Here is a 243,793-nt window from a genome sequence, read left to right as displayed (position 1 = left end):
CAGATCCAAACAGAAAAATTGGAGATTAACGCATTCAAAATGATGCATTATTTTGATCTTTGCCAAAGATACCAAACTTTTTAGATTTACTTCAATATGTCGGGCGTTTTTCTACCTTTGAATATTCATTCACAGGAAGGCATAAAGCAAGCCTGATGAAGATGATAGTGAGACACGTTAGAGAAAGCAGTCCACTGGACTCCTTTCTCTGTTGTTAAGGGTTAAAAGCTCAACTATCAGAGCTCATCTCCATTGAGTTATACACAAAACTCCAGAGTAAATGTGAATTTTATTTGACATCTTCACAAATCAATATCCATAAATTCATTTAATAAAAATACTTCAAATCAGCCGTGATTGACACATACACAACACAATTATAAGAATGTTATCTGATCAGTAATCTAAAACCCCTCAAAAATTCCATTACACATGAAAATAGTACAGACATTGTTTTAATCCTCAATGTCAGAACTTTAAAGACTAATTATTTAAAACATTGTTAACGAAACAGACAAAAATTATAGGGAGGTTGGAAGTAAAGAGCAAGAGCAAAGACATTTGAGTGTTTAAAGATAACAGCCTAAGTGCAATTGCCATGTAACATTAATATGACAAAAACAAGACAGACAAAGTAGGTCATAGTTTCCATTGTCATTTAATAGTGAAGTCCTCCTTTCTGCTGTGCTGCCTGAATGGGATGCACTTTTGCCATTGCTCCCAATGAGCGAGAGTTTTCAAGCTGGGTTGTTCATTACCGACCATTCGGTCCTTGATCAGACATTTGACAAGTGATTAATCAGGCAGGCGGCCTCAGTGGAGCAACTGAAAGTTAATTTCCACACTTCTGCATGTGGAGATGAATTTAAAACGCATTCAGATTGGGTAGCCGGCTTTGTCAGGCTTTCAGGGTGACCCCTGCCCCCAACGTTTGCAAGGATTACGTCCAGTCTGACGGATCCATTCTTGTCTTCATCGTGCACCAGTATGCAACGTACATCTGAGCGCTGACGTAGAAATAACTCGTAGAACTGAGGACGGCATACTTCTATGGTGGCAGAGTGTGGAGCTGGATGAAAGACCGCATCCTCTCTCACTAGACCAAAATGCGTATCTGTGACAAAGAACTGGGCCATATGTTCATGGTGGGTAATGGGGCTGATGTGCACAGCTACACTTGTGTACAGTATAAGCTTCACCTCTCCCAGAGTGACGGTCTCTTGATCCATATTACAATGGAGTAAATAAATCAGATCAGCAATACTCTTTTGAAACCGGCAGCAAACCCTTAAACCAGCATCTAGCAGCAGGTCTGGCACATATACCCGATAGTCTAGAGACATGTTCATCAAGTCTTCATGGAGCAGTGGGTGTCGAGATATCCTGCAGTCCTCTGGACAGATGACATCTAGTATGGCCAAGCACAGCTCCTTGGTATGTTTCTGGCTGTGGGTATGGACACCTAGTATGCTTTCTTCTGTAGTGCCCATTAATCGTAAACTGTGGCCGGCTAAACCTATATTCATCTCTCTCAGCTGCAATAAAGGGAGGTAATGGAAAAAGACCAGAAGCCCAGAGTCAGTGGTCAGGGTATAGAGACCAGATTCCACCAGAATCAGGAGGGCAGGCTGGGGCTCAGGTTGGCTGAATTTAGCAGCATTCAACAAGTGGACAGCTACAATCCGTTGGGAGGTAAGCACAGAAGGTGAGATGATGGATTGCAATGCTTCTATCATATCTTCCAATGACAACGTTTGTAATTTCAAAAGAGGATCAGGAAATTTTATCAATGTTTGAATGACAATGTGCACACTCCCCGAGTTTCCCATTCCTTGATCTTTAGGTGCATAGATAACATCCGTCTTACTGATATGAGTCGATGGCAAAGTCACTTTAATATTTTCATCTCCTTGTTTTACATGAATATTAGTCCCATCTCTTTTCTGAATATCCTCTGGGACTTGCCGTGCATCGCTTTGCAATTCTTCTGCCATGGTTTGTGCTGGTGTCACGGCTGGGAGCTGAGTGTTGTCAGGATTAATGCACCCCTGAATCATCTGAGCTCCCTCTTCAGACTGAAGAGATTGAGTGATATTCATCTGGATGTGCTGTATGAGGGGTAGTGCTTTCACTACTGAAACAATATGGCTATCCCTGAAAAGAGAGAAAACAAAGCTCCCTCTAACCATGGAGAAGACCTGACTGTCTTTCACTACAGACAGAACATTACTTTGTTTGACCAGAGACACAACACGGCTGGACAATCGAGCGCCAACAGGTTGTAATCTTACATCTGTTACTTGCTGCCATATTGTGGGCGAGTTCCAAAGGAGACGTCTTGCATCCTGGACAATCCAAGAAACTCTGCTAAACAAAGAGCTCAGCCCTGAGTTTTGAGCCGTGGCTGCTGCAGCCTCTGTCACACAAACTCCTGGGACCTCGCCAAAACCTCCAGATTCATCCATCTCTTTACAACTGAAGTGGCCTTCGAAAGCTGTGTTTTTGGGTGGATAGCAGGCCGCCTGACTGTTGAGAGGCTTTCTGTCGAGCTGAGAATGAGTGCTGGTCTGAGGGAGGACCGACATAAAGCTACTTCCTCCACTTCTCAGCAGGTGGGACAGGCTGCCTAATGAGCTCCCACCAGAGCCAGGTCTCTCCTTATAGCAGTCAGGCACGACACCTTGGATCTCATTAGCATTCCCCTCTGGCCTCATGCCACATCCATCACCCTGGCCCAGGATACTCGTCTGCTGGAGGCTGGCATCCCCTGACCAAACCTCCTTTCCCTCATAACTTGCAACTCCAGCTCCACTCTGAGCTTTCCTCTGTGGCTTCTCAGACATGAGCTCTGCCCCTGATTTATGACACAAGTCCCTTTCCTGCTCCTGGCCATCCCTGGTGCTTTTTCCACCCTGTAGCACGTCTCCGTCCAATTCAAAACCAGTGTGAGGGACAGGATCTCTTCCAGGAATGGCCTAGTTTACATTATACAGGTATAAAAAATAAAGACACTTTTTCAAAAAACTCAAATCCAGTTTTATGCTAATTTAATTGCAATGAAGGAACTTTGCAATTAAGATCATTTTAATAGAGCCCCCATTAGAAGAAAACTTATTTATGCATTTGAATACTCAAAAACAAAATTTATAAACAAGGTTTATAAAAACAGAGATACTTCAGAGTGCACTACCTTTTAAAGTGTCATTTCATTTCATTTCATTTGAAACCCCGACAGGAAAGTATAATATGTTTTGAATATGTGCATAACAAACAATACACAATGAACCAAGGGAAAAAACAATGTTTCATGGTTCAGAAATCTGTGGTGGGCTTGGCATTAGATTGACATTTGCTCCATTTTGGGAAGCCAAAAAGGACTACAATGTCAGATAAACTATGGCAAAACAGTGTTGCAACAATCATAATCTCACTGCATTTTAACTTTATAAATGTATCTGAATTTCATGCCATAAATACATGATAAACGTTTTTTTGCACGTGTAGAAGAAAATGTGAATACATACTGACGTCATGAGTTTCTCAGTGGGGGCAGATATAAGATAAACTCTTAGATCTTTAGATTCACTCTCCACATCCAACTGACTGAAATTACTGTAGTGAAGACAGAAGACAGATTTAATTATTCAATGTAGTGCAACACTGGATGCATTGAATAGTTTAGAGTAAAAAAAAAAAAAAAAAAAAAAAAAAAGACTAACCATCAGCATCCACAACACACACAAACATCCATTAGATTTAAAAAGCATACACCCCCAAATGGCCAGATGAGATTAGAGACACTCCACTAGCTGTGAAATTAAATAGAATCTGTGCATGTTGATTTGAGGATTTACGTACAATACCCAAGACTCCAGAGGAGGGGAGCAGAAACTAAATATACAGCTCAGAATGGTTTCCGACTGTAAACAGTAGCTTTAACAGAGCTTTGTGTGCATCACCACGCTGACAAAGGGTGAAAGCTGCAGCAGTAAAACACTGACCACATCAACAAGAGGGACATAGTTCAGGTCTTAGTGATGATTAAAGGATTTTTGCAGATCCTGAGGATCAGGATAGAAGATGTCCTGTACTCACTGCTTTGTGTCTGCACTGAAAGAAACCAGTTTCTTTCTCTACAGTTCCTTTTTCCTACAGCCAACATTATGTGGCACACATGAGGAGTGTTTACTATGGTATGACAAAACTGGCAGAACTCATTAACAACACCACAGAACACAGCTCACTTCTTCCAATTCACCTCTGAGACTTGTCTGTCAGATTTGAAAGTACAAAGTTTTCTGATGAAAGTCTTAATCTAGCCAAACTTTCAAAGACTTGCTGCCATTCCACTTCCTGATGGTTGAACTTCTCTACCAACCGTCTTAGTCATTATACAAAATAGGCACAACCACACACAAATTTCACAAAATTTGTCATATACATACTACAAAATATTCATCTTTTTGTAGGCAACTCACATTTTTTAAAAGGGGAACTCCGGTATTTTAAAACCTAGACCTTATTTCTGGCATGAAATACGTTATTTACTCACCGAGAATAGTTTGGCGAAAGTTGGCGTCCTTCGGAAGATATTTAGAAAACTTGCGATCTGCGTATATCCATATAATGGAGTGAACAGGGCAGGGACGATGCAGCCTACGATTTAGGCTACTGAAATTGTCATGCTTACAGCCCATAAGGGTAACTGTAGGGTGGGAGGCCATTTAAAGTTACCAGTGTATAGAGACCAGATGTCCTTACCAAAGGCTCATGTCTTGCCATTTTTTGTTGCCTCTTGCCAAATACACTGAAGCTTTTGTTTGTTTTGTTTCTTTTTTTCCACCGTTTTTGCCAATCAAGAAATGCAGATTAGTGACTAAAATTCTTAGAACATCCCAGCTTAGTTTTTTTTTTTATATTCTAAAGTCTATTTTCAGTCTTGTTATATCTCAACTGAAAAAAAAAAAAAAAACACTGACAGGGTTGTTTTGTGTTGGAACTGCACAGCAGACATTTTCCATCTTCATTATAAGACTATTTTACACCTTATGTTAAGAGGGCAAGAAAATCTGTATTAAGTCAACTATTTTACATACTATTATACATACTATCCCAATTCCCATGGCCTAAGAGCAGGTCAGACTTTATGTTAACACAGTTGCCTTCTTCCTGTTTGGACTGTCAACTCTCAAAATACTGGAAATCAACTGATGCAGCCTTTTGTCAGAGAGCACCTCCCCAAGCAGCTGCAGGTCACTTCACAATCACCTTGTATCACTCCCAGAATGCAACATGTCCACAGTCAGCATTTGAATTCAAATTATGTGCTCTTATTTACTGCTAAGGGTTATTTCCAAGATTATTAAGATCAATCCTGTCCTTGCTGCAAGGGAGTTTATGCTAAGTGAGCCAAGATGTAGAACAGGAATAGAATATATATGCGAGCTAGAAATGAGAAAGTCTTTTCCTCACTGCTCATCTTGAAAGTTTAGCTACATGATGGTTCAATGCAAGTAGGTAACAGGACAAAAATGAATAAATACTATGATTCAAAATTTTAAATGGACATGTTCAGTGAAAATGGACAACCACGGAAGAATCAAATAATGTCAGATTACCTCTTATACATTAGATTTTTTTCCTAATCTGAGACAGGACAACAAAACAAACCGCCACAGCCCTAATCCACCATCGATGTCAACTGACTGTTTCCTCTCCCAGCAAATAAACCACATGTTCTTAATGCAGTGTAATGACAACACTAGCTGTGTTAATGACTATATAGTCTTGTGACTATCCTGTACATATGGAATCACCTCTTATATTCAAAACAAATATTGCAGCACAGGTTCTGGAAAAGGGCTTCTGGTGTCACAGTGAAAGTGATATTAATCACCAAAGCAAAAGTGCACTTTTTTGGGGATGCAGCAGTATGAAGGAAATCACATGTCAGGCAGATCCACATGCTGTAAAACATCAGGGTTAGCAGATCGTGGGATACCAGGGGTGTGTCTTACATTGCTCACTACTTCAGTGGGTGGTGAATCACAGGACAGCAAATTGGATTTTGGACACCAGTTCCGTGAACACAGACACTGACAGATCAATGAACGGTCACAATCTCAAGGCCTTAGTGGGACATAAAGATGTCACATAATGTCTCTCAGGCTTTGGTATAATGTGGGAAAAAAAATTTAAAAAAATAACCGCAGCACATAAAATGGTAAAGGTAAATCCAAGAATGCTATACAGAGCAAGCACTGAAAACGTATCATTGACTATGTCTGTTAAAACCCTTGAGGTTTTATGTAGTTTATTTTCTAAAGATATGCCATCAGGATAACTTTAAAAGCTTAATCATCTACTCAGACCTTTCCCAGAACAGCAGATGCTAATATATTTATTTTAGGTGTTTGAACTTCATCATCACACAAGCCTTCATAAAGCTTTCATCTGGGTTGACCCTTTTCATTATAATTCATACACATTTTATGTAAAAAGATTTTAGATATGAGGCACTAAAAGTACACAAAGGTGCTGTGATTATACAACAGCAAGCAAAATATGAACCATGACTTAATCTGCTGACAAACTTTGTTGAAAAGCAAAGATTAAGCATTACACCTTATGTTTCTAATAATGAAGAAACAACTTCCATAATTATCGTGTAAAAAGTCTTTCTTAGTTGAGACCACATTACCAAGATGACAGACTATTTTTTTCCCCACCTTCCGCAGCAGGTTTAGTACATTGAAAAGCAAAACACATTTTTAAGACAGCAGTAAAAGGCTTTGGACTGAAAAATTAGAACCAAGTATTGAGTTGCCAACAAATGCAGTGAGTTAAAGCAAAAATACATGATGGGGCAATTCTTACCTTGCACAGCAGCTATACTAAAGAGATTTGCAAGTTCATGAGAGAATCCATCTTGTCAATCAGTGCCCAACACTGGCACATGTCTGCAAAATGTAGGGATCCACTGGTCCTGCGTCATTGATCTGATTGGCTGAGGTTAGCAAAGTATTTTTTCAAAAAGGGCCCTACCCTTTACATGAACATCATCCCTACTGTCATCCGTGTAACAAACAGGTCAGGTGTCAGGTTACACTGCTACACCAAGTTTACACTAAGAAATTTCTAAGGAATACTTGATTTATGACTGAAAAACATGTCCTTCAGGCATTTGGGCTGCACTGGGCCTGAAACAGACTTCAAAGCAGAACAGGTTTTGAGCCATGACAAGAATCCTCTGAGAGTCCAGCAAACTGTAAGTGAAATGATGCAATGGTTGAAGGTTTTTTTTCTGTCCCTTTTTCTTTTTAAACAAACACTGAACAGCAGGAATTTTCTGGAGAGCTGAACTTGAAATGCATAGCAGTGGTTCCGGAGAGGGCACATTTGGCTGTTCACTTCCTGGTGCAATAAGAGAACTTTCGTAGGACACGAGCCTGCCATGATTTCCACTCAGCATGAAGCACAACAGAATTGCATTTTGCATTTTTCCATTTCTCAAAGCAGTGCTGCCATGATTTATGGCTCTGATTTGGTCTATGTGCCTGATGAATGCTGTTCAATAAGCAGGTTTTCTGAAGATTGAAGTGAGCTGGGCACAGTGGGGTCATAGAGTGGAGAGAGCTATGCCAAATGTCTACATACTACATGTCTTACCGTGAATTTTGCAGCATCGCCTTGGACACATCCTCGGCAGATTTGGACAAATCAGTCAAAGAAAGGCTTAATTCAGACAGCGGCCAACTCTGTAGAAAATAAAATGAGAAACCCCTCAAATGAAAATCTGTCTTGGTGTAAGAAATGAGGGACAGCTGCCTGTGGTGATTTGGAATTATACAATAGCTCACTTTTGGTAAACACTATGCATTCACTATTCTTGACCGTTTAACAGAACAGGAGGGTTCTAAATTCGATTTTTGTCCAGAAATATTACCAAAGCTCTATCACAAATGACTAAACAGCATGGATCCATCACTTTAGCCCATCTTCTGGTTCTTCCACTTTGTCTAGAAGGATGGGGGACCAGCTGCATTCAGGGTGTTACAGCAGTCTGAGTGAATGTGGAAGTCTTGAGACCATCTCATTTAGAATAGATGTTAAAAATGAATGTAAAAGACTCTTTGGAACCGCAGAGATGGTTGAATGCCTGCTCTGCACTTGGCTGCTATAGCCTGTGTGACTATTTTAATAATGTAAAAAGCAGAAAACTATCAAAAACCAAATACATCTGTGTCCATACAATGGTATGTGAACCCCTCCTCTTTCATATACCACAATAATTTAATTGAAAATGTATACAAGATCGGAACTTAAACCTAAAACACAATGAGTGCGATGATTACAGCAACATATTTTTGTACAATTATCAGACTCATTTTCAGAAGCTAGTTACCTTGGAGTATTCTGTTCAATTCAATTATTTAACAAAGGCTTAAAAACACCAGGCTCGATAATCAGTCATGCCTGTAAATATTATTCATCCCTAAGGCCTATTTATTTGCCTTCTGACAAACACTAAGCCGCATAGCTTGAGGAGGAGCCCCTCCTCCCCCTCCAACATTGGATTAGTGAAAGCTGCATCTGACAATTTCTGTAACTTTCTAAAACCAATAATTCGATATTCACACCCAGAAGAGTGAGAAAGTAAGAAAGTTTGACCCTCACTACAACTCTAGTTACGTCACCACTAGCAGTTCTTGTGTACAAATGAGTGCAGCATTATTTGGATGACTTCCTGAAGATTAAATTTGAAACCATGTACAGCAGATGCTGTTTTCAAACAAACCTCACGACAATGTGAATTTTATAATTGAGGAATGACTTCCCACAATGTCCGATATCTCTGGTATTAAGAAGTTTTCAGTCTTTAAAATACCTTTAGTTGTGCCTCAGAAAAAAAAAAAAAAAAAAAAAAAAAAAAAAAAAAAACTATCCACCATTGTACAGTTTAGTATATAAAGGAAATAATCATTAAAACTGCAATTGCAGGGATTTGTCTGAAATACCTATTCTTTCAAGTAGTTTTAAATCAATCCCAATTTCATGTGAGGAACTTAATGTCAAATAGTGTAAATGTTTCTAAGAGGCATAATTCATAAAAAGAGAAATTTTTTGGTGAGGCAACATTAATACACAGTTGCTGACACTTTCACTTGCATTTCCCTATCAAATGCATATTGTTTGTGTTATAATGGATAAGAACAGAAAACATGTAACAATTATTTGAAAGACTACTATATGCTTTGAGAAAAAAAGTGCATAGTTCAGTTGAACGATTGATTGGCTTAATGTTGCAGAGCACCTCTGAGTGTCGACCAGTGGTCACTGCTGAAGAGAGAGTGCAGTCACACAATGCATCTTTACAAGCAAATTAAAACTCCAGAGGAAGTCGCTGCAAGATGAAACGATAGCAGTCAGCTTTGAAAGTTGCTACACTTGGCCTTCTTTCAACAAGAGCAGAGAACATTTCCAACATGCAAAAGCATTCTGCAGTTGGTCTGCTGCCTTTTTTGTGAGCCAAATAATTATAACCAAAAAATAAATAAATAGAATTGCATAATAAAAGAAATAAGAAGCAGTACCAGCCAAAAAGCTTGCAGTTGTTCTTTTTATGATCACAAAGATGTATAGAGCTTACCAATAGATTTTCTCATGTAGCGCCTGCATGCGATTTTAATATAAACCATGTTTGCTGTAGGTAGGAGGCATTATGGCTGGTAGTCATAGCAACAGAGTCTTTTTGCTTTTACAAAATTAAAAGTGGATAATGAAGATGAGGCAGTGTTGTCTGAAAGCGTCTCAAATTTTCAAAAATGAATAGTACAAGAACACACTAGGACTTCTTTGTGGTGGTTTTGGTGTGTTACCTGTACTTGGTGTTTTTCTGTCAGCTGGGTAGCTTCAGCCAGGTGGTTACAACGAAGTACGGTTCCTTTTCCTAGCTGTATGATTGAGCCTTGAGGGAAGCATAAAAGAAAAAAAAAAGAAAGAAAAAAAGAGTGTCCAACCACTAATGTACTGCACCAAACACTGAATTAAGCGTTGCACTGTGAGATGGATTGCTATGAGAAAAACGTGATTTAACTCAGTGCAAGTGAAAGCAAGTATAGTCTGCTGGAAAACATTTGGATGTGTAGCGCAGTACCTATAATGTAGAGAACCACAGAGAAACCTTGGCCATGGGAAGTTTCCTGTAACTGAGGGATTACATTAACTTGCCTGTGCTTTGAACTTTGAGAACTTCTTTGCCATTTGTCAACTTTTCCCCACAGATTTCCTCTGCTGAGGTAAATTGAATGAATTGCCACAAGGAACACAATCCCCAACGTGATTGGCAGTGGCCGAGACCAAGGGGATCATTTACCAGAGAAAATGGTCCAAGGAAACCTGAGAAGTCTTCTAAAGCTACAGAATTGAAGTGATATTAGGGTTTATATATCAGACTGGCGTTCATATGGCCATGGCCACAGATTTTTCGAGGTCCCTTCTTTCTCCTCCTTCTCCACTCTCATCACAGCAAATACTAATCTTGCCACAACTAATGACTTCTGACGACTGACAAAGCACCTGAGAACAGTCTGTGACAGATTCCAGCTGCTGTTGGACTGAAAATTACAATCATTTGTTCAAGAAAATAGCTTCAGATGCAGCAATTTCGGACGGGAATAGTAGATAAATTGAAAAGGTTATAAAAGTGACTTGCGTAGCCAGGCTCTGCGCTGCCCGGCTCTGTGTGCAGTTTTTATCTCACAAAAGCAAAGCAATATAGATGAGAACGCAGTGAGCAGTTTAAGCTCTCAGCCTCAGCAAGCAGGATCTGCTCAGGGGGCCAGAGTTTCAGCTCAACTTGCCTCTGTCCTTTGAAAGGTTAATGCTCTGGCCCACTTCAAAACCTGTCGGCCCTATCAACTCCATCTGCCAATTAAATGGAGAGCTTGGGGCTTTGTCTAGAGCTTTGTCCAGGGCCTCTCGCCCTCCAAAATGTTTAGTAAGAGAAATGGCATCTGCCCTGTGGAGAGCTGTGTTCACAAGCCACTCATGCCCCGAGTGTGCTGCCGTGGGAGAGCTAGGAACATAAAGTGGATTTCATTTGCAAATGTGATGCAGCCTCATATGTCTGCATTTAAAATGGATGAAAATGTTACTCCCACAAGCCAAATAACTGTGAAACTCAGAGAGAAATCTTCATTATTACAGACATGCCTTGCTCCCTCCCCCACATGTTCATTAAAGAATATCATGAGCAAATTAGATTTTGAAGAAATGCTTTCCCTGCATCAGCTGCTGGGGATCTGTGACCACAGGACCATTGACTGAACACAGTGCTCCATCCTGAGGGAACAAAGTCACAGTCCCAGCACAGTTCTCAAGCACACAATGTTCACAGAGAAGACCAGATCCATGAAGCACTACAAAGCAATTATGAAAGTTAAAGCAGCAGTTGGGAATGTGGTGTGAGAACTTAAGCCTACAATAGTCATTTTAACTTACCAATATCCTGACTATGCATTTCGTCACTTCCAACCAGGGTTCTGCCCTCCTGCAGTGGAGATTAAAAAAATTACAATACAAAGGCTGTTCTTTGACAAGCAGAGCAACTGATAACACTGAATACTGGCTGGTGACCACTCTGGAAAATGTATAAAGTTCACATTTATTATAGTGCATTAGTTAGTTTATGATTACAGTGCAGAGTAGATCTCTGCCAATATTTATATAAACAGGAAACCAACAGTCTAAGATGACTCAACTCCCCTCTTCTCTCAGAGCCACAGTCTCATCCTATAAGGTATTAAAGAATACACCTAAAAAAAATTTTTTTTTAAAATTCTCATTCAACAGCCTGTAGCTGGAATAGTAAACAATATAAAACAAAAATGCTGACAGACATTTAATGGCAAGCAGCAGAAAACTGAATTCTTTATGACTGCTCTTCCTTGCCCGAAGGCCACATAGAATAGCAGCATTCCAACCATGTGTCACCATGAAGCAGCAGAGTGGCTAACGGCAAAAGAGACACCATAAATCATTAAGATTATCGTAGCAAGAGCCAAACTGTATATTGTGTTCAGTGAGCGAAACCAACTCAGTTCCACATACACACACAAACAGGTAGGTTGTATTCCACGGACTATTTATTCCATTGGTATATTGCTATCAACACTGCATGTTACTATTAAAATACCATCTAGCTTGGAAAGTAGCTCAACAACAAACTATACATTCAGGGCACTTACATTATGTCTGAGAGAAGCATTGCATGAAAATTCTAACTAAAGTGAATTCTTGTGTTTATAGGTAAGGGAATAGTGAGTAGTAAAATACCGTGTGAAGACTGCGTTTTGTAGAAATTTTTAATTTTAACTAATTTGTTCGCATTAAAGCCAAATCTCAACGCACATTATTAAGAACATGCAGTAAATATCCATATTTCACAAAATATTACCAACTATTGTGATAAAAAGCAACATTACAGTCGATAACAACTCTAATACAAGACAGACATTAATCCCTAGTAGGGGGAGGAAAAAATAAATAAATTCATACTTGTCCCAAAATCCCTTCATTTGTATTTAATAGTGTTATAGTCTCTTTCAGTGAAATTGGATAAGTTAAGAAATTGATTTAATCCTTAAAAAGCATTTTCTAAAGCAAAGGAAAGCTATACTTGAAATGTCTGATCTGCCTCTTAGACCGCTTCACTGCCTCTGGCAACTGTTGGTGTGGAAATGTGACAGCATGAGTCACAACCATAAAGCATGTGTCTGTAAAGGGCCGGCATTCATTTTCAATATCTGTGTAATTCTATTCTAGACTACAAAAGACCTAGTATGGTGCAGAGAGAATGAGTTTGTTGAACAGTTATTTTCGCAATTAAACAAGAATTTCAACACTTGGCCCTTTGTAGCCTATAGGTTCAAACAATACAAGCCATAAACAGAAAAAAATTAAAACTCCAGGCAACTGTTTTTTAAACCAGGGCCCTGGCCGCTGCTGCTCAATAACCCAAAGTCTAACCATGTATAAGTGGTGCTATCAGAGATATTCTTCTGTTAAGCGGATGGACTAATGCCTCACATTGCTTAGATTATAAAAAGCACCTCCCCAAGAGGCTGAGCAGAAAATCTCTGAGTGAATTCAGAGGAAATACTTTGCATAAACTAGTTGTCCTCACTTTCAACCCCCTCCAACTCCATCGTATAGATTGGACCGTGAAGTGAGAGACGTGCCCACCGCCAGCACCACCTCACTCATTGGCAGTTGTGCGATGGGAGAAATCCTTTTTTTCCTAATGAAGAGGGAGCGGCATCGACCACAGCCCCTGTACTTAATTAAAAGGGATTTTTCACTGACTTCATTAGAGGTGAGGACCAGCCTGGCAGATTAATGCACTGTGTCACTTTCCTCAGACTCCAGGAACAGATGAGATCCTCCCATTTTCTCTTCAGATGCACAGAAAGTTGTTCTACACTACACCTAGTAACTCATTCGGTGCGATGACACAAAAAAAAAAACGCCTGCTTTCAGATTGAGGCAGCTGGTGAACATACTGTAATTAACTGTGACCTGGACCAACAGCCAGGCTCGGGCGCATTTAGGCTTCCATTAAAAGCCATCATTTTGCAGTCGGGTAGAATTTTAATGGACTTTTTTTTATTCATTTATTTTTTTTTTTTAAATGCTTTGGCATTGCAGGTTACCAACTTGGGCAATATGCAATTCAAAACACTGCCACATTAAGTCAGCCAGTCAACTTCCCTGACTGCCCATTACCTTTGTTAAGTAGAGCAACCTGCCAAGAAAACATTAGTACTGAACCTAGAACACGAGAAAAACGTAAGTATTTAAACTGATGTGTCACATGAAAAAGTTAACTTCCTCAAAAGAGCTGTATTTACATCCTAGATTGATGGGCTTTATAAAAGTAAAAAACACCTTGCACCTAGAACAAAAAGTGTGACCACTTTTCAAAATGACATGAAGCTTTTTGCTTGCAGTGACTATATACCACAAAGAACAGGCACCTTGTTAACAGTAATTCCTTTCCATGTCCTTCATTATCAGTGTTTGTTACATATAAGAGCAAAGTCTCAACCAGAAACTTTTCACAATGGTTGTAAAATAAATTTCTGTGCAATACAATTGAAATTCATTCCAGCCATCTGCATATCAGAAAACTTTCACCAAAAAGTCAGAACTCTTTTGGGCTTTTGATCAGTCAGAATTAAATCACTACATGTCCAACTGCAACTCAGGTGATTTAACTGTTGTTGTGTACCACAGGGAAAGTATGGGTTGAAATGTGTGGGGAAAAAAAAAAAAAAACAGGACCACAGAGCCAGTTTTAGGTGCTGGAAGGTAACTGACCGATTTTCTTTGATCAAATTAAGAAAAGAAAGTTGATCCATTTTAAACCAAACTAAGCTTGCATGCAAGGCTCATGAAATGCTACAAAGACTATGATGTATACCTGATGACACCCAGAGTCAAACTGACAACAAACGGAGCAGGGCTCCAAGCATTCAGAGTTTAAGTTGTGCTGATTGTAGCATGTTTAAGTCCAATAACTACAGGAATATAAGAAAGGTTGTGGTTCATTCATGTTACTGAAATGGAAGTTCCTCCCACCATCTCGTCAGAATAGGAGCTGCAAGGGTGGCTGGAGAGCAGAATGCAACTCTACTTACAAAGCAGAAATACTCAAATCTGTTTGCACATACATGCGCATGTTACAATTATATCAATGTTTACCCCTGTACTAGAACACCTTTTACCCCCCCCCCCCCCCCCCTTCCTGGCTGTTTTGTTCTCTCAATCAGTTACTGCCTCTGACTGGTAAGAGGCTACACAGGAATCCATCAGGCATTAATTACTTTCTTTGCCACATACCCTGTAACAAATCTGGGAAGCTGACGATGAATAACTTAGCATTCTAATTCTGCTCTGAATACAAAACACAAAATTCAGTTTACATTGCTCTAGGTCAACTTGTCTCTTGAAGGCCCAAGTGGAAATTTCCATCATGCTTTTGCCAGTACCATTGCCTGAATTACACAAAATAGAAGATTTAGTGTTTGATACTAAATTTATGCTCAGACATAGTTTCTAATCTCTATTTGTAACCCAGTTTTTAAACTAACACCCTACACTTTGAAATGTCTCGTTTGAAAATGTTTGATCCAACATCCATGTTCAAGGCCATCTGATAAAAGAATAACCTTTTTAAAAAAAAAAGAAGATAAATACATAAATCAATTAAATTCCACTTGGCTGAATATTCTTCTCTGCACTGAAATGAGAAAGGAGTCCACCTCTAATGTCTGTGCAGCATTCCATGCAGGAATCCCGCTTATCATTTTTCACACAGGCAGAATGCAAATGCACAGTGAGACAAATGTCAAATCCATAAAGTCATTCATCAAACACTTAGAGTTTCAGCAACACCAGTGGGCCTACCGGTCACCAGCACAGTGGCCTTTTCGCCTGGGTGTCACATTGCATCATGCATAATAATGGATGCATCCACATGGATGGGCACAGCTCTAAATAAGGCACATTTTGCAGCACTAATAGTACAGATGGATGATGTCGCCTCTGAGCATAAAGTCACCAGTGCTTGAACATGCAAGCAGATTTATAACACTATAACTTTAATAGATATCCTGGACAGTCAGAGACGAAAGTGCCATATGACAATAATCAAGATCTTTTAATTAGGAGCAGTGACAGCAGCTAATGAGTTCCAATACGTGACCATGGATAAAAGGACTGTCGGGCTATTAAAAGTCACCTGCCAATTATCCAACATACACGTGCACAGTTTGGCATTCATGTACAATATTTGTTACTTAAAATTCCATCACAATTTCCACAAACTTTTTTACTAAAAAGCAAGTGGACCACATTCTGTTTCAGTATAACAAGTAGCTGTGAAATGTTGTAAAAGTTCAAATTTACGGGAGTTTTATAATAGTTTAAAAACTGCTAAAGAGTGTATGATGATGGAGAAAAGAAGTGCATCTATACTTTCCATGACTGGCACACTTCTCCGTTTGATGCATAATGCAACAGGCTACTTGGCTGAACACAGCGAGTTTCAAAAAATGACATTTGGTGTTACTTTGGAGGTTGGACAGAAATTCAATAGGGGGAAAAAGTGTTCACTGTAAATTGAGGATTGGCATCATAGGCTTTGTGTTGCTCCTTGGGGTGTTTTGAGGATGCTACCATGATGTCCCTGCCTCAGAGAAGCCATACTGTTCATTTCTTTTTTTTCCTTCTTAGACTTTCAAAACACAGTTTCACAGTACTGTCATAATAATTGCAGGAACTCTGCCATTTAAATCTAGATAGATGGAAAATCTAATTCTGTTGCCAAGATGACCTGGCCATGAAGTGGCTGTTCATAAGGCTTGCAGTGACACCAGCTGGCAGGGTCTCTTTACTGCAAGCAGCAATGTCTTCATCGGGTGATTGTGCTAAAACTAATAAAATTAAACCCCAAACTCTATTGCTTTCCATTTAACCTACATAAGTCCTGCACCAGGGTTCAAATGACACAATATGTGCATCATCTTTCAAACTAACTGCTGTGACATATTACAAAATTCCATACAAAGGCACCAAAAACAAGGTGAGCTACAGAAATATTCGATTAGAAAAATCTGAATCAGTTCTGTATGGTCCACTCTGTGGTTATGGTGGTGTATGTTTTTTTTTTTTTTTTGGGGGGGGGGGGGGGGGGGGGGGCAGAAATAATGGTTAATGAGTTTGATTGATTTACCTCTGCCTCATTCTGATACAGCTTCTCTTCCACCTTGACAGAAGTTGAAACCTCCCTATGGAAAACCTGGAGAAGTAATGAAAAGACAACCTAACTGATCACTTTTGATCAAGAGTGTCAACATATGCACTGTGGTATCCTTAATGAAATTTTGTCACTTTGCAAGACCTGAGTGGCTTCTGCAAGTAGCGTTTGGAGCCTGGCAACCTCTTCCTGCAGCTCTCTGATCACCTTCAAGCTCCCATCTTCGTTCACAGTGGGAGAATTCATTATGTTTTTAGCACGACTGGCATAGCGCAAAGTGCTCAGGGTCTCCCCGTAGTTCACATCAGCAGGAGAAATTGCTGCCATGAGAGGACACCATGAAGGAATGCACATAGGTTCATGAAAAGCAGTTTTTTATATATATATATATAGTGGTAAGATAAACTACTTCAAATTTCAAGAACATAGAAATAAAAAAAATAAAACAGTATCAAACACCGTCAAATATTAAAACATACTTGCCACCATTGTAGTAATGGAGTTTCCACCAAGGCTGTCTTTTAGCAGCCATGTCAGCACAGAGTCTCTATAAGGAATGAAGATCTTTTTTCTTTTTGCAGATTTTCTGGCCATGCTTGGATCAGCTGACAGGTCACGCGTAAAAAAAAATATATATATAATTTATATATAAAAATATATATATATATATATATATATATTGAATGTGTTAAAAAAAAATATATATAAATAAACAGTCTCGATCAGTATTAGATAAAGATGTTTCACAGTGATTCAGTCATGTTTCAGTTGTAACTTCCTTTACCAAGAGCCGAGATCACACTCCCCAAGGTGACCAGGGATTTGTTGATGTTGGCACCTTCCTTCAGCCTGGTGCCTGTGGTGCCTGTGGCATCAGCTCTCTCGCTGCCTGCCAGGTCTACCAGGTGGATCTTACTCAGCGTCTCACGTGGAAACTCTACATTAAACCAAGTCTGTGGTATGAGGAGGAGCAAAATGAATAAATCAATTTATAATAAAATGTCAAAAAATGCTAAGTACATGAAATGGATAAGCAGGGCTAATTATACATTTTCTTTAATAAACCATTTTCTGGTGGAAAAAAATATTTTCTGTCCATCTTTTTTTATTATAATCTAAATTTAAAGACGCACAACATGAGATATGAGAAAGCATTGCCGTTTACCTGTGTGAACTTGATGGTGAGAATGGCGTGTGACCGGCTGCTGAAGTCATTCATGCCCGTGCTGGCTACGGTTCGGTTAGCATTACCAAGAACAATCAGATCCTCTGTGTCACTGTGGCTGTGTACCACATGCCTTGATAGACCTTCAAACAAGTTGTAGTTTTCTGTATGATACTTTTTGCATTTTACACAAACTCTGATGGGCATGAAATTCAAAATGAAACACCACATTACTCTCTACATAGGGTCCATCCTTGGGGTGCTCCCTCACTTTCAATCCTCCACCATCTGTGGACGGTGATCTTTTGAGAAGGTCCAGCACACGCTCATTATAGATCTCCAGGTAGCTTTCATACGAGGACACAAAAACAAATCAGTGATTGATTTCACTGTTAATTGCACTGTGCCAAATACAAACAAGGTTAGTTTTTACAGTCTACCTTGAAGGGGTAAAAAAGGGTTGACTGTACATTTAAAGCTAAATTGTTTGTACTGGTAATAAATAATCAGCAGTTATGTGTGAAGTAAGTGTGGCAGATCATTTCAATCTGAGCTATTGTGGATTTGTGCAAGAACCAAAGTGTACCAGTAATAAGATTTCAGGAACAATATCTGGCAGATATGACCGTGTATGTTGTCTGGCCCAGGGTTACAATATCAGATACTTTTTACTGAGTTAAATTGTCTCTGCAGTAAATTATTTTCAAACAAATATTGGCAGGAAGCACAGACACCAGCTAATCACAGAAATCACAGAAACCAAGCCAGTTGATCGGATAAAGATAAAATAAAAAAAATTTTAAAAAAAAGAGCTATTTATTTGGAAAGAAAAGGAAAACATGAACTGACAAGAGCCCACAAGTGTTCTGGGGAAAAGAAAACTAAAGTCTTGCCTCACCAAACAACAACATTCAAATTTAGAATTGCTTAAAACCATTAATCTTGGCAAGTCTTGGTCAGTTTGACTCTGCACCAGATCGAAACAAACTTACAGAGGAAAACATACACTAAATCCATAAAGATTGATAACTCAATTGTTACTAAAGAATAAAAAAGTTTCCTGAAACACTGGCAACAGTAGTTAAGTTCAGTGATCATTCAATTCTCTCAGAAGATTCACATAAGAAACCAAACTTCAAAAGTGAAAAATAGAGCAAATGTGCTTCTTGCCAAAAGTCATCCATCCGTCACAATCAACATTTCTAAAGTAAGGTCAGACAGAACCGTGAATTAAACAGATAGGTGGGGTTCAGCAAAAAGCTATCCAATAGTATATAATTATTTTATATTTTTTTATTTAAAAAACATATTTTGCCTCAACCAGTTTCTGCCTATATTTCACCTCCCATAGCAGCTGTTCCCAGGTATACTGCAGTCTACCCTTAGATTTTCCTTTTCAAGGTGTTTCCATATGGCTGAGGTCAGAAGATGAAGGTGGCCACACTACAAAAAAATATTTTTGTCGTTCTTTTTATTTCCAGGGAGACCATGAAGGCAGTGATGCCTCGTGCAGCATATGATGATGCATTGTTCTGCATGAAAATCAATTTTTCCTTCACCGGGACCGATTATTCTTTTTATACACCATGACAATAAATGGTTAGTTAATCACTCTTGGGGATCCTGAAGGGCCTTTTATCTTGTTGGACCAGGCTAGCAATGAAACAACCATCCAGCCTAGCAGGGCATGAATTTAATACTTAGCAAATTAGTATGTATTTCTGAGCTCCACTGTAACTGTTTGTTGCGCAATAATTTTTTCTATTTTTTTTCCTTCTATCCCATTCATTAATCTGACTAACTTCTCCTTATAAATCATCATCACAACCAGTTCTCTGGGCTCTGAATCACTCAAAAATCCCTGCTAAAACTATTGTGAGTGTTCCATCTACAGATCTTTACCAGTTGGCAAACGACATGAGACCTTTCACGTCTGTGAACATAGGAGGAACTTATTTAAATGCTCATGAAATGTTTCACACGCAATTGTTAAATGCTTTCCTCGAGGAGTTTGTTGTGCTGAAATTTGTTAAAAGATTTTGCTGCTGATGAATTATAATGGTAGCTTACCTGACCTCAGTATGAAATGACACTGTCTGACTCTTTCCTCTTTGAGATATCTCCAAGAACAAGCCCTCACAGATGCGTGGAATTAAACCTTTATCCTCCTAAAAATTTAGAAAATATTGCCTTTACAACCCATATGAAAACAATAAAGTGCACTTTAAAATGACAGTAACATTTTGATCCCATTATGTTTTCTTAATTCGCATGTCTATGCTCTGCTGTAACCACAATTCAGCAGATGCGAAGACTGCTGAACAACACAAACATCAGCTCATCTGATATGGAGTTACTGAAGCAGAAAAGCAATTCCAGTCTGAGCTGCATGCCCTCTTGTTTTTAATTACACAGTAACAGATAGTAAGCATTAAGAGCCATATATAATTATCTGGGATGTTGACAGCAGCTCTGCTGATGATCTTGTGCATGTCCTTTGGTAGACAAGTAGAAGCCTTGCTTGTGATGTAAAATTTCCATTGCAGTGTGAGGTGGGAAGAGAAAAAGCTATGGGTTTCTGCACTCATCAAATTTTCTGTTTAGTGGAGAGAGACAAACCGGTTTAATGAGGCTGTATTCAGTCAGTTTTTAAACCGGTAAGAGTCCATTTACACGCTGGGTTTGCTCTTTTTTCTGCAATGCATCTTCTACAGAGACGTCTGTGAGCCCTTAAGGATTATGGGACTAATCTATGGAGCACATTTGGCGCTCCAGTTCCGAGTTACTGATGCATGACAAAACAATCAAGAAAAAAAAAAAGTATTTTGAATGAGTTTCGAAATATTTTCAGTTATATTCTCAGCGCATGGTGAAAAGCTAAAATCAACCTGCAAAAATTTACCAATGAATCCATAACCGATTTCAGAGCTTGGTTTAGCTTCGGTATGACACTTGCACTGCACAACCACTGAGATACTCTTTCAGTCACGTATCAAGCTGTGAAATCTCAATTCATAATACTTGAACTTTTCAGAGAGTGAGAGTTTAGCAAAGCCAATAAAAATAAATTTAAAAAAAATACCAGAGAACTTAGTGGCAGACCATTCTCCATCTATGTCCAACATCTCTGAGGTGTCTGTGATAACTTAAAGATGGTGAAAATGCTGAGAGACTCTTACTTTATGACCCATCATAGTGTGAGACTTTCCTGAGCCAGTTTGGCCGTAGGCAAACACGCAGGCATTGAAACCTTCAAATGCAGCTGTCAAGACATCAGAACCCAGATCTTGGAAAATCTTAAGAAGAGGCAAAATATTAGTTAATATATGAGGGGGAACTATGCAAGCACACTTACGCATTTTTCTGCAGTATAAAGTAAAAATAAATAAATAAAAAATAAAAAACTTGAAGGTGTTGTAGGAAAGATACCCTGTCCTGGGAGGCAAATGTGGTGCTTCCTTTGTCAGATGAGTCATATGAGTAGTCATATGTAAAGGTTTTCCCTGCGTCCTTCTGCTTGTCCAGTCCAGCGGGTGAAGGCTACAATTTAAAACATGGGCTATAGTTTATTCTCACCAATGACGTCAGTTATTCTAGTAAGGTGCACTTCATCTTGTGTTACTATACCTTATAAATAGATGTTGTGTTCCCCTCCATATGAATTATCACCTTCGACGATAGCTCATTTTCTCTGCGAAAAGTGAGTGCGAGTTGGATAAAAGAAAAGTTAGGTAAAATACAAAAAAAAGAGGTAAAATACAACAAGACAATCTATTGCACCCACCTCTTATCCAGTGGACGGACCCGGACCGCTACCCGCACCGAAGACATTATTAATTAAGTCAGGAAGAAGAATGAAGGAGCCAGTTGTTCGACTTCGTTTTCATATTTCCAAAGAAACAACTACCTTCCTCGTGAATTTCAAGCCAATTATCACACCTGAGCAGCGTCCTCACTCGGCGCACTCTACAAGCGACCCGCTAATTGAAGTCATCATTGTGTTGCTTTCTGGGAGGATTAAATCAAAGCAAAAGATTCAGTCAGACTGTATATATGAACATGAATCTAAACAATATCAACAAAATGGTCACACGACATCGAAATAAATGACAAATGACAAAATATTTATATATGCTGCATTTGCAAATCAAGACAGCTAGAAAATTCTAACATTTGTAGGGGGTAAACCGATTATTCAAATGGACTGGAAAGTTGTGTAAGCTTTATGAAAAATACCCACCATCCGAAACATCTTTTGAAACAATATCACGTGGGGTTAAACGCATCTTCCGTGCAGTTATCATATGTACACAACACAAGTGCGGTCAATAATTTCGGAGAGAAAGCTGTTTTTCGAATCTGTCCTCGTAACGTGAACGTAGCACAATATTGATTTCCCATGATGCAGTGCGGTAGAGACCGGGCGCGGACATTCAAATAAAATATGGCAGAGCATTCTATAGTATTAAAACCAACATCAAACTCAGAGGGCACAGAAAATGCGTCCACTGACGACAACAAAGACGTTGGGGTAAAGAGGCGTCTGTCGTTTTCGTCGGAAAAAGATGTTAGTGCACTGGAAGAATCGAAAATGACTTGTTCAGTCTTAAGTTTACAAAGTGTTTCCGACGACTCGCCGAAGATCGCCGAGCAACTTTCATCAGAGCCCGTCAGCACATGTTTAAAGGAGAAATATGCTTTTAGAGGTAAAGGTGCCTCTCCTGAACAGCACAGAATGAGCGACGATGAAGACAAGGAAAATGCTGCTAAGCCCTCCACAGCCATCACTGAAGGTGGGTGAAACAACCATTACAGATCCGTATGTGTAAGGTATCTTAGTTCAGGCGTCAAACCGTGTGAAACAAGCTCGGGTGGTGAGCTCTGTTACCAGTGTGTCATCACGGCGGTGATTTGTATCACTATAAACCGCATATCTTTGGTTTTAGGTTGTTTGAGCAAATATTTTATACAGCTTTTTTTCTTTTTCAGGAAACGGCCTGCAACATATGATATTGTATCTATATTTTGTTTTATTTATGCTCCCTTTTAGTAAATAGTTTTTGCTCACTGCAACGCTAGAACGTTCTGTTTCTGGTCATAATAAAGGTGTTCCGTCCATCCATCTGTGTAGAAGACAAGACAAAACAGTAACTTTTGTAGTTAATGTAGAATGCTTCAGAGATGTGGACTGCATCTCACCAACAACAGCCTATAGGATTAATGTTTGCTTCTCTTCTATTAGATAGGTTACTGTTTTCTACAGAATCCTAAATGATACCCTTTAAAATTATGGGCTTAAATTTGTCTAAAAAAATAACTGCAAATGCACAGAGGGCGATCTACAAATATACCTTGAGTTGCACATGTGTTTTGCTATCCACAAATACAAATTTCCTTTTTGTAACTTTTGTTGTTTTTACAAATGTGTATTTATATATATATATATATATATATATATATATATATATATATATATAATTTTACATTTGTAAAACTTAAAATTCTGTTTGTGAATCATGACTCTGCATTTGTGTATCACCAATATTTTTGAGACATTCTTTCAGCAAATTCACACAGATCCACAAACAAATGGCTCGGGATTCACAAAGCACCATCCAGTGCTTTTGTGAAGCACTGTTGTTCACTGATGTATCTATGGCCCGGCTTAAGAGCGAGGAAGAAGATCGCTGATTAGCAGTAATGACATGGCTTGTTGGATGTGATAACATTTATGGATGGTGTTTGTTGCTTAAGATCTTAACCTGAACATTTTTGAAGAAATTTTGATGGGTGCCAACGGAGCTGCTGCCCGCTGAGAGACGGTGGCTGTTTGTTATGTTATATTGTATTAGGATCACAAATAACACAGGCTGGCATAAAGCTGTTATAATAGGTCAGCCATCTTGGCTCTGCCCTCATAAGCAGCATAGACATTTATATATATATGTCTATGATAAGCAGCATCAGCTGTGTGATTAGTTGCCATGGAAGACAGCCTGTGTAAGAAAGACAGGAGCCAACTGTCAAAAGTGCCATCACTTTGGTTATGTTCACACTGCAGGTCTTAATGCACAATTCTGATTTACTGCTCAAATCCCATTTTTTTTGTTTGGCTGTTCACATTAGGTCTTAAATGTCTATGGATTGCTGTGTGAACAGCTCACGCTCCTGAAGTGACCCGTATACGCAGTTGATCATTGATAACATCACGCCCATAGACCACGCCACTATGGCGTTTACCGAAGCGACCATGGGAACGGCCACTGGTACTGCAGGACTGTGTGGCTTCATGCTGAAAATAGTGATCTCTGAGCGGGTGACATCACAAAGGAGGTAGAAAATTCAGATGTCAATGATGGCTCTATGCGGAGCAATAACCACGACATCCGCACAGAGAAGTATTTAGATGCTGCATCGGAGACAGGAGTGGTGGGATCAGGATGTGGCTGTTTACATGGAGCAGGAATTCTTTCAGAACTTCAAAATACCTTTTCATCACATTTGTCAGCGCCTCTCCCCGAGACTTTCAAGAGGAGACACGTCGTTCAGGAGATCCATCTCCTTAAGAAAGCGAGTGGGAGTGGGGCTATATTGGGTAGCAACGAGGCGGGTTACCGCACCTTGGCCAACCTGTTTGGCATCACAAAGTCCTCCATTTGTGATATCGTGGCTCCCACCTATCCCCGCCTGTGGCACACTTTATTTTCTTTTTTCAATGAACTTTATTTGTCATTCATTTAAAAAACAGTGCAGCGCGGGTCAGAATGACGTCAAAGTCACATTAAATGCAACCTGGCTGTTCAGATTGAGGTCGCATTAAAAAGAAAGTAGCTGCGTATCCGATTCAGTACCATATTTAAAAGTGGCCTGATTCTGATTCGAAAATGTCAGATTCAATGCGACTTGTGCTGTTCACACTGTCAAAAGCAAATCCGATATGGGTCACATATGAGCGGAAAAAAACGGATTCGTGTCACTTGCAACTGCAGTGTGAACATAGCCTTATGACCCTGGGGTGTAATACTGATGCAGATACCTTGAACAAAGGGTCGCTGTTCGGAAAGTATAAGTGATATCTCAAAAATGATTGACTTTAGCGCCAGAAGGGACGGCAGAAGCCAGCGGTGTAATTTTTATTCTGCTCCTATGTACGTTTTTTTATGGCAGTTTTAAGATAAACCTTCACATTGATTTGATGAGGCGGCCTGTTTGTAATGGCCGGGCATGGGAGCTGGAGTGGTGGCTCAGAGGTGATTTGTGAGAAATCCGTGAGGCCAAGCACAATGAGGGTGACTTTGGGTGAAAGAGGACAATAATACCTAAGTTTTGCAGTAAAATCTGTCTAGGTGAGGCAGATATTTTGGAGGTGAGAGGTGTTTGTTCAAGTTTTTTGGTTATTGATCAAATTAGAGTGGAAGACAGTGAGAGGAGTTTGAGAGGCGTTTCTGATTTTTCCTAAAACATAAACTGCCATTGTGTTAAAGCTATACAATATATCAACAAACCCTTTTGTTCAGTTAAAGTTGAGTCTTTCCTGTCACGTTTTAACTTCGAATGATGTCTCTGTGATGCCGTATTGCTGAGTTATGAGGCCTCCAAAATAGTTACGTGCATTCTTCCTGAATTTCAATGCATTTTTCCATAGGGAAAATTCCCAGTTTTTCCCATTTTTCCAGAATTCCTTTCGACTAATGAGAGAGAAAATAATAGCACACTATTCCCGATCCTTGTGCACGCAGCAATGTGTTTTTTATGCCAGTCGGACCAACGGTGCGGGACTAGTAGCACGCCGAAATTTGTGACAGAAACGGGAAAATAAGAGTCCAACACAATAGTAATATGTGTGCCCTAATGCCTTCGCCATTGGCACCCATAATTAAGTTAGCAGCACAAGGCTCGCCTCAAAAATAAATAAACAAATAAAACAAACCTTTGTTTTTAATTCTAATTTATATGGAATGTTATTGTATCACGTGATGTTGTAAGCAACGCTGATGTCCCACTGTTGGTACCACATGATATGGATCCTCTGTTTGGTTTTTTTATCCCGGGGTGAGCGGTTCGGACACTTTGCTAACAGTGTCTCAAATTAAAGTGAAGCAGAATACAGCACCGTGTCAGTTTATGACTATGTCCAAAACATGTTGGAGAGGATTGTGCTTCATTTGTGAAACAAGCCGCAAATACCAAGGGAACAATAACAGCAGCCATGTCGGAGGGGTTGAGATGCTAAACCTTTTCCCTTCCAACTTTACAATGCTTTATTTTTCTTACCCACAGCTTCCCCCACACCACCATTGCTGCATCACCCTTTGCCCCAGCTGACTCGCCCAACCCAAATCTAAGATGTGTATTTTCATTGGTCTTGCAGGGTACACTTATATGAAAATCCATTCTTTTACAGCTTCCAGTGAGTTTCAGAAATGATTAATTGTCTCATTTTTCACGATGTAAACACTGAAAATGGCTTAAACAAACCTATAAATGTAGTGTTCAGTGTTACAGAGGGTTGAAATGGACCTTTTACACACCTGAAATAATCAGCAGTTCTTCTTAGGTAGAGGTTGTTGAAAGTTTCCTGCTGTGTAGGCATTATTCTATTCATTCAGTCAGTAAAATCACCAGTGTGGAGGAAGACCATTCTTATCAGTATCTTCGAGATAGGATAGTTATCTTGCAGAGTTAGAGTTTTTAGCATGAATGGCCTTTGGAGAGACATTAGAGCTATTCTCGTTGGCTGAGCATTGGCATTGAGGACTGTTAAATACATCTAATACTGTCTGAATTCAGTTTAAATTGATATTGGTCTATTCAATTGAAAAAGTATGCCACCTTTTAGCAGAGTGTGGCTCTGATAGGTATCAGTGATTTCCCACCATATGTCAAACTTTCATGTGTAGTTTATTGGTTTGGTGATTTTTATCAGAATACTTTAATCCTGGTCTTGCTAGATTAAATGAACATTTTACAAGCTCAAATCGAGCAAGACTGGTCCGCTGCTCACTCAAATTGTGCTATTCGGATTTTTGTACAGATAACACAGAAGAAGACATTTCTGGTCACGACTCCAATGTTACTGCCAGTCAACAGAACCCCAACGCAGAGGAAAAGGATGCTGAGGTGGTGAGAAGAGCACACGAGGAAGGCTGTGTGAACGTGGTCTTCCTTGGCACTGTAACTCAGGATGGCTGCTATCGTTTTGTCAGCGAGATCCTCAAGTGCATTCTCTACCAGAGGCAGCAGCTACCCATGACGTATGACCAGCTGGTCTACTCCCAGAAGAAAGAACAAGCTTCATTGCAGGTGAAATAAGTTCATGTTGAGTACGTCAGCCGTTCCCGAATGAGGAAATGTTGTGGATTTGAGATCAAACTAACAGTGTTTTGGTTTTGGTTTTTTCTTTAGGATAAGGACACAGTGAGTCGGAGGCCAGTGCAATCTAAAGGCATTGACTGGCGTAAATGTCAACAGACCCTTCAGGAGTTGGAGGAGGTGCTGCATCAGCTGGAGGTGCTTTTTTCGCTTAGCAGTGTTCCCCGCGTGTTACTGCTAATGGGAGGCTCCCTCATCGTCCCCAAAGAGATGTATGAGATCAACATGGAGGATCTGGTCCTGGCTGGTGGAGATCAGTGTCTGCGAGTGTCGTCTTGCTTGAGGCAACTCTTCCGCACACTCTTTGTTGCAGACCTCCTGTCTGACACCAGACCCGTTCGCTTGATGCCCACCACAGTCTTGGCACTGGCTCACAGGGAGTGCAGTGTGGGCTGGTTCCGCCCCAAACTACAATTTAAAGTCCCGACTCGAGTAAAGCACCAAATCATCGCTCTCTCCTCTGACCCCACCATCTGTAAAAAACCCAAAGCTGAGGCTTCAGACTGGCAGGATCATGTGTGGTTTCAGTCGCCCACGGCAATTAAGGGCTTCAGCAACTGACCCTAGAAGTTTTGCAGGGCACAGATTGATCTTTCAGCTCCCTCTTTGGAGCTCTCTGTAATGCAGGGAAATTTTAATTGAGGTTTGAGTGAATATTGAACTTTGAGAACTAAGCTGTACATATTTTAATGAATTTAGCTGCATGTATTCTTTTTTCCAGAGTATGTTGACTCAAACAATAGGGCCTTTTGACATCATTTTACATCAACATTGTGTTTTTATTGTTGATATTTATAAAAGGATTACTTTTCAGTCGTTTCTATCTACATTAAACACAACAACACACAAGACGAGTGCAATATATTTTTACTGAGCATAACTTGAATGGTTTCATGAATGGCATTCTTGTTAATGCAACACATCGATGCGCCAGCATCACCTGTGTACATGTTTACATTCATCAAAACCTGCGAATGATTTTTATTTAATGTTGCAAATCAAGCAATAAGATTAAGCATTCTGGGGTAGAAAGGATCAAAGCAACAGTGACTTGTATGTGCTGTGTGTGAAATGTCAATCATAATAACAATAATAAAAAGGGAAAAAAAACTAACGGAATTTGGTCTGACAGTACATTCAGGAGCTTAGAGCTTCTCCACTTTTTTAACGAACTGGATGATGTCGTTGGCCAGCAGCTGGGGCTCTTCAAAGGCAGCGAAGTGGCCACCGCGAGACATCAAAGTGTAGGAGTAGAGGTTTTGATATCGTATTTGTGCCCATGACTTGGGGCAATGCATCAGCTCCTGTGGGAAAGCAGCCACTCCTGTAGGAACAAATATTCCCGTCCTAAAATAAGAGACAAATCTCTATTAAAAGGACATCACACGACAGATTTAAGAAAGTTGTCAGATTTGCGGCATGAAGCCCAAAGTGGGCAGAACAAGCCCTTTGCTTCATACTTTGAGTCAATCCTTTTTTCAATGTTAGTACTGAGGTTTTCTTTGTAGAAGCGCATGGAGGAGACGATGGAGCCTGTGGTCCAGTAGATCATGACATTTGTCAACAGGTCATCCAGGCTGAATTTTCTGTACATAAGCAACAACTTTTATTAATTACAGATAACAAAAACTTCAAACTCGTTAACTATCTCCGTCCAAGAGCTTGAATAAAGGGTCATGTCCTCTTTTGGGTTTGCCTCCTGAATGAGTTTTTAGAAAAATGACAGTCCAGTTTAAGCCTGTATGATGACCAGCATGGATGCAGAGACAGTTGTGTGTGTACCTCTCCAGCCCCCCATCCATCAGATCTTTGTTCTTCTTATCAGTCCAGGTGGAGAACTTTTCCAGAATGTAGGCTGCCAAGCCTACAGGAGAGTCATTCACCCCACATCCTGCCAACACAAATGTACTAAGAGCTTAATTCACAAATATACATTCAACAATTGTTCTATGGATTGTAAAATTAAGACTCCTCATTTCTGAAAACCAGCAAGCTCGTCTTTGACCCGTCGTCTGTATGATCAGACAGCTTGTTGCCTTCTTCTCACCTACAGTGTCCGGTTTAGTGGCCTGAATGTGAAAGTAGCCGGTTTCCCTCAAGATTTCATAGACGTTCTTCTCAAAGAAAGGGAACAACCGGCGAACATCTTCTCGACTGAAGCCCACCAGGAAGGGCAGATAGGGACCAATGATCAAAGACAACAGCACTTTGAAACCCCTTGGTGACATACACATGTTTATGTGGAGACCTTTCACACAGCTGGAAAAGAAATGTGAAACAGTTACCTAAGATGATGACTCTTCGGACTCATCACTATAAATGCAAGATTGAATCGTGATTTCCTCAGTATAATGATCTTTTTCAGCCCCTTATCTCAGGAATTTGTATCGTCATTTGTTTCTTGTCACTGGCACACAGCGCGAGCATTATTCAACAGCTGAAGAATGACACAGTGTCTGCTTTTAAAAACAAGTTGGCAGTAGGACATTCCACTGCTCCAGTGAATTTTTCCTCAAGGGCTTGTTTTGCACTTACTCAGGCTTCATCTGCGCCATGTTCGTGGTGACAAGAGAGCCCCAGTCACCTCCTTGCAGATAGAAGTGGGAGAACCCCAAGCGCTCCATCAGTTTTAGGAAAATTCGGGCAGCAGCCAGACTGTTAAATCCTGGACAAATACAGAAGGACATTTGGAAATGACTGTAGTCCAAGCTGAGAGGCGTTTACATTTATTTAGAAAAATCTACCTTTTTTATGAGGGGCTTCCGAGAAGCCGTAGCCAGGGAGAGATGGGATTATGACCTCAAACGCAACGCTATCATGGTTTTGAGTCAGAAGTGGCAGGATCCTGTAGAACTCATAGAAGGAGCCTGGCCAGCCGTGAACAAGCATGAGAGGCAGAACCCTCTGATTCCCATTGGAAGGTGGGCGTATATGGATGAAGTGCACGTCCAGTCCTGCACCACAACAAAGGCAGAAAAACATGTGGGGCCATTCTTGGCCAACACTTAACGTGGACCTTTTTTAGTTTTTTTTTTTTTTTAAATCTATTTATTCTTTTAAAAAACCTATTTATTCCTCAAGGAACTTCACCTTCAATTTTGGTTTTGAAGTGTGGATATTTGTTAAGCACCGCCACCTGCTTTTTCCAGTCAAACTCATTCCTCCAATACGACACCACCTTCTTGAGATAAGTGGAGTTGAAGCCATACTGGAAGCCACTGTCTTCTAAAGGTTCGCTGTAGCGGGTTCTGTCAATGCGCTCATGGAGGTCCTGTTAGAAAAAAAAAAAAAGTGCTGACTGCCTCACATGACAGAATTAGAGACTTTCCATTGTCACATCTGAAAAGTAATCAATTTAGTTTAAACATCAAACCACCTCGATCTCTTTATCTGAGGTTTGCACTGTAAATGGATATATTTTATCATCCTCTGACTGTGGCTTTTCTCCTGATCCCCACCACCCTTCACCAAAAGGGATGGTTTTCGCCCTGCTCCTCCTGTGCACTGCATAAGCCAGTATTCCACCTGCTGCCACAGCAGAGCCGATTAGAAGCTGTTGTTGCACAACGTCCAGGCCAAAGAAAGTGTCCCTGCAGAGTGTGTGTGGGGGGGGGGGGGGGGGGGGGGGGGTACTAATTAGAAAAATCTCATTGTGTGCCATTACATCTGTTTAAGTCGCTCTAAAAGTTGAGTATGACTGGTAACAGACTTCTTACTTCAAAAGCTGGAGTCTCTGCATCGTGCTGTTCAAAGCAATGTGGGGGCTCACAGGTAACCTTTGACTCGCTCTAATAGGACAAAGGTTAGGAAAAGTTTAATCTCCTAAACAGTGCTTCGACAGCTTTTATTGCAGTGCGTTTAAACGTACCTTTGCTGAAACACTTCACGTGTCTGTTGGGTCTCGAAATGGTAGTTACAAACTCCCCCTCAGTCAGAACGAAAAATATAGGAGATCCAATCGGTAAATGGTGCAAAAGGTAAAAAAAAAAAAAAAGGGGGGGGGGGTATTTTCTGGGAATATGTTGCCGACGTTGGTGATTGGCTGTGAGACACGCCACTCACGCGTGCCGAGCCGCCGTGACGTTGCTTTTTTGTATAAAACTGCGTTGTCGAGTGTAGTGAACTCATTGTTCTTGTTGTTTTTGTCGTTTTGCGTCCGTAGTTTCACCCGCAAAACGATGCAGTGGAGTATCGTTTTCCCCCTTCTTGCGGCCGTTTTTGCCGTTGTGTCCAGTATTAGGGCAGGGGCCTTGGGAGACGCAGATATCAACGACGAACGGGTCAAAAATGCTCTGAACTTCGCCATGGTCGAACACAACAGACGCTCCAACGACATGTACCGCCACGATGTGGTAGAGGTGGTCAAGGCTCAGTCCCAGGTTGGTCCCGTTTTGAACTGTGAATGTCCCTGTATTGATTTAACAAGCGTGTTTCCTACTAAAATCAAAGAATGTCAAACGTGTGGTCAGTGCAGCGGCAGCCCTACCACCGTATCTAAAGTCGCCATAAAATGGCCAAACGTATGCCATTTTTATCCATATTTAGTTAAACATACCCGTTCATCTTGACTGGTTGGCGGTGGTTACGTAATAGTTTGGCCTTTTGAATACAAACATACAGTCAAGTCTTAGCCTGTTGAGGCAAATCCGCCCTGAAATTAAATAACATAAAAAGAAGCACTTATTTTGAGTCATTTCCAGCTCGGTCACCCCACCCAGACATAAAAGTCACACTCTGCCACACATATTTGACTTGAAGTCCACCAGAGTATCACTGTAGTGCCTTATTAGTGAATTGTGACATATTCTGCATTTCTGTGTGTCCCCTGCTTCTCCTTACAGGTGGTTGCTGGGACAAATTACGTCATAACTGTGAAACTGGTAAAGACAGGCTGCAGAAAGGACCCTGTCAACGAAGAGTGTGGCCTCCACTCAAGCCCGGTGAATGCACAGGTAAATGACCTTATAAAGAGGCTCAAACTTGAGCTCTTGGAAGAGAAATCCCCATGTATTTTGTTACTAGATCTAGTATTGAGCAGTCATACCATTGAGTTGTCTAATTGTAATATATGTCAATCAATATCTGTACGATTATTAATGTAATCTCAGTCCCATTAATTGTGTTCTGAATGTCTCTTTCAGCCTTACCAGTGCACATTTACTGTGTGGAGCCGCCCATGGTTGAATGATATCAGGCTGACGGACACGAAATGCTAGAAAGAAAACTTTGTGGAAAATCACCTGGATTGGCATGGTTTGCAGAATACATTTCTGCCTGAGTCAAATGTATTTTCCTGCAGATGAACCACACAGTGTTGCATCCCTTTTCCTTCTCTGTTAGTTCCCTGTAAGCTGAATAACATGTTTCAAACTTTACACTATGCAATAAAGAGATGTATTGTCTTTAGGAGGAGCAGCTCCTCTGTAATGCCTTTATAACTAATCAAGGCAAACGAGAGACCACCCTGTATCAAATATTTGATTAGCTTATTAAAACCTGCACAATTTCAAAATTAAAGTTGCTTGTGAGCTTTTATTAATGCATTCATGTCACATATGTAAAACCGGTATTCAAGTCAGCCACAGCTAAGTAAGGCAGGTCCTGAAGAGTCATCTGAAAGTGTGAGTCAACAACACATGACCTGACAAGTCATCAGAAATCCCACTGGTTTAATAATCTGACCAAAGAAGAAGTTGGCGGTCATCAAGGCCAGGAAGCTCCTCACACTGCATGGAGGGTTTCACCCCAGCTCCAGCACCCTGAGATACACTAAGCAGAAGGAGGGGTGCCAGGGGCTAGCGTTAGAGCCACTAACCAGGACGAAACGGCAAAGATCCGGAAATTCATGAGGAAGTTGGTCCTCAGTGTCTCAAACGGGTGGCAACACCCATTCCGAACCGACAGGGCTTTCCGTATAAGGTAATGTGCGTTACTCAACAGGTGAGTCCCTTCTTTCTGTTCATGCAATTTATATGTTTAACACATGCTTACAGATAAGCGTTATTAAAAACACAAAGTCTCGGCAACTGGAGGAGGACAAGCAGACCGTGGTGGTTTTCAATCACACACTCCAATGCCACTTGTTTCAACTTCCGGACATTTAATCCAGGAAAAAAGGCTTACAAACATGGACCGAAACGGCTCCATAACACGCACAAGAATCCAAAAGAAACGAAAGTTAACTAAAATAAAGCAAATAAACAGCATGAAGTGGTCAAAATTGGTTTTACGCATGCCTATGTGCGTCTGGCACAGGCGTCTTCGGGCTCTCCCACGTTGGTTTGTGGATGAAAGCTATATGTTCAGCTGTAATGTCATTTAAAAACAATATCTACATGAAATTTACTCCCAGGTGTGACCAGTTAGATCCTTAAGATATCAACAGGCTGTATAAAGCCTTGCGCAACGGCTGTGTTTGTGCCAAAAGCGCAAAGCCCATCCGCGCTTCCAAAAATTGTAGCAAGTACTCATATATCACGTGAATAACATGAATAAACGTTTTTACTGCATTTTGTTATGTTTTATACGTTCTATGCTGTCGTTTCTCTCCTATCCTATTGGCAAGGCAAGGCAGAGTGCTCGCAACTGTGTCCTGTGCAGTAGCTGTGATATCTGTAATTGCAATTATTACTTTTCCATATGATGACAGCGTGCAAAAGACTCATGGGCTCTGTGGAGAGCTCCGCTCCAGCTGGCTGCTGTGACAGGTCACTGACACTGTATTTCTGTTTAATCAGTTTCAGTCTCGCCAGAGTTACATTAATATCTGTATTTTGATATTTGAAATTTCAGGGGATTTTGATAATAGATTATCAAAGTTTGTTTGCGACGCTGTGTTGTTTGTGCGCCAAACTTTATGGCGTATTTGCGCCGGCATATCATTTGTGCAAAATGTTTTGGGTAAAACATAGGCTATTAAAAGGAACTGTCGGAATGGCTGTATGTTAAAAAAAAAAACATACCGCCATTCCGACCACAGGAGGAAAAAAGTGTCGGAATGACGGGACGTTTGATAAAAAAAATAAAAAATTAAGTGTCGGAATGGCAGCATGTAACCGTCTCAAACAGGTTAAACCCAGGGAGGGGGGAGGAGGAACAATCATGGAAGGATACACCTCTGCACTGGTGTGAAAGACGGTACAGAGGCACTAATAAAAAAAAAACTCAAGAGCTAGAGGTCGGGGTTTACTGGACCAGACACGACCCCAGGTGCTGTGTGAGCAAAGTGACCCCTGAGAAAGTCCAGCACACAGCAGCAGGTACGTGGAACACCGTAACTACAGAGGAAGGCAGCAGTGATACATGTAACATTAACTCTACCTGATAGAAAAATCAAGAAGGAACACCAGAAGCGCAATTCAAAAGCTTTTACTTTTGAAACCATGACAGGAAGTTGTCTATTTTAATGGACAAGCTCCACCAGTAAAATTCACCGATCGAGAGTATATAATTGACGAAGGCTGACCCGTTTTGTGTTGAGCAGCAGGTTAACTACAGACACGATACCCTGGTGTATCAGATCAACTCCGGTAGACATGAAAGTCCTAAACAAAGACGAGCTTCAGGTCGCTGAAGGCGTTCTGCTGAAGCGCTTACCGAAGAGTTATAAGGTAGAGTGCTGCACGAATAGCAAAAGTCACTGTCAGTCAGCAATTATATTCAGTTTAGTGTGTACCGTTAATGCAGCTATGAGAGCCTTGGTTTTTTTTTTTTTTGTTTGTTTTTAGATCTACGGTTTCCTGTATGGTATTAACAGGAATAAACCAAATACTCTGGAGGTTGTCGTCGATAAGTGGCCTGATTTTGAAGTTATCATTTGCAGACCTGACCCCCAGGTGCGTTCCCGCTGTGAAGTCCCTATTGGAAATCCCGTCACTCTTGTCAGATGGTTGTATATTTGTGAACCAGATTTTGCGTTACCTTCACAGAACAAGCGTGCCTTGGAGTTCATGAAAAAGGTGTCACTCTACAGCACTGACGAAGGAGTTTTAAGGAAAGTACTGAGACAAGAAGATGCAATGGACTGGAGCGCTTATTTCCTAGTTGGAGGTGAGTTCAGGGCGCTGATGTGAGAGCCTTTGTTCCAAATTTACGAATTCAATTTTAGGAACTATTAAAGTTGCCTTTTTTTTTAATTAAAATTTGTATTATTTTCATTATCATTCAAGCGAAATACCTCAACCACCTAATGAACTGAACTGTAGCGGGTCAATGATGGTGATAAAACAGTTGATATATAACCTTGACGACAGGATACGTTTAAAGCACTTCAGTGACAACATTTTTGAAAATCTTTATTGATCTATCGTAGTTTGACAAAAAAAAAAGATGAATAATAATTTCAAATATTCCAAAAATGGAAAGAAGTTATCTACATAGTTGAATATACAATCGCACCACTTAAATAGTTGCACATTTATCACATTTAAGAAAAACATTTGATTAATTTCTGCATTAAGCACTTCTGCGTTTTCAGGTTCATTTGGCTGCTGCTATCGTACTTTGTAACAGTATGAATCTGCTGTTTTTACATGTGACTCCACCATGTAGGATTTGACTTTTCCTATGCGCCCATGCTCAAAGAAGTGTCTTCAGAGAGACAAGTCAACAACAGAGACTATACCTTGTGCCGTCTTCTGTATTTGCCAGACGTCAGCTATCTGAACACGCCAGCTATTGACAGGTACTGTCTGAAAATTTAAAATGTCTTGAAAATACAATCAACACTTCAGGCTGCATTAAAACTTAAGACGGGGCGGGAAAAAAAAACTCAACTCTTTCTTTTTCTCCCTCCCAGTGAGCTTCAATCAAGGTTTTCGTCTCTTAGCCTCTCCGACGTCGACTTAATAAATAAAACCTGGAAGTTTGGAGGGAACAAGCAGGGTTACAATAACATTAGAAACCTAATCAGCAACTTCCCATCCTGCTGCATCGTGGACGTCCAGGGTCAGCCTGTGGCCTGGATGCTGGTGTATGACTACTGTGCCATGGGCCTATTGTACACTCTGCCAGAGCACAGACAAAAAGGCTACGCCAAAGTGCTGGTCAGCACCATGGCAAAGAAACTCCACGCTGAAGGCTACCCAGTTTATTGCTTCATAGAGAAGAACAACGCGGTGTCCTACAAACTCTTTAAAGACATGGGCTTCACTGAAGATGCCTCTTACCGGGCAGCATGGTTTGAGTTCAACTTCTGATCCTGTAAACACACCGTAGAGTTTATTAGGTAAACATCATTTTTGATCCCATTTTCTTAAAGGGTCACAATGTGATTGAGATGAAAATTGAGCCAAAGGTTCCCATTGGGTAGTGTATAATGTTACATTGCTGTGCATTTGTCATAGTCCACACATTTTATAAGCTCCTCAAGGCACTACACCAAACCTGGGCCATAAGATGCATTGACTGTATCAAAAAATAAAACGGTACCGTAAGGTTCTCGTGATATTTGGACCTGGGACACTAATGCAAACATCTGCATGGTTGTCCATCGTTTCAGCTCAAGCATATCTTGCTCACATGGAGTGTGTCCTCATTTTCACAGAACATACTAACTTTATCCAGGTTCAAGTTCAATACTTTTTTTATAAATAAAGGTATAGCTCTCAGAACAACACCAACATTTCGAAAAGGGATTAAATAAGAATAAAATAACTTGATATGATGTTACATAAGATTTTCTTTTCTTTTTTTTTTCTTAAAACACGTGTGCCGGAAGTGAGACTCGGGAAAGAAGAAGAAAAAAAACGCCTCCAAACTCCAACGTGAACGTATCTAAGTTTGGTTCTCGTTCCTAGCTGAGGTTTACGATGGAACCGACAGGAGAGCAGCTGAAAGTCGCTGAAGCAGAACTAAAAGGTTACCTACCTCGGTCACAGCAGGTGTGTACCGGGGATATATTCTACTGTGACTCTACTACCGAAGTCGACATGTTGGGCGGCTGGATTTCATTGCCGTGATTTCAAATGACCGCTCAGTTCTTTCGACTAAAACGTGTTTCTGATTGTAGGTTTACGGTTTCTTGGTTCTCAGAAACCGTGTAAGATCAGACCCAGTCAAGATTTTCATGGACAAATGGCCAAAGTTCAGTGGGATTGTCTGCAAACCACAGCCTGAGCAGGTACCACCTGCATGTTTTGAATAAAGACACTCGTGCGTAAATAAGTTATATATTTGGGAACAAAGTTGGATGCATTTCTATTTACTATTTTTCCTACAGGAGAGTGATGTCATCAAAGACACCGTTTTTTGCAAACGATGAAGCTATTCTTGAGGAAATCATAAGAAGCCCTGCTGTATATGACTGGAACCGTTCCATTTGTCTTGGTAATAAGATGAAAAATAATCCAACCGCTCACTGGTTTTACAGGATAAAACTTCTGTTACACCCGATTTGTGCTGCAACTTTCGAGTTAAAAAATTGGCATCAATTTGAATTTCACTGTCCTCCATTGTGTTCAAAGTCTAATTTAATGGTAGGAAGATGATACATGGCCTTGTGTCATATCTACACACCACACCAGGTGATGAGGACAAAGATCTGAACCATTGTGAGACTAAAGTATCAGGAAAAATAAGAATAGGTGACAGCAACTCGTAATTTCTTTCCCCATCAGTCTTCTGATAATATCAGCTTTCTCACACTTATGTCTGAAGGATCCACTTCTATCAGACAGAGTAAAAGGAAGTTTTATTCGTTTTAACTGGGCATTTGATCTGTAATACAAAGACGGAATGTAAATTAAGTTTAACCCATTCTAACTTGTATTGCTTGCGTCTAAGGGACCAGTCTGCTCAACATGCAGATCGTCAGAGCAGTTGCATCAAAAAAGAATGTGCCCAGCCACAAACTGGCAGTGTGCCACACAATGATACTGGAGGATGTATGCAGGCTTCCATGCAGAGTGTGTGGGGGGGGGGGGTACTAATTAGGAAGATCTAATTGTGTGCCATTACATCTGTTTAAGTCGCTCTAAAAGTTGAGTATGACTGGTAACAGACTTCTTACTTCAAAAGCTGGAGTCTCTGCATCGTGCTGTTCAAAGCAATGTGGGGGCTCACAGGTAACTTTTGATTCGCTCTAATAGGACAAAGTTTAGGAAAAGTTTAATCTCCTAAACAGTGCTTCGACAGTTTTTATTGCAGTGCGTTTAAACGTACCTTTGCTGAAACACTTCACGTGTCTGTTGGGTGTCGAAATGGTAGTTACAACCCCCCCTCAGTCAGAACGAAAAATATAGGAGATCCAACCGTTAAATGGTGCAAAAAGTAAGGGGGGGGGGTATTTTCTGGGAATATGTTGCCGACGTTGGTGATTGGCTGTGAGACACGCCACTCACGCGTGCCGAGCCGCCGTGACGTTGCTTTTTTTAATCAAACTGCGTTGTCGAGTGTAGTGAACTCATTGTTCTTGTTGTTTTTGTCTTTTTGCTTCCGCAGTTTCACCCGCAGAACGATGCAGTGGAGTATTGTTTTCCCCCTTCTTGCGGCCGTTTTTGCCGTTGTGTCGAGTGGTATGCCAGGGGGCTTTAGAGATGCAGATATCAACGAGGAAGGGGTCAAAAATGCTCTGAATTTCGCCATGGTGCAACACAACAGACGCTCCAACGACATGTACCTCCACGATGTGGTGGAGGTGGTCAAGGCTCAGTCCCAGGTTGGTCCCGTTTTGAACTGTGAATGTCCCTGTATTGATTTAACAAGCGTGTTTCCTACTAAAATCAAAGAATGTCAAACATGCGGTCAGTGCAGCGGCAGCCCTACCACCGTATCTAAAGTCGCCATAAAATGGCCAAACGTATGCCATTTTTATCCATATTTAGTTAAACATACCCGTTCATCTTGACTGGTTGGCGGTGGTTACGTAATAGTTTGGCCTTTTGAATACAAACATACAGTCAAGTCTTAGCCTGTTGAGGCAAATCCGCCCTGAAATTAAATAACATAAAAAGAAGCACTTATTTTGAGTCATTTCCAGCTCGGTCACCCCACCCAGACATAAAAGTCACACTCTGCCACACATATTTGACTTGAAGTCCACCAGAGTATCACTGTAGTGCCTTATTAGTGAATTGTGACATATTCTGCATTTCTGTGTGTCCCCTGCTTCTCCTTACAGGTGGTTGCTGGGACAAAGTACGTTATAACTGTGAAACTGGTAAAGACAGGCTGCAGAAAGGACCCTGTCAACGAAGAGTGTGGCCTCCACTCAAGCCCGGTGAATGCACAGGTAAATGACCTTATAAAGAGGCTCAAACTTGAGCTCTTGGAAGAGAAATCCCCATGTATTCTGTTACTAGATCTAGTGTTGAGCAGTCATACCATTGAGTTGTCTAATATTAATATGTCAATCAATATCTGTACGATTATTAATGTAATCTCAGTCCCATTAATTGTGTTCTGAATGTCTCTTTCAGCCTTACCAGTGCACATTTACTGTGTGGAGCCGCCCATGGTTGAATGATATCAGGCTGACGGACACGAAATGCTAGAAAGAAAACTTTGTGGAAAATCACCTGGATTGGCATGGTTTGCAGAATAAATTTCAGCCAGAGTCAAATGTATTTTCCTGCAGATGAACCACACAGTGTTGCATCCCTTTTCCTTCTCTGTTAGTTCCCTTTAAGCTGAATAACATGTTTCAAACTTTACACTATGCAATAAAGAGATGTATTGTCTTTAGGAGGAGCAGCTCCTCTGTAATGCCTTTATAACTAATCAAGGCAAACAAGAGGGCAGCCTGTAACAAATATTTGATTAGCTTATTAAAACCTGCACAATTTCAAAATTAAAGTTGCTTGTGAGCTTTTATTAATGCATTCGTGTCACATATGTAAAACCGGTATTCAAGTCAGCCACAGCTAAGTAAGGCAGGTCCTGAAGAGTCATCTGAAAGTGTGAGTCAACAACACATGACCTGACAAGTCATCAGAAATCCCACTGGTTTAATAATCTGACCAAAGAAGAAGTTGGCGGTCCTCAAGGCCAGGAAGCTCCTCACACTGCATGGAGGGTTTCACCCCAGCTCCAGCACCCTGAGATACACTAAGCAGAAGGAGGGGTGCCAGGGGTTAGCGAGCGTTAGAGCCACTAACCAGGACGAAACGGCAAAGATCCGGAAATTCATGAGGAAGTTGGTCCTCAGTTTCTCAAACGGGTTAAACCCAGGGAGGGGGGAGGAGGAACAATCATGGAAGGATACACCTCTGCACTGGTATGAAAGACGGTACAGAGGCACTAATAAAAGAAAACTCAAGAGCTAGAGGTCGGGGTTTACTGGACCAGACACGACCCCAGGTGCTGTGTGAGCAAAGTGACCCCTGAGAAAGTCCAGCACACAGCAGCAGGTACGTGGAACACCGTAACTCCAGAGGAAGGCAGCAGTGATACATGTAACATTAACTCTACCTGATAGAAAAATCAAGAAGGAACACCAGAAGCGCAATTCAAAAGCTTTTACTTTTGAAACCATGACAGGAAGTTGTCTCTTAGTGGACAAGCTCCACCTAAGGAACAGTAAAATTCACCGATCGAGAGTAAATAATTCACGAAGGCTGACCCGTTTTGTGTTGAGCAGCAGGTTAACTACAGACACGATACCCTGGTGTATCAGATCAACTCCGATAGACATGAAAGTCCTAAACAAAGACGAGCTTCAGGTCGCTGAAGGCGTTCTGCTGAAGCGCTTACCGAAGAGTTATAAGGTAGAGTGCTGCACGAATAGCAAAATTCACTGTCAGTCAGCAATTATATTCAGTTTAGTGTGTACCGTTAATGCAGCTATGAGAGCCTTGGGTTTTTTTTTTTTGTTTGTTTTTAGATCTACGGTTTCCTGTATGGTATTAACAGGAATAAACCAAATACTCTGGAGGTTGTCGTCGATAAGTGGCCTGATTTTGAAGTTATCATTTGCAGACCTGACCCCCAGGTGCGTTCCCGCTGTGAAGTCCCTATTGGAAATCCCGTCACTCTTGTCAGATGGTTGTATATTTGTGAACCAGATTTTGCGTTACCTTCACAGAACAAGCGTGCCTTGGAGTTCATGAAAAAGGTGTCACTCTACAGCACTGACGAAGGAGTTTTAAGGAAAGTACTGAGACAAGAAGATGCAATGGACTGGAGCGCTTATTTCCTAGTTGGAGGTGAGTTCAGGGCGCTGATGTGAGAGCCTTTGTTCCAAATTTACGAATTCAATTTTAGGAACTATTAAAGTTGCCTTTTTTTAATTAAAATTTGTATTATTTTCATTATCATTCAAGCGAAATACCTCAACCACCTAATGAACTGAACTGTAGCGGGTCAATGATGGTGATAAAACGGTTGATATATAACGATATATAAGGATACGTTTAAAGCACTTCAGTGACAACATTTTTGAAAATCTTTATTGATCTATCGTAGTTTGACAAAAAAAAAAAAAGATGAATAATAATTTCAAATATTCCAAAAATGGACAGAAGTTATCTACATAGTTGAATATACAATCCCACAACTTAAATAGTTGCACATTTATCACATTTAAGAAAAACATTTGATTAATTTCTGCATTAAGCACTTCTGCGTTTTCAGGTTCATTTGGCTGCTGCTATCGTACTTTGTAACAGTATGAATCTGCTGTTTTTACATGTGACTCCACCATGTAGGATTTGACTTTTCCTATGCGCCCATGCTCAAAGAAGTGTCTTCAGAGAGACAAGTCAACAACAGAGACTATACCTTGTGCCGTCTTCTGTATTTGCCAGACGTCAGCTATCTGAACACGCCAGCTATTGACAGGTACTGTCTGAAAATTTAAAATGTCTTGAAAATACATTCAACACTTCAGGCTGCATTAAAACTTAAGACGGGGCGGGAAAAAAAAACTCAACTCTTTCTTTTTCTCCCTCCCAGTGAGCTTCAATCAAGGATTTCGTCTCTTAGCCTCTCCGACGTCGACTTAATAAATAAAACCTGGAAGTTTGGAGGGAACAAGCAGGGTTACAATAACATTAGAAACCTAATCAGCAACTTCCCATCCTGCTGCATCGTGGACGTCCAGGGTCAGCCTGTGGCCTGGATGCTGGTGTATGACTACTGTGCCATGGGCCTATTGTACACTCTGCCAGAGCACAGACAAAAAGGCTACGCCAAAGTGCTGGTCAGCACCATGGCAAAGAAACTCCACGCTGAAGGCTACCCAGTTTATTGCTTCATAGAGAAGAACAACGCGGTGTCCTACAAACTCTTTAAAGACATGGGCTTCACTGAAGATGCCTCTTACCGGGCAGCATGGTTTGAGTTCAACTTCTGATCCTGTAAACACACCGTAGAGTTTATTAGGTAAACATCATTTTTGATCCCATTTTCTTAAAGGGTCACAATGTGATTGAGATGAAAATTGAGCCAAAGGTTCCCATTGGGTAGTGTATAATGTTACATTGCTGTGCATTTGTCATAGTCCACACATTTTATAAGCTCCTCAAGGCACTACACCAAACCTGGGCCATAAGATGCATTGACTGTATCAAAAAATAAAACGGTATCGTAAGGTTCTCGTGATATTTGGACCTGGGACACTAATGCAAACATCTGCATGGTTGTCCATCGTTTCAGCTCAAGCATATCTTGCTCACATGGAGTGTGTCCTCATTTTCACAGAACCTACTAACTTTATCCAGGTTCAAGTTCAATACTTTTTTTATAAATAAAGGTATAGCTCTCAGAACTACGTCGACATTTCGAAAAGGGATTAAATAAGAATAAAATAAACTTTGCAAACATTTTTTGTGTAACTTGATATGATGTTACATAAGATTTTTTTTTTCTTAAAACACGTGTGCCGGAAGTGAGACTCGGGAAAGAAGAAGAAGAAAAAAACGCCTCCAAACTCCAACGTGAACGTATCTAAGTTTGGTTCTCATTCCCTGGCTGAGGTTTACGATGGAACTGACAGGAGAGCAGCTGAAAGTCGCTGAAGCAGAACTAAAAGGTTACCTACCTCGGTCACAGCAGGTGTGTACCGGGGATATATTCTACTGTGACTCTACTACCGAAGTCGACATGTTGGGCGGCTGGATTTCATTGCCGTGATTTCAAATGACCGCTCAGTTCTTTCGACTAAAACGTGTTTCTGATTGTAGGTTTACGGTTTCTTGGTTCTCAGAAACCGTGTAAGATCAGACCCAGTCAAAATTTTCGTGGACAAATGGCCAAAGTTCAATGCGATTGCCTGCAAACCACAGCCTGAGCAGGTACCACCTGCATGTTTTGAATAAAGACACTCGTGCGTAAATAATTTATATATTTGGGAACAAAGTTGGATGCATTTCTATTTTTATTTTTTTCCTATAGGAGAGTGATCTCATCCAAGACATACTGGTTTTTGCAAACGATGAAGCTATTCTTGAGGAAATCATAAGAAGCCCTGCTGTATTTGACTGGAACCGTTCCATTTGTCTTGGTAATAAGATGAAAAATAATCCAACCGCTCACTGGTTTTACAGGATAAAACTTCTGTTACACCCGATTTGTGCTGCAACTTTCGAGTTACATTTTTTTTACTGTCCTTCATTGTGTTCAAAGTCTAATTTAATGGTAGGAAGATGATACATGGCCTTGTGTCATATCTACACACCACACCAGGTGATGAGGACAAAGATCTGAACCATTGTGAGACTAAAGTATCAGGAAAAATAAGAATAGGTGACAGCAAATCGTGATTTCTTTCCCCATCAGTCTTCTGATAATATCAGCTTTCTCACACTTATATCTGAAGGATCCACTTCTATCAGACAGAGTAAAAGGAAGTTTTATTCGTTTTAACTGGGCATTTGATCTGTAATACAAAGACAGAATGTAAATTAAGTTGAACCCATTCTAACTTGTATTGCTTGTGTCTAAGGGACCAGTCTGCTCAACATGCAGATCGTCAGAGCAGTTGCATCAAAAAAGAATGTGCCCAGCCACAAACTGGCAGTGTGCCACACAATGATACTGGAGGATGTATGCAGCCTTCCATCTACAGACTGGTAAAACCAACCACACGGTGCACCTATATATCAATCACAGGCTCTGGCAAGTCATAATGAATAATAATGTTATGTTTCTTAAATAAAATAGGAACCTGTTCTAAAAAGCCATTTGCTCTCTCTCCTGCATCAGCTCGGGGATCCCGCTGAGCTCCCTGGATGAGTCGCATCTTAGCTTGGTCAATCAGACGTGGAAGTTCGGAAGGAACCAGGGGACTTTGGGGATGATCCGCAACATGATTGCAAACTTCCCTTCCTGCTGCGTGCTGGGTGCCGATGGAAAGCCGGTGTCCTGGATCCTGACCTATGCATCTTGTGCCATGGGAATGTTGTATACTCTGCCCGAGCACAGAGGAAAAGGCTATGCCAAGGTCCTTATCAGCACCATGTCCAAGAGACTCCAGGCTCAGGGCTACCCAGTGTTCTGTTTCATAGAGGAGGAGAACAGCGTCTCCTATCAGCTCTTTAGGAACATGGGCTTCACTGAGGATCCCTCTCACAGAGAAGTCTGGTTTAGATTCAATGGAGTTTAATTTTTTTTAATGGAGTGCAAAATGTCATATTCAAATCCTCTGCTGAGGTAAAATAGTTATTGTCAGACAGTGAGAGTTCACTTTTTTTTGCTCATGTTGCAAAGAAAATAACAGCAGTCAACATGAGCTGTAGATTCTTATTTAAAAAACAAACTGTGCCGCTGCAGATCTCTCTACCCATCTCATCTTTTTTCCGATGAAGGACTTGATGCATGGCTTGATCTGAAATGAAGAAGCATAAAAGAATTAAATATCCTAATGTGAATCATGTGTGTGAACGGATGGGTGACAGAGAAAAAGCCTGAATGAATGAGAAACACAAGCTGTGTGCTCTGTGGCACAATCAAACAAGTTCAGCCGTGTCAGTTGATCTGCACAATGGCAGCACGGATGGTGAGCTTCACTCATGACAACTGGCTGGTATTTCGGGACCACAGTGACACCTGCAGATCTAAGAGGAAGACACTTGTAACCAGGGTCAAAGTTGCAGTCGACAGAGCACTTTAAAGCATCTCTGCCTCAGCAGACTCGTAGCACCCCGGAAGAGTCTGTGTCTGCAACAGTCTATTACCATTTAAATGGAGAGGGATGTTGTAGAGCAGCAGCGAACAGAAACCTGATTATAAAGACAAATACACACCCAGAAGTTCAGTGCTGCAAAAAAACACTAAAACGGATAATGATCAGCATTTTTATTAAGACACTTAAAGCAACGCATATTTTTCGGAGAGGGGCTGTGTTGTAGTTATGGTTGGAAGGATTCATCAACCTGGGAGACATTTGCCTTTCAACATGCTGATTCCTGCCTAGGAAAAACAAAATGCAAGGTTTTTGAAAAACTCAAGATGAACAACCTTTATCCTATAATGAAACTCCTCTCTCCTGATGGGAGTGGACGCTCCTTCCCACTCCCTACAGACAGGAGGGGCTACTGAATGGTTTACTGAGTGTAAGACCTATGGAAATCATATGCTGCTGCCTTCATAATCATCAGATGCTCCACCTCGACACATGGGGAACCCAATGTTTGACCAATGTCAGCCACTGCTATCAACCACCATCATCAAAACACAAATTAGATAATATCTTACAGAGGAATGCTGCTTCATCATTTTTGGCAGACTCAGAATCAATGCTGCTTTAAAGGTTGTTGAAAGCGGTTCAGGCGACGCTTATTTTTGGGGCTCTCTTTCATTTCTGACCAATCATTTGGCTGCAGAGGCTGAACATCCATAAAAATCTAATTTGAAATTGTGAAACTCAAATGGAATTTTTTTTTTGATGGTTTTAAGTTGCTGAAGCATGTTAATACATTTAAAAAAAAAATGTTTTAGCTGAAATATCATTTGAATTTATCATCGCACACTAAGTCAAAGTTAAGGTCTATAAACTGGTACTTTAGGAAACGATCACAAGCTTTCATTTTAAATTCCTCGATCTCCTGAATGAGAACTCATTAGTTCACCAACTCAAACACTTCCTTTAGGTGATATGAAGGTTAATGTCATTGTGGAATGAGTGTATTTTTTCATTGTATAAAACATGGAATCTAATAAGAAGTATGCGATCCTCTAGAGGGAATGAATAAAAGAACTCCTCCCCACTGATTTACCTTTGTTCTGTGAAATCCTCAAGGCGCAGCAACCAAGTTTTCCAGTACTCCGACATCAGCTCTGAGTTGAGCTGGTGAGCGTGGGCAGGTGAGCCATCCTTGTAGGCCACAACAATGAGACCATTTTCAACCTGTGGTGAGAAGATACCAGCGGGGGCATTTCAGTGTGTGACACAGTATTACAGATGCACAGAAATCAGAGAGATTCGCCATTTCTAAGTAAGGGATTAGATTCTAGAGTGACATTTAATAAGATATGTGCGCATATCAAATGATTATCATATCAATACGTCATTTATCTACTTGGATCACCTGGTATTTGTAGTTTTCATCATTGTTTAAGGCCCCAGCATAGGCTGCCACTTGAACAGGGTTGTCATAGGTGTTGCCCAAGAATGGTTTGGGTTTTTCTGAGGTCTTCCAATCAATAACACATAGTACGCCCCTGCAGACAGAAGTAGGCTGTGAGTGGCATGAAGCCAGTAAGAAAAGTCACGTCTTTGTTTGCAGATAAGAAATTAATACCTGTAGCGAGCTACGCAGTCCACAATTCCCAAATAGTTCAACGGGCCATGTTGCACAGTGCTTTCAATGGCCCTCACTGCACGGACGTCCTCCAGTATTGAAGAGATGCTCTCCATGTACCCTTGTACTTCAGGTGCATACTCTGGTGTCTCTGAGGGATTACTGTTTGCCAAGGTTGCACCTGACGTGAGAATGTCCTCCACAGCTGAATGGAAAAGCTTCCCTTGTCTAAACAAATCTGTTTGGGTACAACAATCACTTCTTAGTTTATCTCTCCACAGTGGACCTCGTACATTCACAAAGCAGCACCACCCAAAGCATAATCTACATTAAAAAAATTACTCATTGGGATAAGTTGTTTCTTTAATGTTAAAAGTCTTACTTTGGCTGTATGATTTGAAGCCCTCCTCTCCAAGTTCAGAGATCATCCTCCTCTTCCATCTCTCCAGGTAGAAGATCTGCTCTGGGGAAAGTGTCTGCTGAAGAACGCGCGTTACGCTCGGTACGAAAGATCTGCCTTGTCCTCGATTTAACAAAATCCTGACTGGGGTTCCTGATTCTGGCTCCTCTGTTTCTAGGGTCCATTCAGAGCTTAAGAAAGGATGAAGGGTTTTAGGTACCCTCTTCTGGGTTTGTGTGGGCATTTGAGCTTTGACAACAGGTCCATAAATGTGCTCGTCTTCCACTTGGAGGGTCTCGGGGGTTTGGGAGCTGACCCTGGAGGACATGACAGATTTAACAAGAGAAGAGTAGCGCTCACTGTCCACTGAACTGTAAGGACTGTGTCTTTTGGGGGATGTCAGACAGTGGCAAGCAGAAAAGTGGCTCACTGTGAGGGAGGTGCTTTGTGGGGCAATGATGCCGCCAACGAACAAAACACGCTTCAGAATGAACATTCTGGTGATTTTCACAAAACTGACTCAAATGACTAAGCAACTAGCTAACTAACAACACAGAGCACTAGTAGTTTCGACTTTTTTTTTTAAGTCCAAACAAAAGTTTCGCCTTCGTTTAATTCAGGTACTTGCCCCAACACGATCCAGTAAAATCCGTCCAAACAAACACTAGTTTCTAAACGACTCGCTTTTCTCGTCGCACGAAACCTCCGCTGCTGGGAATTGAAGTGTCGAAAAATGTATCGTGGCTGCATTTGTAGCTGTACAAACTACGTTACCCATAAGGAGCAGTGTATCGTTGAAATAAATCCGTGTGGTTATTAACTCGGCAGTATTATTGGGTGAGCACAGTGCTCACTGTTGTTCCTTTGGTTTTCTTTTTTCTCTCTTTATACCGTAATTTTACCGTTGCTTTGCAAAGTGACAACAGTGTTGTTAAGATGTATATTCTCTCAAAGAACAGGTACGGGGATGTGAAATGATTGAGTAGGTTGCAAACCAATCGCAGCGTTTGTGAAGTTGATTGTAACCAATCATATCCACTTAAGGCGGAATGGGGGCTGATCCTTCGTCATCGTGATGTGGGCGGCGGAAAAACGGTTTGACAGTTTGTTAGGCAGCTAACCAGCCACCGAAAAGACGACTTCCTGCAAATAGTTTTGTTATTTAGGTTGGCCTTGTATTTGCTTTTTCATTGCCATCATGACATCGATTGACGAAAACAATAAGGAAAAGGTAAGTTAAATGCCACTTGTCATGTAAACTCCACTGCAAGTCAGTCCTGGCAGCATCAAGATTGATAGCTAACATCAACGATTGGTTTCTGGCTAAGTTATTGAGTTGTTCTTGCTCTGCTAGCATCTGGCTAAAGCTAGTCAACGATAGTGAATATTATTATGTTATTAAAAAGTGAAAAGCTCAAGAACATTGCTGCACATAAAAAGTTTTGTTTGCTTCCTTTACCTTATTAAGTGAACGTGTTTAAACGTGTAACTGTTGACGCTTTTTGCTCATTGCATCCCTGACCATTAACCCCCCCGCCACACACACACACACTTTACTTAAATAAAGTACTGTGTTCACAGCTGTTCACTACACTAGCCTGTGCCAACGCATCAAACTTTTAGTGATTCCTCCCTTCCTGACTGACGTTGATAAGACTTTGTAGCTATTTGGTCGGGATGTATTTTTTTGGTGCTGCTGTTTGGAAAGACAGTGTTTGGTGTCTTCCCTATTTTCATCCATTCTCTCTCAGTGAGGGAAGACGACAAACGGTCGCTTAAATGAGCACAACGTCAGCTGGAGCTCACTCAACTTGAGCATTTGCTTCAAAGCTGAATTTGAACTAGGCGGTGACAACCCAGATAGCTATCGACTGGCATGTGTCATGTGTGTTCCTGAAGGTAAAACACTGCACGTAATCTCACCAGTGTTTGCTCTCTATTTTACAACAGACCAACAAGGCTAACGGCCTACATTTTAAGCCCAAACAGGACTCAGCATGCCCCCCCCCTGGCTCTTTAGCCACCACTGACTCCTGCTTCTTCATGGAGGAAGCACTTGCACTCCTAAAGCTCTTGTGCTTGTTAGGCATAGCGTTCTATTAATGGGCACTATGGATTGAAATGGTTTCCTGTCAGATATGTTTTCTGCTTTCTCTTTAACTTCCTTGGCAGGAGTTGAATCTGATGGAGGCCAGTGGATTTGGCTTTGTAAAGTTGGAGCTGTTAACAGAACATTCCTCCGAACAGCGTGCATGTAGGTTAGAAAAGATCAAGAGGCTCTGTAGAGATGGTCTCTACAGATGAAGCTTTTGCTAATATTGTTACATCTGTGAAAATGGATACTGAGCAAAATACTTGGCATGTGCGCATGTCACACATTACAGTTGGGTTGAATAAACAGAGTTGGTGCCCTGCACTGTATTGCTTTATTGATTATTTACTTAGGCTGGATGGTGACTCAGCTGCAGTTGAAACTAGGGCTGTTTTCTGTTTGGGAGCTGTTTTCTAAAAGATAAAGTCGGATCCATGTTTACTGTAACTAGTGTCTTAGTGTAGCCCAAGGAAATGCCAGAAAGGTTCCATTTTAGCTAAACAGTCGAATCAAACCAAAATAAAGTGACTCAGCTGGTATTAATGATATTGCCAGGAATAATGATAGGATCTTAAACCCGTTCAACTGTAATTGAAAGCAGCACTAAAAAGGCAAGTGGTCATAAAAAATATATATATATTTTAACTTTTTTGCATGTCAGCGAGCCAGCTGAATCTCCTCGTATCTTTTTTTTGTTAGTTTCGCTCTGTGTCTGTGGACTTAAACGTCGACGCCTCTCTTCTCATCGACATCCCTGACGCACTCTGTGAAAGGGACAAAGTCAAGTTCACGGTCCACACAAAGGTAAAACCCTTTCTGTACCCCCAGCACTGACATGTCCTTCGTAATGTTCTGTGATTGTGTTTATTGATATGTTGACAACATCTGCTGCTAATTACTACCATGTGAACCCTGTTTTCTTAGACCACACTGAGCACTTTCCAGAAACCAGACTTCTCTGTACCGAGGCAGCATGAGGACTTCATTTGGCTGCATGACACTCTGGTTGAAACCGAGGACTATGCTGGCCTAATAGTGAGTTGGACCATTACACAGGCTGAAGCTATGATTGTGTTTTGAACATTATGAACGTTTAACTTACCGTGAAGTTCATTCATACTGTGCTATATGATGTCTAGATCCCTCCAGCTCCCCCCAAACCTGACTTTGAGAGCCCAAGAGACAAGATGCACAAACTGGGGGAAGGCGAATCCACCATGACCAAGGAGGAGTACACTAAAATGAAGCAGGAGCTGGAGGCGTAAGTGTGACACTCAAACGAAACAGCAACATTGCATTGTGCCATTTCATGACTCGTTGGACCCTTTAACCAAAAGTCTTAAGCCTTCTTTTTTTTTTTTTTCAATTTTTCAGCGAATACCTGGCCGTGTTCAAGAAAACTGTCCAAGTGCACGAGATTTTCTTGCAGAGATTGTCCTCTCACCCCATTCTAAGCAAAGACAGAAACTTCCAGATTTTCTTAGAGTATGACCAGGATGTGAGTTCCACATAATGCTGACTTCCTTTCCTGGGTTGTCAGTTGGAAAGAGAGGAAGTGCTGTGATCAGCATTTATGCTTATCTGCATAGGCTTTGTCAGCTGTGTTGTTTTCTAACAGAACTTAGCTTCTTTATAGACTACTTTATTCTTTTATATCCTCCTATCAGCAGATTTCTGATAATAGGCTATGAGTACAAGCTACTGTAAAACATTGCCATGCCAAAAGCACTTACTCTTTATATAATATGTAAACATAGTCTTGGTTTCTATTTAGTTCTTTATTTTAAGATGTTAGAATCAGCTCAAGTTTTCCGATTGATTTAATTCTAATCCCATTTAAATCCTGTAACTTTAGCTGACCGTGAGGAGAAAGAATGCCAAGGAAATGTTTGGAGGATTCTTCAAAAACATGGTCAAGTCAGCTGACGAGGTTCTCATCTCAGGAGTGAAGGTGGGGCTTCTGCGCAGTCATCTGACAGTATTACAGATGTAGTATTGCAGCTACTTCCTCAATAACCTTTTGTGTATTTTTTTTTTTTTTTTTTCATTTCCCGAATAGGAAGTTGATGACTTTTTTGAGCAGGAGAAGACATTCTTGCTCGACTACTACAGCAAGATAAAAGACTCCACTGCGAAAGCAGAGAAAATGACCCGTTCGCACAAAAGTAACGGCGCTCTACATCACGCTATGACACTAGATTTTTAATGGGACCAAACCACTGTTTGGACTCGAGTTCTGATAACTACTCTGTTGTTGCAGATATCGCAGATGATTACATCCACCTCTCTGCCACTCTGAATACTCTCTCTGCTGAAGATGGTACTGCAAATAAGAAGTGAGTGATGAATCGCACACTTTTCATTCTTGGGGTTGAGAATTATGGTTTCTCTACAAGCTAATAGCATAGTTTTCCTCCTCAGGACCCTGGAGAAGGTGTCAGACTTGTTTGAGAAGCTGCGAGTAAGTGTAACCTATTCAATCAACAAACACTTATTCATGTTTGTGTCCTGTAATTTTTACTAAAGCTTGTGGAAGGTACTATTTGTCTTTTTTCTTTATCTTTTTTTTGTCTCTCTGCAGAAAGTGGAGGGAAGAGTAGCTTCTGACCAGGAGCTGAAACTCACTGAGCTGCTAAGATACTACATGAGAGACATCCAGGCTGCTAAGGTGCAACATGTTTACTGCATCCTCTGCTGCCGTTTGAAGCTGTGCTCGCTTTGTGTCCCATTTTAGCTCTTCAAACACTGTTGTACTTCAACCTTTTTACGTAACCTCTTCCAAACAGGACTAGCAAATACCGTCTGTGTTTTCAACGGGCCAAGGCTCAATATTAATCCTCATTAGTCCTTCATGAGTAAACCCAAATGAAGGTTAGGGGCAGAGTGAAATGAAAAACAAAAACCTGCCTTGTACTGTCCGATAGCGATACTTGTATATCTATTCATATATTGGTTATAGCTTATATGTTTGGAAAAAAAACAAAACCTCCTTGTTAACTGGCCACTGTTCCTCTGTGGGAATTCACACATGCCAGTCAGAGGATTGGTGTGTGCTGGCCCTGACACACACAGTCCGTTTCATCTCTGTTGTCCTCAACTTCCTCATGCCACGTCTGTACTTTTGCACACGACACATATGCACAACTATGCATCCGTGCTTGAAAGGCATGAGTGAAAAGGCCTTTTGAATAAGCCTAAGTTCATTAATGAATTTAGCATGTTAAGCCACCATCAACTCAATGACTTTCCAGTGCTTACATGGCTGAACAACATCAAATGGAAATAAATCTAGTCCGTTTCAGGTCAGAATCAATAAAGAGGCACACAAGGGCACATCCATTAAATTGATTGTTGTTACTGTGTTGGCTGACTGCAGTTAACAAGCTGAATATCAGTTAATATCGATGTTGGCTGATGTAGCTGAGCAACTCGATCATTTTTTCTGTGTTTTCCAAACATGTTTGACTTAGAAGTATTTGGCGAAGGACATTTTCTTTATCTTGTGAAACTGTTTCAAACTTAGGACCTTCTGTACAGACGAGCCCGGGCGTTAGCTGACTATGAGAACTCTAACAAGGCTTTGGATAAAGCTCGACTGAAAAGCAAAGACATTCCTCAGGCAGAGGAACACCAGCAGCACTGCCTGCAGAAATTTGACAAGCTCTCAGAATCTGGAAAGAAAGGTTTGTGCACATGTGTGTGTGTGTGTGTGTGTGTAACAGATGTACTTTTTTTCTCTGTGTGTGTGTAAAATAGTATTCGCTGAGCAAACCCCTTTTCTCTCTCGCCATGTTTTTCTCATAGAACTCACCAGTTTCAAGGGCAGACGTGTCGTGGCCTTCAGGAAGAACCTCATAGAAATGGCTGAGCTTGAGATAAAACATGCCAAGGTGAGCAGCCAACTCTGCACGATCGTGTGCTTCATTTTCACTTTGTAATATATATTACATACAGAGATGCAATCTTTGTGTCTGGAGTCTAAAGTTTTGACAGTTGCCATAACAAAAATTTGATATTTAACTTGCACCTCTAAACACAATCAGTCGCATGCTTGTGAACGTTGTGGTTCTTTATTGAGTGTTTTGACTCTGGTTTGGCAAATGAATTATACTCAAAATATAGGTTTGTGTGGAGAGAATGCGTATTCATAACTGCACAAAAGTGTACAAAAATAATATTTACACTACTTGGTGAAGAAGCAAATAAATCAGCTAATCAAAGAGCCTCAAGACCTAATATCTGCCATCAACTTGACTTGAGTGACTCTAGAAAGGAGGTTTAGCCTTTTTTCAGGGAATGTTTTATTCAGAAAAAAATCAACACTCACAATTCACACTGAAATCTGCAGCCACCAACATATCCACCCTTCTTTTCAATAACTTCCATGAAGATTGACTAGTGTATTCTGTTAGTTTCTTAACCTGTTTATGATTAACTTTTGCTGATGTTGCAACCTCAGGCTCCCAAATGCTGTGCAGGGAGGGGTATTGTCTTCTCTTGCTGATGATCTCATATTTTAAAGAGACCCACAAGTTCTGCATTCTTTAGGCCACGCCCTTCATCACGACACTGCACACTTACGCGTAAAATGATTAAACAATAAGCACTCATATTGTTTGCATTTGGAAAAGATGTACGCAGAAACAGTGACGAGGTCAGAAGAAGACTCTCTCTCAGGGGAATTGTGCACGCACTTTATGTAGACTGTCAGATTGAGGCGTAATGAAAATTTCCAGCTCAAAACACAACAGTTTCTGTTATTCTAGAATAACTCGAAGTCTCCTTTGTCTCCACAGAACAATGCGACTTTATTGCAAGGATGCATTGAGATGCTCAAGAGCAACTGACCAGTTTTTAAGAATTCATGTCCCGCCATCGCAAAGTGACCAGTCTAATAGCAAATGGAAACCTGGCTCCCCAGGGGCCTCGTATGGACATGACCTCTGATCCCACCTGGGTCTGACGCAACTTTAAAACCCTCCATAAGACTAGGTATCCTGTAGATAAACGTTGTCGAGTCTACAGAGTCCCTGTTGTCTGATCTGTTGTCCAATGTGAATGGCTCCAGAGAATGAGGCTTCCAAACATTGAGGTCTTCCATATTTATGCAGCACTAATGGATGTGACATGTTTCGATTTCTCATTTTTATGTTATGCACTTAGCGTACATTTTGCCTTTTTGGTTTTTTTTTGGGGGGGGGGGTCACATTTTTACCTCCTTTCTGGTTCTACCCTCCTCCCACATTTACACTATCAGATGATTTTTAAAGGTTTGGACAATGTTTTTTGGGCAATGGTGAATGCAACCATTTCTATTTTTGTTTTTATGTGCTCAAAAGGGGCTTTTTTTGTTTGTTTTGTTTTTGTTTACTAATGGACACTTTCAGAAAATGACTGCTTGGGGATCAAAGAAATCCCCGGCCACGGAGAGAAGCCAAACCAGCCCTATAGTAAGAAAACGACTGAACTTTGCATCAGAAATTGGACAGTTGCATTGTTCCTCTTATTCTTGATTCTTAGAAGTAGCCTCATATTCCATGGAATGTCGGCAAGGAGAATAAATCTAACATACTTCATTTTTCTGGGGGCATGTTCTGCTCCCCACTGCCACATGTGTGGTGCCCTCAGCAGTTCATTCATCCCAGCTAACTGCGCCTATTTATTTACTTTTTCAGAGTGTGATTCGCATTGTTTAATCATTTTCTTTCGCTTTCCCTTTGTTGATCGATGGTGTTTCGCGCATCATACCACAGCCTCGGAGCAGTTTGTTTACTTTGAGCAAAAAAAGATGCACTAAGACGACGATTAAAATACCTTCTACAATCACCACCAAGCTCAGCGAAGTGTTCTAATGCATTATAGTTTTATAAGATCTGAAATCTATTTCCTAAGAAGACAAAAAAAAAAGAAATTCCTTTCCACGATTGCTTTTGTTACGGAACATTAGCATTTTATAAATTTGTTATAATTGTATTAAATAAATTCTACTTTCTGAAGTTTCATCTTTGACTTTCTGTGTTTGTTTCCCTCCTCATTTGTTTTCTTATTGGCCTTATTATTCACGTATCCTTCCACTAGGTGGCAGTATCCCCTTACCCGCTGCATCCTGTCTCCACTAAGTCTTACCATGTGGGTCCTTGAATTTAAACACAGCTGTGTGCGTGCTTGTGTTAAATCCATTGACCACTGTGAATCCCAGAATGAGACAGTGTGGTGTATTAGGTAAGCTTTGAGGAAATGCCAAGAATCTCTGGGGAATTACTACCACCAAACTGCTCACAGTACGTGCCCCACCTCATGAGCCACTAAGCAACTTGTGTCGAACATATAACATGCAGCGAAAGAGTAAAGCCCAAGTTAAAACCTAACCCTTTTTGCACACCCCTTTATCTTTATAAAATTAGAAAGGGGGGAGCATTGAAACATTGTTATATGTAAATATTTAATCCCCTTATGATGCCATGTTTTTATTATAGTAAATTTGTGGTCGGTTATAGTATCAGCATCAGTAATTTCACAGATTCTGTGGTAAAAGGTTAAATGTGATTGAGGCATATGAAGCTGTGACACTCAGAGCATTTGTCCATTTGATAGATATGTCAAAAGCAGTGACCCCAGTTTAGCTGTCACAGTGACCTGTCGGGTTTGGTCGACTCACTTACGGGATTAAATCATAAACTGCAGCCAATGAGCTCATAACAAATAATCAGAGCAAACAAATGAGTTTGCCAGCTGTGTTCGGAGCAAACAGTCACCCACGGCATTAAAGAACCACCTCCATGCTAGATACACAGAGTGCGGCCTGTCCTTGTGACATCCACAATATTAAAGAGCAGAAATGGACTAAGCTGTCTGTTTCAAATAGTCATAACTGAGATTAATTCACATCTCTACAGCTTGTGATCTGAGAATATCAGCGTTAGACATAAAAGTATCGGTTGTAAATTCAGTTTTTTGTATTCGTGATTTTGTGTGTGTGTGTGTGTTCACACTTGGAATTAAATGAAAACCTAGGTGTGCTTTGACATTATCTAAAGCATCCTGGGAAAGTGCACGAGCGCAAATAGGGTGCGTGAAAGCCTCCTCAAACGGAAACTGTGACCTGTGGAGGGACTTCATTAAAGAAAAAGTGCACCTGCACGGCTTGCCGGCGTAACTGGATTATCTGGGCCTCCTTAGTGAAACGGAACAGGATGCTTCTTCCGGGTGCCTCTCCAGTAGTTTGTTTTTTGTTTTTTTTCAATCTTTCTATGCTACCTTCCCATTCCCTTTCTCAGTTCCATGGTATCAAGTTAGTGTACAAACAGATACTGAGGTCGTGTGCACAACTCTTCCAAACTCACAGACTGAACAAAAGGAATGACTTTGCATTTCCTTCCTTCATCCACGCCGTTTTGTCGTTAACCCAACACTAAAAGACGCATAGGTCCAACTTGTGTCTTTTGGCTAAATAGAGTTAGTTTAGAGGTTGGACACTCTGACCTACATGAGCAACAACTTGCTTTTATGTTGGTTTGTATGTTCGCACAATGTCATCTGACACATGCACAGACCAAGAGGACGAGCGTCTTTATCACTTCAAAATGTACAATTTCCATTTCTTTTTGTTTTTCTTTAAATGTGTACTCATGTTGAGTTTTATAAGCAACCCTTCTCGAAAAAAGCTGGAGCGGTGGCATGTTTACAGCTGTGTTGCATCATCTCTTTTTCAAAGCCGAGGACAGTTTCTGCAGGTTTGAAAGCCAAAACATTGCTCCATTCTTGCTTGACATGGGATTTCAGTGCCTTCGCAGTTTGGGATCTCTTTGTTTGTATTTATTTTATTTTATGATGCTCCAACAGTTTTGTTTACTCTCGTACTCCAAACCAGACTGTTAACAAAATGGATGGTCCCTCTCCTCTTTATCCTGAAGGATAAGAAGATTTCCAAAAAGAAGTCCTACTTTGGCTGCACAGTAGTCTGGTGATTAGCACCATCGCCTCATAGCAAGAGGGTTCCAGGTTCAACTCCTGGCTGGCTCCTGTCTTTCTGTGAGGAGTTTGCATGTTTTCCCCATGTATGTGTGGGTTCTCTCTGGGTACTCTACCATCCAAAAACATGCATGTTAGGTTAATTGGTGTCCCTAGGAGTGAGTGTGGTTGTTTGTCTCATTTGTCTCTCTGTGGTCCAGTGATGGACTGGAAACCTTTCCAGGGTGGACTCCACCTCTCACCTGATTACCACTGAGATAGGCTCCAGGCCCCCTGCGACCTGATTGATGGATTAAGCGGGTATAGAAAATGGATGGATGGAACTCCTGCTGCTCCAGCTTGTAGAGAGATAAAGGATACATCTCATGTTTTATTATGTTGAGAAAAATGAAGTTTTTTTTTCATTTAATTTAATTTCTTTCTCAAAAATCTTGCTGATCCATAGTATCAATGTATGTGCATGTATGACACAACCTGTAATGATTTGATTGAAAAGATTGAAATTCCGTTAAAGTATATTCACGAATATCAGATAAGTGAAGGAATAACAATCGATCGAACAGGCTCAGTCTGAAACGAACATGAAGACTTAAACAGTCGACCGGGGAAACGTGTTCTTCCTTATCATCTAAACCATATTTGGGCTCTCTATCGCAGCCCCTTCTCTCACTCGCTGATTTCGCTGAAATGTAAAATACTTGCAGAACTCAGGTAGCAGCTCGTCAACTTAAATGTTCGTGATTGGAGCGTATTTTAAGAGTTTGTCACAACTTATCCTTTCCAAGTTTGGTATGCTAGCTGCCTTGCATAAGCACAACTTGGTGGGAAAAGGTAATAGTGTTTTTTGAGAGCAATAGTTGTTGGGTTGGTTAAGTATACCTAAGCCTCTACATACTCCAAGAGTGATTTAAGTATTGAGTAAAGTATTCTAAGATGTACATCTATCTATAGATAGATAGATGTACATATATATATATGTATACATATAGATATAACTATATATAGAGAGAGATATTATCAGGCAATCTATATATATAGAGATATATCTCTCTCTCTACATATGTATATAATACACACTTTTACTTAAATGTTACTGATTATAATCTTGCAGAGTGAAAGAAGAGCAAAATAGGGCCTGATAACTGGCACGTTCTCGTGTACATCAGCTGAAGAACACTAGATGTAGGTTTCAGTGAACATCAGGGTGTTTTTGGTGACATCCTTCTATGTTTTATATTGTCATTTGGCAAGCTATACATATTGTTATGTGTTCTGTGAGCGAGCGCCGTCTTTCTTAGAGTAAATTACTTTTTTTCGTGTTTTTTCAACTCATTATTCATGATCTTATCGCTCATGCAAGGTCAAGTAGTGGAAGCTACAAGTCCAGGAAGAAAACTCAGACATCTCTCTCACCAGTAACACTCTCCAGCTCCTCCTGTGGGATCCTGAGGTGTTCCCAGGCCTGAAGGGATATATGACACCTCCAGAAGGAGCAGAGGCTCCCTAGGTTGTAATATTGGAAAGTGAAAATGAGTCATCTTTGTCTTTTTTGTCTAATACATGTCCCTCCTTTGAAATCTATATGAATTTTTTCTTACGACACACTTTGTTGAAGGCTGACAAGGATAAAGCCAACTTATGTGCCACCGTTTTACGAAGCATGTTTGAGGAGAGTTTGTGACAAGGACTCAGAAAAAAGGTCTGGTTTCCACATAAGTTATCTACAGGGGGTAAAGAGAAACATTCCAGAACAAATTGGATCCACATTTCACTCTGTTATATCCTGCGGACAATATCTTTGAAGCACATTTAGAAACTGACACTGTTTGAAAATGAGAATAATCCCAAAAGGCACTGTCACTGTATTCAAGACTATGTTGGGTTCAATTCCACAGGGATAAATTCAACATTTATTGAAAAATAAATACTACTTTTTGGGTAATCGTGGAAAGGACTGTGCGCAAAACATATAGAATATTTAATTTAACCCACCCAAACTTTGTTAGCATTTTTAATCACAGATAGTTTGCACCCTCGAACAACAAACACAAGTATTACATATTGTTTGTATGTGTAGCTGACCTGTCATTGTAAGATAATGTGGAATATTACTTGACAACCTCAAGGATACAAAAGAGAAAAGCAAAGATAACCATTTTTGCTAACAGCTATTCTGTAGCTCGCACTTCTAATTTGCGTAAAAAGTGTTCTTTTTTAAAATGTGACGTCTCTGTCAGAATAAGTCCGTTTTAAAATACTTACTTCTGCATCCTATCAATACACTAACTTCTTTGTTCAAGCAAATCGCTTTTGTTGCACCAAAAGCCGTTAACTGTATAACTCATTAAATGACTACAAATCCCAACAACTCCACTTCCTGTGTGAGCTCATTCCAGCCAATCAGAAACCCTCTAAATTTATGGCAGCTCTCTGGGGCACGGGGCCAGCGCGTCTAGCCAGCTCGAAGTGCCACGACTTCACAGCAGACTACGGATCCAGTGGAGTAAGGGGAAGAACAGTGGGGAAAAAAAGCAAGTTAGCTATACAGGTACCTTTAAACAGAAGTAATTTAATCTCCAACTCTAAGCTCTTTTTTTTTTTACCCTCGATCCATTTCCTTTGAAGCAAGCAGACGTAGCCTTATCACCAGCGGAGTAAGTGTGGGATTGTTGGAATTTTTTATTCATTGAGCCAGGGTTAGCTAGCTTGGAAAGCTATCTATTGCCAAGCCCTGAGATAACTACTAGAGTAAAAAGACTCAAGACTAAAGTTGTCTAGGATTATTTTAAACGCCCTTCCCCTCCTTATCTGTGTAGTTTGTAGTTTTATTCTAAGGTTTGTAGCACCGTTTTATTGCGCGGACCTACACTTGCTATGCTGGACATTAGCGAAGTTCATTGATTCATAGTGTTAGCTTCAGAGCTAGCTGCCAAGTATTGATAAAAAGAACATCACACATGATGATTCTGGGACTTTGAACTTTGTCGTTGTTTTAATGTTGTTTCTTATTATGTTTAGGTTGTCTTTTTTAACCCAAATGCCCCTTTCGCTCGCGGTGTCGGTGCTACGATTAGCTTGCCGTTAAGTAAACAGTCTTGAAATTTAATGGAAACGAAGCTTTCCCAAAAGTGTATAGTATGAAAACTGCTATTTTTGTTTATTTGCTGTTTGTTTTTGTTGTTGTTGTTTTACAAAAATCACAGTATGTCTGATCGCCAAACTAATGAAAGACAAATACTTTATAAAGAGTTTTAACACCCGAACGCCTCCACTGTGGGAATTTCAGTGCCCTGTGATGGAAATCCAGATTTTTTTTTTGAGATTAAAGTACATATCGCTTTGGATACCCCAGCGAGTTTAGTCTCCTGGAAGCTGAGATGCGCCTAAATCTTTAGACGGCCTGAGCTGGTTTTCTTGAAGTCCTCCTCAGTTCGGTCTGAGTACAGATGCACTGACGTGTGACACCGCAGATTAGGAGGCGGCATAATCTCTGTTTTTTAGACCCCGCAATGAACAGGGACTCTGGACTCTGTTTTGATTGTGTTAAAGTCGCTCGGCACTTTCCCCCTGCAGTGCCCTCAGGGTTCACACTGGCGAGCAAAACAAGTCGTTTCCACGACGTTCAACGAAGGACGTCGCTGTTCTCCGGTAGGATAACATTCCCGACGATTATAGAACATAAACACGGATATTGAATGATAGCGCAGCAGGAAGAGCGTAAAGAAGGCGTTTTAGTGCCTCTTAGCTGTCATACACTCCGTGGAAGGTTTTCCTGCCCCGCGGGCTCGATGTTCTGGTTTGTGAGTCAAAAGGCCCTTCAGGGGCCTTTTTTTTCTTTTCTTTTTTTTTCTTTTTTTAAAGGACAGGAAATTAACGCCAACCACCAGCCAACTTCTGGAAATATTTTTCAGTTTTCCATCTTTTTTTATTTTTTGGTGCGTGTTTAATCTACTCTAGTGCACCATTTGCCACGCTGTATTATGAGTAGAGTTTTCCCAAACTATGATTTAAATGTAAAAAAAACAAACAAAAAAACTGTTAAAATATGCTAAGCGACGCTCTTGAGAGAGGAAAAAAAAAACAACCAAAAACTTTTTTTTTCTCTCATTGCTCATATTTAAAAGTTCAGATGTGAACTTTTCAATAAACAAGAAAGAAAGCCTTTTATAAGAGGCAATGACGGTCATTTTGCTGTGTGAATTGGATGAGAACTCCAGATGTTTGCTTCCCGTTTGTTTGATCTGACTTATGTGGACAGCTTTAAGATCATTTTGTCATCGTGATAAACGATGATGGGCACAATAGTGACACCTTGAGGCTGTTGACGGTATAGACCGGGTTAGTTCCTCACACAGCAATGAGTCTTCCCTGCTCAGTTAAGAAGGCTGCTTTCAGATCATTTTCGCACAGGCACAGAGAAATACTGTTACCTGTGTTAATGCGTTCCCTGTTCTCTTCTTAGGTTTACTAAAATCAAATGATGGATATCTATGACCCCCAGACCCTTGGGATTATGGTATTTGGTGGATTCATGGTGATCTCCGCTGTCGGAATCGTCCTCGTCTCCACCTTCTCTATGAAGGAAACCTCTTATGAGGAGGCTCTGGCTAAACAGCGCAGAGAGTTGGGTAAGATACAGTCTGTCCGCTCTGACAAAAAGAAAAAAGACAAAGTGTCTGAGAAGAAGAGCCGAGGAAAGAAGAAAGAAGACAAGCCCAATGGAAAAATCCCAGAGCAGGACAAGACCGAAGAGGCTGCAGAAGGCGATTCTGAAGCTGACCCAGTCGCTGAGCCTGCTGCTGCCGCCCCAGCTGTATCTGTTGCTCCTGCTCCCATCCCTGAGCCTGAGCCTGCCCCTGCGGTTGAGGTTAAACCCCTGGCCGCTGAGACGCAGCCCAAAGCTGCAGCTGAACCAAGCTCTGTTGCCGAGCCCTCACCTGTGCCCTCGCCGAAAGAAAAGAAGAAGAAGAAGGTGGCAAAGGTGGAGCCAGCCTCAACAGAGCCAGCTGCACCAGTGAAGTCCTCAGCAGCCCCCGTTGTAACCCAGGCTCCCGCTTCTGCCTCGACCAAAGCCACCACCCCAGCCTCTGCACCTGCCCCTGCTAAGTCTGCACCGGCATTAAATAAGTCTGCCGCATCAACCAAGAGTGCCCCTGCTTCTGCTCCTGCTTCAGCCCCTGCATCAACCAAGTCTGCTCCTGCTTCTGCCCCTGCATCAACCAAGTCTGCTCCTGCACAAGCTAAAACGTCCCCTTCTGCTGCCCCTGCATCAGCCAAGTCTGCCCCTGCAGCAACCAAGTCTGCTGCAGCCCTGACCAGGTCTGCACCAGCTCCATCCAAGGCTGCCCCGGTGCTGGAGACTGTGACTAAAGATGTCCCAGTGATGGCTGTGCCCCCAGTGGGATCTCAGCAGGCTGCCGAAGTTGCACCAAAATCACAGGAACCCAAAAAGAAGGCGTCCAAAAAAAAAGCTGAGCCAGGTAAGCAGATGTGGTCTCGGGATAACACTTACCTTATTTATTTATTTCAGATGTGGAACTTTGGCCTATGTGTAGCTTTTAATCTAAATTTTAAGATTAAAAACTAGACCCCCTCCTTTCTCTTTGAACTGATGGGCATGGTTATCTAGGGAGGAACTACAGTAGCCATAACACTGTTGATTATACATTTAATGTTTTGGAGGCAAGACTGGAAGCATGCCTGCATATTTGAGTTGCACAAACATACACTCGCAGTGTAAGGCAGAAACAACTTGTCAGTACCGATCACCTTCCAGCGGTGTACCCATAGTACCAAGGGTAATGGTGGGCAATGTCTGGCACTCAACTCTGGAGGGCATAAAGCCTACCAGCTTGTCCAAACACTGTTACCCTGTTTTGTTAGCTCACAATGCCTTTCAGTGCCTCTGACAATGAGCAGAGAGGAGGGGTTGGCTTTCTCCCTTGCCAGAGGCTTGTCTCCGCCTGGTGCCACAACGTGCCATCATTTTGCCATCTGAAACTGCCCAGACCCAAGGGCCACATCTCAACCTTGTTGTTTTCCTGAAGTAATGTGAACGACCTGTGATCTCGGTGTTGGCTTAAAACCTTAAAACCTAAGAGGAGATTTGAATTCCTTCAGTACTGGTTTCATGTTTGCATTTGCAGTGGCAGCAGCCGACTCTGCCGACGCCCCGTTGTATCTGCCCTATAAGGCCCTGGTTTCCACCATCAGCAGCATGATGTTCAGCGAAGGAGAGGCGCATAGGCTCATCGAGATCCTGTCTGAGAAAATTGGCATCATCCAGGATACCTGGCACATGGTATGAGACGCAGCGGTCTGTGACGAAGACGGGAACTGAAGGTTCACTGAATCCATTTAAAGAGACTCCAGACTTAAAGAGACTCTCGTTTCTTTTTTTTTTCTTTTTTTTTTTTCTATTTGATTTTTAGGCCACTCAGAAGGGGGATCCAGTGGCCATGCTGAAAAAACAGCTGGAGGAGAGAGAGAAACAGCTGGCGGCAGAGCAAGAGGATGCTTCTGCTGTTAAGAACCGTCTCAGAGAACTCACTAAGGTTGGACATGCAAGGGTCTTAAAGAGCTGCCAAACACACACCACAGCGCATAGTTGGGCCTAATGAGCCACGTTGTGACGTACGGTGTATTTATACTTTTGTCCTGAAGGTGGCACTAGAGGAGAGTTTATTAGACAACCAGATGACACAGGCCTTTTTTTTTTTTGTTTTGGTGCAAGAATAATTTTTCACCCAGAAATTGAGCAGTCATCAAGTTAGTTAAGTTACAACAATTTTCAATTGTCCCGAACCAGGTGTTGAACGAATACTGTGGCGCCAGAGATAAAGCCACAGTCTCTACAAGACGAACCGTATTGTCCTCCCGATCGTTATTATGGAAGTGTTTTCTGTCTAAAGTAGCTTTTTGGCCACAGAAGCATTGCAGTTTATCTGAATCCATCGGCCTGTGCTTTCTGCTTATCAGGAGCTGTCTGCTGAGAAGTCCAAGGTGGCCAGTGTGGAGACGAGACTGAGTTCCCAACTGAGTAAGAGGGAGCAGGAAATGATTGCCCTGCAAGCTCGCATGCAGGCCAGTTACCAGGACCATGTGGCCCAGACCCAGAGGCTTAATGCAAAGGTCAGTTCCAGGAATATTACAATTAACAAAAAAATGTACACTGTTTATATTTCTGTCCATCTTGTGCTTTAATGCTCGCCCTGTTTAATCGGCCATGTTTTTTTTCACCCTTGAGATTCACTGTCCATGTGAAAGATTTAAGGCTGGTGACTGCACTGGGGCCAAGGGTTTGTTTTTATGCTGTGAATTTTGAAAATTCCTCAGGTCCTGAGCCTCCAGGACCAGCTGGAAAAAGGCCCCAATGCCCAACTTGCACGTCTGCAACAGGAGAACTCAATCCTCCGCGATGCTCTCAACCAAGCGACGAGTCAAGCAGAGAGCAAGTAAGTCTTTAAAAGTTCGGCATGCGTTTGACCCTTTTTTTACGATAATGTGAGAGTGTCAACTCAGAATGTGGACAAACTCAAAGGAACGTTTTTAGAAGTAGCCCTGAAGGCTGAATTATATGTTTGTGAGCCATGTGTCTCTGTCCCACTCACTTTTTCACTCTGCTCTCAGACAAAATGCAGAGCTGGCCAAGCTGCGTCAGGAATGTGCAAAGTTAACCAAGGAGCTTGGAGAGAAGACCGAAAGTCTGCTTGCTGATGAACACTTGAGAAAAGGGCTGGAGGCCAAGGTTTCGGCTACAGAGAAGCAGCTCTCACTGCTACAGGTTGGCTCAGCCTGCAGGAACATCACCTCATCTTTCTTATAAATAACATGATCAAGTTTCCAATGTAGAACTAGGTTTTTTTTTGTTGTGTTTTTTTCGGAAAAGGTGCTTCTTTCAGCAGCCGGCTACTTCTGTATCGACACAAAACCTAAGACTTTCCCACCTATTAGCATAAGTTGTTCATGTTAAGGGAAATTGAATTCCTGTATACTCAGAGCCCAGGACAAGACTGTAATGCAGCTGTACAACAACAGGGCTGCAGGGAACATGCCTCTCACCAGATGGAATGAATGCGTCGCTTCTCTCTAGCTGGCTGTTATTAGCTGTAAGGGTGCAAGAACAGTCTGATGCTATTTACGACACGTGGCTTTCAAAAGGGAAGTGCACCTTCGTCATACTCGGTTGATTCACGGCTCCATTTTACCCACACGGTCTCCTGCTGATGGAATGCTGTTGGGCTGAACTCTACTGGTTATTTGGCGGGACTTTGTCAGCACTTTTGGCAGTTTACATAGTTTAATCATTAACTTCCTCGCTGCCAGCACTAAGATCTTTGAACGTGTTACTCAATGCAGACTGCCTCAAGTCGATATGTAGCTGTAAAGATGAAAGATTTTCTTTTCAGCTTATCTGCCTTTTTGGAGATAGGTTACATTGACTGGCTCTGATCATATTCAGTACTTTGCTGCTTTGACTAAATATGGCAAACAGCTCGTCTTCTTCTCTTCTTCACGTTCAAAGCTCTACTTGCAGGAACCCTTAAGCCAAACGTATTCTTACTGTCCTGCAGGTGGTTCATTAGTTGAATTAACATTCTTCTATAAAAGAGTACATTTTAAAGACCCTCTAGAGTCACTGCTTTAAAGTCTGTGATTTGTTGCTGCCCCCTGCTGTGTGATTAACTTAATTGATATCTTCCAGGCCGGCCAGGCAGAGGCTGAGCAGGCGCTGCAGAAGAAATTGGAAGAGGTGTGTGAGGAGCTCAGATCAACACAGAGTAGATGCAACAACCTGCAGGCCTCTTTGGAGAAGGCCCAACAGGACAGCAGCACACACTCAGGTCAGAGGAAGGGAGAACGGGCTCTTAATGGCTTTCAAAATGTAATACCTCGGACTTGGTTTTGTGATTGGACTTTAAGAAAAGAAATTGAATCAAGTGGAAAGGAAAACTTGTGCTTTACTGTAGAATATGAAACGTATGGAATAGATTGTGTTTTGTCCATGCAGAGAGTCAAGCGCGTATGGGGGACTTGGAGGCTGAGATCGGGGAGCGCTCTGCTCAGGTGGAGGCCCTCACTGCCCAGCTGGAAGAGACTCGGGCAGAGAAAACCCAGCTCGTACAGCAGGTGGCCACCATCAACTCACTGCTAGAGGCCAGTCAGAACAAGGAGGAGGAGGACAACAAAGAGGTAAAGCATTGCTGAAACTGCTGAAATGCATATCTGATCACATATGTTCCGCCACCCCTGAAGACGCTTGTTATTTCTAATTCAGCCGGCAGATGGAGCAGAGCTGGAACAGCTGAAGCTCAGGTAAGTGTTTGATCCTTCCTTTGGCAGAATCAGATGTAGGGCTGTGTCACTGACTGAGTAACACTCTGCGCTTCCTTTAAAGCTTGCAGGAGAAGGACAGGCAGTTGGACACACTTCACGAGGAACTGAAGCAACTGCAGACAAAGAAGGAAGCTGCCGTAAGTCTTACCAGCATCCGTGCTTGAGTCTGCTGTCAAACAGTATCACTTCTTTTTTTCTTTTTGCCCTTTTCTAACGTGTTATTTCTGATGCTGGTAATGTTAACCACATGACATTGTCTGCTCCAATAGGAGAACAATATTGTTGAGCTTGAGCAAAAAACCAAAAGGTATGAAGCTTTTTATTACCCCCCCCCCCCCTCCCTTTTAGATGCCCCTTGTTATTAGCCTTTGATCCTTGATGCTGTTCTGTTTGGCTCCATGTAGTGAGGATGCCAGCCTCATCTCATCACTCGAGAATGAACTTCAAAACCTCAAAGAGGAGATGGCGCAACTCAAAACCACAACAGTAAGCGTTGCACTTGATGCGTTGATGTTCCTGATTGCACTTGACAAGTCAAAAATGTATCCCCTTGCATCTGTTTTTCTTTTCTGTTTCGACAGACTGATACCTCCACAGAGATGGCACAGCTACAGAGCAGGTACTGCATGCACTGCTTAGTCGTAGTGCTTCAGTCTAGTTAATTCACTCATTCATTGAGTCGCGCATGTCAAAAGGTCAGTCATTTATCAAAAGGTCTGTCCTCTCTAGTCTGAGTGAGAAGGATGGCCTTGTTACATCACTACAAGAGGAGCTGAGAGAAGCAAAAGAGAAGCCAGCCACAGATGAAGTAAGTCTTCTGTGCTTATTATTTCCTCCTTGGTTGATATAAGTTTGTTAATCGCATTAATGACTCCGTCATCCTTTGCTGGAACAGAATTCTACAGCACAACTGGCAGCTTTTCAAACCGAAACCAAAGAAAAACTCCAGTCGCTCTTCCCACACATACAAGTAGAGCCAGAGCAGGTAAGGAGGGGAGATTTCACAAGAGAAGTGGCTGGGGGATTAATTGACTCCCACTCTGATGAAAATGCAGTGCTCAGTAAGGTTTTGTCTGCTTTTCTCCTCCTTTTAGTCAAACTGGTTACAAGTATTTACACAGAAAGCTCAGGAGGCTCTCGGCCAGCAGAGGCAGGAGTCTCAGTCAAGCACAGAGCTGCCAGTAAGCCACATTTTCTGTCCCATCGCCGTGAGCTGCTTCGGATTAGTCCCGGTGAAGACATTCTCAATGCGTTTGTTTTTGTTTCAGGAGTTGCTTGAGAAACTGAAGGAGGCAGAGGAGAGCCATGGCTCCCTGCAGGCCGAGTGTGAGCAGTACAGGACTGTCCTGGCTGAAACCGTAAGTGACTGGATGCCATTACAGGGTGGTACACGACGGAGTGCGTTTTTAGAGCACACACATACTTTTTTTTTTTTCCCCTTTTCATTTCTTTATTAGGAGGGAATGCTGAAACATCTGCAGAAGAGTGTGGAGGAGGAGGAGCTGGTGTGGAAGTCCAAAATGGCAAACACAGAGGAACAGTTGAAGGAGGCAAGTCAAAACCGGCCTGTGAATTAAAGGGACTACGACTTTATTGTTTTTCACCACCTCATTTATACAATCTAAACACAGTCTCTTGTCACACTACCAGGCTTTGCAAAAGGTCAGCAGCCTTGAAGCAGAAAACCAAAGTGTAGAACAGGTAGGTTTTTTTATTTTTAATTTTTCTGGGTTTTAAAGCGCATCTCAGCATAAGCTAGAAGCTTCAAAGTGTTGTCTTTTACTTTGGGGTTGCAGTTGAAGGAGCAGATGATGCTTCTGGAAGCCCAGCTGGAGAAGCAGACAGACAACCTGGTCATTTCAGAGGAGCTGGAACAGGTACACGAGCATGATAAAGCTACAAATACCTCTGTTAATCTGTAACTATTTAATGTTACAACAGCTCTGTTAGTTTTCCATTAAATCCTTAATTATTTAGCACATTTAAAGGCACCAGCTCGTTTCGCTGTAATTGCATCGATGCTCGTCTAACATCTGTTCGTCTCCGTGCTGCACGCTATGCTCAGCTGAAGCTGCAGCTGTCAGACTGTCAGAGCCAGCTGCATTTGGCCCAGAAGGAGGCCCAGGCACACAAGGAGGAGCTTGAACAGGTGAGATTTGCAACAAACCCAACGATATGCTCAAACTGACATACCAGAGTGACTGAAGAGAGATATAGGAGTGTGTGTGGTTTTTTTTTTTTTTTTTTTTGGGGGGGGTGGGGGGGGTATTTATGACATAACATGTCAAGGAATTCGTGGAAATGCCTCCTTCCTGTACACAACCATTTTGGTGAGATGTCAGCGAGGTGTAAGCACAAAGGGGATTCATGGATGGCGGTTGCATAACCAGTGACTGGCGACGGCTTCCTGTTTCAGGTCAGGGAGCAGCTGGGCGAGATCACGATGCGGGCTCAGGGGGAGCAGAACGGCCCAGCTGAGGCCGAACCCAGTCAGGTCAGGGTGCAAAAGTGACAGGGCACCCTTCACTTCCTGTCCGAGTACTGGACGGTGACCGGAAACGGCTCTCCTGGGATCATCTTCGTAATGAACGTTTTCAATTGCTTTGAGTCTGAAGTGGGCTTGATTGAATTTGAAGAGAATCCCCAGGGTGCTGTATTTCCAGTCTGTCCAGTACTCCTCCGACAGAGCGGCTCCTCATGCTAACCACTGTTTGCATCTACTACCTGGACTTAACTCTGACTGCTGCTGTTTCTCCACTATGTCAGCATGCTCGCCTCACCTTTGTCTTCACTTATTTGTTTGTTCGACTGTTAACGGCATAGAACATTTGTGTCTGACTTCAGCCTTTCTCCCTAAAAGCGTGTGAGAGGGAACTAACTTTGCTCACAGGGCGAGCAGCTCTCGGTGTGCGTGGATGCATTCAGTGCTGCTGCTTTGGCGCATTGCGAACTAAATCCGCATGTTTGGTGCCAGCTGAAAATCTGAGTGTATTTATGGCGCGTCTCTGTTTGTCTGTCAGGTCCAGAGGGAGTTGAGTCAGACAACAGAGAAGCTCCAAGGGGAGGCGGACCTGAAGCAGCAGCTCTCGGAGGAGTTTGAGCAGGTAGCAGACACTACCGATGCATTGTTGCTTTAAAAAAAAAAAAAAAAGAAGCTCCCAGTGGATAACATAAATCTGCCTCTTCCAGGCCCAGAAGACTGTAGCAGAACTTCAGGCCCAGTTGGATCTTTTAAAGGATTCTGCAGAGTCACCACAATCTGACACTGAAGACTTGGCTCAGCTGAAAGTGAGTTACTGTCGATGTAATTATGATGAGATCTGCTTTTATATGAATATTCATTGACGTGGTATACATGATTTAAAAGAAATATGTAAATGTTTTCATTGTTTTGCAGCCCTTTTATATATACAGAACTTTTATTTTAGAGATGTTTTTTTTAAACATTTGTCACTGCTGTTCGCACAGGAGCGCCTGGAGAAGGAGAAGAAGCTGTCCAAAGACCTGGGCCAAGCAGCCACCAAGCTCCAGCAGCTTCTCAAAGCCACTCAGGAGCAGCTGACCAAAGAGAGAGAGACAGTGAGAACACTACAGGAGCACCTGGAGGGCAAGGTGAGACCACAGCTACCCACGAAGCAACGCATACACTCAGATCGTCCAGGCGTCCTCATTTGGTCACTAATCTTTATCGTCTTTGTTTTTTAGGGAGATTACGTGGAACTGAAGGAAGGAACGTCTGTCTGAGAGCAAGTTCACTGCGGACACTACGAAAAACTGCCAAATATGCCTTATGATTACCATAGTTATGCATTCCAAAATTTTTTCTTTCTTGTACTGTAGTTGATTGCATTTGTTGCAACTGTAGAACTCAAATACTTTGTGTAATGAACATTTCATTCAAAGTAAGGTTAGAGGAGAGAATCCTGCAGCAATCTTAACTGAACCCACATTCCATCTACAATTCTGACTATGTCAGAAGTTATTTATCCCCTTGCCTTAGATTCCAAACATTTCCTCATAGTTCAGTGTTAAAAGGGAAACCGAATGTACGTCAAACGTACATCAACCTGTGCAATTACTTTGTATGTCTTTTCTATGTGGTTGAATGATGGGAACATTTTCTGGTTTGTCGATGCAGTACCTTTAGGGCCTGCTTCCCTCTGTAGCTGGCTGCAAATAACATACATCGAATTTGTATGAATGAATAAACTACAGTGTTAGCACTATGCAATTCTGTTTAGTTGATTTGAAGTTTGAGTGAATGAATCAAATGGCGGCGGCGTACTGCGCAGCTTCCTCGAGCCATGCAAGAGTAGAGAGGTTTTACTCGGCTACTACGCAGTCGTGTTAACGGTTAAACATCCTGCAAGTGTGAAAAGAGCGTAGAAGGAGAAAAAAAAACGTCGCTCTGCTGTGTGCAGAACGGTTTCTGACAGGAAGTGTTGCTACACAGCAACATCCTCGCAGCTTGTTCTCACAGTGAAATGGAGTTAGAAATTCTACACACCACAGAAGTGACTCACATCACTGCTTCTTTAAGCTTAGGTTACGTCTATTCAAGTGAAACGGAGACCAGGAAATCTTATTGTAAAGAACACGTATGCTCTTTTTTTTTTTTCCCCACCCCCATGCTCTCTCACGCAAGATGGCTATCTGCCTTTATAACAGATTACAGAGAAGTCGTGGGCTTTTAAAGAAGTGAAACCAAACTTAACGGTGTGTCGACTTTTTATTGAAATAACGTGCGAAAGGAGACCGAGTTGGAGAGAAGGACCAATTGCATTGAGTTACAGTTGAACCATCAAGGCGGCCCTCCTCGAATCATGGTGACGAGTTCCTGCTCAATGTTGGTAGCATTCCTTATTTGGACTGATTTTGAACGCACGAGGCCACAGTACAGTGACGCTGCTGCTCAGATGATTTTGGTACGTCCAAATGGTTTTCTGGAACACAGTCCATTATTGACCCAGATGTGGTGAAATCGGTCCTCAATTCAAACCAGCAAAAAGCCATAGCAGTGCTGGAGTCATGTTTTCAGGTTGTCTTTTATGAGAACAGCATCTAAGGATTGCACTGAGGAAACTTCCAACAATATTCAATTTCAAATAGGTCAAAGACAAGGGTTTTAAGTTTATGGGACTGATAAAAGGCAATTTTGTTACCAGAAGCACTGGTGAACCCGGATGGAATCCAAAGCAAGTAATGGAGACTCTTTGGCAACCAAAGATCCAACTTTTAATCCATTTATGCGTTATAATTTGACAGTTTCATTTATCAATACTCAGCACTGTCTGCAGCAATTTTAGTGAAACTTTAGATAAGTATTATTGTATCCAAAATGTAACAGTCTAGGAAATATGGATATGCGTAATCCGTACACACTGAGCAAATCATTTTAAATGAAAAAAAATATTCTAAATACTGAGGGGAAAAAAAAGCAAAGATTTTCACTGTACACTGAAGCTGATCATGAATGGGAGGAATTTATGTCAGAGTCAAATCACAAAACAGCATCATGAATTTAAAGCCAAACAAAAATATACCATCTGCACAAGACTGCTGAACTGTGCCAGTGGACACAGCAAGGACATCAGAGAGCCCATCCCTTCCCTTAAAGCTTTGAACCAGTCAAACCCAACAGTCAATTTGGAAACTTTGCCACCACCCACTCAAATTAGTTTAAGTTGACTTTATTTTGCAACAAAGGGAAGACAGCGGTAGGTAGTTCAGCGGTGGCTAGAGACAGGATGGCCTTCCACTTTGATTACACCTTTGCCCATTCTTTCCGCAAAATTATCCCTGTTTCCGTAATCTGAAAGGTCATTCATCTGCAGCTCATGTTTGATACCTGTCAAAGATACAAGAGGGAACGCCATTCAGCACAAACTTGACAAAGAAGACCTCAAATAGAGTCAACTCCCTCCCAAATATTGCAAATGCAGAGGAAGAAAAATGGGATTGAGTCATTTGAATTACGGGACTTCCTTAAAAACAATGTGCCATTTTAAAAGCTGAATTTTATGGAGAAAGAGCCAAGCTCTGGGAAGGATCTAACATTTATGAATGGATGAGAAATGTGCAGAGAACATACCTGACAGGACCTTCTTAAGAGAGTCTTTTGAACTAGCGTACTGCATTTTTGCCTTGATGGGTGAAGAGTCAGGAGCCCTGGCATAAAGACAGAACATCAGCCAAGTGTCCCACACCAAGATTGATACTTTAAGATAGTCAAGTTAAAAAGAGCCCCCCCACCCCCTCTACAGACTGACAATCAAATAGAAAATTCACCTACCACATCACAAAGACCAGCTCCTCTTTTCTACTTGATTCCTTGGTTTCAAAGTGGCAGTCATACAGCATGTAGCGGCATGTTTCAGGATCCAGCAGGCTCACGAAGAACTTGAAGATGTCTTCCTTGTCTGCCAGGTCTTTTTCCCGGAAGATTTTGCCCTCCTCTACGACAATGCTGCCTTCTTTGATTTCAAATAGGACCAATCTTATACGTTCCATCTGGTCGGAATCAGCTTTCACCACTTTCATGTTATTGATGAGTTCCTTCACTTCGTCAGAGACAACTACTCCAGAGGCCTGGTTAAAAAAATAAATAAAAAAAAAATCACAGATCCAATAATTAGTTTGTTTTACTGAAATAAAAGGGGATAAACCAGCCAATTAAGACTTGGCTCTCCCTTTTTGAAATTAGACATTGCATTCAGCATCAAGATTAATCAGTTAAGAGAAAAATTGTGGGAGAAAAAATAAATAAAAAATTTGGGCCTGGACTCGTGTTTCAGCAGCTATAATTTAATTGTGCTTTGATTTCCGTGAAGAAAAGCAGAACTGGGGGAAAAAAAAAAAAATTCATGAAGAAACAGGAAGTTCTTCTGCACCAAAAATTGGTCAAATTGTGCCAGTCCTGTTTAGGCAATCAAACGTGAAACTATTCCTATGGTTTTTAGCAGGAACAAGCCATAAGTGCTGCTTTGCCATGAATTTTTAAAGGCCTTGTTCCTGTCACATTCCAGTCATTGTGGAACAAGCTAGCACAAGAAACACCGCCCTGAGGGATTCTCTCTGAACAAGTTTGAAGCATGAACAAAGCTTCCTCCATTTTAGAGGCAAACCACACCTTGGAAAAAAAAAAAAAAAACATTTTCACAAACACCTAATTATCTTTACTCTTAGCAAACTTTTTCTTTTGTCCCCCCCAAGATGCATCCCAATCAAATCTTCCATTATTTCAGACAGTGACAACCAGCACTCCGAGTCCACATGCAATTTCAAGTTATTTCAAAATGAGGAAATGGCACTCAAAAGCACAATCATTTCTTGCATGTCCTGTGAGGCACGCAAATCAAAAAGGAGCCAGTCTCTGACACAGCTCTCTAAAATGCAGCTGAGTTCAAAGGGAAAGCAACTCACCATTTTGCTTCTGATGTATGAAGGAGACAGGCAGCAGAGAAAAAATGGCAGCAGTAGTCAAAATGCTGAAGGGTCATGAGGAAGGAAAGTAGCAGGTTGACTCATGAAGGAGGAGCTGTGGTAAATGAGCACACCTCCAAAAGTAGACCCACCCCTATTTTTGCAGGTGTGACACAATTTCAGCTGCAACCTTTGTGATTGTATTTAATCAATTTGAACTTGAAGCCTTAATTGCAATTTGTAGAAGTGCTTCATTTTCTTTCACAGAGCAAACATTTTTATTTTTTCATCATTTCCGTCTGATTTAGTTTGGTAGACCTATAGACACACGCATAAATATATATGTATATATATATATAAATCCTTCTTTGTTGGCAAAACTCCAGGTGTCTAAGGTGGGAGCGGCACATAATATCCTTATATGGAAAACAAACCTGTCCACATTTCTAACACATCTGCAGCTGAGAAGCAGCTCAGTGACCTTATAAGGTAAAAGGTGGGATGAGTGCACACATGTTGAAAGAATTCACCAAGCTACCTGTTGAAACTTGGATGTTGCGTCCCAGTGACAAACGAGAAACATTAACTCCAGACTGGCTCTACACCAAATGGAGCTAGAACATTTCCATTTGTTTAAAAGCTTAAAAACCTGAAAGACTAAACTCTAATTATGTGTATAAATCTCTTACAGGGTCTTTGATAAGTGGGACACTGTACCGGTTTAAAGACAGAAAGTAACAAAGCAAGCAAGAAAAAAGGGCTTGATTTTTGATTTGGCTTCTATAAAAGGAAAAGTCCAGGGGTGCATGTAATTATCAACACATGCAGGGTATCCTGAGCTACCACATATCAGTTACAGGACACAGTGGCACCAAAATGCTTGTGAAGCTTTTCCCACTTCATGTGATTTTCAGCTAACCGTAATGAAGTGCCTCTAATGCGTCTCAGAGAGCTTAGTAGTACAGCAAAGGAAGTCAAAATAAAGACGCGAAAAACATCTCAAGGTTGGACTGAAACGCAGCTCGCCTGCTTGGGAGTCATGCGTCTATCCCCCTCCTTCCCTAACACCTCCTCACACGACCCGTGTTATTTGTTCATAAGCCCACACAGAATTGTTTTTTTCCTGTATGTATTTACTGTCTCCCAGCCAGTGCCTCACTTACCCCCCTTGGAAGGATAACTGGCAATATGCAGCTGTAGAGCAGTTCCCTCTGTGTCAGAAATCGAAGGGATAAAGAGGTACTCAATGCAAGCATCAGTCTAATCAAATAACTCTTAATTCTCAAAAGGAGCTCACAGAATAGGAAAGCTTTTACTTGCTTTAGTGATGCTCATGTCTTTGTATTCTAATGTATTCATAATCCTGTTGAATAACAGCACCCCAAAGTGTTAGTACACTGAAGGCAGAGAGAAAAATACTCCTCCTCTCTGTCAGGTAATACACTGAATTCAGCTTCCTGTTTTAGACCTATAATTTTGATGGAGAATCGAACCCTTTTGCCAAAGAGACTATTTTTAAAAACAGATACTCTGCATCATCATTGCAGTGGCTTTCCTTCCTCTGTGTGAATTTATGGTCTACGCAGTCACAGTCCCGCCCCACATCCGGACTGGCCTCCAGAAAGCAGGGTGCATAATGTAAGCACACGTCGCAACTTCTCCGCCAACACTGCAACCGATAATGTATGTGAAAAAACAAAATGGCACTGATATGTGTCACATGGTCAATAGCTTTTCCTTTTTTTTTTTTTTAGTTTGGAGAGGATGATAGAAGACATTCTCTTGAGGGAAAAGTGCTTTAGGGGTGTTATTTTTAGGTTTATCGTCATAACCAAGGTCAGGCTTGCCAACCAGAGCTGATGGCAGCCAGCAGAAGTTTTAAAACAGTAAAAGGGGAACTACAACCCAGAGCGATGCAGAGCAGGAAATGGCTGCTGCACAGCCCTCTGTGAGCTGAAAACTTCATGCTGCTGCAAGCACATTGAGAGTTTGGCCTCCAGCCAGTCAATAAAGACAGAGCAAACCTATGATAACTGTGACATCTGGTGGTACATTACAAGTACTAAACTGTAACTTTCACCATGCGTAAGTACTTCACACAAGCTTAATTAAAAGCAGCACCAGAAGTTTGTGAACCTTAAAATGATGACTCATTTTGAAATATGTTGACTTCTGTCATACAAGCCTGAAACTGCCCCACACCACATATTTTTGCTTTTCGGTTGCTTTACGTTATTGTCTGCGTTTGTCAAAGGCATCTTTGTGGCCTCTTCAACATGACAAAAAAAATAAACACGTATGACACGTATTTGCAGGGCTCACGTGTTTAAATGACAGTGGTATTACCTCACACAACTGTAGAGGGAGCCAAAGAGCCAAAAAAGTGACTGAAATATTGTTGCGTGATAATGCCCCAAGCTCTGAATGGCCTATTGACAGGCCTTCAAGACTCGTTTCTCAAGGCTGTTGTGAGAGCGCATCAGGTTTTTGGTCTTGGTTTCCTTGTTGTAGATTAACTATTGGTGTTTCTCAAAGTCACTCCTGGGTCACTCCTTGTCATGTCACTCTAAGGCTAAAAGAGAGCCCTTTGTTGTATATGAAAAGAGAAAAACACACAGAATGGAACAGTCCTAACAAGTGGGAAGACATCATGGTAGCAGTCCCATTCATAACTGCACTGTACACAATTTGGTTGGAAAACCGACATGGCTGTTAAATAGCTTGCAGTTGCTAACCGGCAGCCTAATAGCCATTTATGTTGGCAATGTATTCTTTTTTCTGTTCTTTGATGGAACACATTACAATACTGAAAACTGAGCTGCATTTGAACACACATTAGGCCGACATCAGTCTTCTCTCTGTGGCATGTGGAACATGCACAACAAATTGTGGGTGTTTTGAGAATGCCAACAATACACAGAAGCGTCCTTTAATTTTCACAGAATGAGGTTATTTAAAGATTTCTTAACATTAGAACATTCTTTAGTTGCGATTTGATGGCATGTCATCCTAGAAATGGCCCCTATCATATACTGATGCACTGAATTGATATGGTTTTCATGCTGCATGTTGGTTAGCTTGACTTCCTGTATTGCTTTTTAGAACCAGTTTCTGTTGTTCATTCCAGTTCATTTTTAACTATGCCTTGCCCTGCCAATACATAGTTTATTTTGTTTATAAATGAAAGAGGAAAACTTGAAGACATTTTGCTTGATATTATGTTGACAAGTCAATATCCGGTGTTTATCCTTCTATTTGTAACACTTTTTTTCTGACTCCAAGACAGACCTAATAACAATTTGAAAAACTAACTGTGGAGTATCTCTTAGTTACAGGTTAATTGGATACTAGGTTAATCAACCCAGCTGTCAGGAAAATAGATCAGTTTACATTTTCTGGATATCCTAATTATAGAAGAATCTTTTCATTCTTATGAGGCTGTTTTACTGCTTTTTTCCCCCTCTTATGCACATGTCTTGCATACCCATTTAAAAAGTTGTTTTTCTCTTTGGACAAATGCTTGGCAAATGTGAAAAAAGGAAACGTGAAAAGTTTTCACCATATATTTGGGTTTGATCCGGGACATACAAACTGTATAAAATGAATTTCTTTACAGTTGAACGACAACATTTGTATTATGTTGGCTAGCATTCAAAGCGTCCGTAATAATTTTCCCTCAAAATCAATTACTAATATTTAAGCTGCAAGCAAACCACAATCCTCAGCTGACAAAAAACACTTTTTCGAGATGATGACTCTTAAAGACATATTTGGATTCCTAAGCTTTCAGAGCTCCTCTACACCATCGCCAGATTTAGCCACTGTGGATAAAAAACATAAGCACAAATTAAAAGTCCATCCAGCCATCCATTTTTTTTTTGTTTGTATATTTTCATCATCACAGACAGGTTCTTACCTCCATGAAATCCAACTCTATTTCACCAGACTCGTCCTTATCCAGGGTCTTGAAAGTGTCTGTAAGGATTTGAAGATAAAATAAAAACTCCATTCATGTATAATCATGTGTATTTCCATGCGTTTTCTTTTCATGTCATCAAAAGAGGCCACAAGGACAAAAACTCACTGAAGAGGGATTCCAAGCGAACCAGACAGCATACGAAGTTGTCAAAGTCAATGGTGAGGTTCGTTTCACTGTAGCGGGCCACGATTATCTGATGCAGAGAGTTGTTGAGTGAGAAACCTGTAGAAATTAAGCAATATAAAGAGAGGGGGAAAAAAAAAAAAACAACGTAAATCTCACAGTCTCCTTATTGTCAAGAAGGTCAAGTATAACTTGTGAAATGCATTTCTCACCAGCATCCTCAACTGCCATCCGCATCTCAGAGGAGCTCATGCAGCCACTTTGGTCTGCGTCTCTGTCTTTGAACAAATCCTAACGGAGAGCATAAATTTTAACATGTGCCGTCACCAGTCAACTAATGATCCATGATGCGCATGACATGACAAGCGAATAATGAACACACCAAGAACTTCTCAATCTTTGTCCAGAGGATTTTAAATTCCACCAATCCCAGCTTGCCGCTTCCATCCTTCTTTTACAGAAAATGTCAAGGAAAACTGAAACCTGGATAAAAAGTGACGCATTGCAATACAACAAATACAGTGCGAATAAAGGTGACAGTGAGAATAACTCACCTTATAAGAATTTAGCTTTTTTGCTTAAAGACACATGAGAAAACTGATGTAACTGATATGCTCACATGGAAATCTACTCCTACAGCCAGCAGCCAATTAAATCTAGATTGATTTAAAAAAAAATAATAAAATTGTACAGATTAAGCAATCTTTACTATCCTCATTTTATTTTAACAGAACTGAAAAGTTCTACATGCATACATACATAATTTTACAAGAAAATGAAATAAATAAATCACAAAAATCTTTTTAATTCTGTACTTAGATGTTTCGCCTCTCGTGACCCTCTGTCCAGTTTCAGCTCCTGTCTCTTTAAAGACCCCAACCCCAAAGTTCCAGTCCGCTCTAATTGATTTGATCGGATGACTGAAGTGAGTTCAGGACAGATGTTCAGTCTTTGTTCGAGTTGTGCCAAAATTGCCGCAGGGCGGCCATATTGCAAAAGCATTTTTTAAATTAGATTTTTACTGTTATCAAAGTAGAACAAAGCTAAAAAGCCTGGTCTAAATAAAAAAATAATTAAAAAAAGCCTTTCAAACAGTTTAGGTGTCTTCTAAAGCCTTTTTGATGTGATCTGTGTTTTTTTTAAAAACCTTTCAAACATGCACAAAAAGATAAATAATACAGAAAAGAAATTATAGTATGACCCATTTAAAAAAAAAAAAGGGAGATATAATATAATGTGTTCATTTGTGAACTTCAAGTGCTATGACCTTAGTTTGGTGAATTTAGCTGTATTCCACTGAAAAGAATTTCAAAATAGTAATATAACTATATTTTACAGTATCTACCAAATGTTGCCAAATTGTTTTCTGTTATACTTACATTTTCATAAACTCCCACCAAAAAAAAACAAACAAACAAAAAAAAACCACATGAGATATTGGACTAATACATCAAAAAGTTTTTTTTTGTTTGTTTTTTTTTAAATACTTCTTGCACTGGTAGCAGATTTTTTAGCAGGTTTATTATCACCAATGACACTGGGGATGGTGCTTTAAGATAGACTGCAACTCACATTTTTGATTGGGATGTTATAAGAACACATTTAATGGACCTATGATCTCACATGGACTGTTAAGGTGAGGTTGCCTCCGGAGCAAAACACTAATTTAGAAATACCCACCTGTGTTAAAATTGGGATTATTGTCAATCCCCACTGCACTGTCAGAGAGTCAGCATATATGGTTGGCTGTTTGTGTAAAAACACAGTTTTATGCTAATAAATTATAGCTTTCCATTGTTATGGGTAAACTGACTGGATCAACAATTCAAATGTTAGGGATGCTAATCTAAACATAAAACTCACATTATGAAATACAGTAAGCTACTGTCATAAATCCACCATGCACATTTATATAGATATCTATCTATCTATCTATCTATCTATATATATATATATATATATACAGCAATTCGTTTCTGTGGTAAGATCACCATCTTATTTATATATCAAGAGGAAATCAAATATTTATTGTGCATTTGTGAATGTCTCCTAATACAACTTAGAATAAGAAAGAAGGATACATCGAGGAGGTTGACCATGTTGCGGCAAGTGGTCAGACTAAACCCATTGGTTTTGATGTCATTTCCTAAGAAATGTAGAAAGCATATAGTTAATTTGCTGCATCAGGTTCACATCTATATTGAAATAACCTGAGAGAGAAAATAACTGTTCATCTTACGCCTTGCCACCACCCTGTTGAGGATTCTCTGGAGCTCGAATGTAGATATCTCCACATCCTTAGAGGCATATGAAACACTTTGTTAGTCACAAGAACACTGACTGAAGACCATGAGATAGTAACTAAAGCTCACTTACTTCTCCAGCAAGTTGTCCAAACAGACTCTTAAATCTCTCACTGATATCATCCTCGTCGATATCAATCTAAAATAGACAAATGCTATCTTTTATTTTATGTCAAAATATGATAGGAACATCACAACAAGAACATAACAAAGGAGACAATTTACCTGCGGCACATGGCAGTCTACAGGATCATCAATCTCTCTGAAACAGCAAGAGGTCACAGTATTTAATCATCCTAATTCCTACAACGCAATGGTAAATACATTGTTTATATGAAACTGAGCTTATTTGTTGCGAGGACATACTGGAAATCTGCTTGTTTCTCAGAGAAAACCCGCACATAAAAGTCTCCATTTTTGTTGGGCTCAAAGGTGGAGGGAAGGATGAGATACTCTCCAGGGGGAAGACTAAAGCGGTTGCACAGTTCCCGTAGGTTGATGAAAGTCTCAGATCGTGCTGCTGAGCGGTTGTACAGGAAGAAGTTTTTCTTCAGGTGAACCTGCCTTTTACCAGAGAACTGCAAAATGAGACAAATATGCAGTTTGGTTACATCCGGACTCCTCATACCTTCCCTGTGATGCTTGTCATTATCCGTGGAAATTTCACAATTTGCTTTGAATACTCATTCTTTATGCCTTCGTCTGACATACCTCCTCAGGCAGCTGGAAATAGACATACACAGAAAATAAATAAATAAATCAAATGAAAATCTTACACATTTGGTCTCTACCTTTACTACCATTGCATCTCACAAGTAGGTCCTCACATCATAAATTGCAAAGCCGATGGTCTCCATGTCCTCCCCCATTTTCCTTCTCCGGCGCTTGTTCTTCTGCATCAAGCCTACAATGAAGGTGCAGCCCTCCTCACCATCATCAGGGTCGTCATCCACCTCATTCAGCTTGATAACAAACTGAGGATTCGTCCAGAAGGTATCTAGGAAAGGAAGAAAGTATCTGTTAGGAACTGATCGACAATATTACAGCATGCCTGTATGTTGGATTATGATACACGTTCAAATTCAAAGATGAAGGGCAGAGTGGTCATACCTGGATAATTTCTGCAGCCCCCAGCTGACACGCCCCGTCTCCATGTTTCCTCAAACTCTGTCTCTGCCCATTTCTTGTATTCATCTGAAAGAGCATCTGGGGTGAGGTTGCAGATCTCAAGGCGGGAATATTCATGCAGGAAGTCAGAAAATGACATCCTGTAGAAAAAGAAAAAGTATGGCCAAACTGAAAAACACATCCATACTTACTGTACTTTTGTATGTTATTTCTCTCTCACTGGAGTCAGCACTTGGAATCTCGGATTTTACTTTGCTGGACATAGAGACCTTCAATGTAAGCATCAATCTTTGTTCTTTCATGGCAGAAAGTGTTTTTCCTCAATGTAATGAATTTAAAATATGTTTTTCCCCCAATTTTTTTGTGAAATTTACCAGAACTCTCCATCCTCAGAGCGATTGGTCAGCCTTTCCCGGTCATCATCATTTACATATCTCCATTCAGATGACCTAGAAAAAAACATGATAAATAGTCCACAGTCAGGGGTGGGTACAGGAACCACAGTGACTGTAATGTGGGCCTCCACACCCACACAGCAACAACAGAAATAAGCCTTAAAGCCGGAGTCTGCGTTACAGCTGTTTTACAACAGGATTTACCAGCTTTTCCACAGGGTGTGTATGTCTCTGTGTGTGACATCCATGACAGAAACATACAATGTCAATAACATTGTCCAACAAAAACAACATACTGTAGGTGTGGCTGGAAATGGTAAATTATAAAGCATGTCTGTTCATTAGCAGGTGAATCAGTTTAATTCAGTATTTATCTAAAAACATATTGCTTTTAAAATGAACAGTCGAGTCAACAAGCCTAATTAATGCAAGGATGTCAGCTTCTTGTATGACCCACTTGTCACTCCAGGCTCCGTTCCATTCCACCTGACCCCATGGGTTTCTAATCCGGATGAGCTGCACCATCTCTCCTCTGTACTCCACCTGCCACAAAGCAAGATGTCTAATACGCTCAAACACATGCAAAAATTAACATCTGCCACAGTGTGCAGCATGTGTTTGACTTTGTAACAACTGCAGCCTCACCTGGTCTGCCGCTGTCACAGAGTAAGCATGGCCCTTCACCAGCTTGCGATGTGTTATCGCCTCTGAATCAGCTGCACTGGTAATCTGGGATGGGTAAGAAAATCACATGAGATAAGACTATTGCGTACCATAAAGATAACAACCATGCTACATGACAGCCAAAGAAGAAGCTCAAACAAACATCAATGGAGCATCCCAGAAGGGAGCCTCTGTCCAGGGCCTTTTTAATAGTTTTAAAGAGATGAGGATTTGGGCTGCTGAGGTCATGCCTCTCAGCAATGCCTCCAGTGAAGTCCTCAAAACCCTCAATAGTGCTGCCCCCAGAAAGAGCCTCATAGCATCCATTTAGCCTAAAGACAAAAAGATTCATGAATGGCTGGACTGCAAAAAGAAACTAAAACAAAGACAGAGGTTTCCAGAATCCATACTTAGCATAGGCCTTTTCCAGCAAGGCGCTCCAAAACTCTGAGCTCTCTGCCGAGTGAACAAACAGCAGTTCTCCATCTTTTGTGGGCAGACGGTCATCAACCACCACATCCACCCACTCACCAAACTGCCAGAACTAAGAACCGAAGAGAAGACACAGCAAGTCAACCAAACTGGTTTGTGCAGCTGTCACATTGAATGAGACAAACAAACAGGTGTCAAACGATGGGGTGTTTAACCTCAAAATGAAAGATTCCAGCATAGTTTTCCTCAAAGCTTTGATCGTGAGGAACAACACGGGACAAGACCTGTTTGTTGAGAGTCAAGGAGGCGATGGCTGCCAGGAGCCAGCAGTCACCTGCAAGTTAACAGTGTCACAATCACACCATGAACTGCTATGTAAAGTCTCCTGTAGTCTTCACAATACATCTCCAAAACATAGTGAACAAAACAAAACATAAGCTTGTTATGGGATGTTTTCTTCACAATAACTGCTGATGTCAGTACACTGGGATTTACAAGGTCTTATTGGGTCATTTTTGCCACGTAAAGATATAAAAACAAGCAAAAAACAATCTCCAGAGATTAAACAGAGCCTGGTGTCAGTAAAACATGTCTGTGTGTTACTTTATATTCATCACTTATGTGACAGCCTAAGATAACTATGGAAAAGTTATTCAAATAGTTGATGATGGAAATATGTCCCAAGTAAAATACTGAGAAGCATTTGCACCAGCATTTGAATGTGATTCATGAGACAGTTAAAGAGACAGATCTTAGTCTCGTTTTTGAAAAGGTAGAGACACAGACTTAGTTTGAGGACTGTTTCATTTTGTGTGTTTCTCACCAAGTGCTCCCTGACAAATATCAGTCCTGGTAGCATTTTCAGCGATGAATTTTGGATCGGAGCACAATTCCTGAGGAAGAAGGAGGAGATTTGAAAAGACTAAAACAAGTGTAACTGTGATGCAGCCCCTCATATGAGTGTTTCCAAATTGGCTTCTTTGAATGCATCTATTTTACAACTGAAAGTATTTTATCTGCACTCTTTGCTTTTAATCTAATTAATGAATGACTATTTTTTATGTTTCTGCAATGATTTTATTTGCCTTCTTGTGATTTTATGTAGCTGTAAAGCACTTTGAATTGCCTTGTGTACGAATTGGGCTCTACAAATAAACTTGCCTTGCCTTTAATTTAGTTCATGACTGCTGCAACAACATAAAAAAAAAAAAGCAACTCAAGAATTTGGTATGTGGGTAAGCAGGAACACCAAACAGCAGCAGCTTGAGTGAGCAGCCGACTGAGAGACTTTTCATATGGAAAAATACAACACAAATGTAGATAGTACAAGTGATACTTCTATCAACCTTTACCCAATGTAAGATATGAATGCACAAAAGAAGCCCGTTCATTTCTGATTTTCAGTTTAACAATAACTTTTTTACATTTCTACCGCTGAAAGCGACTGCATGCCCCAAGCCTTAACCCTTAACTGCTGTTGCCATCTAACTACAACACCCACCGTGGGTCTCTTCCAGGAGATGCCTCGAACTTTATAAGAATTTGGTCCCAGTTCATTGAAGCCTAAGGATGACGGCAGTGCTTCAAAGCAGTCATCCTCAAACAGCTGTCCTCTCTCCAGACAGCTTCTCCTCAGGGCCTCAAAGTCTTGGTTCAGGTATTTCACTGCATGCGAGTTGGATCCAATCCCTTGTGATCTCTCTCGGTTGTGCTGAAGCTTTGCTGCGATGCCTGACATCTTAGAGGATTGTGAGATGTTCTGTCTGCCTACAGCTGTCTCTTAGTGCGTGAGAGTGAGTGTGTAAGGTCAGACCGGCTCGCTCTCATATGTGCAGATCAGGTGTTTCCACACCCATTATTGTTCAGATCAGACAGCCCCTTCTTGTTCACCCGTTATCTAACAGTTATTTAATGAACAATCCTTCAAAACAAAAGTAAATTGTGACAGTAAAGAAGTAGCACAGAAACTATTTGTAAAATTTTAATTTTGAGACCTGTGCAATATCTTACCAACACAGAAGTCCAGAGGCGAGTTTATTAGTTTCTTTATTTTAAGAGTCTGACAGAAGTTGCACACAGCAAAAGAGCAAACATAAAAAGAATAACAGGTTTATGCCAGGTTAAAAAAAAAAAAAAGGTTACAGTCAACTAAAGTATCAGAATATATAAACCCCCAAACTTTGGATGAAAATATTCTTATGTATGAATGTGTTTTATTAAACTTTTTGCATCCTCTTGTTTGTGGAAACGTCTCCTCATTCCTCCTGGTCCTTACTTGTGTTGTCTTCAAGGCTAGTAAATGGCCAGGCACATCCACTGTAAGAGGAAACAAAATGATTCAACGAGCTGTCTGAATTAGGAGCACCTACACACCTGCAGCTTGAGTTTGTTGGCTCTCGCACCTGTTGCATATCCAGTTCAATCTTCCCTGATTCACCTCTCTCCAGAGCTTTGAACATTTCTGGCGGAGTGACAGACAGAAAGACATTGCTAGTGTAAATACGCCATCACTCACTTTACAATACATATCAATATCACATATGTAGTGTTTGCTGTCACTTACTGAAGAGCATTTCCAGTTTGATGAGACAGCCTACGAAGCTGTCAAAGTCTATGGCGTACTGAGCATCAGCATAACGACTGACGATAGCCTGCAGTACGGTACTGTTGACGTGGAAACCTGCAGGAATAACAGGCAACCTTTTTTTTTAAACTTTACCTTTATTTATTTATTTCCTGATAGCCTACATGGATCACTTCCATAGATTATGGGCAAGTCCTGACCCTATGGAGATTTTAAAAAGGTGTCAAGCAATAGCAGGATGATATTTCTCAGTCTTGCTCTTGCATGCTTTGTTCCTGAGGCATAATTGGTGAGTGCAGGGCGGGAGTGCCCAAACTGGCTTTTCAAGTTGGTTTGCAACCGCCTTCACATGTCTCTGTCACACACACACACCTGCATACACACAGACATTTTCAGCTGTGACAACATGCTATTATTTGTTCCTGCAGGGCTTGGTCATGTGCAACAAACAAATTGCATCCTAGTTTCTTGCATGTGTGTTTAATATGTCTCTCAAAAGTTGATCTGTCTCTGTCTGGCTGCTGTTACGAGTGTTGTGTGAGTGTTGTGTATGTCTCAGTTCAAGTTGGAAAAGGTCTGTAGAAGTTTTTCTATGTTGTTAAGGACAATGTTTCTGAAATGGACCAAAAGATCTACAGATTGTATGGGATGTATTTTGATATGTTATGTTGATTGTTTTCTTATCACTATCCCATAAAGCCAATAGAAATACTTGGAAAAAACCCCCAAAAAACTTAAACGTTAAGGTGCTGTGCCACAGGACAAATGCAGTAGAGTGTTTTGTTTTGAAGCATATCAGAAGTTGCGAGGTAATAAAACATGTAAATGACCCATCTTCTATCATTAGTCATGTTTCCATCCAAAAGTGATTCGAATCATTGGGAAATGCACATTAAAAGAAATATGAATCATGTGTGTTTCCATCAAAAGTACGGTCTTTGGTGAAAACTAGTGATGTGTCAGTTGCGAATGAGCCGGTTCAAAGAGCCGGCTCATTTAAGTGAACGATGGGAGCAGGCTCACTTTTTCTTTTTTTTTTTTTTACTTTTTGCTTTTGGAAAAGTACATACGGGCACTGCGGGCATTGGCTACAGGTGTCACAGGCATGCTGTGCAACCAATTATGTGAGGATTGACAAGAATCATACCACCGAGCAGGGAGGGGCGGGTGACAGGAGGAGGGGGAGGGAGAGACTCGCTGAGAGACATAAGAGTGAAGACAAGAGAGGAGTGTGGTGCTTAGGTTTTTATAGACATTTTCTATCTGCTCTGTGTAGCAGAGTGGTTCTTCAAGCAAGTTAGTGAGTTACAAGGGATTTTACAACTGTAAATGCCATTGGCTACAGCAAATTATTTAAAGTTAAGTGATCTATGTGTTCAAATAGAAATCAGAAGTCAAAACAGCGCTAAATTTGGCTGATAAAAGTGATAAAATGGAGAGCCGTTTGGGAGCCGAAAGAGCCGGCTCTTCTTAGTGAAGGCTGAGCCAAATGATCCAGCTCACTAAAAAGAGCCGAAATCCCATCACTAGTGAAAACTACTCATGCGAGTTTTCCACAGGTTGGCATGACAACCAGCTTGTAAATGTTTTACTGGCTTCCCAACACGGAGTGTATGGAGAGAGGACTTGAACCTTTATTAATAATCAGACAAGTGGTCCGGCATAGCGGTCATTTGTTTCTCCTTAATTAAAGTTAAAAACGCCACAAGTTCTTCCTCTGTCCACACAAACCTTCCATTGTCCGCCATGTTTGTTGTCTTGTGAGTGACCCGCAAACACCGGAAGCAGTTAGGGTGAAGGTGCGCTAGTTCGACCAAAACCCGGCACTAGCGAGTATATTTTCATTTGTGCAAATCAGGGGGTTTTAATTCAAATTATGGCATTGCCATCTTAATTTTCCGATGCGATACTTCTCGATGCGCATCAAAACAGGCTGATGGAAACGCACCAAATGACAGCTATTTCTTTCCCTATTATGTGTCAGTATGTTGGATTCTAATCACTGAAACTTCTGCCTTGGCCATGTTCGTTACCTGCTTCAGTGGCAGCACCTCTCATTTCATGGGAGCTCATGGTGCCAGAGTTGTCTCTGTCATGACTCTTGAAGATCTCCTAATGATCCACACAGACAGTTTTTGTGTTAACAAATACAGCCAGCATGAGCAGCATTAGTTTGAGATTGTATAAATAATATCTTACCAGGTATTTCTGGATTTTGTTCCAGAGCAAGTGGAATTCCATCAGTCCCAACTTGGCACTTTCATCTTTCTGAAGAATGTTAAGGTTTATATTAAAAAAAAAAGCTAACCATGTATTTTAAGAGTGGAGTAACAAAGTGTTTGCATCTTTAGAAAAGGATACATCAAGCAGACTGACTATAAGGCGGCCTGTCTCAAGGCTGAATCCATCTGTCCTGATGTCAGGCCCTAAAAGAAATCATCAACATATTTTGTCCAGTTTATAAGTCCATGAAAATAAAGAGCTATGGGTATATAAATCCAACTTTTCAATACACTTACGGTGAGAGACAATGTTGTTCAAAATTCTAACCAGTTCAAAGGCCGATACCTCCATGTCCTGTTTGCAAAGATCTAGTTATTCTCTGATTTTTATCATGGAGCACAAAACGATAAAATCTTTGGCTTAATGTTGCCTGTCTGTGTTCTTCAGCCTACACTGCCAGCGATCTGCTTGAAGATCTCCTTGAAATGAGGATCCACATCACTTTCAGATACCTCCTCCTGTGAGAGAGACACATGGATAAGACAAAGTCAAGTCAAATAAAAGCACAGGCATATGTTGTATGTTGCAACATAATTCTATTTTGATTGGACAGAGAAAAGTCTTAAAACATCACTTAAACGCTTGCCTTAACAGCTTATCCTTCAGTGAATATTCTTACCTCCTCTATTTTAGCGTCAATATCCTCCTCAAGTGCACTAGAAAAACAGAAAAGCTATACTTGAGCACACTGGGCATGAAAACAGCATGCACAGTCATCTATGTATGTTCAGATTTGTGAAGAAGGAGCCACTAGATGGCTGTATTGTCTATCTCGTGTTCATGTGTCAGATACCTGGTTTCTGCCTTTTTCTCTGAGAAGACCCTGAGAATGAAGCTGGCATTCTTGTGAGGATGGAAGGTTGAGGGAATGATGGCATACTCTCCAGGAGGGAGCCTGAAGCGGTCACACACTTCACGTGTGTTGATGAAAGTGCTGCTCATGGCCACAGCTCTCTGACGCAGCAGGACATCGGGGCCGAGGTGAACGTTGCTGCAGCCTTTGCTCTAACAAGAGAAAGGAGTTTTATTACTCAACCAATGCAGAAGCAAATGAAATCAAACCATTTGTGTGACACTCGTAATGTCTGTTTTGCTTTTGAAACTTCAGTTTGAAGTAAAGGAAACAGTACAAATACAGACCTCGTCTGGGACCTGTAAAAAGGAAACACAACAATATTAGAAAATCAGTCAGTTGTTTTGATTAAAGTCACTGTTTTCATATGAAACATCCGATCATTCTGCTACACCTTATATATGGCAAAGCCAATGGTCTCCAGGTCACGGTTGAGCCGCCTCTGCTGCCGTCCATGCTTTTGCATCAGCCCAACCAGAAAGGTGCATCCATCCTCTCCATCTAGAGGATCATCATCCACATCCTCCAGACGCACCACAAACTGAGGGTTGGATGAGAATGTGGCTGAGGAAGCAGAGGAGAAATCTTTTACACGGGGTGGCAAAAGTACTCGCTAACACATGCAAGGCTTGTGGTTTCTGAGTAACCTCGGTGATTGAGGCAGCCTCCAGCTGTGGAGCCAACCCTCCACATCCCTTCAAACTGGCAGTGGCTCCAGTGGCCTATGTCGTCACTCGTGAGTGTGTCTGGAGTCAAGTTACAGATCTCCAGCTTCGAAAAGTGGTGGATGAAGTCTGAATAAGACATCCTGAGGAGAAGAGCAATCTTCTGATCCATTTCTTTGCATATTAAAGAAATTATATAAATTGAGTAATTGCAATTTACATTGAAAAGCTTAGAAAAAAAACCCTACAGACTCACCAGAACTCTCCATCCTCAGCCACGTGGTTCAGTTTTGATTTCTCGTCTGTACTGACATAGCTCCATTCACTAGATCTGTTTTTGAAAAATTCTTGCATTAAAAGATGGTAGTTGATGGATTATGGATATAACTTATGAATATTTACCCATCACTCCAAGGCCCTGTCCACTCCACCTCACCCCATGGGTTCCTGATGCGGACCAGCTGAACTTGTCTGCCTTGAAAATGAACCTGGAATAGGAAATGTAACCCCTGGTTACTGGACATATTAAATGAATAAATAATCATTTTATTTACATTACTTGATTTATATTTAGGTTACATGGTTTAAATTAATAAATAATAATTAATTGACGAAAAAAATATATTTATATATTTCTAATGTAACCATAACAACAGTCCCGTGATATAAAAGGCTGTGCAGACCAACTCTCAGAGCTGCACCTTGAGAGACATCCAGACAGACGGAGTCAGAGACAGACCAACAGAAAACAAAAAGAAAGAGAGAAAGAAGAAGAAACCCCTCCTAGAACAGTAAGAATCCTGCTGTTTTAAATCAAAGACCCTTGGTGAGTCAAACAATACTCTGTCACAAAGTAGTCCTGGAACTAAAAAGAAAAAAATAGTAGCTCAGTGATCGTTAAGAAAAAAAAAAAAAAGAAAAGTTGGCAAGCTACCAACGGCTAATGTTAAACGTTACCGTTAACGTTAGCGTTGTTGCCGGTTTATAAATATGTAAATATAGATCGGTGGGTTTTGGTGGAGTTTTTTTTTGTTCGTAATATTAATAAGATAAAAAAAAATAATATTACTATGATAACATAATTTATAAGGTGCGTTTTAGCTACCAACGGCTAATTTTAAATGTTAAAGGCTACAGCGTTAGCATTGTTGCCATGAATCAGCTGACTATCAGCTGATCCAGTTTGTAATTATAGATAGGTGTGTTTTGTTTTGTTTTTACTCTATATTAAAAATATAAATAATATTATAATCAAATGATAACATAGCATATTTTAGAAGGTGTGTTTTAGATTTATATTGATTATTTTCCTGGCTTGTGCTTCCAAGGCCAGGAGCTTGTGTTTGTGTTTGTGTGTGTGTGTGTGTGTGTGTGCTGATCGTGACCCTCCTCATCATCACGCCATTACAGTCTAAACTGAAGTGGCGAGCCAAACCCCACTGAACCTGGACTGTCAGAGAAGTTGATTTTGTTTATTTGCGATATATTGTGATTGTATAGCCTACTTTTACTGTTGTAACTATTTTTATTTATCTTTGTTGACTGTTTTGATTGAGAGAGGCATAAGTTAAGGAAACCACCTGTCGGTAAGATACACACTAAAATTACTAAAATAGGATTAAAAATACAGAACTAGACAATTAGAATAATAACTAAATTAGCACTAAACTAAGAATTAGACATCAAATTTAGATACTTACCTGACAGGTGGATTTGTAAAGGAAAAGAGGGAATAGTTTATGTATTTTTGATTTTGTCTTATTTCTCCCGAGTGAATCTAATCTTCTGAATAGCTGGTCCACATCTAAATTTCAATTTTATTTCTATTACATTAATAACTGGTTCTATTATTTAACCAGGTGTTACAGAAACAAATAACTTGCATGCAGTATCATGGAAAAAATGGAAAAAAATAAATAAATAACACAGTGTTAATCATTTGCATGGATCCCATACCTCCTCTCCGCCAGTAACAGAGTATGCATGTCCTTTTACAAGCTTTAGAGCTGTGACTGCCTCGGTCTCATGAGCACTGGTGATCTGAAAGTACCGAAAATAAAATTGTAATGCTTTATGATTGTTGATTTTCAATTTGGCAATGCAAGTGAGTATTAAAATGAGGCCTACATCAATTGAGCAACCCAGCAATGAGCCCAGCCTCAGGGCCTTCTGAATGATTTGGAAGAGATGTGGTGGAGCCTTGTTTAAGGTGTATATTTCTGCAATTCCTCCTGTGAAATCCTCAAAACCCTCTATAGTGTTTCCACCTGCCAGGGCCTCATAGCAGCCATTAACCCTGTCAGACACAGAGGGATGGAAATCCATTCCACGTGTATTCCCACACTGCATTAATATTTTGATGAAGCAAAAGATGTAAAGAGGAGCCATTCATACTTAGCATAGGCCTTCTCCAGCAAGGCGCTCCAGAACTCTGTGCCCTCCTCTGAGTGGACAAACAGCAGCTTGCCATCTCTGGTGGGTAAACGGTCATCGATTACCACATCCACCCACTCACCATACTGCCAGAACTGAGAGAAAACACCCGAACCACAGTGTGAAATGTTTGTTGTATTAGCTGCAACACGCAGGCCACGGCATTATGTATGAATGACGACATCATCTCAACTTCTATCTGACATTTGTGAGAAAAGTACATTTTATCATTGTTTTGGCTGCTAAATCTATAGCTGTGTACCTTTACTACTGTACAGTTCAACACTAAAATAAATCATTAGTCTGACCTGGAAGTGAAATATTCCAGCATAATCTTCAGTAAAACTCTGTCTGGGAGGCACCACCCGAGACAGGATTCGCTGGTCAAGAGTCAAAGAGGCTATGGCAGCCAAAAGCCAGCAGTCACCTGCACAGAAAAGGAGGAGAATTGTAAATGACTACATGCTCTGAGTTTGTATGGTGTTCACTGCAGTATAACAGTGCTGTAAACAGCACTGACCAACAAATATCTTCCTTATGGCAACTAAAAAGGCAGAATGGGTAGAGATCTAATGAATAATGTTTGTGAACATCTTTCACCCGTGTTCTTGACCCACACTTACCCAGAGCTCCCTGACAAATGTCTGTCCTTGTGGCTCCATTGTCAATGAACTTTGGGTTGGAACACAGTTCCTGTAAGGCATGCAGAGAGTTTAATGATTCAATGAAATGGTGGAAATTAAAAGACCTGTGCTGGAGCAAAATAACTGTTGTGGGATTTTTTTTTGTTTTCATTGCTTCTGTGTCTTTTTAAGTGGCTTGTCTTACCGTTGGCCTCTTCCAAACAATGTCCCTGGTCTTCGATGAGTATGGGCCCAACTCATTGTAACCCAGTGACTTGCGCTCTGCTGGAAAGCAGTTATCCTCAAACAGGCGTCCACTCTTCAGACACTTCTGCCGTAGAGTCTCATAATCCTGCTGGCGAAACTTCACTGCCTTCTCGTTGGTTCCAATGCCTTCCTCCCTTTGTTTCTGATGGGCCAGTCGATCTGCTGTAGAAGTCATTTTTACCTCTCCGTATGTAGATTCTTTGGACTTTCCTCTTTGTTTGCCCAGCTAGGTTGACATGTAAGATGATCCTCCACCTGTTGAACACAGCACATTCGTGCCTGCGTCTCTTTTATAACTGCCTCTGGTGATGGGAGGACGGCAGGATCACAAACAGGGAGGGGCCAACATTGGACAGGTGATACGGACAGAGCAGACAGCAGCAACCATACGCAAATCTGTTTTGGGATGGCTGTGACCACAACTGAACACAAACAGTGACACACCTAAAAGCAACAACAGCAGAAGCACTCAATTTAAGCTATGGGGATGTCAGGTGGGGGCAGCGGAAGGTTTTGCATTTATTATTCACCCACTTCAGATAATCTAATTTATAATTGTTTATACATTCTTTAAAACTCAAATGAACTGCTGTAAAGTCAAATGAGAGCAAGAGTGCTCTATTTTTCACAGGAGAGTTGTTGGGGGGATATCGCATATAGTAAATACATCGAAGAGTTGGGAAAGAGGCCCATAAGCTCATATAATGGGGCAACAGTTTCATTAATCACAAATAAGAATGGCAAAATAAATACATTACAACACATAGCTTGGAGCATCCATGCACCCACCCAGTCAACAAGTGTGGCGTTATATCCTTTTTCTTTGCCCACATCCTACTGAAAACAGCAAAGCTAAGCCTTAAACAAACAGGTCTCAGAGTCAGTCTGACCAAGAGTTACACTCATCTGCCGAGACTCGTTTGATCTAAACACGATTAATGTACGATGCCAGAGGCATTCTTCGTAATTACAATGGTTTTGCTATGAACCAAACTGCCCAACAGATGTACGAGCAAAGCTGAAACAGCAAATAGTCACCTGACAAAAACTGACAGCTGTTCTCATGTTTTAGAGCACTTGTCAAGTCATATTTACACTAATTTCTTAATATTTACAACTTTTAGTTGTATTTTAGATAGAAAGAGCTCACGACTAATTCCACTAATATCAACTACAGTAGAACAATCCTACTTTTAGGATGATGGATGAGTAATAATAAACAAATAAAAGTCACAGGGAATGGATGTGAGACTTTGCCTTGTTACGGAGTACATTTGTGGTACAATAACTGTATTTCACCTGAGTAAAAAAATGTTTACACTTCCTCACCATTTTAAAATTGATTCAAATTAATTCTAAACGGAACACGACACATAACAATCAACGGGAAACCACCAGTAGAGAACTTACTTAACTTTTGATTCAGCAGTGTATGAACAAGGTGTGTTATTGTTATTGAACTGCAGTTCAGGCTCACTGTGTTAACAGTGCCTTGTACCTTGTATGCAAAGCATCAGACACAAAAATGAGACAAATGCTTTCCAGGGTAGTTTGTGTAGGACCATAATGAGTCTATCTCTCTTTTGTATTGGTTTTTCTGTTAATACTGTTTTTAAAGCGGTTAAACATTTTCTTTTTATTGGGGCTGTCCTGTATGTCATGTAAAATATCAACAAAGCTCCAAAGTCCACACGAAAAGGGAGTTCCCACGGGGGAAACAGCTTGTTTGGAGTCCTGCCTGTCTTCCAACATGTGTCTACATTAAAGCCTATCAAGTGGTTAGCTTAGCATCCCGTTTATTTTTTGTTTTGCTTTTCTGGCTTTTAACCATACAAACCTAGTCTAGCTTCCATAAAAAGAGAACTTTGAAAGTAACTGAGCACAATATGGACTAAGATTTATTTTTTCTACTGGACAAAAACTGCTTGCAGTCAGTGACCAGCCAGGATAAAAAATCACAGGGAATACTTTAATGAAAGTATACAGATGAATACATATGAATATGTGTATATGTATGTATATATATATATATATATATATATATACAGTTGCTTCTTTATGATGGACTTAATGTCGAATCTCTTCACAAATGATCAGTTACACTGGTAGTGCTGAGTTGTTGTGAGAAACCTGTCCATGAAATGTCTACATTTTTCCCATAACATTACATAAGAGGGTGCGGTTCGGTGAATTACATGTCGCAAATGAATTTCCTAAATTCTGGTGAATTGATTCTTAATTTCTGCAGCTGACTTCAAATGGGCAAGCGATCTAAAAGTATCTTTAACATGAAATAAGCAACAATGGTCTAAATTCATCTGGAAAAACTGCAGAAATGCATCCTAAATTAGCAAGAGCAGAAAATACCTTTAAAAAGACACCATATTTTATATTGGGTTGGAAATCTTACCACATAGTACTACTAAGGCATAACATTCAGACATTGACAGATGTTTGGTCTCTTTACAATTATTTTTCTTTTTTTGTGCCTTGTTCTGTTTAACACAGATGTGTCCGACTTGTTTTATCAGAATAAAGACTTAAAGAAAACTAAACTGATATCTAGTGGGCCAAATATCTTAATTTTTTAATTTATTTTGTAGGCTGCAATATAAACCAAATGAAGAACATGTAGAGCTCTGAAAAATGTATCTTTGACTGTCCCTTATCAACATAATGGCTGATGACCTTTAACCTTTGCAGACATTTATTGCCTATTATAGATAGGCTGCTGTTTCAGTTTGCACAAGGTACTACCAAAAACATGACGTAGACGGCGATAGGATTCCACTCAGCTGATATTAGACACAAGCACACACTAACCTTTATAGTGGCGGCTGTTTGCATGTACCTGTCGAGAGAATAGTTCATTTTAAAATGTTTCTACAGTTCTGAAACAAAAACGTTTCCTGCGCCTCTAGCGGCAGGTAGTGGTACTTGGCGTGCTGGCCACTCCTCCTGTAGCGGCTGCGCTATCCTGCAGCGTGTGCGTGTGTGCGCGCGCACTGTAGGGCTGGACCTGCGTCCCAATCACACTGCCCACTGTCTCGGATTCATAGATTGACACAATTATCAGATCAACGCTGTCCGACTCCTTTTGAGGGAGCTGCAAGTGGTCTTCTCAGAGCTGGTGAGTGCAGTCCCTTTATTCACTGTATTAACGGTTATTAACGGTTAACGGAGCCTTCTAGTTTTAATGTGGTGCAGGCCAGTGTGCGGTTTGTTAGATTAAATCTACTGCGGATTTAATCACAGTGAAGGCAGTTACCTCAGCTTTGGGATTTCTCTGTAAAATGAGAGCAGCTGTGATCTGTTGTCCTCAGAAATCTGTGAATAAGGGCGCAGGCGCTTTAAGACGGGCCTGCTTGTACTTTTGAACAGGTGCTGTAAACAGTTTGAGCTTATGCTACATGCCTGGCATGCTGTGACTTTTGATAGCGACAGGCCTTAGAATCCACCAAGGAGTGCTGAAAGTAGGCAGCAAATGTGCAGCGTTGCTCTGTCTTTTCATGGCTGGCTCCTGTGCAGTAATCTAACATAGAGTCTGTCAGTTTTATTTAGGGTGTTGTAGAGGTTGAAGTCCTATGAATGACATCATCAGTTTTTGTACTGCATGGCTCAGCTTTTCTCTGCTCATTAGGGAAAAATGGAGATATCCTTTTGATCACAGGCCAGGATTTTTTTTTTTTTTTAACAGTGCAGAGGGACTCTGCAGGCATGTGGGGCCTCAGGATGGGGGGTGGCCCCTTTAAACAATGTCCTTGCTTCTATCAAAAGCGAAGCCTGTTTTGCCCTCTAACACATTCTTCAGCTCTATCATTTCCCCCATCGATCCCCTGCTTCCTCACCACTGTATCTCCATCCAACTTTTCTTTTCTCCTTCTCAGTGCCCGGACTGTTCACCCAAGTCTGTTCATTAGAATTCCGTTTGAGTCGAGCAGAGCGGCACAATGTCCCGGTTATTCAGTACTGATCCAGAAAGAGACGGGACATCCTTTAAACTTTCAGCCATTTTCTCGACACATTAGCTTGCCTTTACTTTGATGAGAAAGTTTTGAGATTCTTAAGGTAAAAAAAAGAAAATTCAGAGAGGAGAATTTAAAAAAACATGCACATAATTTGGATGCAGATCATTTGGACACTGCATCGTAATTCTGTCAAATTACATAAAAGAAAGAACATGTTATCTTTCCAAGAGCCAAAAACATCAACAAATGAATGAATGAATGAATGGATGAATGGATGAATGAATGAATGATCTTCCTCTAACTCTTTTTATTTTGTCTCATTCTCCCCTTCCAGCCAGCCCATACAGACAAGGTATCTTATTCCTAACTTCTTTTATTATCCTCCGGTTTGCTGTGTTTTAGGTGCTGTTTCTTGCCTCACATTCCTCTGAAATCCCTTTTCATCTACTCATGCTCTCGTGTACTTATTATTTCTCTGCTGGGCTTTTATTCTTGTATGTTTCTGACTGATGTTTCCGTAGCGGCACGTTGACTTTGTCTTGATAAACCAACCCACCATTTACACTTAAGTTTTGAAACATTTATCCAGTGTTTACAGTGTTTACTATGATAAACCTGAATTAGCACTTGCAGGATTTATTAGTTAATTGATTTTCAAGTCAGCAGCCAGGACCACTGAGGTCACAAGTCCAGCTAACGGACACCTGGCTAGTTTTCAAAGTTCTTTGTTCGTATAACCCCCCCAAAAAGAAAAAGAAATTTGGGAGAAGTCATAGAAAAGACTTGACCTCAGTTACCTCATTGGCCACAGTCTTTGCTTTGTGATACTTATCAGTTTGTTGAAAGCAGTTTCTCCCCACCCTAAACATACTCCTACTCCTTATTGCTGTGCTGTAACTCATAGACAGGAGTGCGCCACTGATTAGCCTGCTGCTATTTATAGATGGTACCATGCATACCCGCCCACCCACTTCATGCTTTTTTCTTGCACCAGTATGTATCCAGTCGGAGGGATATCTGCCAGCATATACGCCAACAGGCTCCGGTCAGAAGGCATGGGCTCCAAGGACCAAGCTGTGCTGTTTGCCAGCCAGGACTACGAGGCACTCAAGCAGCAGTGTGTGGAGTCGGGCTGCCTGTTTGAAGACCCCTGCTTCCCCGCTGAGCCTCCATCTCTGGGCTTTAAGGAACTCGCACCCTATTCATCTAAAACTAGAGATGTGGAGTGGATGAGGCCCACGGTGAGAAAACTGAGAGGAGAAGTTAAAGCTGTACTCGGTATTAGTTAAGATTAGAAAAATTAGAAATGTGCATTTTCACACAAACATTTACAGATTACAGACCTACAGCTCTGTGCAAAGGTCGTCAGCCACTAGTCTTTATATTTTGCTTCCACATTGGAACTTAGAAGAAAGCCAAACTTTCTTGTGATCTTTTAAAGTGGTGTTGAGCAGCAGTTCTACAGGTTTCATAAAGGTCTTGGCTGCTTTTTCATCCACTCTCCCTCCAGTACAAATTTCAGAGGAGTGTCTTATGAATCAAGCATAAAAAGTCTCCGAACTCAAGGAATGAGCCAGTGTTGTGTCTACACATAACAGAAAACCGAGCAATGAACCAGTTCCAAATTTAGGCACTTTGTTACGTGTAAGACACATCATTTGTTTCCATTTCTTCAGACGCATTTGAGATGCCAAATACCAAAGATGATATAGTGTGACGGGAATAAAATAGTATTTTGCAACAATAAGGTGAATCCCAAAAAAGCTATTTGCTAAAACTTGGCATATGTGTCCGGTGTGTCCTTGAAAAAAAAGCAAATGGAGAACAAAAAAGCAAGTGTCAGGCTTTGAAAATAATTTACAGCAGATGAACATGGTACCTGAGAGCTGCATCTGGCTCTTCAGTTGATTTGTTTACTTGCTGAAGCCTCATCAGAAACGGTCTTCATGTAAAGGGAGGGGAAACGGGTACAAAAGGCTGAGATATGCCGACTGACACAAAAACAGGGCTGAAAATCAGTGGCAACGGGAAGTACGAAGTGATGAATTCCTCCCCGTAGCCTGAACCTTAACATTATGGAAGCAGTGTGGGATCATCTTGACAGAGAACGGAGCCAACATCCAAAGAATAGCTTTGGGAGGCCCTTGAAGAAGCCTGGTGAGCTATTCCTTTAGACAACTTAAAGAAATGACAGGAAAGCTTGTCTAAGAGGGGTGAGTCTTTGTAAAGTCATGAAAGACAGTTGTAGACTTTTGTGCAATAATCTCAAGCTAGAACTCAACTGACGTTTATTTTAAAAGTTTGTCATGTAGTATATGATAACAGGGACGTGTTTTTTACTGTTGTTTGTGATGCTGTGGAACTTGCACATCCTGTAAACAGACATATCAGTTACACTGGTACATTTCATGTCTGCAAACCCAGACAGAATAGGACAAGTAGCGACAAGAACTTTGCGGACCACTGCAGCTGTTGGCATTTCAGGACTTTCTCCGGCCACTCCCCTCACTGCCACATTTGTTGACGGTGCCTCATTAAGCCGCAGGAAGATGGCACGATAGAGAACAAGCCGGATAAAAAAAAATGTCGGCATTCTGAGAGGGGGATTGTTTTTGATTGTCATCACCTTGACATAGAATTTCTCCACAGGATCTGACGGCTGACCCTCAGTTTATCGTGGGTGGTGCCACCCGAACCGACATCTGTCAGGGAGCTCTTGGTGAGTCATAAATGTTAAATCTTTTATGAAAAAGCAGCAGAGAGACACACTTGGAATGGGGCTCCTGCATGCCTCCTCTCACCCACAGGTGACTGCTGGCTCTTAGCAGCCATCGCCTCCCTGACTCTGAACGAGACGCTCCTTCATCGTGTCGTTCCACACGGCCAGTCCTTCCAGGACGACTACGCTGGAATCTTCCACTTTCAGGTTCGTAATATATATTTCCTACTCTTTTACTGTAAGAGCACTTTGGATAGATGGGGTTTTTGATTCTTGCTCTGTGTTGCAGTTCTGGCAGTTTGGCGAATGGGTAGATGTTGTGATTGACGATCGATTGCCTGTCAAAGACGGGGAGCTGATGTTTGTGCATTCAGCCGAGGGCAATGAGTTCTGGAGTGCACTCCTGGAGAAAGCTTACGCCAAGTAGGTATTTAAAGCGCCTGCTTAGCTGCTACATTATTCAGCATGATTGTATTTAGAGGAAAATCCTATCTGAAGTGCTGCTGATATGGACAGTCGAACTGTGGTGGTCTTTATGTGCTACTAGGCTGAATGGCTCCTATGAGGCTCTGTCCGGAGGAAGCACCACTGAGGGATTTGAGGACTTCACGGGTGGCGTGTCTGAGATGTATGAGCTGCGCAAGGCTCCAAGAGATCTGTACAAGATAATCGGCAAAGCTTTGGAAAGAGGCTCCCTGATGGGCTGCTCCATCGATGTAAGAGCTAACCGCACTTGAGAGGGCCAGTTGTATGAAAAACACCCTTTTCTATCTTTGCTGATTTCATGTCGTTACAGATCACCAGTGCCTTCGACATGGAGGCCGTTACCTTCAGGAAGCTTGTGAAAGGCCACGCCTACTCCGTCACTGCACTGAAGGAGGTCTGTCTCTATATGGCTGAGTTGCCCTTTTTCTTTTTGTAGCTCTTTCTAAGCATGAAAGTTGGGGTTTTAAATTCTCTGCTGTTACATAGGTTGATTACCGTGGCGACATGGTTCGCCTTATCCGAGTACGTAACCCTTGGGGCCAGGTGGAGTGGACCGGTGCCTGGAGTGACAAGTGAGTGTTCACTAACATCAGTTTACTTTTGTACCAGAGGCTCTCCATCCATAGCTTTTTATTTGTTGATATTTAGTTTTATTAGGATTAACTCTTTTTCATCCTCAGCTCCCCTGAATGGGACGAGATCGATCCCTCAGAACGAGAGGACTTGCATCTTCAGATGGAAGATGGGGAGTTTTGGTAAGGCGTACCAGTCGGTGGATCGTGTGCACTGTAAAGATTTTGAAGGAACACTTTGATTTTTGCTTGTTTACATAGAGCAGAGAAGACATTTTCCTGCTGAAATATAGTATACAAGGTCATTCCTGAGAAAGACGGCGTCTGGATGGCAACATTTGGTTCTGAAACCAAAATGGATGATTCAGCATTAATGGTGCTGTGCTTTGAATACCATGAATGCCGTGTGCACTAATGTGCACCCACACAATCACAGGTGCCAGCCTTTGAAGCGTTTACTGGTAACAACCCTGATGATTCCTTTCCCCTTAGCCTACTTAGTGAGGCACATTTTTACCCTGCATAAGTGCATGTTGTGAGGAATTGGATTGGATTTCATAGAGGGGAGAACCTGGCCTCATCTGTTTCTGAAAAAATGTCTGGAATGTTCTGTTGTCAATTAACTTTAGCAGTTAGGGTTACATTACCAATACTCTACTTTTACAGTCGCTTTTTGTCCATCTCAGTAATGGAATTATGCTGTAGGGCATCAATCTCAAACTGAGGATGTGTTTTTGAGGAAAACCATTCATCTATTCTCATCTAACTTTGAAAAGAAGAAGCTAGAGGAAACAGAAATGAGCGTAATGTAATATTGAGATTTGCTTCCGTCTCCCAGGATGTCCTTCAGTGAATTTTTGAGGCAGTTTTCTCGACTAGAGATCTGCAACTTGACTCCAGACGTTCTGAGCGAGGACAGCGTCAGCCACTGGAACACCATTAAGTTCTACGGCACATGGAGGAGAGGCAGCACCGCTGGGGGCTGCAGGAACCATCCCAGTGAGTCGGAATTGTACACAAATCATAAAGATGCTTTTTTTTTTCCCCCCCAAGTATACACATAATAGAATGAATCAAATAATGAGTAGAGTTTTTTTTCTAATATTTTCCTAAACTGGCTAAACATGTATGCGCTGTTTCGTGTAGACACATTTTGGATCAACCCTCAGTATAAAATCACGTTGCTGGAGGAGGACGATGACCCAGATGATGACGAGGTGGCGTGCAGTTTTTTGGTAGCCCTCATGCAGAAGGACCGCCGCAGATACCGGCGCCAAGGTCAGGACATGCACACCATTGGCTTTGCCCTGTATGAGGTGAGAACAGTGGTGCAAAAATAGTTTTATGTTAACATGTTGCAGATTATCATTAAACGGTTTTCAACTGTTTTTTTTTGTTTTTTTTTCCATATGTTGTTTTGCAGATTCCAGAAGAGGTAAGCAGAGCGTGAGCAGCTCTAACCAGCAGGAGCCGTACGGTACGTTATCTTAAAAAAAACTCCGACAGATGCATTTAAAGCTGTGTTGTGTTTCCTGCTGCCCTCAGTACAGGGGCTGCCAGAATGTCCATTTGAAGAAAGATTTCTTTTTGAAACATTCGTCGTGCGCTCGCTCCGAGACCTTCATTAACCTGCGGGAGGTGAGCACGCGGCTGCGGCTGCCCCCCGGAGAGTACCTCATCGTCCCCTCCACCTTTGAGCCCAGCAAAGAGGCCGACTTTGTCCTCAGAGTGTTCACTGAAAAGCAGTCGGAGACAGAGTGCGTGTCCTGTGCATCTTTTGCTTGCTTTGATTTAAATGTGCAGGAAGGGAAGTCTCATATTCATGTGTTCTCTGTGGCAGAGAGCTGGATGATGAAGTCTCAGCTGATTTAGAAGACGAGGTATGCATCAGTGACACTTTTTTTGTTAGCTTCACACTAGCACTTTTAATACTTTTGTTTCCTGTAGGGAGAAATCACGGAAGATGACATTGATGACTCTTTTAAGTCCATGTTTGCTCAACTTGCTGGGGAGGTAGGTTCTAAAAAGTAGGTCTCTTATTTATCGGTTTCTTTTTACACTCTTATGTTCTCAATAACGCTACTTTTTTTTGTTTTAAATTGTATATAAAAGCTTTAAAGATACAAAGTTGTTATGTTGTCAAATTAAGCCACTCAAATCTGCCAGTTTTTGTTTTTTTTGTTTGTTTTTTAGGACATGGAGATTTCTATTCGGGAGCTTAGGACCATTCTAAACAGAGTCGTAACCCGGCGTGAGTTTTCTATTTATTTTTGGTTACAGTTCTAAGCTGCTGGAGAGTTTACTGATTAGTAATGCATCTCCCATTGCTGTGTTAGATTCTGTTGTGTGTACACCATCCATCTCCTGGTTTTCTTTGCAAGCCTCTGGGGAACAGAGAAGTTGTTAGCATGTGTGTTTCAGATGCGTTTTTTTTGGTGTTTCAGACAAAGATTTGAAGACTGATGGTTTCAGTGTGGAATCATGTAGGACCATGGTCAACCTCATGGATGTATCCTCTAAAACAAAAGCACCGAAACACTGCTGTGCTGATTGTTTTCAAGCAAAATGTGTGCATTCGGCTGTGCAGTAACTGTGTAGTTTTGGTCCTTAATGCGATGTCTGCCAGAAAGACGGCAGTGCCCGTTTAGGACTGATAGAATTTCAGATCCTCTGGAACAAGATCCGAAAGTGGCTGGTAAGAATGCATTAGATGTTAACATTCCACACAAATAAACTCGCAGTGCTCCTTTTTACATTTCTATCTCCATCTCATAGGTCATTTTCAGGCAGTTTGATCTCGACAAATCTGGGGCCATGAGCTCATACGAGATGCGCCTTGCTGTGGAGGCAGCAGGTACGGTGCTCTTCACTGTCTCTTGACATTTATATAGATTGTAGAAAGAGCCAGAGTGAGATTCCCTGCCTTGTTTTAAACGTGAGTCATGTGCCTACATAGGTTTTAAACTGAATAACCAACTGAACCAGATTCTGGTAGCGCGGTATGCAGAAAACGAAATGATCGACTTCGATAACTTCATCTGTTGCTTGGTGAAGCTTGAAGCCATGTTTAGTGAGTAACAATGCCAAACATGTTGTTGAAATATATACAACATATTTCAGTCGTGTTTTATTTTGATGCAGTGAAAATCGAGAAAGACTATTAAACTGTGAAAACTTTAAATTTAACAGGGACTTTTCAGCAGTTCGACAAAGAGGGATCAGGAGTGGCAGAGATGAATCTCACAGAGGTGAGTGATGTTAAAAAACAAACTCTCACTACTTTTTTTTTTTTTTCTTCCTGCTTGTCTCACTTTATTTCTCACATTTCTAGTGGCTTTACTTGACAATGTGTGGTTGAGGAGGCCTGCCTGTACCAGAGAAGGATGTAAAGTTGTGCCTGGAGCTCCGAAGACCCCCGAAGCCTTTTACACACCTCACCTGAGTAGGAAAAACCAAAGTCCAACAAAGCCAAGTGTGTCCCTGCCAAACTATGCAAACTCCCGATAGGAAGCAGTCGCTGTGCAACATCTATGTGCCCGTGCATGACAAATCGCAAGCAGTAATATGCATCGCAAGATCATTTTTATGTTTTAAGATTTTAATTTTATCGGTCATCAACTCAGCTGACATGTTTCATTTATTCTGAAATCTCACAAAAGGCTTGAGGTGTTTAATGCGTTTCTGTATCAATTTTTAAAGTTTTATAGTTTATTTTATTCATTGTAGTCATGTTTATTTTTTTTAACCCAAATTTAAAAACATGAAATGATCCCGTTTTGTAGTTCCATGTTTACACCTCTAGGTGGCAGTGTTGACTCAAACTAATGTCGAACTTTTTTTTTTTCTCTCATTTCATACTCTAGTTTAAACCATTAGAACATTTATACTTTTCTTTACTTGAAATAACGCATCTGATTTCATTTTTTCCTTTATATTTTGCTCTGGAACTCTAGTTGAAAGGAGACGCTTGTGAAGTTGCCTCAAATTAACAAAGAAATATTGTAAATTCCTTTTAACTTAAGTAAGATTTGCAGGAATCACAAAAGTCAGTGTCCTTGTCATATGTTTTGTCTTATGAATGTATGTTGTGCCTTCAATAAATATTTCCTCTTAATGGTTCGAGCTGTGTGCGTTTCGTTCATAATGTAGGCATGACCCACTTTCGGCTGTTCAAAGTGCAGCAGACAACTCTGTGTTGAAGGTAAAGGTCATATTTATTGTAAGCATAATGGAGCCTATTGATAAAGACTCGATTATATTACTGTGCATGTATCTAGAAACAAAGCACAACTTATAATAAAATTAAATAAAATAACACATGCCACATGATGAGCCTGGCAAATTTATTAAAGACAATGTGGGTGAAAAATGTTCATATAAGACACATTGAACGGTACAGTTAGACAAATGAGCTGGCAATTGCCAGGACTTTAGAATAATCTCCTCCTTCCATTTGGCGGAGATGTGTGGGTATAGGGACCTTAATCCTTGTTCCTGTGGGGTTGCCGTTGTCCTCGATCAGAACCACATTGTTTGAGTCAAAGCGTGGACTCATGCAATCTCTAGGCATTTTGTGTCCAACGATTAGGGCTCTCTTCTTCTGTCCTTTGATGGCAAGTAACACTTTGTCGCCAACCTTTCCGACACCATTCTTGGTGTAAACGTGGATCACTCTCGGTGGACGGTGATATGGTGTGTTTCCAAGAGAGCTGTTGTCCACCACACGCACCCTTGTCATTTTTTGTATGGCGGCTGCAACAGCAGATACACTGACAAGACAAGAAATAAACCTTTTCAGTCATTCTAAACTTACATCCTGCTGGGACAGTACTTGCAGCTAAATATCATTGATCACTAGTTCTCAGGCAAACTCCTTATTCAGCAGTCATGGCATGTAAGGTAGAAACCTTTCCACTTGGACTGAATTTAAAGCAAAAAAAAGAAATACATAGATGTCATATTCAACTGCATTCTGTATTATCCATTATCAGCAACTAACTATCGTATTTCCTAACATGTTAGTGGCAGAGCCCCAATAAAAAATGTTACCTAATATTTCTTTGAAAAATTGTGGACGAAGTCTCCACGAGGAGCCCAGGAAGGGATCTTGAAAGCCGGAGGAGAGCCATGATTACACCAAGCACTGTGTTGACTGTAGAGAGAAATGTTAGGGGGTTAGCAGCTAATAAGCTATACGGTTTTCTCCGCTAACTATCTTTATATGGTAGCCAGACAAGATATTAAAATAGGAAATAATATTTCTTTGGCTTACAGTATTTGTACCAAAATAGCACAAATACATGTACATTTATGTCGGAATACGTCAAAGTCCAAGTTAAAAAACATTGCTAATGTTACCTTTCTGTCACGCTCCATTCCAATGTCAAAAAACGTCATCAGCAAGCGACTAACTACTTCCAGCCAGGTAGCAGACAAAGTTAACGTAATCAACAAATATTCTCGATTCCATGATAAAACTGAAATTCAGTTTTTCTTCCACAACTCTAAACGTCAATAATTTGTGTATGCAAAATCATAAATATCGAATAAAACCAGAAGACGACATAAGCTTGTTTGTTACGTCATAAAGACGCGCAAAAGAAAAATAGAACTATAACAAAGTAGAAACTAAACACGGACTACTATGAGGGTGACCACGTAGAGAGATGCATACATTTTCTATGTAATCTACTTCTATATAGCAGATCCAAACCCAACGTCGCTTGCAGTTGGACTGGTTAGATTACCGAGAGTTGTTCAACCGGCTGGTTGACAGACATGACCGTGGCAGCATAGATGTGATTATCAGGACTTACAGTTAGCGAGACAGTAATAACTAGTTGCTTATGATTTGTCGTAGTCTTCATAACCGACTGAAATTGGATTTAAATTATTCGAAAGTTATTAGATAACCTCCACCTGTTATTTACTACAACGGAGGGCTAAGTTAGCCAACGTCACCGTTACAGTTGGCTGCTAGCTCATATTAGCAAAGTGTAACAGTTTCTCCCTCTGCTGCGTATCAAAGCAAGGTAAGTTAATGTTCTTATCCGGCAACTTTGTGTTAAATGGTGTCTCACGACAAAACCGTTACGTTGTCCAGTACAATGGAGCTTGGTAATCCCAATAGATGAATAAATAGGGAGCAAACACATCCCGTTACCATTAGCGTCAGGCTAACTTGTCCAACTGAACTATCTGTTCCCATAATTTTGCCGAAGTTATTTTTATTCAATCTTTCGGCATTCAGAACTATAATATTGTTAAAAAACAATTAACTGTGATATTAACGATATATTATTCTCCTCTGTGGTGCCACAGCCCACACGTTTGCTCGCTGATCGCTCTTCGATGTGTTTTGTTGACAATGATTTGAGTCTCATATTAAAGAGCAAGTTGGTTGAAGGCGAGAATGATTTTTGTTTTTTCAAATAACCCAGAAAACTGTTCGGTAATTGTTGTACATGAACTTTAAAACAGAAGATATGTTGGTGACTGCAACTCTACTCGATAGCCTGCCCATATAACCCTCGGGTTAAATGTAATGTTCTGATAAGCCTTTAGATGAACAGGGAGAAAAATCATCGATTCATTTCGCCTCCCGGCTTCCTGGCGTGTTTAGCACCGCTGCGTTTAGGTGGTTTTCCAACACATGCTGACTTCATCACGGATTGAAGACTAGTCAAGGCTTGACTCAAGGTGCTCTAAGACTTTCCCTGCATGTGCAGAGCCTATAAAAGGATAAACTTAAGTTGGCTGCTCGCGTCTTAAGATTTTGTTCATGTGCTACTCTGTTGTGCAGTGGTTGATAAACATCAGTGGAAAGGTTTCAAGAAAGGAATATCAGTCTGACATCATTCAAAGTGATAACAACTTAATTCAAGCTAAAAAAATAAACAAAATTCCCCACTGGAGTTACAGTGTCTCACTCAGTCCTGAATACTGGAACCCAGCAGTCGCCATGTTTGATGTCTTTTGTTTTTCTTTGAAAAATGGATGATGAAATTACAAGCGCAACATGATGCCATTAAAATGGAACCATTCCACGTTGTTTTAGTGGCACGCTCTTGAACTGAAACTGAAAACCTTCCCTTCAAACCACACTCCCTTTTAACACAACTGTGCATGCTACCTCATGAATTACTTAAAGATTTGATTGTTCGCACAGCTCTTTGTGGCTCTGGAGGTTTGAGTCGGCGCAGGCTCTCCCTCACAGTAAAAAGAAGGGCTTTTGACTCCAGAATTCAATTACGGTAGTTGGATTACTTTCCCGGAGATGATGTGGACAGATCCCGTATTTTTTTGTCACTTCCCGTCAACATTCACAGTCTTGATCCCACTGTTGGATTTCAGTGTCAGTAATTTAGACCAACAAATGCTGAGTATGCACGCATGTCAGTTTTCCCTCATTTGCTCAATTTTTGCATCTCTGTGCGGTCATAATTTTACATAATGCCGTGACGTGATTATGAAACCATAGCTTGACATCATCAAAACCCCGTAAGAAACCAGCCAATGTCAATGATTTACATGATAACACCAGGAAGGCGAGTCGGCCTCATCATCCTTTAGCATTGTTGGAGAATTCATTCCAAGTTGTTACGAAGCAGACTCTTTTGTGCTTTCACATTTCAGAGTGGACTTTGAGTTTCAAAAGGTGGATGAGATTCAATGAAATACATTCAAAGTAGTGTGACAACACTTTGACTTCACTGAGCAGTTGAACTGTATGGGCGGAAATGTGTGGTTTACATAAGCAGGCCACCTTTCTTGTTGGGCGTGTATTCATTCTTCTTCATTTCCATGCTGCTGATCAATGTATTAGCAACCCTGCAGATGGAGACTTGATCAGGAAAACTTATTATTTTGTGTGTGCGTGAGCGTGGTGTAAAGAAACACTTGGTATTAGGTGAATGCTTTGAACAAACTCCACAAATATCTGTTTGTGGCTGTTTTTAGCGGTAAAACTGAACACTTGCATAAGTTAGCGGCAGCTGAGCCTTTGCAGGTTGCTTCTATATTTTCTGTGGTAGTAATTTTCTGTCGGCCTGTCCGTGCGTTCACCAGTAACGGTAATATAAAAGGGTCAAACACAGCCAGGTTCCTGTTGGAATGTAATGTGCATCCGTACTTTGTTACGTGCGGTTTTATTGAGTTAAGAAGGCAAGGCAGCTGTGCTTTGCAGCTGCTGACGGAGTTTGTCGCCCACCGTATTAAAGCGCTGAGTGACTGACTCACACAGAAACTAAAAACTATGTTGAAGATAGAGAATGGATTGAACTGTTTGCGTCTGCGCACACATTAGGTGCAGTTTCTGTTTAAGTTTAGTAATCTCTTTTGCTGTTGGCTCTTGTATATTTTCAGATAATGGTACGATTAACTCTGTTTTGATTAGTAACACCTAATGAGCATGCTGCTGCCTGCACAGAACTGAATGAGTCACTTGATTATATGATTTACTTATTTATTTGTCCCGGTAGTCATTTTGTTTGTCGAGGCAGTTGTATTTTGTCCAGGTTGAGCTTTGAATGGTCAAGTGTTGGATTTTCTCTCCCGCTGCCTTCATCTCCGTGATGTTTATTTGTATTTGGAAAAATCTGTCTGCCAGACTGAAGGTATCATAGCAACAAGCATAAGGTGGAAAGGTTACACAGAGCTTATAAGGCACTGACTCATGCTTTCATGGAGTGATGGGAATGTTAAAAGAAGCTTTCTGTAAAGTCAACCATTGTACATTGTGTGTGCCAAATCCCAGATCAAACCCCGAGCTTACTTCATGTCTCTCTACGAAGCAGCGGAAGGATGCAATGAGGTTAATTTGCGCTCGCAGAATCAACCATCTCTAAAAGGCATCCAGAAATGAGATTTAACAGGAACTGTGGAAGACGAAACAAAATCTTTTAAGACCAAAAGGAACGCTGCCTGCTGTTTCGAAGGGACTGGATGCATTTGTGTTGTGTGACATGGTATTACAGGAATAGAGAGAAGAAGTGATTCCAGGAATATCCCTGAATTAAGAATGCAAATGTCAAACAGTCATTCGAGGTACTGAAACTGTGAAGAGTCTGGCCTGTGCCTCAGGACTGCGACCCAAAGCTCGCATCACAGTTCACCATAAATTGTCCTTGTCGATGTCGAACAATTAATTTTACATTTCAATGTCCGTCCTTCACTGTTGGGGATGAAAACTCTTCTATCAAAAACAGACTCTTCGCTGGCTTGGATTTTTACCACTCCTGCTGTTACTGTTCCCTTTTTATCAACTCGCTCTTCTCTTTTTTCTGTTCATTTTGTAAAAATAAAAATGTGACCGTGACTACACATTTTAAATAAGGAGCTGTATCCGTGTCTTTTTGCTGCAGGGGCTGTTTTTAATTTCCATTTTTAAATGGGACATAGCAGATATAAGGGATTGTTAATGATCTTTAATGTTCTGTGAGAATATAAATAACGTTTGTGGGTTTTTTTTCTCTCTCTGTAAGCCGGGCTCGTTGCAGTCTGAAGTCTTGCAGAGCATCTGGGATGTGCAGCAGCGTTGCTGAAGGCTCAGGCGGGGCTATGTTGTGTGCTCCTTGGGTTGAGACCGGTCCATTTGAACCCTGTGGTCTCTATCGGTTTATTGTTCAGCTCTGGCTGCGTCCCTCTCCAGTGATGTCACAACATTCCAGGGAGTGGATAAATGAGTTAGTGTTAGGGCAGATGAGCAGCATTGTGGATGCTGCTGATAGTAGTGGGCAGAAGGGCTCAAGTATAGCAGTGCGACTGTTATCGACCGAGCACCTATGTGACTTCTCCAGGCCTTTGGTCAGTCCGTGTGAAATATTCAGGCCTTGTAACGGGATCCTGTGGTTTGACTTTTGGCACGCTTGTTTAGAGTGGAGAAAGTACTTTTTGTTGGATCTCGAAGCGATATTATTTTCACCCTTTCTGCTCGCTGTGAAGTTTGCAGGCAGAGTAATAATTTGCAAAGGCAGGGCTGCTGTGCGGGATGTTGCGTCTTCCTGAGCTGATGTGTCAGATGAACAGTAGCACTGAATGGATGGGCTCATCTTTGCAGTATTTTTGCCATCATTTTATATCTCCTTTATGCTTATTTCCTGACCAAGAGTCTGAGTCGCTACATACTGACCTCAGTGTTGGGAGGTCTGACGTCAGCCAAGACATACGGTGCACCCTCAGATGAAAAGTTGTTATTTCTGAATATTTTATAACCAATTTGAATCCTAAGAAGAAGATAATTGAGCCTCTCGCTTTGTTGGTTGGATCAGGACGTTAAACTAATCTGTTTCTAATATAACTTCTTGATCCTAACGCCCTACTTTACACACTGCCTAAACTAGTCCTTTATCAGGGCATGTTAGTTCAGCTGCTTCTTGTCTAAAATGCATCACTAGACAAAAGTCTGAAGGATACAGAATGTAAAGCCGGACAGCGGGAGGTTTACCCTAAGAGGCCACATCTGTTTGACTTACCACTCCATTGCTCCTAAACCTGCACAAGATAAGAGTTTATATCTGAGCTGTCTGCTGACATGAAACACAGCTGCTCAGAAGCTGGACATCCACATGTTCAGTGTGCTTTTTTTTTTTTTTATGCCAAAGTTATTTTCCTTGAATCTATTGTTAAGGTCTCTACAAGTCATTGACACATACTTTATCATGAACAAGGAACAGAAAACGCATCATGCTTTAAAACAGCCACGTTTCCTTGCCGTTGTCCTTGGTGTGGGGAAAAGCAACAGCGAAACATCTGACTAATGACCAGACACAAATGCCAGCCTCAGAGAGGGAGATAACATTTCTGTTTCATTGTGTTGTATGAAGCAACCTTCCCTTTTGCCCTCTCTCCCTTTTGTTTTTGTCATTTTACTGGAAGCGTGACTGCTGAGATGCGTCTCCAGAATTATTCGTGACAGACATCTGCAAGAATGGAAGATCGAATGTGGAAAACTCATGGTTGTGTTTCCTCCTCACAGCTTGTCAACATGCTGCAGTGAGTGTTGTTCGGACTGTTGATCTTAACAATGGCCATCTGGGGGGTGCAGGGATGCGACGATGGAGAGATCTGCCCGACGCAGTCGCCCAATTTAACCAAGGACGACTGCTACTCTGCTCGAATTCGCAGCACAGTACTTCAAGGGCTGCCTTTCGGCGGGGTGCCTACAGTCCTTGCCCTTGACTTTATGTGCTTTTTGGTGAGTATTTTGGTCAGTAGAGCCCTGAACAATTTAAAAACCTCTTCTGCTGATAAGGTGAAAGCCTGTTGCAGTCGTTGTCTTTTCAAGATAAAATACATCCAGCAAAAGGGTTTTGAAATGTTGAGCACATTGAAGCAGTGATATAGTTACTGTAAAGTAGGCCCTTTTCTAGTGTAAATAAGGGGCGTAGAGGTGTTAACAGGCTCTGTTTGTTTTGTACTTCTAGGGACTGCTGTTTGTGTTCTCTATCCTGAGAAAAGTAGCATGGGACTATGGGCGCCTTGCCCTGGTGACTGATGCGGACAGGTAATGTATTCTGATTTCTATCCATAAGAGCACGACAGTGTTGGGTGATAATCATGATTGGTAAAAGGACAGCTCGCTGAATGTGGTTGTAATAAAACCTAAAGTAAAGGATAGCTTCTGGCTGGTAAATGAGCACCATGTGTGAGCCAGAAAAGCCATCTGTAATGTTTGTTAGAGCTTTTTTTTTTTTTTTCTTTTTTAAATAAACACTCGTTTACTATTACCTCTAAGATTTGATTTTTCTTTTTTATGATTCTAAGCTATGATTTACTTATGAATCATCTATTGATACTCATTGTACATGACATGTAGGATATGTCACACAAGGTTGGAAGTTTAATGAATTGTTTTGAAGCTTTTATGAACAACAAATAAAAAAAATAAAAAAAGTGTGACCTGCAAAGTAAACAAAAAGTTGGATTGTTTGACATATAGAGAACTCAAATGAATCAGAAAAGGCAGGCAGAGCAACTGCTGCCGGGGATTCAGCCTCTGCTACCAGAAGAGGCTTAAGCTTCGGTTAATATGGGAGCTCTTTGCTTTTTGAGTACACTTTTGGATGGTCATTTTACCAATAGATTTTGCTAAAAAGACTTGCTGTGTTTCTTGTATTCGTGCACCACGGCTGCCTGTATTTCCGGTGTTTGTCCAGTTAAAGAAATCTGACCCAACTTCCAACACACTGATGCTGTTGAACCGTCTTTGGCACAATTTCCTCATATTGTGGTTACGTCAGACTGTCCACAACTGCAAAGTTTTCAGTTTTGCGTCTTGCGTGAGTCCTTGACATTTACCACATTGATGCAGCCTAATCAGGATTTTGTGCTGATGAGGGCAGACCCAAATGCAGACATATTTATCGTAAATTATCAGCATTGAGATATTTTTGTTTAGCCTAATTGTCTTAACCGTACTAACGGTTATTGAACCGTACTAACCAGCACGTGCTGGCTGTTGGTTCTGTGGTCTCGTTACGAGGGGAGCTCTTACTTCTTTAAGACAGAAGCAGACATCACAAGGTCTGTTCTCCAGCCGGAAGTCGGTGTCAGCGGTTTTTCCTTTAATAGCAGTAATGCACTCTGACATTGTCATGTCGTGTCCCTTGATGCTGGAGGTAGTGAGGGTAGATTTCTGCTGGAAAAAGCCTCATTAGGAGGAAGATGAAACAAATGATTTGGCTCATTACCAATTTAAGAGCCTCATTAGATTAATTTTTGAAGTCTGTCTGCATCTAAACCAACTGACGACGCTCTGCCAGATAAGTTGGGATCATTTGAAGTCTCCACACTGACTGAATAATGGCTATTTTTGTGGAATCTGCCACAGAGACATCTGTGAAGAAAGACTGATCCCACCGCTCTTTTTAGCCTGCTGCACAGTGAGGTAAAACATGATCAAGTTAGCCACAGATGGAGAGCAAACATCTCTTCAGACTTCTTAAACGGTGAACCCTGGAAAGTGCTTGACACAGTGCTCCATTACCTACATTCCCCTGCTGTGATTGCGTGTGATGTCGGAGCGTCACTATTTTTGCAGCTGCATGTGAGCAGAGGATGGGGTTACGGCATGGTGGGAGGGTGGCCGCATGGGACATTTTTGTAACAGACAGGAAATGTAGTTGTAGATTGTACTGTGCTGGCTTGAAACCATTGTCTTTAAGAATCTGACAAGTCTCCTGAAAGCCTGTTAAAGAAACATCAAATAATTTGATGTATACCTTTGAAGTGTTTGTTGGTAGAGCTACAGAAGCAGTGACACTTGGCTAAAATAAAGGAAATGGATACTAGATAACAGGGCATAGATCGATGATGTATATCGGATTGAACGGAAAGCTTCATTGGCATGCTGGTGGTGTAGTATGCTTCCCCAATTCTCTCGAACTGAAGCCCTTTTTGGCCAGCTGGGTCATTTCCTCTCAACTTAGCTAAATGGCTTTGTTTTGCTTTTTTCTTTTTTTTTTCTTTTTTTTTCCACTTTCATCAGAAGAATGGATCAGCGGTACAGTCGTCTGGATGATCGGGAATAGTATGTTATCGCTCCATACCATAGACTCGCTGCCTTTTTCCTCTTTCCTCTCTTCTCTCCCCTCTTGGTAGTCAACCTAACTCCCAACTCTCCGCAGTGGGTTTCGGCCTGTTTTCCACTCTTGATGGTTTGGGCTCTCCTCCTCCTCAAGGCTTTTCCCCGTCTCAGGCTGATAACTACTCTCCCTCTCCTTGTCTCTCTTGTACTTCTGCCGTTGGCTGTCCCTGTCCTCTTTCGCTGTCCTAATCAGATCTGTGTGTGCTAATCTGTGTATTGACCTCTTTATCAAGCCTGAACTTCTCCTGTGTGAGCGCGCAGCATGAGCCACACAGACAGGACGATTACAGGGAGAGGTAATGTTTCCTGTGGTTGATAAACAAGCCCCTACTAGGTGCACCTACAGTATATCATGTCTGTTAGTGCTGAGATGTCTTGTTAAAGGAATGTTGGAAAGGAGGACGGATCAGTCCAGCCTCAGGCTTTCTCCTCATTCCACTCCCAGAGTGACATCATATGTAGGACTGGGAACTGAACCACTTCCAACAGAGCCGAGCTCCTCTTCATATGAATTATTAATTGAACTGCAGCGTCTTCCCAGCAGCGTTGATGCAAATTTATAAACGGTAAATGATAAGATCTTGCTGCTGTATTATATCCAAGACAACCTTTGGCTCTGATGGACGAACTCCATAAATCCACCTCTTGGTCATCCCCGAGTTTCTGTTACTTCCTCTGTGAATGCTCTATTCTAATGTTTTATATTCCAACCTTTCCTTGGACAGTGTTGGTGTATTCAACCTGTGTAAAGTACACTCTTAACCCTTAATGCTGCATGAAATGACTGCAGAGGTTCCCTCTGTGCTGGTTAACCAACCCAAATCCTATGGTTGGCTCACACAGGAGTGAATCTCTTCAGTTCATTTCAGGGCACGTGTTCGTGTGCGTTTCGTGCCGTCAACTTGAACCACTCTGGAGATAAACCCCCGCTGCCTTGAGAAACAAAGAACTAACATCAGCTTCAAGTATGTGGTGTTGCTGGTTAGTCGTGAAACGATGTGCAAATCTTATGGATTTTCTGCTTCCAGTATGGCCTCCACCATGACTTCTGAGACAACCGATCGCTATGAGCGCCTCACCTCAGTTTCAAGCTCAGTGGACATTGACCAGAGAGACACAGTGAGTATGCAATAGTTGTTGTAGAATGAAATCGAATTTTCTTTAAAAGCGATAACACGTGTTTTCTTTGGGACAACACTTATGATTTACTCTCCTTTTGTAGGGCTTCTGCTCCTGGCTGACTGCCATCTTCCGCATCAAGTGAGTCAGAAAGGCACCGCTGACCAAAGAGGACGTGGGCTTTTTCTGCTGTTTTGAATGACTCTAAAGTAGTTGCTGTGTTCCTTCTCCAGGGATGAGGAGATAAGGGAGAAATGTGGCGAAGACGCGGTGCATTACTTGTCCTTTCAGCGCCACATCATTGGCCTGCTGGTGGTAGTGGGCGTGCTCTCTGTGGGCATCATCTTGCCTGTGAACTTCTCGGGAAACCTGCTTGGTGAGCTGCGTGGAACTCACTGAGAGAGGACGTTTGCATTCTTTTAACGTTACAGCACGGACTGCAGCCACGATTCATGTCGTCTTGGTTTATTAATTCTGTTTGTTCGTCTAGATTCTGTCCTTCATTTTTGGCTTTTGACTAAAACTACTCGTTACCTTCTGTGCTTTTTAAAGCCACCGGAAATGGAAAAAGTTTTTAAAAAAACCCACACGCACACAACTGTAAAGCCTGCAGTTTGTATAATTATAGCACATTGTGTAAATGTGATGTAAGAGTTGGAGTCCGATCAGTTGGAGAAATGTGCACGTTCAGAAATTTCAAATCCCCTTTTCTCTGCGCTGTGCTGCAGATTAACGCCGTCAGCTTGCAGACACAGCAACAGTATTTTTATTCATTTCATTCTTATGTGATAGAAATATCCATGGGGCAAACTTATGGTAAATCAACGGCTATTTTGGCACTGCGTGTAAGCCAAAAAAAGAGTCAGAGGCACGATAAGTCGAAAGAAGGAATACAAAGTTGAGGACATACTCAGAAACTAACTCGAAAGTGACCTTGCACTGTGCACATGTGTATGTCTTCTTTACAGTATAGTAGAGTACAGATAATCTGCTCCGTCCATCTTGGAGTTTCCTCCGTCATTCAGTAAATAAGTAAACTCCAACATATTTTGCGTGTTGTACACTTAATGGGGACATTTCTGAACTAAATGGTCCTTTTCCTTTATTTCCTTCAAGAACACTTTCACAGCATGTTGTACGTTCACAGCTGTGCCTTACAGGGCCACCCTTTCAAACAGCTGATTGTCCTGCTTCTTTTATTTTTTTCTCCAGAAAACAATGCCTATAGTTTTGGACGAACCACTATCGCAAATCTGAATATAGAGTGAGTAATGCTTATTCTGTTCCTCTGTTTAGTTTAAACCATACTGTGGAGATTTATTTTTTTTTTGTTAAGTCGTCAGTTTTCCAATCCATCCATCCTTGATTTTTTTTTCCCCAGCAATGCACTACTGTGGCTGCACACCACTTTTGCATTTCTCTACCTGTTACTGACGGTGTACAGCATGAGACGGCACACATCCAAGATGCACTACAAGGAGGATGATCTGGTATAGTTTCATAATAAAACTTTGGAAACACTCTTCCTGTCTTTCTGTGGGCCTGTAATGACATGTGTTGATATGCTCTCTCTGTCTTTTATTTGCCTTGTAGGTGAAACGCACTTTATTTGTCAATGGCATCTCCAAATATGCGGAAGAGAAAGAGATAAAGCAACACTTTGAGTAAGCGTTCCCTGTGCTTCTTTTTCATTGATTCCCCTGTCCCTGCGGTTCGGATCTTTTCTAAAACACATGCTGCTCTGTCAACGTGGCAGCGAGCTGTGCGGTAACTGTATTAAGATGTATGAGAGCCATGCCTTTTCCTGTTAAAACAGTTGTCTTGTCCTGGTCCTTATGGCTGGCATCAGACAATGGCAGGACTATATGTGTAATTGTCCATGATAGAAACCAGATGAGCGGAATTAAGCAAGTCATGTGGTCGAAGGCCGAAGACTACGTAGGAGGGGGGGGGTGCTTGACTCAATTCCTACTCAGCCTAATAGTATTAACCAAAATGTCCTCCTCAGCTCCTGCTGCAAAAAAGACAACACTTGAAAGGCAATTTTAAATCAAATCAAATCAAATTTATGGGCTCATTTGTGTGGGACTGTGAACATGCTTTGCTGATGTTGAATATGTGAGTTATATACATGTTATATACTGTGTCTGTGCTTTGAAAAACGTCTTTCACTCTTTCCTTCGCTGCCTCTCTTCCACAGGCTGGCATATGAAAACTGCTCTGTACTCGAAGCTCGAATCTGTTACAATGTGGCCAAGCTGATGTACCTCAACTCTGAAAGGTATCGGTGTTCTAGCTGTAAGAGTGTGTGTAGCTTTTGTTGTTTGCGATCGTCCGATCTGCTCCACGACAGAAATAGCTCTCCTTCCGTCTTACACAGCTGACGATTTTTTTCCTATGCAGGAAGAAGGCAGAGCGCAGCAAGAAATTCTTCCTTGACTTGCAGGCCAAGGAGCACATTACCACCATGATAAACCCAAAGCCCTGCGGACACCTCTGCTGTTGTGTCATTAAGGGCTGCGAACAGGTCAGAGTGACATATTGCAGCTTTATCTCGACGCAACACTCTCCTAATACTTGTTTACAAGGCTATACTTAAAGGATTCTAAGGTTAAGATAAAGAAGGCATGTATCTGATTTATAGTTTTCCTTTGGAAGACACAGGGTAAACGTGTATTACAAGCCAAGTTTAATGCCTGTATCTACTCTTTCAATAGTTGCCTACACTACATAGTTCTACCAAATTAGTTGATTGGATCTAAACACAATTTATGGTGTTGTAACTTTTATTCTTGTTGTTGCCAAAGTGCTCCTTGTGCTGACTGCTGTATGGCTGTGACTGATATTGCATTCATTTTGCAGCTATACCAGTTGTTAGTTTATATTTAGTGGAAAGATCATGTGGCACGACACATGATTGTGGTTGGATGAGAAAAAACAAGATTACTGTAAATATGCGTAAGTGGGGAATTTGTTGGATTCCTGTAGATTAATCAGATTTGACCACAGTCCTCTTATAAGAACAATTATTTACACGTGTTTTGTGAGCATCTAGTTTGTTTGTTTTTTGCTTTGTATTCATATTATTCGAGGACAAAAGTGCTCACAAGATGCAAAAAACAAAGAAATAGAAGAGGAATAATAATAATGATAAAGGGATAAGAATAATTTTCCACAAAGAATGACTGAAATGGCATCCTTAACATTTTGCTTACATGAATACTGTTGGAATCCTCTGAAAATGCTATAATACGCTATGAACAGCCATCTAATCAGTCAAACCAGGAGCATTTCCTATTCATAAATGGTCATTAGTCTTATGATCTTCCCTCTGCTTTTAAAGATCCGCAGCTAGAGCGTTGCATCAATACTGCTATAGGCGCCAAAAATGATTATATAACAAAGTCTATGTGAGAAAGTTATTTTTTAACGGGGCCTGGCTCTTTTTTGCCCACCACAGGAAGAGGCTGTGAGCTATTATACCAAGCTCGAAGCGCAACTGAAGGAGGACTACAGAAAGGAGAGGGATAAGGTGAACAGGAAGCCTTTAGGGATGGCCTTTGTCACCTTCCAGAATGAGGCCATAACTGCCAAGTAAGTCCTTTCTCTCGTGGTAAGAGAATGGCACGTTTGTTTTTGCATTGACTAATTGCATCGCTCTCTTTTGACTGTAAAATCTGTCCTTTTGTCTGGATTGACGCATCTTCTCAGGATTTTGAAGGACTTTAATGCTTGCAAGTGCCAGGGCTGTCACTGCCGTCGCGAGCCCCAAACCTCTCAGTTCAGCGCCAAGCTGCACACACACAAATGGGCTGTCAGCTACGCCCCTGATCCACAAAATGTGCACTGGTAAGAGCGCATCGTTTTTGGCAGGACGAGACTATTGCAAACACAGAATAGTTCATTTGTTTTGCTCTCAAAGTCACACTGAGGGAATCGTTCAGACTCCAGCTCATTTTGGAAAGATTCTCTCACCCCAAATGATATGTTGATTTTTGAGCTGCAGTATCAGTTGACTGGCCAGCTGTGTCCATAACTGCGGGTGCGCTAACCTTTTTTCCCACAGGGATCATCTGTCAGTGGGTGGATTCTCCTGGTGGCTCCGCTGCTTCATCATCAACTGTGTCCTCTTCCTGCTCCTCTTCTTCCTCACCACCCCAGCCATCATCATCTCCACCATGGACAAGTTTAATGTTACCAAACCAGTGGAGTACCTAAATGTGAGTGTTCGTCTATTGGTGATGATACATAGCGTGTCCCTGAGTGTATTTACTAATGCTAAACTAGTGCAAACATTGCAAGAGGCATAACAAAGATGTAGAAAAAACTATGACAAGTCAAACCCATTTGATGTCCCCAGATTTTATTCCTAACCCAAATGTCTCCCCGTCTCTTTGATCTGTCGTCCAGAATCCAATCATCACCCAGTTCTTCCCCACCCTCCTTCTGTGGTCTTTCTCCGCCTTGCTTCCTACCATTGTCTATTACTCTGCCTTCTTCGAAGCCCACTGGACCCGGTAAAGTTGACATTTTCTTCAGATAGTTCTCTTCATTCCTATTTAACTTTGAAGAGGTTTGAGGGCTCGGCATCGGTTTATGATACATGGAAATGTTTCCTTCTGTCGTTCAGGTCTGGAGAGAACAGAACCACAATGCATAAATGCTACACTTTCTTGATCTTTATGGTCCTGTTGCTGCCCTCTCTAGGACTCAGCAGGTATAGCATGTTTCCTTTTTTTCTGCCCAGAAATACGAGGAAATTTAATATTTAACAATCATTTTTAGAAATGCATTCATCATGTCTTTTTTTCTTTGTATTTTTTCTCAGTTTGGATGTTTTTTTCCGATGGCTTTTTGACAAAAGATTCTTGGCAGAAGCTAAAGTACGATTTGAGTAAGTAGCACACTCTTGCTGATGGTCTAACATGACTCTGTTGGACACAGGTGACAGATGCAAAACAACCACTGTGAATTATTATTATTAGCAATTCAATTTAATTCTATATCGGTGCTTTTTCCGAATCCGACTTCCTCGCTGATGCAGTCTCACTTTGCTCTATAGGTGCGTTTTTCTTCCTGACAACGGAGCCTTCTTCGTAAACTACGTCATTGCGTCTGCATTCATCGGTAATGCTATGGATCTGTTGAGGATTCCTGGCTTACTGATGTACATGATCCGCCTCTGCCTGGCTCGCTCCGTCGCTGACCGGAGGAACGTCAAAAGGGTTAGTGTTTCCCCTGCTTGAGTCCACATGAAGAACTGCACATAGGTTTGAGGCCTTACACCTCAGTGTAAGCGGTCATGTACAGGAGCATCAATCATGAGCACATGCTGTGCTGTAATTAACAGCTGGACCAAGCATCTTGTTTTTGGTCATTCAGAGTTGTGCTGAAATGGTAAGCTAATAAACCGATTAGTGAATCAAATGAAAAAAATACTGTCGTCGCTCAAGTAATTATTAAACCACATGAAGCTATTCCTGTGACATCTCACATGGGATTTCTGTCTCTGATTATAAAAGTCGCTGCAACTTTACCTTGACTTGTATGTGCATCTGTACCATGTGGGGCAACTGGTGGTTGGCAGTTAAGATCATGTTACTTTTTATTGCTAAAGACCAATGAAAGAAGAAACATGCTGTAAATTATTAATGACCTTTAATAATTAAAACAGTTGTATTGTGTGTCATTAGCACCAAGCCTATGAGTTCCAGTTCGGGGCAGCTTATGCCTGGATGATGTGCGTGTTCACCGTGGTTATGACCTACAGCATCACCTGTCCAATCATCGTCCCATTTGGTGAGTTCTGCTGTTTAATGCTGGTCAGTGTTGTTTTACAGATGGTGCTGATTGAATAACTGGAGGAGAAACTTGCAAAGGACAAGTACAGCGTACAGTGGTCCTGTTCCTTAACCAGAGGCTTATCAACAAGACTGATTGGATTAGTTCCGCTAATTTCCTCTCTGTCTCTCCTCTGTGTGCAGGGCTGATGTACATGCTGCTGAAACACTTAGCAGACAGATACAACATGTACTATGCCTATCTGCCATCCAAACTGGATAAGAAAATCCATTCTGGAGCAGTCAACCAAGTGGTTGCCGCTCCTATTCTCTGTCTCTTCTGGCTGCTGTTCTTCTCCACTGTTCGTTCAGGTAAGAAGACGGCTCCATCTACTGGGCACCATTAGAAAAGAGTCCATTAAATAAACACCCTTCCGCCTTTGTCTCCCCCAGGGTTTTCTGCTGCAACGTCCATGTTTACCTTTGTGGTTTTGGTCATCACAATCATCATTTGCCTTTCTCATGTCTGCTTTGGACACTTTAAATATCTAAGTGCTCACAACTACAAGGTAACAAGAATATCATTATTTTTCTAATTCTCTTGACCAGTATTATCTATGTTCATATGCTGATGCTGTTCATGTGTTCTCTGCGCCAGATTGACACCCAGGATGAAGTGGAGACTGGACACGCAGAGTGCACTTCTACGGCCAATAAGGCAGCGGTAGGCTTTCAGTCACTTTTTCTTTGATATTGTCATACGCCTCAATACAAAACAGAAAAGAGGCAGGACAAAGTCCCAAAGACGTTAAGTCGTTGGCCATGAATGTTGAAAACTCAGAAACTAGAGCCGGAACAGCGCAGTCCATTTGTCCTACGGGAAAATAATCCTTTATTGTAAACCTGGTAAACTCTGGCTTCGTTAGCAGGTTAAAGAAGGAGGAGAACCCTCTCTACAGCACAAGTTCAAACAGACGCTACTACCTCTTGCCAAATGAACTTTTTCAGTTTTTAAGAGAACAAGAAACAAGCATCTAAACTGAAACAGAAATATAATTTCTCTATTTTTTTATCACAAGCTCACAATAAAAGGAGCTGTAGCTCAGGTCATTTTAGAGTCTAAAGTTACAACCATCCTTTAATCACAGTGGAACATACTCTGAGACAGGAAATGCTAATCAGACTTAACGTTTTGTCTTTATTTCATATTCTCCCCCCCACAGCAAATGTACATCGCTCAGGTACTTCAAGACCCAAATTCAGAGGAGGCTGGATCAGGCAGCGGCGAGGATGATGGCCAGGGGTCCTCGCAGGACGAGGAAATAATCAATGTTGAAAACGACCTGAATGAGGACTTCCAGTCTGGTGAAGACAGCCTCATTGATAATGAAGTGCGGCACTGATACTGCCTGGGACAAGGAGAGAGAGAGAAAAACAAACAAGAAAAACTTTGTTTAACCTGATGAGTGCACTGACAATGTGAATTTAACTTGGAACTGAACCGACAGTTCTCCAAAGCATCTCAACCTCCATCGAGGAAGCTGACACTAACTAACAAAAGCACACTGTCTACTAAGGATCAAGTTGCTTGTCTCTCAAGGACATTTACTTCTTTGGGTCTCGCAAAATCACATCTTCCGTGTACCTGCAGTGGGAATCTGGCTCTGGCTAAACAACCATCCTTCTGCCCCGACACCCCCAAACCACTGCGAACATACCGATGAAGGAAGACACTAATGCACATATGTAGAGTTTCTTTTTTTGCCTTTTCTTACTGGGGGAGTGACGTTCTCTGCATTTCTTTAACATTATTGCACTTGAATTAAAGAACCTGTAAGCTCAAGGCCCACCAAGGTACTGCAGTATGACGTGCAAATCGAAAGCACTGAAGCCCCCCCCCCACAATCCTTTGCCAGTATCTCTAACAGCCTGCACTAGATGCTTCCCAGGATAAGCGGCTTATGAGAGACGAGAGCAAAAGAAGAGATTCCAGATCAGCAGATAGTTTAGCTGGTACAGATACGATGGTCTTTTAATAGTTCTTCCAATTCCATAGAAGCCTTTAAAGGAGAAAAAAAAACAAAAAAACTTTTGCTACCAACACTCCAGGAAGCTTTGACACGACAGCTGAAAAAATAGAAAACCTGGACTTTTCTTTTTTTTTTTTTTTTCTGACTTGATATTTATTTGTAGGCATGGAATTGTTTTAATGTTTTCCAGCTTGACCCCTAAACTGTGGAGGAAGATGATTGCTATCTTTCATATGTTGACACACTACACTGTTAAAATGATCTTTTTTTGGCGTTCAGTCTCTGAGCCTTTGTTGGGACTGTTGGACTGCTGCTACTGAGGCCGACCCTGAAGAGGAAAATCTGTGCACGGCTGCTGCGGGACGAGAGTCTGAGGATCCTTTTGTGTCGCTCAGAGGCAGAGAAAGGCCTTTTTTTCCTTCTGTTTGTTTTCCCGGGTCTGTTTCAGATGACTCTCGATGTGACTGCTTCTTTATCTATTGTTTTCATTTATGTCTTCTTGATGTTTATGTCTTCATGTAGAGGTATTGATATTAACATTCAGTCCAGGTGGCCACTGTTAGTTTTCTGAATGATGAAGTCAGAATCTTCTTATCTCTCTGTCCGACTCTCTTCAGTGCTGACTTATATCATTATGTGGACAGTTTGTGATTTAGGTAGCAAATTCTACCTTCCCGTGGTCATTGAGCATTCTTACAGTTTCCCATTTGTCAGTACTCAATGCCAAAGTGTAAATTGTTTTAACTCAAATTGAGTAATTTTTATAGCAGCGGTTAAGGTCTTGGCTGCTTGACAGAGCTCAGCAGTTACAGTTCACGTCCAGATGTGTTCACCCCTAAACCGGTCTTTATCAAGAAAAGAGAAACCATGAAAGGAAAATGAATTCATATAGCCGCTTCGTGATCTATGGAGCTTTTAGGTTTAGCCGGGCAGTTGTACATTCCACATGCAGATCCACAGCTGGCCTCAGCCATAGAACGCCGCTCTTCTTTGTGAACCGTGCGGATGAAATCTTTAGCGTCTCCCTGGTGTGCTTCAGCGATATAAAGCAGCTTCTTTCTTTCTTTTTTTTTTTTTTAATTTTTAAACTAACCAAAATACAAACACCAGTAAGAAATTGTAATGTGAAAAGCAGTGCCCACACAGTTATTACCTCACTCGGGATTTGTCCAACTCCTTGCCGCTTTGGTTTTATTTCTGCCTCAGACGAGCTGCCCCATTAACCAGAAGTACCACTACTCTTTGTCCCCATCGACCAGTTATTAATAGTATTGAAGCATAATAAGGAACCCAACAACTTATGGAATTATTGTGGGAAAGATGCACTAATCTTGCTGTCACTTAAATGATTGATAAGAGGGTCGTAGGGCTTCATAGCACCACACATGAGGAAGGCATCGTGGTACTAAAGACTAAACAGTTTGACCCCGAAGCATCTCGTGCTCTTCTGGTCATGATTAGGTGATTTTATTTTATTTTATTAATAATTTCTTTAATTTTTTTTTTTATATACCTCTTCACTTTTATACCTGTGATATGTCTGTAAACCTCTGAATGTGTCCGCTCAGAAAAAAAGCAAACAAACACTGTCCAGCTCTGAGGGAGGTGGTTTCAAATCTTAGCATGTTGAAGAGCTCCTGTTTTTAAGCGCTGAATGTAGGTTTATACCAAAACGTTTTGGTTAGATAACTGTGGCCTAAGTAAAAGTCTGACTGCTGCACACGGACTGCTTTTCGAGAGTTCTCTTGCTAATCAGGAATGGAATATTTTATACTGTAACGAAACGTCACTGTTGTCCAGTCCAATGTCACTGCATTTCTTTAGAGCACACTGTAGATCTGCATTTCTCAGTCGGATAGTTGCAATGATTTCAGGTAGTCTTTTTGGGGAGCTCCAAGCCTCTGTGATGATGATGATGAGGATGATGATGATGATAATGATAATGATAATGATTTGTATCCTTTTAGATTATCTTCATTTGTTCTGTATAGACGGCAGGAGTCACTGGAAGCAAATGTATTGATTTTGTAAGCGGCCAAGCTAACACATGTTACCGACTTGTATTAAGAAAAGGTAGTAAAATATTTCTGTAACTCAAAACCGCACCATGGAAGTGTGTTTCTCTGTGCGCTGCCTTTTTTAGTTTCACATATCTAGTTAGGAAGACTAACTATAGCAGATCTCGGCATTTGACTCATTTAATCATTTTTTTCCGTCTGTACAACAGATCTATGTTGAGTATATATCTCTATATAGATATATGTATCTATATAGACCATCTGTGCTTCCAACTGAGCGCTTTTCAACAATAAATCTGCATTTAATCAAGTCTGTTTAACTTATATCCGTGTATTGTGACTTGTTTGAAAGAAGCATCCACCTGAGAATAGCACTCGGGTTGTTCTGCTTGTGGCTTTAATTCTTCCACATCATCTGGTCTCCACAGCTATAAACTGATTAAGTCTTGTACTCAAAAAAATGTTATCTGTGAAATTAAACCAAGTTCATCTTTATGCTTCAAGTGAGTGAATTCTAATATCTCATATGAATATTAAATCCAAACACAAGTTCTGTTGGCTTGTGATGATAGTTTCGGGTTGCAGGGAAACAATAATGGCCACTCAGCATTTAATTGATCCTCTTGGAAGTTGAGATTTTCAGTTCAGTCCACTAAATACCCTTCGGATTTGTTCAACTCATCGTGTTATATTAAAACGGTTCAGTTCTAAGGTTTTGCATATCAGGACATGATAAATCATCTTGCAGTTACCAGAGCTGAAAATGTCACTTCCGTTGAGCGACGCTGTGATTTCTGACCGAAATTTAGCCGAAATCCAAACGTTAAGTGTGATTCAACAGCTCTTAGAACATTTTTAAGTATCAGTTTTCTCTGTGACATTATCAGCCTCTCGCATCTTTGTGGAGGAATTTTGACCATCATTTCGTTAAGCTTTGCAGACATTGGCTTTAGTTCCTGCAGCAGAGTTTCAGTCAGGTTTAGGTCCAGGTTTTGCCTGGGCTGTTGCAAGCCCTTGATTCTTTTCTTTTTCAACCATTCTCTTGTAGATCTGCTGATGTGATTGGAATCATTGTCCTGATGCATGACCCAATACCAGCCGAGCTTTGGCTGTCAGACAGATGGACTCCAGAATACTTTGGTATACAGAGGAGTTGGAGGAGTCTGAGATATAGCCCTTGGGTTCTTTGCTATACTGAATTTGAGGTGGACCTGCAGCGACGTTTACCACTTGTAAATCTTCTTTTCTCACTGTAGAACAATGAACCCCAGCTTGTCTGGAAACCCTTCCCTGATTAATGAGAAGAAACTAAAGTTGATTGCTGATGTCTTCCCTCCTGGACATTGTGTTAACACACGCTTGAACGCTCCTGACCAGCAAACTGCCAAAACTTCTGCTTTTATAGAGCTGATCACACTTTCCGTTCAATTGAATTTTATTATCAGCAGCTACTAAAAGGGTTGTACTTCCTCTTCCATGGGAATGTATGCGCTTATACTTATCAGGTTGCATAAAGAAACGGCGGAAACTGTGAAGACTAATCATTTTCTTACTTTTAATCTTCTAATCAGGAATTTAACGCGGAAGTAGCTTTGAATTTCTGCAGCTCGTTATAAATATTTGAGCTTTCTGGAATATTCCTATTTGTGTAATGTAATGTAAACCTTTGCCATAGTGATATCACTACTAACAGTCTTTAGATGTTGATACACAGCAGATATTGCAGCAGCAGTATCCTGATTTGTGAATTTGTGCATCACTGACCATATTTAGTATGAACGCAGTCTGATTTGAGCATTCCTTGTTGCCCTTTTTCTATTGTGAGCGCAATGCAGACTCCAAAGTACACACATCCAAAGCAACGCATTCCATCATTTGTAACCACCCCACACCCCCTTCGTTTCTGTCTGACGTGAAGCTGGCTGAGTGAAACATCAGGAAATCCACTATGTGCGTGTTGTTGAGCCAGCGAGTGGCTCTGTGCCGGCGGCTGAAGCGCAGAGTTCGGTGAAGGAGGGGTTGACGGAGGCCGGCGGGGAGGGAATTGAGAAGGAGGAGGGAGACTGAGGTGCGACGTGGAAAGACGGAAAGGAAACTCATGTCTTCTTTAGTTAACAAATAAAATGAGACGAGAACAGGCTGTCGGCTCTCAGCAGGATCTGATACTGATATGAGGCTCCTCTCCAAACAGGGTTTTCACTTGTGTTGAGAAGAAGTCGCCATGGACGAAGGGTTGACCGTTACTTTTATATCTGTGGCGATGTTTGTGGGCTCTTTTTTACTGGGATTCATCCCGCTATTGTTCAGACTTTCTGAGGTAAGTAGATTTTTTATTTTTAAAAAACAACAACCCCCCCAAAAAAAACTCACTTCTGAAGCAATGTCAGCCGGAAGATTTGCGAAAGTCTGTCAGGATACCACCGTGACTGAGAGAAAACGGTGTCAACTATCTCTGCAAACACGGCAGCGGTGTCTAACGGCACATAAAACCGGTTTCTTAACTGATGTGGAAATGGTCTGACGGCGGCATTGTTTATAGTCCGGAAAGTTTGTCTGGAAAATATGTTAAAAAGGTGGCTTTGGAGGAGAGGCCCCCCAGTCATTTGCTAAAACTGCATGTCGATCCTCGTAGAAAAGCCTGCAGTTTGTCTCCATTCTGGGGGCTGGTCTGCTGTGTGGGACAGCACTTGCCATCACCATCCCCGAGGGTGTGGGCTTACTGGAGGATTCATGGAGAGGTGAGCAGAGCTTGTGTGCTTCAATGAACCAGACCCACTAACCCTGCAGACCCCTTCCTTCGGTTGTCTTGACAACAGATGAGACGCACTCCGCTTCATCCTCACCCATCTAATTTAGATGAGTGTTCTATTGTAACCCTTTGAAATCATTGATGATGCATGAGGTGGTGATAAAAGCCGGCTTGCTTATAGTCTTTTATTTGGATTTGATCAAAAGCGCTTCCTGTCCTTCGTCCTTCTCCTCTAGTGCCCCCATCCTCCTCTGATGGGCCATCCGGTCTAAATGCCAGCGACAAAACAGCAACCACCACAGATGGAGGTCCGCCGCCTCGGTTCTATATCGGGATGGCTTTGACTTTTGGCTTCACCTTCATGTTTGCTGTTGATCAGATCGGAGGTTACTTCTCCATGCGTGGCAAGTTGGCAGAACTCTCACACCAGCCTCATTCTGCAGTGGCAACTCTTTATAATGATCACCTGAACACGTGCAATGTCTGATTTCAGACCAAACATCGCACCCGTCAAACAGCGTCCAGATCACAGCCACGCTGGGGCTGGTTATTCATGCTGCAGGTACAACATACAGTCAGACATCTCATTTACATTTCTATTAAGTTGTGTTTCTTGAGGCACACGAGGAATTCCAGGTCACAAGCATGAAAAATTCCCAGCAAAAACACAGTTGTTCGTGGCCTCATATGATTTAGCATGTGATTCTTTCACTGTTTAAGCCTGCCATGTTTCAGATGTTTTAACTTTCCCAAGCCTCTAGCATAGTCTGGGGGTTTAACTTCAAAGCTGTTAACAGAAAGAGGCAACTTATCCCGACAAAGCTCACATCACATTATGATCATTCTTTTAATGATTCACCACTAATTACCTAAACATCCACTAACAACACTGACAAATGATATGCTATGATGATTAATTCGATTTCTGTTTGCATGTAGCTGATGGATTTGCTTTGGGTGCTGCTGTGGCCACAGGTCAAGTGACAGTACAAGTCATAGTATTTTTTGCTGTCATTCTACACAAGGTGAGAGAAACGTGTCAGTGAAATGCACAGATGTGTGAGTCACAAACCAGATGTGACAGAGCTGATGATAATACACCTGCCCAACTTTCTTGTCTCCCAGGCTCCTGCGGCCTTTGGCTTGGTTTCCTTTCTAATGCACGCAGGCCTTGAGAAGAAGTACATTCAGGGACATTTGCTGGCCTTTTCCGCTGCGGCACCAATAGTTGCCATCAGCACTTACTTCATATTACACGCTGTAAGATATCACACTCTGTCCATGCGGTTATCTGCCCCAAAGGAAGATCCATTATATCTCAGTGATTAGCCTGTGTCAGTTGGTGGCTCTGCTTGAATTGACTTGATGTGTGTTTTGTGTCCACAGTCTGGGAATTCCTCTCAGAGCCAGCTCAGTGCAACAGGTGTGGGTATGCTCTTCTCAGCTGGGACTTTCCTTTATGTGGCCACGGTGCATGTTCTACCTGAGATCAGCAGCAACAGGACAGAACAACCCCCCTCTGATTCCCAGCAGCACGCTGGAGCAGAGGCCCACCGGCAGCAACACCTGGGACTCATCGAGAGCCTCACTCTTGTCCTGGGCATGGGGCTTCCTGTAGTTTTGGCCCTTGGGCTGCGTGATGACTAAGAGGAGATCAACAGGGCAGTGGAGCTTAGTGTAAAGGCCGTTGCACCACCATGCCTGAGAGAAAAAAACTGTGAGCACCCATCTACTATGTAAACTTTCTGTGTGGCAGTTAGAAGACAGAATGTACTTTAGGAGAAATTTTATCTTGTTGTGCTCTCATTTCAGAGAAACGCCTGTGTCTACTTAGCTCTCCAGTGTAAAGAATTGGACAACAAATATATTGTTCGCAGTTGACTGAGTTTCCATTGAGGGAAAACAAAAAGAGTAATATCTGTTTTCAAAGCCCACTGTTGACGGTCCTTGTTCAGAGTTGAAATCACAGTCACCAGACAGAAGAGCGGCCAAGAAAACTTGACACCGTCTCACAGACAATGATAAATCTAGGTCGCAAAGCGTAAATGATATTTTATGTACAGTTTGGAGTTCGCAACAGGCCTAAATGTTCAGATTATGCACGTGCAAAAGTATGTGCGAGAGTATGTGAAATGTATATACTGTAGTAGAATGTGGCAGCGTTTTAACAGTACATCTGACAAAGTTTTACAGAGAAACCCCTACAAGGACAGTTAGTCCATAACCTCTTTATAACTGTGACATGATATGTGAGTCAGATGGAAAGAGCCGAGTTCTTCCAGTGATAAGACCAAGGATTTAACTTTTAATGACTCCTTCTGTTTTGTCTTTCATCTCCTCATTTAAGTGTATGCTGGAGACAAACCATGCACGAGATACGCGAAATAAAGAAACGTCTTATGGTGTTATTATGGGTTATTTTGTAAGCCTTCTGGTTTACTTTTAATGGTCAAAGTGTCCTGTAGCTGCTGACTTTTATCAGCTGGAAAGCTGGTCACCGGTGTGTCAAAGAGAAGAACGGTCGTGTTAAATACAGACTTGCTGAGGGGGCCAGAACACAGACTTTTTACACCGAAAAGAATGATTTATTCAATGAGATGGCATGCTACATACAATCGCATAACAATCCAGTTATTTAAAAAAAAAAACATGTGATCACAACAGTAATGGCTAAACTCAAGACTAAATGATACTTTATAACTGAGGTACTACATTTATGGTGTACATTTACAGCAATCAAGATATATAGTCCTGCTTTAATCGTGCAGTTTAACAGTTTGGCCTGCTCTGGCCTGCTTTGACTCAAAACAAGCCTGCAGTGAGACACAGTGATTTGGTAAGACTCTCGCCCTTATTACACTTCCAAAAAAAACAACAACTTAACGATTAGCTGAACATTAACCTTTAAGTCCCTCTTATTTGCACTCTGGTGGCGGCACCCAATGGCTGCACAGAATGGAAATTAAGATGGAAATCTTTAGCCCTCAGCTCTGTCATGATAAGGTTACATGACATCATCCCTGTGCAGCTGTGTCCCAACATTTTTCCAACAGTTTCCTCAATTGGAACTCATTTTCAGACATGTCGCAGTTTAGAAAGGTGTTGAAAGGAGGGATTTATATATATATATATATATTTTCTAGCTATTTAAACTTATCTGAATTTAGATCCCACAATAAGTAACTCTGGATGAGTGTGCCAGTAATGCCGAGTCTCCCTGAAGGCAGATTGAAAGATGATTATCTCTTTCATAGTTTCATGCGCTTCATGGAGGCAGTCAGCTGAGCCTCCAGAGCCATCTGGTCAAAGGTTCGACTGTGTGTCTGCTGCCTCACTCTCTCTCTCATGTGAAAGGAGGCCTGAGCCAACCTCTGCGCCTCCTCCTGTATCTGCTCTCGCTGCCTTCTCAGCCTCTCCCTCTTCCACTCCTTCACAGAAACGTAGTTCTCCCTGACCTTCATCATGGCCTCCTCCTCTCTCCGGATCTCCTCTCTGAGCCTCTGGTGGCAGTTCTGCCTGTGTTTGTTTTGTTGACGTGTCTGCTGAGCTCTGCTCCTGTGAATCGCCGTGGCGTTCAGGGCAGCTCTCTCCATGCGGTGCTGGCTCAGCTGAACCAGGATCCGTTTGTGTGTGTGCTGCTGGATCCTTTGCAGTTTGGCCCTCAGCTGTGCCCTTTGAATCTGCTCCTCCTCATGAGCAGCGCGCTCCTGCAGCTCCTTCAGCTGGGCCTCTGCAGCCTGGGCCCGTTTCTCAGAGGAGTGTTGCAGCTTTCTCTCAAGTGTGCTCCTCATCTGTTCCTCCTCCTCCTCCACCTGCTGCTCCACCTGTTTTTTCAGCAGGATGTGTCGTAGCAGCTCCCTGTGATTCTCCTCCTGCAGCCTCCTCCGCTCCCTCTTCTCCTGCAACACTCTACTCCTCCAGGCCTTTTCCTCCTTCTCTGCTGCTACCTGCATCTCCTTCTCCCTCAGCTTTTTCTCCACCTCCTCTTTCTCTCTCAGCAGCTTCTCCTGGTAGCGTTTCCGCTCCTCTGCCTCCTTCTGTGCACCCTCAATCTTTTCTCTGCGTTGTACCTCCATCTCCTCCTTCAGCCTCCTCCAGCGGTCCTCTTGCAGCAGCACCTCCTGCTCACGCTGCGCTGCTTTCTCCTGCTCCTGACGCTTCCTCAGTCTCCTGCGGGCCTCCAACTCCTTGTGCCAGCATTTCATACTCTGCTTCAGCTTCTTCCTTCGCTTTTGTTCTGCTTGGGCCTGCTGATCCTCCGCCCGCCTGTGCTCCTCCTGTCGCCTCAGCTCCTCCTGCTGAGAGAGCTTCAGACGATCCTGCTTCTCCTGATGCTTCACCAGCATGAGAGCTGCTATCTTGCGATCTCTCTCGGATACTGTGACACACATCTTCTTGTTTATGTCTGTGGTTAGCCTCTGCAGTTTAATCTCAGTAGCTGGGAAGTGTCTGAGGTCTCCTAGACTGAAACTGCTGACTATACTCCTCTCTGGATCTCTTCTATTAGCAAGGGAGCAGGTGGACCTGCTGGCAGAAGTCGCTTTAAAGCACAGATCTGCATAGGGGATGGGCCCTGTCGTCTGTTTGTCTGATGAGTGATCCTTCACTTTTGTGTCAGGCAACACTTCCAAGCTTGAGGCTATTTTACTCCCTGCCACCTGGATAATCTTCTCCCGCTCATCGCGGCACATTTGCAGAAGCTTCAATCGTTCCTTTTGATAGGACTCGTGCATAACTCTCATCGTTTCAAAAGGCAAGTCACGCTGCTCTGCAATCAGCTCGTTCAGTGATTTGATTAATAGTTGGACCGGTTTTACGCCAAGCCGAGCGCAGGACTCCAGCGAGCGGGGGCTCGTTAAAACGCAGCGACTCCTCTCTGCTCCGTCCGTCTCGAAGTTGTTCAGATCCAAACGGAGCGCCCGGGAGCTGCACCTCTGTTCCCCCATGATCACCAGTTATTTACTCGGACGAAACATTCACCTGCTCAGGAGTGCCACTGACCCACTTGCTTCTAGAAAATCTGCCCAGCGCGTAAGGGTCAGGAGAGGATTAGCTGCGACAGAGTTATCAGCGATCGATAGCAGCTTTGTCTCAGCTGTGACCGACCGGCAGGGAAATGGAGGACTGACATATTTCCTACAAACATCTAACATGGCAAATATATTAATTTAGTTGTATATGAGTAAAAAGGCAAAATACGTACATACACGTTTTTTTCGTACTGACTTGAAACGTGTTTAAAGTAGTCGACTACATTTCATTCTGCCACAAGAAAATCTATTCCAAGAGTGTGACTTCACGTTTCTTTAGTGTAATTGCACAGAGATTAGCTAGTTATTTAGAAAGGAATAGATTAATATATACTACTTTGTAGAAGAAGATTTGTAGAAGAACACTGGCTTGATTTGGCATCAGATTTAGACAGCCAAGACAGAGAAAAAAAAACTTGCATGTTATATTTCTGGATTTAGCAAATGCATTTGGTTCAGTGCCACACAGCCTTCTTTGGAAAGCATTTGATTTTTTTTATAGTGCCTGTAGTTGTTGTTAACTTAAAAAGAGCATATTTCAAGACTGTGCCTAAGTACAGTAAGTTTCACAACAGGTTGGCAGAGGCTAGAAATAGGCATTATGGCAGGGTCTACGATTTCTCCATTAGCATTTACAACGCACGGAGACAATTAGTAGAGCTTCCAAGTAGGTTGTAGGTGGGGTGCATGGCTTTACACCAATTAGGGCCCACATGGATGATATGACGTTGGTGACTACAACAGTGCCATGAATGAGGAGAATACTTGAGAGACTTAACAAAAAACTAATGTGGGCTGGTATGAAAATCAAACCTACTAAGTCTAGAAGCATCTCAATAAGTAGAGGGAAATAAAGTGATAGAAAGTTTGTAATAGATGAAGAAAAATTCCAATAATTAGGGAAAAGGTAAAGAGTTTAGGTCGGTGGTACCAGGCAGACTTGAATGATGGAGAGCAGGCTGTGCAGTTTTGGAAAGATGTTGCTGAGGGACTGGATAGAATAGATAAATGGTGTCTGCAGTTTGAAGGTTGATGTGGCCACTGTCTGTGTATGAGATTCCATTATCTGTTGCAGAAAAAGTGGAAAGATTGGTTAGCTTTTACATTAGGAAGTGGCTTGGTGTTCCGAGATGCTTAAGTACTGTGGCACTGTGTGAGAAAGGCATACTCCAGCTCCCAATATCTAATCTAGTAAAGGAGTTTAAATGTACTAAAGTTAGGACAGAACTCCTTTTAGCTGGGAGTAAAGATGTGGTAATTAGTAAGGTGGTTCCAAACCAACCAAGGGGAGGAAATGGAATCCAATAATGGCAGCTCAGGAGGCAGAAGCAACTGGTGAATTTAGGAGGGTCTAAGGTGAAGAGAGTGGCAATTCAGTTTGTTCAAGAAGGGGAGAAAGTTAATAAGACAATAAGGAGGCATGGCAGCTTAGAGAATGCTTGTGATTGGGAGATGCAGGTAGATTTAGGAGGAAAGCTTGTTGTTCCCCAGGAAATAGCCTCTACAACTCTAAGGCCTGACATAGTCCTGTGATCTAGGACTAAAATGAGAGTCTATTTCATAGAGCTGACTGTTCCTTGGGAGGCATTGGTGGCAGAAGCATACGAAAGGAAAAAGCTTAAGTATGTGGAGTTGGGGACAGAAGCAGAGCAGCGAGGATGGAAAGTTAAGATCTGTCTAGTGGAAGTAGGATGCAGAGGATTTGTTGCAAAGTCTGTTGTCTCATTGTTGCGGGAGATGAGTGTAAGTGGAGAGAGTGTGAGGAAAATAGTAAAGGAAGTGTCAGATGAGGCAGTAAAGTCCAGTCAGTGGATTTGGATTAGAAGAAGCAGTAGTAGCTAGGGACCCAGCAGGGGGTGCACTTAGGGTAAATAGACTCTTGGAAGAAGCAAGGAAGAAATCCAGGATGTATTTAAGTGGAGGGTGTGGGTCATGGTCCTTTTGAAACCAGGTGGCCATTTTAGGTAGGTTGGTCTGTATGGTCTTGTTTTTGCTGGTGTTTTTAGTGATTGTAGGACTGTTTAGGTGAGTTTGTTTGTTAAATCTGCGAGTGTGTCTTGTCCTGCCTCCACCTCTGGCACTACTTTCATTACCCCTACCCGAACCGGAATTTGAATCCCATTCCTACTTCTCTTTAACTCTTCTGTTTCTACCCCCTACCCGAACCAGGGTTTGTATCCCCAACCCGCTATGACTGGTGTGCAGTTGGTGAGAGGCTGGGGTAGCCTAAAAAAAAAGATGGTTGTTGTGATGTGAGGAGCAGTGAGGGCTGGCATTAGGGGAGTGACTCTGGGACGCCAGTTATCATTGTCTAGCCTCCTGGAGGTGTCATGGGCCCAACTAGACGAAACACAGATGAAAGGAGGTTCCCACCTGATGACCCCAATGACTTGTTGGCCAGCACTGCTCACTGGTCTATATAGGGAATTATTCACTGAGTCTGGTCCATTTAATTTAATTTTTTTTACCACAAATTTCTTGTGGTAATCTTGAATATGCCATGATAACATAACATACTGCTTTATTATGCATCAGATAACAAAAAATAAATAAATCATGCAGGAAAGCATAATCATAAGTTGTTACATTATGATAACTGGAATAGAGACGCTTCTGGTTACCATAACAATGGTAAAGTGTGTTTTTAAAAAAAAAAAAAAAAAAGCAGTGTTTTCGCGACTAGAGCACTGTAATACTCTATTTCAGCACTGTATACTCTTCTACAGCACTGTAATACTCTACAAGAGGGCTGCAGTAGAGTTGTAGAGAAAAGAGTAGTCAGACTCACCTTTGCAGACTCTTATGGGGAATTTATTGATCAGAACGATGTAGAGACACGTACATGGAAATTCCCAATGAACTTAGTTTGTTAGATCTTCTTATACCTCTTGACATCATTCTGTGTGTATGTGGCCCAAACCCAATCTCTATCTGGCACCTGCTGTCTGAGAATGCTGACATTGTCTAGACAGAGTTCATTCTGGTCCTAAACAATATGTGGTTCGAGCAGTGTCAAGTCCCTCCTGCTTTTCCCTACAAAGTAACCCTACTCTACTATTGTGCTCTACTGCAGCACTCTAGTTCCCATACAAGAGGGCTGTAGTAGAGTAACCCTACTCTACTATAGTGCTCTACTTGTGCCGGTCCCGCTCACAAGCAAATGCCCACGTGTTTATGGAAAGCCCACGGGTTCAAAATGAATTTCCCGCTCTATTCAATTAAGTTCTAAAGAATCTTTGCACACAGCTTGTAGTGTTTATTCCTAATGTTTTTTGAATATGTGTCACCTTTTTCTATGTTCTATGTCTGTTTTAAAATAAAATTTTCTGTATAAAAAGACCATCGCAAGCTGTTTAGTTTAATATTTTTGTATGGAAAGCCCACAACTCTTCCTGCCTGATATTGTGAATGTGTAAACGATGGACTGTTACTGAAACCGATTGTCCAAAAAGAAAAAAAAAGCCACGCTGTTGTCACATCTTTAAATATAAAATGATGCCGAGTGGTAGTTTTCTTTTTTTTGTAACCTCGTGCACTCACAGTACACCAAGGCTGCGAAAACGTTCTCTTTTTAGATGTGGACCGTACAGAAATGTGACAGTCATTGATGATTATGAATCAGACACTTGTCAGAAACACAAAAGCTTTTATACAATATAATTGGATCATTTGCCTTGCCTGCTTGTTATGCAGTAAATGCAATATTTGAGTTTTCAAACATGCAGCGAAATTTAATTTGAGTGACATTTACTTTCTTGTTCCAAATAGATTTGACATGACTTCGAAGCACTGATGAGACTGTCTTACATATGCTTAATTTCTCTCTTGGTCTGGAAATAAATTAAAGAAAGTTATTTGGTATGAAAGAGGAGTTTTCATTTATCATTTTTAGGCATTTCAGGCATGTTCAAACCCTTTAGACCCCCTCTACATTAGGTGTGATATACTTAAACTTGTGAAGGAATGAAGATTTGAATAACAAACATTTTCTTTATTTCAGTTAAATTATTATTATTATTATTTATTTACAGTGAATTGGTCCTTTTGGTGTGTTTTCTGTATCATTACTCTAAATGATGCACAACCACACGTATGACAGTTAAAAGTTAACCACATTTCTGGTGATTTTAGCCGAATGTAAGGACTGATATTTAGCTATTTATATCCAATGATCACTCTTTTACTGCTAATACTACTACAGTAATAATGGTAATACATTTTTTTAGTTCCCTGTAATCTGTTACAAGTTTCCGTTTCTGTAAGCTTATCAAAGTAAAACTAACTTCAATATCATCAACACTACTAAAAAAAACGTTTGCAACTGGTCTCTTGTGCTTTTCATGTACGTAGAACTAATCTGAAAAAGTTTTTGCTGAACATCCATTAAAACGTGTAAGGAGTTTTCTTTTGGTCTTTGCTGAGGCCGGGGGCTCGGATATCTCACCATTCAGTTAACGCAGGTGCTTTTACAAGCTAATAGTGGGCGCTAACGTTAGCAAAAATCAAAGACACGGACTGAAACAAGATGGTGGACTGTTTGTCACTTCCCCTATTGCGTTACGTGACCTACCAATGAATCTCTGGCGTGTTCATGATAGACAATAAAACAATAAATATATTTATCGAGGTTGGTCAGTGTTTCAGTATATCTTGAATACGATCCTATGCGCGCCACTTTTTTAGAACGGTATATTTTTCCCTTTGCTTTTATTTTGACGTTTTTTTTTTTTGTGTGTTCCTTTTTTTACGCCTCACCTCAGCTTCCTTTCTGCTCTGGTACGCCAGAACTTTGCCTTCGGTTTGGGCGGTTTTTGACATATTTATTTAGGTTTAAAAAAAAAAAACTCTTTGGAAGTTATTCTTTTTTTTTTGTTTGTTTCTCATCGGCCCCATTTTCAGTAACGTTCGGGCTGAGCTACGTCTTCCTTAGAGACAAACGAACGACTGAATTCAGGGGTCGGGTAGCAACAGACTTCCAATAGCGGCGTTGACAACGATTAGCTGTCGTTTAGCACGTTTGTAGAGCTACACCTGTAATTTACAAATTATTATACTGATCACGTTTGGATAGGACCCGCTTTGAATATACGTTAGAATAGTTTATCTGCGTTGTGGCATTCTTCATTACGTCTTTCGCTAAAACTATAAGGAAACTAGCCTTGTTATGTTTACACCTTTCAAAATGACAGAGAATCTCGACCAACGCTAAGATAGTCCACAAACCCGCTGTGTTTTTAATTCGTCGTTACTTTCTTAAACATAAACTGCGTATATTATCCTGCTTTTGGCGAAACATAGCTCATTCACTAAAGGACTTAAGATGAGGAAGTCCAGAGGTGGTGGTGACGAGGAAGCTCCCCGTCAGAATGGCTCCACAGGCCGGAGGAGAGCCGAACCAGCGCAGGGTGATGGGGAAGAAGCCGCCTCTGAGTTCAGCCCAGCTGGTCTGCAAGATGACGACGACGACAATGACCTGGGCCTCAGAAGAGAAATACGGAGCAAGTACAGAGACCTCATCAACTCCGTGCAGCGTAAGTAGTTGTTGAGAGGCAGCTTTAATTGTCGGTTATTTCTTCAACACATCGGTCATGCCCCTTCTTGTCTTTTCTCTTCCTCAGAAAATAGGGACGATATGCTGAGTCCATCCAACAACAAGCTCACCGAAGTTTTAGAAGAGGCAAACAAACTTTTTAAAGATGGTGGGTATAATCCAGCCCATTCTGTAAACAAAAAGTGCAAATCAGTACAAGAGTTATGAGCTGGATTGTGTGTGCTTCCCATGCCCGGCTCTGTTAAACTTTGGCTCTCCAGTTTCCTCACACAGTCAAGAATTGCAGTTCAGATGGAGGGAGACTAAATTGCCATGGGTTCACATTGTTGTACATATAGCTTGGTTAGTGTCACATGTCCTTGTGCAGCCCTTTAAATGCATTTGGTCTGATCTGACTTTGTCCTTTGCCAGTTCGGCAGGCGAGAGAAGCCGCGCTGGACGCCCAGCTCCTTGTTGTAGCCACAGACCTCGGAAAGGAAAAAGCCAGCCAACTGTTTTCTGAAGGGAGCGCTTTTGATCCGACAACGTTCGCAGAGCATCTTGTGAGTATTTTTATTGTACTGCTTGTACTATTATGTCCATTTGTCCATGCATATTGTCTCATTTGTGTTTTAGAGTTGCATAATGTTATAAAGACAAGGGAGGTCAAAAGTGTGTCGTAGTTTCCTTCCAGAAACTGCACTCCAACTGAATGTAAACTGTTCTACTTTCAAATATGTGGTAAAACGTTTGACTTAGCCTTTTTATAAGGATGTCTTTCTGCTTATGTAAGTGAATTGCTGCGTCTCAGTCGCAAGAGCTTCTACCAGGAAGACTTTTGGAGGTGTAGAAGATGGGAGACACAAACATACACAGTCTGAGGCAATAATTTAGGTTCTATTAAAAAAGAAAAAAATTCAGGGGACTAATAGTAACCAGTAAATGAGAAGATGTACTTGCAATGTGAGAAGTTAACAGAAATGCAAAAAGGCTCGTGAGAAATGTGCAACTTCCAGGGCATCAAATGCAGCAGGAGTCATGTGGAAGTGTCTCCGCTTCTCTAACAGTTGTCCTTCATGGGCCTCAACCGACTTGAGGATGAGGAGGATGAGCAGAACAGAAGTGTGTCTGGTGGTTACCTGCCCAGAGATGCCTGGCACCGACTGGCCAGGAGAGCAGAGTGCTGTTTCAGGACCGCACCTTCTTTCCACTACATGTGAGTACCAAAGAATCCTCGGGACTTTTGCTTAGGAATTGTGTGAGCAAAACAAAGGTGGTAATCCATAAAATAAAGCGTGACATTTTTCAAACTTGTCAAACTGAAAGATTACAGCTTGGCATGGCAGATGGTGAGTTACACAGACTCATCTGAGAGGTCATCTGTGGAACCTCTTTGGAAAACGAGATGCTTTAAAAAAGTCAAATACCCAACAGGTATTTGGATGAATCATCATCATCTATTCCACGCCAACTCCAACCGATCACAACAACAGAGCAGACAGTTTTTAGAATAGATCTTGCCACTGGCAGTTGGAAGTGGGGTGAAAGGAAGGTTTTAGTTTTGCTCTTTACTCTTCTCTTAACAAAGAAATCTACGCAAATGTGTTTGTTTTATTTTTTTTAACAGGTTTATTTATACGGCCTTTCAGTGCTGTTGCTTTTCCTCAGCAGTTTTCTGACTTTCTTCTGGTTCTGTTCAATAGGATGGGATCTTTCTACGCAGAGCCCCCTCCTCCAAAGCCGAGGATAGAACGACAAAGGAAACAACCCAGCAAGGAAGCCAAAAGGATAATGCCAACTCAGGTAGCTAAATGTGCACCTCTGTGGCTTCACTTCTCTACATCAATACAAATCTGTCTTTGCGAATGGTTGAGGGTACGAATATTAAACCTTAAGACTCTTGAATAAAGATGCACACGCCTTCCAACGACCTTTGAAAGTTGGATTCAATTGGACTTGCTTTACATTTATTCGTATGCTGTGCATCCCACCATCACACACTTCCTTAGAATTGCGTTTTTACTACTCATAATTTGCTGTGAACACGTGGTCAGGCTGAGAGGATTCAGAGGTCCCTCACACTTAATGCATCGTGCGAATGTTGTGTGTCAGCTGAAGAAAATGGAAGAATCCCATCAAGAAGCAACGGAGAAAGAGGTTGAAAGGATCCTGGGATATCTCAAGAGTTACCATCAAGACGATCGTGAGTTTGAGCTTCACGGTACTCGTTGCATCGTCGTGTCAATGTTGTTTGCCCACGTGTGTCTTTCTCGTTTCACAGCATCGCCGATATCCTACTACGAGTTTGTCATCGACCCCAACTCGTTTTCTCGGACGGTGGAGAACATTTTCCACACGTCTTTTCTGATCAGGGTGAGGAGGGAGCTGAAGCTTTGAATTTTTCAAGCTGAGCGTGTGCGCCCCCTGGTGATGTTGAGCAGGTGTGACAGCGTTGTTTCTGTTTCAGGATGGTTTAGCAAAGATGCACCTGGATAAGGACAAGCTGCCTTGTATAGGTGAGAACTCCTCAGATTTAGTTGTGTCAGTCAAACTGAACAAAGGTTTAAGGTAAATGATTTTGCTTTTGGTGGTTTTTTTTCTTGTCCCAGAGCCTGTGGAAGAGGGGGAGGTGGAAGCTGCAGGTTCATCCAGCCGCCAACAGTGTATCATCTCTATCAGCCCAAAGACATGGAGGGTCAGTTTTGGCTTTAATGCGGAGGATAGTTGGTGTAGCAACAAAATAAGACACCATTTATGTGATCATCAATCCATGCTTTCTTTGTTCTTTCCCAGGAGCTTGTCGAAGTCTTTGAAATCAAACACTCTATAATTCGGCCTCCGGACACACAGAACGAGTGATTGGCCACATTACCACGCTGTCATCTTCCCTACGTGTTTTGCTGGACCCTCATGTGATCCAAGCACATTTACTTTGGTTTAATTCGACTAAAGTGTCCTTTTACTGTCTTTGCTGGGCTTTTTTAAGCAACAGTTTTCATCGTAGACGCCAACCATGCAACCGTCTTTTTAAGTTTCCACCAGCAACCGTTGTGCCACGTCACAAGTAAAATGTGCCTTACGCTGGATTTTACCTTCCTGTGATGGTATTTGCTGATGGCGAAGAAGGCTGAACAGTCGCTCTTTGATGAGCTCGTCTCAGTGAGTCACAAGCGCAGATTGCTTTCTTTCATACTATGAACAGTAAATCCATTCGGACCTGCTGCAACACGTAAGCTCTGTTCCTGTGTATAGAAGATCCTTTTGGTTTTGGGAACTACTAAACTACTACTATAAGCACAATATTGGACTGAGGATGAATGATCCCGAGTGTTTTATACTTTTAAAGCTTTTCTACAGATTGTTTCACAGTTTGTCTTGTTTTATCTGTCCAAATATTCTCTGTGGGTTTAGGCTCTGAAATTTTCACCACTCAGAGGTACATTGGGAAAAGATGTCAGGGTTTTTGTTACTGTTGTTGTTGTACAAACATGTTTTTTGCTCAATAAAAGATTGTGTGGCACACACAAAGCAAGAATCTTGAATTAATTTATATTTCCTCCTGTTGCTCCAGTATGCTTACGTGGTTAGGCTTATTCAGTCGAGCACACCAGTATCACTATACTCTCATCACAACGATGTAACACCATCATCTCTGCCATCTCTTGGGTCTCTTAAAGGGACAGGCACGCTTTAAGCTGTCTCCCATCTCTACCTCTCTCCCTCTCTGAGCTTTTTTTCCCTCCAAAACACAAGCTTCAGTCTGCTCTCCTGTGACGCTGGAGAGGGTGGCTCCTTTTTTCACGTTCATTTTATTTGGTTGGATTTTATGTAACAATGGCTTGAATATATATGTCACAGGAAGACCCCAGGCATTGCAGCACTCCGTTCTTAGTCATTGACGCACAGGCATACAGACACAGAGGCGTGCACACACTGGATTCTGCAGAGATCTGCCTGCTTTGGCAATGCTGAGTCTGACTGATAACGATGCAGTTTTGCAGGAAGGTGCTCTGCCAGCCGTGTAGTGCCAGAGTCACTTCACCAGAGGAGGACATGGAATACAAGATGGGGAGCTGCATCAGAATCTCACACAAACAGGTAAACTGAGCGGAGGTGCTGTGCTGAACGGAGGCTGTTTGTAGTGTTGTCTCAATGTCTGAGCAGAGAGAGTAGATTTACTCAGGAAAAGGCAAGGAGAGGCAAAGAGTAGCCTTGTGTTGGAGGAGGGGCAATATCAGCAGAAGAGGAGCTGTGGAGGTTGAGAGCAGTGGGTGAGGATGGGAGGAGCAGAGCGTAAAAGTGACAGGATGATGCTCATTGTAGTGGAGGAAGATGGGAGGCAGAGACTAAGAAATCATATGTAGAGTATAGACTGTGTATGTGTCAGATTTGTTTAGTCAGCAGCCTGAATGACAGGAGACACCTGCAAAGCAAAACAGGAGGTGATAAGTATGGAGGCTGATGTGATATTTATGGGTAAACAGAGCTGGTCAATGCTATTTATAGGGATGATGCAAAATCTGCTGCACACAGCTGCAAATTGCCTTTGAGGATGGTTAATAATAGAGTACCCAAAATAAATGTCAACCTCTGTTGTCACAATCTGCAACTTTTGGGGGTTTGTTGCAGTGCATTTGAAGTTGTGTGAATGTGTCCTGACATGTCAATCTCTACCAAATATTTAGGCACCCAAAAGAGCGTCACCACCCTGACAATCACATGATGATTAAATATGAAGGTTTGTGCAGCCACATGTGGTATTTCACGTCATCACTTAGGGAGAGCTACGGGGTCTGAAACCTCATCCTCCTCCTCTCGTCCACCTCCAGAGTGCTTGTTTGTTTACAATCCACCCACCTACCACCTCCCTTAGCAGGCATGGCTTCCCCAGCTCCAGTTCAGTCTCCTCCCCTCACCCCCCTCCTGCTCTCCCTCCACATGATCGTGTCCCCATGTCTGTCCCTGTCCTGTGTCCAGTGCTAAAATAGCAACAGAGAAACCGGTGCGCCTCAGGAGACAGGACAGGAACACTGGCCTTGAGTCTGACAGTAAACACACATTGGAGGGGCTTGTTAAAGCTGGAGGCCGACCCTGTATGTGGAAAATAGCTTTGTTTGCAGGGGTAAGTAGTTTGTTACTGGTTTGTTGCAGCTGTAGTACATATTTTCTTTAATTTGTTTAATCCATCGCAGTTTTTCAGCAGTACTGGTTTAGTAAATGAAAATGGAGGTGGAAAGAATAAATAGTGAAGACTGTGTTGAAATTAGTGTGACTTTTCCTTTTATTAACAGTTTTGACCCTGTGTGAGGATTTAAATGTTATTGATATAATTATCTTTGTCAGTCTAATAAAGATAGATTTCCATCACTTTAATCTACAATACATTGTAATTATCTTCTCTTGTTGGCTTACTTATCTTTCCAGGATTATAATATGTATAATATCTGAGAACAGCAACAAACACAGGGCAGGAAATGGTAAACTCATACTGTCAAAGCAAGGACATATGGTGCTCATCCAAACCCAAGAGCTTAAAAGATGGCTCATGTTGAGTTGAGTGATGGAAGGGCAGTGATGAGGTGTGAACTGACCTGGCAACAGTCTGATCATATGATTTCCCCCTGTGCTTTCTGTGTTGCCAAAGCCTTGCAAACACTGCCGCCGGTTGAAGAGAGCACATGTCAGTTAAAGGGCTGAAATTACACCCCATTCACACAAATAGCCATCAGAGCAGGCATGGCTGATGAGCTGCCACACCACAGAATAAGAGGGAATTGAGATGCGACGGGATGATTTTAGTTCTCTTTTGGGAGAATCATTGGAAACAATCTGTGGAGAGGTCTCGCACACACACAGCTGGGAGTCTGTTTGGAAGTCTAATGTGCATGACAAATTGTGCACAAGACTGGAATAAAGACAAACAGCAGTAAATAAGAGACATCTCTATTTTTAAAGTCTTGCATATTCAGGTCAGTGCTTTCTCTTTAAACAGAGAGCTGGGATATAACTGTTCCTGAAGCTATACGAGGAATGCATAAACAACCTTTCTGTAGCATGTGTTTACTGCTCAGCTGCAAGCTCATTTGTGAGAAGGTATATTTCATTTATTTAATTTTGTCAGAGAGAATATTTATTAGTGTTAGACATGTTGCTCTTTCTGCACTGGATGTAAAAACAGCTAATGTTTGGCGGCAGTCACCGACTTTAAATAATCTAAATTCTATTTGCATGCATTATAATGTCTATCCTGGATTAGAGTTGCCCCCTGCTTTGTCTAACAGACAACACTACTGGAAGCTATGAGACACCGCAATCTGTTATTTACCATATTAGGATTACCTTACAGGAGGATTGTCCATCCTCAGACACTGTGTCGGTATGCTACAGTCACTCAGCCACATCACATGCACAAGCTCACAATAAGTATAGATGCTCTGCTTCTAGAAGTTAGCGACACATGGTTGAAGTTGTTAGGTTCTGAGTAGTTCTGGGTTATAAAAGAAACTATAATCAGGTTGTGAATTGGATTCTGACTGTAAAAATGATTTGCTATAACAATATAATAGTCACTATCTCAATGAAGATGCAGTTTTATTGCTTTAAGATCACTCCAGCAGAAGTAAAGTCTGCACTTTGGTCATGGAGGTAGGTTTTTGCATCAGAGGTCTCTAATCTCTTAAACAGTGCCCCACCCACACATGCACTCCCCCCCCCCCCCCACACACACACACGCACACACCATTCCCTCTCACTTCTCACTAGCTCAACCTCATACTAAAGTCCTCTAATCCTGCAGAGCATGAGCCAGTGACCACCACAGATCCCCAGTTCACTCTGTGACGGTCTCTCTGTTGCTAGTGTCTTTCAGCCAGCTGATGTGAGAGCCTGTTAGTCTGGGCAGTTGTGGCCCCGAACCTGGCTGAGCCATGGGGAATGAGAGCAGCACAACTGAGGCATTGGTAAGGGCAAGTTCACTGATTGCTACTTTGCTGCCCCTGTGCTGCTGTACACGCTCTTAGCACTAACAGAACTAACAATCAGATGCATGACTCCTAACTTATGCTCTTCAGTAAAACACATGGGAAGTCTATGGAGCAGTAGGCTTTGCTAAACTGAGGCTTGTTCAGTGAGCTTTAATGTAAGATAAACCTTGCTCTGTTTTGTGGTAAACTATTGTAATACAAAGTGAATGAAGATAAATATGAGATGTTTCATGCCAAGTCAAGATGTCATGAAAGTCAAAATGTATCATGTTCTGTGTCTATTCTCTCACTCCTTGTTTTCTTCAGGCTTTTTGCTTAGTAGAGTGTGAAATTCATCTCTTGTTTGATGTTTGGAATGCTGCTACTATTTTGCTGTAAAGATCTTGTTTCAATGTTTTGCTTTTGTACAAAAAAAAAAGTCCCATGTAACTTGAGTACTTCAGCAGTGGAATTCAGGATTATGCTAATAGGATTAACATAAACATTTTTCGCATGTACCATAGGCTCTGCAGCCTGTGCACACTGGGGTGCATTTCAATAAGACCTCACAGACTGAGAATTAACGATTAACATTCTTTTGCATACAGAAAACCTAAGTGATTTGTTTACTTTATGTTGATGCGGCCACTGCTTTTCTATACCGCAGTGTTTTCCCCCCTTAAAAATCTATTATTGAACAATTAAATTCCTCATTACAGCCAGAAGAGGGCGCTCCAGAAAATGTAGTTCTTTTTCCACCTGGGGAAAATCTAAATGACTCCCTGCAGGTAGGATATTTGGGAATGTGTGTGAGTCTTTGGTAACATTAGCTTGCATGAAACAGAGGGTGAGATATTTTGTGTGCCTTTTTACTATTATGTGCAAACCTCTTATTATGCTTCGGTGCTTAATAATTCCACAAATATAAATATATATATACAGTGTATATATATATATATATATATATATATATATATATATATATATATATATATATATTAAACAATCAAAAACATGGTAGACTGTATCATCATAAGTTCTAACTTTTAAAGTCGCATTCATGACATTTATGTCAGTGTCACTTCAGGTGAGGCATTTGTTTGACTTTAGGGGTGTGCTGCGATAAGCCACATTGATATTATCTTGTGTTTCTTTTCATATTTAAATAGTCACGACACAGCCAAATTTTGGCTCCTGAAGCCTGCGATTCCTTGTTATCAGAATGCTCTTCACTGCCCTTGTCAGTTTGTCCGACTTAGCTTTGTGTATTTGAGCGATTTCTCATCTGTTTTTAGGAATAGATAAGAAAAAACTAACAGATGTTCATATTCCTGTCACGGTAAGCCATAGGAAATTGTCAAAAAGTTGAAAATGTGCAATGCACAAATTTATACCACTGATGAGTGTACGATGAAGCTGTTATTAGTTTTAATGTTGACAATATTTCCCCTCAGCATCACCGACAGATCAAAGTTAAACAAAGAAGGTTATTTTGCTGTGAAGGAGGATTGTAGTGAATGTCCCCATGTGTGTATGTAACCAAAGCTTTAGAGCATAACCTGATCCTCTGTCAGGGGGGTCACTGCAGGCCCAAACCTTGGCCTAGTTCCCAGCATTCACCTGCAGAGGCACTGTCAGTCAGTCAGTGCAAGCAGCCAGAAGATACAGCAGCAAGGGAAGGGGGAGGAGGCTGGGGCAGAGGTGGATATGAAAGGACGGAAGAAAGAAAAGAGGGAAAGGCATTAGAGGAGGAGGGGACTTAAAGAGAGCTGAGTGGAAAGAGTTTACAGTAGATAGGGGAGGGGGGGGAGTGCTCAGCATTTCCCTGTAGCCAACCCAGTCAAGTCTCACCAGCAAGCAGCTCTGTGTTTGTCAGTGCATGCTCGTGTAGTGTTTCTAGAGTGCACACACACACACACACACACACACACACACACACACACACACAGTGTAAGAAACAGAGGAAGCGCATGGAAATTTAAGAGGGGAGCGGCAGCGGGCAAAGAGAAGACAAGATTGTGGAGAGGAGGAGGAAGTTAGCTGAGTCAGTGCAGGGGAGGAGAGGGAGCGTCAGCAGCATGTGTTGCTGCATGTTTTTGTGTCGCCGTCTGCCCCGTTCATAACACGAGCCCTGCAGAGGCTGCCTGTACACTGAGCATGGCACAGGGGTAGCAGAGGAGCTGCACTGCACTGTAGAGTCACCTTCAGCACCGTGAGGCGCACTGCTGGGTAAGTGCAACACAGAGATGAAATGGGATGAAACTTGCAGGTTGTGTAATCGGAGGTGTTGGATAGGTGTTGTGTTTTACACAGGACCGTGGAGCGGATCTGTTTCTGTTACTGAGGGAGCTGGTTTCTACATCACCACTGTCCTCTCTCACGTTAACAGCAGTCATGTGTAAAGCATTAAAGTTTTGTTAGCACATGACATGTTGAATTAACATGAATTACTGGCTGTTGGACAATAAAAAGTTTCTAGGCAACCTCAGCTTGCTTGCTGTTTTGTTCCTGATTGTTAATTAATAACATATCTCTGTGTGGGGGTCAAACTAACTGAAACAAAGGTTTTCCACCTCACTGAGCCCCCGGTGATCCCACTGGTGACCTTTAAAAGGCTCATAAGATGGTGGATGATTGTTAGCTGTAAACTTGTTCATGTTTTGCAAATAAATTGGAGGCCCTTGTTTTCACACGGGCTTTCTGAGTTCAAATCAGTAGAAAGGTTCTATGCTGCCTGAAGGATCTGTCATACTTTTCACACTTTCCACACTTACTTTGACTGGTTTTAATGTCAAAGTTAGAGATTTCAAGCAGGAAACAGGAAATCGAAGACACGCCTGTAGTCGCCTCATGATAGAACTGTGTTCACCTCTGCATGCATGACTGTGATGGTGTGGAAGAATAGCTGTCTGAATCTGGTTATGTAACATTAATGGAGAAAATAGAAGCAGTGGTGAGATCAAAGGCGTTCAGAGTAACACTAATGCAGCAGGACTTGTTTGAGTTTAGTTTCTTTCGCTCTTTTTTATTGATTGATGTTTGCCTGGGTTTTGTTTTTCTTCAACCAAATACTGTATGTTGTCATGTTATTTTTATCTTTATTTTTGAAAGCAGCATCACAGGAGCGACCTAAATTAAGTCATTTAAAAAAAACTTGATATGACATGGCCCCTCGCTTGTCAAGCTTTAAGAGTATTTTTGTGAGTCTGATTGTGTCTGAAAGTAGAGAGAATCAAAAGAGGATCTCTATTGCAGTGACACAGGTGAGGCCAGGCTCTGAGCCTCTGTCCATACACACGACTTCACCTGTGTTACTTACTTCAGATTCACTTACAGAAGATCAAAAGGTGGAATTTTGCAATCTATCCTGTGGCAGGAGTAAAACATTATTTTGTTGTTTTTATTCAACAGATATAATTCAAATTTGGCAGGAAATGGTTTTATGCATCAGAGAAAACAAGTGCACAACAGATCTCTCTTTTCCCAAGACTTGATTTAAGCCTAATTTTTTGTTGTGTGCAAGCATACTTTCCATTGATGTTCATAAATCTCGATTAAAGTGCTTCTTTTCTGAATTTATTTTTAGCAGATCCTTAGAGGATACCATTGCTATGGTCTCTTTGTATTGGCACTCATACATCATGTTAACTGATAGCTCAGTTCACTAAAGACACAGTCTATTTGTGACAAGCAGCTCACGCACCGATGTTGCACAAACACAGTATTTGGAATGGCTGTGTTTGAGCCGTACATTTTTGGATATGTCTGTGCAAGTGCACAATTGTTTGCTTCAGTTCAAATCCCGATGGGTGAAATAAATGACAATTTTCCATCCCAGTACACCACCCACGTGGGAAAAATTGTTGATGGTTGGGTTTCTGTGCTGCAACGTGATATCACTGCCAGGTGTTGCTGTGGTTGAACAATGTTCAAACTGAGGGAAAAAAATGCAGATTATATTTCAGATTAAGTGTTTGTTTTTTTTGGTGAAGTGACTGGCAGAGATCGAAGGTCATCTTACATGTTTACTCACCTTAAAGCCAGGAACAATTACTGAAATGCCATCTGAACAGTCCTCTCTAGACCATGATTAAACCGAGCGTCTGAAAATGCTCGTCACTATCTAGCAAAACTGGTTTGTCTGTCTTGGTTATGCTTACTGCTTGGCTAATTATTTTTTTACACCCTGGGAAAACAAAGGCTGCTGATGTCCTTATCAGGTGTGTTAAAGGTCAGATAGACTATATCATTACACACTTAATTTGATTAGATGAATAGTAATATATATGATTGTAGATAATAGGTTGATAAATTCCAGACCATAATGCTGTTTATCGCAGAAAAAGATAAAGCTTCTAAGTGGAAGGTTGTACTTGGGCCATTATGGAATGCTGTACAAATGACTGTTTACTTAATAGTTTAACACATGGGTAGAGTTACTGTATGTGCTCTTGTATTGTCTTTGAGCATTAATCTTTGGGTGTATCTCTGCTTGCCTGCAACATGCTCACACTTGTTTAAGTACGCACTCCGTCGTGTGCAGCAGAGCAGATGCTCCAGCATAACTCACTAACGTTATACTTCATTGTCCCACAGGCTGAAACACAGGCTGAGAGTTTGACTGGAAGGGACGACAAAGCACTGCTGACTGAAGCCTCCAGCAGCCAGCCCAGCCTGCTGTCTCAGCCGGTGCTCCCAGACGTCCCGGTCATCACCGGAGTGGAGGAGAGCAGAGGTGCTGCGGCAGACCAGGACAAGGAGGAGCTAGAGTTTCCTCATGATCTGCTTCCCAATTTGGATTTCAGCAGTGAGCTCAATATCTGGGAGTCCTCGCTGGGGTATGTAGAGGGGCTACACACACTCACACAAAGTCACCTCAAAGGCCATTATGCTGACTTACATTTATCTCCTGGACATATCCTGACTTTCAACAACAACTACTCCACCCTAAAATTAATTCAACATACAGGGATAGCTTTTTCTATTTTGACATACTGAGTTGAATTGAACTGAAAGTGACATTTGAAGTCCGCTGAACAATTTCAGCAGTTACTTCAAGGATTTTTTTATGGTTGATCAGAAGATGGTGATCGAGAGTGATAAGCTGTGTGATAAGCCGCTCTAGGTTTCTTCAACAAAGTTGTTGGAAACTTGTGGAACGGGGAATCCGAAACAGTTGATGACCTTGTGTTGAATCGCGTACGACTTTGTGTGTGTGTTTGTTTATTAGAGATGACAGAAAGTCAGCCAAGCAGGCAGCAGAATCAACATGAACGTGATTGTGACATTCACATGGGTTGAGAAGCAGAGCTCTGTTAACACTGGCCCACTTTAAATAGCAAGTTAAGAAATGCCTACCTTTAGCGTAAAATGGCTTTGTCCCAGTTTGTTTCATTATGTCAAGATAAACAACATGGTCTCTCTATGGAAAATGTCTGTTTCAAAAAGAAAAGGCTGAAAAATTGTAAAATTACCGGTACCTGAACTAATTACCTACATTTAGTAAATCCTCATGAATCATGACATATGACCTATGTTTTGGAGCATATATAACTGTCACAAATGTAATAACTGACATTTTCAACATCTTTAAAAGCACTCTTATCTTTGATTTATTGTGAGATGGTGAATAATTAGTGAAACTCTTGAAATGAGACCGTGTGAGGTTTAACGGGAAATTCTTTTTTTTACTTTCTTGGTTACAAGTGAGGTTGGTCTTATATGAGCCATCTTCAAGTGTTTTAGGCTTCGTCTTGGCATTTCTTGCTGTTCTTGAGTGAGGGATGTACTGAAAGAGATGATCGCACAAATGCCTTGAATGTCTTGTTATAGCAACAACACTGACCAACATTTTGAGAAAAGTAATGAATGAATGAAAAAAGATAAATAAACAGATGTATAAATAAACTCCATCCTGATCGAGGTGTTTTTTTGTCCTGTCTAAATAATTGGTGGTGATTACTTTTCCCCACCTGAGTCTTTATTTATGTATTCCATGAAATACAGACGCAGTAAGATCAAAGATCAAACTTCTGCCCAATAAGACAGGCTTTGTAAACCCTAACACATCTTTGATTTTTAATAATCCACAAACAGTCAATCTACACATCAAAGGGTTATGGTGGGACTTGAGCCTGTCACTACTTACTGGGTAAAAGGAAAAGAAAGACTGCGGACAGGGCTCTAGTAACTTGTGGGGATAAGACACACACAAGAAAATAGCATTGTGATTAATTTTAACTTCTGTGAGTGGTTATACTTTTTAGATTAATTTGTGAGTCTCTATAATATTAATAGCTTATCATACTGATGCTTGTTCTACCATGGCCAATGGGCTGTAACAGAAGGTAAAATTATGCACTACATTGATTAATTGGATGATCCAGGGACATGATCAATAAGGTTATACAATATCTTAATGCTCAAGTATGTATTGAATATCATTCTTTTGTAATTTATGGTTCTAGGGGACCGTTTTTGCAGCAGGTATTCAGTCATGTTAACCTGATAATGTTTTGCTGTGTGTTTGAATGTGTGTGCATGTGTGGATCTGTATCAGCAGAGCTCATACTGGCTCAGGCAAGGAGAAATGTGAGCAGGTGAACCCTCTGCTGGTGGGCCTGCAGCATCACATGGAAATCAGTGGACCACACGTGGTTGTAAATACAAGGTACCACATGACTCCAGCATGAGGGGGGATGGCAGAGTGTCGGCTGTGGGAGTGTGGCCAGCTTTAGGATGGCTAGGATGGCTAAAATCTGGGAGCATGGAGAAGAAAAAGAAGACCACGTGATAATCTAACATTTCTAACTTGCACTTGAGTGTGATGGATGTCATTGTTGCGATGTTGCCTGTCAGATCAGACTTGGCGTGACATGCAGTGATTTGTTTTCTCAGTTTAGGTGAATTATCTGCAGTGATTTTATGTTCTGCCAAGGTGTTGCCTGGCATTCTGCTTTTGTCTGAGTGCTGAGGGTAACCACACTCATTTGACTGAGGCTTTAAAGTGTTCTGACAGCCTGATCTGCACTATTGTAAGTATGACTGCTTGGTGGGATTGTGTAAAATGATGAATTTGTGTTAAGCAGACTTTTACTAGATAGCTTAACATAATTCAAAGTGCAAAAAGGATGAACAGAAGAGATAATGTTCTTGCTTTTTTTGTCCACCTCTGCAGAGTAGTAAGACTACTCTATGAAAATACATTACTGTGAGAGACGTGTGGTCTCCATTTCAAGAAGAGGCAGGCATCAGATTGCTGCAAAGCAAAATCTGCCAGCTTTGAACACTTTATTTTATTTGTTGCTACGCTCTTGAGTATAGTGCCAAGTTAATTAGATGCTTGAATGGCAGGTCGGTTAGGTGAGTACAATGCCAAAGGTTGTGTTTACAAGGAAATGGCAGAGCTTTATGGAGCAGTCATGTGAGACTGTATCAGTCGCCTCATAATTAAAGTCACCAACAGATAAAGTAAATAATTACTATCGTGTTATGATGCAGTATTTTGTTGCGAAATCTTGGGTTATGACTTTCATATAGACCCCCTAAACGCTACAGTGGATGAAAAACCATCCAGAGGTTCCATGTTGATGCCCTGATTGGTCAGAGCTGTTAAGGGGAACAAGGTGGACCTATATAGTTTTAATCAAGTTTTAATCCTTGTGACTGATTGGCGTATCTGGGTGTGATCAGAGAAGTTGTTTTTTGTATTAGGAAAAAGAATAAGCGCACATTGGGAAGATATGAATGTACATTATCTTATAACTAAATAATGAGATGGAATGATACACTCCGGCAACCAAGATATGATGACAGAGAGAAACCAACCATGCCATTACCTGGCATTTCCTGTAATTCCAAGTAATAACTTAGATAGGCAGGATTTTCCGACATTCATATGACTAAAGTACAGCATAAGTGGAGTTAAGTGAGTTAGTCATAGTTCTAATGCATCTATAGCAATGTAAAAAAAAAATCAATGCAATCAAAAAATCTAATTATTTGATATCCATCATCATTGAAAACTTTAGAAAACATCGTCAAAAAAACCCTCATTTAATCAGTGCTGATGCACATACAGAAACACACCTAAAACTGGATATAAATAAAAGACAGCATTAAACTAATGCTTATAGTAGAAGTATCAGAATATATTATGAGGCAAAAAATAAATGAATAAGTGTAATAACAAAAGCAATGACAGGTACATCCATCCATCCATTTTCTATACCGTCAATCCATTAATCGGGTAGCGGGTGGGCTGGAGCCTATCCCAGCAGTCATGACAGGTACAGTTAAGTCAAATTAAAGTGCTACTTATTGTGAGGGTTTTGGTGCACTTTGGTGCACAATCAGAAAGTAAAATAAAAATAGAATTCTATCATAATTAAAGACTTGTTTAAATAAGGTTTGCAGTGAATTTGTGAAATTATGTAAAGTTCACTTAGTGTAATGACTTTGAGCAAGTGTGTGTTTGAACAGACCTGCATGTTAATTAGCACCCATATGCTTAGAAACAGCTGATATTTCATGCTGGGGATTGCACATCTTAGAACAGGCATGCTGAGTGCAGTTGTGTGTGCAGTTGTGTGTGCTGTGCATTGGCTTCTACTTTGCCAATTGCTGTGCTCAGTGGCATCGTGGAATGAACAGCTGTTTGATCATCTACTCCTAATTGTGTCACCCTACCCCTGCCTCAGGCCTCATGGCTGCGACCCACTTATCACAGATGTCCATCCTTCACCTCAGCCTGCTGCCACACCTCACCCAGGACCCTTGACCCCTTCCCCATCCGAGTTCTTAGACCGTGAACTCCAAGAGGCCTTTCAGGAATGTGAAGAACAAATGGCGTCACTGGGCATGCTCACTCCCACAGTGCACCCCAGCAACACGCCCGAGACAGTTTCTAATGTAGGAAAAACAACCGGTGAGGCTATAGTTAATAAATCCAGTGAGTCATCATCACCACCTCCAATCGCAATCCAGCCAGGACATAGCAACGGGGGCCATGGAAACAAGAGTACACATGGAAACAGTGAAGCAGAAAAGAGTCAGATGGATACCTTTGTGTTTAGTTTTCGAGATTACATACTGGGCGCTGAGAATAATGCTGGGACAGATGAGAGGGAGAGTGTTAAAGAACATCAGAGCTTGGATAACTGTAAATGTTCAGAGACTAAGTCAGAAAAAGAAAAAGAAATACCCTCACACATGAAGTCAGAAATGGCATCAGTTTCATTTAAAGATCCTCTGGAACATGCATTATTTCGTGGTCCGAGTGGTGATCTGGTAGAAGAACTTGTTAGTTCTATTGAAGCTACTCTGGAAAATAGCACTGCGGACTGTAATGCAGCTGTTAAAGAGAGGAGCACAACAGCAGTAACAGAGCCTGCAAATATAAAGAAGAAAAATCAAAGTGATAAGTACAGTATGAACCATTCATTTGGTGAAACAAAGGTAGATCATTCAGAGGCCCAGACAGGGACAGACGAGCACAATGACAATAATCAGTCAGAGTCAAAAACAGACAAACAGATGAGTTCAGCGCGTGGTAAGAACAAAGAAACAAAGAGAAGGAAACACAGGAAAAAGAAAAAGACAGAAAAGAGCTCAGAGAATGAACAAAAAGCAAAGACAGTAGTACAGTCGGGAAATGAAATGCAAGGTGCGTCACTCATAAATGTTAGCTCTCACACAGATTCACCAGAAAATGCAGTGTCAGTGCGAGAGGCTGACATTCAGACTGTGATTTGTGGAGAACAGCTTGATAACAGGTTTCATTACGAGCAGCAGCTGAGTCCAGAGGGAATGATCATCTCAACCCTGCCTCTTACATCCTCCCATGGCAGTCAGGATCATCTTACAGCCTCTGCCTGTTCACCTGTGTCCAAGCAAGCTCTTTCACAGAGGCCCCATCAGTCAGATAACCACAACCATATGGATACTCATAGTACTATGAATCATAGCTCCCTTGAAAGCTCACAGTCGGAGCAACATGTAACCGGAGGAGAAATAAACTATGAAAATACACCCACGACAAATGTCCAAACCACAGCTATCAAACCATCTGCTGCTAGTGATATGAGATCAGATGCACAAACACAAGAGGCTGTAGTTAACACTGAAGCAAAAATACTCACACAGGGGAATCAGAGCCCACTCTCCAGCAGCAGAACTTGTGTGGGAGAGAGTTGCGTGGAGAGTGCCCTTGAAAAGGCTTTAATGGTGGTTACTGCGTTGCCACTGACAACACCCACGATGATAGAAGTAATAGAAAGCAAGGGAGAGGGAGAAAGCGTGAGGCGTGATTTAGTGGAGGGAGTAGCTACTGTAACAGTTGCAGAGAGTGTGAAAGGAGTAGGGGAGAACAAACTGGGAGGCATTGAAAAGTGCCTTAGCTCTGCAGACGGAGAAAGAGGCAAACTCCTGGACAGCCCCCCTCAGCTCTCGTTAATCTCCTCACAAGGAAAATGCACACTTGCATCCTCAGCTGAAGGGGGACAGACTGCATATGAGAAAAGCTGCAGCAGCGAAATGCCACACAACTTGGCTGAGGCTGAAATCAAGGGACCGAGAGGGATGAGCATTTGCAGCTCAGACACAGAGATCTCACAAGCTGAAGAGCGAGACACAGAAAAGGAGCAACTGCGTTTCGAAGCCTGTGTCAATTCTTCTCCCCTTGGGCTACTCCCTGGTCCTGATTTCCAGGATCACAGTGCTGTGGGATTGGAAAGATCAGGAGAGGGAGGGGGAGGAGGAGGAGAGGAGTTGGGAGAGAAAGGAGAGCTGGCTGGAGAGTACAGTTCGTTCAGCCAGCCAGAAGCCTCTGCCAGTGGCGTGTCATCAGCCGAGACAGAATCGCGTCCGCCCCCTGATGTTGCCGAGTCACAGCTGAAGTCACAGAGCTGGAGTGAGACGATTGCTACCATCACTGAGACCATCTGCTTTGAACAGGACCGTCTCTTTCACCCCTGCCAGGAACAGCGTGGCGTAGCACTTTCACCTCACCCTCCTTACACTGAGCAGAGCTCCAGCAATACAAATGGAGGGATAAAGGCTGATCTCAAGCAGAAATTGCTTTCAGAGGAGGCACCATCATTGGGACATACTTGTGAGGAATCATCCATCACAGAGACAAACTGCGACCAAGTCATCCCATCTTTAATTACACCTCAGCCTTCGACTACTTCACAGCAAAACAAACGAGAAGAAAGCGACAATAAACAGGTTCAACCTTGTAGCACAACAGAAGCAAGGAGAGTCGAAAGTGCAGCTGAACTTCAAATCCAATCTCTACCCCAGAGCAACAGTGGCGGCCCTGCTATGTTTGGAGTGGGTGTGCGTGTATGTGACAGGAATGGAGGCAACAACAGAGTTCACTTCGCAGACGATGTGAAACAAAAGGGCAGCTCCGCTGTGGATCTCACAAAGATGTCAGTTTTAGCTTTGGACTGTGCCTCTTTGCCTCCACTTACTGTTTATGAGAGTTTGCACCACCCTGTTGTTGAAGCCAGCTACACCTTCCCGGAAGTTCTCAGCTCGAAGAAACAAGAAATCACCGAAAAAACAGCTCCTACCAAGAATGAAGCAGCAATATGCAGCTCGTCTGACTTTTCAGAGTCACAGAAGGATGATCAGTCAGACAAAGCAGATAGAGTGACTAACAGTACCAAGACAAACATCACCGTAGATCACTCAGGTCATAGCCTTGAGACAAACACTGTAGATTTGCAAGTGGGAACTGAGCCTTGCTCAAAACAGCTTTTATGTCCCATTGAGACAAATCAGACAGGTAATGAAGATTGTTATACTGAAACTGATAAGTTATGTGCTGAATCTGAAGGCTCAGTTAAGACTGACCTGCCACAGGAATCATCTTTAAAGTGTGATGTTACTGTCTTTCTTGAAGAAAAAGAAGAAAGCCAGCATCCTCCGTTTGTGCTTCCAGCAGATGATGTCACCTGCAAACCTCTTGCTTCTGAGTTCCCTGCTGGGCGGCTTTATGCTGATCTTGACCATAGTTCAAAACCTGACACTGGGACCTCCACCTGTGCAGCCTTTCCTCAGACAAAGCCTACTGTCCACAGTGATCAGCCTCCCAGCCAGTTATGTGAAACACTTCCTAATGGCCAAGTCACTGTGGATCTCATGAAGGTTAGTGAGGAGCAGGAGTCTACAACTGACTCTGCTGATCCAATAAAGGATGAATCAGTACCTGCAGATGTGGCAGCCTCTGAACTGTCAAGTTCTGCGATCGGCTGTTGCATCAACGATCCACCTTTTGTGCTGAGGCCTCCTGGTCCGATGTTGAATCACTTAGAGTTCATTACTGACTGTGATGTCTCTCTTCCTGAGCAGACAGATAACCGCAGTGCTGATGGAGACTGCGCCAATGTCTCTGGAGAGGTGGATAACTATAAACGCAGTGAAATGACACAAATGTCTCTGGCACAGGATTGTGAGCACAGTGATGACCGTGTTAAAACAGATAGGATTTGTTCGGACAAGGAGGATAGAAACAATGCTTTGCAGTATGTAGATGTACTTCAGAATACTGTTACCAATGAAGCAAATATTCCTTCTTCACAACAGGAAAATCTACTTCATGAAGCTCAGTCTCCTGCTGCAGCTGGTATAATGCCTCAGGAAGAATTGAATAATGTAATCTCTGCACGTCACACTGAGCCAGACTGTATTGGCACTGAACCTGTTACTTGTAAAGCATCGATTAGGGATGACCTAGTAAATGTAAGCTGCCCAATCAGCTCTGACCTGCGTGCCAGTGACACATATGAAAACAATAAAGAAGACCGTATGGAAGAGAAAAACAAACTGGGAGATCAGACCTCCATGCTGTTCAAAACGAAAAAGAAAGATAATGAAGAGGCAACAATGGATAATCAAAAGGAAGCAGCAGATAGCAGCAAGCAGCAAACAGGAAAGACAGGCCCAACATCACAGCAGCACAATGGACCAGATAAAGAGGCTGTTGTGGAAACTGAAGCATTGCAGCCATCACTTAAAGCTGAAGAGCAAAAGGCTGAATCACTATGTGAAACTTTTGCCTTCTCTCCCAACAGAACTTCAGGAACATTTGAGGACATGGTATCAACTGAATTAGAGTCTCTTAGTGAAACTCCAACTGTTTTTGGGCAGAGTTTGTGCCAAACTGTGACAGCAGTAGTAAAATTCAGCTCTGACACTGACGCTGCACTACATTTCAGTGCCTCTCTCGGCCAGTCACTGGATCTAAACTGTTTTTCTCAGGAACAGGAGCAGCGTCTGGGATCCAGACATTCCAAAGAGGAGCTGTCAGGTGGCACTGAAGAGGGGGAAGAAAAGAGTAACAGTGAGGCCCAAGCACTAGTTTGTGGAGTGAAAAAGGCAACACAGGAAGGAGACAGCTCCAATGAAAGTTTGTGTCAGTCAGAAAACAGGGATGAGTTGTTTGGAGATGACAGCAGTGGCAATAAAAGAGAGACAGGCTATGACAAGGGAAGAGAAACTTTACCGGGGGCCGCTAGGGTAGATGTGCCGTCTCACCTCTCCAATGATTTAAATGAATGTAGAAGTGCTGCTGAGAGAAGTGACTCAGCTGACATAGAGACAGTGACAGCTTACTCGCAAGTAGGTGAAACAAAAGAGGAGATGGATGAGAATAAAGGTCCTGGGTTAGGGAAAGGTGTTCCAGAAGCTAATTTGATCCCAGGCACTAAGATTATGAGTGCTCTGGATGGTAAAAGTCAGCAAGAAAACAAGCTGTCAGCTGCCTGCCAAGACCATTATGAAAAACCTCAGACGTCACAGAGCAGTGCTGTATCTGATGAGTTTGCTTCACAGCAACTTGAGACTTCACCTTTCAGTGGAAATTCAGTTTCATCAAAGGTCAGCACAGATAGTCTTCCAAGTACAAACCAAGCTGAAGAAATTCATACAAAGATGTTCAGTACTCTGCCATCTCCTGCTGGGCAGCCAGAAACTGCCGGAAAGGATTTCAGTGCTGCCACGGCTATGAAAAGCAAGAGGGGTGAAACTGGGGAGTGTGAAGTTAAGGATACAGAGTGCAAGTCTCTGGAGCTACAAAGCGGCAATAAAACCTCAGCAACACAAAACAGCCAAGTAGTGCAAACAGCTGTAAAAGGCCCTGATGTTAATGAGATCACAAAAGAAGATGAGGCAGCTTTGGTCGAGGAGAAAGTTAGCAGCCATGAGAAGGAACAATGTGAGGTAAAAGTAACTGATAATATTGAAGAGAAGGAAAAGCAGGGGGTTGAAGATTTGAATTCCAAACAAAGTGGCAAAGAATCAGATCCAGGCCACTTTCAAAGTGGGGTGTCACACAGTGACACTGGGACTGTTGTTTGCCCCTCAGAGGGGGGGACTGGTCTTTCTAAAGAGGCAGAAAGTGATAATGATATATCAGATAAAGTGACTACGGATGTTATCACAGTCCCTATTGCTGTTTCATCAAAGAATGTGGAAGATTTTCCATCAACCACCCTAAATGAGTCAGAGAAACCCCACGATCAAGTGCCATTATCAAAGCCTCAGGATGATATCACTGTTGCTGCTCCTCATTGTGAAGGAGAATCCCTTAAAAAGGCTACATGCAACTCTCCTGTTGAACAAGAGTCTGTGAATATAGATGCTGCTGGTGTGTCAGAAAGTCCTGCTTCTGGACAAACAACCCAGGAACCAGACACAAACTGGATAAAAGCACTAAAAGAAGCTGCTTCGCTGAACACAGCGGATACTTCGAGGTAAACACTAGTGAAAGTGTTTATTTGAAATCATTGTAGGTGCAGATAAGATGAGCACATGCAGAACACCTTAGAGTGATTTTAGAACATTAAACTAAGTAATTAAAGGTCAGAAGGATTCTTATCTGCACAAGTACATCATAAAAACAAAAAGTAAGATGATTGGAATTGTGTAGTTTAAATCATTTAAACATGTCTTTGAATTCAGTCTAAACACATATTTCTGCATTTTTTTCAACTGAGCATTGCAGTAGCACCATGTTCAGGGCTCGTTCGGGGCAACATTGTGGAGAGCAGTGTGACAATGAATATGAATGAGGAGGTAAACACAGAGCTGCACTTTGTATTGACTTGAGCTCAGTCATATGACTGTCACCACTGAAGTCTAATAGAAGTAAAGTAGGCCATTATATTCAAAGGATGACATCAGCTGTGACATCTTCTCTGGTGTCCAGGGCAAGAATGAGCCTTTTCTCACACAGAACACACTTCTCAACACAGACATACCTACAGTGCTTCTGTACACATCTTCTTGGGGACACATGATGTTATATCCATGCAAACACATCTTTGGGATTTGTCATTAATTTCATGTGAATTTTCTGTAAACTATACAACATATCCCCTCAACCCTTTCTCGTGTTTTGTTTTTTTCCAGACTGCTACCATCTCTGGAGTCTCCTGATCAAGAGTTTCTGACTCCCACTGAGGAGACTGCCGCACCGTTGAGACAAGAGGAGGAGTTCCCACCATTGGAGCAAGCCGCAAAGAAGACAATAGAGAGCCAATCCCTGAATATTCTAAAGAGGCCTGTTGACCTTCCTGAACCTTTAGAAAAGATAGAGTTCCCAAAACCAATACAGCCGATAGCAGAGCTTTCCAAACCAACACAGAGCACAAAGGCAGAATTTTCAGAAGAAGCAACAAAAAAAGGTGAACCATCAGAGCCAACCAAGACAGAAGCACCCGTAGATGAGTTTCCAGAATCTGAAAGGAAATCTGTGGGAGTAGCAAAAGACCAGGCTGAGGTCTTACAACCATCCAAAGAGATTGAAGGGATCTCAGAACCAACAAAAAATGAGGTAGAATCTCAAGAACCAATACAGAATCAAGAGCCACAACCTAAAAAGACGATAGTGGAGCAACAAGAGAAGAAGCTGCCAGAGGATCTAGAAGTACAACCTGTTGAGGACTCACCTGTGGAAGCTTTTAAAGTCCCGACTGAGAGAACTGAAGTGACAAAAGCAGTCCAGGATCCCCCTGCGGAGCTCCAGGACAGCTGGTGAGTTTATTTGGAAACTGGCCGGATGAATTACACTCGTGTATTTTCATATCTGGCATTTTGTAAAAGTTATTTTCAGTAGCAGGACAATGATTTAATTTAATATTCCCACTATGGTTGTGAATTGCTGTCTACATTTTCAGAGAAAGCCCATTGTAGTAAGTATTTTACCCCAAGAGACGCCTACCAACAGACTTCTTTCTTAGAGCTAAACCAGGATCTGGATTATAGAAAACACGTCCTTGAAATAACTGATGGATTTTCAGTTTTTATTTTGTCAGCTGATTTTCCTGCACTGAACGACTTTTCCTAAAACATTTCCTAAAAAAACCAAACATTTTTTGGTGCCATCTTACCTGCAAAATGGGTAATCTCAGAGGGCCATGTGCTTTACGGCTCAGCAGATTGCACACATTTAAAATGGATTTGTTTGGCTTTCAGACACTTTGAGGGTGTCCGGTGGGTGGTTTCCTTCTGAAGCGCTTTAACAGTGTCTGATCAGACAAATTAGCTTGAGTCTCACAGATTTGCGCTGCATGAAGTGTCAGTGAACTATTTGTGTTGAAACTTCTAACTGAACCAGCGTTTCCTTCAGTTCAGCGTCATGCGGGCATTTGGTATTTTATGCATTTTAACAGCTCTAGCTTGATTAACTTCATGTGTATGTTATTCCTTTACTGAATATTTTCATATGCCACTGGAGTATTCACTGTACGTCTAAGGTTTTTATGAAAGCAGAGTTCTTCCTGCTGACTCACTCTGTTTGACTCTTGTTTTATTGTAACTAACTTGAACTAGTACAGATGATTTCTATTCTCTGCTTTCTCAGTTATCCGTCTTATTTGTCTCTCTGCTGCTGCTGCGTGCCAAAGTGTCGTCCACATGCCAGAGTAGCACATGCTGCCTGTCAGTCTCAACACTTGTCCATCACTACTGTTGGAGACACACAGCTTTACTCAGACGAAACAGCGGAAGAATGACAGTACTATATCCTGCTACATTTCATCAATAGATAGAGTTACACTTGCATACATGTGGCTGAGACAGAAATATGACTGCATGGCCGATATGTATGTGTGTGTGGGAGAGTGTGTACATATGTTTTTTTTTCTCCGCCCCTAGAGGCAGTCCTAGCTGTCAGTCCTGTTCAGTCTGTGTGGCTTTGTGAACTGAAGCCTGTAGTGGGAGGAATTTGGGCAGGCACTCAGTCCCACTGAAGTCATTTGCTCAGACCAGACTGAGTGGAACAAAAGCCAGGGTTCATAGGAACACTTGAGCATGTGCTGTTGGGTTAGTGTGTATGACGGAGTCAGTAGGAGTCACAGACACAGGGGAGAAGGACTGGGACGTGCAGTCACTTGCTCTGCTGTTTTGGGAGTATTCAAGACACTCAGCAGAACATCATTGCCATAGTTTACCACTCTTACCTTTGAAATTGTGTGATGGATCCATCCATGGCTGAAATTTGGGTGAGTTGACACAAAGCAGTCGTCCTGTTTTTTTTACACAAGTGTGTGTCTACAGTAAGTGTTGGCGCTTACAGTAAGTCCTTCCAGGTGGACGCAGCAGATGGTCTGTAGGTAACTAGTGCTAATTATGCTCTGCCTCTGTTGACCCCACCAGATGGGCAGAGGAGAGGGACAAACAGAAAAATGAAGCGACAGAAGGTTTTTCAGGAACATAGTTGCACAGAGGTTAATGTGATTTGGAAAAGATTTTACACGCTCAGACCTCTTTCAGCGTTAGCGGTGGGTGACATATCTCCTCAGTAGTCCTAAAGTTGGCGTTAACTGCTGTATACGAGTTTTCCAAAAATCCTGCTGGAAGGAAAGACTTTTGAAATTTGAACATGACTTAAAGAATAATTTTGGGCCTTCCAGGAAACTTAAAGGGCCACTGAGCTTTTCGCTGTATTACATTTGGCATAAAAGTTTTTTTTTTTCTCTTAAATGTAGCATGACTGGTTTAAATACAACAACGTTATCTAGTGTTTTACACATAAAACTCTAAGAGCTGTCACTCTTTAGCTTGATGTGTCAGATATTTTCCTCCATGATTTAACCCACATTGTACTGTGAATAGACCAGTTGCCATGGTGATTGAAGGTCCATTTGCCTTTTCTGGCACAAGTGGATAAACTCGTGTCTGTCATTTATTCTCAGACACTAACTTACCTTTGAATAATGATTTAATCTTAGTAGTGCTGAAGAAATTAAGCAGACATTTGCCACACAATACAGCTGCAATGTTTTCTCGAATATGGAGTACATAAGTTTGTTTGGACAGTATGTGCTAGCTGTTGGCTGCAGGACAGAAATGGTCCTCCCATCATTACAGCATTTTCAAACACTTTTCTTCACTCACTTGAGCTGGTTTCATTTATGGTTCTTTGTTTACATTTAACTACTGGACTTTTGAGTCCAGCTGTTTCTTGCAGATTACATCAATTCCTGTGTGTATTGCGTAAATACAGCACAGGCAAAATACACAGTCATAAAAAAAATGGAGGCTAGTTGTTTTCTAGTAACACAAAATTTCTTCTATGTATATGTTTATATCTTTGTTTTCTTTGAATGGCTTGAGACATTCTTTGTGAATGCCCTGCACACAGATGTATTATTAACAACGAAAAAACTACATTGGACAGCGTCCAGGTGTTAACACCTCCAATGTGTTAATGTGCTCCATCTAATTTGTTGCATTCATCCTGCTCTAGTTAGAAAGCCTCCGCTGCTTCAGTATCTCCAAATAAAACAGGCTCTGAATTACTGAATATTCCACACTTTACCAGTGCCCACTGTGTAATCTTATTATCTGCTTGTCCTGTCTTCTTCCTTAGCACGATTGATTTTTCTGTCCACTCCTGAACTGTTTTTGTCCTTCTTTGGAGGCAGCAGCGAAACTCATGACTTGGTTGTTGTGACTTTGTCTTTTCTGTTCCAGACTGCCATGTTGGCCACAGATGCTGACACATGTATAGCTATGGCTAAGAGAGAAATGAGACCTGATAAAAACATGAAATCTGGAGATGTTTCTCCCGTATGCAGCCATCCTGCTTCAATTAGAAAAATTCTGCACGTTTTTTTCAAAGAATGCAAGGAGCCACACCAGTGTTAAAATGTAAACTGTAACTTGCTACGCCCTGAGGAAAAGCATGCTCCCTCATTAAATGTTATTAAGTTCTGATTTTACTGGAGAGAGAACGAGAATAACAGAGCTTGGCCTCGGTCTGAAATTAAGTAAAGGCTTGCTCTGTTACTACATTTGCAAAGAGCAGCTCAGCAGACAGTCGACTTGATGCACGAGTAGTGACAATGTGCTTGACTTGATGGAGGTTTTGTGAAGCTCCAGTTCGCTAAAGAAGCTACTAGTATATTTTTAGAGCTAAACAGGAGGCATTCCCCAAGTGGGGAACAGCTGCATGGGCGTTCATTGCATTGCCTGTCAGATTAGAGAGCCTACCACTCCTGATAAGACCAGCATGGATCAGGGCCAAATCCACTCCACCAGGTGGCCAATGATGACAGAGACAGACTATCAAACAGACTACTTCTCTGCAAGCATGGACTGTCATGTAAGGAGTTTAATGTTTAGTTTCATATGATATAAATGACAAGGTACTTTCAGAATAAGTGGAGTTAGTGTTTTACTTTTCAAGTCGCTACTAGTTTTAGATGATGACACGGTGCACGGTGCTCTGTTTTTTCTCTCTGCTTTGAGGTAAGCTCACTTCATTTGTTGTTTGAATGGAAACATAAAGGGAAATGGAGAGCCATGTTTAAATCGCTACTCGCAACCTGCTTGTTTTGGTCTGTTTGTTGATGTGTTGCATTCCCTCCCCTGCAGGCCTTCCCTTGCTGAACAGGCAGAAAGCAGACACCCTGCACTCTCTTCTCCCGCACCTCCTACCTCTGACCAACACTTCCTGTCTGCCCCCCCTCCTCACCTCCAAGACATCCCAGAACTCCACACTATTTCTCCCACACTCCCAGGGAGTTGCACGCTCGAAGCTCTACCAACCCCACCTGCGTCCCCCTGCCCTTCTCCTCCAGCCCCTGCCGCCCCTTCTGCACCTTCTGCACCTTCTGCTGACCATCGTGAGGACCTTCACCTTGCTTCTGCAGCCCACCATGTTCCTTTAAGGTACGAGCATGTCACTGTGCCTAAAGCTTTTCATAAGGACTTTTTTTTTAAGGCCAAGACCCCTTAAAGAAAATTAGCCATGTCCTTATCCATCCAGTCCCATGGCTCAGGTCACCTGACAGCATTAAACTGACATCTCACACCCTCACTGACCTCAGAAACAGAGAGCTTCCCTATTCTAAATTCAAAGGATTTGTTTCACTTTGCAAGTGTAAGGTATGAAGTTGATTCCACACGTTCACTTAGCAGGCAGATAGTTATCATCTTATAACGGCTCAAAAACTGGGGGAAACAGATAGCAGACTCAAGAAAGCAGAAATCTGTTCAGTCACACCTCTTTAAGTAGGACTTTTTCTTTTTTAGTGGGAGCAGCAACTCTCTGGAGTCTTCATTTGTCTGACTGTTGTCCCAAACCAAGAAATCGTACCCCACAAATTTCATAAAAGACTGGCAAAATGTGAATTTTACACTTTATCTTCTGTGCAGACTAAAGAAAACAAAAATAATTTGTTAATTGAGAATTGTGATTTAGTGCTTTACCGTTAGACAGAATCCAAATGTCTCCTTTTGCTTTCTGTCTTTAAACTAGCTACTGGTTCATGTTTACAAGGAAAATGACAACTGATGCTCATTAAGAGAGTGAATAAGCATATTTCCTAGAATTTTAAAGGGCTCTTACAACAAACTGTAAAGTACTCATGAAAGTGCTGACCATGAAGATATATTATCCAGAATAACTGCCATTTTCTCCATAAAATCCAGAGCACATTCTGTCTGTAGTGTCTAAAACCCATCTTATTGCCTAACTCTTAAAGTTACAGCATGGCATGGTGATCTACGCCCACCACACTAACTCAGAGGAAACAGGATTTGCTAAAGTGAACTTAGTGGTCATGGAAATTCTACTGCATACTGTATAATTGTGGTCTGGTAATGGTAAATACAGCAAAAGCACAGGGACCAAATATATATTTGTAGATATTTTAGACACTACCCCCATATAACCACTTCATGTACTATAGCTGACTTCTTGCCATTAGGCAGCTTGTGTAGCACCGTACTGTTCACTCAAAGCTTCTGTTTGAACCTGAAAAAATGTTCAGTAATGTTAATGCATCATTTAATTTTGATATTTCACAAGTCCCCTCAGTTTATTCTCCCCACTGCTAATAACAAACATTCCCCTTGGCTTTTCAGCTTGTTCCACACACTTTATTTTCTGAAAGGGAATGACTCAGCCACTTCCACTGTGCAGTGTTATTTGCAACCAGCAGAGGGTGTTCCATATTCATATTGCAGTCCCTGCCTGTGTGTGCACCCAGCTGTCTGGATGGTGCATATATGATTGATCATATGGGGACAAATCTCATGCATCTCGATATGATTCAGTGTCAAATAGAAAAAAAAGTGACCAAAAAAACTTTGTAAAAACATTCAGAGTATAGACTATTTGAGACCTTATAGAATGCATTAAAAGACTGGGATACTGGCACAGAAACATTTAATTTTCTTACCAGATCTCACAGACTGTAATGTTTTCCTGGACACACACAGCAAGTATGCCAGCACACATGTAGTTATAAAGCAGCTTTATTCTGGTACACCCAGCTTGTGTAGAAAACAGTAGAAAATATCATTTGGATGCTAATAAAGTTGTTATATATCAATCCATGCATCGACGAAGCAACTCCATTACAGCTGCTGGACGTTTTCGTTTACACTATTAACTCATTTGAATGAGTAATAATCACGTCTCTCTGTGATTTTAAGAATAAACAAGAGGGCCTGCCTTTTCTGACTAAATGATTTGGAGCTTTGTGTTGTGATGACAATCCCTGGTAGCTGAAAATTCTTTATTTCTCGGTTCTCACTGTTATCCTGCGTCACCACAACACACGTGATTAGGTTAATGGGTTGATGGACTCTTTTTTTCCTTTTAGTGATGCCCCGATAGCTCCCCTGCTTCTTTCAGTTACTTTGATGGTTCACATAAAGGGAACAGTATCTCAAAATTTGTTGAGATTTGTGAAGAAGATTTACTGTAAATGTAGAATCAGCTAAATGGATCCCACCAGTGACTGATTATAAAATATATATATATATATATTTATATATATATATAATCCTGCTTGTTATGCAGGTCCTCAGCTGGAGGATCAGTGGGGAAGATCAATGCCTAAATCAGGATTCCCTAAAATATTTCGTCCAACTGCTGATCACTTGCAGAGTTGTATGTAGTGGTTATGATTGTATCTGATATTCTGTGACAAATTCCCTGGCGTAATGTTTGTTGGAATTGTTTAATTTGAGCCGGTGACAGATGTTGAGACTGCACTGATGAATGTGTACACTTGAACTTGTTCAAATTTTCCCTTGTTTTGCACACATTCTTTAAACGTTTTAAGTTGCCAGCATCTCCTCTCACCATCTGAAAACCGAGATGGACTCTTCATTCTGTAGGTATAAACCATGTTTTTTATTCATTAAAACACGTTTCAACACCTTCGCCTGAAAACCCACGTTGTTCTGAACCTTCACATTCTGCATAGAGGTATAACTCTCAGGCAGCCTACGTCCATGTGGAACGTTGTGACCTTGATTCTACTTGAGTGCCATTATGAATCTTTCAGAAAAAAACTGCCACAGCCATATCTTCCAGTGCCTGAGTTTGTTGAATTTTTTATTCCTTCATGTTCTGCAGTTGAAGCTGAAGTGCAAGTCCAGCCTCTTAAAGCTGCAGCAAAAAAAAAAGGTGTTTTTATCATTGTGTCCGAGATAAATCTTTGAACTCGTACGGGGCTGGGTGGTCTAGATGGGAGCAGCAATCAATGCTTTTTCTTTAACAGGGGTCTATATGGGCTGTAAATGTGCTGTGATTTTACTGGTCCCCTCGGGTCGTGAAACATCGACCAACAGGAAGCCCATCCAAGACTAGACTACGTCAGTATTCTCTGCAAATATCAGTTAACAGGCTTCAAGTTGACATGCAAACAAACCCCTTCTCAGATGTGCTGTTACATTTGTACATCAACACTGGGTTTTGTATTGTCTGGAGGAACTGATGCTTGCTTCTTTTATTCAGTCTTTTTTGTCCTTGCAGGCAGAGGTACGACACCTGAAACCTCAATACAACGACTTTGCGCAGCTGTTGGCTCAACTTATTGTAGAGAGCCCTCATTTCCCAACTTTCCCATGACTTGTACAATAGATTTATTCTTCTCATATTTCCAATGCCTCTCTTTCCCATTGCTTCTGGACAATCAATGGAAAATTTGTTGAAACAGGTCAGGCTCTTAAGTCCATCCTAAAGGACAAATTCTTCTCATCTGTCTGACACATATAATTAAAAAAGTAGAATTTGAGTCTATGGCTTGACTCCTCCAGTCTTAAAGGCAGTTTAAGATTTTTTCAGTAAACTGGAACACCAAGCCAGTCTGCACTAATGTTGATGCTGATATGTCAGGATGCACGTCTTTGATTCTTCCCCAAAGAATTTACTACTTTTAAATGGGAAAGATCTATTTTTAATGACAGATTTTATAGTTAGTTTTTTTCTTCCTTTTTTTTTTTTTTTTTTTAGTGTTTTTAGATTGAAAGGGAAATAACATGGCAAAGAGATTTGTTTGATATATATATATTTTTTTCCAATTCCTGAATTGAGAGCTGAATTATTCACACACGCAGTAGTTTCATGGAGTCTATTGTTTACGTCAGGCATCCCTCTGATTGGCTTAGCTGGGTTTTGGAAGCATCCATTGTGTGAAAAGGAGGTACCAAAATTACTACAGCTCTTCTATGCTGCTCATAGGATAAGACATGGGGATCCTAGCAATAGAAAGGGAAATTCACAAGGTATGCTTTGTGTGGAAAGGAGAAATGGGGGACGAACAGAGCGGAGGAGAATTGTCTGTTAATCAGACTGGTTTGGGGGTCTGCTATTGTTTGGCACCCCTGCACAGTCGCAGTAGCAGACAGGGGAAAAAAAGCTGCTTGTCTTTTTAAAGGCACAGGAGTCTTGTGTCAGGGGAGACAGTGGAGAAAAGAGGGGGGAGGAGGCAGTGAGAACAGCAACACAGCTCAGCGATTTCAGCAGCCAAACAGAGAAGAGGCACCTCAGACACATGTATGACAACAAGAAGGCAGGATTATTATTTTGTCATTTTGGATTATTTCCTCTTTTATATTCCACTTGGGGAGAATTTATTCCCTTGGTGTTGCACTGTTTTATCACAGGATAAGAAGCAAGCATGCTCCCAGTCTGTCGAGGGGTAGAGGATTGGGGATGCTGTGCATAAAGTGAAGAGCCCTTAATCATCCACTGTTTTGCTCCTGATGTGAGCAGCTCGCGCTCATCCTCTGCACTGCAGCACAGTCAGCTCAGCCAGCTCTCACCTCCTCTGGCACAGGCTGCCTGCCTGCTCTGCAACTTGAATAGGAGACGGAGCTTTGGGAGTAGCAGGTGGATGTGGAGGGTGGCTGGAGAGCAGGAGCAGGCAGGGGGGGCAGGGGTAGCAGAGCTAGCCGAGGATGGGAGCCAACGAGTCCATGGAGCAAGGACAGACACACTGTCCCTCTCAGGAAAACATGTGAGTTTGAAATCATCTGCAGTCAAGCTCAGTGTTTTGTCTGAAAATGTTGAGAGGTTTTCTTTGAGGGGACTTTTGTTTGACGTTTCTTTAATCAAACATGGCTTTGCATTCATCTTGCATGCCACATAAATGTACAGTATGGATGTTGGTGATTTTATTTTTCAGGTTGCATTCAGCTGTAAGTGAAATATGGCTGACAATTGACTTATTGCTGAAAAATGAAGGTTAAAGCAAGTCTCTTTTTTGTATCCTTCTATTGTAGGCTTTTCTTATGCTGTCCTCGTGTGCTTTCTGTAGTATTATCACTTGGGACATATCAGCATTGTTGTTTTTTTGCTTTTGTGAATGTAAATAAGGATGGGAAAATATGAGCACATGCGCAGGCACATGCGCATCAATCTGCTTTGACTACTATCCTGTGTGTATGGATGAACCATAATAGTGTTTCAGGGGAGCCTGTGGGAACCAGAATACAGTGAACTAGGTGCCACTGGGAGGCTGGTGGAGTGATGTTTTGTTCTGTAAGAAGGAGGACGCCACTGCCGCGCTGGGAGAAGGAGCTGGTGACTGTGTTGAAATAGAACACGCTGTGTGGGGGTGGAGGATAACTCAGGAATATCAGTGGATGACAGAGATGGAGTAAGAGTGCTCCACTTTGTTTTATTTATATACCAGAGACACAACTGCACAAGGGAAAAGAGAGCTTGGGAGAAACAGTGGAGAGGGATGTGTGTAATGGGCTGCTTGTGATGAAAAAAATCTTCCACAACAGTCTTTACATCTCAGATGTCCAAAAAGTTAAGACCTCAGCAGGCTGAGTACTCTCATAAAAACATCCTGAGTGATTTTAGTGCAGGACGACTGAGTTAGCAGCAGTCCTCCTACAGGTTTGTAAAGCAGAAGTAGCGTGACCACCATCCCCAACTATTAATAATTAAGATTTTACAAAGTTCACTCTTTCAGTTGTGTAACACTGTCAAAAGCACTGACACTATTCAAATAATTCAGACTGAAACTCTGTATTAAGTGTTAAGTGGATCAAATTCTAATGGTGCTCCAGGGACTTTTTGTGAACTATATTCATTCTCTTTGTATCATCAAATCTCCAGATTTTGTTGTTGCTTGCGTTCCCGTGTATTTCTATCAGAAATTTAAATGAACCTACATCTACTCCCTTGTTGTTTCTCCTTCTTACTGACCTCTCTCTGACTTCTTGTCTTTCAATGTGCCATCTGCCTGCAGTCAGTGTCTCAGATTAGGGTGAGGTATTACATTTGCAGATTATCTTAGTCTGACACTCTTTTAGGTTTAATGCCTTCTTTGTTTTGAGATTGAAGGTTAGGGGTTAGGGATCCCTTGGACAAAAGGATTCCAGACTTCAGAGAAGAGGTCCTGCTGATGGAAATCAACATTGTCTGGGATGGAAATGAGAGACTGAAACTTTGTAACATCTACTCTTCAAGAAAAACTATTTATTTTCCCTGTATATGACGCAGAGTGCCCGAGGTTGCTTTTGTCATGCTGAAATGCCTTTACAAGCTGCTCTCTGCAGACTGCATTATATCAGGGAATAAATTGTGTCCAGGATGTTGTAAAAAAAAAAAAAGAAAATAGGTTGTAGTGCAGGTATGATGCAATACTTTATTTCCAGACATTCATTCATGATGGGATGAAAACACAGGGGCTCCCTCTGTTGGCATCTTTTTTCCCCTACCATATTGGACAGATAGATCACATAGTATATCTTTGTATTTTGTTATAGAATTTCTCTCCTCTCTGTGTTCATAATACAGAACCAAACAGACATTTACTCTTATAATTTATGTTTAGTCTAATCTCAGAGAAAAGTTTTTTTTCTTAAACAGCAGATGTCAGTCTCTTTCATCATTTAGTCACAGTGTAGAGTTCTAATGTTTACTTGATCTCTTTCTTAATTATATCCAACTAATACATTTAATTAATAATCATTGTTTTGTCTATAGACACAGAGTACATGATAGATTTGTGGTTTATTGAACTACCTTTTCATACTGACGAAAGCCTGTCTCTGATTAATAAATGAACTGCTGCTCTCTCCCTCTTTGTCTGACAGACAGGTGGTAATTTCTATGCCCACTAAATTGCCAATAGCAGATAACAAACAACTCGATATGGACAGCTCCATAACAGCTGAGAGGAAAGAGACCAGGTTTATGGGAGACAGTGAGAAATGTTGAACTATACAACAGAGACAGCAGAGAGTGAGTGAAAGCCGGGGATTTTGAAGGTAAAGGAGAAGCGGAATTAAAAGTGATAGTTGACTGGCCGTATCCAGGCTAAGAGGGTTTAGAGGACTATGACAGTCAAGAGATGATGGAGAGAGCACGTGGTTGCTAATCCATTTAGGCTAATCACATAGCAGCTTGGAAACCAGCAACCTGCCTCCGTTCAATCACAGTTGCTATGTTTACATTATTGTGCTAAATTTAGCATTTTGGAATTACCCTCTTAAAATTTCCTCTTTGGAGGACAGTGAGGTCTTTTTAATTCTTCAATTATTTAAAAAAAAAGATTGAGGAGGTTGGGTTATTTCTTTTTTTCCAGAGTGCTTTTTTGAAGGCCCTCCCTCCAGCGCTGAAAGCTGTTTGAACATACTGAGTTGAATGTAGCTGGAAGCAGAGACACGTCTGGCTGTCTGACATGCGATGTTTCTCGACCTCCCACTGCAGAGCTTCTGTCTCCAGGCAGTCATCTCAGCCTAAGCTGAGAGCTTGCTATTAAATGCTGCTCTCTTTGTTTCTATTCGCCCCCGTACCCGTACCATACGCTGCTAGTCTCCTTCCTTTTTTAGTCTGCTTCTGCATAGGAGCTGCTGAGGATGGGATTGTGTTATCGTGCCTTCCCCAGACGATTGTCATTTTTGTTATAAATTTGGTTCATATCCATGTTTAAATTAATAAACTGGGTTAATTAGATGCCATTTGAAAAAGATAATCACAAGAGTGATCATTCTTCAAGGAGCAGCAGTGAATATGAGCAAAGACTAAATTGATTGATATCATAATGAATGTTTGATGCTATCGCAGCAGCATCATGCCTCATAAATCTGCAGTGTGGCTTTATTTGCCTTCCCATCTCTATGATACACTTTGGTTTATTGTGCTGGAAGGCAAGCCTTGTGTGTTTATATGTGTTGGACTGTCTGCTTTTTTTTTTTTTTTTTCATCGTAGTGGAACATATGGTGGGAACAACCCCCTGTTACCATAGAAACACAGTGTTTGGATTCACACGATAAATGTCCTTTGCTGCAACATAAACAGAGCACTGAAATGAGCCCTAATTACTATGTTTTTTCTCCTTTGTTTTATTTGCAGCCATTCTCAACCAACACTGAAAGCGGTTCAATCTTTAATAGCTGAATTTGCTCACTAGTTTTATTTTCATATACCTGTGATCTGATGTCATGCATTCTTATTTTGTCTTCCACTTTTGTTTTCCACTCTGAAAATGCATCCTATCTTTAAAGCTGTCTGGTTCACTAGCTTTGTGACCATCTGACAACATGATCCCAGTTCCCAGTGATTGATCCACATGGATTTCTAGGCAGAGCAGTCTCAGCCTGCTGAGAGCCAGTGGGTCCTCATAGAGATTACATCTCTGGCTCCCTTGTCTACCATGTGCTGTCTCATCTGGCAGCCTATCACCTCAGTGTTAAAAGGTTGAAAAGATATTATTAAAAAATTCTTAAACAGGTACTGTTTTTCATTTGATACCCCTTTGGGGCATTAACATGCTGTCAAATGAAGCCTGATGAAGAGGTTTGTCATTTTAGCATTTTGGAGTGCAAGTAAAATATGTTATCTCTGCCATATTGGTCTGAATGTTTTACTGCAGATTGTTCCATACTAATGCCAACATGACGTTTCAGGCACCTTGTGTCTTTGGTGATAGAGGCTTTTATTTGATCTAAGCACGTGTCTTTGACAAAAGACCCTAACAATTTGCCCGATCAGCCTCTGTAGTCCTTCGAGGTTAATCCCTCAGGATTAGATTAATCAATCGGGTTTCACAGCAAAATCAAGGTGTGTCTTTGCTGCAAGAAAAGTCATCGTTGTTGAATTTCTGAATACAGCACAACATGCAGTGAAACAATGAAAATTATCTTTAGAAGCACTGGTTAGTCTGGTGGGCAGAAGAGCTCCTCTGTGTGGATACAGAAAAATGGTTAAGGAGAATGTGAGGGGGGTGGGGGAGGAGAGGAAAGCTGGGAGAGAGAGCCTGAATGTACACTATTGCAGGAGGTGGGCTTCTGCAGACAGTCTCATTTAGATTGGAAGACATCATTTCCTACTGAGGTGGAGAGGAGACAAACTGATATGGCTACTGATGACAAAGAGACGCCAGGTGAAAACACTGTTGTCTGGAAACAAAGATATCTGGATATCAGACAATAGAGTAAAAGAGAGAAGACCGAGAAAAGGTTGGATCCGGGGTAAGGCAGAAGCTTGAGGTGCGGCGAAGTGCAGCCCACCGGTAGCCATGGCAGTGAGTGCGTGGCAGGCTCTGTCTCCACTGCAGTGGGCTCGCTGGGGCTGGGACACACTGCTGGGAGGGGCAGGAGACGGGAACAGCCCGGACTCAGATCCAGCTCTTGGGCTCCTACGGCGGCTCTCATGGGGCTCTCGTCATGACAGCATGATCAGGGCTGCCGTGGAGCCTGTCAGACAGAGGTGAGACAGGATGGGAGGTTGGAGCCGCATGCCATGAAATGTGTATATTGATCAGGACAGTATGAAGCTTGTACGTATGTAAGGTGACCATGTCAAAGATAAATCAATTTTTCCTTCTCCTTTGTCAACCTACGATCTTGCAGGATACATTTTTTTGGCTCTATGTGTGGCTCAGTCTTCATTATATATTTTATAGCTGTGATATCTTTATACCCTGAGGTGGTCTGATAGGGTTCAGTGTTTAAATATTTGTGTTTTTGATGGGGTAATGTGTCTCAGGTGTGTTGTTATCTGTCACTTCACTGCAGATTAAACATTTTCATTTGTGGCATTAAAGTCTACTGGAAATGAGAACAGCAACACATATTAACCTTTTGCCTTTTTTCTTCACCAATACTAGAAATAGAAATTGTTCCTTTTATAGCAAAATACTAGCCTTGGTGACCAATCATACAGCTCAAGTGATATCAGTCTGATTCACAGCAACCTTTACTCATTTTGGCCTTGTCTTTTGTTCTAGGAGCTCAGACTCTGATGGTGCTTTTGAGACTCCTGAATCTACAACTCCAGTGAAGTGTGTTTCTCCCACTGAGACATTCAGAGAGCAACTAACATCTGATGACAAAGGTACAGCAGGAGAATTACGCCATGATGTGTGCTGAGCTCTGGTAGAGGTTCAAGTGCTTTTGCTAAAAAGGATTGTTACTGGAGGTATTCTTCCACCATCTAGTGGATTGAAATTGTATCTCACATCTGGCTTTTTTTGTAATTCTACACAACTTATGCTTGTAGAGTTAAGGAGGCTGCTTGCTCCAGTCTTTCTCTCTATTATGGGTTTTTATTTATATTTTTATAATGCATCTTCTCTCCAATCCATTTTAAATATTCCGTGATCCCAGTTTTTCTATTCAAGTGTCACTTGGATTTAGCGTTTTTGCTCCATTCTTATATTCCATCTCATCTTTTACAGGTGCAAGTACATCACTGAGTGATCTTGCTTCTGACATTACTAAAGCTGATACACCTTGCCATTCAGCATTAACTACGTTTGATGAGAACAAGCCCATTGCTGCTAGTGGTGCTTACAACATCGACTTTTTCGCTGTCGAGCCCACAAGTCACGCTCTGACCCGTTCGCTCAGCCTCCAGGGAGGAGAGTTAGATAACTCTGGTCTGTTGGATGGATCGGCTTCAGGAGGTTTCCGTCCACATTCTGAATCATTCAGCGTAGGCACTGAGAGTGCTCCAGGGACCCTCCGCAGGCCCAAGAAAGTCCGTCCTGGGTCTGTAAAGAAGAAGCCTCTCCTCAGACAGAACTCCAACCCTGAGAGCCCGAGGCCAGCCTCAACCATCAGCACCCCAGAAATCAAGAAGCGGGCAAAGCCTCAAACTGCCAGTCCTCTGCAGGCTCAGGAGGAAACAGAAGGAGGCTCTGCAACCCCAAGCCCTGGTGGGACTCTTCGAAGAGCAAGGAAGAGCTGTGTGGAAACTCCTCCTCCACTACCCGAGGAAACCAATCATACCAGCCAAGAGGAGAGTTGTAGTATCCCTGCCTTACCTTTGTGCCAGGAGGAGATCCCTCTACCTGTTAGTCTAACAGACAAAGACGAATCTCCAATCCCTCCTAGTGCCTCATACAAATGGGATCCAGAGAATTTTGAGAATATCAACCCCTTTAACACTGGAGGTAGCAAAATTGCCAATTCTCCTGTTCTGGGTCGTAAAAGTCCTGTTTGTGGCCCTATTTCCAACCCTCCCGAGAGCACCCCTATCCCTACTGCAGAACCATATCACTCCAATCCCCCAGCTCCTCTTGAAGAACCAAGTACCAATCCTGAAGAGCAACCTATCTTACCCAACCGTCAACCAGTAAGACTGGAGTTTGACTACTCTGAAGAAAGCTGTGAGGCATCACATCAGGCTTCTCCTCCACTTAAGAAAGTGGGCAAGAAGCCCAGTGTCAAAATGCCTCTCAGGAAACCAAAGCTGGGGTTGAAAAAAGCCACCCCAGCCCAGGTGGAGCAGCTGGACAACAACTCTCCTGCAAGCCAAAATGGCAACGAGGATGAAATCACTGTCACTAAAGCGTCTTACAACTTTGAACCAGACAAGTGGGAGGATCCAAACTTCAATCCATTTAGTTCTAAGAAAAGTATCTCCAACTCCCCCAAAATGTCCAGGCCATCGTATAAATTTGATCACAACAACTACGATGAGTCCATAAATCCTTTTGAATCCACCAACAAGATGGCTGTGTCCCCTCCTAAGGCAACTGCATCCTTTGAAATGTCATCTAATGACAATGATAATGAAAATGACAACATTGGGGACCTGGAGGACCAAAACCAGAACAAACCTTCAAAGAAAAAGAAAACTCCCATAAAATCGTAAGTTTGCATTTCATTAGCAGGGGCTCATACATTAATGGAAGTCCCACGCTCCCTTATAGCATGTGTAGGAAATCTTCATCTGTGAAGATATTAGATTAGTTTGTGTTTGTACGTGGTTTACCCGTCTGTTATGCCAGTGTCCTCTGTCTGTCTCTCTGTCACCTGTGTTTGTGTATTCTCATATATCACAGGAAGTCCAGGGGTGTGTCCTCTCTTTGTTGTCTGTTGTAAGTACAGGGACAACACAGTTATCCACCCTTTCTGACCCTTTTTCACCTTATTTTTTATTCCATGTGACTCCTTTAAAAGCAGCATGCTGACCTGTTGCCCTACCTATTAACAGAGACACCACAATCCCTTCTATTTACAGTAAAAATATAAATTTAAACTTCTTTTTTTTTGTTTACACCACTTTAACTGGAGGATAGCTGCTTTCAGTTCTGTTTTGAATTCTGTCGTGTTTATGACACAGTCCAAGTTGTGTGCCAGTTGAAGGGAACTAGAAATAGCTTAACATTACATCATAGTTTGGTCAGAAGTAGTGTGAAAAGCTTAAATATTAATAACAGAACAAATGGATAACTATTAAAGAATGTGTTATTGAATGTTGAATGACAGTCAATTTTGCTGGGACACTTAAAACACGGAGATGTGTTTACTATATTTCTAGGATTGATGCTTTGGCCGTCAAAATAATTTATTTAGATTTTTTTTTTTAAATAGATTTTTCTTTTTTTTTATCAGCACTCTCTCACATCAAAACTATTTTGCACCAGATTCTACAGAATAGAATCCTATCAGATGGTAAATGTTCCTTTATTTTACTGAGGCTGACACAGTGCGATTCTTCCACTTACTCATATGCTGTTGTGCCCATCTGGTGTGAGAAAGGAGGTGATTGTGCTCCCTCTTGTGTCCATTGTCAGGTATACATTACAAACAGCATCACTGGTGGCTGAACATCATCGGCAACAACTGCAGAGCGTTACAGTATAAATGAGTTATTATAAAAGATAGGAATTTTACAATAAATGCAAAGGACAAAATTTGGTAATTTATCCTGTAAATTGTTGTAAATTGGTTGCAAGACTTTACAAACACAATAAGAACCAATATATTGCAGAACCAATGCACAGAAAACTGAAGGCTTCAGATTAAAGGAACAAAAACCTTCAATTAACAATTATACTCCAGTAATTTTTGTATTTTAAGTATTTTTTTTTTTGGTATGTGTGAAAATGTAACTGTTATATTAATTTGCCATTACTCTTCACTGTACAGTTACTAACTATAGTTTTTAACCCTCGTCACAAACATTTCACTATTTCGTTCATTTCAGCCACACACAGTGAGTAATACTGGTACACATGTGGAAATGTTACATACTTAGTGTTAAGACAGCGAGCGCTGCATCTAATGAGCTGTGCATGGACTTGCTTGAGTGAACCCAGATCTTTATGATGTTTTTTTCTCAGTAATACTTTCAGAGTGAAGAGGTCACCAAAGAAATCACCATTGTCAGATACATCACAGGTGTGTATTTAATGCTCCACATTGGTGCTTTCTTGCTTTGCTCTGCCATTTTAGTCTTTCTGTAGTTCTCCCTCTTCCGTCTAACTCTCAGCTGTCTCCTTCCGCCACCTTTCTTGCTCTTCAGGATCACACTCCTGCAGATGAATCTCCCTCCCATCATGCACAGGATGATCACGCCACAGACGAGGAGAAGCTAGCTTCCTCCACCAATCATAAGTGGACAGCCCTGCACGATATGGACACAGACTTGAACTCTGACCAACAAGACTTCCCTCAGCCATGCGACCTTACGTCTTTTGTTATAGAGAACAGTCTCCCTCAGGAGGCACCAGGTGAAGCGTTACTCTCTGTCACTTTGGTGCTCCAGTCACTTGTGTTCATTTAAATGCTACAACACATCAAAGCATACCACAGACGGGTGGGGTTCAGGGAAATTCAAAGTCTGTGTTTGTATAAAGCACTCCAAAGCTTTACTCTTTATTCATCATAGAGCAGCATTATTGATTTTTCTTGTGGCGTAAACTAAGCGTGCTGGCCCAGTTCTCTTCAGCCCTTTGACCGCCAGAGGAGCCACCTCTTCCCAGAGGCTGTCTGGCTCAACCCATGTGGGTCAGAGATGAAACAGAGCAGACAAGCCAGTGCGTAACACTGGTGAATGTCTCTGTTTTGTATTCTGTTACTTATATGTTGTTTTGTCCATCTGTCTTAGTTCAAGACTATGAAATTGAGTACATGGAGAAGATTGGCTCCTCATCCCCAGTGAGTATCTCAAGTCAACTCTTAATGACATTAATACATGGATTTTTTATGCAGTATGTGATCATCAAATTCAAATTCTGACTGTTTTTGTTCAATTATGTGCATCTCACAGCCACTATCTACGAAGAAGCCATCTTTGTACTTGAAGTTGGACTCAGTATCTGACAACTTAACCAAAAATACATGTGCACATGGCTCTGAACCCAGCTCCCCCTGCACAGGGTAAAACATACTTTACTTGTTATAATCTTATTTTCTTTGTAAATGTGTGTTGTTACTATGCAGCACAATATGATAAATTTCATGTGTATTGATATCATTTTCACTGTGTAAGTTTTTATTGTGTGACGTGCTAACTGTAAACCTCAGTGATTTGGCATGCATAATGCATGCACTTAAGCTGCTTCAGTAATGTATTCATTAACACTCCCATCCATCATATACAATACATTACATATAATGTTCTTCTCATACTGCACAGGAGTTTTGAGGAGATGGAGGCCCAGATAACAGCGGGTATGAAGACACCAGTGTTGAGCTCGCGGCCTGGTCCCGAGGGTTCTGCTGGGGAGAAGGGCAAGAAGAGAGAAAGCGAGGCACTCAGCCGAACGCAGAGCACAGAGAGGGATGAGCAGGTGAGCCAAATACCTTTATAAGTGCTTCCACGCAATGGGCAGTTATCCCTTATGCTGGGAAAATTAGTTTTATTTATATGTTTACTCACCATCATGTATGAGGAGTCAGCCATTTTTGATTTGTAACATTTGTACACCATGTTATTGTTTAGTCACAAGAGGGGGACAGAGTGCTGGTTTGCATGTACGTCATCATAGGCTATGACTCAGCTTTACAACATGAACCACTCAAGCCTTGTCACTGATTACAAATAGACAGTCCCCCAGACTCTTTCCCCAGCTTGAGTTCAGTGAATCAGCTCCCAATGCTGCCGCTCAAACACTCAGCGCTTGCTTGCCATGCTGTCCCCTGCCATCCTCCCCCACCCTCTTCCCACTCCTCCCGGTGCCCTTGTAGCCCCCAAGCCAGGGCCCTGTGGAGTCCCCTGCTCCAGTCCAAGCTATGCCCCTGTTAGACATGCTGTCTGAGTGTGATGACCCCCTGCAGTACCTGGAGCCTGACCTGGCTGAGACCAACCCCACTGCATTCGCCCAAAAACTACAGGTGTGTTGACTGACCACACATGATCCAATTTGATAAAGCTCATAGGTCTCGGCTCTGGAGGTCTATTTGCAGCCGTGAAATGTGACCGTGTGTGTTTTTGTATGAACATCTTTCCTTTTGTATCAACTTTCATCCTGCCATTTCATTTTTTTTTCAGTTATTCTTCTCCCTTATTTGAGTTCAGTGGCTTGCTGCGTGAAATAGATGAATCATGGGTAAAATATAGACAGCAGCAAGTGTGTGCACTCAACTCAAGTTTCTGTATGTTTCCCTTTGCTCTCTCTCACCCTTGGGCCTCAACCTTCCTCCCTTACTCCTGAAATTTGGCCCCATGTGTGTGGCCAAGGAGGAGCTGGTGCTTGCCACCCTGAGGCTAGAGGCTCTGCAAGTAGCCAAAAGCATCTCTCAGTGCCCCTCCCTCTCCACTGTAACCCCCCAGGTACTGCGCTGAGTCAGCCTGCACCTGCTGTATGCAAGTGTGTGTTGGTGAGTGTGTTTATAGGAGAAAGTATGCATCTTGAATGGGCGATCAGAGAAAAGCAGGTGTAAGTGAATAGGACAGTGGGCTGTGGTGTGTGCATCAGTGTGTCTCAGCCTGCCGGTCCCTCCCCTTCAACATACAGTTTTGAGTGTAACTGTGTGGACCCATGGCCTTTTTCAACATGGTGGCTGTCCCCTCACATGAAATCTTTAACATGGCTTAATGTGTCCAGCTCCCACCCTGACTTGCAGCAAGCTCCTTCAGGTTAATTTTAAAAAAGAAAAGTCTTTATCCTTGCTTTTTATGCATGTTGGGCAACATGCATGTTGCCTGTTCATGAGAGGCTTACGTTGGCATGAATGTGACTGGGGATTTCATACAATAGACATAAAATCATTTGTAGAGGAATTATATGCCTGTGACACTCCCAAATGTAATGATGTTTTGCTATCACCACCCCAAATCCCCAATCACATTCTTGTTCTCGGATTTTGTCCTTTTCCCAGACTAACAACACTAATAAACAGCTGGCAGATAGGTGTCAGCGTTCAGTTTATATAGATCCTGGGAATTTACTTGAAGTCATGGGGTAAAACATATTTGAGATCTGGAGCAGGACAGGCACTGTCGGTCTTCTCTCCTTCCATGTCTCATGTTGTTGTTCCACACATTTTACAGTCTCGACTCAAGAAACCCAGCACTCGGCGGTGGAATATCAACGGTTCACCCTTACTTAAAGTAAGAGTATCATGATAGCCCTGTGATCTGTTCTCCTCATTGTGCGGTACAAGTATTTGGTCTTGAACACATTGGCCATTGTTTCATAGGTTTAGTGCCACTGCACAATGGATTTAAAGTAACAGTATAGATAAGGCACCCCAATTTTATACATTGGTTAAAACTGTAGAATCACTGCCCTTTAATATATAATACTTCCCATTTTTGCGGTGTATTAAATTACACTGTTTACCCATTTTGGTTGTAAATTTTATCCAATGGAGGCAGAAGATCAGCACTTCACCCCCTTGGTTCTGGACTTCAGAGCCATAACCACAGTCCAAATACTTACAGACTGCACTGTAGAGTCTAGCGTCAGTAGACCCCAGAAGTCTGACGTCCAGATAGTATGGTTCTTTTCATAAAGTTTTCTGACAACCAGAGCCCCATGTTTGTGAATTTATGCTAGTTGTGATTTCTGCAGTTGTGTCTCATGTCTCTGGTTATCTTTATTCAAGTGATACTGACTTGAGCCCCTTTCAGAAATTCTCATTAAAACCAACTAAAAGCGACATTACCGGTCAAGTATTCTTAAAATTGAATCAATGTTTAGCAGAGCTAACTTTTTGTACATCTTTGAGGTTGCTTCCTTCTAAAAGTTGAGTCTCCGTCCTTCCACATGACAAACATGAAGACCACCAACAGACTGCTTTATAGCACCCCACAGGGCACCTGTATTTATTTTTTCCACAAGTCTAGGATTTGTCTCTTTAGTTCTGCTACTTTGCTAGGTTTTTAAGTGACATGTGATCTAGAACTTATTAAGGGAGTCTTTTGTACAAGGGACCATTTCTCAAAGTCAGTTTTAAGTACAAGTTACTCGGAGTCATACCATCAACGTACCCCAAGTTTAAATCTATTTGCTTTATGTACAGGGTTGAACATCTTTGACTCAGTAGGTAAGCCATATCATTACCTGATTAAAAGCAAAATAAGTTAATCGTTATCTTGATTTGACCAGTCTTTTCATACAACAAAATAATGTTATTAGTGCTCCAGTCAGACAAAACACTTAACTCTCTTTTCCTTTAATTAGCAGATTTGTCTCCTTGCCCTCTGTGAGCTCCTACCATTTAATCAAATCCTCTTGTAATCCAGCTCTATCAAGGAGGAGTAAATCCCTTTCAGGGCAAAGTTTTAAGCACCAAAAAATGGTTCTTGAACATTGATTTTACATTTTGATAAGATCTTTAATGCGAGGACTTATCTTTTAGTATAGCCGTTGGTTGCAGTATGTTTTAGTATACCTCAGCCCCAGGTTCACCTTACACCAGTGTTTTTGTAACTTCACGGGATTGAGTAAATGTTCTTTCAGGTTACAGTGAAATCTATGAGGTAAGATCACTTTATAGTGTTATAACAAGCCATAACAAGAGACTAACAATATTTCCTTGCTGGCTAGCCTGCTCCCCTGTCTTCCATCTCTTGTATATGATCAACTGCTACCCTCTTTCCCTCTGTCTTGCCTGGACCCAGTCCCATTCCAGCTACTGCAAGCAGCAGGTGATCATGACTGCTCAGCTGAGACCAGCATCAGCCATTCATGTGGTTAATACTATGGCACTGAAGACTGTTTCATCCAATCATGTGGCAGCTGACCAAGTCTTCAGGAATGTCACCAGCTTGCCTCATTTACATACTGATTTTGTTGTGTGGTACATTTTTATAAAGTTCGATGCTGCCTTGCGGTTTTGTTCAGGAATCCTGTGGAGAATGCGTGCGTGAGCCGAAGAGTGAGGTTGTCCCATCTGTAACTCTGTCTGGTTGGTAACTGGTTATGTTTCCATTTCTTTCCCTCCTCTCCTTTGGTTCCTGGAAGCAGCACAGAGACATGACATCTTCAGCAGAGAGTGCTGTGACTAAGAACTCACTGTACACAAGGACCACCTCCTCCAGTTACATCGAGGCAGAGAGCCCCCACCTGCCCAGAGATCTGGACCATTCACTGGGAATTGCACGAGAGGAGGTGCCCCCTCAAAATGTTTCTTTCAATTCTATTAGTCATAAATGTTTGAACTACTTCAGTTCAATATTTTCAACCTTACTTAGCAATTTTGACCCCCTCCACAGATTGTGACAAAGGAGAAAGAAGTACTAGAATGGCAGAGAAAGTACGAAGACAGTAGGCAGGAAGTGGTGGAAATGAGGTAAGACGAGATTACTTGGGTTGTTGCTGCTGTCATCTTAGTGGGATCTGACGGCACAGGTGTTACATCCACAGCATGGATGTAAAGCCAGTGTCTCTGTTAAATGGAAGTGTGTCATAATGCTTGGTGTTTTCAGTCTGCACCTGTCTTCCCTTTTTCATCTTTCAATTGGTTTATGTTACTTAAACTGTCAAACAAAGTCATGTTTAACCACAGAGTGGAGAGTTAGTCCAAGGAGTCCATCTGAGTCAGGCTGTCTGAACGAGCGTTAGTGGGAGAGAATGAAGGGATAGATTTGGCTGATGTGCCATATGTATGCCATTTTAGCCTCAAATGTAAAATGAGACAATGAGTTATTGGTTTTAAACTGCTTTCATTTGGTCTATACGCAAGAATTGACAAGCTGATTCCAACATAAAAACTGCAATTAACTGAGCAGATCCTCAAATGAATTTCATCAAATGGCTCCAAACTGGGACTGAGGAAAATAAAGACAAGCAGAGCTGAAAATGATTCTCTGTCAGCAGGTGGTGGGTGTGAGAGCAGCTGGCTCAGTTAGCGTGGATAAGACAGAGCTTACCTCATTTGACTGATTGCGCTCTGGATAACGAGGGGCTAAGAGGCTAAGTGGGATGCAAGGCTAATCAATCTTCTTACCTCTTGCAACCTGCTTTTACCCAAACAAAGCTTCCTACAGGTCTCCATTGCACTTAAGGACAGAGTCAGGGGAACTTCTGTTAGCAGGACATAAAGTATAAAAAAATGTCAAAGATCACTTTAAACTTTACTAATACTGATCACTGAAACTGGATTACGTTTTTTGTTGAACATTTCTCCAAGTTCTGACACAGTAGTTTTATCATTGCTCACCTGGTAGAGGTTGTGCACCACATCCTCAATGCAGTCTCCTCAGTCTCAGTCTCTGTCAACTAAATGCTAAAAGAAATTAAGATGTTTCTGGAAGTTCTTTTAGCATTTATTTGAATGAGATAAAAGCTGTGCATAAACAAATGCCTCACAACCTCAACAGCAATATTGTAAAGTCAAGTGAGCTAAAATTGCTCCACAATGACGTGAAACATAATTTTCACTCTGTTTCCACATTTTGGCCCAGTTTTTGTTAGATAGATAATGACATGGTGATATATATATAATGTGATTTTGTTCATCTGAAGTTGTTTTTACCAAATTTCAAGACCTCATGAGAATCTGATGACTTTTTTAAACCTGATAATTTAAAGATCATGTACTTTCTTTTCACTTGTCTGTATTTATTTTTATGAAATAAAATAAATAACTCAATAGCTACATGGCTGATAGTAAGATCTTTGTTCTCTAGGAGAGATATATTTATGAACTGAATAAAATGTAAAAATGTTTTAGAAATGTACACATTTAAAGTTAGTGAAACCCCATCCATATGCTGATGATTTCTCATTTCTCATCCATAGGAGAATTGTTGCTGAGTATGAGAAGACAATTGCTCAGATGATAGGTGAGTTCAGTGTTCGTTTTTTAGTTCACTTCATGATAGAAACATCTTAAGATAACAATTACTGCTCCTCAACCTCTGCCTCTTCACTTCGCACTACATTGTACCGAGGATGATTTTTTTTTTGTAAGCCCCTAAACATTTTCACTGATTTAAAATACTTGAGTATTCTTTGTCCCATGCAAAAAGACAGTTTTGTGTCAAAACTGTTTGACATTAATCAAATCCTGATGTCAGTGTAGAGAAAGGCTCTCACCTCTGCCCACTTGAGGCCAATCTCTCTGGATTAAATATCACAATGTGCTCACTTTGCATTATCCCCGCTCTCACTTACATCCTCTAGACGTCCCTGAAGATTTATTTATTCATTTTTGCTGCAATCTAATTTCATTTCCTGCCCTCCTCAAAGCACTACCACAAAAGGGAACAATCTGCCTCTGCTCATGTCTAACACTTGGCTTTCTCACATGTCTTGACCCTCCCAGCTTGACTTAACACACTCCCTTTTTTCTGTTCTGCTCCCATTGTTGCCCCTTTCTATTTGATAACCCTGACAGGCATGCCAGGTGAGTAACGCGGGATTGTCCTTGGCTTGTTTGTGTCAGCTGTCATCTCTCCATCCGTCCGTCAGAGAGGGGAGCAGATGTGCTCACTTTCTTCACCTCATCCAGTGACTTTCATTTGTCAGTTTTGTTGCATTTCCACCTGTTGTCTGACTTTTTTTTTTAGACTAAATGCACAGAATTTTTTACATTTAAATGGACCTCTAAGTTGTTCTTGTTAAAGACATTATAGAGATTTGACACACATATACACACACTGGAAACCTGTATGTGAACATTTTCTATTAGCCAGCAGCTGAAGATTGTTGCTTAAGCCACTCAAGCAGCTTTGTTAGTTATTACTTCAGCAGGTAGGTTGTCTAAGTTAGTAACAGGAAAGGGAAAGTTGGGAATGGGCTGAAATAATGCTGTAAGGAAGCCACTCAAAGCAAACCAGCAACCAGTTCTATTTCTATGAAATATAGCTCTCTCTCTTTAATTTCCTCACTGTTCAGTGTTTTTTCTGTATTTATTTATTTTTGCATGCTGATTTAACACAAATACTTTCTATAGCATAGTAGAAAATGTTAAATCATACATACTCACAAACCCATTCTTGATTTACTGTCAAAACAACTGTCAAAGTTTTTATATGCTCATTTTTCTGTTGGTGTAGGAATTTAAGCAGTGCGTGTCCATTGCAACAGCTTCTTTAGTGGATAGTCTGTTGATCTACAATATATTTGTGTTTCCAATAGAAGATGACCAGAAAGAGAAGTCTCTCTCACACCACACCATCCAGCAGTTGATCATGGAGAAGGACCAGGCCTTGGCTGACCTCAACTCAGTGGAAAAGTCTCTCGCTGACCTCTTTCGTCGTTACGAGAAGATGAAAGATGTGCTGGAGGGCTTTCGCAAGGTAACGCCGAACTTATTAACAGTTAGTCTGTATAATTTCAGTGTGAGGGGCCTCATCTTAGTCCATTCAAATTTAGCAAATGATGATTGAAATATTTCTCACCTGTATCAGAATGAAGAGGTATTGAAGAAATGCGCTCAGGAGTATCTGTCCAGGGTGCGCAAGGAGGAGCAGAGGTATCAAGCCCTTAAGATCCATGCGGAGGAGAAACTAGACAAGTAAGTCTATACATTTTCTCATTATATCATCTTTATTCCACAACTGACAACACTATAACACTGTATTTAAAAAAAATCTAATCAATCAAAGATTGCCCAGCTGGAATCATTCTGGAAACAGGCCGATGTAATTATTTATCTCTATAGATTAAATCATAAATGTCAGTTATGTTAAATCTATTTGGAAGTTTCTCATGGTTAGATTCTGGTTTAGTTTTACAGGATCTAGATTTTGCTATGCTGGCGTATGTGAGATTTGACTTTATTTTCATACTGTTGCTTGTGTGTCTCTCCAGAGCCAATTCAGAGATAGCTCAGGTTCGAGCCAAGTCCAAGCAGGAACAAGCGGCTTACCAGGCCAGTCTGAGGAAGGAGCAGATGAAGGTGGACTCTCTGGAGCGCACTTTGGAACAAAAGGTCAGCATTTGAATGTAGAAAGATATGAAAACAGTAGATATCTATTCACATCCAGTTATGGAATCTGATTTTTAGCAACTGTTTTATAGAACAAAGAGATCGAGGAATTGACGAAGATCTGTGATGAGCTAATCGCCAAGATGGGGAGGAGTTAGCAGCCAAACCCAAACCAAATCCCACAGAAAACTCAAGCGGTTCAAAAAAGAAGGGGATCACTCCTCCAAGATATCATGGACATCTAAGGCCAAAGAGGTCTTGGGGTTCATAACCACCTACTGACTCTGTGTGTACAGGATTCACAAGAATGACTTCATCTTAATTACTCTGTACATTTTTGATGTGTCAGTGTATTGTACAGTATCAGGGGTCTGGTTTAAAGTTTTAGAAAATCTATCATATCACTAATGAGTGTGTCTGTGTGAGCGAGTGTGTGTGTGGTAATGAGAAAGAGCAAGTGTTGTTTGTGGGTTAAATGATGTATTATGCCATGACAGCCACTGAGGGAGACGACTGTTTACCCACTCCTGTTATTGTCTCCTCTTGATGCAAGACAAAGATAGACATGGACAAAGAATACCAGATGTTTAGATTTATTCAGAAAATGTTGATACACTTCTAATAGAACACAAACTGTCACAATAGCTTCTTGCATGTGAGAGAGAAAGAAAACCTTGTAATGTTGATGTTTGTATATACTGTAGGAAATTCCAAGTATGAAAAATACTCATGTGCATTTTTGATATAGTTATTCCGTCATCCTCACCCTGCTGCCCTCATGTAACCATGTAGATATTTGTCATACTTGTCATAGCTTTTTTGATGAAACTGTGGAATTTTATTTTTCGGATTTTTATTTTGATATCAAGCAAACTAATCATGACTGTATTCAGTTGTGACCAGGAGTAATTTAATTTTCGATGAATATGTCCTAGTCCTGCAATGGTTTTTTGTCACACTGAAGAATGACTTCTCTGCACAGCTACTGTACACCATCAGCTTACAAAGTGCAATAAAAGATGGCAATACAGCTTGAGGATCACAGGTTTTTTTCCCCAACAAAATATGTTTTTGTGGGAAATATTTGATGGTCACATGAGGTACTGCAAATCAACAATCTCATGGCTGGTTTTTTTTGCATTGTTGTTAACCGGAGTTTCATCATACTGAAATGAATCAAAAATTACAAATGTGAAGGTGAATACCTGACAGCATCCTGGCATTCCAGTCATTGCCTGAGGATACTGAGACACAGCTGATCTTGCAGGTATTTAATGGTGCAATAACGCTTTTCAGACTGTTGGTGATTTTATTGCCACGTTTCTGCCTACTAGAGTTTGGTGCTTGATTTTATTCAAGCAAAAAAAAAATCATTTTCAGCGTCTTCACTGACCAACTTCATTCTATCTGGAAAACGCAACAAAATCTGGAATTCGATGCCAACAACACATTAGAAAAAATAGATAAATAGGAAAATTGGTAGGGCGGCAAAGAAACTGAAATGATAAAATATACAACACAGTCCTGGAGAATCACAGAATAGGACAATACTGTCCCAGTCCTGAGAGTGACAAGATTGGATATAAAAGTTGTATCAACCAGTCTTCCCAAGCAAGGATGGGTCATAGGTTACAATTTTGTTCTAAAGTTAAGGAGTTAAGGAAAAGCTGCATGATCTTTGAGCCTCTGGGCAGTAGTGCATGAGTTATGCCACTGTGATTGTTACAGCCACATGTGCCCAGAAGACTTGATATTGATTCTGTCACTCAGATTGGTCTCAGTTTGAATATACAAGTTGTAAATAACCAGAACAAGTCTAAATATCAAGTTCAGTGTAAGTAAAAAAAACTTGGCCTACGTCAAAAAACCTAATTTGGACATAATAACCAGTGCCGTTGAAGGAGGTTTCTTATTTAACAGTGCTGTGGATGATACATCATAAGAAAAGATGGGTAATTAAAGCTTTAGATGATTAAAGGGTTAAACAGTTTTTCCACCAATACAAAAATGTGGTATCTTGTATACTAACACTGTAATTAAACACACTGGAAATAATTCAATTAACTTCTTAGGGCACATGTAGATAATCTCTGATCTCCATACTGAATTCATCTCTACAAATGTTCTTTGATATCAAGTTAACACCTGAAGAATGATGGCATGTCATGTCACGTTACTCTCACACAGGTAAATGTATATCACATGTTATCATATTGATTAATTAATCTGGCTGGGAGGAAGCTGTCAGCTAAATTTGTTGGTGATCTTTCCTGGTGTATCAGAGTGATACAAATATAGATGTTACCAAGAAAGGGACGTGCCAGACTCAAGATGGGTGTGGTCACAGCAATGTCGTGATGTCAAAGGTTTAGGATTATCCTAGTGTGCGTGTCTTTTGCCTATCCAGGCTGATGAAGCAATTATTGTCACTCAAGACAGTGTAAAGGGCCCCACTGGAGGGGCTGGTAATCTCCTGGTCAGTGCACGAGTGGATGTTAGCTTGTCTGATAGCCTAGATTAAGCTCAGGGGACTTAAGGAGCAAACAACCTGCTTTTCATTGTGTTATCAGGAGGAGCGAGGACCACCAGCACCATGAGAGCTGTGCAATATAGTCTGCTGCTCCTGCTTTTTGTGGTCTTCATGGCATCTAACAGTAAGAACTTGATTTTCCGTTTCCAGTACCCATTTTTTTCTATCCTATCTCAACTGTTTTCTTTAATAAGATCAGTGCTAAACCCCCAGTCCACCTGTCATGTGTCTGGTGACTCCTCTACCTTTCCATTGCTGTTTTCTTTGGTATATATGTCTCTACTGACTAGATGATCAGCTCAGTTGTTTGACATCAGTAGAGAAAATGTTGAACAGAAAAATGTAGCAGTGGTCTTTTCTGTATTGATTCTAAAGAGTTTTGCTTCCCCTCAGTCCATCAGCTTCCACTGTAACTAGCAAATGCTCCCAACAGCTAATCTCTTAATAGGCCTGGAGGCTAAGACTTATAGCATATGGGAGAGCCACTGTGCTGTTGGGATATATTGGGGTCATCTAGAAACTGCATGAGGTATTTATGTCAACACACAGATAATAACATAAGAAGAAAAGAAAAGAGACCAACTTCAAAAGTAATTTTTTTCTGTTGGTGATTTTGTAGCTTTACTTTTAAGGTTGTGGTTTTATCAGTTGAGGATTTCAAAGTCTGATTTGATACTCATCTGTCATTGCTGGTTTGATTTGTAAATGTCATCCCTCTGGTCTATACCTATATAGAAACAAAGCTTTACGTGTCTGATGGACATTTAGGGAAGTCACTTTGATGACTAGTGCAAGAGATGGCCCACAGCAAAGAATGTTTGAAGGTTTTGGTGATTTCAACTCTGATCCTCTTAGGAAGCTGCTTTCAAGGCTGCTTGTCTAGAATTTGGAGGAGGGATGGAAGAATTTAAAGAGAGCCGTTTAAATCTACAGTATTTTAAAGGTCAGTTATTTCTCAAATAACTGCTTCTTCCATGGTAGAGCTTATGGAAGACATTTAAGTATTTCTGTGCTGAACTGGGGACCTGAGGCATTAGCTAAAGTTTAAAAAGATGTTTTTTTAAACACAAGGACTGCAGTGTAACTCTATGGTTAATATAGGAAGATCTGCAGGAAGGAAGGGATTAATTAGCGCTCCCCTCTCACTTCAGTCTCACTCTGTCAGTGGAACACCATCACACATAGCAAATTTACAAGGCTTGCACATGCATGCTTATCAAGTACAATCTGTGTAAATAAAGGATGAAGCTATCAGGAATTCGGGACCATCTAGCACTTGCACACCCACTCATCTGCTCATGCTCCACAGCTGGAGCGTTGACGCAAGTGCTTGTTTCCTCCGGGCTTTACTGGTTCTGGGCCAGGCCCTCATGGACTTTACATTATCTTAACTAACGTTTTCAGTGATTTTTTCTTAAAAAGAGACAGAGCTAGCATGAGTAGAGCAAAAAATACTATGACAAGCCAGCTGGCTGCCCAACTTCAACAACTTCAAGGGCTTCCATCAAGTCAATGCAGTAACTTCTGGTCGGTCTATGATTAAATTAGCAATGGTAGGCCTGTGTTAAAACAGTACTGTTTAGTTTCCTCTTAAATGACCTTCTGTTATTTCTGTATGGCAGCGTGTTGTGAGCCTATTTTAGAATTCTTAAATTTTATGTGAGTTTCAGTTATTTTTTCATGTAGCCCTTTTACTTAAATAACTGCATTGTGCTTGTTTTATAAATGAGACATAAAACATAGGAAGAAAGTGAATCCTTCAGTCATCTACCATGAACAGAATGAAATGCTTTTGTCAGTGTATAAACATGTGCTGCAGCATTTTTTTGAAAATATTTTTTTCTGTCTTATACAGGTGAGGCTTTGAAGTGTTACACCTGTATGGGCTCCAATAATGATGACTGCAACCGGCAAGGCTCCAAATCTTGTCCCAGTTATTCTGATGCCTGTGCGGTAGTGGTGGGCCATGACAGTGAGTCCAACAGAGACAGTGCTGTGTTTTTTTCTTCATTTTATCTTCTGACGTTCTTCTTATCTTTTCTTTCTACGATACATGAAATATTTTTCCAGTGTATCAGTTTGTGTGTGCGAGACAGTCTATTGTCAGGAAAAACATCTCAGTCCAGAGGGGGTCCTAGGTTTTTCAGGGAATGATGAGCCCTGTGCTCCTGCTTGACAAATATCTTTAATTAGGACACCACGTGTTCCTGGCATTATAACAGATTTACCAAATTCCTGCCAGTTTTTGTTTTGTAGCTTAGTTTTTTGCTTTTTTTAATTTAGTGTGTTTCACTCAGAGTTTAAACAAATTAATGAAAGATGACTGGTCTCTACTGAAGCCTCTAAGATTCCCAGGGGAAGTAAAATGCTTAAAGGCTGTGCTTAAACCTACAACAAGAAAAAGTGAGCAATGAGTCAGTATTGATATCGATTGGTCCATGCAGAACAGTTACTAAATGGATGTAACTGACATTTATTTCTGTCCGGATAGGTGGTGTGATGAAGTCATGTTCCTACAAGTCTTTCTGCAGCCAGGCCAACAGCCAGGGATACAGAGCACCAGGCGTAAAAGTTCACTGCTGTTACAGTGATGGCTGCAATGTAACAAGCTTCGCCTCCCGGCTGCCTGGACTCAACTATTTGCTGCTGTTTCTTCTGCTGTTGTTGCACTGATCTTTCAAGACACATGACTCAGCTTTATCAGGTCAACGAATATCCATCAGCCACACAAATGCCAACTTCTATGCCAAATAAACCTGCCTCTTTTAACACTACATGCTATCCTACATACTACCACCCCACACTTTGTTTTGTCTATCAGAGCACAAACCTAGATATCAGGGAGTTGCTACACAGGATACAGCTTGAAGTTTTGGGTGTAACTTTGTGGATTGTACTGTATGCACCATATTTCATTGAATCCATCAAGAAGTACTCTTGTGGATGCATCTTTCAATGGATTTCACTAAGCCATTAAGTAGAATATCCTAAGGGAAGTACTGAACTAACAGGCGGAAATCATTTATTATTTTCCTTGATGCATTTCAGAGGGAAAGATGCCGTTTTAGCATCTCAGCTTCCCCATTCTGGTTTGATGCCCATCACACAATTTGGATAAACTAGATTATCTTTTTTTAGGTTTTACAAAGCAAGCTTTAAAATATGTATTTCCACACATATACACTTAAGGATTTCAGCACAGCTAGTGTTGCAGTAGATTTTTCTGTGGCTAAGAATGGCAAGAGTTGGCTCAGCTTGCTCAGCCTCCTACCTGCCACTCACCTTGCTGAAATGTGTGTGTGACATCTTTAGGAAGGCAGTGAAGAAAGGCTTCTCATGCACTGTGGCTCCATATAATTGTTTTACATGCCCGTGGTCATGTGTATTACTATGCTGAGGTTAATCTTCTGTGTCTGAAGTCGCTGAAAGAATGTCTTACTTTATAAACAGTCTGAGCACATCTCACTGCAGGATGGCCCATAGGACGAAGCAGTATGAGAACAATCAGTGAATTACAATCACAAAGCATAGTGAGAAGTGACTGCACATTGTTTATTGTGCAATTTTGAAAACAGTTTCTAATTACAGGAATTCATATTGTGATGTGCATTAAATACATAGCATGCCGTTATTTGTGTCTTCATACAGTTTTGTTCTATCATCCAATTTGAATGTGAAAGTGAGAAGGGAAATTATAATGTATAACAAAAAGTCATTGTTTACCCTAAGGTAAGTAGAATAGTCAATGCATACATTCCTTAACTTGTTATATGTGCATTTCTTACTTGTTGTATGATGTAGGGTTAATTTTTTATGAAAATTTTAATTATTCTAAGGAAATCTGAAGATGCCTATTCTCTCTGATACGTATATACTATAATTCAAGAAAATATATTCCAATACTTAGTGGCAAAATTGAACTACTGCTGTCTGTAAAGCTTTATCATGAGCTTATGTAAATACATCTGATATTAAAGTCAATTTCTGAAAGCTGTGATTGTTTCTACTGATTTCTATGTGGTTATCAGCTCTGAGATCAAGAGCATTTAATCTGATTCAATTGGCAAAATTGATTCTTTTCAAAAATAAACATTAAAGGTTAAGATTAATTAACTTCACCTGTGTGCTTAGTCTGGCTACTTGTAAGCCACAGCACCATCAAAGTGTATTAAAGTGTTTATAAGGCAACATGTAGCCCAAGTTAACGAATTACAATGGCTCAATGTCACGATTTTCAAAAGGGTTGTATCAAAGAACCAGCCAAAAGATTGAGCACCCCTCCTATTGATTTTGAAAGAGGAAGCGTGTCCAGGCTTTTGAAGGGTAATGCTAAATAATAACAGTAACATACAACATGATTATCAACAATTTTCTAAATGAAAATAAAAGGTTGGGCCTTAATAACAAGTCAATCTAATTGTGTGTGATTCAGTTAAATGAATGCATTACTTTTGAGCGCTTGCCTTGTGTAAATACGATGTAGCATTTGTAGATCTCCCAGCCTCCACTGTGAGGCAGTCTAGCTTCACTTGTGACTTCAACCAGCATATATCATCAAATTTACAAGACAGCAGCAATTCATATTGATGAACCATTCCTCGTGGCACTGCAGAGATTGTCTTGAGTCAATAGTGATAATAATTGAACACAGGTTTATTGCTGTCTGCTCGGGTTTGTTCTCTATTTACTGTAAAAGTGTGGAAATGTTTTCTTTCTTCTTCTTGCTTTTTAAGACTCTCTCTTTGTGTTCCGTCCTTGCTTGTGATGTTCTGCCGCTCTGTCCTTTGACAGGCAGGTGTGAGAGTGAGAGCACATTGCCCTGGAGAGGGATAGACACTGACCCCAAACCGTGAGTTTCCAGACCTGTTCATAGCTTCACAAACGACCAAAAGTGCAGCCCAGTGTCAGCCTTCATCAGTTTTATTTGAAAATCCTCTTCCATTTTCCATTTAATTTGAATTGGAGGTGAAGATTTCCTTCACTTGAAGGACTGATGGAGGTTCAGTGAGTAAAAGTGTAGGTGCAGGTGTCTTAAGTTATTTTAGGGCTCAAGTTTCAACTCATTATTCACTTTCAAGTTGGACTGTATTTGCAGCTGCCCAGTTTCTGTTTTCAGTTTCCTCTACTTCACGGCTGTTGCTATAATGTCACCAGCACTTTTCAACAACAGTAATATGAGAGGACAGGGTTTCAGATTTGATGGAGGATTTGAAGGTGCAATCACGGCAAAAGCCCCTGCAAAGGTGGTGCATCTCCGGCCAATAGCACCAGTGACCATTCCCCACATGTGCGCCATCTGAGCTAAACCTGAAGGTCATTGCCATAGAAACTTTGCTGTTTAAATTGGAGTATATTTAATCCCAATCCTCTGGCACCTGAAGACATTATCACTGCAAATCCTACCATCAGTCATCAAAAGGATGAGCCAGCTGCCCTTTAAGGGAGGCTGTACGAAAGAAACAAGGCTGTTGAAAAGTTGCATTTACAGTAGGGTGATTTCTAAAATAAACCAGACAGCTTTTACTCCTTGAGATTGCCACTGAATGTCCTGAACACTGACATATGTGTGACTGTTTCTTTGTGGGTTTGTGTGTTTTGCTGATATCAGATGGGATTTATCTTTTAGTGAACGTGTTTAAATTAGGCTATGCCCAAGAAAGATTGATGTCTCCATGGAATACTCAACTGCTGTCAGTAGAATTTGCAATTATGTTTTAGTGTGAAATTGTCTTGTGTGACTTTCATGGTCTCTTCCTTTAATATCTATTTTTCCTACTCCCCGATTGCATGATTTGTTTGTAATTGCACCTGGCTTCAGCAGAACTGATTCTTTTTTTTTGTGTTGGCAGTTTTGTTTGTCTGTAAGAATAGCTTTTTTCTTATGCTCAAGTAGCTTCTGCATGAATTAGGTTGATGATATCAGGCAGATTGTCTGGCTGGAGTCTGTTCCCAAACAATGAAATGAACTTATGAACCATTAGTGGAATCCAGGTCCTGCCCGCGAGAGCCAACCTGTTAATCTAGGACAGTCCACCCCCCCACCCCCTGTAGTGAACGAGCAGTTTTCAGTTGTTCCAGGAAGAGCCAGGCTGTCTTGGCAACACTGAATTTTGGATGCAGGCCCTGAAAAATAAACATAAGTGTGAAGAAAACAACAACAACAACATGTCAGCAGTTTATCTTTAAATCATTAATAAGATGCTCTCACTCAAGTAAGAGCCAGTATAACTTTCTTAAAAGACATGATGAAAAAAATAATTAGAATACAAAATAAAAGGAAAAATACACACGCACACACATACACATCCGAGATAAAAGAACAGACACAGCTGAACATGAAATGCTTGTGCCACTGTGGGGAGGGAACAAAAGCACTTGAGGGGAATGAGAGCGTGTTAGACGATTGCTGTGTTTACAAGTTCGTGGGTCCTGGCTGGTCGGCCTAGGTTCACCAAACGGTCACCGGTTCTGAGGTCTTCGGGTCTATGGTTTTTTTGAAAATAATCTGTGAAGCAGAATTAAAGTGATCTACCTCCGGACTCTGGACAGAGGGCCATAGAGTCTTTGGTGTTTGAAAAAGGGTAGAAGAGAGATAAAGAGACTGAGAGGAGGGGGAATGGGGCAACTAAACAGAGAGATGGGTAAAAGAACAGAGGAATTATGTTCAACAGGTGTTCTCTGAGCTGCTTTAAAATGTATCTAAACGTCCCTCCTTCCGTGAGCCTGGTCCATGACATGAGGGCAACAGGGAGCCTAACAGAACATGAAGGTAACAGGAACAGTGTGCGGCATGTTTGGACACCTGGATAACATTTCATCTTACAAAGCTTTTTGAAAAATGGTAACAAAATGGTTAGCATGGCAGTAATGTGCTTTAAGTAAGCCTTTTTTAAAAGGTAATCCCCAGAACCTAAATTTCCACTATTCCACCGTTAGTTCTTTCTCTTTGCCGCTAAGTTCCTGCAGTAATTAAAATGCTGAACCATTGGGTTTTATGATACCTAACATATTGGAAAGATGCACATGATGATCGTTTGGACCTTCAGTAATCCTTAAAGCTAAATGAGCAATGTAAGTATCTTTTATTCATAAACAATATATTCCAGATATACTATTCATTGGTTAATCCCATAACCCCTATCCATGTAATCCACAAAGACGTCCACGTAAACATACTATGAGCTATTGTTGCTATTTTTGACACAGGATGTCTATTTTAGTTATCACCCACAGGATGAACTAACGGAGTAGGATTATATAGAGATGAGCTTTTATGTAGAATTACTACAGCTGCTAAATTCCTGAGTTTTCATAGGAATAAAATCTGCGTCGACATCTACAAATAAAACAGATACACAACACACGTGTATGATAGGTTCTTATAAAAAAATTAAATATCAGTCAATTGTGTCATGAATAACCATGGAGCAGGTGTTTGACATGCTGGATGTGTGTAGAGGGAAAGGGCAACAAAAGAGAAGAGAGGAAAGCAGACCTTTGAGCCAAAACCATATCACATCAGTAACCGCTGAGCCCCAGGGTGAGGGCAGGCTCAGTCAGCCGTACCATGCAACTTGGATAATTAGTTTTGGAAAGAAATAGCAACTGATATAATTGAGCATTCTCCACTAATGAAGTTCCTCAGTGTTGTCACTATTCAGGCGCTAATTGACGGGAAAGGGGTGGGTGAAGTGAGTGCAGGATATGATGGTGGACGTGTTGCACAAGGCAGCAACCAAAACTTTATCACATTTTCAGATCTCTGTTAGACAGGTTTTATTTAGTAGTCAGTCACTTTCAGTCTGCTTTCAAGCTTACAAAGGCTTGTTAGTTTGTGGGTGGTGGACTAATTTAGCATTGTTCGCTGTGTTTCCTCCAATTGCTTATGGGTAATTGAAAGAAAACTTGCCATAGCATTTAGAAAGATAAGACTGGTACAGAATAGGGTGGTTTCCAAGAAAATCACAGGAGCCCACATGATGGGGCTGGTGGGAGTTTAGGGGTTGCACGGGTCGTGTTGGGAGTTTTGATTGAGGGAAGCAGAAGGTCGAGGATTTGTGCAGGGGGGGCTGTGATGAGGGGTCATGGTGAAACTAGTTGAGGGAATAATAGGAAAACAAATTGGTTTTGACAAGTCTGGGGAGCTGGAAGTAATGCAGTCCTTTTAAATGGGAGATGAGGAAATATCCAGCAAAACTATGAGATAATCAGGGGTGCTATTCAGGATCGGGGTGAGGGAAAGGATCCAATCCAGAACATGGGGCCTGCTGATGACCCTGAGGGGAACGGGGTCAGCATTCATGTACAGCCTACAGGGGGCGACATGTTGAAAGCAGACAGGACAATGAAAAGTTGTGCCGAACCTTTAGTAGTCTTTACCATATAAGAGATTTAGCCCATGATAAGTTGGATTATGCAGGTATAGAAAATGTATGGAGATTTAGGAAAAACTCCCATATTCATCAAATGAAGCAGTCTTAAAAGCCTTTCAGAGGAGGAATTTTGGGTTGATTAGGTACATGTTCACGAGTTTGATGATGCTTTTCATGACTATATCTAAGATGTTCTTGAGTAAGAGAAAGATGTGCAGAGTAAATAGATCAGGGACACAGAGAAACTGACAGAAAAGTGGGCAGCAGGACAGGCAGACTATAACGATCCACAATCCGCTGTCACACATTTCTGAAATGAGGCACAGGCCTCAACAGCAGGCTGTCTGCCAGATCAGCTCCACTGGCAGCCAGCTAGTCAGACTGCTCACAGCAGTCAGCACGGAGACATCCTGACGCAGAACAACCAGCTGAGGTGTTTGAACACAAACATAGGATTAACAGAGTTCTGGGCTTTGAGGTGATGGTAAATAAAATGCCAAACACACTCTCCCTATGGGACAGCAGATCCAAACAGACAATTGATTTTACAGTCATTTTTCAATTAATGTTGGTGGATAATAGAGTTCTGGTATGGCTTTTTGTTGTCCAATTTGCTGGTGTGGATTTAAAATGTAAAGCAGAAAGAAACTCATCCACTTGTGTTGTACTTTCCCCAGCTAGATACGAAAAGATGATCTTTTGTTGGACTCAAATTGAATTCCTGATGGTGCCGACACAGAAGTAAACAGATGAGATAAAGTCAAATATTCTGCCAGTGCCTGCTGACACCTCCAAGGCTTGATCTCTCTTTTCAGATAACACCACATACATAGTAAGGCAAGAGTAAAAGAGACACTGGTCTGATGTAAAAATGCTGCCTCAACCCATATGCCCTTAAAAGAGGGATTCAGAGTGCAATTTTCTATGGTTCCCAATTCCACGGTGCAAATAAAACTCACATCTGTATGCAAGCAAAAAACACCCTAATATGTTTGCCCAGAACTTAGCTGCATTTTTAGCCTTTCCATGCTTTATATTCAGAATATGAAACGCAAAGCAAGCTTGTTTCCGTTGTAAGGAAATGTTTGCTGATTTCCTTCAGCATGTTTTCCATGTGACTCCATATCGCTTCACATTAGTGCAGTCCACCACATAGTAGCTGCAAAAATCAGCACGCGGTCAAGGGAAAAAACAAGGGTAGGAAGGAAAAATATTTAAGGCCTTGCTCCCCCTGTCAGCTTTCACCTCCCTTCCCTCCTTGTTCTTGTTTTCACAGCCCTTAATCCTGGCGGCTCCAACGCGGAGCGGTCACAGGTTTTGACAGCAGACTGTAATGACCTAAGTTGTTCTCTATGGGGGGTGAAGAGGGTAGTTGGGGTAATAAGTTGGGAGGGGTGTGGCAGGATGAAGGAATGTGAATGAGAGGTTACTTGGAATTACTTTTAGGTGTGATGAAGCTTCACATTTCGGCCTCCAGGGGCTGAGCAGCTATATAACATGCCCTGCCCTGTCAGCTTAAACATTCAATAGACAGTCAGCATCCTGTTGGGATATATTTTGGCCAGATAACATATCTAAATCAAATTATTTACTCAACTTTTGTATAAAATCAATTATCATTCAACAATGCGTTGAACTTTTGTGCAGCACAGAAACATGAGTGGGTTCTCTGCCACAGTCCAAAAAAATGCATGTTAGGTTAATTAGTGATTCTGCGTTTACCATAAGGGTAAGTTTGAGTGTGCATGGTTGTTGTCTCAATTGTCTCAACATCCTTTATGTCCAATGGCAGCTGGGTTTTGCTTATGCTCCCTGTGATCCTGAGTTGGATAAAGCGGGAACAGAAAATGAATGGATGTTGTGATTATACAAATGCTGGTGTCTGAGTTGTGTCAAGTTTATTCACTAAAACAAAACATCTACATCATATCCTCATCAGCCACTTCTTTGCTACTTCTTAAGCTGTTTCATAGAAACAGTTAGAAAGTAAGAGTATAATCAACTTATCAGAATTAATTTGAAAGAAGAAAAATTGGAAGTTGATGGAAACAATAAATAAGGTTTTTTATTATTTTTTTTTTATCAACGCCCAAAACATTTTCACATTAAATAAAAAAAGATTTGTTGGCTCTAGTGGCTTTTATCAGAGGGCAGGAAACAACCAGGAAAGGAGAATGACATATAACCAGGGGCCACGACCCAGGTCTCAAACCAGGATCTGCTGCAAGAAGACCTTCGTGGTGTGGTTGAATTTATTTTTTTTTGCCAAGGAAAGTTTCTACCTGAGTGAAATGACCTAGAAGTATCTAAGTGCATCTAAATGACAAGATAAGAGCTGGTTGAAAGCATCACTTTCTTTAGTATCTTCTTTGGCACAAGGAACACTGGATGAAGGAAAAGAGATAATTCTGTTCCATAATTCCTTTTGGTCGCAACATTCAAATCAGCGTTCAAATATTTTCATCATTTGGATTAACGTAATCATTTTTGATAATAAACCGCATCACAGCTTAGTGTGAGTGTGATTAGACTCTTGTTTATACTCATCTCTGCTTTACTTTTCTGATGTTTTTTTTTATTTTTATTTAAATATACTCTCAGCCTTTTTATGTAGGGCAAGTGCAACCAGGATGCTTGTGTTTGGCTGTAAAGTTGCTGTTTCAATGCCAAAAAAGCTATGATAAACTATTCGTCCCTTCTTGGATACTGTTGTGATGCTGTGCAGCATTCAGGTGCAGTAAGAGACTTGGAGATTAAGCGTTCCTATAAATGTTTTAATGCCTTGTGTAATGTTTTTTATTTTCATTTTTTAGATATATTTAACTTAACCAAATGTAAGAGCACAACATTATATCATTAGTTATGATGTAAAACAAGAAGTTGCTGCTGTGATGCTCCATATGGTTTGGGAGAATATTTCACTTCTGGCCACACTACAGTTAGTGGTGTTTCAGCAAGTTTTTTTTTTTTCCAGGCTGTAACTGACAAAATACCATCTGGGGGTGCCATCAGGAAAAGAGCATGTTCAAAAGTTTATACCCACAGAGAGCACTAAAATCCCCATTTCTGCCATGTGAGAGTTAGTGTTGGTTCAACATTTAAAATTTAACCTGAGAATTACTCATGTTGAAATGAAAATTAGTGTCTATACCAGTGCAACTATCTATTTTTTTTTATTCGCAAAGAATTCAGGCACTACTACGCTGCCGCCATTACAAATGCAATTTGAGGAGGAGGGAGACCAAGAAAAGGTTATCAGGAGAAGTGAGGATATAGAGATAAATTGTACAAGCAAAATGCAGGACAAAATTAAACATTATATTTACAGCAAGATATTTATCAGAAATGTAAGTTTTAACCTTATCGTTATTGTCTCCACCTCACAGATGAAACCTCAGTCCAATTTCAGATTAACATGCAAATGAGTTCTTTTCACTTAAAAATGTTTGTTCAGTTTTTGCAAAGCCAAAGTCTTGGAAGTTCATAGCCTTGCTTAAGATTCTCTTCTCGTTTACAATACAAGACATTGTAATATATGCAGTGTAAATTATGTAGCACCTGTATTCATACGTACGCCACATTAAAATGCTTTTTTGTTTCTTTTGTCTCTTTGTGAGTGTGCTTGTTCATCACACATATTAAATATATATAAAATATGTAGTCTAAGTTTTCTTGGGTCCTATAATAATACACAAAAGTGATGTTTGAAATTTCTGGTGGCTTCTCTAAGTTTCTTAAGTCAGCTTCTTTATTATGTCAACAAAACAAATGTATGGCTGTGCATATGCAGAGCTCTGATGGAGATTTGCTTTATCTGCAGCAGGGTTTATGCTGCAGCTGTAGGTGGAGCCCAAAAGCAAAATGTTTACTCTGCATTATGAGGTTTCCAATGAGGTCAAGTATAAAGGCTCAAGGAGATTTATTCACTTGAAAAAAGTAGAAAAGCTTATTTTGTGTCATTACACATTATATTTGAATAGTGTTTCATGACAAGTGAAAAGCTTTAAAATATATAATTATATGTATAATTGATTAGCAAAATTTTTACTCAACTTATTCCATCCTCCCCTGTTCATTAACACCATTAGCCAAATCAGTTTCATTAAGTGATGACATAAAACTGTCATATCTGAATTTTTTTTAGCCTCCCTGAAGTTGCTAAAAAGTCCATGAGGTTAAAGACTGAATTATTATCCTCAACTATGGCACAGATTTACAATCCCTGACAAATCTGCATGAGATTACAAATCAAAAATATAGTGCCTCTGTGAGTGTCCAGTGCTGCAGGTGCCATCTTAAAACTGTGCGGTCCTACAAAAACAGAAGTGATCAGATAATTTCAGTAATGACCTGCGCTAATGAGGGCATAGTCGCAAACAAGCAGACATGTTGAAAGTCAGTAGGCTTTAGTTCACTGGTAACTCATTTCTTGTTGCTACAATGCAAACAAAATAAAAACCCAGATTCAGTTATAATATCTAAGATTGGCTTTTTGTCTCAGGTAAAATGAATAGAATAGAATAAACATCAGTGTCATGATACTTCAGTCGTCAGTTTAATTACTATCATTTACTATTACTATACATCCTAGATTTCCTTTGGTCAATCAGTAACATGGCTCTGCAATTATTTTGATAGTGTCTTTGTCTGGTATTCTTTATCAATTCACTATGGTGAATCTCTCCCTGGTTAGCTACGTCGCCTCACAGTAAGGGGGTTTCTGCTTTGAATCCCGGCTGGGCCCTTTCTGTGTGGAGTTTGCATGTTCTCCCCGTGAATACGTGGGTTCTCTCCAGGTACTTTGGCACCCAAAAACATGCATGTTTGGTTAATCGGCGACTCTAAATTGACCCTAGAAGTGAGTGTGGAAGGTTGTTTGTCTCGTTTGTCTCTGTGTGGCCCTGTGATGATGGACTGATGATCTGTCTATGGTGTACCCTGCCTCTCGCCCAATGACAGCTGGGATAGGCTCCAGACCCCACTCCATGACCCTGAGTTGGATTAAGCGGGTATAGAAAATGGATGAATGAATCTCTCCCCTCACGCTCTCTACTATTCCTCCTCCATAAAGCAACTACTGTATCTCTGCCATGTCAAGCGTCACATTTAACACATTCTTTTTTTGGGGCTGTAAATAATGCTGCAATTGGCATTGAACTGCATCGTACAAAGCTCGGTAAATCAGTCAGCCTGATTTATTTGAATAACCCCTTTCCTGAATTTTGCACTCTGAAAGGGATACTCCTAAGAAATATATTCAACAGGGTCGTAGATGGCACTAGCTCAGCCCTGGCATATTCACTCTAAACCTCTAAGTTCACACAACAATACTTCAAGTCTGATTTCTACATCACAGATAAATGTTGGAGGTTGCAGACGAATGCTCCGATCTGAGGCAAACTGAGTTAAGTCAGTGGGCGTCAATAGCTATGTGTGAACGCTTCAGAGATGTGATTTGTGAGGCTCACAGAGTCGTCCCAGTCTTTGACTGAATAACCAGCATGACTGATGTTCTGTGGCAGTCGGCGGGGGAGGACTTGGTGAGTGAGGTTACCAATGAGAGCAGAAGGGATGTGTCAGGGGACATGACAGGGGTAAACCTGGGATAAGAAAATAACAAACATACAGCAAACATGGCTCAGAGCATCGTTAAGAAGCTACAGTTGCTCAAGAAATTGAGCAGAATTTGATTAAATGTTTGAGAGAACGCCCATGCCTCTTTGATGTTTCCAGCATGCACTATCATGGCAGACTCGAGAGAGAGCATCTATGGAGAGAAGCTGCAAGCTCTCTTCCACAACCAAGTGGGCAAAACAGATTGAATAACCAGGTGACGAGTGAGACTTGTCTGCTTGACAGCTGGAACTCCTGGTTAAAGATCACGGAGATGCTGTGGGGGTTCTGTTTGATCTTGTATTGTGTGCCCCCCTGCCACATATCGTTTGTGTGGTTTGAACCTTGTAGGACTTCAAAACTCCAGAAAAAAGATATGTTAGTATGAACAATGCATTGTTCTGACATTACTAAAAATATTGTAGCTTGAACTTGGCCTGAACATGGGTCTCCACTGAACAGTATACCCTGTCACATGACTCTTGTTGTCAACATAAAGCCAGATACCCAATTTATTCAGCTTAATTGCAAATTTTGTTCATTGCTGAATTTGTCTTCCCCTCTTGATTTATTTTCATGCACCAAGTCTGTTGAGTTTCTGTGCATAACTGTAAAGTTAAGAGACAAGCTGCAACCCACAACTAATGTCTAAACACACTGATCAAACTACAGATCTGGGTGAAATTTGGCAAACTGGGGAGCGGAAATGTATTCCCATCAGCAACAGTTTGCATAACTTTGTGAACCAACCTATTAACAAATCTGCAGAATTAGGTCAATAAGTAGTGATGTTTGATACATATTTCAAGACAGTGCTAAAAGTTTTATATGAAACAAACAAAAAAAGCCTCACATCCCAACTATTGAGTTCTAGAATATATGGCAGGACTGAAATTCATTTGATCACCTTAAAAACAATGTGCTCTTCACTACCATAATTGCAGTGTGATCGTAATTGAGTGAGCTCTGCCTCTAGAATTGAAATATAATGTCTCAGTTGATAAGGTTTGCTTTTCCTCCCAGTGTATTGGTTTAATGGTAGTATGATGCATTTTTTTCATTATTTTATCCAAAAGGTAATAATAGGACTATGTTTGTTGAGTATAAATAGCTCTTTCTTGTTTATTTACATTCCACCATCTGTTCCTCAGAACTATAATCATTTCACCCTTTACATATCTGAGTAATTCGTTTTCATCCATCCACAGGACTATCTGAATTACAACCTTATTAGTAAGCCCAAACCCCGGACACCTATGCAAACTATAGCACACAGCACACAGCGTGAGACTGACGTTCAGATTATAAAGGATCATTCCCTGGGGTCTGAGGCCACTGAAGTCCCAATATGAGATAGAGATCTCAGACTTAACCCTTTCCCTTCCTATATACCAATCAAGTAGATAAATAAAGGTTTAATTAAGAGATGCTTCTCTGAGGGGTTATGGAGCATGGGGGTTGAGGGCTGAATGGGGGAGGGGGGTAAAAATGGCACTTGGATATGAGAGGCAGTACTTGAGCTTCTTTAATGGAATAAGCACAATAAAGGATATTTATTAAAACATCTGAGAGCCCACAGGCTGTTGAACATCACAGACAATATAGGCCATTCATAATGGGAAAAAAATCCATTAAAAAGAGAAAACCATTCCAGCTTAGTCATTACAAAAATATAAATTAATCAATTCAATTATTTTGCATTTTATCACTTCTTGCAAAGAGCAGAATGCATCTTACAGGTGAGGCATCAAGATTAATTGCTGTGGAAATTAATTTGTGGAGTAATTCTCATCAAAAACAAAATTACCTTTTGCTTTATCAGGATGAGTCAGAGCTGCAGTGTCTGTAGTGCGGATGCCTTTTCTGCAGAAATCTCTTCTCTGTAGGCAGAACTGCTTTCAGATATAATACAATCTTTTTATGAGCTCACTATTAATTTGAATGTTTTGAAATGCCATGATGAAAAATTCATCTCCCGCTATACTGAATAAAATTGCCAGAAAAGCAAACAAATTTGTGGGGGCAAGAAATGTATCTATTTATTTTATTTCATTTTTTTTACAAGAGGTGAAAGCATACACACAACTTTATACATAAGACAAAACAAAGGAAACTTGTGTTTTTCCTAACACTATACTTTTTATTTTTATCGATTTAGTTATTAATTTATTTATTTTTGAAATCGGGTTAGCATGGCAACCATCTAATCAAAACCTAATGGAGACTTAGCCAACCTCTCTGCCATTATACAGTACTTTCCATAAGTGGAGGCTTTCTGCTCTATTGTGCTCAGTGATTACAGTGCATGTGCAGTGATGTGCAGTTGCTAAGATGTAGCTCTTTCCTACTGATTTAACTATTGACTACAGCTCTAAATGGTAAAAGAAAAAAAAACTGTTGTTTTTTTTCTTTTCCTGGCCATCTAACCTGAGATGAGGACATGCATGTCAGAAATCTGATCTGTTATAGATCTATCTATGCCTCTAAGGTGAGAATAAATCACTTTTGCTTCATCACACAACCATTTCCAATCGAGTAGCTCGTGGAAAATATTCTCTCAGTGATTTCAGAGGTGACAATGCAAGACGAGTAAAAGGTGTAGCCATGCTTGCAAACTCGCACCTTATGCTCCACCTGTCTGTCTCGTTCTATTGCCCTTCATATCTCCAACACGCATTCACACACACACGCACGTTCACACACACACACACAGCACCATGCATTCAGTGGCTGAAATGAAAATTGTGTGTGGTTAGATCCAACTGCTGTGTGTCACACAGTTTATGGGCCTGTTCGCTTTTAAGTGGCCTTTTAAGATGTTCTGCTGAGCCATTAGTAGCACTTCATCATAAAACTGCATCATTTAGGGAGCTGACTCGCAGTTGTGCCTGTGCCCTTAAAGACTGAAGTTGCCTAGTGGGACTTCAAGTACTAGTCTGTCCTCTGTGAAGTGAGTTTGTGCCTGAGCATGCCCACTTGTTTCTGCATTTATGTACAAGGATATGTGTGCTGTCTATGTTTGGGAGTGAGCGAAGACAATATAAAAGAGACATTAGTTTAGACTTTTTTTTTTTGTTAGGAGACGAAGAATTGAACAAATGGAGGACCCGGCCTTTGCCTGAGGTAACTATGGACCTCCATAGGTAGCAAACTCATCTCCTGACCCTCAGTCCTTGCATCATCTCCAACATGAGCCCCTGGGATCCAGTTGACCCAACTCCATCCTCCATCCTCTGTCCCTCCATCTCGGTCCACAGCCATGCTACACATAGCACACATCCGCCCGAGGCCATAGCTGACTTTCTCTTAAGTTTGCCATGATGTAATGTGAAGTGTAGACAAGACCCCTCCTTCGTCCCTTCAGAGAGGGGAGCGTTCTAAGGCTGACCGATTTAACCGCTGCTGGGTAATACACCGAAAGTCATCTGTTAGAATCTAAATGATCGCTCCACTTCCACCTCTACATTCAATGGATGTTCTTTCTGCTGTGTGAACATTGTTGAATAACAGATGACATTTGTCCAATGGAGACAGAAGAAAGAGCAGAGATGGTGTGAGAGTCGACTGAGATTGTTATCCTTTGTTCCTTCGCAATATCCAGTAGGAACTGTTTTCAAATGCTGTAAAATAACACCTAGCAATAAAATAACATAATCAGTCGGTAAAAAAATTAACTGTAAAAACAGGATTCTGTATTAAGGTGACTGCTGTCACTTGTAAAGCTGACAGCTTTCTCTTGGACCATCTAATTGAACCTGTAATCTACAAATGTTCTTTTAAGCAATTCAGTAATGTTGAAAGGATTTTTCCTTTAGGTATTGAGGAAGTGCCCTGGCTAACCCATGCTAGAAAGAGCTTGCCTTCCTGTTCCATTTACACCTCCTTGCCAAGACCATGCTTTATTACCTAGAGACATTACCTTGAGATGCAGCAAGCAGCTGCGTTCGCACTCACACCTTTCTACCAGCAGCTACATCTGCCCCCAGCCCTTTAGATCCCTCGGGAGCCAGTGGGACGCAGCACAGGCTAACTGAAGCCTGGCTGACCATGTGACAATGAGATCAGGGCCATGCCTGTGGTCCACGCACCTCGAGGTCAGTCTAAATGCAATCTTTTCACATCAAAGCAATCAGCCACCACCCCCAGGCACAATTCTCACCCGCTGAGCAGTGAGATGGCAAGTGCACTACACACGTTTGCAACCCTGCTCTCCTTCGTCTTTCACCTCTTTTCAGTATGTTACTGTGGCCTCAGACAACATATACAACCATACACCTTAGTATAATCATCAGCGGTGGCTTGCACATGCTGAGTGTCTGCCAACCATACACACTCAGAAGGAGGCTCTTGCTCCCTGTACATTAGTGGCAGAGAGCATGCAGCTAATTATAAAACCACTCTGGGTGCGTGGTTGTTCCTAGGCATTGCTGCTGTGCTGCTACATGCAGAGTGAGGAAAATGAGCCTGTCAGCCCAGTCCCAGGTTGCTGTGATGAGTGCAAATGAGGTAAGGCCCCAGCATCCTCTTGGGGAACTCCATGAGAGAAGGTGGTGCTCGAGGGTGTGTAAACACGCAGACACACATGTACACACTCAGAGCACATGGATTGATGGCTCTGATTTCTGTGCTGTCAGAAAAAGTGGGTCAATATGTGACAAACAAGAGGGACTTTCAGATCCTCATGCACACCGGGTTTGAGTTCAGACACTCGAGTCCACGCAGAACATCAGGTATTTTTAGGTTGTAATGAGATATTGTTCTCTTTTTTGTCAAATGTGTGATATTAACTTCCCTGATGAATGCTGCCTTTCTCCATTTCTTGATAAACACTTTGTCTGAGTTCCTGCAGGACAGTGCTGTGTGATGATGGTCAGGAGCAGTTGGTCAATAGAGACACCCATGGACAGGTGCAACAGTTCTGAGGAGGCAAACATGTGACAGGAGACAGCAAGTGTTCTGGCACCCCAGCCCTTCCTGTCATTAATTCCCATCAGTGTCTGAGCTAATTTCACACTGACTGCCTGAATACATTCAATGATCACAGCTTCGTCTGTGCACAATCCAGCTGCCTTTGATTCCACACTACTTTCCTTTATCATCTCTATACTTCCCTTTTTCCTACGTCTCTATATTTTGATCCCCCTCGGCAAGGTACTATAAGCGGCCAAACAGAATTTTTTATTTTAGTGATTGACAGTCAGGGCAATAATTTCCCGTCATTTGCATATATGCCGTTTGCTCCCTATACCTGTCACTAATGGTGGTGATTCCCCGACTGCTGCTCCTGAATTAGTATGCTCCAGCCTGGGATTCAGGACTGCTAATCAGAGGCTGTGGTGAGAGGAGAAGGATGGCTTCAAATTACATCCTTCGCAGTCAACAGGAGGTACACATGAAAGTGCGATGTCCTGCCGTTTTTCTCCGAGCTGAGGAAGTTTGCAGATCGACAGTGACAGCACCCCGCTTACCTCTGAGACACCCACAAGAGCATCTCCAATTAAAAGCCTCCTATGATTTGCTCTATTAATAATAAATGCTTCTGAGCTCAGTGGAGCTGCTATTGGTTCGTGTCTGCGAGGATTTTTAGCACATGCACACATTTACACAAACTGCCTATTTGCTTGCTGCTGTGTTTCAAAGTGTGCATGTGCTTTTTTTCCATGAGAGGGTCCATGTGCGTTGGGCTTTCTTGTACATTCACTGTGGTGTTTATTTTCATGTGGTCTCCACCTCCTATCTGTGGTGGTATTTATCCCACAATCACAACTGAAAAGCCATAAAATGCCTTTCTGGAAACTGAAGATGGCACATTGAATTTCAGCAGGAAATCTGACGAGGTGCTTCTCTCTTCAGTGCTGAGGGGGATGCTCGGAAGCCAGAGACAGTTTTCCTGGAAAAATGTGTTGCTGCAAACACCGGCTGTCCCTTTGACTTCTCCACAAACATTGATCAGGTTCCACCTGGGCTGCTGGAGCTCTTTATTAGAGGCATGGCTACTCTGCTCCCACCATGATTACAGTTTACAGGCTTCATATCCACATTAAACTTGAATAAAGGACCTCATACAGTAGGTTGAATTGCACTGATAGCTGCAGTACACCACTCCTCATCATTTAAACAATAACTGAAGAGACAGATAATGACATGTAAGTGTAGGGCAAGCCCTTATATTCAGGGTAATTTGCAAAAATGAACCAAGTCAATGTAGTGGATAAAAACTTCCCTATAAATAAGTCTGGAAGATGCCCCCACGCCCCCACTCCACCTCCTCCTTTTTTCAAAGGACAATGAAGCCGTCTGGCAAGGAAATATCTTCAAACTGACACATGCACCTGGTCGCACTGTTTCTCATTTAACAAGCACAGTCCATCACTTTGGTGTATCGTAGCAGCTGACGCTGAAGCTAATGCATCCTGATTGCTGGTTTATTTACATATCCTATCACTACAGCACAGCCCTTTATATTCAGATGTCTTTAAATGCCTTTCAGTCACTGTTGCTGCAGCAGTCCACTTCTCTATTCTCAGATTGAACTGATTCGGCTAATGCCTCCAGGACTTAATCAATATGCATGACTTAAGGTGTCAGTTATCAACACTTGAGTGGTTTTTCAGAAAACATTACCCTTCTCTGATTCCTGATTTGTACCCGAATAATGTTTTCTGTGGATTGGTAGTGAGTCTATTAAGGAGGTAATCAACAGACATTCACTGTGGCTGTCTTGCTAACGAAAATCATTGTCCCATAGCACAGGCGTAAGATACACTTCATGCACACAACATAATACTGTGCATGAAGACAGCTGCAACAAGCACACATGATGAATGGAGAGAGTATGACCTTGGAGGAGATGCAAGCTTTTTTTTGTCTCTCTAGCATGTCTCTTTTCTCTATAATGGCAAGTATCTTCCTTTATATATATACACACACACACACACACACACACACACACACACACACACACACACACACACACACACACACATTGGAACGTCCACGTCCTCTGCTTTAAACGCCTCTAAATTGAACACATACCATTCTTACACGCTGAATACCTGATTTTCTTAGCATTCCCCTTTTAAGAGAAATGTGATTTCTTGATTAGAGGCTGTTGTTTTGGATATAAGCAGAGAAGAAACTACATCAAAGATCAGGAAACTGTTTCTTGTATTAATCATCACACCATGACTATACAGGCAGTCTGGTACTCACAACCAATGTCACACGCTTAATGGTTTTAGTTTTCAGGCATTGTTTGGTTGTGCAAACAGGATGCTGAATCAACCGCACTGAGGCAACATGATGAATACATATTAGATGTTATCTTTAGTATGATTAAAATTCTTGGTATGACTGTTCATGATTATGCTTAAGGTGTTATGACATACATTTCTGATTAAGGCGGCATTATTCATTAATGTCACATCTCCTTTTTACTAATGATAAATGTCCTGCTGCAGCTGTCACTGATCCACTAATCACTTCCTGCTTAAAGCATTAGCCTGGCAAGAGAGCTTGAAGTCTCTGTGGTCCCATTATGGCAGGAATTGTGATCAACGTGCACTCATATCTTAAAAGTGGTTTAACACAAAATTTTCTGAGATAATCTGTCCAAGTCTGTTTACTGACCAGCTTAGACGAGTACATCTACCTGCTTTTTCCAATTTTCTCTATTTTTCTGTGAGAGCTATGCATTTGACTACTGTGTGCTTTCTGTCACTTGGTAACACGTGTCCTGTATTGTGCAAAGGAATCATTTATTCAAAAAAGGCAAATAACCAATTCTTCAATTGAACAGCAAGTTAGCGCTGATTAGTTTGAAAATTGGACATACTCCATGTGGTGGATGCAGCCTCACTTCAAGACATTTTCTAAAATCTGACTTTGCACAGTTACGTATTAGAACAGCATCAGCAGGAGGGTTCATTTAGTGATGACAGGTGTGTGACAAAGCGGTGCCAATTATGGCAGAAAATTTCAACAATCATGCATGAAGGAAAACGTACTGTTGGAAAAGCAATAATACGTTTTCAGGGCTGACAAAACCTTAATAGGTCAGGCCCAGTGCAGCCTCAGGACACGATCAGGCCACGGTTCTTACATCTGCCCTTACCATGAAAAAATTCTTCTTTCACCTACACTGCACTAGTTGTGGTGAGGGCATCAGTCTCTAACGGACTTTACAAGTGTGAAAGGAAGAGGGTAGACAAATTAATTGATTTACAACACTAAATGTATCATTTCTACAGTAGTTTGCTCAGTTTATTAAACTGATTTTCAGAAATGTATGTAAAGCTTTCTTGAGCAGGTATGGTGAGGCTCGTCATTGTTCTACAATGTGTTAAGTATGGAAAAGGACAGAGCCTTATTACTTTCTGTCACATCACAATAGAAAAAAAGAAAAAAAGACCTATGAGAATTAGAGGTCAGTCAGTTTTTTCAGGGTTAAACCACATAAACATATCACTGCATACATAAGCAGTTATTAATTGAGCCCTCTCAGTGCTTTGCCACAAGCCAGAGCAGATTTTTAAAAATCTATTTCATGCCATAATTGGATTCATTGTTCTCTCTGCCCTATAATAGTAGAGAGTAAATGTAAAATATGTTGTGATTAACCTGATGCTTTTCTGCATCAAATACAAAACTCCATCCATCCATCCAGCCATCCATCCATCCATTTTCTATACCCACTTAATCCAATTCAGGGTCGTGGGGTGGGGGTTTCTGCAGCCTTGGGTGAGAAGCGGGGTACACCCTGGACAGATCGCCAGTTCATCACAGGGCCACACAGAGACTAACGAGACAAATAACCATGCACACTCACATTCAGTCCTACGGTCAATTAAGAATCACCAATTAACCTAACAAGCATGTTTTTGGACAGTGGCTGAAAGCCGGCGTACCCGCAGAGAACCCATGCATACACAGGGAGAAAAATACAAAAACGCTTTGGATAAATATTTTCTATTACAACCCAAATGGCAGAGAAAAACTTTACCATTGAACTTTACCAAAAATATGATTATATGTAACCTTTTTTTTCTTTTTAGTCTTTGCCTTTTCAAAAATAAGAAAGAATCAAAAAGCCAAGATTAGGAAATTGGAGCATTCATGGAATATTGTGGTCCTCCATCCAGGAGACCTTCATCTAGCCTTACACAGCCCTGAATGTTCCCAACAACGTGTGAACATGTGACAAGAAAATACGAGGGTCATGAGTCACAAAAGTCGAGATTATACATACCATTTTTTAGAAATGTAAAATGATAAGATTTCAACAGTATTAAAATCGTATAATGATAAAAGAGATATTTGTTATTAACCCTTACACACATGCAGAGACACATACAGTGCTCTGTCTCTCTGATTAGGTAGATCCATCAATCAGGTAACACTTTGTCACTTTCCCAAATTATTGTTTGTGACATGGGCTGCTTAAGCATAGCAACTAAAACAAAGGAAAACAGCAGCAGTGTTGAAAAGAAGAATTTAATTGGCCTTTGATTCTGTCATCTGAGTAAAGAACTTAATTTTCTCTTGAAAGATATTTGTGACATTAGCTTGCCTTTGAAAGGGAAACACAACAACAAAAAGAGCATCACTGCAAGATTTAAAAGCACTGCTGTGGATTGTGATCATTTAGTGAAACACTGCAGATAAACACTGCAGAAGGCCAGAAGAGATTTTAATGATTTAAGTCGCTGTAGGACAAAGCTTTGTATTTGCAGAACCCAGTCTTGAGAAAGCTTGCTGTGACTTTGGTATGACAGCATGTAGTATATTAGATGTGCATGCTCTTGCGGTGCTTGTTAGATGAAGAATTGTCCGCTCAACACAGAGCCCTTTGTCATCTTTTTGTCTGCAGGAGAGTGGTATGATGTGACCTTTAATGGCTGGCAGGCCAGAGGAGAGCACAGGACTTATAAGAAATGGCAGATCTGAAGCTGACCTTTAAAAAACCCTCATATTGCATTAAGACCCTTTGATCACTTGGATTATCCACTGCTGTCTGGGACCCCACTGGATCATTCCAACCTGCCAACCTGCATCGAGGTGCTAAAGAAAAGAAAATGCATCAACAAGAAGGCACAACCTTCAAACTAAAAGCAAATTATACAATTAATGCAGGGTGTTTATGTCCTCCTAAGTATGACACATACATACAGTTAACCCTATGACAGAAAAATATTAGCAATATAGTTTTGAACATCACTGTTATGCTACTTTAGTTATTCCCATATGAACCCATGTTCTCTATACAACTTTAACTTGAAGTTGTAATGAAAGACAGATGATCCAGAAATATCACACTATAAAAAAACTGTTCCATGAACCTTGTCAGAGCAGCTGAAAAGATAATAGATTACTATGTAAAAAACTAAGTTAAAGGTCACTTACAGCGACATTTGTGTCAACGACTGAGCTTTCATGTCACTGATTCACTTAACTTTAATTCTTCCCAGTCTCTTTTCATTTGCAGAAAATATGTCAGCCTTGTCACTTGGCTTCATTCAGGATGTGGAAAGTCCCTTCATATTTTCTATTTATTTTTTCCTCATACTGTGAAAATGTCTCGTATGATGAATGTGTTCAACTTTAAGTAGCCTCACTGTAAAAAAATTTGTTTTCATCTAATTTTGTCAGCCAAGCGCCTACAAATCCAAGTCTTATTCTGACACTCCCTTTAGTTCTGTTTTTGTTTTTCACTAGCTTATTCTTCAAAAGCTGAATTCCTAAATGTTGCTCACGATGAATCTTTGTGCATAGTTTTCTGTAGTGTTCTGTACATGCTGAGTAAGAATAAGGTGTTTTTTTTAAAGTGCAAAAACTCAAACATCTCAAAGGACGAGGAAGAGACAATAAAGATAAACAGAAAGAATCCCAACAAAAATGTTTATCTGGAGAAACTACAAAAATTGGTAACTATGACATTTGGGATCTGGGTTTTTAAGACAGGACCTGCTCACTGACCATGCATTCTTCTTGCATCATGTCCAATCTTCATGATCAGCCGGGTCTTGTGTTATATCGTAAAATAGGCACAAAATGAAAATAATTGCCTTCATGCACATCAACACAATTTGCAAGGAGATATTTAATATGCAGGAGACACTATGAGATGGTTTAAGTTAGAGCATGCCATGATGTCTACCTAAAGTTAACAAGATAGTTAAGAGCCATTTTATACCTTCACAGAGCATCTGTGTCACTCTCAGCCCTCAGCCCCTGCAGATGGCCATTTTTTTCAGTTCAGATGGACAGATGTGCAGTCCTCCAAAAAGCTAACAATGTATAGTATCCGGAGATTATGCTATGAGTTGATCAAATGCTGTTTGATCGAAAGTTATCTCAGGCTGGCTACAGCTGGGAGGTGTTGATAACAACCAATTCCATAACAAAAAGGACGAAGCCTCAAAAGTGTAAAATAGCAAAGCACAGGTGAAAAACAATGACAATAGCTGAACTGGACAAGCTCCATTAACTTAATACTTAATTTCACTCCAAAGTCTGCTTACAAAGCAGATCAGTGTTCCCTATGACATCTGTTTTTCCTCAGCAGAGAAAAGCTAAAGAACCAACAACAGAGCCAATACAACAAAGAGCAGCTCACAGCTCAGATTGTTCCACAAAGTTACAAATCTGCCCCCACATTCCAGAAAAATGCTACAACATGAAGACGCATATCCACATCCCTATTGCAAGACACGAGTGGAGAGCACGCAATGTTCAATGTTCAGAGATCAATGTTCTGCCTGTAAGATGCTTTAACCCACCTAAACAGTGAATGAAAAGGAAAGTGAACATGTAAAATGAAGATGAGAAAATCTGGGTCAGACATGAATGTTTTCTGGATGATAGATTTTTACAGAAAGTACAGCATTGGAAATTATTATCTGTTGTATAGCTCTGCCCCACGTGAGAACATATCTAAGACACTGAGCTGCCAGACTCAACTGTGTTTCTAAGGATTCTGATGATTCTGATAGTTGTATTTGGTGGCAGTTGGTCCTGAACCAGGTGCTCTATCTCATCTCAACTTGCTGCCAAAGCTATCACAACCAGCACAGACAACACATCACAGTTGGTTAGGTGTTCATAAGTATAGCCTTAAGGGACACAATATAGCTGGGGAGACCCACATGATAAAGTCCTTTCACTCGCAACTATCTATCTTCAATATCCAAATCACTGCTCTTCCATATGTTGGAGGTAATTGACTTGGTGATTTAAATGCACCCAACCAACTCCATTCTCTGCATGTGTCTTGGAGATAAAACATTAAAGGTTCTTCTGTTAATCTGTTCAAAGACCTCTTCCTTTCACTGTAGAAATCAAGCATGCCACCAGCAATTCGAGATTACTGTCATGTGAAAATCTTTACATCTCCCATAATTACCATGTTACAAGGGGCCCTTTTATATTATTCCAGGAATAATGGCTTTGTTTGCGTGAGTGAGTGAGTGAGTGAGTGAGTTTCTATGGCCTCTGAGTGTAAGTTTGCTGAAATGTATCCAGTGATGAGATGAAACATTTAAATAATTTTTTCAACAAAGACATTAGTTTAGGTTATAATAATACACATTTAATTAACTAAATTCACATTTAAAAAAAAAACTACATTCAAGTGAGATTGTTTTAAAAGGTTATCAACTCCAGTCTTACCTAAAGGGGAACTTCGGTGTTTTTAAACCTAGACCTTATTTCTGCCATGAAATACGTTTATCTACTCACTGAGAACAGTTTGGTGAAAGTCAGCGTCCTTCGGAAGATATTTAGAAAACTCGCGATTGGCGTATATCCATATAATGGAGTGAACAGGGCAGGGACGATGCAGCCTCTATATAAGGCATTATCTGTCTTTATTTCACCAATACTTTAAGACGAATGAATGAACGAACGTGTACTATTGCTCTGTTAACTCATAGGTGCTGTTATGTGGCTACTTACGGCTATAGGAGAGCTAACGGAGGGATTTCTACACAGGCACTCTACTGGGACTGTGGAGAAAATGCATGTACTTTGCCAATGCACACATATGCTACATGTGTTACCCTGAATGCAGCAAGAGGACAGGAAGAAGCTGTAACTAGCTACCTAACCTTTACCATTGTCCTTGTCCATTTAGAAGATGTAAAGAAGAAAAAAGTTAAATTAAATGTTAAAAAAAAAAATCATACTTAAAATTCTTATATTCTTGCTTGAGATGCTTTTTGCCTTTTTCCAAAAAGACTTAATACACATTAGGAGGAATGGAGATGATCTGCAAATCACGTCTGACATGCCAAAGAAATGCCCAGAAATGATGATATTCCAAATATTCCTAGACATGAAAGTAAAGAAAATAGTTCCTGAATAAGACCTCTCTCCATATTTCTTGTGTAGATGTCCACCACAGGTGTTGCCTTGTTTGTTCACTTTAAACCAGTCACCAGATAGTGAGAGACAGGTGGAAAGTAATTAGAAAGGAGCAATTCTCCTGCATTGTCGCTCCTAAAAATAATCTTCTCTGTATTTGTTCAATCTGCCTTGATCTGGTGTGTTTTGGGGGAAATGATCCAGGTTCCTACCTTTAGTCTGCACTGTTACTGTTTTTTGGGCTTAACATAGTTTGCTGCAGAGGGACCCTGTGCATCCTTGCAGGCTGTTGCAGATGACAAAAGTTATGCCACACATGCCTTGTGCTCAAGTGGATGCAGAAAATCAGGGCTAGCCTGTAAGCTTACCAACTGTCATAGTCCTGAGGGTAGGCAGGATGAAGGCCTGCTTGCTGTTGTGTTGTATTTCTCCCACCCATGACAAAAAATTCTCCTGCTGCGCTGGTAGCTCAGGCAGCCAAATAGTTTACATAGTTTACATAACAACAGGTTCTCCATGGTCTTCTTTGAGTTTAACAGCAGTTGGCATCACTTGATTGTATTACTTCCACCTTCTGGTATTACCTGTGTAGGTTTTTTATGTTGGGAATATGTGTTGTAGACTTCTGTGGCTCATTCTGATCTCATGATCTGCGATTAATTAACACAATGCATAAAATTTAATGAGTAAAGCTTACCAGTCCGTGTAAGCCCATAGTACATTATTAGGCTTCACACTGTGGGCTATGATCTAAAGAACTACTGTTATGTATTTACATACCATCTTGTAATTCAGGGTGATGTTCTCACAACAGAAGATTTTAATTTCCTCCATCAACATGGCTGTCCTTCTTCCAAAACCCTAACAAAGTATTTGTTAACTCTAAATTCAGGCTCACTTTTTTTCATATAATAGCAGCACATACACAAAACCAAACTGTGCTAAGTGACAGCTTAGTCAATCTTAATAATTACATATCTGAACAGCAATCTAAGACCAATGTTTTTCAATGACTGCAGCTAAATATTGACAACCCCAATCAACTGTCTATTTTCTAACACTCTCTGTTTCCTCTGTGATGTATGACTTAGTCACTCACCCATGAATTCATGATTGAATAACAAAATTTTGGACACGAGATAATAATGTTTTTAACTGACAAATGAGCGAATAATCCCAGTGTTCTTCACACTGTGAATCAGACAGTTTTGTAATTCAGCTTCTATTGTGGAAAAGCTGCAACTAGCCCATTTCAAGTGCATGAATTGAATGGGCACTGCAATTGACTTTGAAATTGTCATCAACAGGGATCAATATGGGTTGATTTACAATTGTGAAATGTGTTCACAGTGGGTACAATAAGGTTTACTATTCATGTGGTACAGCAGGGGAAACACAAACAAATATATCTTTTATGTACAAAAGAATGGCATCTGGAACTAATGCCAATATAATTTAAGTAAAAATGCATTCTACAGCCAAAATCCCTGTTTAATTACAGGTTTGGAAATGACCATCACTTGTGGCAATTGGCATATTTTATCTAGCAGAGAAACTGCAGCTATTTCAATCATATTTCTTGTTTGCTTTATTGACTCGCTCTGCTAAAGAATGTCATTAGGCTCACCTATATGGTGAATTCAAAACAAGTTGAAATCTATGACACAGCTGCACGGCAGGTGGTCAAAACTGTAATGTAGTTAGTGCAGACAACGCAAATGTACGGTGTTTAGTTTATAGTTTAAAAAAAAACTTGTAAACATTGATGAAAAGTTGGCTGTGTTAGCTTTCTAGAAACCTAAAAAAAAGGCAAAAGAACAGGCAATGAGACCCTGGGTTTGTCTAACCTAAATGTGACAGAGAAAAAACAATGTGATTTTATTTTTATTTTTTACTACTCACCCGATGGCGATTCATTGCTCTACAGTGCAAATGCAACAAGACAAAAAAAAGTATGCTGTTCTTCAGGGAGTTCCCCAGTCCCCAAAACCCTCATAGAGCCCACAGAGCTGTCTGTTTCAAAGCGCTTATCTAAACCTTTGTAGAATGTAAGACATGGTTAAAAGGTGCTGTTATATCTATTTTCCATTCTACAAAAATGAAGGACTGATACAACATTGCATTCACAACTTTAAAATAGTGTTTGCTGGCATCCAGACAGCGGGATGTCATGCCTCTGGATAAAACTGGCAGTCTTGCAGTTGCCATCTTATTATGTGATGCTTATGTTCATCTCCCACATATGAGATTCTGCAAAACAAAACAACATAAAGCGGCCTCTAAGCTCTTAGAATATGTCCCTCCTGCACACAAATTTGTCTAAAAAGGATGACCTTGGGTGAAGAGTGAGCAGTACAGGCAGGAGGAAGTATCTGCCTCGACTGTTAATGACACTGCCCAGATCAAACCTCTGTGCAGCTTGGTATTTATCGCATTCATTCTCTCATTCTTTGTTTCTTTATTCCTTTCTTCCCTACCCCCTCCCCCTCACTATTCTTGGTCTACCTACAACACAATCCAAATGTGTTTTTTCTCACTTGTCCTGTTGACCCACACTGTCCTTTTTGCTGTTTGCAGTTCCTTACATTTACTCTTTGGTCTGTCTCCAGACAAATCGAATCTGCCAGCTTGTCTCTTTGCCTGTGTGCATTGCTGACCGATCGATGGGCATCACAGTTAATACCCTCTATTGTTTTTGTTGAGTTGTGGAATGTTTGTTGCTGATGGACACGCCCATCGGCTGCTTTCCTGTCTGTTAGATCATGTTTTTGCTCTGCTTGGGGGTGGTTTGTCGATCCCAAGCTGTTCAAAGTGATCAGAGTCACTGTCTACAAAATCAATAGGCATCTCCTACTGTCCCTTCCTTCTCATTCCCACCACCTCATGAGACTCTACAAACTTTTCCTGTACTTCTTAGTAGAGAGGACATTGGCTGGATCAGTAAATCAAATAATCATTACCAGCCTGGTAGAACTAACAGGTGAATTTCCGTATTAACAATGTGAACTCAAAATAACAAAACACAGAGGCTTACTGCCTGTTTCAACTAAGTTTGGATGGATTTATGCATTCCAAAAAAACAACACAAAGTAAAAAAAAAGTCTAAATATCTGATAAATAATTTTTTCAATCTTTTAATAATTTTCTTTTCTTTCAAAGACTGCCCTTTGTTTGTGTTGACACTAACAATGTCTGAGCCATGCTTTGAACATGTTTGAATATCCAAAACACACAATACTATACAGATGCATTTATCTGTGTGGTTTGGGGGCCAGAGAGACTTTTATACAAGTAGAAAACATGATACAGTTGCTCATATTAATGTGAAGTCAAATGGGCAGATTTGGGGTGACCTTTTCTCTACCCTGGGGGTCAGAATATATGCAGCTTTACAATATCTCTCATTACAGAGTCCTCTGTAAACAACTTATGCAGCACTAAATAGAATGTCATGCAGTAGTGATTTTTCTCTAAATGGCTGTTTGATATGTAACAAGGAGTGTATTGTTTATTTTTTTATTTACTTAAATGTGGGGAAAAAACAGCACAATGCACAGCAGGTTATGTGTTGCACATGCAGCAGACTTGGTCCATTGTTGTACAAATGATTATGTCATTTCTTTTAAGCTCCAATACGTATTGTCATTCCTTTGTTTTTTTTTGTTTTTTTTTGACGATAAGTGAATCAACATAATAGATAAACCTCAAATACTAGACCTAATACGGAATCACTATAAATGATCACTTTTGTTTTCACCCAACAATGCATCAACACATATTCTCATTTTTTGTGTTTCAAAATACACACCAACTTTTGAGGGATCTCATTAATTGATTTTGCACGACAGAAAATCTCAGTACTTTAAATTATTCAATTATTTGTACATAAGGGTGTGTTGTTCCTGTGATTTTCTTTTGTGGTGGTGTTATCTTGTCTGTTTTGAAATGTGACATCTTTGGAGTAATTTTTGGTGTAACAGTTTCTGCCAGGAAAAAGCCATTTGTGCTCTTGAAACTATACCTTCAAATATTTATAAGTTATAAGTAATAGAATGAAATGTATCCTGATCTTTTTAAAGTATCATTAGAGAATTCTGCATTTTTGCCTCACCCTACAGCTATGGGCTGTAACACCACTCAAACCTCAAACAAACCTCAACCTGAGCATTGTACATACACAGCTATACACATGAATTTGTTGTGCGTATAGAACAATACTTAGAGACTGAAAAAAGACACCTCCAGAAACCACCAAAAATGTCAAGGGACAAGGTAGGATGACGTTACAATGAACAAACATGCTCACAAAGAACAAAACAAAATGAATTAACAGACGAGTAAATTGTTCTAGTTTGTCTAGTCTGTAATACAGTTATAGTTTTCTTTCTCAGAATTAAAGTTTTGAAGGATTTGAATGGGACATGTGTGAAATCAATACATGTGCAATGTAATGAGTACTGTATATATCATAGTGCCATGTACTGCAAGTTAGCTGAGAACATTATGAAAGCCTACAAGCTTAAAAGATTTTGGTGCATTCTTACATAAGAGGAATTCATTTCTATGCTTGTCTTTAACGGAACTGAGGTGGAAATCTTAGGCGTCTATCTTAGCACGATAATGACAAGACTATTAATTAGCATGTTGGCAACTTCACGGACAGAGCCAAAGAACTCAAAGACGACAGAACAAGAGAGCGAATCAGTTATTACTTACCAGTATTAACATTGAAGCTGACATTGAAGTTGAATTGTACCAACGACAGTGTATTTTCTTTTCAACTTTATTTGTAATACAGTGTCTTTCTGTTTTTTTTCCTTCTCTGTCAAACCAAAAAACCTGGATGAATGTGTTAAATTGATTTATCTGCTTGACTAATACATAATAATAGCAGTTTCAGTCCATGGTTGTCAGCTGTGAGCTGTTAACTATCCCCAAGTTGCTTTTTCCTTTTGTTCATATGACATGACAGGATTCACAACACATGGTCATGAAAACATATGAGCCATAACCAAGTAGATTTTTCCTTATTGTCTAACAATGTACATGGCAACATCTTGATCCAAGCATGTACATGAATTCTAACCATAACTGTGTACTTTTAACACCGTAAACTCAACAATTCATAGGTGTGAGAGCAGTAGAAAAGTGAAGAATTGCAAGCGGTAGAGAATTAGAAAAGTACTTACTTAAAAGTAAAATATCTCAGACAAGGATGTGCAGAGTGTGACAAGGCCCCAAGGATTAGTGCCTCCCACATATGCTCTGTCTTACTAAGAAGTGTTTGTGGCCAAGAAAAAAATAGCAAAACCTGGAAAGTGGACATCATCACATAGGAACAAGTATGATGTTTAAGTTTGTTAGAATTTTGACAGCTTCGACATGTTAATGATTAAGAATTTAAACTGTATCAGTGCAGGGAACAGAATAAGAGAAGCGTAGCAATTGAACAACTTATAATTGTACCATTTTTTGTGAGCCATTATTCCAAGAACGGTATTTCATGTCCTGTCATGACATTGTATTTCTAATGAAATCTCTGGCACTGTAATTGCAAAATATGAACGCGGAACAGATTTTAAATTAGCACCCGGCAACTATTGTGACCACTTTCAATATGTTTTTAAAGTGAGGATTAGCTAGGTGACCTTTTCAGTAAGTACCTTTAATAAAGCACTATCAAAGAGCCCCATTAGGAGCAGAAAACTTCACAATCAATAAAACCACACTTGTAGGTGAAGCACTCAGAGGGCATGATGGGGAGCCAGTCCCAGCTTGGCAGAAAAAAGGAAAGTTTTTTTTTTTTTTTTTTAAATCTACAAAAAAACAAAAACCACCAACAGACCGAGTTTCTGTGAGCACAACAAGCATAGAATATGATAAGGCATCTCGAAAAATGTTTTTACAGCTGTTGATGGACTTCAAGTTTAAAGCAGAGAGTACATTGTCTTGTCAGTACAGATTGTGGAAAGTTTGACCTGTCTCAGTGATTGACTTTAACAGATACGTGGTGTTTGGATGGATAATGAAAACCCTCAATGATTTTATGTTACTTCACCAAAAGTATTTTGAAACTTTTAGTTGATGATGCCACAAAGATTTAACTTTTTTTTTTCTAAATTATCATCACAAATCCCTTTCTGTGCCTCACTTCTTTCTGGATTTAATCACCTTTTTCTTAGTTTGTACATCATCTTCCATGTGTCCTTGCTGTTGTTATCATTTCATTTCTTCAAGATTAAATTTCAACAATAATTTTTTTCCCTCAAAAAAAGGCAAAATATCTGTGACTTATAAACAATAGTAGCCAGCATTTTTTTGTGTTGTGTCGCCAAAATTGATCGATGAGAGTTACCTGAGAAATATTTCTTCAACTTTTAATTTGTCTTCATGACTGTTTTTCTCTAGACGGTTTGATAATTTTTTAAGGATTCTGGCAGCATCAACAAATTATGGGTGAGTCTTATCATTCTGGTTTATCTATTCACAGAGAGCTCTGAATTGCATGATTAGATCTATGCCTCTGAAATACAAACAATACAAAAGAATTACAAACCGGGTCTGTTTTAAATGCTATACTATATGTCACAAATTACATATGTTCCCACCTTCCACTCTAGACTTTAATTAATAAGCTTTAATTGTTCATGATATTGGCAAGTAAAATAATATGCTTCCAGATGTATACCTTAATTATTAATTTGTACATGTGTAGAGCATTGTAAGGCACTTTGAGGGAACATGTTGAGGATGTGCACTACTTATCTGCTCACTTGTTACGTTCTGTTTATTGCAGATTACATTAAGAAGATTGAGGTGCTGTAATGTTAAGGGGTCTATTTAAAAAGTCTTAGTTGGAGAGGTTGACATCAACACAAGACTGTCGTGTCCTTATTTGAATTAAGTAATGATCACAAATGCATCAGATCAAAGAAACCAGTGAAGCCTACAAATGCTAACGGATTTAGGGCACACACTGAACATCACCCTGCAAATAAGCAGCGTGGCAACATTATCCATATCAGTCTTTCATTAAGGATTTTCTGTGGGAATTCTTTGATCTCTTTATTGAACTTTTACATCTGAGCAACTTCATTCATAGTGTAAAAAAAGATCCAGCTTTGGTTTCTTGGCTGTGAAAAGCAACATGGCTCATGCTCGTGCAGCTTACCTAGCGGCTACCTTTTCCACAATGTAACATCACACTTTAAAAGCAGCTTAGAAAAATTAAATCACCATGTGTCCTGACAGCTCAATAGATTTGCATCTCCACATGGATACACAAGAAGACATAATTAATCCGCTGGTGTTTTGGCGCAGCACAGAACTCTAAATCACAGTAATTACAGTCACGTATGCCAATTTTGCACCATATGATGATAGAATCTCAAGAAAAGGTAGAAGTCAAGTAATGATAGAGCATACTCATCAAGTTCACTGGTTTTGTAGAGATTTTATTTTTAAGTATACTGACTTGTGATGACCCTCTTTACAGGCCCTACTGATGTCTGCCACATGTTTAGGTTTATGTGTTTCTTTAATTGCTTCTTGTGTGTGTGCTCAGCCACACTCCCTTAGTGACATTCTCAGTGTCAGCGTTGTAGTCATTCTGGCTACAGGCATCCTGTCGCTGCGGTGGATTTACTGGCAACATGCCCCCCCCTCCCTCACCGGTCAGCTCTTTAATTACCCTGGCCTATTGATCCTGCAGGGACACGGCACTCTAGAGCTGAAGCTGGACCTGTACCAGTTAATGACTGATTATTCCTCCATGGGCCTTAGGGAGCACACAGGCAGTGTGGGGACGGAAGGAGCCTGAGAGTACTGGTCTTGCTCTGAAGAAACATTCACATTTTTGCCAGCTCACCTGAGTGCAGGATAGCTCAGTAAGCATTTTGGACTAATACAGGATGATTACTTGAAGGACATTTAGACAAACTAAACAACAACATAAATGCCTACCAACCTGTTACATCACACGGCCTTTGTTATTGTGTCATATGGTGCGTATAGAATAATGCTATGATTTAAGCAACAGAAAAAATATATGTTATCTTATTTAATCTTTCCAATATTTAATAAGGGTTAAACATACTAATCATTCAAAAATATTTGCTTGCATTTAACTTGTATTGTGTGAAGACACATGTTTCTTTAGCAGTTTGGTTTTACAGGGAAACATGTGCCAGAAATACACAGAGGGTAATGATGATAAGCAAGTAAGTGACAGAAAGGAGAGGTTGTGAGGCAGTGATTTGTAGATGTAAATGTATAGATTTGTGTCATAAGGCCATGACACAAATTCTTTTCTCCCTATAATCAGCTCACACTGTGTTTGCACTTTCGTTACATTAATTTCTCTCTCCTCATTGTGCAGAGTTGCACAAACCGCCCTTGAAACCAGGAAGAGTACTAATCACTGGCAACAATTTTAACGCTGAGTGCTATTTCATTTGAAGTTTTCTGCTATTGACAAGTTGCATTAGCTTGATCTCTTTTGACGTGGGAACAGGTAAGAGTGGTAAAATGAAAGGATTGGAGAGTTTCTGGTTCTCTTTAATGAGAGATAGTGATAAGTAGTCGCTTTAAACAACCTCCTCATAGGACACAGTTATTGGATGAAGTTCCACCCTTGTCGGGGAACCAGTGAAAGACATTTGACTGGCAGAATAGACAATTAAGATAATTTTCTCTTCCTTTTCTGCTTCTCTCACTTTTCTACCATCCCTCTTTTTCAGCTATTTCCCTTTGGCATACTTGGAATACATAACATTATTAGCTTCATCCATCTCTTAAAGTGATACAGCATGCTGTCATTCAGACACAAGTAACTTTTTCATTACCTTGTCATTTGCGTTGGATTGGACTGTACATCAAGTGAGTGTCAGTATAATGAATGAGTTAAGAGCACACTGGCAGCGTAAAACAGTATGGTAGTGGAAGGATACAGGTTTTTCAACTTGCTTAGGCACAACAGCCTGTTTGATAGAAGAATCCCAGGCCCCTCTCAGACATGTTTCCATGTCATTGAATGAGACAGTAACTCAGTGTGTCTTTGAGGGGTGGAAGTAACGAAAAATAAATGATTGCAAAAGAGGTGGTAAATCTGAAACTTAGTAAGTTAAAAAATTAGTAAGTTCAAAGATGAAGTAGTAAAATACATAGAAAAATGGAGTAATAAATTATCAAGTTTATTGATCAATTGAAAGCTTTTCTGATTTAAATAGTGATGACATTTAAACAGAACCATGTTTCATCATTTACATTGTTTTTGCTATACGGAATCTACCATTTATCATTTGAGGAATGTGCCCTCAAGGGCAGAGATTCAATTCAGAGATGAAATAATGAAAATGATGTGATAAAATGTTAACAGATAACTAACTAACATTTATAATTTACAGGTAGCAATTTTTTAACTTCTGACTTCTTTCATTGTCCCCAAATCATACTGTTTCTTCACCATCCACGGAGAGCAAAGATCACCAACAGGCTACTCCATTTAAAAAGTGGTCCAAAACTATGTCACGTCTTCCAGTTCCTCCTGTCGGGATATTGAGTCTGTCCCAAGCAAGTTGAGAAATGTTATCTGGGGTCTGCCCAAAGACTCCTATCGGTGGGGCATGTCTGGAACACCTCCCTGAAGGCCATCTGAAAGGCCCTTTTGACCATATACTTGAACCACCTCAACTGGTTTCTTTGTGAAGGAGCAGTGTTGTGAGGGAGCAGCAAGTCTACTCTGAGCCCCTACCCCATGACTAAGCTCCTCACCCTATTTGTCAGGGTAAGCCCCACTACCCTTTGAACAAAACTCATTACTGCCTGTATATGTGATATCAATCCTTATGTGACTATCTTGGCTCCATTTGCCTGTCAATCACCCTCTCCTTTCTACCTCCACTCATGAACAAGACCCCAAGACACTTATATTTGAGGCAGTAACTCACCCTAAACCTTGAGTTGAAGTGCTCATTTACATCCTCGCTACGTCAAACTTGCTGCAAACACTTTACTGCAGTGCCTGCTGGAGGTCACTGCTAGATGAAGTCAACATGACCATGTCATCTACAAAAACCAAAAATCCAACCCTAAACTCATTGAACTGGAAACCCTCAGGCTCCAGACCCTTATGGCGTCTTGTGCAGGAAGTGGGTGCATAGTAGAATGGATCCATGTATCTTGTTTGTGCTGTGCCGGCCTTTGAGAAAAGGTCCACCAGGTGCTCACTAACAAGCCTCTCCCACAGGCTTCAGGGTGAGGTCTCTGTCTCCCCAAACCAGGCAAAGTAACTGGGAGTCATCATAAGAGTATTTGAACTGCACTTGGTCTGGCCTCTCACCCAGGCCAAAATGGCCTGGGAAGAGCCTACCAGGGGCAAACTGCCCCGACAACACAGCCCCTGGGTGCCCTCAGGTACTCAAACCCCTTTACTGCAGTAGGCTTTATAATAATGAAAGCTTTATGTCAATAGAAATTATTTGATACTTTTCCTCTCCAATTTTTCATTCAACTCTAGTTTTGTGCTTAATTTTAAACTCATGCATTTTCATCACCTCCATTTTTATCATTTTTGTTACTTCCACCCCTAATACATGTTGGAATGAACACTCTTGTCACTTTTCTATCGTGGTCACATATTCAATTTAATGACATTCTGAGACACAACACCATCTGTGTTTTGAGTTCAGCACACTATTTGCAGAGGTACTAAACCCATACGATGCAGTCAATTTCAGTACATATTGCTTTACATCATTTCCTCCAAAACACTAGGTGACACTTATGCCATATATTTAAGAGAATTCAGACATTCAGCAATATTAGCCCCTCCATTTTCCTCCTGCTTTACTCATTTCTATTGGTTCCATGAGTATTCATCACAGCATGCAGCAGTCAAAGCTCAGCTAAAAGCTTCTCCTGTCTGACAAAAACAGGCAACACCAAAAGCTAAAGTGAAACCTGAGATGTGATTTTCAAAAAGCTTGCATATCTCTATGTCCCAGATGAAGTGAGCCAATTTTGGACACAGATTGTATCCTTCTCTTTGTGAGAGTCTTTTCTAACAAACTTACGTGCTTTCTTCAAAGGATCTTTGATGCCGGGTAAACATCTACAATACAGCATTTTATTTTAACTAGTGTTATATTTTGAAGATTTTAACTGCACACATTCTCTCTGGGTTATGGTCCAGTTCTGAATAACTCCAAGCTTTGCTCCCCCACCAGAATTGGTCCCTGCTTCGCTCCGACTGTTGACTGCTGCTGATAAGAGACTGGCTACTAGCTAAGCCCTACACACAACCTACTTTTAAAAAAATGGAATATCCCTCTAATGTGATTGTGGCTGTTCAGACAAGTTAATCAGATTGCTGGCGTGATTTGTTACATTTACCAAGGTGCATATTAAAACATGACACCCACACATTCAGTTTCTCTTACAATACTGAAAAGCAGGGCATGTCTAAAATAGGCAGGGAGAACAGTTTGTCAGTTCAAATTTCACATGTTAATAGAATATGCTGTGTCTTTGAGAGTAACAGTGTTTGTGTGAACTATCATCCATCCATCCATCCATCCATCCATCCATCCATCCATCCATCCATCCATCCATCCATCCATCCATCCATCCATCCATCCATCCATCCATCCATCCATCCATCCATCCATCCATCCATCCATCCATCCATCCATCCATCCATCCATCCATCCATCCATCTCAAAATGTATGAATATATCCCTCTTGATGTTTCATGGAGGCAAAAGACAGGAACTATCTCTGGAGCATTTCTGCTTTATTTTGTTTTTTTTCTTTTGTTCATACATGATGTGATCAGAGAAAAATAATGCAAATTTGGGTATGAATGTAGCCTTAGACATTTGAATTCTCATTTGACCAGCAATAGTTGCTTACTTTGCTGCTACTCTTGTTGTACAGTTGTCATTTGTCTAGGAAGCGAAACAGGCATAGAAGCCTCGCAGCACGAGAACATTTTGCACAGACATACGTTTGATGAATGTTCCCATACACATCATCCATCTCAGGCTCTTACTGCTGTATGCTATAATACCAATAACACCAAGGCTTTGCAAGATGGAAGATCTTGTATAGGAAATAAATCTCTGAGTTGTATGCTGGTAGAATTTTATTATAGTAAAGAATTAACTAGGGTTATTAATTACTTTAGCGAAAATTGCCATTTTTTCTTTTGGTTATAATGAATAATGCGGTAAGGTGCATGTTTGTTTCATTTGCCTGAAGAATTTTTTACCGGTGTTCTGGGTAGCAAATTATGTGATAAGCAAACAGTCGTTTGCAATGCTTTTAATTGTTGATTACAAGATATGTGTTACTGTGTTAATACAGTTTGTTTGTGCCTATGTCTATGAATGAGTAATTATGTGAGAAATGCCTAATTATCTTTAGTCACAAACAACAATGGAGATTAAATAAATGTCTCTCTAATCTCTCTTTGGTTCTGTCTCCTGCTATACATGTCTCTTTATTCTCAGTCCATCTCTTCTTTGTTTCCTCGTTGTATAAAATATTCAGCATAACAATTTAGCTAGTATCAGTTCAACTAATTAAATTGTTTATTCTCAAAGCTCCTTAAAAATTGTAACTGCTTCATTTATGAGCAAAGGGACTGAGGGTCTCTTTGAATGAAATTCGGCACGCATCAAGAGTTCAGCACTCATCATCAGAATTGTTAAAATACAAAATGAAATCACTGTGGAGAGTTATTTCATGTAGAATAACATTGAAAACTAACAGCAGAGACAGCAGCGTTGTGTTGTTATTTTTCTACTGAATTCAATAACAGCGATGGAATGACAGAAATCTGTATTACCTGATTAAAACTTTGGCCAGAGGTTAAGTTAACCCTGGATCGGGCTTACACAGCACATTACTCCGTGTATACCAATCTACAGTAACACGGGGATTGTCAGTCAATTCCACAACCTGCTGCACTTTGCTATCAAAATGTCATTAATCTACCCTGAAGGTAAATAAAATCAAGGAAGTCTCACAGCAGAATGTGATATAGTTACAAAAACGTTTTTTTCATGCTACAGGACACAAAAAATAACTATATGGAGGAGCACGAGGTCACTGTACATAAATCCCAAAATAAGAAAACAAGTCATCCAGTCAAAAACAACCAAAAAGATTGTTTGTTCACACCTTTAAATACAACCCATGATATCCTGTCAAGTACTGCCCCTACCACTGGCAACAAGGAAGTAGAATTTATTAGAACTGTCAATGTGCCTTTGTGTTTCTTTGTCTCTCCCCACCTTCTTCTGCTTTTCTACAAGGTGTTAAGTAGCAGATGAGGTCCAACTTGGGAATTTCAGCCCGAACATGCTTTTGGTTGGATACTTGGTGTGGAACTAGCTAATCATCTTTGGAAGCCATCAATAAGAGTAACACACCTGGTAGCACACCTGGCAAGCAGACTTCCCTTTCCTCAGCTCTAGGGTTGCCTGTGCTGCTGTTCTCTGATTAAATGGTAATAGTTTTTTGGCAAATTCTTTTTTCAATAAGTAAGTTGTCGTTTCTTTTATGTTTTCAGAGAATCCTCAGAGGAAGGCCTTGTTTTGTTATATTCATGTAATCTTTTTGGCATCCTCCCCCACAGATTTCGTGAAGTCATTCTTGTGTTGAATCCATTGACTTTACTTCAGTTTTACACTGTCTCATCTTAATTCTGTGGTTGTCCTGTAGTACTCTTGATTTCAAATGACCATTTCCACGTTGAAGCAGCCGTCATGCTTTCCTTAGAAAATCCTCACAAGGATTCAGAAAGGGTTTATGGAATGATTTCATTTTCATGAGTGCAAATACAAAGTTTGTTACTGGGCGGATAAAACAAGCTCAGCAAATGAAATGTTCATGTAATCAAACAGACACTGAACATCTGTGATAAACACAGTAAGATGTTATTATAAATCTGCAGTGAATTTAAACCCATTGACCATATTGTCGGGGAAAACACAACACAGCAAAACAAACAAAAATAAACATACAAGCAGGCAAACTGCATGATTTATGAAAATACACATAGTTTGAGTCCGTTAATCTAAAATTCTAAATCACATCTATAAATGTGACTGAATTGTAATTTTCAAAAAAGTGCAATTTTTTTAGCCCTCACAAAAGAAAAAAAAACAGTATTGTGTTTATTTGATGATTTTTTTCCCTCTCTGTGCCTTTTTTCTCCCTTCACAGTGAGACACATTGCCTGGTGGTGCAAGCAATCGACAGTCAGCGCAGATGGATGGACTTTTAACAGTGCTGTCTGTGTGCAGTCCTAGGATTGATGTACAGATTGACAGTGTGTACAGATGACCTTACGGAGACAAAGTGGAATGGCGTGGGACACAATATAAGGCAGTTCTCACTGACAGCTGTCAGCCATTTGTGTTATAACCAGGGATTTAAAGGAGAGTACAAATATAGCGCTGCTTCATTGGTTTGCTGCAGTTGTTTTTTTAATACTGCTTGATTAGTATCGTGTTTTTTAAGACCCCTGTCTGAGCTGGTAAAGGAGAAAGTAATAGAGGTGAAACAGTCTATCTGTGTATGGGCAAGCCTGCACTGCAGATCTGCTCTGATCAAAGATGTTGTGATCACTGCTGATTTCCTTACACAAGCTTGATGTATGTACACACAATACACACAGACGCATGACCTCTGTGTGTTTGCTCTGTTACAGAATTGTTTTGTATTGTCTACCTTTGAAAACTGCAGCAGGCTTACGTTTTGTATGACATAAAACGGTTCCACATGCTGAAAAAGTTATTTGCCTATGTTTTCCTTAGAAAATTGTAATGTGCTTACATTTAGCGTTGTGTGAAACGTTCACAAATGGGATATTGCACAGGTATTAGATGTTCAAAAAAGTCTATAATCGGACATTCAGGCCTGGAAAATTATGTTAAACAACCTATCTTCTTTTATTCATCTTTTTTTTTTACTGTTATTTGCTTTTTTGGAAAAAAACACAAATTACATATATATATGACACGCTCAGTCATAGTCGGTTAGGATGAGGATTAAACAATGCACGACTAAATGTTAATAATAGTGTATCATACTGGTAAAAACATGGTTACTTAGGAATACAAAATGCATGGTTAGGCTCAAATACACAAATCTTTTACAATGGATTAAGACCAAATGAAAAACTGCTCTGTGGTCAGAAGAATCAATATTCTTTCTGGACATCATGGATGTCGCGTCATTCACTAAAGTGGCTGCACTGCATCTTTTACAGCAGTATGGTTTTGTGGTAAATCTTTAACCAATTCAAAACATTTAGAGCATCATGAAACACAAAGTACAACAAAGGAGACTGTTCTTCTTGAGTAGCTAGATTTCTATGTTGGACAAAACTAGGACAGCATTCCTCTCCCAAAGGTCCAGGAGCTGGTCTCCTCAGTTCTCAGATGTGCACAGACTGTTGTTAAACGCCAAGGGGCTGTCACACGAAACATTTTTCACTGAAAAGCTTAATGTCTTATTTTCATCATTTTATGTTTGACTTAATATTCACACACACAAGACACTAGTTGAAAAAAAATATGTTTATGAGATTTGCAAATCATTACACTTGCTGTATATTTACATTTTACACACTGTCCCAACTTTTTGGGATTTGAGGCAGTATTCTATTAATATTTCACTGTAAGCCACACTGTGGTAGCATCAAGCAGACAAGACCAGGATCTTGAAAAATTCATTTCAATGATCATTTGTTTTTAGTGACAACAGCTGGGCTTTTCCCACTGTGACATGTCAAAATATCATCTTGGAGAAACGCCTGTTTGTGAACACTAGGGCAGGATTCTATCACTATCCATATGATTTTACCGTCATGTGCAGCCGACACAGTTTAGCAAACATGGAGGGATGAAACTTTCGACGCAGAAAAAACACCAGAGAAAAAAACTTTGTGTTATCAAAATGGATAATGTTTGCATAAAAAAACATATGATACTATGAAACACATCCTTGTAACATTGTCAAAATTGTATCTTATTATACCACCAGTTAGGTCAACATTTATGACTTATCTTAATAACAGATGTGACATATTATCAATTTCAAACTAATTTAAACATTCAATTGGCAGTCCCATCCAATACAGTGACAGGAGCAGTGTGCAGCTGCATTTAAAATGGCTTGCATATGAAGCTGATTCCTGGGAGACAATTCAGTTCAAAAGAAATAAAAACAGAGACAAGACTATCTGACCTATAGCAACGCTGTGCCACCAACATGTTTTACATGATCACTTTGAATGAAAAGACACAGTTTACATGTCCCATAAGAGGAGATAGGATTTTTTCTGTGCCAACATATCATCAGAATATTTCACTTGCAGCTACTTTCCTTTATTTCATCACACATTACTGAAAAAACAAAAGTTCAGATGCTTGACCAAAGATCTTCTATATTTTCATGTAATGATGTGCCTTTTATTCCAACATATGTGGGTTGTATATACCATACGTGGCCTATAATAGGCTAAAATTTTAATCAATGACCAACCTCTGGCTTTATTGACACTGTTCTGGTGAATTTTGAAGTCAATAACATGGAGTATGTACACTGCTTGGATTCTGAAGAAAGCTAAATATTTTTTTCAGAGACTGCTTACTTGTGGCTCAGAAAAGTTCATAGTTTAACCTAAAATATGTCCTTTCACAATGTCCACCCAATAACACTTTGAAAAATGATGCCGAAGGGTAGTATGTGCAGCTAGCAGCCGTATGTGACCCACCGGGAGTGAGACCAGGCTGCGTCAGCAGAACAAGAGCACACCACCACAGGCAAGAAACTCACTAGCAAAAGAAGAGACATTCAAAGCTATTCATTCACCACTTAGTACATACTGGGCGTACTGCGGCGACAAACTCTCCTGCACAAGGCAGGTGTTTTTGTAAAGCTGCTGTAAACCTCTACCCTGAGTGAAAGTTAGAGCTAATGTTATGTAATGAGTAATATTTCACCCTTTTTAGGTTCTAAAGAAAGCTAAATGATGCTTTCAACCCATTGTGTCTATTGCCGACTGTTAAACACGGCAGCCAAGCTGTAATAGTAGAGAAAGCCATCTACTGGGGACCATTAGGTCTGATTATTGCTCTACATGAATGCATATTAGCTAAGGAATACAAAGCTATTTTACACAGCCAAGTACACCCTGTGGTGCAAATGCTGTTCTCCTGTGATGTTCCCATATAGCGAAATGGATGCATGCTGCTAAATAAATTAAAAAGGGGTTTCATGTACACCAGGAAAAGGTTTTTCCATTCGAAAAATTTGGATGTCACTGGGTGTTTGGGAATACCGAAGAGCACCGTGAGAAGTGGCTTTTCACCCCTTTCATCCTACAAAGACTGGATCCTGTCAGTGTTGAGGAATGCTTTATTGTTATACAGTTTCAGACACAACATGACAGATTTTCTTTGACGATTTAAGCTGTTTCTAAGGCCAGCTTCCATTCTTAAGAGGGGCTGTACTGTCAAACTTTTTATTTGTTTCGTTTTTTGCTTCACCTCATGTCAGTTATGTTGTAAGTTTTAGTCTTTCATGGAGTGATAGCAACTAACTCCAAAAACAAGTGTCTGTCAGAGCTCACACCAGTATACAGCATATCAGCCCCTGGAGTCTTAAATGTGAAGGTACCTGTCGGCTATAAGTGCATGATTTATGATAGCAAAGTCTCATTTGTGCTCTCTATGCAGAACATAGACGTGTTGTTTCTAGGTCCAACCTTCCCTGAACTTGGCATTTGGCAGTTCTGCTCTTTCTCTTTATTTTGGCCACCACGAGACAAAAAAAAAAACAATATCTCAAAATAAGAGCTTAAGAAAAGAAATACGATTAAGATTTGAGTGGAAATCAGTCAACGTGGTGAAACAATGTTGATGGAAAATATTAGTCAATATTTTGAAGTGGTCCCCTCTGAGTTGGGACCTGAATCCCATCGAGAATCCGATGACATCACCGAAGACCTACATAATGGCAACGGAACTCTTAACATGATGCAGCAGATAGTTCATTTCACAGGTGTTAAGAGGTTTAACTGGTAACTGCTTGAATATGATTGATATATTTTACTGGACAGTATGCTGCATCCTGAACAGCCATAGGGAAATTCTTATAGTGCACTACCTAACTTGTGAGTTTTGATTATTTATGCTGTTTTTTTTTCTCTGTCAACGTAGCGATAACTATGTCCATATTACTGAATGTCGCCACAGCTGTGCCATCCAGACACCTGAGCCTGCTCTGAAAAGGTAGTTGTTATATGGAGGTCTCGCCTGTTGCACATTGCAGGGGGTGTGGTCTTAACCGTGACATTGCTGCCTCTTTACAGGAACCTATCATGTTCAGACAAAGTGCTGCTGACAGGCCTCTCCTGGGGTATTTCATCAATGCCTCCCGTTGAAACGTAGGGTGCCACATTGCCAATCCCATAGTTTGATGATTCCGTATACTTGTCTCTGATTGGCTGCATGGAGACTGAGGTGAGCTCGCAAAGGTTCAAGATATAACGGCGTGGGCGAAGTATGTGGTTTGGACGGGGGTAGGGGGTTGGGTGTGGGCATAATTAGGCTTTTGGGAGCCATGGTGATAATGGCCATGCTCGCAGCAAGGGTGCCCAGGGAAAGCACTTTAATTGAGATACGGAGGACTTGGTTCCAGGGGTACTTCACAGGGAAAGAAATGCCAGCAACAAATGCTTGCTCAGTGTAAACACTAAACAGTGACGCAAGACCTTTTGTCTATATTGAGAACATTGTTTATAATACACTGCAGGATTAATTACCAACAACAAATCCTACCTTTCTTAATGTTTTAATAGGCGAGGGAGGCAAACAAAACAATACCAATTAGTGACTGTTTGCGTAAGCACGTTTGCTTTCCTTCTCAATCAAAATGACGGCTGTAAATTGTGTGCGGCCACACTCCCAACCTCCTGCTTTGGAATTGGCTTGAGAGCCAAAAGGTGTAAATGAGCGTGAAAAGGTGAAACAATCATAGGCTGTTTCAGGCTGTAGGTGTTGAGGTGGCAGATGCACTGGGCCCAGTACAGGGTGTGGCACAAAGAACAATGAATTAACCTCCAATTCTTCTTTCAACAGGCGATGGTAATGATCCATGACAATGAGCCACGACAATGAGCCATGACACAATGAAGTAGCCATAGACAGGTACATCTGCAAATGCAGTCGAGCTGTAATTCAAAATACATTCAAATGAAATGATTTTGCAAGTACTAATGACAAATATTTGCTTATTTAGTTAGAAACTTTTGCATTTGTCTTTAGGCTAAGTGAGAAGAATCATTATTGCATCCTTATTTACCATTTTCTGCCAGTTGGGTTTTGTTTTTTTCTGAATTTGCATACAAATTTTGTCTTGTCTTGTCACGGCACACTTTTTGCTAATCAAAGGCTATTATCGCTTAATTCTTGAAATCAATGTTTGTAGTCCTGTGCATCCTAGCTGACTAGTAATTAGGATATCAAAACACAGCAGACAAATACAGCTGTACATGGTGCTGCTGACATGAATTTAGATGGAGTGTGCATGTTGCTTAGATACAAACATAGTGGTTTGGGATATTTCCAAGCTAACATTATCTGATCAAATCTCCAAGGCATTCACTGTTTCCTTCCTGCACCTGTGCGTCTTTCTATACACACCCTGAACAGCGTTAATAGGTGCATTTACAAATTCACAAGCTGTGCTTTTTACACACACGTGCACACATAATTACCCTTACTTTTCTTATAGTCACTTTGGTTCAAGACTTTGTTATTCCATTGATTGAACAAGAACATCAACAGCTTTCAAATACATCTACCTGTCTGAAGAGGAGCTATCGTGCATGAATGGCAGCACCTCAAAAGATTTCCTCCTAATACGCTCTTTCTCTGGCTACCGAAGGCACTCTGCTATTATTTCCAGTCTTTTGCCTTTGGCGATTTCTCTCTGTTCTGAGGTGAGAGGGCTTTGTCGTTACACGACTGCAGAGCCACCAAGACACCTTCCAGAGTCAAAGTAGAAATGTTTCCATGGTACCCAGCACAAGGTCATCCGGACAACAATATAAAATTAGCCCTCCTGGGACTGAACCTCCTCGACACTTTCCACGCACGAGTCCCATTTTACCATCAGTGTTCTTTCACATCTCTGCCTCACTACCACACACAAAACAGGGGTGACTAGATGTTTCTTTTTTTTTTAACCCTGCTCCCGTGGGATCTGGCTGAGCAGAAGAGCTGGCACCTGCAGGGGTAACATAGGAGGGGTCGTGATGACTTAGGTGGGCTGAGTCAGAAGCTTGAAGGAGAGTGGAATAGGTTGGCAGCGGTGGCTGGCTGTGCAGTTCTCCCAGGTTTGGTCTGATGGCCCCATATGGCCTAACCTACTGCTGGTGGTCAGATGGCTTTCACTGCTGCGAGGCGACAGGACCCATTTCCCATTCAAATCATTCTGTCATTGTCAAAGACTCTCAATGACTTTCCAAATACAGGCAAGGGGGAATTTAACGCATAAGGGGGCCATAGTGTGTGATAGAGGGAAAAAAGGTGAAATAAAAGCTTGTCGTAAGTGCAGAGGTGCAAAGGAGTAGCATATGTTGTTTTAATACTCCCTTTATAGAGCCCCTTTCCTTCCCCAATGTCATCAGAAAGGTCCTTTGATTTAAAATAGACACCAAAAATGTACCTACTCTTTAAACAGCAGCATCAGTGGCACATTCTGTGGTAACAAATACAAAATAAATGCAATAGGATAAGCAGCAGTGTATTCTTAAGCCAGTCACATGAAACAAAGTAGAGAATACTATGTCTCAAACTGTGCTTTTTAACAGTGCATCTGAGACTTTTGATGTCTTGTAATACTTTTGCTTGGCAGGCGCTGTTTATCTCAATGTGGCAGACCATTGTTGAAAATGGAGACATTATCTGTACCACAGCCAATGCCAGGGGCCGGCCCCTCCTTTGCCTCAAGACCTCCTGTCCCCCATCAGTCCCACACCCCTGGAGTACAAGGCTGATAATTGTTAGAACTCCCAGCAGGCAATGGTGCTGGTTTAATCTAGTGTGGGTGTAATCCTCATGCCCTATCTGGTGCCGAAAGGCTCTCACTAACCTACAGCATCTTAGAGATTTTACCAACAAAAAAAAAACTGTCGAGAAAAGGCTTTAAAGTAGGCCCTGCAAGGGAATGGATTGAATGAGGAAACAAGTAATAGAGGAAAATTTGATGATAGCTAACATAATTTAAGTTACCAGTGAGATGTAGAATTTCTGAAAATTAGGATGTTTTTACCAAAAGATATGGGCTATGAGATATACTCATATTTCAGTGTACTTGGAGCTAAGCCCCCCAGGCTTTGCCCTAAGGGCTGGATAAATGTTGGCTTTTGTGGGCTCAGTGAATTGAATTGTCTTGGTTATCACCAGATAATGAATAACTGTTACAATAGCTGCACTTTTCCCAATCTATGCCAAACATCCTGCACTTCAGGTTGTTGTGTTTTGCATTGCAGAGCCCCCCCAGAGGGTGGATAAATTGACTGTTGGCATGAAAATCATACATGCTTCACTTGGATCCACGTGCATACACAATCACCTCCATCTGCATGTCTGTTTCCTTCTGCAGTCAAATTGAGTTAGCGTTAACAAGCATGAGAGAACACGTCTCCACTTCCCTTAATTTCATTCTACAACAGCACCTATCTATTTAAAAAGCTGGCCACAATTTAAAATCTGTTACAACCAGTTTTTCTTGTTGACCTTCAAATCTCCTGTGGAGACCCTGTACCATCATTGTGACAGTGTGGGTCGGGCATTTGCTGGACTCTTTCCTGGATACGACTTTTCTAATGAGGGATATCAGCACTTTGGCACAGCTTACTGGCAGCATGCATAAAATGGATGGGGATAGTGTGCAGCTCTTCAGAGCTGTCCCACAGTCGTAGTCCAAGAAAATATTGCCCAGAGGGATTGGGTTGCATTTTCAAATTTTGAAATATGCCCATTATTTTCACAGTTATATTTAATCCAAAAGCACCTTTGGGATTCTTTATATTTGTAGATAATAGGGGCCTCACTATTTGCGGGGAGGTGGGGGTGGGGTTCTCCAATATCATGGTATGCTGTATGTTTCTATTTCTGTTCATTTGTCTGCCCCAGTGTTTGATAGAGCATCCACAAATAATATTCTTTTGGTTTTTTGACAATATCACATTTGCCTTTGAATGTTTGTCTTGAAATATTGCTCATGGTAAATCTTAAAAAATAACACAGTACATATATATATAAAAAAAAGGATAAACCAGGATAAAAAATAAATCCTCAGGGGATATTTTCAGGGGTGCTATAGAGTCATTATCTTGTAACATATAACAAAAAAGACAGCTGAGGCTGACATCGGTGAATGTGCGTCCATATTCCCCTGGCTCTCCCTCAGACAGACTGAGAAGCAGCCTCCCTAGTGGCGCATAACGAGAGAGGGCCACTGCCGCACACCTTGGTAAACATTATTGATTGTCTCCCCAGCACCTTCTGTTTAGAGGTCTCATTCTGTCTGTCATACTCCCACACATGTGCACATACAAGCAAATCCATATACACATAGCCAGTCATACACACTCTTAACTCAGACAAGTAATGCCACCCCTAAGGGCCCTGCTGTTCGACATCTAGCTCACCACGTGCTCAATTAGATTGTGAAAGTGTGACTTTAATACCTTAAACCATTAACAATGGTATGACTCTGCCAGTGAAGACTCACTTTGCAAACTCCCACTCTCTGTCCTCCATGACTTTGTGACTTTTAAGTCGGGCTCTCTGATGCCCAATCTCTGTCAACACTGAACTGAGAGGCTGTAAAACACTGTGGCTTTACTGGTCTCTGCCACTCAGAGCAAAATAAACCCCCTGTTAAATAGGAATGAACGGAGATGATCGAAAGTTTACAATCCATTTTCTCCCACTCTCATTTCATTGGTCATGGTTCCATGCATTTGTGGAGAGGAGCTTTCAATTGATCACAACTGAATCATTGAGAATATATATTTCTTTATTAAATCCTCATTTTACCATCAAGTTTTCTTATAGCTTCCAGTTGGTAACGCTGTAACCATTCAAAATTAAGACTTTGTGGCCTAGTAATTCCAAAGCATGTCATGCTGAATAAGTATGACACACATTGCTCCCTTTGTCTGATATACTAATATCATGGTTGTGATTTGCATTTGTCTGACTAAATCATGGAGAGAAATTAACACCTTTCTGAACTACTATACAAAGATAAGATATAAACATGTGCATGCAGATCCAAACATGTGCGGGGAGGATAAGTGTTAATTGACCAACCTGCCAGGCAATTATTGCTGGTTGACCTCACAACCAAAATGTGTTTCTGATTATCATGCTTCAGAAGGTCTGTTGTCAAGGAAGCCATGTTTTAAACTGTTGAGACAGCACCTTCCCCAGTCCGCAGGGGACTGTCCTCAATCAGGCGAAAATGAAATCTAAGCTGCAAACTAATGAAAATGAATATATCTTTTCTCTTTTTTAGTATTTGAATTACATTACCAAATTCTAATTATTCAAAGCTCTGGGAATGAAATGATGATTTGCATGTAACCTAATCATCTACCTGGTGGACCACGGAAGTTATCTGGACTCAACCATTCAGATTCTTATGCAGAACTTTTTGCCAACTGTGAGCTGATTATTGAATTTTCCACAAGTCTGTGTAAATGTCTTAGCAACGCCGTGATAAAAGTGAGTGAGATACGACTCAATCAAGAAGTAAAACCGATTTATGTTTAAAACTTCCAAGGTAATTTCCTCCCAGTGTACCAGGTTGTGGGGCAGTTGCTCAACAGCACAAGAAGAAATGTCAGCAGCCAGGGAGGCAGGGGCTGAGCTTTGTGATATGAAGATTGCTCCAGCAGAGTGAATGTGCGGGGGTGAGGTTACAGTGTGTTTGTCCAGGAGATTATTATCCACACACACACTCCCCAGGGACAAACACAGCAGAGACAGCGCTCTAATAATGTTTCAGTTTTATCAAGAAGCACAAATGTGCACTTTGTGTCTGTTTACTTTCCAAAGCACAAGTCACACCAAAAACGCAGACAAACATCAAGTGGTGCAGTAAATTAGAAATTCTTTTTTTCCCATATCTAAATCCTTTGAATTCTCCAGGTCCCCAAAGTAATTAGAGTCTCAGGCGAGTGGGACTCACCGGGGCACCCACAGTCCCTCTGCTCAAATAGAGGGAATGCCCTATGCCTGGCCATAAGTAAATGGTGTCCCAGCCCTTCTCCATCAATTACCCCCTCACAACTCAAATTTACATTAGGTGCTACTCACTGGAGCAAGAATTTGCTTTCCTGCATTTGCCTTTAGGCCTTATTGTAACTCAACAAAACCCATGGTTGTATATATGTCATGACTAAATTCAGTTTGCACTTTTCCTATGAGCAATATGGTCATCATGCACCGATGATAAGCCTCAGACATCAGTGAGGCTCAGTGTTGGTGATCTGTCCAAACACTGACCAAAATCAGGCTACCCACAGGGCAAATGCTATCAGCTGAGCAGAAGGCTGGTGTTTAACAGGCCCCTGATAGCCTGTTCTCACCTGGCTTCAGGCGCAGCATCAAATTCCTTGTCAAAGAATGATGAAGTCAACACTGGCAGACTGCTTTGGGTTAATAGCACTAAAAGTAAGGGTCAGGGCTTCTATTATGGAACGGTGCCTTATCAAACTTGGACCAGTCACTTGCCAATCACCTGATTTATTTGCTATCCATCCGACTGAGGCATCAATTAAAAGTCAGGTGTAGCAATGCAGTCTCTTTTTTTTTTAAAGAAAATTCAGAAGAATCAGTGTTGCATGGCAACAGTTTCTGACAGGTTCTTCAAAAGAGGCAAAATGTTTTTCCAAACACACGAAACAAAAATAAGAAATAATAATGATAATAATTATAATGATATCCAAAGTAAAATTAAATAGTTTAGTCTTTTTTCAGCACCACCTCTTTCTCTTTTAAGGCCACTGCTCTTCATTTGAGCTTCAGCCACTTCACCTCTCACTTTATCCTCTTGTTTCTCTATAGATCAGCCCATTATGAACTCATTGTTACTTCTTTTTGGTCTCTTACGCCTCCTTTGTGTCTTATTATCATCAGTTGCTTTTATTCTGTAAGTAAAAGCTCAATGTACACTCAAGTGCATATTTGGTGTTTTCTGCTTCTTTCATTCATCCTCTGATCTCTAAACCCACCCCTCACTCTTTTTCTCCTTTGTTCTTATTTTCAATTCTTTCTTGGCCCCGTCCTTCTTTTCCTATTTTTCTGCCAATGGAATGATTTCTTTTCATCCAGGAGCGCAGCAGATTAACAGATATTGTATCATGGCCAAGACAGGCAAAGCCCCTCTCTGTCCCTGACATCTAATTAATGGTAATCCTTTAATCTGCTGCTTGTAGTGCAGACCCCTTGGTCACCATCCCATTTGCAGCAGCAGAAGTGAATGTGATGAAGGCAAAAGATAGTGAGAGGAGGTTTGCTCACTCAGCAGGTCGAATTGGGCTGCTTGGGACAAAGACACATGAAGCCCAATGAAAGATAATGTCTTTTTCATTTCTAGGGATTACACATATTTCACTGCTGATGAATAACACAGAAACTGTCTTCCAGCTGCTAATGTGCAAAGTGAGAAAGGTGCAATATTTAGCGTCACACACCATTTTATGTACATTAGAACTTTTTCACCAGTTACCTGCTGAAATTGATAATTACAATTGCGTTTGTACATAGGACTGCATAAAAAAACACATGCACATGCAAACACATGGATCTTACATGTAATCTCTAATATTGACTGTGCAGAGATGACATCTATATCTATGATATCAGCTCTGTGCTGTAGACTGAGATGTAATTAACAACAGGGGAGAGGGAAGCAGATCCTGTCATTTTAATTAACTTCATTAATAGAAATAAATATT

At 41.0% G+C, this 243,793-nt stretch overlaps 21 protein-coding genes across 27 annotated transcripts; 14 read left to right on the top strand and 7 right to left on the bottom strand.

Moving 5' to 3' along the window:
* Positions 1–573: 573 nt before the first annotated feature.
* kif16bb (kinesin family member 16Bb) lies at positions 574–21,671 on the bottom strand. Its single transcript, XM_072391630.1, has 15 exons — positions 21,612–21,671; positions 21,414–21,524; positions 21,164–21,280; positions 20,055–20,152; positions 18,219–18,331; positions 17,985–18,127; positions 17,604–17,772; positions 17,299–17,424; positions 16,964–17,139; positions 16,796–16,861; positions 11,503–11,551; positions 9,879–9,967; positions 7,669–7,757; positions 3,525–3,612; positions 574–2,975 (listed from the first exon to the last, which is right to left on the bottom strand). Exons 1-15 carry the CDS (start codon positions 21,639–21,641, stop codon positions 777–779), a joined length of 3,663 nt encoding a protein of 1,220 aa, XP_072247731.1. The 5' UTR covers positions 21,642–21,671; the 3' UTR covers positions 574–776.
* A 731-nt stretch (positions 21,672–22,402) lies between these two features.
* mad2l1bp (MAD2L1 binding protein) lies at positions 22,403–28,428 on the top strand. Its single transcript, XM_072391246.1, has 3 exons — positions 22,403–22,777; positions 27,019–27,287; positions 27,390–28,428. The coding sequence occupies exons 1-3, from the start codon at positions 22,429–22,431 to the stop codon at positions 27,915–27,917; spliced, it is 1,146 nt and encodes a 381-aa protein (XP_072247347.1). The 5' UTR covers positions 22,403–22,428; the 3' UTR covers positions 27,918–28,428.
* ephx5 (epoxide hydrolase 5) lies at positions 28,207–31,318 on the bottom strand. The gene is made up of 10 exons (XM_072391245.1): positions 31,225–31,318; positions 31,073–31,144; positions 30,733–30,946; positions 30,447–30,627; positions 30,101–30,310; positions 29,892–30,021; positions 29,404–29,615; positions 29,139–29,247; positions 28,817–28,942; positions 28,207–28,703 (listed from the first exon to the last, which is right to left on the bottom strand). The coding sequence occupies exons 2-10, from the start codon at positions 31,093–31,095 to the stop codon at positions 28,502–28,504; spliced, it is 1,407 nt and encodes a 468-aa protein (XP_072247346.1). The 5' UTR covers positions 31,096–31,144; positions 31,225–31,318; the 3' UTR covers positions 28,207–28,501.
* Positions 31,319–31,450: 132 nt separating this feature from the next.
* On the top strand, positions 31,451–32,873 carry LOC140313220 (cystatin-like). Its single transcript, XM_072391244.1, has 3 exons — positions 31,451–31,735; positions 32,198–32,308; positions 32,498–32,873. The coding sequence occupies exons 1-3, from the start codon at positions 31,535–31,537 to the stop codon at positions 32,570–32,572; spliced, it is 387 nt and encodes a 128-aa protein (XP_072247345.1). The 5' UTR covers positions 31,451–31,534; the 3' UTR covers positions 32,573–32,873.
* A 1,926-nt stretch (positions 32,874–34,799) lies between these two features.
* Positions 34,800–36,776, top strand: LOC140313216 (glycine N-acyltransferase-like protein 3). The gene is made up of 5 exons (XM_072391241.1): positions 34,800–34,966; positions 35,084–35,191; positions 35,285–35,405; positions 35,907–36,039; positions 36,154–36,776. The coding sequence occupies exons 1-5, from the start codon at positions 34,892–34,894 to the stop codon at positions 36,551–36,553; spliced, it is 837 nt and encodes a 278-aa protein (XP_072247342.1). The 5' UTR covers positions 34,800–34,891; the 3' UTR covers positions 36,554–36,776.
* Positions 36,777–38,728: 1,952 nt separating this feature from the next.
* LOC140313219 (cystatin-like) lies at positions 38,729–40,148 on the top strand. The gene is made up of 3 exons (XM_072391243.1): positions 38,729–39,012; positions 39,475–39,585; positions 39,773–40,148. The coding sequence occupies exons 1-3, from the start codon at positions 38,812–38,814 to the stop codon at positions 39,845–39,847; spliced, it is 387 nt and encodes a 128-aa protein (XP_072247344.1). The 5' UTR covers positions 38,729–38,811; the 3' UTR covers positions 39,848–40,148.
* A 725-nt stretch (positions 40,149–40,873) lies between these two features.
* On the top strand, positions 40,874–42,883 carry LOC140313215 (glycine N-acyltransferase-like protein 3). The gene is made up of 5 exons (XM_072391240.1): positions 40,874–41,059; positions 41,176–41,283; positions 41,377–41,497; positions 41,999–42,131; positions 42,246–42,883. The coding sequence occupies exons 1-5, from the start codon at positions 40,985–40,987 to the stop codon at positions 42,643–42,645; spliced, it is 837 nt and encodes a 278-aa protein (XP_072247341.1). The 5' UTR covers positions 40,874–40,984; the 3' UTR covers positions 42,646–42,883.
* Positions 42,884–42,983: 100 nt separating this feature from the next.
* Positions 42,984–44,895, top strand: LOC140313218 (glycine N-acyltransferase-like protein 3). Its single transcript, XM_072391242.1, has 5 exons — positions 42,984–43,346; positions 43,475–43,585; positions 43,686–43,794; positions 44,236–44,362; positions 44,496–44,895. Exons 1-5 carry the CDS (start codon positions 43,275–43,277, stop codon positions 44,893–44,895), a joined length of 819 nt encoding a protein of 272 aa, XP_072247343.1. The 5' UTR covers positions 42,984–43,274.
* Positions 44,414–48,116, bottom strand: mgme1 (mitochondrial genome maintenance exonuclease 1). The gene is made up of 5 exons (XM_072391239.1): positions 47,415–48,116; positions 47,033–47,270; positions 46,820–46,952; positions 46,508–46,638; positions 44,414–45,117 (listed from the first exon to the last, which is right to left on the bottom strand). The coding sequence occupies exons 1-5, from the start codon at positions 47,926–47,928 to the stop codon at positions 45,078–45,080; spliced, it is 1,056 nt and encodes a 351-aa protein (XP_072247340.1). The 5' UTR covers positions 47,929–48,116; the 3' UTR covers positions 44,414–45,077.
* A 394-nt stretch (positions 48,117–48,510) lies between these two features.
* Positions 48,511–55,538, top strand: snx5 (sorting nexin 5). Its single transcript, XM_072391238.1, has 13 exons — positions 48,511–48,663; positions 50,224–50,328; positions 50,449–50,559; positions 50,664–50,785; positions 50,899–51,022; positions 51,380–51,475; positions 51,584–51,689; positions 51,785–51,860; positions 51,946–51,985; positions 52,106–52,192; positions 53,048–53,207; positions 53,329–53,414; positions 54,321–55,538. The coding sequence occupies exons 1-13, from the start codon at positions 48,631–48,633 to the stop codon at positions 54,369–54,371; spliced, it is 1,197 nt and encodes a 398-aa protein (XP_072247339.1). The 5' UTR covers positions 48,511–48,630; the 3' UTR covers positions 54,372–55,538.
* Positions 55,539–59,950: 4,412 nt separating this feature from the next.
* Positions 59,951–71,062, top strand: rrbp1a (ribosome binding protein 1a). 3 transcript variants are annotated; one of them, XM_072391218.1, is made up of 27 exons: positions 59,951–60,149; positions 61,958–62,975; positions 63,642–63,796; positions 63,927–64,049; positions 64,474–64,626; positions 64,831–64,949; positions 65,125–65,278; positions 66,200–66,338; positions 66,506–66,687; positions 66,773–66,810; positions 66,893–66,968; positions 67,101–67,138; positions 67,236–67,317; positions 67,413–67,450; positions 67,561–67,639; positions 67,727–67,816; positions 67,926–68,012; positions 68,100–68,189; positions 68,289–68,381; positions 68,482–68,532; positions 68,628–68,708; positions 68,897–68,980; positions 69,248–69,325; positions 69,852–69,935; positions 70,021–70,119; positions 70,300–70,443; positions 70,537–71,062. In XM_072391218.1, the coding sequence occupies exons 2-27, from the start codon at positions 61,973–61,975 to the stop codon at positions 70,573–70,575; spliced, it is 3,399 nt and encodes a 1,132-aa protein (XP_072247319.1). In that variant the 5' UTR covers positions 59,951–60,149; positions 61,958–61,972; the 3' UTR covers positions 70,576–71,062. The 3 variants fall into 3 exon arrangements, with proteins under 3 accessions (XP_072247319.1, XP_072247321.1, XP_072247320.1); XM_072391219.1 differs by lacking the exon at positions 59,951–60,149 and adding an exon at positions 61,052–61,143; XM_072391220.1 differs by lacking the exon at positions 69,248–69,325.
* A 1,443-nt stretch (positions 71,063–72,505) lies between these two features.
* On the bottom strand, positions 72,506–74,359 carry cfl1l (cofilin 1 (non-muscle), like). The gene is made up of 4 exons (XM_072391234.1): positions 74,254–74,359; positions 73,124–73,419; positions 72,923–72,999; positions 72,506–72,679 (listed from the first exon to the last, which is right to left on the bottom strand). Exons 1-4 carry the CDS (start codon positions 74,254–74,256, stop codon positions 72,558–72,560), a joined length of 498 nt encoding a protein of 165 aa, XP_072247335.1. The 5' UTR covers positions 74,257–74,359; the 3' UTR covers positions 72,506–72,557.
* Positions 74,360–77,889: 3,530 nt separating this feature from the next.
* Positions 77,890–93,290, bottom strand: LOC140313522 (uncharacterized). The gene is made up of 42 exons (XM_072391629.1): positions 92,923–93,290; positions 92,718–92,787; positions 92,403–92,521; positions 92,056–92,189; positions 91,618–91,957; positions 90,064–90,149; positions 89,918–89,992; positions 89,644–89,804; positions 89,391–89,560; positions 89,284–89,295; positions 88,937–89,148; positions 88,763–88,799; positions 88,536–88,601; positions 88,380–88,437; positions 88,222–88,286; positions 88,060–88,128; positions 87,894–87,972; positions 85,840–85,956; positions 85,679–85,737; positions 85,581–85,592; positions 85,287–85,335; positions 84,778–85,055; positions 84,100–84,169; positions 83,492–83,610; positions 83,255–83,388; positions 83,008–83,176; positions 82,827–82,910; positions 82,639–82,724; positions 82,161–82,235; positions 81,769–81,926; positions 81,486–81,655; positions 81,370–81,381; positions 81,025–81,236; positions 80,884–80,920; positions 80,732–80,797; positions 80,595–80,652; positions 80,437–80,501; positions 78,738–78,806; positions 78,568–78,646; positions 78,338–78,454; positions 78,170–78,228; positions 77,890–78,074 (listed from the first exon to the last, which is right to left on the bottom strand). The coding sequence occupies exons 1-42, from the start codon at positions 93,157–93,159 to the stop codon at positions 78,051–78,053; spliced, it is 4,368 nt and encodes a 1,455-aa protein (XP_072247730.1). The 5' UTR covers positions 93,160–93,290; the 3' UTR covers positions 77,890–78,050.
* A 2,690-nt stretch (positions 93,291–95,980) lies between these two features.
* Positions 95,981–104,848, top strand: LOC140313202 (calpain-1 catalytic subunit-like). Of its 3 annotated transcripts, XM_072391225.1 has the most exons (23): positions 95,981–96,114; positions 97,287–97,304; positions 97,947–98,193; positions 99,602–99,671; positions 99,760–99,878; positions 99,961–100,094; positions 100,219–100,387; positions 100,468–100,551; positions 100,644–100,729; positions 100,838–100,912; positions 101,568–101,728; positions 101,876–102,045; positions 102,153–102,164; positions 102,275–102,486; positions 102,570–102,609; positions 102,677–102,742; positions 102,923–102,980; positions 103,174–103,238; positions 103,356–103,424; positions 103,505–103,583; positions 103,686–103,799; positions 103,919–103,977; positions 104,061–104,848. In XM_072391225.1, exons 3-23 carry the CDS (start codon positions 97,948–97,950, stop codon positions 104,085–104,087), a joined length of 2,115 nt encoding a protein of 704 aa, XP_072247326.1. In that variant the 5' UTR covers positions 95,981–96,114; positions 97,287–97,304; position 97,947; the 3' UTR covers positions 104,088–104,848. The 3 variants fall into 3 exon arrangements, with proteins under 3 accessions (XP_072247326.1, XP_072247327.1, XP_072247328.1); XM_072391226.1 differs by lacking the exon at positions 102,153–102,164 and having other exon boundaries at positions 101,876–102,057; XM_072391227.1 differs by lacking the exons at positions 102,153–102,164; positions 103,174–103,238; positions 103,356–103,424; ... (2 more) ...; positions 103,919–103,977; positions 104,061–104,848 and having other exon boundaries at positions 101,876–102,057; positions 102,677–102,756.
* Positions 104,849–105,057: 209 nt separating this feature from the next.
* Positions 105,058–106,196, bottom strand: mrpl14 (mitochondrial ribosomal protein L14). Its single transcript, XM_072391235.1, has 3 exons — positions 106,088–106,196; positions 105,779–105,881; positions 105,058–105,498 (listed from the first exon to the last, which is right to left on the bottom strand). Exons 2-3 carry the CDS (start codon positions 105,856–105,858, stop codon positions 105,129–105,131), a joined length of 450 nt encoding a protein of 149 aa, XP_072247336.1. The 5' UTR covers positions 105,859–105,881; positions 106,088–106,196; the 3' UTR covers positions 105,058–105,128.
* A 253-nt stretch (positions 106,197–106,449) lies between these two features.
* On the top strand, positions 106,450–122,632 carry LOC140313201 (CSC1-like protein 2). 3 transcript variants are annotated; one of them, XM_072391223.1, is made up of 24 exons: positions 106,450–106,761; positions 111,705–111,923; positions 112,153–112,232; positions 114,219–114,257; positions 115,343–115,433; positions 115,537–115,574; positions 115,667–115,809; positions 116,646–116,697; positions 116,815–116,923; positions 117,027–117,097; positions 117,634–117,714; positions 117,837–117,960; positions 118,894–119,027; positions 119,145–119,282; positions 119,500–119,653; positions 119,844–119,950; positions 120,064–120,150; positions 120,262–120,327; positions 120,496–120,658; positions 121,127–121,232; positions 121,418–121,585; positions 121,667–121,782; positions 121,872–121,937; positions 122,437–122,632. In XM_072391223.1, the coding sequence occupies exons 2-24, from the start codon at positions 111,753–111,755 to the stop codon at positions 122,614–122,616; spliced, it is 2,484 nt and encodes an 827-aa protein (XP_072247324.1). In that variant the 5' UTR covers positions 106,450–106,761; positions 111,705–111,752; the 3' UTR covers positions 122,617–122,632. The 3 variants fall into 3 exon arrangements, with proteins under 3 accessions (XP_072247324.1, XP_072247323.1, XP_072247325.1); XM_072391222.1 differs by having other exon boundaries at positions 114,216–114,257; XM_072391224.1 differs by lacking the exon at positions 114,219–114,257.
* Positions 122,633–127,310: 4,678 nt separating this feature from the next.
* LOC140313208 (zinc transporter ZIP9) lies at positions 127,311–130,416 on the top strand. Its single transcript, XM_072391233.1, has 7 exons — positions 127,311–127,578; positions 127,894–127,999; positions 128,247–128,414; positions 128,504–128,572; positions 128,950–129,035; positions 129,136–129,270; positions 129,397–130,416. Exons 1-7 carry the CDS (start codon positions 127,483–127,485, stop codon positions 129,655–129,657), a joined length of 921 nt encoding a protein of 306 aa, XP_072247334.1. The 5' UTR covers positions 127,311–127,482; the 3' UTR covers positions 129,658–130,416.
* A 281-nt stretch (positions 130,417–130,697) lies between these two features.
* LOC140313204 (uncharacterized) lies at positions 130,698–133,129 on the bottom strand. The gene has a single exon (XM_072391228.1). It carries the CDS (start codon positions 132,954–132,956, stop codon positions 131,259–131,261), a length of 1,698 nt encoding a protein of 565 aa, XP_072247329.1. The 5' UTR covers positions 132,957–133,129; the 3' UTR covers positions 130,698–131,258.
* A 4,701-nt stretch (positions 133,130–137,830) lies between these two features.
* Positions 137,831–142,105, top strand: nsmce4a (NSE4 homolog A, SMC5-SMC6 complex component). Its single transcript, XM_072391232.1, has 11 exons — positions 137,831–138,073; positions 138,339–138,571; positions 138,659–138,739; positions 139,003–139,133; positions 139,638–139,786; positions 140,274–140,373; positions 140,683–140,773; positions 140,852–140,943; positions 141,038–141,086; positions 141,180–141,265; positions 141,364–142,105. Exons 2-11 carry the CDS (start codon positions 138,361–138,363, stop codon positions 141,427–141,429), a joined length of 1,056 nt encoding a protein of 351 aa, XP_072247333.1. The 5' UTR covers positions 137,831–138,073; positions 138,339–138,360; the 3' UTR covers positions 141,430–142,105.
* Positions 142,106–142,333: 228 nt separating this feature from the next.
* tacc2 (transforming, acidic coiled-coil containing protein 2) lies at positions 142,334–188,896 on the top strand. Its single transcript, XM_072391216.1, has 22 exons — positions 142,334–142,668; positions 150,129–150,370; positions 152,095–152,202; positions 154,232–160,291; positions 160,950–161,573; positions 165,420–165,716; positions 175,536–175,642; positions 175,986–177,402; positions 178,881–178,938; positions 179,063–179,270; positions 179,648–179,697; positions 179,810–179,919; positions 180,179–180,332; positions 180,730–180,876; positions 181,223–181,315; positions 183,957–184,100; positions 184,205–184,281; positions 185,733–185,776; positions 187,074–187,234; positions 187,346–187,452; positions 187,749–187,869; positions 187,959–188,896. Exons 1-22 carry the CDS (start codon positions 142,558–142,560, stop codon positions 188,022–188,024), a joined length of 10,506 nt encoding a protein of 3,501 aa, XP_072247317.1. The 5' UTR covers positions 142,334–142,557; the 3' UTR covers positions 188,025–188,896.
* Positions 188,897–190,459: 1,563 nt separating this feature from the next.
* Positions 190,460–193,069, top strand: ly6pge (lymphocyte antigen 6 family member pge). Its single transcript, XM_072391628.1, has 3 exons — positions 190,460–190,520; positions 192,252–192,368; positions 192,888–193,069. Exons 1-3 carry the CDS (start codon positions 190,460–190,462, stop codon positions 193,067–193,069), a joined length of 360 nt encoding a protein of 119 aa, XP_072247729.1.
* Positions 193,070–243,793: the final 50,724 nt, after the last annotated feature.

Source organism: Leuresthes tenuis, unplaced genomic scaffold, assembly GCF_036924035.1.
Source record: "Leuresthes tenuis unplaced genomic scaffold, fLeuTen1.0.hap1 SCAF_8, whole genome shotgun sequence".
Lineage (NCBI taxonomy): Eukaryota > Metazoa > Chordata > Actinopteri > Atheriniformes > Atherinopsidae > Leuresthes > Leuresthes tenuis.
Note: the sequence above shows the minus strand (reverse complement) of the source record. Positions and strands in the feature narration are given on the sequence as shown.

Excerpts from the sequence above, each read along its gene's own strand:
- LOC140313216 (XM_072391241.1), top strand. The coding sequence starts at position 34,892 with ATGAAAGTCCTAAACAAAGACGAGCTTCAGGTCGCTGAAGGCGTTCTG. Across the intron at positions 35,192-35,284 it reads TTTGCAGACCTGACCCCCAG|AACAAGCGTGCCTTGGAGTT; the intron begins GTGCGTTCCCGC and ends TTACCTTCACAG. Across the intron at positions 36,040-36,153 it reads AACACGCCAGCTATTGACAG|TGAGCTTCAATCAAGGTTTT; the intron begins GTACTGTCTGAA and ends TCTCCCTCCCAG.
- rrbp1a (XM_072391218.1), top strand. The coding sequence starts at position 61,973 with ATGATGGATATCTATGACCCCCAGACCCTTGGGATTATGGTATTTGGT. Across the intron at positions 68,013-68,099 it reads AGTCAAGCACAGAGCTGCCA|GAGTTGCTTGAGAAACTGAA; the intron begins GTAAGCCACATT and ends TTTTTGTTTCAG. Across the intron at positions 70,444-70,536 it reads AGGAGCACCTGGAGGGCAAG|GGAGATTACGTGGAACTGAA; the intron begins GTGAGACCACAG and ends TTTGTTTTTTAG.
- mgme1 (XM_072391239.1), bottom strand. The coding sequence starts at position 47,928 with ATGTTCATTCTGAAGCGTGTTTTGTTCGTTGGCGGCATCATTGCCCCA. Across the intron at positions 46,953-47,032 it reads GACTGCGTAGCTCGCTACAG|GGGCGTACTATGTGTTATTG; the intron begins GTATTAATTTCT and ends TTCTGTCTGCAG. Across the intron at positions 45,118-46,507 it reads GAGGATTTCACAGAACAAAG|ATCAAGCCATGCATCAAGTC; the intron begins GTAAATCAGTGG and ends TCTTCATTTCAG.
- LOC140313204 (XM_072391228.1), bottom strand. The coding sequence starts at position 132,956 with ATGGGGGAACAGAGGTGCAGCTCCCGGGCGCTCCGTTTGGATCTGAAC.
- cfl1l (XM_072391234.1), bottom strand. Across the intron at positions 73,000-73,123 it reads GAGCTGGTCTTTGTGATGTG|GGCTCCTGACTCTTCACCCA; the intron begins GTAGGTGAATTT and ends TCTTTATGCCAG. Across the intron at positions 72,680-72,922 it reads TCTTAAGAAGGTCCTGTCAG|GTATCAAACATGAGCTGCAG; the intron begins GTATGTTCTCTG and ends TATCTTTGACAG.
- snx5 (XM_072391238.1), top strand. The coding sequence starts at position 48,631 with ATGACATCGATTGACGAAAACAATAAGGAAAAG. Across the intron at positions 50,560-50,663 it reads AGGACTATGCTGGCCTAATA|ATCCCTCCAGCTCCCCCCAA; the intron begins GTGAGTTGGACC and ends TATGATGTCTAG. Across the intron at positions 52,193-53,047 it reads GAGACATCCAGGCTGCTAAG|GACCTTCTGTACAGACGAGC; the intron begins GTGCAACATGTT and ends TTTCAAACTTAG.
- mrpl14 (XM_072391235.1), bottom strand. The coding sequence starts at position 105,858 with ATGGCTCTCCTCCGGCTTTCAAGATCCCTTCCTGGGCTCCTCGTGGAG. Across the intron at positions 105,499-105,778 it reads ATTTTTCAAAGAAATATTAG|TGTATCTGCTGTTGCAGCCG; the intron begins GTAACATTTTTT and ends TTGTCTTGTCAG.
- mad2l1bp (XM_072391246.1), top strand. The coding sequence starts at position 22,429 with ATGGCAGAGCATTCTATAGTATTAAAACCAACATCAAACTCAGAGGGC. Across the intron at positions 22,778-27,018 it reads CTCCACAGCCATCACTGAAG|ATAACACAGAAGAAGACATT; the intron begins GTGGGTGAAACA and ends ATTTTTGTACAG. Across the intron at positions 27,288-27,389 it reads AAGAACAAGCTTCATTGCAG|GATAAGGACACAGTGAGTCG; the intron begins GTGAAATAAGTT and ends TTTTTTCTTTAG.
- kif16bb (XM_072391630.1), bottom strand. The coding sequence starts at position 21,641 with ATGGAGGGGAACACAACATCTATTTATAAG. Across the intron at positions 21,525-21,611 it reads ACACAACATCTATTTATAAG|CCTTCACCCGCTGGACTGGA; the intron begins GTATAGTAACAC and ends TTTAAATTGTAG. Across the intron at positions 16,862-16,963 it reads TACTTGCAGAAGCCACTCAG|GTTTTCCATAGGGAGGTTTC; the intron begins GTCTTGCAAAGT and ends TTACTTCTCCAG.
- LOC140313220 (XM_072391244.1), top strand. The coding sequence starts at position 31,535 with ATGCAGTGGAGTATCGTTTTCCCCCTTCTTGCGGCCGTTTTTGCCGTT. Across the intron at positions 31,736-32,197 it reads TGGTCAAGGCTCAGTCCCAG|GTGGTTGCTGGGACAAATTA; the intron begins GTTGGTCCCGTT and ends TTCTCCTTACAG. Across the intron at positions 32,309-32,497 it reads CAAGCCCGGTGAATGCACAG|CCTTACCAGTGCACATTTAC; the intron begins GTAAATGACCTT and ends TGTCTCTTTCAG.
- LOC140313522 (XM_072391629.1), bottom strand. The coding sequence starts at position 93,159 with ATGACTTCTACAGCAGATCGACTGGCCCATCAGAAACAAAGGGAGGAA. Across the intron at positions 85,056-85,286 it reads GCCTCTGGACTTCTGTGTTG|AGACAGCTGTAGGCAGACAG; the intron begins GTAAGATATTGC and ends TCACGCACTAAG. Across the intron at positions 80,502-80,594 it reads CAACAGGGTGGTGGCAAGGC|GAAATGACATCAAAACCAAT; the intron begins GTAAGATGAACA and ends TACATTTCTTAG.
- ephx5 (XM_072391245.1), bottom strand. The coding sequence starts at position 31,095 with ATGCAGAGACTCCAGCTTTTGAA. Across the intron at positions 30,628-30,732 it reads CCTCAGATAAAGAGATCGAG|GACCTCCATGAGCGCATTGA; the intron begins GTGGTTTGATGT and ends TTTTTCTAACAG. Across the intron at positions 30,022-30,100 it reads GGAAGCCCCTCATAAAAAAG|GATTTAACAGTCTGGCTGCT; the intron begins GTAGATTTTTCT and ends GTATTTGTCCAG.
- nsmce4a (XM_072391232.1), top strand. The coding sequence starts at position 138,361 with ATGAGGAAGTCCAGAGGTGGTGGTGACGAGGAAGCTCCCCGTCAGAAT. Across the intron at positions 139,134-139,637 it reads CAACGTTCGCAGAGCATCTT|TTGTCCTTCATGGGCCTCAA; the intron begins GTGAGTATTTTT and ends CTTCTCTAACAG. Across the intron at positions 141,087-141,179 it reads GGACAAGCTGCCTTGTATAG|AGCCTGTGGAAGAGGGGGAG; the intron begins GTGAGAACTCCT and ends TTCTTGTCCCAG.
- LOC140313208 (XM_072391233.1), top strand. The coding sequence starts at position 127,483 with ATGGACGAAGGGTTGACCGTTACTTTTATATCTGTGGCGATGTTTGTG. Across the intron at positions 128,415-128,503 it reads AGGTTACTTCTCCATGCGTG|ACCAAACATCGCACCCGTCA; the intron begins GCAAGTTGGCAG and ends GTCTGATTTCAG. Across the intron at positions 128,573-128,949 it reads GCTGGTTATTCATGCTGCAG|CTGATGGATTTGCTTTGGGT; the intron begins GTACAACATACA and ends GTTTGCATGTAG.
- ly6pge (XM_072391628.1), top strand. The coding sequence starts at position 190,460 with ATGAGAGCTGTGCAATATAGTCTGCTGCTCCTGCTTTTTGTGGTCTTC. Across the intron at positions 190,521-192,251 it reads GGTCTTCATGGCATCTAACA|GTGAGGCTTTGAAGTGTTAC; the intron begins GTAAGAACTTGA and ends TGTCTTATACAG. Across the intron at positions 192,369-192,887 it reads GGTAGTGGTGGGCCATGACA|GTGGTGTGATGAAGTCATGT; the intron begins GTGAGTCCAACA and ends CTGTCCGGATAG.
- LOC140313219 (XM_072391243.1), top strand. The coding sequence starts at position 38,812 with ATGCAGTGGAGTATTGTTTTCCCCCTTCTTGCGGCCGTTTTTGCCGTT. Across the intron at positions 39,013-39,474 it reads TGGTCAAGGCTCAGTCCCAG|GTGGTTGCTGGGACAAAGTA; the intron begins GTTGGTCCCGTT and ends TTCTCCTTACAG. Across the intron at positions 39,586-39,772 it reads CAAGCCCGGTGAATGCACAG|CCTTACCAGTGCACATTTAC; the intron begins GTAAATGACCTT and ends TGTCTCTTTCAG.
- LOC140313202 (XM_072391225.1), top strand. The coding sequence starts at position 97,948 with ATGTATCCAGTCGGAGGGATATCTGCCAGCATATACGCCAACAGGCTC. Across the intron at positions 100,095-100,218 it reads CTGGAGAAAGCTTACGCCAA|GCTGAATGGCTCCTATGAGG; the intron begins GTAGGTATTTAA and ends ATGTGCTACTAG. Across the intron at positions 100,730-100,837 it reads ACCGGTGCCTGGAGTGACAA|CTCCCCTGAATGGGACGAGA; the intron begins GTGAGTGTTCAC and ends TTTCATCCTCAG.
- LOC140313201 (XM_072391222.1), top strand. The coding sequence starts at position 111,753 with ATGGCCATCTGGGGGGTGCAGGGATGCGACGATGGAGAGATCTGCCCG. Across the intron at positions 116,698-116,814 it reads ATCGCAAATCTGAATATAGA|CAATGCACTACTGTGGCTGC; the intron begins GTGAGTAATGCT and ends TTTTTTCCCCAG. Across the intron at positions 120,659-121,126 it reads ACCGGAGGAACGTCAAAAGG|CACCAAGCCTATGAGTTCCA; the intron begins GTTAGTGTTTCC and ends GTGTGTCATTAG.
- LOC140313218 (XM_072391242.1), top strand. The coding sequence starts at position 43,275 with ATGGAACTGACAGGAGAGCAGCTGAAAGTCGCTGAAGCAGAACTAAAA. Across the intron at positions 43,586-43,685 it reads GCAAACCACAGCCTGAGCAG|GAGAGTGATCTCATCCAAGA; the intron begins GTACCACCTGCA and ends TTTTTCCTATAG. Across the intron at positions 44,363-44,495 it reads AGCCTTCCATCTACAGACTG|CTCGGGGATCCCGCTGAGCT; the intron begins GTAAAACCAACC and ends CTCCTGCATCAG.
- LOC140313215 (XM_072391240.1), top strand. The coding sequence starts at position 40,985 with ATGAAAGTCCTAAACAAAGACGAGCTTCAGGTCGCTGAAGGCGTTCTG. Across the intron at positions 41,284-41,376 it reads TTTGCAGACCTGACCCCCAG|AACAAGCGTGCCTTGGAGTT; the intron begins GTGCGTTCCCGC and ends TTACCTTCACAG. Across the intron at positions 42,132-42,245 it reads AACACGCCAGCTATTGACAG|TGAGCTTCAATCAAGGATTT; the intron begins GTACTGTCTGAA and ends TCTCCCTCCCAG.
- tacc2 (XM_072391216.1), top strand. The coding sequence starts at position 142,558 with ATGCAGTTTTGCAGGAAGGTGCTCTGCCAGCCGTGTAGTGCCAGAGTC. Across the intron at positions 179,698-179,809 it reads AGATTGGCTCCTCATCCCCA|CCACTATCTACGAAGAAGCC; the intron begins GTGAGTATCTCA and ends TGCATCTCACAG. Across the intron at positions 181,316-183,956 it reads TCTCCACTGTAACCCCCCAG|CACAGAGACATGACATCTTC; the intron begins GTACTGCGCTGA and ends TCCTGGAAGCAG.